The sequence below is a fragment of the Notamacropus eugenii genome, chromosome 1, assembly GCF_028372415.1.
Source record: "Notamacropus eugenii isolate mMacEug1 chromosome 1, mMacEug1.pri_v2, whole genome shotgun sequence".
Taxonomy (NCBI): Eukaryota; Metazoa; Chordata; class Mammalia; order Diprotodontia; family Macropodidae; genus Notamacropus; species Notamacropus eugenii.
In genome coordinates this window covers 678,791,661-679,058,607 of record NC_092872.1, presented here as the reverse complement: position 1 = coordinate 679,058,607, position 266,947 = coordinate 678,791,661, and the positions used below count along the sequence as shown (strand labels likewise).

Sequence of the window (266,947 nt, the reverse complement as noted above, 5' to 3'; positions counted from 1 at the left end):
GGGTTAAGCACCTGTCCACAGTCATTCAATTGGAACGGATTTGGAAGGTATTTATTTAAACTCAGAGTCAAACTTAATAGAAGGTAGGCTGCTAATGCTTTTCTCCCCTATTCCTTTACATACAATAGGGAAAAATTAAAGAAAGTAGGGAATATCATCTCACCACATAGGTATGACCTAAATAACATCTTTTATGAATATATGAAGTGGAGGAGATAAGAGTACCCAAAGAACAATAGACAGAGGATCACAATATTGTGCAGAAAACAGCAACAAAAACAAAAAGAAAAGCAAGAAAAAATGACTTTTTGATGAGGCTTCGCAAATTTAGCTGAGGAAAGAAGGAAAGTGAAAGGGAAAGGAGAAAGGGAAAGAAAAACTCAACAGAATGAAGAATTCCAGAGAATAGCAAGGGAAAATAAGTAATGAAAATAAATAAAAGAAAGCAACAGAATGGGAAAGATCTCTTCAAGAAAGTAGAGCTGGTGGGATGGAGCCAAGATGGCGGAGTAACAGCACACACTTTCTAGAGTGCTGTGCCCAAGCCCAGCCAAATATCTGTAAAAAATGGCTCTAAACAAATTCTGGAGCAGAGTGAAGCAAATCTGCAGTCAAAAATAGCCTAGAAGGTAGCCAGGAAGTGTCTATCTCACTAAGGTGGGGGCAGAGCACAGTCCAGTGTGGGCAGCACTGACAAAGACAGGACCTGAGCAGACCTTGGGGAGACTGAATCTCTTGCACCTGTGGAATTTTCCAGACTTCAGGACCCCAGAATGCTGAGGACAAATTGGAAGGTCAGTGGAAAAAGCCTGTGGGACCAATGTGGGAGAGCAGAGTAGTCCAGCCCCAGCCCCAGGGCAGCAGAGGGGGAATGGGGTAGAGGAACCTGCAGCAGCAGCAGGGGCAGAGACAGCGACTGTTTCTGGAGCTCTAGGCCCACAAATTGTGGAGGAATCAAACAGCTGACAGTACACCCCTCACCCCCACTGGAAGCAGAGAACTACCTTGACGAAGAGCTCAAAAGTCAAGTAAGTGGCTGGGGAAATGAGCTAAAACCAAAAAAAGAATCAGACTATAGAATCTTACTTTGGTGACAAGGAAGACCAAAATATGCAAACAGAAAATAACAAAGTCAAAACTCCTCCATCCAAAGCCTCCAAGAAAAATATGAATGGGTCTCAGACCAGGGAAGAGCTCAAAAAGGATTTGAAAATCAAGTAAGAGAGATGGAGGAAAAATTGGGAAGAAAAATGAGAGTGATGCAGAAAAATCACGAAAAGCGAAGCAACAGCTTGCTAAAGGAGACCCCCCCAAAATACTCAAGAAAATAATACCTTTAAAAATACACTAACTCAAATGGCAAAAGAGGTCCAAAAAACCAATGAGGAGAAGAATGCTTTAAAAAGCAGAATTAGCCAAATGGAAAAGGAGGTTCAAAAGCTCACTGAAGAAAATAGTTCTTTAAAAATTAGAATGGAGCAGATGGAAGCTAATGACTTTATGAGAAACCAAGAAACTATAAAACAAAACCAAAAGAATGAAAAAATAAAAGATAATGTGGACTATGTCATTGGAAAAACAACTGACCTGGAAAATAGATCTGGAAGAGATAATTTAAAAATTATGGGACCACCTGAAAGTCATGATCAAAAAAAGAGCCTGGAAATAAACTTTCATGAAATTATCAAGCAAAACTGCCCTAATAATCTAGAACCAGGGGGTAACATAAATATTGAAAGAAGCCACCAATTGCCTCCTGAAAGAGATCCCAAAACTCCTAGGAATATTGGAGTCAAATTCCAGAGCTTCCAGGTTAAGGAGAAAATATTGCAAGCAGCCAGAAAGAAACAATTCTAGCATTGTGGAAATACAATCAGGATAACACAAGATCTAGCAGCTTCTACATTAAGAGATCACAGGGCTTGGAATATGATGTTCCAGAAGTCAAAGGAACTAGAATTAAAACCAAGAATCACTTACCCAGCAAAACTGAGTATAATACTTCAGGGGGAAAAAAATGGTCATTCAATGAAATAGAAGATTTTCAAGCATTCTTAATGAAAAGACCTGAGCTGAATAGAAAATTTGATTTTCATACACAAGAATCAAGAGAAGCATGAAATGGTAAACAGGAAAGAGAAATCATAAAGGACTTCCTAAAGCTGAACTGTTTTCATTCCTACATGGAAAGATAATATTTATAACTCTTGAGACTTTTCTCAGTGCTAGGGTAGTTGGAGGGATTATATACACATAGACAGAGGACACAGGGTGAGTTGAATAGGAAGGGATGATATCTAAAAAAACAAAATCAAAGGATGAGAGAAAAATATATTGGGAGGAGAAAGGGAAAAATAGAATGAGGCAAATTATCTGTCACATAAATGAGGCAAGAAAAAGCTTTTTCAGTGGAAGGTAAGAGAGGGGAGATGAGAAGGAAAAAGTGAACCTTACTCTCATCACATTTGGCTTAGAGAGGGAATAACATACACACTCACTTTGGTATGAAACTCTATCTTACTCTACAGGAAAGCAGAGGAGAAGGGGATAAGTGAGAGGTGGGTGGATAATAGAAGGGAGGGCAAATGGGAAGAGGAGGTAATTAGAAGTAAATACTTTTGAGGAAGGATAGGGTCAAAAGAGAGAATAGAATAAATGGGGGGCAGGATAGGATGGAGGGAAATATAGTCTTCCACAACATGACTTTTATGGAAGTCTTTTGCATAACTACGCATGTATAACATATATCAAATTGCTTGCTTTCTCAGTGGGGATGGGTGGGGAGAGAGGAAGGCAGAGAAGTTGGAACTCAAAGTTTTAAAAATGAATGTTAAAAATTGTTTTTACATGCAACTGGTAAATAAGATATACCTTCAATGAGTTATAGAAATTTGTCTTGTCCTCCAAGAAAATAGAGGGGATGGGGATAAGAGAAGGAAAGGGTATGATAGAAGGGAGAGAAAATTGGGGGAAGGGGCAATCAGAATGCATGCTGTCTTGGGGTGGATAGAGGAGAGAGATGGGAAGAAAATTTGGAACTCAAAATCTTGTGGAAATGAATGTTGAAAACTAAAAATAAATAAATTAAAATTTAAAAAAATTAGACATGTCAAGAGAAAGTTTCATGCAAAAATTGGCATGATAAAGACAAAAATGGTAGAGATTTAACAGAAACAGAAGAGGTTAAGAAGTAGCAGAAATACACAAAAGAGGGATAGCTGGTGGCATAGTAGATAGAACACTGGCCCTGGAATCAAGAGGACCTGAGTTCAAACCAGCCTCAGACACTTGACACCTACTAGCTGTGTGACCCTGGGCAAGTCACTTGACCCCATTGCCTCCAAAAACAAAAACAAGAATACATAAAAGAACTAATCACTATCAAAGACAGCAAACTAAATCAATAAATGTTGTGTGTGTTCTGACCATTCTACCACCTAGCCATTACTTCCCTCCTCCTCCAACCTCCACAATGATATTGAAATTAGACCAGTTGATAACTCTGCAATGGCCTCTATGTGTTCAAGTGAAATGAAAAGTAGATCAATGTGGCAAACTTTATTGTTGTCTTAATTTAAGAAATCGCCACAACTACCTTAGCCTTTAGCAACCACCAACCTAATCAGTGAGCAGTCATCATCACTGAGGCAAGAATCTCCACAGCAAAAAGATTACAATTTGCTGAAGGCTCAGATGATGGTTAGCATTTTTTTAGCAATAAAATATTTTTAAATTAAAGTATGTACATTATTTTTTAAAGACATAATACTATTACACACTTAAGAGACCACAGTATAGTGTAAGCATAACTGTTATATGCACAGAGAAACCAAAGAATTTGTGTTACTCATTTTACTGTGATATTGGATTTATTGGGGCAGTCTGAAACTGAACACACAATATCTGTTTTGGTACTTGTGAGGCATATTGTCAGTGGGATTCCTGCATGAGGTAGGGATTAGAGAAGATGACCTTGGACATCCTTTCCAGTTTTGGGACTCTATGACTGTAATCTTAGAAGTGATTCTCCTTTCTAGGCCTCAGTTTTCCTTTATGTAAAATGAAGGGGTTGACTAAGTGCATTAATGTTCCTTCCAGTTAGAACATTCTACATCTGATGCTATGAAGTCCTTACCAGTCCTGACATTCTTTTCTGTGTTCTAGCATTCTGTCTCAGAACCTCTGCATGCTTTCAGATTCTTTGACTCTCTTACTCACAGGAGCAATCTAGATTATGTCTATTAACTGTGATATGGAATATTTAGTGTCTGCTAAGACCAGATTTAGTAATGTGGATTGGGAAGGTAGCAAAGAAAGACATCCCTATACACTTCAAAGAAGACGTCGGAAATCAAATCCATGTGAAACTGTGGTTTCTTGTATAAGAGTGAAAGAATGTGGTCAACAAACCAAATGTTTATTTCCCAAGAAAAGAAAAGAACCTAGTCAATTTGATTCCAGTCTCTCTTCTGTGGTCTAATTAATCAAATCAAAATGAATCCTCAAAATAGTAGCCACTTGCCAAGCCTATAAGACAATGTCTGATTCTGATTATTAAATAAACAACTTCTCAAAAGGGAAATTTGGGGGAAAAAAAAGACAAACTTTTTATTTTTTTTCTCAAAATTGCTGCCTTTTAAATATTTTTCCCAAAGTCAGCATAAGAATAAGAATAAGCATTAGGAAGTTTACTCTGGCATTTTATGTTTTTAACACAATCACTTGAAATATCAGTCTTCTCTGTGTGCGTGGTTTTTTTTTTTTTTGGTTGTTTTCTCTAGACCTATGTTTTCACTGGTATAAGGAACTCCCAGTGAAGGGAGCTCTGGATATAGAAACTCCTTCCACCTTAGCAGATTGGCAGAATCTATAATAGTTCTAAAGAGTTATCTGGGGAGGAGGGGGGCAGGATTATTCACCTAGAATGTATATGAGGTAGGATGTGAACACAAGTCTTCTTTATTTGAAAGATCTCCACTATTAAACTCTTAGCCTAATATCTTATATTTCTTTATTTCTATTGTAAGTAAATATCCACAGAGTTCCCTGTGGGCAGGGGAAAGTTTTGAAATCCAACCATGCATTATGGGAGTTGTAGCCCTAGACAAATGGCATTGTTTTATTACCATGGGAGGTCCTGAGAGGACTGTGAGCCCTGAGGCAGATAAAGGTGGAATTTTGCCATGCAGGAAGTTTTTAAATTCAACTATGACAGAGAAAAGATACTTGACTGAGGCTGAGGTTGAAATGGCAATGGCAGAAAAGTAGAGGCAGTGGTGGTGGTAGTAACACAATAGCTGTCATTTGGTTTCAGTGATTTAACTTTGAGTATATTGGACTTGACTTCGTTGAATAAGCCTTTGCTGCCTAGAACAAAGGACTTTTATGGAGGTGGCTAGAATGGACTGATGCTACAGATGGTAGTCACTGCTTGGGATCCATGCAAGGATAGCAAAGATTTAAGTCTCTTTCTTGTTGCCTAAAGACGATGGGTTGTTTTTATAAGCTTTTCTCTATTTCTTTCAGCTGTTTCTGCTTTGTGAGTTTTTTTGGTCTCCTATAAACCATGATTCTTCATACATGACTCATCCCTATTAATTGTATGCTGTCATGCAGTGGAGGATATCAGTGACTAGCTTAGGATATAAAGAATTGAACAGGTCAGAGGTTTATGCTAGAGTTCTCTTTCCCCAGCCAGGGATGAACTGATTGTGAGAGAATCTTGTCATTTTGATTTCATTAATAATTCTCATAAACTACTAAATAGCAAAAATACATAGAAGAACCATGTGACTTAGGATCATGTACCGTTAGACTATTATAGTCATTGGTGAGCCAGATTCAAGTGACAATATATAAGAGGTTCAGTAAACAAACTGAACAGTAAACAAAGTTTCCTAGGCCTCCAAGTATGAAGAAAAAGTTTGGCCTAGAAAAATTCTTCACTGCCCACATTCCTAAAATGGGAGGGGAAATTGGAAGAGGGAGGGCTTCTTCCTTTTGCTTTCACTTTCCTCCCTAAACTGCTAAACCAGGCCTGCACAACATACAGCCCAAGAGCTGCTTGTAGACCTGCCAAAGGATTTTGGGCAGCTCACAAAAAATGTAGAAGATATAAAAGAAAGTAAAGATGTAAAGAGTGCTTTGTCCATGTTCTGCTTAACTCACCTTCCACTAGTCAGTATTATGCTCATCATATAACTTGGGTGGATTGCCATTGCACACTCTTTCGTGTTTGTCACATGGCCAGTGGCAACCAACTCAGCAGTCTGTCTCTAGTCTGAGAGGAGCAAGAGTCAGATATTTTCTCTGTGTTTTTCGGTTGTTGCTAAGTGTAATTAAGTGTAAGTGTTGCTAAGTGTAAGTAAGTGTAATTAAATTTAATTAATTTAATTTAATTAATTTAAGTGTAATTAATTGATATTAGTTGAAATTTTTCTTTTTAAAAATATGATTTCTTTGCAAAATAGTTTAATCATTAATTATATCTTTACTTGGAAATGAGAGGCTAAAAATCTATCTACTGCCTAAAGAAGTTTAGCGTATTTTAATTTTGCCTCTACGTACTGCCAAGTTGTGCAGGTCTGCTCTAAACCTTGCTCTATAGTGACACTTGATGATAACACTATAATGCTGTTAACTCCCAAACATCCAGGCCCAGAAGAACTCATCTTATGAGAAAGCATAGTTTTCAAATGCTAGTCATGTTGTGGCCTTGGGCAAATCACTCTTTCCTCCTGGGACTTAGTTTCTTTATCTGCAAAATAAGAAAGTATGAAGACTATGTAATCTCTAATGTCCCTTCCACATTTGATGTATGTTCTAAAGTATGACCTTCAGTTCTGTGATTCTGTTAAATAAAAATTCTGTCACTTTCAATTCTAACAGTCTATGTTCTAAAGCCTCTTTCAGCTCTAAGGTGCTGTGTTATAGGTAACAGTCTGTTTTCTAAAGACTTGGGTAGTTCTTCTGTGTTCTGTTTAAGCTTAGGTATTCTGTGATTTTTGGTTAAAATGAGCTACTCAAGAGGATTATTTGAAACACTAACATAGATAACATTTATACAGCACTTTAAACTTTATAAAGAGCTTTACACATTTGATCTCATTTGATCATGACACTCAACAGTGGGTCCATGATAGACTGGCCAGTCTGCACCTGTATTTCCACCAGGACAGTTAATACTCTTGTTATAATTCATGTTACAGTGTTCATCTCCCTATACAAAGAGAAATATAACCACTGTCATGGTGGGTGGCCCCAATTAAGCTTTGCAAGTAGAGAGCTTCAACAAAGCTTTTTTGGATGTCAGCCAAACTTAATTGAAAAGTAGGAACCTCAAAACACACAACACTCCAGTAATGGAAATGTACCAGGGCAGCTGAAATTGATAACTCAGTGAAACAGGAGAAAACCATTACAACTGAACAGGCAAAAAAAAAAAATCTCCCTTTAGAAATTGCATAACTATTGATTCTTGCAAGGAGTTAATTTTGTGGTAAACAATGGAGAACTTGCACATAAGCAGCATGATCTTCCATGATTGTACACATTGCTTTTATTATCACACATTACCCTAGATTGGATGGTAGGCAGCATCTAGAACCATTAAGTAGTATAAGGGTTCTTACCTTTCCTGTGAGTCTGCTGAATAAGAAGAAATAGTAAGGGCTTCCTCAGAGTTATTCTTTCAGCTGAGGCCTGACTATGATTGCTGTGGTTCCAAGCTTTGTTTGTGCTGCCTTCCCATTGTAATCTGATCAGTTCAGACCAGTTCCTTGGAATCTTCCAACTGACAGGCAAACAGGCAAAGATCAATGACTCCTTCTGCTTCTGAGGCATCCTTAGTCTTCTAGATTGAATAGAAAGATACAACAGAACTCCCTATAGCCAAACACCAATGGGTAAGCTCTGGGGGTAAGGGTGGCAGTAGGTTCACACTGATGAACAAATAGATAATAGAGGTCAATTTCTGAATACCTTCCTCCTGCCACTTAAGTGCAAGAGACAAATGAATGGCCAGCTAGTGAGAAGTTCTCTGGCATCTCTACTATGGAGGATTCTACTTTTGACCCAATAATGACCTGTGTAGGGGAAGCAAAGCAAAGTGGCCAGACCAAACCACTAGTCTCAGGACTTGCCTATCTCTAAGACAGAGAGATAGTTTAAGTGGAGAGTATTCTGGACTTCTAAAGACCTGTACAGTTCTTCTGTATTCCCTTCAGTAAGTTACTTAACTTTCTCAGTTCTATATATGCAAAATGGGCCTAATTAAGCACAAACCTCTTAAAGCTGTTGTGAGATTTGAATGAGAACATATGTAAAGCACTTTGTAAACTTCAAAGCACCATGTAAATGCCAGCTATTATTGTTTGACAATATTATTGATGAAAATATTATTATTGATGATAATATTATTGATGACATTATTATATATAACAATATTATTGTCATTAGAACTGGAAGCATTGGTTGACAAATTACCCATTTTACTTGCCTCACTGACAGTAGATCCTCTCCCTGTCCAACTTCATCTCATGCCTCTTCATGCATCTTACATAGGCCCTTGCCTGCCTCTGTGCATTTGCTTATATCATTATAGAATGCCTGAAAATGGACTCCTTCAAACCCTGTCTCTGTCTATTCCTCTATTTCTTTCAATTTCTAAATCAGTCACCATCTCTTTGTAGTGTATGGGAAAATGTGCTAGTTGTGGAATTAGAGGACCTTGGTTCAAGTATGGAGTCTGTTACTTAACCTATGTGACGTTGGGTGCGTCATCTAACTTCTCTGGGCCTCAATTTTCTTGTTTATTAAAAGGTTAGTTGAGAACTAACCTTTTAGTTCCTTCTAGCTCCTAATCTAGAAGCTCCTAAGCCATGAAGTCATCCCTGACATCCCTTCTGCCTCTGCCCAAGGTGAAAGTGACCTTTCCCTCTTCAACCTTCTTATAACACTTTGCTTGGACCTTTCTTCTCTACTCATCTTATTCTTTCTTAACACTGTGGGTAGAATGATGGACTTGGGCTGACAAAGACCAAAGTTAAAGTCCTAGCTCAGACACTTATTAACTCTGTGGCCTTGGGCAAATAAAATTTAATGTCTTTCAGCCTTTGTTATTCATTCATTTCAGTCCTGTCCATCTCTCAATGACCCCATTTGGGGTTTTCTTCTCCACCTCATTTTACAGATGAGGAAACTAAGGCAAACAGGGTGAAGTGGCTTGCCTAGGACCACACAGCTAGTAAATGTGTGAGGCTGGATTTGAACTCAAGAAGATGAGTCTTCTTGTCTCCAGGTTCAGGTGTTCTGTCCATTGTACCACCTAAATGCCCTTTTCAGCTTTTGTTTTTTATTTATAAAATGAGGATAATAATAGCTCCAACTTCACAGGGTTGTTGTGAGGACCAAACAAGATGTTTGTATGTAAAGCTCTTTGTAAACCTTAAAGTGCTATAAAAAAGTTCACTGTTATTATTATTTATACTTTATATGAGGTTTTAAGGTTGCAAAATTTCCCTACAACAATCCATTGAGGTAATACAAATATTATTATATACATTCTATAGATGAGCAAACTAAGGCTCAGAGAGATTGTGGCATATCTTTGCTCACATAGTTCTAAGTGTCAGAGCCATAGTACAAACTCATATTTCTCCCATGAAATTAAGAGTTGAAAGGGACTTTAGAGTTTATCTATTCTGTCATTTTATAGATGAGAAAACTGAAGCCCAAAGAGATTAAGTAACTCGTCTGGAGAATTGAGACATCTTTTTTCTCCTTAAAATTATTTATTGATGTCTTTTGTTTTTATATCACCTTCATTTCCATTTAAGTGAATTGTTGTGAATCTAACAATCATCAATGAATATGATCATTTCAAGATATAAAGAACTAAAAAGACGATGGTATAAAACATAATTTCTGGTATGTGCAGTTTTTTTTTAAAAAAGAAATCATATACATATATGCTTATATATATATATGTGTGTGTGTGTGTGTGTGAGTTTTAAAAAGGTAGTAACAAAATTGACCTAATTGTGTTTCCTGCCCGATATTCTTTCCCTTTCTACACTTCTTTTTGTTTTCTTCAGTGAATTTTAATGAATGTTATTGATTCTTTTTTCATATCAGTCATTTCTTCTCATGCCCCCCAGCCTCCAAATAGAAGCCCTAAAAATGTATGCAGATAATGTCTGAAAATGCCTCTCTCATTCTGTACCTCTCATCTGTCATTTCTCTGCCAAGAGGTGGGAGGTATGTTGATGGATTTCCTCAACAGTCTTTTGCCTCTTCTCTTCCTACCATTCCTACTACTAACCAATACTAAACAACAAAATAGAATTCAAGGAGCAAGCTTTGACTTAACAGGATCTGATTCAATATAGACTGAAGACGGAACCTCAGTTTAAGGTTAGGACATGAGGAGCACCCATCAACCCCAGCAATTTTATTGACCTTTTATCCCTTGTCATCCAACCTGGAATCTCCACTTAGTTGTCCCCCGATACCTCAAAGTTAACATGTGCCAAATTGTACTCAGTATCATAAGAACCAAAGCAAACCAAAACCTGACACCATAAGTATAGAATCAGTGAGTTATATCTTAATGGCAGCTCCTGTGAAAATGATAAGGTGATTGTAGTGGACTTCAAGCACAATATGAGTCAGCAGTAGGACATGGCAGCCAAAAAGAGACCATATAAGCCAAGGTATACTATACCATTTTGAGAGAGGCATAGTCAATTAGTCAGTCAAATAACATTTTTAAGTGCCTATGTACCAGGTACCTCTGAGGATACAAAAAAGGTCAAAAAATAAAAACCCAGTCCTTGATCTCAAGGAGCTCACAGTGAAGGAGGAGAGACAATGGGCAGATATGGGTGCGGGAAGTAAAAAGCATTTATTTATTGAAAACCTACTATGTGCAAGAACTGTGCCAAGCATTTTGGAAATATTATGTCATCTGATTCTCACAACAACCTTGGGAAGTAGGTGCTATTATTATTCTACAGTTGAAGGAACTGAGACTAAAAGAGTGACTTGTCTAGGGTCACACAGCTAGGAAGTGTCCTGGATTTGATCATATTTTCCTGACTCCAGGCCCAGAGCTCTATCCACTGTGCCAAGTATCTACTTATAGGAGTATAAATGAGATATGTACAGAATAAATTGGGGGACAGTCTCAGAGGGAAGGCACTAAGATTAAGAAGTACCCCAAAAGGGTTCTTACAGAAGGTAGGACTTCGGCTGAGGATAAGGGAAGTATACCTTCTTAGTTCTCTGACTAGGTCACAGCATATCTGAATATCTACATTCATTCATTCAATAAACATTTATTAACCACCTACTGTGTGCCAGACAATGTGCTAAGTGCAGTGAAATGTGGTTCTGGGTATCATTTTTTAAGCTTATAAACTACCTGGAGCAGTTCTACCAAAGATACACTGGGGACAATACAATACTAGGATCAGTTGAGGGAATGTTTCTCCTGGAGAAAAGAAATTTTGTAGAGGACACAATAGAAGTTTTCAAGTATTTGAAGGGTTTTCGCATGGAAGAGGAATTGTTTTGTTTAGTCCAAGATGATAGAACTAGGTGTAATGAGTGGAAGCTGTGGAGAGGCCAGTTTAGGCTTGTGGTTAAGGATAAACTTTTTAAAAACAATGTTAAGTAACCCTTATCTCTGGGGTTCCTTATTTCATCCTCCCCCTTGCACTAGCAAGTCAGTTCACTAGAACACTATTGCTGTCTCCCCTCAGGTTTCTATCCTTGAGGAGTAATAACATTCTGATATTATCAGCTCAAGCCCTTATCTGGTGTGTTCTCCCCAATATCAATCACCAGTTATAGTATACAACCCATTGATTAGCACCTTATTATCATTTTGATAAGGTAACATCAATAACTTTTATCATGTCTGCACTTGGGGGAAGTGGGCTCAAATGTGAAGTGGCTGCTAAGACATTTGTCTTACTGAGTTCACTTCTGAATGCAGTATAGCCACTGAATTAGTCATTTCTTTGGTACAGCAGGACTCAGCATCTTGAAACCAATCCACTGGGTCAAGCATGTCATTCCTTAGGATTGTCTAGGTTATAAAAGCAAGCACCCCAACATACACAGGAGGGCCTGCTGTACAGGTTCTTTGATCTGTTTTTCTAAAAGGAAAGCAGGTTTTGAGGGGTCAACAATCACTTTAATCAAACACATGTATCATTCACTTAGTTGAGGGGAAAAAGTTAGAACCCTGAACTTCAGAGAAAATACAGAGAAATCAAAATCAATAGACAGTGCTTCCAGCTGCCTGACCATAAGCAATACATACATCACAGATCAACAGACAGATGCAATTGCCTGACCATATATACATGGCTACCAGAGAGAGAAGCATCAACATCTGGGTTTTCAAAGCCAGGAGTGTGGGGCATTGCTTAGCGGCTTCCCAGAGTCTCATTTGGCACCCAAACCTTCTAAAAACTAAGCCCTAAAGTAAAACCTCACCTCAGAGTACTTATACATTCTTCAGAGGCAGAGGGCATCCCAATCCTTGAGAACCAGTTCCTTCCTACAAATCTTCCTTAATCAAACTCCCCTTAATGGGCAGGCCCATTAATGAGTGGGGAAGAACTTGTTTAATCATATTAAAATAATTAACAATACAAATACATATACTGTTTCTAGTTAAAGACTCTAGATTAATTCAATCAAAGGCAAGATTCAGTCAGAGACACTTGATTATACTAAAACAAAAGCAGTAAAAGATTCTACTTTGTTTGCCATTATACCCCACTCTTCCAGGATCCTTGGCCTTACAGTCTAAATGGCCATGGATCCTGGAACAAATAGAGGCATTATACTTTGCAATCCCAAATCCAGGTGATAGGCCTGCATTTGGGATGGCAATATATAGGCCTGTTAATGGATGGGAAAGATCTTCCCATTAAGAAGCAAAATTACATTAAAATAAGCAAAAATGCATTATGAGTATATAGGTGCATTGAGCTCAGCTGCTGTCCAATTGGTTTGGATCCCTGTCATTAGATATCTGTTCCTTTGAATCTTTCAAGGTTTTAGCTGTCTCTAATGCATCTGCACCTAAAATAAGAAGAGAATAACCTCATGAAGTGTAGGAAGATAGCTACACCATGCTCAGGGCCAAGTATTAGAATTGGTGAGAAGACTAAATCACTGGTGATACCTCTCTCTCTTCACCCTGAGATTTATAGTAGTTCTTGCCTTGGTCATTACCATGAGAGAGATCAAACTATTTGGTTAGTGCCTTTTGTATGAACTTTACTGTCTCAGCAGCCAAGTAAAAGTCCCTTTGTTTAGCACAAAACATTTAAGGAAGAAAGAGTCAGAGAATTTGTGTGTGCTGAAATGGAGAACCAAGACAGTCCATTTCATGCCATCACACACTTCTAGAAGGAGGCTCATCCAACATCCATATGAATCCCCTATCCATGGTCCCAGGGCTGACTCTCATTAGTCAGTCCCCTATTACATGAAAAAGTATGAAAGGATGGCTTTGGAGGGCTTTAAGTGATGCTAAATGGTGATTTGTCAGCAACATCATAGAAGGAAATTATGGTCTAGTATGGTTGGACTAGATGGCATCTGAGGTCCTTTAGACCTTTTAGATTTGGTGATTTTATTATTTTCCCCTAAACCTACCATCCTCCCAATTTCCCAGTTTCTGATGAAGGCACCATCAGTCATTCACACTCAGATGTTTAGATAAGCCCTCAGTCATTCAGACTCAAAACTTTAGAGTCCTTGCTCTCCCTTCCAACTCAAATTCAATCAGTTGTCATGTTCTATCTATTCTATTTCTACAACATCTCTCAAATCCATCCCCTTCTGTCCACTCACACCACCACCAGTTTAGCTCAGTTGCTCACCATTCCTCTTCTATGCTATTGTAATAGCTTCCTGTCTGATGGTATCCCTGCCTCTGGTCTATACCTGTCTCTAATCCATCCTTTACATAACTATCAAAAAGAAAATCTTTCTAAGGCACAGTTATGTCACTGTCTTCTCAAAATTTTCAGTAGCTCTGAATTGCCTATAGAATAAAATACAAACTTATTAGTTATCAATAATTCTAAATAACATGGGAACAGTGCAACATGAACTATCTTTTCAGATTTTAGTAGGATAACTGGTGTTTCTCTGCTATAAGCATGATTTGTTAGTGGTTTCATACAGATTTTTTTTATCACAATAAGCAAAAATCATTTCATTCCTATATTTCTAGTGTTTTAACATAAATGAATGTTGTACTTTCTCTGTACCAATTGATATATTCATATGGTTTTTGTTATTCTTATTAGTAATATGATTTATTATCCTCATTTTTAAAATCTTTAACCAGTTTTGCATTCCTGGTATGTATCCAACTTGGTCCTAATATATAGATTTTGTATATATTGTTGCAGTCTCTCCTAATGTTTTATGTAATATTTTTGCATCAGTACTTAGTAGCAAAACTGGTCTAAATTTCTCTTTCCCTGCTATAACCTTTTCTGATTTGAACATCTAGGGATCCTATTTGCTTCATAGATGAAGTATGATAGAACACCTTCTTTTTCTGTTTTTGAAAACTTGAGTAGCATTATAAAATGGTTTGAAACTGTTTGAAACGTTTAAGAGAATAAGATCTCTTCTTTTTTTTCCTCAGTAGAACAAAATATAAATTTATTTTTATTGTATTTTATTTTTTCAATCAGCAAAAATCTGCCTACTCACCCTACCTCTTCAACCTCCTCCCCCGCATTTAAAAACTAGAGCGAAAAAATCCAATTGTAAACATATATAGTCAATCAGAACAAATCTCCACATTGTGAGTGCCTGTGTGTGTGTGTGTGTGTGTGTGTGTGTGTGTGTTTATCTCATTCTTTACTCTGAGTCCACCTCTCTATTAGGAGATGGATATCAAATTTCATCCTTATTCTTCTGGAATCATGGTAGGTCATTATGCTGATTAAGAGTTCCTAATTCTTTCAAAGTTGCTTACCTTTACCATATTATTGTCATCTGAACTGTTCTGATTCTTTCACTCCACTCTGCATCAGATCATACAAGTCTTTTCAAGTTTCTCTGAAACCATCCCCTGCATCATTTCTTATAACATAATAGTACTCCATCACATTTATCTACCATAACTTGTTCATCCATTTTCCAACTTATGGCATTTTCTCAGATTTCTCACTTTTGCAACTTGAATATTTTTGCTTTGCTTAGGATTGATCCCTCCTTTAATGTACCCACCTTCTAATTCCTCCTTCTTCCTTCTCTTTTCCTCCATTTCGCAGTTAATTGAAATGTATTTCTGTACCCAAATGTGTGAATACATATTCTTCCTTTTTTTATCTAGTTCAGATGAAAGTAAAATTGAAATATCAACTGTTCTTCCTTATCCTCTCCTCCCTGTTATGTAGATAACTCTTTGTGCATCTCATGTGAAATAATTTTCCCTAACCTTCTTTGCCTTTCCTCCCAACCCTAGCGTTTTCTTCTTTCCCTTTCTTTCCATTCTTCTCTTAAGATCATCAAGATATAACAGAACTACTCCCAGGTCTTATCTAATTAGAGTCGCTCTATGACCACTGATGATAATAGGGCTGAGAGGGGACACATAGTCATCTCCCGATATTAGAATGTAATCAATTTATCCTTGTTTAATCCTTTATCATTGTTCTTTCACATTTACCTTTTTATGTTTCTTCTAACTCCTGTGTTTGAACTTCAAATTTTCTCTACAGCTCAGGCCTTTTTATCAGGAATCCTTGGAAGGCCTTTATTTCATTAAAGGTTTATTTTTCCCCAATAGTATTATACTCAGTTTTCTCTGGGTAATCCCATATTCTTTGTCTTCTAGAATATCATATGCCAAGTCCTCTGCTCCTTTATGGTGAAGGCTGCTAAATCATATCTGATCCTAACTGAGTCTCCTTAGTACTTTAATTCTTTCTTTCTGGCTGCTTGTAGTATTTTTTCTTTGACCTGGAAACTGGATTTTGACAATACTTTTCCTGGGAGTTTTTTATTTGGGGGTTTGTTTCAGAAAGTAACCAATGGTTTCTTTCTATTTCCAATTTGTTGCTTCTAAGACATCTAGGCAGTTTTCTTTTAAGATTTCTTAAAATAAAATATCTGTGCTCTTTTTTTAGGTCATAACATTCAGATAGTTCAGTGATTCTTAAATTTTTTTCTCCTCTATCTGTTTTTTTCAGGTCAATTGCTTTTGCTATGAAATACCTTACATTTTCTTCTATTTTTTTTTTTAGCTTTTTGACTTCATTTTAATAATTTTGGTAGCCTCCTGGAGTTATTGGCTTCTATTTGGTCCTTTTTAATTTTCAGGGTATTTGTTATTGGGTCAAGGTTTTATGACTTCAGTTCTTGATTCCCTTTCCTAATTCTTTCTTCCATAGATTTCAGTTCTTTTCTAATTTTTTCCTCAAGCACTGTCATTTCATTTATAAAAACACTTTTAAACTTTTTAAAAAAACTCTTACTTCATCAACTTCCAGGAGTTCTAGTCAAGTTTATAGCCAATCTATGTTTTACTCTGAGGCACTGCTTATAAATGACTTAGAATCATTCTCTTCTGCTTTTGTATCTTGAGTTTTCCTCCCACCATAGTAGCTCATCATGGTGTGATTTTTGTTTGTTTGTTTAACCCTTCTTCCAATCTACTTCTTGCCCTCAGATGTAACGACTGGGCTCTGCCACATCTTTGAAGGAAAGATCCGGAGTGGCCCTGTTGCTACTTTCTCAGGTTATTGAACGCTATGTTGTTTCAGGATCTTTCAGGCTGGAGACCTATAAGCTTTCAGTGTAAGCTGAGTGGTCTGATGTAGGGTAAAATCTGATTGCTTCCCTTCTGATCTGAGTTCTGCAAGTTCCTGACCTGGGTTTTGGTCAGAGCAGCATCAGAACCCCACTAGACTCTGCCTTTATCAACCAACAAGGAAGTTCTATTGTGTCTTGGTCTGGGATTCCTACACTAGTTATTCTTCTGCAAGCTAGATTAGATGTTGGAACAAAGATATTACTGAAATTCTGGAGTCTGAGCCAAAAACTGTTTGCGTCTAAACTTTCTCTGTTCTCAAAACACTGCCAGGGCCTCTCTACTAGGGAAAATAGTGCCCCAGTTTGGGTCCGGTGGTGCCCTATATGGTTTTGAAACCTCCTCTTAAACTGGTACACAACCTCTCCCTGGGCATTGGAGTGATCCACAAGGCTGCTCCTGTCCGTAACCAGTCCTATATCAACAAGTCTATCTGTCTCTTTATGTCAGCCTGCACTGGACTTGAAAACTTACTGTGACTTTTTCTGAATTTCCCCATCACGATTCCTTCTCATTCATTTTCTAAGTCTGTTGGAGGAGTTTTGTGAATTGAAGTTCAGTTGCATTGCCTCCTACTTCTCCATCACCTAGGCTCCACCTAGATTTGGTATTTAGACCCTAAAGACCCCATGATGGGTAGTGACCCACGATATAAGAAACACTGAAGGGGCTGCAAATGGAAAAAGTATAAGAAGCCCTGCTTTAGATGTTTGATAAAATTCACTTGTGCACTGGTAAGTTCATTTAAATTAGAATTTTTTCACGGTGAGAATTCATTTGTGGTTTGCTCAGTTTTGTTTAAATTGTTTAAGTTAATTGGATTGTTTTGTTCAGTTACTTTCCTTGTATTTGTGTAGATATTTGTTCCTTATATGTAAATTTTCAGTTTTGCTGGCATAGATATGATTATGATAGTTTGAGAATTTTTCTTCATTTCTTCTCCTTTTGAGGAAATTTTCTGATTTTCTCATTTTTAAAAGAATTTGGTTTTCTTTTTGAAAGACAGATTCAGTAATAGTTTACCAATTTTATTGGTCTTTTAAAAATTGCTCTTTATTTTACTTATTCAGTTGTTCTCTTTTATTTTTAATTCTATTTAAAATATTCCTTCTGTGTGCTTGGTTTGAAATAATTTCTTTTTCATGTTTTTCTAATTATTTTAACTGTATTACCATTATCATTATTATTCATCCTTTTTCCTCTTTTGTTCCAGCAATATATATGTACAAATACACTATAGCTATATTCCATAACTTTTGGTATCTTAGGTTATCATTTTTCTTAGTGTGACTTTTATGAGTTGATATTTCAGACTATAAGGATGGGGTTGTTTGTTTTCCATTTAGAAGGTCTAAAAATTGTATTCAGACTTCCTTTGTTATTTTTTTTTTTTACACAATCTGTAAAGGATGTGTTTAGATTTATTCCTTCCTGCATTTCTGTATGAGCTCTTTCTGCCTAACAATTTATAAAGGAATGTGGTGAATCTTTTTTTCTTAATATAATCAATATCTTTTATTTTGTGTTCTATACTTTCCCCTATATCAGTGTGGTTAAGAATTTGTCTCTTGTTCACAGATAAAAAAGAAAGACAGAATCTTCCATTTTCTTATTTAGACAATTCATCAATTTGTAATTTACTGTGCTGTGTAGGGTTAAATATTAAACTACTTAGAGTCAAAAACAGATTCAAATCCTGTTTCTGACACTTATCAGTTGTTTGTCCCCAAACTCTAAGTCCCCAAACTTTAAATCCCTTAAACTCTAGATACCTTGAGAAGCTTTCTAGGACTTCAGCAGTAGATGGATTGAAACTTTCACTGGTTGAGGAAGGGTCCGCACTTATTCCCTATACAGACAAAATTCTATATTTTTCATATATTATGACCTAGATAATAATCTTTTTTCAAAAAGTCCCATATGTGACAAAAAGGATTTACTTTCAGCTTTCTATTCAATTCCTGCCACATCTGTCAAATACAGTTTTTCTAACATTCTATCAAAACCTATAATTGTCTTCTTATTTATCTTTCCTGTTATAACTATTAAATTCTAAAATTAAAGTTAAAGATTTATCTAAACTCAGAAATTTAAAATTTACAAATTAAAATTTTAAATTTAAAAATTAATTTCTGATAAAGAAATACAAAGTCTTGTACTATTAATTGCTTAACATTTAGATCTTCTTGCATTTCACCTAAGCTTTCCTTTAAGTGTTTAATTGCTATGATGTTCAGTACACAAATATGCAAAGGGTTCCTTCCTCACTCAAAACAAAGTCAAGTGCAAGTCATGTCATTATTTCTCTGATGGCATGGTCTTCTTTGGCAATGAAGGATGAACACACAGACATGTAAAGAGTCTATTATTTTGTTAGTATAGTGTGGGAACACTCATTCCACTTGTACAAATCACAATTCTAGGATTTAGTAATTTCTTAAGGCATATAGAAGTTATCATTAACAAGTATGAGAAACAGGAGTTGAACATAGGTTTTTCAGACTCCAGGTGCAGACCATCTCCACTACATCATGGTGTCATTCCATATATACATTAATATTATGTTGCTTTATTATCTTCAGTTCCTTTAAGCATAAAATACTTTTCCTGTTTGTTCTTCTAGATGCTATCTATTTTTAATTCTGCCTTACCCCAAATCATGATTACTAGCTTCTGTAGATTTTTTTATTCAGCTGAAGCATAATAGATTTCATTTCAGCCTTTCATTTTAAATCTTTGCGTGTCTCTATGTTTTAGGTATATTTCCTGTGGGCAAAATATTATTGGGTTTTATTTTCTGTTCCATCCTATAACTCTCTTCCTTTTTATAGGTAAGTTGAATACAGTTACATTCAGGGTTATAATTGTTGAGTTTGGTTTCCTTCCATCACGTCATGTTACATTATTTGTTTTAATTTTCAAAAGGTAGAGTGTAGGTTGTGTTGCTAATAACAATTTATTCCTACACTGCACACATGCATGTTATCCAATCCCCTTCTACCCATACCAATCACAATCCCTGAGATTCTACTGCTATACTCTTTTTAAAAATTACCCATTTTTTCTTCTAAATCTAGACAGGAGTATAGTTTGGGAATTATCTTCTCCCCCACCCATGATCTCACCTCTTTTTTAGTTAGGGTTTTTTTCCTATCCATATCACTGAAATTAATTGAATAATATTTTTCTCCTCTTTTTCTTGCTTCCCAAGATTGTTTACTTCTATCTATTTTATCTTTGATTTCGAACCAATGTTTCTTCAGTGTTTACCTTATAAGATTAGACTTTAAAAAATTAATTGCCTTTCTAAACCTTATAGCATTAAAAAAAAAACTATAATTCATTACTGATTCTTTTCTTGCTTTAAACTTTTGCTTACCTTGAAATTCTTCCACATAATTGTTGGTCTTCAAATCAAAAACTCTGCACAGCAGTCTTTTTTTTTTTAAATAAGAAAGCTTAGGAAATCTGTGTTTGTATTTTTAAAACCCGATTTTCCTATTAAGGAATCGATTCAGCTTTTCTGGAGAGCCAATTCTGAGAAGCAAGATGATTTCCCATACTTTTCAGCATGTCGCATTCTTGTCTCTCCTGTAAATTCTCATTCTTGATGAAAAAGCTTGAATTATTTGAATGGATACTTTCGTTATGTGATTTACTTCTTCTAGGCACCTATAAGATTCTTTGGCTGAAGCTCTAGAATTTGATGACTATATTTGTGAGTGAGTTAAATTTGAAATTCCCTTCTAATGGCAATCAGTGGATTCCATAAATTAATGCTTTAATCTTGTTGGGACATTATCTTGTATGATTTCCCAGAATATGAAATTCTGAATCTTTAGTTCATCTTATTTTTCTGGAGGCAAATAATTCTCTGATTATTTCCCTGATCTCTGCCCTCTGTTATTGTCACATATGTGAACCTCATATCTTCCAGTCATGCAGTTAATATCCTTAATCCCCTTAATAAAAGGATTTTTTCTGTAAAGCTTGGACTCAGTCAAAAGGCCACACCCCACCACCTAGAAGGCCACATGTGGTCTTGAGGTTGCAGGTTGCCCACCCCTCTCTGCCTCTGCCAATTCATAGCTAATGTAAAAAAAGAACTTTGTAAACTATAAAACAATATATAAAGGTCATTTTTTGAATTTTTAAAAATCATTTCACTCCATAGAAGAATATGACACTTTAGAGGCACTCAAGAGATACTCAAAGACACTTAGAGATACTCAAAGTATCTCTTATGCAAATATTAAAATAATACATGACTATGACAGATTTAAATACACAAATTGCTTTGTTCAGCAACCCACTGAATATGAACATTAAGGGAAGCATATAAAGATATCTATCTATTTATCTATTCCTCCTTCCATCTATCCATCTACCATCTCTCTCTATCTCTGTCTCAATCTGTCTGTCTGTCTCTCTCTGTGATAGCTTGGTATTTACTACCTAGGATGTCATAGAGTAAGTTCCGTATAGAATCCACATAGAAAGATGTTTTCATATTTGTGGTAAGCTTCTTTAAATGTTCCTTTTTTGTAGATAGTGTGATAGTAGTATGTGGAATGGCTCGGATCCCTACTTAATTGATTACTCAGAGGCCTCTCAAAGTGATGACAGAAAGTTTATTTATTCAATTCTTGAGAATTGGGGCAGTTCCTGTACCAGTTCACCTGGAGCAGGAAAAGCCGAAGACAAGGAAAACACAAGTCCCTCCTCCCCCCACTAACCATTATCCTCATTGGCTGAGAATATCATCTTACATTCTAGATGCGAAATCTAACCAATCCCTTTTGAAATGAAGACATTGAAGAATTATGTAAGTTTTATCCAATCATTGAGACCCTAATGTACTACACAGTTTTATATCCTTATATGGAATTATTCCACTCTAAAAATATTGTAACCTTGAGCCTCTTGGTCTTACCTCACCCCTGGGAGAAAAATTACAATCTGAGAAGTCTTCACTAAACCTATTCCACTCAATAGCATGGTGCAGTCGACGTAGAGATGGCCTCAAAGCTACTAAAACTACTAAGACTAGAGATCTGTCACTCTCTCTGCTATGCCACCTAGCTGCCCTAGGAACAGTATGAACAGCTGGTATAAAACATTCTCCCCTCATAAAAAAAGGTTAAGGTATAAGATCCATCCTTCCAAGTATGTGCAGAAGCTAGAGGAAAGTAGAGTTGGGTCTAGAGCCCATGTGCCCTTTTTTCCCCTGTGTGAGTCCCTTAAGAAGTTTTCATTAGGTTTAGTGTAGTTTCATTCTGGAATCCTTACAGAGTTCAGCAGTTACTTTTCCTCAGGGTATCTTGTTTATCTCAGTGTAGTCATTGTGGTTGGCTGTTCTAGGGACAATGTTAGGACACTAAGAAGATGTCCAAGACTCCATCCTCTGGACAAGGAAGAGACAGAAGTGGGAGGACAGAAGTGCTCTCCTCCAGTCTGAGAAATTCTTTCTCAGAGACTTGGCTTGAGACTATTTCTACTAGTAGCTGAATAGACACTGGAATATTGCCTGGGTGCCACACTGACTTGCTATTGGTGGTTAATGATCAATTGATTCAATAGAGGTGTTCTCACTTGGTTACATGAATTGCTCTAAGGGATTGTTTCAATGGAAATGATCAAGTCATTTGTTCATACCTTTGATTGAATAATTAAATTGAGAATTCTGGGTGACCCCCTCTTGTACACTTATAACATGTCTGTGAGGTAAGCAGTACAAATATTATTGTCTCTATCTTATAAATGAGGAAACTGTCTCAAAGAGGTGAACCAGCTAGCATAAGATCCCTTTGCTAACAAATGTCAGAGCTGGGATTTGAACCCAGGTCTCCTGACTCTGAGTCTCGTGGTCTTTCCACATTGCCCTTATCAGCAAGTATATCTTGGGCAGGTATTGCAAAGGGTCAATGAGCTTCACCCAGAGTTGAATAGGAAAAGAATGGTCTGGATTGCAATTGGGAAATTGCTCAACCCTTTCAATGATCTCAAACTTCTTACTGCTATAAAAGTACATGTGTAACACCAACATTCTTTTAGTGATGTTCAAGGGTCTGACACATGCCAAGGATTAGAGCAATCAACCAGAGCAAGGGGTAGGGGAGCAGTGCTTTGTTATGGAAAGAGGGAGAGGGTCCAAACTAGGATCCCAGCAATTATCAAGCAAATGTCAGGCTAGGTCAGGGGCCAGGATTTCTCAGAATGCTATAATTCAAAGGAGTGATGTGAAAGTAGTCACTTCAGGGACTGGAGCAGAGATTGCAAGCCAGAGAGGTCTGCACTAGATTAGGAGACATACAACAAAGAGTGTTGGTGAAATGATTGTCTGTTATAATTTGCCTCCACAATGTTTGGCTTTGGCGGGAGGGTTCATTCCATTTCCACTCTGTTCTGACAGGTCAGATCCACTGTGCTTTCTCCTGACTCAGTCACACTGGTGAGGCTGGTAGACCCTATATGACTTCAAACTGTGGAACTCGATTCTCTCAGGAGAATAAAAATTATCCCCAAAAGGCAGTATGGCACATGGTAGATATAAGTAGGTAACTGCATATTACTAATGATAAAATGCATGCAGGATGTGGAAGAAAACTGTCTTTGAGGACGTGGATGACAGGGAAAGGAACCAGCCTAGCCATGCACTGAGAGATGAACAGCATAGATCCTTCACTGGGATTCACAGAATGTTAAGAGAATCAGAAGAAAATTCTTGGGAAATTAGGTGGATTAGGACACAGACATAGACACGAACCACATAGGTTGGTAAGGTGAGTAGGAGCAACAGGATGTACTGGCAGAGAGAATCTGATCTGTGAAGACACACATTGCAGAACCACAAAAGCTTTAAAACCTGTTAGGACCAGTCTGAGGTGGCCCACTTTTTTCATTCCTTAAAATAATTTTCTGACATAGAGGTCCATCCAAAAGTCATTGGGTGCTAGAGTGAATCTGTGACTGTGTGCAGTCAGGACAGAAAAATGCAGAATTCAATACTAAAAACCTCAGAAATTGCCAGGCAGCAATTCATTTTGGTTATAGGATGCCCCTTCCCCATCCCTCCCCCCCCCCACCCCACGTAGCAATATCTCTACTTTTCATAAATCCATTTGTAACTTTATCCTCATTGTGATTTCAAAGTCCCTGGAATTCCAGTACTTGCTCCAGTTTTTTGAGCGCAGTTCTCTAACACAGGCATTATACAGGCCAAGGTCCTGTAAGTAGATCACAATGTCTGTGAGATTATAGTTCTACCTTCCCAATCCAGTTTGCCCTGAAACACTGAATCTGTGAAATACCAAAAAGTAGCAAAGGTGTCATCAGTCTAGACAGTATGACCCTTGTTGAGACTTTCCTTGATGGATATGAAAAATCTTTTTCCATTCACTCCTCTACCAAATTGCAGTCAAATTATAATACCTCCTCCCCAACTGTGGCAGGTGTAGCTTAATGAACAGGACTTCGTGATGCTGTTGGACCAATAGATAGGAGATAAAGAGCAGAATATTCTGTCTACATAACATATTGCTACTGGGTTCCAACTACACTGAAAAGCCCTTTCTCCCTCATTTTTTTCCCCCATGAACAGAACAAAAGGATCCATTGGAGGAGGAAGACGAATGAAAGGACCTTTATTTTACGGATTTTCTCTAGTCTCTAAAGGACTTTGCAAAGCTTAAAGTGCTACATAAATGTTAGCACATCCTCCTCCTTCATTTTCCTCTTCCATCTTCCTCTTCCTCTTCTCCTTACCCTCTTCCTCCTCCATTTTCTCCTCTTTTTTACCTAGATAATGAGTAAATGTGACTTGAGGAGATTAGGGTGTTGGGGAACCACACTGATAAAAATTCCAGAGTATATAAGGGGAGGGGCAAGGGAATATCTATCTTGATGTTTGGGTAACATTGAGAGGGACTTTGGCATGTGGCTTCCAACAGATCTCCTACATGATTCTACTGACACCAGGTGGAACAGAGACTAACTAGCTAACTAATTAATGAACAAGAAATTCCTCATCATTATGATCAGACCAAGTAATTCATGAGGACCATTGAAAATAGAAGATTTCAGATAAACATCTAAAGTCTGAATACTAATAATAGCAGGGGTACAAAGTACTTTTATCACTACAGCTGAGTGAAGCTGAGAAAAGTTAAATTATTGATTCAAGTCACACAGACATCTTTTAGAGTTAGGATTCAATCCTAGGTCTACTGTCTCCAAACTCAGGGTTTTTCCACCATATTGTTTTTCCCAACTATTCCACTATGTTATTTTCTGGCTTTTAGCTGAATGAATGAAATATTAAGCATTTACTATATGCCAAACACTGTAATGAAGCACTGGGGATACAAATAAAAGAGTGACAGCCCTTGTTCTCTCAGAGATCATACTTTAATTGTAGGAGACAAGACATTAAAGAAAATTCAGATGCAGAATAATTAGAAAGTTCCAGAAGTACTAGTTAGTGAGAATGACAGTTAGGTAATAGTGCTAGGAATCTGCAAGATAGATAGAGAATAGGAAAGCCTGGTGGTCTCCATCTCAGGAATAGAATTGATGACATCTCACAGAATCCCAGATTTATCTCATCCAAGCTATGTGAGTGGTCATTCAGTCTGGATGGGTTTAAGGTAGCCCTCGCTGGGGGATGAGTTGAAGGAGGGAAAGGGGACCTTTTCCTTTTGGGGAAGGCTTTCCCACTGTGGCCATCCTAGATGTATTCAGCTATGAATCCTTGATTTTGTAATTCCATGATTTAATAGTCAACAAAGAGAGGGAATATAGTGAATAAATCTACACTGGAGTTGCCACTGCTTTAGATCTTATTACTATGTTTGTAGTCTTATATTCTCATGTTTTGGGAATTCCCACTGCTTCAAATGGGAGAGGAAGATACAAAAGAGTCATAGGGGAAGAAAGTCCTTGAAGTCTGACAGCAGAGTTGGCTACCACTGGTGTGCTTCCCATTTGTACAAAATCAATCACTATGACGCTATTGACTCTTAAACAGGAAACATTTACTTACCAGCAAGGTATAAGGAAGAATGGTCATAGCATCTGCATAACAGAAGATAAGAACAGGAATAATTAGAATGGCACATGCTCTGTTCCCACTCTCTTTGGGCTAGTCTACTGTAACTTTCTCTCAAGATTCTAGGGTACCCTAAAGGGTTGGGAGGTATCTCTTTTCTTTATTGCTATTGGCTAGAGCCCCAAGAGTCTGTGTTCACCCCATTTTTAGGATCTATAAGAAGCACCCCAGTTCCATTTAGTAACTTAACATTAGCACCTTTTAAAAGGGTATTTACCTCAAAGATATATCAAGAACAAACATACAAACCTTTTCCCCAGAACCTGGGGGGAATAATCTCCCCTATACCACCTCATTCTGGGGATGGGGGTAGGGCATGGTTCAATAATTAGGCTCAAAATTTAGCTCAGTCCCACATAGATGTGGCATAACTGCTGGATGAATCCTTCATTTGGGCGGTGGTCCTGAATGTCACCCCCAGAAGAGGTCTCCTTGCTCTCTGGGGTTATACTTGTGGCCTGGATTCCAAATCCCCAGTTCTTGTGGCTCACTTTCTGCATCTAGAATGAAATAGAATCAGTGAGAAGGCCAAGGACTCATGCCTATTTCTTGGGGGGTCTATATGGCTGCAGAGGGGAAAGAAAACCTTAAAGTCTTCCTCTTTACCTCATGATCTTTCATAGGATGCCTTTCCTTTAACATTTTATGTCTTCCTGATGGGGTTCAGACTCTGGGAACCTCCTTGAACTCCCCTTGAATTTTTCCACTTAATCTGGCCTTTCATACCCAAATCTCTTACCCTTAACTTAACCTGGCCCATCCTTGATTACTTCCCATCCAAACCCTCCATTGTCTGATATCTCCCAATTGCCTCCAGTTGTTTCCCACACCTGATTATATCACCAGTTACCCCAGTCTCAATAAGATTCTCCTTAGACCCTCCTTCCAGACTACTAGACCACCTGAAGATCTTTCCCACTGTTTTTCTGTATAACATCTCACCTCCATGAAGGTGCTCAGATTCAGTCCAGATCAGACTCTGTCTAGCTGAGATTCTATCTGGCCTGCTTGTCAATACAAGTGTCACAATTGGTGAGGCTCCTTAAGAGTCAACTCAATATGGTGAATCTTTAATAAACTTTATTTTACTTTGACTGAAAGAAGTCTTAAGTAGAATTCATTCAGCAGGACTTCGGGTGTTGGTATTTTGGGGTCCTGAGCACCCCAAACCTCATATGGTTCCCAGACCTCAACATTCCCTCTGAGATTATCTCCAATTTATGCTGCCCATATTTTGCTTGGACGTATTTTTACATGTTGTATTCCCCATCCCCATTATATTCTAAGCTCTTTGAAGGCAGAGATTTTGGGCTTTGTATCCCTACCACTTAGCACAGTGTCCCATACATAGTCCGTGATTTATAAATGCTTGTTGACTTGATTTGATATGTGGCTATTAACCAGTGTGTCAGAGGTAACTGGAAATCCCTTTCCCACCTAATGAGAATTCTTGCCAAGCTAAAGAACAGAGCTCTGTCACACAGGGTTCATTTTAAAGCTTTCCTCTCCCATTGGGCCAATAAGATGAATTGAGATAATGCTATCCAAGGTTGTACTAGATCCAGTTGGTGAAAGTCAATTGCTAAATTTTTTAGTGTGAGCATTTTGTATATCAGTAAGCACTAAAAATTAGGGATTTATTATTATTTTTTGTCTAAACTTTAAAAAGTGATAGAGAAAATCTTAATAATGCCTAGTAAACTTAAAAGTGTGCCATGGGAACATTTTCTCCCAGAGAACTGGTTGTTAAACACTTACTAACACATCTGTCAAGGGAACAAGATAGTTCATGTGATTTTCCCAGGACCAAACTTGTACCTGAATGTCAGACTCCACATCTTGCTAGAGTCATAACTAGGAATGGTTGAGTCTGGGATAAGCACCACAAATTAATCAGTCTGATCATGTCAGGAGAAAGCCCTAAAAAGCTCAATCGGTTAAATGGGGATGGGTGGCCAGAGACTCCTTTCACATCTTGTTTGCCTTGTTCTTAGTCTTAGCCTATTGCATTGCATTTCTGAACACTTCACACACACACACACACACACACACACACACACACACACACACACACACACACACACACACTAGCTGCCCCCTTCTGGGCTTAAAAAGTCCCATGGAGCTGTCTCAAATCATAGTCCTAGATGGGGCAAAGAAAAAGCAAAATAGTATCCTATTCTAGGCAGATCCACCCCCCAGGAACAAGGGAATTGTTAGTCTTGTTGAGTGTCAACAGGTGACCATCAGAATCCAGAATCTGACACTGGACCATTTGTGATTTTTTAAAAAATAAATAACTCATTTCTATAGTACGTTCCTCTTTACAAAGCATTTTCCTCCAGAATTTGAACCTCCATCTCCTGACTCTCAATCCAGTGCTCTTTCCCCTATATCACAACTGCTCCTCATTTGTGGAGTTTGTTTGTTTGTTTGTTTGTTTCCTATTTCCTAAAACCAGTCGATTACAAAAGAATTCCCAAAAGCTAGGTCAAAGTATGGAGATGAGCCAGGCAACAATTGAGAACATTCAACTCCTCTGCTGGAAAAGAAACTCTCTTTGGCTTGAAGCCAATCTGGACACTGCTATAGGCGGGTCAAGCAGCTGTGTGAGTGTTCCTGAAAAGTTTTCTGGCTGGGCTGTGGAACTTCTATAACTCCCAATTTAATTCAGCAAACACTTATTTGGCAGTACACTTGCCATGACACCCCTGTGTGGTATTGAGAGTAGACATGAAATTATCTCCATTTAACAGAGGAGAAATTAGGTTTAGACATGTGAACTGATTTTTCCCAGAGTCACAAAACTGGTAAGAGACAAAATTTGAACCTAGTTTTCTCGATTAGAAGTCTACCAATCCTTGCACTGATAAATGTTTCCTGAGCACATTGTCCCAAGGTAATCTTTGATCCCATTCTACTAGAAAGCTAGTATTCCTCCTAATATTCTGCTGGATGGATATAGGAAAAAGCCAACAAAAGAAAAAAGAAAAGAAGGCTGAACATGGGAGGACTCTGGGACAGAAGACACAGGAAGCAATGAGAAAAGCTACTTACAGAAGACAGAATACAGCAAGCAGACCATTGAAAAAGAGCTGAATCCTGCTCACATGTGAGCTTGTGGGTCTCTCATATCATATACAGCCAGAGAAAAGGAAAACCTCTCATTGGTCCCCCAATCCTGCCCTCTCTAGTTTAAAGTAAGAGACGTAGGAGAAAAGACAGATCTTGCATCTACTTTGCTATATAAAGAGGCATGGCATTGATTGGACAAAGAGGAATCTTCTATTTAAAGTACTGCCTGGAGAAAATGTGCATGGCCTTCTTACTATCTACGTCTTGTGAGGGAGGACCTTGTTAACTCCATGACTCTTCTTCAGCAGGAAAAAGTTTCTTGCAGAAAGTGAGATTTTAACTGAGATTTGAAGGAAGTAAGGGGAGTCAGGAGTCAAGACAAAGGAGGGAGAAAATTCCAGGCATGGGCAACTGATGGTGAAAATGCCCAGTCTAGGGAGATGGTGAGTGTGCAGGAAATAGTAAGGAAGCCAGACACTGTATTGTAGAATACAGGGAGAAAGTAAGGTGTATGCAGAGACCAGTTCACAAAGTACATTAAAAACCAAAATAATTTATATATGATTCTGGAGATAATAGGGAGCCACTAGAGTTAATTGAACAGGAGGTGAAATGGTCAGACCTGTGATTTAGGAGGAACACTTTGATCAATGAATGGAGGTTGGATTGGAGTTGGGAGACCTACTAGTAGGCTATTGCAATAGTCCTGGTGTGAGGTGATAAGGGCCTTCACCAGGATGGTGGCATTCTCAGAAGAGAGAAGGAGGCTTATCCTAGACATGTTTTAAAGGTTGAGTTGACAGGACCTGGAAACAGTTTGAATATGGGGGGTGAGGGCAGGGTACAAGAGAGAGTTAGGAGCAGAGGATGACACCTAGGTTGAGAGCCTAGGTGACTAAGAGACTGGGAGGGTGATGATGTGCTTGACATCAAGGTCAGCTAGGTGGTGAAGTGGATAGAGTGCCAGGTTTAGAGCTAGGAAGACCTGAATTCAAATATAGTCTCAGATAGCTGTGGGACCTTAGGAAAGTCACTTAGTGCCCCTTTGTCTCAGTTTCTTCATCTGCAAAATGGGGATAATAATAGTACCTACCTTCTAGGGTTGTTGTAAGGATAAAATGAGATAATTGTAAAATGTTTAACACAGTGCTAGGCACATAGTAAGTGTTATTATATAATATTAGTTATTATTATGAATATAACATGGAAGTTAGAAAGAGAGTAGGGCATCATAGAGGTCAAGGTCATCCATTGCATCCAGGGCCATTGCCAGTTGTTCTGACTTTTTGTTTTGCCACTGGATTTTGATGACTCACTTAAATCCAATCCACGCTCAAGTCAAGACATCACCCATGATATCATTGGTCCTTTTCTAAAATGAAGGACAAATTACAATAACAACTATATCTCTGTTTTCTGTTATGCGAGGTATTTTTTCTTGATATTAGATCTCTGCTTTCCATTATATCATTTCTCCTGGGTATTTCTGCTCATCATGTAATCTCCATTCTCCTAGACATCATCAACTGTTGCTCACTACTACCATCTGCTGGGGTTGTCCTAGCTAGAACATCTGTCTTGACAAGGAGTGATAGCCCTCTTTTAATGTATATCTGAGGCCTATGAATCATGAAACACAGTCAAACATTGGCCAATAAAACCAGAAGACCCCCCAGGCTAAAGCAATCTATTCTCTCACAAACTCTGCGCTGATTGGAAGGACACACTCCCAGATAACTAACTCAAGGTTAGAAAGTTTCTTTTAATTTGTACATCCCTGATTGGAATATTATATACCCATTATATACCCCAAACCCACATCAGAGTCTCTGCCAAAAAAACTTCCACAAGAGGAGCCTTATTCCCAAGATCCTCTTTGGGAGGATGTGAATGAATTTAAAGCAAAAATAAAAATGTTAGATGGAGCACCTGGACCACATTCCTTCCTTTATTATGTATATTATATGTCTTATGTATATAGTATGTGTATTATATTAGCAACAACACCCTGCCCTCCAGCCTCTTTTGTTGTTTTCTGTTCAGAACAGAGGCGATACTCTCCACACTACAGCTAGAAGGACCTACAGAAATCATCAAATTCAACATGTCATTTTACATATGAAAAAACAAACAAAGTTGTGGAGAAAAAAAGCATCTTGGTAATATAACCCAGTAAATGAGTGATAAACCTTGGACCACAGCCTGGGTCTCTTCTCTCCCGTGTTCATGTTCCTTTTCTATTATACCAAAGACATGCCCTCTGTTATTTGCATCATTTTACTGCTCTTTTCTCCAGTTTTTTTCAATGCCCATTTAGGTTCTTTTGAGTTGGTGCATAGTTCTTGTTTACTGTGGTGTGTGAAATGATTCCATAGTTGCTCCTTAAATAATGAGCAATTCTTCCCCTTTCTATGGCACTCCAAAGTTTGTAAAGTACTTTACTTATGGCCCCCCTGTGAGGTAGTAAGGCAAGTTTGAGTATTCATAGGGACAATAAGGTGGTACAGTTGATAGAACACGACCTGGAGTCAGGATGACCTGAGTTTGAATTCAGCCTCAGATACTAACTGTGTGATTCTGTGCAAGTCCCTGAATCTTTGTCTGCCTCAGTTTCCTCATATGTAAAAATGGAAATAGTAATAGCACCTATGTCCCAGGGTTGTTGTAAGGATAAAGCAAAATATCTGTAAAGTACTTTGTAAACCTTAAGTCCTATGATCTTCTTCTCTGTCTCTGCAAAACCTTTGAACTCTCCTGCCTCTGTAATTTTGTTGTTTCTTCTGCCCAGAATCCTGGCCTTCTGTGTCCTCACCTGTTGAATTCCCAACTGTCTTTTGGAGCCTGACTCAGATGTCCCTTCCTTTGGGAAGCCTTCCTCAATCTCTGCTATTGATAATAACCTTTCCCTCATTCTCCCTAGTCTGATAGTACTTTGGTTTACATCTCTCTAATGTGCTCTTCATGTGTTGGCATGTTTATTATAGTAGCAGGGGGTCCCAAAAGTCTTAGTGTGACTTTAAACTATTAAAGAATATCTTAATCTTGTACTAGGACTTTTGAGACACTCTCTATTAGTGTATCCTTCACTTTCATGGGCAAGAGCAAAAAAAAAAAAAAAAAAGCAACATACCAAACAATGTAATCAATAAAACAAAAAAGATTTCCTTTGTTCACAAAAGGAGTACACTCTCCTAAAGCTTATAATGAGCTGGTTAGGTGGTACAGAATACCAGGAAGCACACAAGAAAGGCAAACACATGAACATATATGGCCAGGCAACATGTGTGAAGAAACATATGCCAAGAACCTGTATGACCAGGGCATAATTGTAGATGGCAAATGTATTAGGGACTTATAGGTCCAGGGCAAAAATATAGAGTACACGCATGGGAATCCATGAACTTAGCGCTCATGCATGTCCAGGGCAATTCATGTCTCTGTCTTACCTAAACATTAGATTTATTTTTTAAATTCATGTCTCTGTCTTATCTAACCATTAGATTTATTTTTTAAATTAAATTTTTTCTCCAATGATCACACATTTATTTTTTCTGCCTCCTGCTGGGAAAAAACAAAAATAAAAACAAAATTCTTGTAACAAATAAGTATAATGAAGCAAAACAAACTTCTCTATTGTCCATGTCCAAAAAAAAGTATATATCATTCTACACATATTAGTCCATCGCTTCTGTCAGGAAAGGAATAGCATTTTTCATCATGATTGATCATTGCACTCCAAGGTTTTGTCTTTCAGAATTGTTCATTTTTACAAAATTGACATCATAGAATAAATTGTTCTTCAGTTTCTGCTCACTTTACTCTGCATCAGATCATATGAGTCTTCCCTGATTTCTTTGAAACTGCCTCTGTCATCATTACAGCACTGTGTTATTCCATTATTTTTGCTTATTTATCATCCAATTGATGGGACATCCCATGTGGACAATCCAAGTTTCTAGTTCTTTACCATCACAAAAAGAGTTTCTGTAAATATTTTTGGTACATTTAGGACTTTTCCTGTCTTTTATCTTTTGGGGAATATAGACCTAGAAGTGGTCAAAAAGTATACACAGTTCAATAATTTTTGGGCATAGCTCCCAATTGCTTTCCAGAATGATTTGACCATTTCACAGTAACCAAACAAAAGTCCATCAATAAGATTTTTCCCACAGCCTTTCCAACATTTTGTCTTACCTAAACTTTGTGTCTTCTTCAGAACCTGGCACAATGCTCTGCATACATCAGGTGCTTAATAAATGATTATTAAATGTGTGAATGAAGAATTGATAGGGATAGTGATGAAGAAGAGGGAAGAATCAAAGATGACTACGGTTCTAAGCCTCATTGATTTTTATGATGCCATTAAAGGGAAAGGAGAATTAAGTGGCAGATCTAGTTTGGAACAGAAGATAATGAATTTGGTTTAGAATGTGTTGAGTTTTAAGTGATGGTTGCAAATTCACGTGGAGAGATACTGTAGACATTGGAGATAGTAAAACATGAGTGAAAGGCCAAGTTTGAGACTTTTACCTTCTGTTTTGTATGCTATAGGAAAAGAGTAGAGAAAGTGGCAGTGGTGGGGAGGGGGTATCTCACAACTACTCTTTCAGATATAAGTTGAAAGGGACTAGTCTAAAATGAAATTTCATTAGTGACGGTTGACCCTTGTGACTGAATAATCTCAGAATGGTTCCTTAGATCCCTTATATTGCCCATTAATAGGAATAAATGAATGATTTTCTTTCTAAGAGATCCTAATTATTCTAAGAACATGCAACCAAGACAAGGTGCTCTGGGAATAGATTTGAATGAACAAATTCTGAGGATGCCACTCTAACTTCCTGTGGGAGGTAGTGGTGGTAGGATATTCCAGTCCTGCAAGGAAGGAATTCCTTGATTCCCATAGTCCTGGAATCATTTTTACAAAGGGTATACTGGAGTCAGTTCCAATTGGCTCGAGTGAAAACTGTTAAATTTTCAGAGCGAGCATTTATGCTTTGGAAATCAGCAAATGCCAAAAAATCAAGGCTTGACTTATTATTTTGTTGATTGTCTAGACTTAATGCATTGATAGAGAAAATGTTAATAATGCAGATTAAAGTTAAAACTGTTATACAAATTTGTTTGGGGAGAGGGAAAATTAGAGAGATGAAGAGAGAGGGAGAGGGGTAAAGGGTGAGAGAAATGAAGTGAAGATAAGAGGAGACAGAGAGACCCACAGAGAGAGACACAAAGAGATTGAGAGACAGAGAGTAGTTGTTAAACATTTACTAGCATACCCCTGCGTACACATCAATGATCGATTCAAGAATGATCTACCTAGATGGAAAAAGGAAAGGCACCCAGATGAGATCTTCAGCATCATTTAATGCCAGCCTCTGATTTTCTTAAGCTATTGTCTTTATGTAGGGAGGAGAAAATGCCAACTGATAAGAATAAATTTCAAATACATAACTATATCAACTGTTCTGTAGCTCTTTCTGAAGCACACTGGCTCTCAGGGAGATGACCATCTTCCAGGTGAAGGATCAACCTATTGAGGACTCTGGAAAGAATCTTCACAGCAATGACTGAGACACTTCCTTGTGACTGTCATAGGACAAGCTTTTTCTTTTCCCTTTATGGAGATGGACAATGGACAAATTCTTCAACTCATGGGGATTAATCTCCCCTTGCCATACAAATTGGAAAATTTCAGTCAGTTTTTGTATGAGCAGTGGACTGCCTGCTTTGTAAATTCCAGCTAGAATAGAATCAGCACCAGGTGATTTGCCGCATGAGAGGAGTTTAATGACATTCAAAGTCTCTTCTTCAATTGGAAGTTTGGCCGGAGAAGGACTGTTGCTATGTTTGTCCTTCTTTCTTGAAGAGGACCATGATATCAAGATGACATGACTTGTGGCTGACTTTGATTTGAGTGAGGGAGGACTGAGCAAAGTCACCAGCCTCATTTTCTCCAGAGAAAGTTTGATTTCAACCTGAAGTATATGGTCAGTGGCTTCAGCATTGGTTGATGATGGTCTATTGAGAACACTATGTAAGTGTTCAGCCATTTCTCCAGGATCATGTCTTTATCTCTAATCAATACGGCTCCATCAGCACTGAAAAGTTGAGCTAGACCATAGATCTTTGGCCTATAAATAGCCTTCAGGGCTGCATAAAAATGCTTTGGATTGTTGCTATCAGTATAAAACTGAATTTCATCTGCCTTCTTACTGAGCCAAGAATCCTACAACTTTCTAAGCCTCACTTTGTTTGCTGTTCTATAACTCCAGGAGAAATGCAAGCAGTAGAACAAAGGTATGCAGTGTTCATTGATCTGACCAAAGCCTTATGTACTGTCAGTTTTGAAGGCTTATGAAAGATTGAGGCAAAATTTGGTTGCCTGGACAAGTTCATTATTATTGTATACCTGCTTTTATGAGTTCTGGAAAATAGTGCTCTCTGAAAAAAAAAGTGCTCTCATGCTTTCCCAGTCACCAGTACAGTGATTCAAGGCTGTGTGTTTGCTCCCATGTTTTTTAGAATGTTTTCAGAGATATTATTGGACACCTTCAGCAAGGATGAAAATGGCATCAAGGTCAGCTACCACACTTATGGTATATTATCTAACTTGAAAAGGCTGCAAGCCAAGACTAAAGTAGAGGGAGAGTTGGTGCATGACTTTTTGTTCACAGATGATTGTGTGCTCAATGCAGCCTTTGAGGATGAGATGCAACAGATATTGGTCAGTTCTCTGCTGTTTGTAGTAATTTTGACATAATAATTAACACCAAGAAAACAGAGGTTCTCCAAGAGCCAGCATCACACCATCCATACATGGAACCATCAGTTATAGCAAATGGAGAAATTTTGAATGCTATGGATAAGTTCACTCATCTTGGCGGTATACTTACCAGGAATGTGCCCACAGTTGATGAGGTTGACACACGCACTGCAAGAGCTACTAATCTAAAGGTTTACAAAGTCATTGTGCTTACCTCATTGTTGTATGCTTATGAAACTTGGACAGTCTACCAGCACTATGCCAGGAAACTGAATTTTTTCCATTTGAATTCTTAGGAAGACTCTGAAGATCACCTAGCAAGAGAAGGTACTGGACACAAGTTCTTTTCTGAGCTTAACTGCCAAGCATTTAAACTTTACTACAGAGAGCAAAACTGGTGGGCTGGCCACATTTTTCGAATGCCAAAAGCACATTTGCCTACAAGACTGTTTTACAGAGAACTCACACAAGGCAAAGTCTCACATGAAAGTCAGAAGAAGTGATACAAGGACACTGTTAAGGTATCTTAGAAGAACTTTGGAATCAATTGTGAGACATGAGAGACGCTGGCACAAGACTGCCCAGCATGATGTGCCTGTATGCTCCGTGAGCAAAGCAGAATTCCTGTAGTTCAAAGAAAATGTGAAATATAAAAATTGAGACATCTCCATTCCAAATGTTCATACGGATTATTTGTACCCAAACTGTGGTAGACCCTTCCAAGCTCATATTGGTCTGATCAGCCACAGTCAGACACATAGTACCTTGACCCCAGAATAGTAATGTCATTTTGGTCCTCTTTGAGAACAAGACAACAACCAACCAACATTAGTACTGTTTCCATTTATTTGCCCTTGTTGCTTTTTATTTTCACTTTCTCCATCTTGCTGTTTGATAGCTACCTTCCCTGGCTGTTCTTGTCATCTCAAGTGCATTTATAAGGTTGCATTTACCGTCTATCAAATTTACAGCTGTCTGTATCAGAGGCTATAGTGCCATTTGCTGACAGTAGGGTTAGCAATGAAGGATTTGAAAATCATCGGCTTTCAGAGAATTGGTAGTTAAAGACATAAGATGAAATCCCTGAGGAAGACAATAGAGACTCATAATATCATAGGCGGTTAGTGTTTTATGGGGATCTCAGAAGTTAGCACAGCAAAGTAGAAGGAGCTCTGAATTTAGATTCAAAATATCTTGGTGAATCCCCATAGTGTTACTCACTAGGATAGTCAGGTAGCACAGTTAATAGAGCTCTGGGCCTGGAGTCAGGAAGACCTGAGTTTAAATCCAGCTTTGGATACTTATTAGTTGTGTGACCTTGGGCAAGTCACTTAACCCTATTTGCTTTGGTTTCCTCATCTGTAAAATGAGCTGGAGAAGGAAATGACAAACCACTCCAGTGTCTCTGCCAAGAAAACCCCAAATGGGGGTCACAAAGAGTAGGACAAGATTGAAGAGCCACCTTTTTCAAGTTTTATATCAGCTCTCTAGGTCTCAGTTTCCCCATCTGCATTGCTTACTTTACCTATCTTGTGGAGATACTGAGAGGAAAGTCCTTTATAAATCATGAAGTACTATAGAAAAGAAGGAAGGAAGGAAAGAAGGGAGGAAAGGAGGGAAGAAGTGAAAAAGGAAGAAAAAGCAAAGAAAGAATCAACCATTTATTTAGTGCTTACTGTGTGCCAGGCACTGTGCTAAGTGCTTTACAAATATTTTCTCATTTGATCCTCACAAAAACCATGACTTGTGTAGGTGCTATTATTACTTCTCATTTTTCAGTTGAGGAAACTGAGGCAGACAGGTTAAGTGACTTGCTCAAGCTGATACAGCTAGTCAGTGTCTGTGGCTGGATTTGAACTAAACTCTTCCTGACCAGTTACCCACTTCATCAAAATTTATAGAAATGTGAATTACTGTTATCTATTATGTATATCTGAGCATGAATCTCCTTTATGATGTGACTGACACATGGTCAGTAGCTCATGACCTGTAGTCACAAGGAGTGTCACTACCTTTCCAAAGCAGTGCATCCTATACTTGAACAACCCTAATTGTTTAGAAGTATTTCTGTATATCGAGTCCAAATCTGGCTTCCTGAAATCCCCTCTCACCCATCCCTATTGCCCCTAGTTTTTCTTCTAGTGCCCCAAATAATGGAACTGGTTCTTCTTTTACATGAGAGTTCTTCAGGCATAAGACTTCTTTTTGAGCTAAACCATCCCAGTGCCTTAGACAGAGGTTGTTATGATGGCATAAGCTTAATCCTGGCCATTCTTTATGTATTTTCAGTTTGTCAAGGTCCTTCTTAAAATGGGAAAGAAAACAATTCTCTGCCTATAAGGGCAGGGCATGATCATGCTACCACCTTTTTTGTTCTGGATCCCCTGCCTCTCTCCATATCCATAGGATAGTAATTGTTTTTTTCCTTCCAGATACCAGAAAAGTAGAAAAATGAGGAAGAACTTCCTCTTGCAGAAAATAACCAAAGCTCCCTGTGTAGAAAGTAGGGTATTTTTAAGAGTTTTTGGAAAGAATACAGTTGATGTTTCCAATGTAGAGAGAGAATAAACCAAAATTTCAGCCTTGAGTTCATTTGTTGAAAAAATTACAGTACAATACTAATACCACTTCTTAGGCAAAGTGCCCTATATAATAGTAGGCCTTGGGAAAGGACTATAAATAACTTGGCTGAAGAGAGTAAAATAAAGCAAATAGATGAAACGAGTCCAAAAAGTCGGATAAATGGGGGAAGACTGAAATTAATGTTTTTAAACTGTAAGACATTGCATGGATGGCAGAGAGGAAGGGAAAGACATAGAAACATGTTTATCAAATGTATAGATGAGACTGAACTCAGAGGGGCTAGCTAACTCCAGTGGCAAGTCCAGATTAAAAAAGTTATCTGTAGGCAAGAAGGATGGGCCGAATCAAATAAGGGAAGCAGATAAGCACTTATTAAGCACTTACCTTGTGCCAGGCATTGTGCTAAGTGTTTTACAACTCATTTGATTGTCACAACCACTTTGGGAAATAAATGCTATTATTATCCCCAGTTGAGGAAACTGAGGCAGAGAGTAAGGTCATACATCTGGCAACTGTCTGAGGCTGAGTTTGAACTCAGGCCTTCCTGAATCTAGGTCTGGTATTCTGTCTATTGTACCACCTAGTTGCCTCATAAGATAAAATTTTAAAGGGACAAATGTAAAGTTCTTCAATCAGGTTCAAAAACTCAACACTACCAGTGTAGGATGGAGTAGATCCTTCAATTGCAAACTCCATCTGTCACCAGGGTGACATGGCAAGTAATAGGGTAAGGCAATCCTAGGGTGCATTAGAAAGGCACAGTGGGCAGAAGGAGGAAGAGAGTTCCTTTGCCCTGTGCTCCAGTGGAGCCTAGGTACCACAGAACAGAAAAATCATGTTTAAGTAGCAGCATGGCAAAGAGAAAAGGGTGCTAGACCTAGTGATAGGAGTTAGAATCCTGCCTATAACCCTTTACTAGCTTTGAGACTCTTTAATTAGAAAAAAAAAATCCCTCCTCCATGGGAAGTTAGAACCTTTCTTGATTCTGTAAAGTGTAGATGCCTCTAATGAAAGCATCTAATAAAAAGCTTACCAAAAAAAGAAATTGACACCTTAAAAACAGAATAATCAAAATCATCATTCTTTCATTGACTAGCCATCTTTCCTGATGGAGAAGAGATAATCTTCATCTTGAGGAAGTCAAATGAGTTGTCTTTGTTGTAATCAAATAAGCTGATTAACTTCTTAAAGAGGCCTATTCACTAAATGGTCATTATCTCACTCTAAGTGAGTACCTGAAAAGGCCCTACCCTAAAAAGGTCAGGGTCTCCCATTGTATCCTGGACCATCTCTACTCATCCTGATGAATATCTGGTCACTGGATCCAAATGGCTCTGGAGGAGAAAGTGAGAATAGTGACCTTGAACAACCTTCTCTCACTCAAATCAAAGTCAATTGCAAGTCACATCATAATTTCCCTGATGTCATGGTCCTCTTCGAAAATGAAGGACAAACACAACACAAGTTGTGAGAATATGGACATGTCACTTAATCTCTTCTTGATCATCTTATGGTGGGGATAATACTTGTTTGAGCCTACCTGAAAGTATTGTTGTGAGAGTCAAATGAGTTAATGCAGGTAAAATATTTTGTAAACCTTAAAGTGCCCCCTAAAAATAGCCATTATTCTAATCAATTCTGGGCATTTGTATGTCATGAAGGACATTGACAGACAAGAATGAATACAAGGGAGCAGAAATAAGAGGGCAACAGTACTGGAGACCATGACATAGGACTGTCAGTTAAAGAAACAATGGTTTTTTGCCTTGAGAATAGAAGTTTTAGGGGGAAGAGGAGGAGGGGAGATGATAGCAGGCTTCAAATATTTGAAGAGCTGCTCTATGGAAGAAGAATTAACTTTTTTCTTTGATCCTGGAGGGCAAACCAGCTGTAAAAGGGAGAAATTGCAAGGAGACAGATTTAGGCTTGATATAAGGGGGAAAACACCCTTCTTTTAATTAGAGCTGCACAGAAATGAAGTGGGTAACTTTAAGAAGTAGTAAGTTCCCTGTCTCTCTGTAATACTTATTTGATCACAGTAATAAAAGCTAAATAGAGACAATTCATGAGTAGTTTAGTCAGGAATAAATATTATAGAGGGGGGTATTGAACCACGTGCCTTTTGAGGTTTGTTCAATTGCAGTCCATAAATATGGCACTTAGCACAGTGCCTGGTATATAGTTGGCATTTAATAAATATTTATTGAATTGATTAAGGATTTGATATACCAGGTGAAAACCATGGCATTAAGCAAGGTATAAATTAGTGAACAACAATTGGAAATATTTAGCATAATGTTTGTTTGACATTCTATTTCCAAAGCTGTTTTCACCCTAACAAATCATGCCTGTATTGTAGACATTTTCTTAGGACACTCAGAATGATTGTTGCTTTGCTTGGTGTGGGTATACCCTTTGCCAGTATAGCTCACATTGTCTTTATTCTTTCTCATCCTTTGGAATTCTTATCCAAGCTCTTCCAGAAATCATCCAGAGGAAATCTTCTTTCTTCTACCTTCTTTTTTCTTCTTTCAATATCAAGGGTTTGAGAATATCAAGGAATCAAGGGTTCATTTGTCTAGTACATCTGTTGGTTTAATCTCATCACATATCTACCACTTTCTTTTGTGTTCACACGTGTATTTTTATAACGGATGACAGAGTCATGCATCAGAGTCATAACAAAAGGGAAAGTTTGTCCTTTCATGTTTGAACTTCAGTCTTGAACTTTAAGCCAGGAGGTTGAACTGAGATAACCTTTTGAAATGACATAGTGGAATAATCATTAGGCTTGGAGGCAGAAAATCTGAATTCAAGTCTCCAGCTCTAATTATCAGCTGCGTGATATTGGGAAAGTTACTTCCCTCCTTGAGCTCCTGTAGAGTAAGATTATAGGTGATCCTAGGACCAGGTTCTCCTCCATGGAAAGTTAAAACCTTTTCTGACTCTGTGAAGTGTAGCTGCCACTAATGAAAGCATCTAATAAAAAGCTTGCTAAAAAAAAGAAATCAACACCTTAAAAACAGAATTATAAAAATCATCATTCTTTCATTGACTAGCTGTCTTTCCTGATGGAGAAGAGACAATCTTGATCTTGAGGAATTCAAATGAATTTTCTTTGTTGTAATCAAATAAGTTAACACCTACTTTGACCTGTTATAAATCCAAGATTTGACTTTAAGAATTCTTCTCTCTGCCTCATAAAACTGTTCCTAAAGTACTTTTTTAAAAAAAGAATTTTAAAGGATTTGATATAACTGAAGCTTCAAGATACCTTGTTGATTGGGGCCAAGGAGGCCATTTCCTGCGGCAATTTAATAACTTTCTCCACTATGGACCTTACTCAGAACTTGGTGCTTATTGTGTGCCTGTGTAGGTGTCAAATCTACCCTTAGACTATGACCCCCAATAAATTGGGGGTAGTATTTCATTTCAAAATCTCAGAAATAGGAGAGACCAGAGAAAAGTAACTTGTCTGTCCTGTACCTGCACTAGAAGACCCCTTTACAACATTCTCCCAATGGATAGGTCTCTTAAAATGAATTCATGATTCACAGAATATAGTGGTACAAGGAATTTCAGGCATCATCTTGTCCAACCCATTCACAAATGTTCACCGACTTGAAATGAACTTAGGGTGGCCACCTGGACTTAGCCCACTGCAGCTCAGATAGAACTCCTGAAGTCAGAGAGGAACTCTACCCCACCTCCCCCAGCAAATTTGGAAATTATTTATGTGCTGCTTTGTGACATCAACTGAGATTTTTTAAAAGAAATAATGTAGATACCACCTGATCTATTCACAAATGTCTATGATACCTGTTATGGGAAGGCTGAGGGTGGAACATCTGAGGTACAGTGGGCTAAACCCATTGGGTATCCACGTTAAGTCTCAGATCAATATGATAAGTCCTTCCTGTAGCTGGGGGACACCTGTATTCATAAGAAAGGACAAACTGACCCAGGTTAGAAAATGGATCAGGTCAAAGGTCTCAAGAAGATCAGTTGTAAGATCAGGTCAGCGAATAGGTGCTATATTTCTAGTCTGGGAGACATAGAGAGACTCAGTCTCAAAAAAAAAAATCATGTATTTATGTCTTGTCTCCCCAACTCCAGTAAATTTTTGGAGGATACGTCTTATACTTCTTTGTATCTCCATCAAGTGATGTGAATGAGTAGGTGATTAGAATGTGAGACTGAAGGTAGAAAGGCAAGGTACAAAGAGTAGTTAGAGTACCTGGGTTCATCAAATTCTGATTCTGCTACTTAGTATTTGTGTGACCTTGACCTTTAACCTCTCTGGACCTCAGCTGGTTTCTTTAAAATGAGGCATTTCGATGAGATCACCTCAAAGTTCTCTCCAGGGTCAAAATTTATGTTCCTATTAAGTAGGTAAGTGCAAATACAGGTATCTTAATAACTCTGCCTCCAGAGTTTTCTCTCCTTTCCTGAGGGAAGGGAGTTTGTGTAGGCAGGGAGTGGGTGAGAAACTTTCTTATCCTTAGACTTAACTAGCATCTGAAGGAGAGAAAAAGTCAATCGATCAACCAGTAATCATTTATTAAACACCTACTTTGTGCCAGATACTGTACTAAACAAGATGATATCGGATTGTTCTGAGGATGAACTGGAAAAGCCTGTAACAAGAAATGGGTGTGTGAAAGTCATGTGTTACCAATCATCATGCCAAATCATTATATTTTGCCTTTTGTCCTAAGTCTCTAGGTCCTCTTGAGTTCACCCAGCAATGCTAATGCCAAACAGTAGGGAGTTCTAGCATTGAAGTCATGCTGTTTTAGGGTCCTCCTGTCAGTGATCTTTCCTGTTCTCCCCCCCCTCCCTACTATTCATTCTGAGCTGAAAGTTCATAGGATCAGAGATCTAGAAATGGAAAAGCCTTTAAATGCCATCTAGTTCAACCTCCTCATTTTACAGATGAGGAAACTGAGGCCCAGGGATATCAAGTAACCTAATTGTCCAAGTTCGCACAGGGTAAGATCCTAGGTAGTCCCTGAACCCAAGTCCTTTGGCTCCAGACAGGATTTTTTCCACTGTCTTTGTGTTGTGGTGGAAAGAGCCCAAGGCTGGGAATCTGGCAACCTGGCTTTGAGTCGTGGCTGTGCTACCCATAAGCAGTTGGACGCCAGGCAAGTTGCTTCACCTCTCTGAGACTCAGTTTCTCCTAGTAAAATGAGGGTGGGGCAGAGCACTCTAAGAATCGTCCCAATTCTAAGCGATTCTGGATTTGTATTCCTCCTCTCCTAGTCCCGCCGGCTCGACCCAAGGTTTGATTTGTCTTCATGTATTTGGAGTTGGCCTGTGTCTGAATCCCAGATCTGTCCATGTCTACCTGTGTGACCTTCACCTCTCAGGACCTCTCAGATTACTTTTCAGATGGTCCCTACGAACTCTTCAGGCTTTAAACCCAACCATCCGGTGAATTCTCCCCACCTCCCTCACTCTCTGCTCCCCCTTTCTCCTCCCCTAGAGCTCAAAACGGGAATCCCACCCGTCGGCAGCCAATAGGCAGCGGCATGGCCCCTGAGAGCTGGGGGGAGGGTGTGTGTGTGTGTGTGTGTGTGTGTGTGTGTGTGTGTGTGTGTGTGTGTGTGTGTGTGTGTGTGTGTGTGTGTGTGTGTGTGTGTGTGTGTGATCCAACTGGCATTTCTTCCTTGGCTAGGGGAAGGGGGGTGCTGGGGTTCAGATGTGTTCAGTCACCAAACAGACAAGAAGGACTTTCTCCCACTAGCAGAAAGTCTACAGGACCTACTTCTTGGGGTCGCGCTTTGGAGAGGGAGCGCCGCCCGCCGCGCAGCCTCCTGATTGGTTGCTCGCCTCTCACCCTCCCCACGGGTCTGGGGGGGGGGGGTCTGTCCCTGCGCGGGGCGGGGCTGCTGTCAGTCTCCCCCAGACTGCAGTAGACTTAGAAGCTGCAGCTGAGTGGGGAGTGGGGGTGTGGGGGGGCTTACCTGACACACCTGGCCTGGCTGCCCGCCCCTGGATCTGTACCCCCTCACCCCAGGGGAAGAATGCTGGCGCCCCGCCCGAATCCCAAGAGGGGCAGGTAAACCCCCTTCTCCCCCTCCCCCCGACTTCAAGGCTACAATGGACCCCCCCCAACCCCACCTCCTCTTTCTCCTCTTCTTCCTCCTCCGGACGCTCTCCGAGGCAGCGGCGGCGGCGACCTTGGGCGGCGGCGGCCACGGGCAGCTGTGGAGCCTTTGGGGGCTCGGGAGTGGAGCTAAGGCAGGTTCCTTCGTTTGGCGGTCCGGGCTGGAGGGTGAGGGCTGCAAGGAGTGGGGAGGATACACCGCTCCAGTTGTCTCTTCCAAACCATTTCAGCCCCGATTGTTCGATTTCTCTTTCAGACGCTCCAGATGTGCAGCCTCTGTTCCGCGGCTTGGGCAGCCGCGTGGACCAGCGGCAGCGGCAGCGGCGGCAGTGGTTTGAATCAAGGTTGGTGTTCCGCCTTCCCTCTGAAGGGTTTTTCCGCTCACTTGCTACTTGGATGGAACTAGCGCATTATGTGTGTCTGTGCAATCTTAACTTGTGTCCTTTGAGGGGAAGCGTGGGGCAAGCGTGACTAGGTGATATCTAAGGTCCCTTTGAGTTGTGACTTCTATGTAAGCCCCTGACCGCTGGGAATCCTATGAGGCTTCTGTTGCTTTATAACTTGAGAAATGCTGTAGAAATGTGAGCTACTGCTGCATAGGGGTATCACAACCTGCAAAAAAGCAATATTTCTGCATTGTGGGTGCGATCCACTGGTGCACGCCACAACCTACCCATGCCTTCCCAGGCTGTGTGATGCCTGTTCAGTCTAAATTGGAAAGCGTTTAAGAATTTAGCGTGTACCAAGCTCTGTGCTAAGTGCTGTAGTTACAAAGAAAAGTTAAAAAAAAACCCTGTTCCTCCTTCTACTTGAGTAAATAACTAACTCCTTACTGTCTAGTAAATAACTAGGTAGATACAAGAGCCATGACAGAGTAGACAGGAAGTAATCTCAGTCGGAAAGGCCCGAAGAAGGTGGAATTTGAGCTGAAACTTGAAGGAAGATGGGGAAATTAAGAAGGGAAGGTGAGGAGGGAGAGCATTCCAGGCATGAGGACAGTTTGTCCATGCTTTAGACTAGAGATGGAGTGTCCTGTTTGAGGAATTATTGTAAAGTGGAAGAAGACTGGAAAGGTAGGAAGGAGGCACTTTTTAATTTTTTTTAAAGCATTTTAAATACCTAACAGAAAACCTTTTATTTGATCTTGGGGATAGTAGGATAGCCGCTGAGGTTTATTGAGTAGAGAAAGAGATGAGATAGTCAGACCTATGCTTTTGGAAACCCATGCAGTGAGACTCCTCCCTGGTTCTTTTAGTGTCTCCAGTGTATCAGTGAACTACCTGGGCTGCCCTGATATTTAAACAGTCCATCACCGTTGCCCAGTATTTGCATGTTTGACGGTACCTTGATACTTGTCCATCATTGTCAACATGCTTATGTCTACTCAGGTCTTTCAACTGCTCATTGGGTTGCTTGTCATTGGGATTCTCTTGAAATTGTGGTATTCCTTAAAATATTACAATTTTGAAAGACTGGGAAAGTGTGGTTGTTAAAAGAGATGAACTTGAGCAGCAGAGAGGTGTTTGGGATATTGAAAAGTTGTACAATTTCCTGAATGTAATCAGGCTATTGTCTGGTTCTTTCTTCTTACTAAATTCTGTGTCCAACTCCATTTGTAAGGTGCCTGTCTAGTATGTATCCATTTAGTCTTTTTCAGCTGTGTCCAACTCCTCATGTCCCATTTAGTGTTTCCTTGTCAGAGTGGTTTGCCATTTAGTGGAGTGGTTTGACATGTCCTTCTCCAGTTTATTTGACAGATGAGGAAATTGAGGTAAACAGAGTTAAGTGACTTGCCCAGTGTCACACAGCTAAAGAGTAAGGCTGAATTTGAAATCAGGTCTTCCTGACTCTATCCATTGATTCACCTAGCTGCCCACCTGTAGATATGTACTGGGAAATTAACTCAATAGGCTCTCCATCCAATTGAATGTCATATTCTGGGCAATATGTATTCTTCATCTACTTGGATTATCCAGTGGCTATTATCCATAGCCAACCAGCTATGTAGAAAATATCTGACTATATTATAGGACTCACAAATTGGAAGGATCTTAGATATCTTATCTCCAGTCTCTTTTATTAAGGCAGCATGATATAATGAAGATAAGATATGGGGGGGGAGGGATAAGTTAATGGTCTTTAAGTTCTGCTTTGGCATATTGTGTTCCATGGTTAAGATCCAGTCCATTATTGACATTCTATGCACTAAAGACCCTTCTAGTTCTAAAATTCTATGATTCTATATCCTGAAGAAAACCTTTCATGAAGGTGTCTGGGGCCCCCTTTATAGAAGTTCTGGCTTTGGCTTTCTAAGATTCTGCCATAAACATAGATTCTTTGTCTCAGCCTGGAGATTTGCTGCCCTGACCACCAGCTTTTTAAGCATCCTTCACTTCTGTCATTTATTAACCCCCCTGGGGAAGAAGGAAAACCTTTGATGCATTGTTTCAGGCAGTTTGGAGGGAACAACATAGCTCTGTCTCTGTGTACCTAGTGAGAGAGAGAGCCAAATCTGGAGGCCTTGGGAAGTTTAGAATTTCTATTCTTAAAGCCTTACCCCCTACTCATTTAGGATAGAGTCAGGGGTGTGCTGGTAAATGTTTAACAACCAGCTCCCTGAAAAAAAACAACTGTAGGCTTGACACACTTTAAAATTTAATCTACCTTATTAACATTTTCTCCTTCACTTTCTCAAGTCTACACAACAAACAAAACATAAATTAAGCCCTGATTTGTAGCATTTGCTGATTTCTGAAGTGTAAGTGCTCACACTGAAAATTTAAAAATCAGAGATGAGTCAGCTCTAGCACACCCTTGGATAGAATGCATATATTTGGAGGCAGTGGTAAGGAGGTGCATACACACACACACATATATGTATATATACATATATGTGTGTGTGTATATATACGTGTGTGTGTATATATAGATACACACATGTGTGCGCATGAGTATATGTGTATGCAATTGGCATTAAGTCACTTGCCCAGGGTCATACAACTAGTAAGTGTCTGAAGCCAAATTTGAACTCAGGTCCTCCTGACTTCAAGGTTCGTGCTCTATCTACTGTAACACCTTCCTTGCTGCTCCAATGGACTATCTATTCTAAAACACCCTTCTCCTTTAACATTCTGTATTCTATTCCAACTTTCTGTGTTCCAACATTTTCTTTTCTAGTGTTCCTTTAACAATGTGTGTTCTCATTTCTTATTTCTAAGGTCACTTCTGGAATTCTGGCATTCTCTTGAATATAGTCCAAGGAAAATTTTTCACAGTCTTTTTTATATTGGGGATGGGGAAACCCTTTCCTACTAAGAGCCAAAGAAAAATTAACCAAGTGCCATCTAAGTGAAAAGTTACTTAATTTAATGTTATTTTAAAAGAGATATATAATGTGGTTCAGCCATCTGCTTTTTACATGACCAGGGAGGACAAAACTAGTCAATTAAAAATTCAGGTAAAATTTCAGGTTTCCCTCCCTTCCTCCCTCCCTCCCTCCCTCCCTCCCTTCCTTCCTTCCTTCCTTCCTTCCTTCCTTCCTTCCTTCCTTCCTTCCTTTCTTCCTTCCTTTCATTCTTTCCTTCCCACAAGCCCTTTTTAGGAAGATACAATCAGTACTTCTTTAGAGGACAAGGTTGAGGACATTTGAGATAAATATACTCCATATCACCTTATCCTGATGCTTTCTCATTGATATCTTAATAGCAGTTTCATACATTTGTCTGCCTTTCTGTGAGATCTCTCTGGCGCCAAAGAGGAGGTGTTTTATATGTAGGAAATGTTTTATACACAAATCAAATCATGCTTCTGCTTTTTACTAGAGGTGACACAATGGATAGAGTACTGGGCCTGAAGTCAGGAAGATCCGAGTTCAAATGTGGTCTCAGATGATCCTGGGCAAGCTTCTCCCCTCAGTCTGACTCAGTTTTATTATCTGTAAAATGGGTATAATATTTGCACCTACCTCCCAGGGTTGTTGTGAGGATCAAATGAGATAATATCTGTACAATAATTGGCATAGTTCTTGGCATAATAATAGAGACTTAATAAACACTTGTTTCCTTCCTTCGTTAGCTGAGCAAACATCTTCTCGACTTTTCTTTTCTTTTCTATAAAACATAAGGGAGTTGGACTCCCTAGAATCTCCCCACCCAGCTTGATTCTTCTATAGTTCATGATCCATTTTGCTGATATTCTATGTTCTGTGACCCATCCAGCTCTGACATTTTTTGATTCTAAATCAGCAATTTCATGCCCTTTATCACTCATACAATCTAAGAAATGAAAGAGATCTCAGAGGGCACCTAGTTGACCTCTCACCTGGATCTTGGGGTCATCTCTAATTGTAGATGGTAGATGGCCTTCTAACCCCTTCTTGGATATTTCTAATAACTGGGGACATCCCGAGGCAGCTGTTATTGGACTGTTTTTGTTTTGAGGAGGGTCATTATGTTATGTTGAAATGTGCTGATTAGCACTTTGGAGGCAGATTACCAGCAAGTAGAAGAGCTGGGTTCATATCTGACTCTGATACATAACTAGCTAAATGACCTTGGGAAAGTCACTTTATATCTTTTGCCCTTTATATCTTTTGCCCTTTTTGAGGTAGCTGGGTAGCATGAATCAGCCAAGTGACTTAATGGTTAGAACATAGGACTTGGAGTGACTTTCTGACTTGGAGTCAGAAAGATCTGAGTTCTGCTCCTTTGCTGGACACTAACTATAGTTGTGTGACTATAAACAAGTTAATTAACCTCTCTGTGCCTTACTCAGTATGGGCATATTAATAATTCCTACCTCTCAGGCGTGTTATGAGGCTCAAATTACATACCATAAAAAAAGGGCTTTGCAAACCTAAAGAACTACATAAATGTGAGTTATTGTCATTATTATTTATAATTTTCTCATCTGTAAAATGAAAGGCATTGGACTAGACACAATAAAATACTACAAAAAGCATTAACTAAATGCCTACTCCGCATGTGAGAGATGGTGATAAGTGCTGGGTTATATACAGAATGTAAATGCTTCTTACTCTCAAGGAACTTACATGGGGCAGGATACCAGTACAGGTAACTGTAGTTCATGATGTTACATGGTAAGTTCAGAAGAGAGACAGACATAGAGACTGAGAAGAGAGAGAGACAGAAAGACAGAGACAGAGACAAGGAGAGAGATAGAGACACACACAGAAAGAGGGGGAGAGACAGAGAGACAGTGACAGATGGAGATGGAGACAGAGACAGAGAGACATAAAGAGAGAGACACACAGAGCCACAGAGAGAGATAGGGAGACAGACAGACAGATGGACAAATAGACACAGAGACCCAGACAGGAACAGAGAAAGAAACAGATACAGGAAAAGAGTGACAGGGACAGAGAAAGACATAGTGAGAAGAAAGAGTCTGAGACACAGAGGGAAAGAGAGATAGTGACAGAAAAAGAGAGAGAAAGAGAGGTGCAAATGATCATCTCCAGTGATTCTTTGTACCTCTGTGCACTATGGGAATGATTATGAATCAAACAGTATCCAGCTTTGGCCAAGAGATATTGATGGTCATTGTTTTTTTTCCACTGCAGATTATGTCTTTGTGACACCCATTGAAGTGGATCCTGGAGGGGCCTACATTTCACATGATATTTTGCACAGCAGACGACGGAAGAGGTCACCCCAGAGACCCAGTGGCTCCTTGCACTTTAGATTTGCAGCATTTGGGCAAGAACTGCACTTAGAACTTGAACCTTCTGCCATCCTTGGCCAAGATCTTATTGTCCAGGTCCTAGGGGAAGATGGAGTCCTAGAGTCTGGGAGCCTTGCAATTGAGCAGTGTTTTTATCAGGGATTCATCTGGAATGACAGTACCTCTTCAGTTGCACTGTCCACATGCATGGGACTGGTGAGTGTGGCTGCTGGAGGAATCATGCTCCAACTTTCATGTGTTTTGTATAACTAGGAAACACAGTTGGGTGAACAGATGTGTGTAATATAAACACTCTCCTGCTAAATATGTCACATTTCTTCAGCAGCTTTGATATATCTCATTCTCAGTTGTATTTGTCTCTTTTGTTTTCTTATTATAATTCAAAGGGTCATAGATTTAAAGTTAGAAGTGACCATGGAGGTTGTTGAGTTCAACCTCTTCATTTTGCAGATGGGGAAACTGAGGCCCGAAAGGTAAGTGATGTCCCCAGCATCGCACAACTCAGTAAGTGTCTAAGGTGAGATTCAAACCCAGAACTTCTACTCCCGGTCCAGTATTGTTCATACTAGAAGTACCTCTCAGCAAATTCAGTTCAACGAATAATTAGTACTGTGTGTCTGGAATGCCCTGTGAAAGGCACTGGGGTTGCTACTTCAACTGGGGATGAGTGAGCCCCTTAGGTTGGGGAGTCACTCTACTGTCAGTGTGGCACAATAGAAAGACCCCCATTTGGAGTCAGAACTGGATTCAAATCTTGTTTTTACTATTTACTATTTTACTATTACTAATTACTAAATATTTACTATTTACTATTACTTGTTTTACTAGTAGCAAGTCTTATTCTCTTCTTTGGGACTCAGTGTCCTCTTCTGTAAGGTGGCTTCCAATTCCAGATCCCATCAACTCATTTTCATCCTCTGTGTTTTTGTCCCTGTCCTTTCGAATAGAAGATCCTGCCCCCTGTCTTCTGATTCTTGAAAAATTTAGTGAGTATCAGGCAGGGAGAGGCACCTTGGCATCATAGGTAGAAAGCTCTGCCTTGAGCTCTGACACATGACTGGGTCTGTGACCCTAGTTAAGTCATGTGACTTGGTGCCTCAGGTAACTCTCCTAGACTATGAGTTGCACAACAGTTGCTGATCTTCAATCTGGAAATAATAGCTGGCATTTGTATAGCTATATAATAGGTCTGAGGATGATCTTATTACAGTTTAACTGCCCCAAGACTTCTGGTTTGATTTCATAGCAACCCTGTGAGATAGGTGCTATTATCATCCCCATTTTATAGATGAAGAAGCTGAAGTGAAAGAGGTCAAGTGATTTCCCCAGTGTCATACAAGTGTTACGTGTCTGAGACAGAATTAGAATGAACTTAGGTCTTCCTGACACCAAATCCAGTGCCCTATCCACTATTATACCAAGTTGCTTCCCTCACTGAGAGTGAGTCCCCTATATTAGTGAAATAATAGACCTGGAACAAGCTCTTCTCCTTCCTCTCTGCCATTTTGAAAAGCCAATAAACAAAACAAATCCAGTACATCACTCAGGCTATCTATTCTTCCTTAAACTAATGGGTCCAACTCCTTCATGGAAGGCTTCCTGGAGGAGGAACTAGGAGAGTTTGGGAGCTTGAGCCCTTTTTAGAACCACGGAGAAGGTGGTAGGCATAAAGCTTGGGTCCTTGGGGACAGTAAGTTACTTGACATCTCTGGACTCTGTTTTCTCATCTATGGAATCAGGAGATTGGATGAGAGGTGATCACTAAGATTCCTTCCACTCCTAAATCCTAGGGTTTCCTATTCTCTTCTATGATTCGTAGACTTCAAAGGAAGGCTCCTTTTGCCACACTAAACTACCTCTCAATTATCTAATAATTGTAATGAAGGCCAGGACAAAAGAGCTTAAGAAAGATGCTGATCAATAAGCATTTATGAAACACTTAGTATACATGAAGCCCTGTGCTGACCACTGAGGATACAAAGAAAGAAGGTAGGATCATGGTTCCTGCCCCTCAAAAAACTTACAAGCTAATGGAAGAGGCACAGAAGACTTATGAAGAGTAGATGAAGTTATCTGAAAGGGCAAGGCTGTAGTAAAGTACTATGAGAGGTTGGAGGAAAGAATCCCCTAACTGGGGGATTACAGTGGTGGTTATTCAGGAGAGGTTTCATCAGGGATGTGGCCTCAGAGCTGTTGAAGAATAATTAGGATTTCAACAGGGAGAGATGGGGGAGAATATAGGTAGGCCACTCAAGACAGAAGAAACAGCATGGTCAGAGGCAGGGTAAAAAATTATTTATATTCAGAAATATGCTAAGTCTAACCTTAACATTTCACTTGGGTCCCTCCTTCCCTTCATGGCTGAGATTAGGCGTATCTTCTCCATGGAGCTTTTTCTGATTCCTTGCCATTGGAAGTATTCTCTCCTTCCTCATTTCTCCCCCAGGGTACTTTATTTGCATTTGTCCTTTGCCTCCATTTTTCCTGCTGTGTCTTATACTTATTTAGGTTCATGTTGTAACCCTTTAGGAAAGTGTAATCTTCTTAAGGTCCAAGATTGTGTCATTTTTCACTCTGGAATTCCCATGGCCAAGCATACTACAGTGCACAAAGTTGACACTTAATAGCTGTTATTGAATTGAGTGTCATCCTGTCATATCAGGTATTTGGGATACTCTACGATGTATCCAGATATCTGTGATACTGCTACAGTCATTGATGACAATGTAGCTATCAGAATGGCGTGGGCTTATGATTTCAGTGGAGTGGGAAGCTCCCATGATGGGAACACCTTTCCCCCAACAGAGATTGTGACCTGTCTATAGCTCATAGCCTTAGAGAGTTGCCTGAGACTCAGAGTTGCCTAAGGTCACATAGCTAGTAAGTGGTAGAATTTGAACTCAGGTTTTCCTGCTTACTGGTCTGTCATTGATTGTATTCAATATACCATGCTTCCTCTCTATGAATTATGGTAACCCTCATTTCTATAGTGTTTTAAGGTGAACAAAATGCTTTCCTCACAACAACCCTTTGTAAAGGGTAGTACCAGGAGTCTTGTGCCCATTATACAGATGAAAAAAGCTGAGACCCAAAGAGATTATGTGACATCTAAGGTCATTTAATTAGTTAGATTAAGTGCCAGGTCTTTAACCAGGTCTTCTGACTCAGTTGATAAATTCTGTTCCTTTTCTACAACATATCTTGTATTTGTCTCCCTTCTCTTCGCTAAAAATGGCCACCATTGGAGTTTAGGTCCTCATCTCCTTTCTCCTGAACTGTTGTAACAGCTTTCTAATTGGAATCCTGGCTTCTAGTCACACCCAACTGTAGTCCATCGTCTACATGTCTGCTAAAATAATTTTCTTAAACACCAAGTCTGAACATGTCACTCACCTACTTATGAACCCTAAGCAGTCTCCATTGCCTCTAGGATCAAATGCAAATTCTTTAGTTTGGCATTTAAAGTCCTTCATAGTATACTTCCAGCTTCTACAAGAAAAACCTTTCCCATTCCCTTTTAATTCTAGTGCCTTTTCTCTGTTGATTTCTCTGTTCTCTATTTATTTTGTATATAGCCTGTTGGTCCATAATTTGCATATTACACTTTGGCCTTTCTTTGAATTCTCAGCACTTAGCACAGGACCAGGCACATAGTAGGTGCTTAATAAGTGCTTGTTGATTTACTGATTGACATTGGTTGACATTCCTTCCCTTCCCTTACGTTGTCTTGTAGTCAAACAAACTTCCTTGCTGTTTTCAAAACTTGACATTCTGTCCTCCATCTCTATGCTTTTTCCCATTTCGAAAATACACTCCTTTACTTACACCTCTAAGAATCCCTGATTTCCTTCAAGGCTTACCTCATGAAGGAAAGGATTTTAGGGATAGCCTTTCCATGTCCCATTGGTGGTTAGTGTTATCTCCCTCTTCAAATAATCATGGATCTCTCTCTCCCTCTCTCTCTCTTTCTCTCTCTGTCTCTGTCTCTCTGTCTGTCTCTGTCTCTGTTTCTCTGTGTCTCTCCCTCCATACGTATACACATATATATGTATATATGTACACATATACATATATTATACATATACTTATCTCTTTATATGTTGTAAACTCTCATTAGAATGTAAGGCATTAGAATGTAAGTCCTTGAGGGCAAGGACTGTTTTTCATAATTTTTGTATTCTTCATACCTAGAAAGTACCTTACACATATTTGGTGCCTAATAGATGCTTATTGGATTGGAACATCCATAAACAAAGAGTTGTGATTTCACATTTACATATTGTAGTCCATCTATAACTTCACCATTACATATGGTAGTCCGTCTATAACTAAATAATCTTAAAGAGCTGTCTGAGGTTCAGAAAATCTAAGAGCCTAAGTAGCAAGCGAGTGTCAAGGATGAGATTTGAATCCAGATCTTTCTTACTCCAAGTACAGAACTTTATTAAATTACTCTACTACTAGTAGCTAAATGAAGCTAACAATTCCCATTTTTATGATGTTTCAAGTTTTTAAAGCATTTACCTCACAACTGTAGCTAGGAAAGAGTATAGGACATGGAGTCTGGAAATCCTGAGTTCAGATCCTACCTCAGACATTACTTAGCTATATAATCCTAGGCAAGTCACTTAATATCTGTCTGACTCAGTTTTCTAAACTGAAAAATTAAGATAATAACAGTACTTAACTCTTGAGGTTGTTGTGAGAATCAACTTCTTTGCAAACCTTAAAGCACACTTGCTCTCTCTCTCTCTCTTTCTCTCTCTCTCTCTCTCTCTCTCTCTCTCTCTCTCTCTCTCTCTCTCTCTCTCCATATATGTGTATACATATACACATACACACACCAGTGAAACAACAACCACCCTGGGAAGGAGGTGCTGCAAGTAATATTATGTCTATTTTACAGGTGGTGATGATGATGATAGGGTTATAACTTAATCCAGGATAACTTATTAGAAAAAATGAGAATGAAATAATAAGGCAGCTAAGTGCCATATTGGATAAAGCTCTGGTCCTGGAGTCAGGAAGACCTGAGTTCAAAGTCAGCCTCAGGTACTTACTAGCTATGCAACCCTGGACAAGTCACTTAACCTCTGTTTGCTTCAGTTTCCTCAATTGTAAAGTGAGGATAATAACAGCCCTGAAGAATGTAAGAGGGTTGTTTTGGGGATGACATGAGATAATATTTGTTAAGCACTTAGCACAGTGCTTGGCATATATCTTTGTTGTTGTTTAGTCGTTTCAATGGTGTTTGACTCTTCATGACTCTATTTGAGATTATCTTGAAAAAGATGCTGGAAAATTTTGCCATTTCCTTCTCTAGCTCATTTGACAGATGTGGAAACTGAGGCAAACAGGGTTAAATGACCCAAGGTCCCACAGCTATTAAGTATCTGAGGCAGGATTTAAACTCAGGTCTTCCTGACTCCAGACCTGATGCTCTATCCACTGACCTACCTAGCTGCTCACCTGGAACATAGTAGGCAGTTTATAAATGTTTATTCCCTTTCTCCTTCCCTAATAATAATAATAATTATAGGATTTATAGAAATTCTTAAGGCACATGATAAACCTACAGAGATACTTTTGGAATAAGCAGAAATCATTTTACTGAGCAACTGGAATGACTGATAAGAAAGTTCCATCATTGGATTTCCAAAATGTAACCAAAAGAGAGCTACCTTCAAATGAAGTTTATAAAATTTCCAAGAATGGAGTCCATTCCAGATGTCGAATAAAAATATTCCAAAATACAGAAGCCTAGCGAGTCAAAATCCCACAGGACTAGTACGATAGGTGTATTTACCCCCTCTTGTCCTTACTACTGCTGGAGTTGTTCTAAGGATGCTTTCAATGCATCCTTACATCCTAATGCTTTTTATTCAATCACAAAAAGCGGCTATTTTTATCCACCTGTGCAACTGACTGTAGAACACAAAATAGGAAAGAATCACAACAGGATAGCAACTTGTCTCAGGACCATTTCTATATGAACCCCAATCGAAAGGAATGGGATGATGATTACAATAGAAATAGCAGCAGTACTAGACATTTAAATAGTGCTTAAACGTATTACTTTATTTGGTCCTCCTTGCAACACTGTGAGGTTGGTACAATGATTATCTCCACTTTGCAGAGAAAAACATTGAGGTTCAGAGGAGCTGAGACATGCCTAGGTTCATACATCTATAGAGTAATAGAGTCTGGACTTGAACCCAGGTCTTCTGATAAAAAAGATCAAGGCCTATTTCTGATGGCTAGCAGCTGTCATGATGTGATGCTGTCATTCAATACAGGAGCTGGAGAGAGTCAGTACACCTGAAAACATTTGAAATAAGTGAGATTTCCTCTCTGCAGTAAATCCTGCTGGGGGCCCAGGGGGGTAGTGTTGGGGTGAGGGATAGCACTTGTGGGATTTGATTGACTGTAGGGGACTGTAAACATTTCTTGAGGTTGGCTTGAGTCTGAAGTGCCACTGAACTGTTTAACACACCAGCTAAACACTTTAATGTGTGTTGAAATACAGGTGCTAAATGTGTTGGCCAGAACATCATGGCCAGATGGAAGGAGAACAGGAAAAAGTCTAATTTAGAACTTAAAGCTAGTAAAAAAAAATAATTGCTCCCATTTCTCTAGCACTCTGTGGTTTATGAAGTGCCTCCCTCCCAACATGCTTTCAGGTAGGTAGAGCACATATAATTATTATTATTATTAAAATGTTGTGTTTTTTTTTTCAGAAAAAGAGAGAGATGGAGTCACACAGCTAGTAAATGTCAGAGCTGGGATCTGAACTCAGTTCTCCAGATCAGGGCTCCCTCCATTACAACTGAACAGCCTTTGCACATTCTGCTATTAAATGAAACAGGGGAAAGAGTATTTGGGAACCAATGAATCAGAATTTCCTTGAGAGGCAGAATAGGGAATGGGAGGAGCCCTCAACTGGGGAGGCAGAAGACTATACTGAGCCAAGATACAGGTCTAAGTGAAGACTGAGGATGGCACTCCAAATAATGAGCCCATGAAAGAACAAATCTCAGAAACAATTAACAGTTTGTGGTATGATATCTCAGGGTCATTGCTGAGACAAGATAGAATTTTTGAGGATGCAGCTAAAGCAGTCCTCAGAGGAAAAATGGCATCTTTAATAAGACACATTAACAAATTAGAAAAGGATAGCTATAATGAATTTAGCATCTACTTTACAAAAAAAAAACAAACAAACTAGACCAAAACTAGTTAACAGAATCCCTGTGTTTGATTTCTGGCTCTGCATTTACTAGCTGCATGTCATGGACAAGATGCCAACCTCTCTCTGTTTCCCTGGTGCCTCATCTTTAAATTTTAAATTTTCTACCGACCTGTGCAGAAAAGTTCCATATCAACTGCAAAACACCACAAAAATAGGGCTCTTTTCATTATTATATCTGTTTACAAACTTTTGGCTGGAATTAATCTAAAGAGGTACTTACTAGATAATAATCTTAATTAATTAATGTCTATAGCAATTCCTATTGAGCTGTGGCAGCCCTTTAAGCAATACAAAGCACAACTACCCTGTAAGGCAGCAGAGGCAAACATGGCTATCTGCATTTTACAGAGGAGAAAACTGAGGCCCAGATAGTTGAGGTGTTTTGCCCACAGTCACACCACCAATAAGCATTAAAGCTGGAATCTGACGAAGGGACTCTTGGCTCCAGGTCCAGAGTGCTTTCCATTACGTGCCTTCACTGGTGGCATCTCCTGTTTATACTGACAGCAGGATAATCTTGAATTATGATCCAGTCCCTGTAATCAGAGATTCTGTGTGGAATCTACTCAGATTGCAGCTATCTCATGTCCAGGCTATAGCCAGTGTATTCCCTGTTAGACCTCATTTTGTAGTTTGGCATCCCTCTCCTCATCACTGGATTTGCTCTCCAGCAATTAAGTCCTAAGTTGTCCTTTTCCTCCTCCATGGTTGGCCCCACTCCTTCTTTGGTTGGACTGTTCATTAGCAGGGACCACTCTGTGCTCTAAGAGCAAGGACTCATTCTGCCAAGCCAGGAATGGGGAAGGGGCAGTGAGATTGTGAAGCACTTGTATTTCCGTAGGCACCAGACACTCTTTGATCTGGGCTGGGTTGTCTTTTTCACGCCTCAGAGGATTCAATCACTGAGTTCTCTGTTGTTGACCATAGTGGAGCTTGAAGAGAAAAGTCCATTTGTGAAGGGCTACTGAACCGAAAGGCATTAGCGTATAGCAGAAAGGAGCAGGGGTTCGTGGCTTTGTTGGGAAGCTGTGAGCAGCTGACACTGAACCACATTCATTCATTCATTTGTTCCTTATTTATTTAGTGCCTACTATGATCAGAGCACATCAAATACTTCACTGAAGTGTCTCATTGTGATGTGGAGGTACAAGGGGGTGGTGAGGATGCAAAGCCATGCCAACAAACTCAGGAAGGTTCTACCAAGCTGGGAAGGGCTTTGAGTATGGCAAAGGCATTTGTAGATCTGTCGTTTGATTACCAGCTGAGCTAAATTCAAATGGACTCTTTTCAAGGTTGGCTGCAGGGCCAGTGAGGTTCTTATCTCTAGTAGTGGTCCTTAAAGCCCTCTGCCTGGTGCATGTGCAACTAGCTTTATGTTGGACCCTGGGAGAGAGAACTGCGCAAACATCAGTAGCACTTTGAGGCTCACACAGCACTTTGTCTCCAAACCTGTGATATAGATAGTTCAAGCATCATTATCCCCTTTTTGTACTTAAGTCAACTGAGGCTATTAGGAAAGGCTGAGTGGGTTGCTGATGGTCACAAAATACTGTAACTGGAATTTCAACTAGAGTTTCTCCTGACTCAGTGGTGGTGCTTTCCCCACTAAACCACACTACCTGTGTCCAAAGGAATTTTTTTCTCATGATACCTGGGAGGTAGACTGTGAAGATCACTGTTTCCGTTTTACAGATTATAGCAAAAGCAACTCACATTTACATCTTGCTTTAAAGTTCATGAAACATTGTCCCCCCAGCAGCCCTGTGGGGATTTTTATCGTCACGATAAGGAAAGTCGTTTGCCCAGGGACACGGAGTAACTAAGTGACAGGACCTACTATTAATTTCAGGTGTTATGACTTTGAGTCATCCTTTCCCACCAACTCTCTGGGCTTCAGTTTCCCCATATGTATAATAGGAGGGGTGGTGGATCTGATCCCCTCCAGCTCTGACATTCTGTGTTTTCATTGTTTCACTTTCATTGCCCGGGGTTCCCTGTCATAGGGGCAGCTGGGTGGCACGGTGGATAAAGTGCTGGTCTTGGCATCAGTAATGAGCTCAGATTTTGTAGATGAGGAAACTGAAGCTTTGAATAGGTCACAAACCAAGCCAGTGGCAGGGCCTGGACTGGAGCTCAGACATTATGACTTTGAGTCCTAGTTTTCCCGCAATTTTCTGGGCCTCAGTTTCCCCATCTGTATAATGACAGGATTGGAGTTGAAAGATCCTTTCAGATGTGATACTCTATTTTTATAGTTTCAAATTAATTATCCATGATTCTCTGTGATTGATTATAAAATTGCACAAGTGTCCATTCTGATATGAAGAAGGCTGCATTTGGAGTCAGAAAGTCTCTATACTAATCCTGACTTGGACATTTTCTAGGTGAATGACTGTGGGCAAATTAATTTATCCTTTTCAGTTTCCTTCCCTGTAAAATGGAGGTAATTTTTGCATTACTTAGCTCATAGGCTTATTGGAACGGAAATCATTTTTCCACTATAACACCCTAGAAACAAGGCTGCCATCATTTTCTTTCGATCATAATATGAGTAGTTCTCATTACAATATTTGAGTTGTCTTCTTACACTTTAGTTTCCTCCAGTGACACAGTCTTCCTTGTTGTTTCTTGCACAAGGCCCTCTCTCTGATTGTGCATTTCCTTGGTTGCCTCCATGCCCAGAATGCTCTCCCTTCTCATTTCTGCCTCCAAGGTTCTCTGGCTTCCTCCAGATCTCAGCTAAAATTCCTTCTGCAAGAAAACTTTCCTAGACCCCCTATAATGCTAGTGTTTTCCCACCTCTCATTATCTCCATCTTATCCTATATGTATCTTGTTTGTGTACAGTTGCCTACATGGTATCTCCCCTTTCCTGAGAGCAGGGACTGCATTTACCTTTCTTTTTATTCTCAACATGGCACAGTTCCTGACACATAGTAGGTACTTAATATATGCTTCCTAAATTGACTTTAATCCCTTAAAAGAATATGTGAACTAGAGGGAGTGTATTCTAGAAAAGTGTTCTAGAAAAATCTAAGATTACTATCTATTTCTTACTGAAGCCTCTTCAAACAGTTTTTAGTAAGAGCTTTTACTTCCTTGTGCTCTGTGCTATGGGGATATACAAACTCGTGAAATAGGGGTTCTGTTTTTGAAGTTTATGGGTTAATTAATTCAAGAAACATCTGACAAGTACCCACTGTGTGCTAGGCTTGGTGGAACATAAGCTGTTGAGGGGCAGGGCCAGTATCATTTTTATCTTTGTATTCCAAGAACTTAGCACAGTGCCCTGCATGGAGCAGGTGCTTAATAAATGGCTGTAGAATAGAATGGAATGGAAGGGGATGGGATGGAATATAATTAAATAGGATGGGATGGGATGGGATGGGATATAGTTGGATGGGATGGAATGGGATGGGATGGGATATAGTTGGATGGGATGGAATGGGATGGGATGGGATAGAATGGAATAAGATAAAACAGAATAGGAATCACCTGCAATTTTGATTCTTCAGAAACTGTGGAGTTCCAAGATTTACCAAACAATGGCATTCTTGAGAGAATGATGGCTTCTTGTGTTATGCAATAGTTTGGAATCACTGACAGCTGGGCAGGTTCCCAAATAAAGTCTGGTCCACCCTTTTCAGTTGGGAGGTGAGACTGTACATGGGTAAAAAAATGGGACAAATTTGCTGGCCTTCCTATAGGAATATTTTCTCACCAGTCATAAATGAATGAAAAAAGGCACTTATGAAATGTTTACTGTGTGGAAAGGTCTTTGCTAAGCTATGAGATTCTAAGAAGAAAAGCATGATTATCTCAGTTCTCAGGGTGCACTGTTGGGGGAGATAACATAGGAAGCTTCAGCAATAGGACAGATGGAAAGGTTCCATTGTCTGTAGAGCTCAGTGGCAGAGCAGATGGTCCTGCATCTTCTCCTATGTGATTTCCACTGTTTAAAGCCGCATCCATACCCAATGTTTTGACCATCAGGGATTTTTGTGGCAAGGACTTCTTATTAGCTGGGGCTGCTGAAGAGGCAGGAAAGTCAGAATGAAAGTAGAATAAACCACATATGGACTCTAACACCTCAGTCCCTATGAAAATAGAACCCTAGAAAGTGAAGTCAGATATAGCTACTGGACCAGTACAAGTGCACAAAGAAGAAATCTGTTCAGAGACAGCAAAATTTGAAAGCATTGAGGAATTCATTTCCAAGGTATTTGAAATGGAAGATACCTAATGATTAGAAAATGTCACAGATAATAGTTTCCCAATAAAGAAAGTTGACAGAAAGTTTACCAGTAAACTCCTACTTGCCTGTTTTCTCACATCTACAAAATTTGGGCCAAGAATTATTAAATAGAAGTCAGAATATAATTAATTAGTATATAGAAAAGGTCAATTAAAGAGGGATGAGGTCTAAAGAGGTCAAGGGGCAGTCAGTGGTATAGTAGTAGATGGAGCATTAGAGCTGGAATCAGAAAGGAATCTTCTCAGTCAACTATTGACTGTGGACAAGTCACTTAACTTCTCAGCTTCAGTTTCCTCATTTGTAAAATAAGGGCAATAATAGCACCCACCCCACAATAATATTGTGAGGGCCTGAAGAGATAATATACATAAAGTACTTTACAAACCTTAAAACACCATATAAATGGTAGCTATTATCATCATCCAAGGTCATATCCAGGTTGTAAGTAGCAGCACTGAAATTTGAACCTAGGCTTTCTAATCCTAACCATATAGCTTTTTCCACTATGCCATAGGTACCTTGAACCTCATAGGTTCATAGGATGAATAGGATTCAGATTAGATGGCTAGAAAGAAACAGAAAGATATTCCAGGAATGGGACCCAGCTCAGTCTAATACGTTGGAGATGACTGTAGTGGGGACAAGAGTTACTGAAGAGGCATAACTTAAACCTTCTCAACCTTAAAACAGTTATTAGATTATGTTTGATAGCTAATCTCTAGTAGCCAGATGCAAAGTAATGGGCCAGATTTACTGTGAAGTAGAATTAGAGAATATGGACTTGGAGGCTGAAGAGACTTTAGAATATGGGATGCAAAAGCTTAAGGGACCTTAAAACATAGAATGCAAGAAGCAAAAGAAAACTTGGGCGATAGGATGTTAGCATGAAAATGGACCTTAGACTATAGGGTGTCATATGCAGAAGGGACCCTAGAATCTAGAACAAAGTATGTCAGAATTGACTATGACCTCGAAGGCTCATCTAGGTCAACACTCATTTCAGCAACTGTTTCCCAGAGAAAAATAACTTTCCTGAAGTCACAGTGTGACTCAGTAGCAGAATTGGGAACTGAAACCAGTTCTCCTGATTCTTAGCCCTGAATTCGTGATTCTTAGGACTTTTTCTTCAGAACCAACACTTTTATCATTACATAGATAAAAATGATGTGGGCTTCCACCTTTGGTAATAAGCAGGTTTGTAGAAAATAGATCTGATAACTTTTTGGAAAACAAAACCATCAGATGCATCCAACAATCATCTTCAAAGTACATTCCTCAAAAAATAGTTAAGCAGAAACCACCCAATCAGAGTGGTTGTAACTAGTGGTAGATGTCACTTTTCATTCTGGTCATTTATTGTTTGCTAGCAGGAAGGTTATGAGCTTCAGCTTTAAGTTTTTGATAATAACATTGTTTAATGTGTTTGACCGTTGTTATTGCCTTTTAGTATTGTCTTGCATTGTTGTGGTCATGTAGGTTTTCTTTTGGCTGTGCTTATACTGTACCATTTCATACAAGTCTCCCATGTTTCTCTGAATTCTTCATATTCACAATTGGCCACCTGTTGGAAGTCTGAATTTATTATATCTACTGATGGATCTGAAAAGTACCAAGAACATTTTTTCTGGGCTTTATCTGTATCTGAGTATCTGCAAAATCACTTGGTTCTTCTTTATTATATCCAATACTTCCCATGAAAGTCTGTTCCCACAGTTTTCTATCCAATTATAGGGGAGATTATACTCAAATACCAGACTAGGAGCCTGGGAAGAGAGATCTGTCTGGACAGAAAGCTGACCTCTTGTGAGGAGATGCCTTTGATGTAAATAAATCTTGGTTTTCCCTTGGGTTCTTATGAGACTTTTTAAAAATCCATCTTTGCTGAGCCTTAGAATTTTTCTACTTTTATTATTGAGCAAACAATTTTTAAAAAAAGTCTTTCTTTTAAAAGTTGAATAGTACACATTGTTACCTTTAAGGAAGCCAGCCATACATTGGGAGGAGTGTGCATTTGAAAGAGAACATGGAAAACCAACTCTAACTCCCTGAGTCTTTCTGTAGCAGTTATTCGCATCTTCCTAAGTTTTGGTTTGAAGTTTCACAATTTTTCCTTTACTTCTTGAAGGCTTTTGCATTTTACTTCTAGAGATCACAGAATATTACAGCTATAGGGGACCTTAACTCAAACCCTGGTAGAGAGAAAAAAGGAAACTAAGGTTTAGAGAGAAATAACTTGTTCCTGTTCACACAGCAGAGCCAAAATCCTGACTGACTTCAGTGCACTTTCCACTATACAGAGGAATATTTGTCACACATCTGCCTATCTACCTCTGTCTGTCTATCTGTCTATCATTCTAGATGGATAGATAGATATCTTTCTCTCACCTCTATATCTATCTACCTATTTCTATCTCATATCTATCTCTATCTGCTTATCTGTCTGTCTGTTTGTCTGTCTGTCTATCTATCTATCTATCTATCTATCTATCTATCTATCTATCTATCTATCTATCTATCTATCTATCTATCTATCCAGCTATCTATCTCTATGTGCCTATGTACAGTCAATCTTCAACATTCACATATTTAACTTTTTTGACTACAAGCATTCATATGATTTTATTAGTAACCTCATTATCACTTTCACATTGGCAACATGCACATTTGTGGGTATGAATAATAGAGGAAAAAATGAAATGCATGATGTGTATAAGTTTGTGGAGTGGCTGGTATCCTACTGGGATATATTGTTTCAAGCTGGTGCATCCTTCATGATCTCCAACATCATCCACCAGCCATGAAGGACAGAGTGTCAGAGGTCAAGACATTATCAATCTTGGCATCTTCCAACAGCATCCACTGAAGTTCAACAACCCCTCCTTCGGTTTTCAGAGGGCAGCCCAGATAGAAAGATTTGTCACAGTATAATTTACAATATAACACCATCACAATGCCATCTGATATAGTAAAAAGTAAGATTTTTTTGTTTTAAAATTTTTATTTTCTGTATAGTATTTGTGGTACTATAGATTTCATGGGTTATGAAAAGTGATCATTGTCTGATAATATGCATTTCTTCTAACACTGTAACCATGAAATAACATGTAAAATCCAATGCTAAAAATAAAATTGGTAACATAAAAAACATTTTTACTTACTAGTAATTCACTAGAATTTTGTAACCTTTTGTGTTAACATCCCCCTTTTCCAAAAAATAAAGCATTGACTTCAGACAATATTCTCTTTTCATAACACGTGAAATCTGTAGTACCATCTCTCTGAGGATGCAGATTCCACCTCATCCTTACCTTCCTATCTGGTGTGACTCTTACCACAGGGGATCCATCCAGCATGCCAGAAAGTCTGAATGATACATCTCATGGCACAGAGTGACCAAGATAGTGCAAGCTCCAACATATATCACATTCTAACATGATGGAAAGGCTTACAGTATACTCCTGGCAATAGGCTGTGTTTGCTTTGTGAGGAACTAATTATAGAGAGGCTCATCATTAGTTTCTTGGCCACTAAAGAAATACAAAATGGCTTCCAATCCTCTTCTGAATCATCAGGGATGATGGCAGAATAGTGGAAAAGAGGGCAGAGGGTACTGAGAATCACATACTTGCTTTTAGTTCTATATTCATAAATGTTTATCTATTATGTATTATGTATACTAAATATGGATGCTATATATTATAGATATGCTATAAACAGTATATTATATAAATACACATGTATAATATATGTATGTTATATCATAAATATATATTTATAGCTATAGCTTTATAAAAACGTATCTGTCTTCATATATAATAAGAGCTAGCATCTACCTAGCATTTTAAAGTTTGCCATGTGCTATTTTTTATCCCCATGGGCAGGCAGATGGTACAGAGGATAGAGCACCAGGCCAGGAGTCAGGAAGACGAGTTCAAATCTGGCCTCAGACATTAAATGTGTGGCCTTGGACAAATCACTTAACTGTGTTTGTTGCAATTTCCTCATCTGTTAAATGAACTGGAGGAGAAAATGGCAAATCACTGTAATATCTTTGCCAAGAAAACCCCAAATGGAGTCATGAAGAGTCAGATGTGATTGAAAACAACTCAACAATTTTTTATCCCCCTTTTATAGATGAGGAAATGGAGGTTGAAAGAAGTAAAAGGACTTGTCCAGGGTCTCACAGCTACCTAGTCAGTGTTTGAAGTAGGATTTGAACTGAGGTCTTCCTGACTTCAAGTCTAACACTTTGTCCCCCGTACCACCTAACTGCTTTAAACTTAGCTATGCAAGTAAGGCACAGAATCCATATCCCCCCAAATCCACAATTTTAGGAGTGTAGGTGCTCCATCAACTAATGCAGATTCCAACCTCCCCCTCATTAAGTGAGTTTTGTGAGTTTCTGTGGCCAAAAAGAATTCACGTCTTGGTAACCAACCATTTGGTCATGAGAATCTCCTCATTTAACCAAACTGGTTCTTGTTTTCACTCTATTGGTTTAGCTCCTCAGAGAGAGGTAGCTCTTCTGGCCAAGACCAATCCGTCTCTCAGTTCCCTTCTCTCCCCTTCCATTTGACTGTCTCTCATAGACCAAAGACAATCATGGCAGCGGGACTTAACAGTTTATACAGTTCCAAGAGTAGGTGTTCAATGAGGGGTTGTGAATGAGTGACCTCATGTCATCCTTGGACAGAGAAAATATCTCTATACTCAGACCACCCCAGCCTTGGGCTATGTAGACAAAAGGATCTGTCTCCTCTCAAGTTTGAGTAGAACACTATGGGCTTCCCCATCTTAGATTAAGTTCCTTGTTAGGTTGCATAAGGTCTGACCAAGATGAGGAGAGTTAATTTGATCTCATTATCTGTATTGTCCTTCAAGAGACTGAGCTTTTTTAAAATCAGTAATTTGAAAGAAGGTTGTTGTTGCATTTGTCCTGCGATGACATGATTTGCAGTTGACATAAGTTTGAGTGAGGGAGGGTCACCAAGGTCACCAGACTCACTTTCTCCTGCAGAGCCATCTGGGTCCAGTGGCCTGATATTCATCAGGACAACTGGAGATGGCCCAGGATGCAATATGGGACCTTGGTCATTTTAGGCAAGGTATTATCACATTCTCACTTTGAGTGAGAGTGAAAGAAGGAAAGAACTCTGAGTCTCCCCAAGATATTGGTTATTAGTAATCATTTCTCTCAGAATTTAAATTTAAGACCCTCTACAATCTGGCTTCAACCTATCTGCTTAGACAAATTTCACATCACTTTCCATTTCTACACTTATGTTGGACAACTGATGGTCCCCTGAGTTTGTCTCCTTATTTCTTGCCATGGTGCATTCATAAACTCTGTTCCTTATGCCTGGAATCTAGTTCCTTCTCTTCTCCATCTTTCAGAAAACTCTGATTTCAAGACTTATTTTACTTGCCAGTTTATGTAGATTTCCCACTGAAAAAAATGATTTCGAATCTTCAGAATTTCCTGGGGCATTTTATTTGGAATTTTCCTTTTTCCTCATCACATCCTGCTTTGTATTATAATCATTTTGTCAGTAAGTCAAACAAATATTTGTTAAGTATTTATTTTGAGCCAGGCTCTGTGCTAAACTCTGGAATTACAAAGAAAAGCGAGAACAGTTCCTGCCTTCAAAGAGCTCACATTCCAATGAATGAGACAATGTAAATAACTACTTATATACTTATCTGCTGAATATATGGAAGGTAATCTGAGAAGGGAAGGCATTTTCCTCAACATTGGATTTGAGTACATGTTGAATCCTAATGCATACAATCCAAGTTCACTGAAGGCAAAGGCTATGTGATTTTTAAAATATTTAAATCCATAGCACCCAGAACAGCACATCACACATGGGTATATACATATATAATATGTAATAGACACTGGCAGCTGGGCGACACAGTGGATAGAGTGTCCATCCTGGAATTGGGAAGACTCATCTTGCTGAGTTTAAATCTGGCTTCAGACACTTACTAGCTATTTGAGCTTATGCAACTCACTTAACCCTTTTTGCCTCAGTTCCTCATCTGTAAAATGATTTGGAAAAGGAAATGGCAAACCACTCCAGTATCTTTGCCAAGAAGATCCCAAATGGGGTCATGAAGATTGGAAATGACTGAACAATAAAACAACAAAGACAATAAACATTTGTTGAATTTAAAAAGGGGCCCTATGATGGACAGACTCAATGTCTATTGTTAGAAGATCAGCCTTGCTTACTGAATAGAAGCTCATTACCATGGGGCTGGACACCAGGGGATGCATTTTTTTCCTCTGCAACAACTCCTGAAACTGTCTAGTAAATTTCAGTCTGGTTCAGTGAAGAGAGGGAGGATCCACATTTATGATTGCATGGATTTTTTTTTTAAGTTTATAGGTATTTAGTCCTTATCTATCATTGTTGCCTCCTTAATGTTTCCAAATGAAATCTATTTTCAAAGTAGTCATAAACTGACTTTCAGTTTAGAGAATTGTTATACAAGGTTTTTAATGTTTCGCTTTGGAGAATGGGGGAATTGTCATTCTGAATGCCTCTGGGAACGGTTCAGGTATTGTCACTAACAGTGAGGAGCTGATCTGGTGAGATTATTGGAATGCTTATGCAGAAGTACTGTGTTTGTGTGTGTGTGTGTGTGTGTGTGTGTGTGTGTGTGTGTGTGTGTGGCCATCTGGAAATATTTTGGAAGACATATGTGTTTGCTTTTGAATTCCATAGCATGCCAGCTGAAGTTGCTGAAAATAATTGGGTTTCTAGAAAAAAAGGCTATATTTATGAGAAAATGCACTGGAATTCTTAACAAGGAAGTGGCATTGTCTGGGGACACAGAATGGACTACTTCCTTGGAGCTATGTATTCTATTCCTAGTTTGACCATTGATCTTATTTAAAGACATTTAGCTACTCTCTATTTTCTTAAGCTGTAAGAAAGGGGACAGAGGAAACAATTTCTAGTATATTTTCAAGTGAAGCACTGTATTGCTTGGTAGGAAGGAAGGGACCTTAGAACACAGAATGTCAGAGTGGAGGGACTTTAGAGTGTAAAATTCCAGAGCTGGAAAAGATCTCAGAGATGTTCTACAATCTAGATCAGGACTTCTTGTTTGTTTGGTTCATAGACAGCTAGGTGGCAGAATAGATAGAAGTCTGGGCCTAGAGTCAAAAAGAACTGAATTAAAATTCAGGTTTAGACTCTTCTTAACCTGGGCAAGTCACTTACTTCTGTTTGCCTCAATTTCCTCAACTGTAAAATGAGGATAATAATAGCACCTATCTCTCAGGTTGCTATGAAGATTAAATGAGATAATATTTGTAAAATACTTAACACAATGTCTGGTACATAACAAATGCTTAATCCATATTTCCTTCCTTCCCTCCTTCTGAGAAGCCTATAAATCCTTTCTCATAATATTTTTGAATTTATAAGATAAAATAGTAATAGATAGCATTTACATGTTTTACGGTTTGCAAAGCACTTTACAAATTTTCTCATTTTTATTACAATAACCCTGAAGGATAGGTACTATTATTACTTCCTTATTACAAATAACAAAACTGAGGCTGATCAAGGTTAAATTACCTGCCTTTGATCACACAGTAAATATCTGAGGCAGGATTTGAACTGAGGTCTTCTTGACTCAAATTCTGATATTCTAGTCACCATACCATGGTATGATGGTGCCTAAAATGCCGAGTACAAAATAAATAGGATTACAAAAGAAACCAAAGGTTAGTGAAAATAATTATGCAATTTTTTTCCTACCTAAATTCAGGAACCCCCTGAAATTTATTCATGAGCTCTTTGGAGCTCTGTGGTCCTCAGGTTAAGGACCCTTGATCTAGACCAATGCCTTCATTCTACCTATGTGGAAATAAAGGCCCAGGAATGTTTAAAGGACTTGGTGCAGTAACACAGTGAAATTAATGTTTCAGAGCTATAACCAGAACTGAAGTTTACTGACTCTCATTCCAATGTTCTTTTTTTTTAATATATTCATTTTATTTATTTTTAATGTTCTACAATCACTACAATAAAACTTAGATTTTTTCCCCCCCTACTTAGCCCCCACCATTCCCCTCCCTCCCCAAGATGACATACAATTCTATATAGGATCTACACATACATTCCTGTTGAATACATTTTCACACACACACACACACACACACACACACACACACACACACACACAAAATGATCTGCTACGTTCTGCAATTGGATTCCATAGTTCCAATGTTCTTTATACTCTAATCTATACTCCTTATACTGTACTCTATACTCTAATCTACTATATTAAAATTAAAAGTTTCCTGGGTAAAATTTCTATGTTAATTTTGTATGCTGCAGTGGTAATGGCATTCATATTTCAGTGCTAGGCAAAATAATAGCAAGAGTGATGCAATATTGCTATGTATATTTCCATTGATGGAAATATATAGTTATTAGATACCCATAAATTCAATTCAATAAGCATTTATTAAGTATCTACTTTGTACAAAGTAAGTCTGCTTAGTATTAGGAACAAATGATTAAACAAGACTTTATTTCACTATTAAAAAGTTTACAGTCTATTAGGGAATACATGACATTAGCAGAAATATAGAAGGTGCATTGTGCTTCAGGTAAAGAAGAGATCCAGGAATAAGATTGTAAGAAGCATCGAGGAGGGAGAAATCACTGTATGATAGTGGAGGATATGATCAAGGAAGGTTTCAAGGAGGAGGTGGTGCCTAGGTTGAAGGAAAGGAAGTAGATACCAGTAGGCAGAAGAGTACATACTAAACATGAGGGATGGCCTATGCAAATACACAGAAGTGGGCAATGACATACAGAGTTTGGGGACTAGCAAGTAACTTGATTTGGTGGTAGAGGGTGTGAAGACAAATAATGTGAATTACACATAGAAGGATAAATTGGAGCCAGATTGCGGAAGAGCCTAAGTGCCAAGTAAGCAACTTTGTATTTCATCCTTTAAGTAATAGGGAACTACTGAAAATTTTTGAACAGGTAAGCAATATAGTGAGACCTGTGGTTTGGGAAGATTATTTTAGCACCTGTTTAAGGATGGATTGGAAAGAGGGGAGACTGGAGGTAGAGATGCAAGTTAGGAAGTTATTTACAGTAGGTTCTACTAGGAGGTGAGGAAGCTCTGAACTAGTGTGGTGGTTACAGTTAATGGAGAGAAAAGGATGATAGTATCCATTGTGGATTTAGAGAAGTAAGAGAAGTTAGAGGTCATCTAGTCTAATGACCTCAAAGGACAGTTATCAGAGATATTGTAGAGTTAGAAATGACAAAACTTGGCAGATGATTAGGTTTAGAGGGTAATAAAACAGAACAGACAGAGATTACTATGAGGCTTCAAGCCTGGAGGAATGGGAGGGTGGTGGTGGTAAGTTGGGAGGAAGAATAGATTTTTGTGGGAGGGTGTTAAATTTAGTTTTGGATGCCTTGAATTTGAAGTGTAAGTGAAGTAATTATGTGAAGATGTTTATAGACATTTGTATATGTGAGATTAGAGGTTGAAGATGGGATCTGAGTGGAGATAGAGGTTGGTTAGTTATATACATAATTGTATTGATAATAGGAGTCATGTGAGTGGACATGATCACTGAGAGAGTGTAAAGGACTGAAGAGGAACAACGTTAAAGTCTTGGGAGATTACCCACATTTTAGGGACAGGAGAAAGAGGAAGAGGAGGAGAGAGAGGAGGAAGATGTATCATTGAAATCAAGTGAGAGCGATAAAGTCTGGTAAGACTACAACCAAGAGAAAGCAGTGTCATAAAAACTGAGTAAGGATTCTACTAGTCAACAATCTTTGTAGAGATCAAAAGGGTTGAGGGCAGAGAAAATGCCAGTGGATCCAGCATTTAAAAGGTAGTTAGAGAGAATTATATCAGTAGAGGAGTGTGGATAAATAGAAGTGAGATTTCTGGATGCTGATGAAAAAGTGAGAGTTGTAAAATGATTAGTTGACTCTAAAGAGATAAAAGAAAGAGGGAAAGGACTCACATGTACAAAAATATTCATAACAGCTCTTTTTTTGGTTGCAAAGGAATTTAAACTAAGGGGTTGTCTTTTGGTTGGAGAGCAGCTGAACAAATTATGGTATATGAATGTAGTGAATGTATTTTAAATTTAAGTTGTCACATCTTACTATTGTTTAATAAATAATGATGAAGGGAATGATTTCAGAGAAACCTGGGAAGACTTATATGAAGTGATGCAGAACAAAGTGAGCCGAATCAAGATAATTTATAAATAACAGCAACCCTGTAATACACAAACAACTTTCAAAACCGTTAGAACTCTGATCAATATAATGACTCACTAGGATTCTGGAGGATGATGAAGCCTGCTATCTACTTACCGACAGAGAGACGTTACTGTCAAGGTACAGAATAAGATATACCTTTTTTTGGACATGGGCAATGTGGAAGTTAAATTTGTTTGATTATTCATGTTTCTTACAGGAATTTTCTTAATTTTTTTTCAGTGGTGAGTTTAGGGATGGGAAAGATAGTATTTTTAATTCAAAAATTGATTTAAAAAAAGAGAACAATAGGTTGCAGAGTAGAGAAGGTGAATCACAAGCCATTGTATTGACAATTATTATTGACAAGCCATTAGACAATAGGAGAGCAGGAGGCCCAGGGAAGAAATTTGAGGATAAAGGACAGTGCCTTGTTGAACTGGGTAAACATAGAATCAGGACTGCGAAGGGATGGAAGTGAAGTTAGAATAGAACAGTTGATAGACTGGGAGAACAGGATAAGACTAAGGGACCAGGATTCCCAATGAGGGTAAGGAACAATTTTGCGATGAAGTGAAGTGGAAAGGCATGAGATAATGTTAAGAGGCCTGTGGGAGAGGGGAGGGGAGGGAAGAAGAGGGGAGGGGAGGGGCAGGGAGGGGAGGGGCAGGGAGGGGAGGGGGAGAGAGAGAGAGAGAGAGAGAGAGAGAGAGAGAGAGAGAGAGAGAGAGAGAGAGAGAGAGAGAGAGAGAAGACAGAGACAGAGACAGAGACAGAGAGAGAGAGAGAGAGAGATTTCAGAATGTAAAATCTTGGGAAAAGAAAAGTTTTTAGTCATGGTAAGATATAAGATCAATTAGTCAATAAGCATTTGTTAAGTGGGATACCAAGAAAGTCAAAAGACAGTCCCTGCTCTCAAGGAGCTCACAATCTAATGAAGATGTAACTTCCATCTTGGGTTTCTGAAATAAGAGATTGCTACAGAAAATTTCTGGAAGAGGAAACTCTTTACTTATGCAGGTTGTTATTATCTTTGTAACTTATGGTCTCAGTAGAGAGTTACTTAGAACATTAAGAAGTTAAGGGATGTGTCCAGGATCACACAGCTCTTAAAGGTTTGAGTTAGGATTTGCATGCAGGTCTTTCTGATTCACAAGTCTAGCACTCTTCACTCTGTCATGCTGCCTCTCCCATAGAAGGCACTCAGTTAATCAGTGTTGGAAAAAATGAATGAATAAATGAATAAAAGAACTATGAGAATATAAGCTCCTTGAAGGTAGATTTTCATTTTATATATATACATTCAATTGTATAGCTAATGCTACCACTTTTAATAAATGAGCACTTAATAGTTGCTTGTTGCATTGGATTGATCTTCTGAGATGTAGAGGCTGTGATCAGAATCATGGATTCTCAACTGCCTGTGTTGGTTTGCTGAGCCACACATCTAACAACATATGTTATTGATCTTGTCATTTTACAATTCTGCCTGTCACTTGCATTGTTGTTACACACCTCTCCATGCCTGTCAACAATAATGCAAGCTGACTTGCAAGGGTAAAACACAAACAACCACATAATGTGGTTGTCGCTGAGTGATCAGCAGGGTTGAAACTGACATGATTGGCTCCTATGATGACTTCACATTCTGTCACCACTTTTTGTTGAATTCGTTTCCTTTGATAGTTTAGGGTGATGACATTTGGGGGTAACGTTGTATTACAAAAATGCTTATTGATGGGTTTCATTGCTTATTGTTCATATGCATTTCATTTTGTGTCTTTGAAAGAGTTTATTTTAAAGCATCTAATTTTAGTCTGCAATGGATTTTTATTTAAAATGACAACAAAACTTTTTTTTTCCTTCTATGAAATCCTTCTCTTTCTTTGGGAAGCCCTTTCTTCTAGACCCCTCCTTCCTTTGAGACCTTTCTCAGACAATGACTGGAACTTAAATAGACGTTTGTTCCTTTAGTTGATATTCTAAAAATTGACATTTATAAACATCCTCAGGCTTCCCCAACTGTCTAAAACATAGACTTGCTTCTGTGAATTGACTCTGAGCTTCTTTTGGAGCATCCTACAGATTGGTTGGGAACACAACTGGGCAACAGTAGACTTGTGCTTTTGGGAACTTATAGAGGGAAAAAGCATTAAAATATCGATCTGGGTGTATTTGGAAGTTCTATGATGTTACCATGGTGGGGAACTCTTTCTGTGAGATTCTTTCCACCAGATACATCTAAACCCATCTATGACTTAGTAGATAAGATTCTGGGAGTTGTCAGAGGAATATAATGTTTAAGGGATTTGCTTAGGGTCACAGTCTGTACCCTCAAGAAGCATATGCTTTAACAGAGGACAACAACATGTAAATAACTAGGTATATGCAAGATATACACAGAGAAGATGGAAGGTAGTCTGAGAGGGGAAGCCTTAGCATCTAGGAGGACCAGTTAATGCCTTCTACAGAAGGGGGTCTTGAATAGAATCAGGGATTAGCCTTGTTCTGTTTGACCCTATAGGTCAGAACCCAGAGTCGTAGAAGGAAGTTGCAAAGAGGCCACTTTTGACCTGATGTCAGGAAAGACTTTCTAACAATTAGAGTTGTCCAAAAGTGGAATGGGCTGCTTCTAGAAATAGTGGGACTCCTCTCACTGGAGGCATTCTGAGGCTGGATGGCTCCCTATCAGGTATATCATAGTGAAGATTCCTTTTAAAATTTAATATGAATTAGAATAGATGACCGATAAAGTCCCTTCCATCTCTAGGATTTTGTGATACTCACTGGGACCCCAATGCCATTAAAATACCATAGGAAGGAAATGGACATTTAAAAAATGCATGAGAGTAAAAAATGTAGCATTTAACAATAGTCTGGCTTAGTCAGGCACAGGGACAAAGAATACCCCTTTCCCCTAAGCTTCTCTGACAAGATGAGCAGCATTGCAGACATTCGGCTCTCAGTAGCTGACTCACCAGCAGCATTTGACAGATTGACAATGGAGAGCTGAATGCTGGGTTGATCAAAAACCATGTGCTCATTTTGAGACTTGATGACCAAAAGCCTTAAATCAACATTGTATAGCATTTACCATGTGGCTCCATGACAGGTTTGATTTGCAAAACAAGCCATGTCTTGAATGGGAAGCCAGTTAAGAACTCTGCTAATAAAGAAATAATGGCCATGGCTTCAAAGTACTCACAGCATCTCCAAGTTGAAAAGAATCTTAAAGACCACCTTCAATCCTTATGGTAAGCAAGAATGTTTTTTTTTAGAACTTATCAGATGATTGGTCCAGCATCCAGCCTTCACTGGATGACTTCTAGTGAAGGGGTGTCCACTGTGAACTGAATCCATTTTCACTTGTAGATGGTTCTTCTGGATGGGAAGTTTTTCCTTATGTCAGCCCTAAGTCAGCCTCTTTCATCTGCCTCTTAAGGTAAAACAGAGGGTCAGGTAAAATTTCTCTTCCACTTGATGATGCTTCAAATACTTGAAGAGAGATATCATGTTTCCCCTAAGTTTTCTCTTCTCTAGGCTTAACATCTCCAATTTCTTTAACTGAGCTTCATATGGTATGACCTCAGGACCCTTTACTATCCTGGTCACATTCTGCTAGATGAGCTACAGCTTATCAGTACCTTTATTTAAACATGGTGCCTAGGAGAGAGTACCACTGGTCAGTCAGTAAATATTTATTAAGCTCCCACTATGTGCCAGGCACTGAAGGTACAAAGAAAGGCAAAAGACAGACCCTGTTGTCAAGGAGCTCACAATCTAATGGAGGAAAAAACAATATACAAACGAGTTGTATACAGGATAGTACAGGATAAATTGGAAATAATCAACAGATGGAAGACATTAGAATAAAGGGATATTGGGAAAGGCAGGGATTTTAATTGGGAGTATAGACAATCTTCTAAGCTGATGTTAAACCTTTTAATGACTAATGATCTTTGGGTCTGACCATCCAACTAGTTCTGAATTTACCTGAGTCTTCAACTTCCTCTTAACCAACTTGGTTGTTTTGTTAAAACCAAAGATCATTCTCTTCATCATAAGGAATAGGACTGAAAGAAGAGATGAGCAACTCTGTCTTTTCTCTGTGGTCAGTTATTATCATCTCTTTGAGTCAAAACAAAGTGCTCCTCTCTCACATTGTGACTTTAAAACAAACACTACCAAATAACAACCCTCTTAATTGTTCTTCACTTTCCTGCCAGGAGCAGATCACTTTAAACTTTAGGGATCTGGTTATTCATGCCACACGTTTTCTATTCTTCCTGTATTACAGGCCTCCATATTTTTGATCTTCTAGAAATTCAAGGTGACCAATGAGTTGACTATGCATCCACATGCACTTTTTTTAGACATCTTCCCCCTTTCTTTTTCATCAAAATTGTTTTTCTTGGATGTCATTGTTCCCCCTGTGTTCCAAGAATTAATAGAATTCAATCAGAGCTGTACAAAAATGCATATAATCTGCAAGAAATGAGAGCTAAAAAAATGTTTGTCCATCTGTAGGGAAAAGAATACTGAATCTAGGGTTAGATCACATCTCATCACATCCCATCCCATGATCACTTCCCAGCTGTGAGTCTGGGCGTATTGCTTAATCTCTTTGGGCATCACTTTTTTCCTTTGTAAAGTGGGAGAGGAATTGGGTCTGACAAGGTGACCCCCCCCCCCCAACACCCATTTTAGCTCTGAATACTATGATCCCTTGATCCCTGTCCCCTGCGGAGAATTTAGTCTTAATTTTGACAAGTCTTACATGTCACATCATTGTCATTTAGTCATGCTTACCCCTTGGCCTAGATTACCAGTACCCCCCAGAAATTCCTTTTTCCCAAAAGGAACTAAGAGCTCAGAAAAAACTAAATTCAGATATGTTGCACAAGAAAATATTGGACAGACAATTTCTCATCACCATTTTTTCTACTGCAATTTCTGCGTCGAGCAAAGTAGGGTGCTAGGACTCAACACATCACCTTATCATAGTCTAACTTCCCAATCTTCAGTCTTCTGTCTTCATTTCTCTCCAGTCCCTCCTTTGGATCAGGAGTGCACAGCTAGTAGTCAAGAGCTCAGCAACTGTCTTGCATCTCAGAAGACATGTACTTCCACTATCCCTCTCTGTCCCTAATCTCTTCCCCCTCCCCTCCATATATTCTATCCTCTCACTTCATACCCACCCTCTTCTTATTCTTCTGGATTCCCATTATCACTGTTCCACTTCCCTATGCTGTATTCAGATTGAATCCTTCTCATGCCAAATTATCTCTTACTCATGCACCTGTGCCCCTTCCCCAAACACTAAATCTCACTGACTACAAATGTTCTTAGCCCATACTTTGTAACTGCTAATGACCAATTTCAGCCCTGGGACTGGATTCTATCGCCCTTCTACATGTCTGGGGAACAGCTGAGAGTTGTATGCCCCTACAACCTTGGATGTATTTCTCTTTTTCCCTGAGGGCCCATGGCATTTTCAATATGTGCCATTAGTCTCTCTAGAGTTAATTTTTCTTCCAATTTCCCCTGGCCTAAGGCAGGGAAAGTTTGCTTCTCTAATCTCAGAGAAAGAACTGCCACTGGACTAAGTAGACAAAGCCTTTGCTGTCCCTCCTTCCCCCTGTTGCTTCTGTGTCTCTACCCTACTTCCCTCTGAGACGACCTTCTACTAGTACCATATAGAGCAGCTAAGTTACACTGTGGATAGAGTGTCAGGTGTGGAATCAGGAAGACCTGAGTTCAAATCTAGTCTCTGACAGCTTATTAGCTGTGTGACCCTAGGCAAATCATTTAACCTCTGCCTGCCTCAGTTTCCTCAGCTGTACAAAGACAATAACAATAGCACCTCCTTCCCAGTGTTGTTGTAAGGATCAAATAAGATATTTGTAAAGCACTCAGCATAGTGCCTGGCACATAGTAGGCATTACAGAACTGCCAGCTGCTATAATTAGTGATATATCTTGTATGTACAGTTTTTGCATGTTGTCTTCCTCATTAGAACGTGCATTTCTTGAGGGTAGAGATGATGTGTTTGTTTTTCTTTGTATCCCCAGTGTTAAGTATAGTACCTAGCAAATAGTAAGCGTGTAATAAATGCTTGTTGACTTGCTGACTGACTGCTTAGGTGCTTTCCGGTATAGCACTTGCCCCATCTTCCCTCTCCATGTTGTGCCTCCCACAAAACTTTCTGTTTCTCTTTTCCTTCTGGGATAACTTGCCTTCCCAATAGACCAAGATTCAATTCAACAGGCATATGCCCACTATGTTCCAGGCAAAATATGTAATATTTATTTATTATTTCTTTTTTAAAAATGTATTCCATTAATTATTATTATGTTACTTATTATAAAATTATACAACTTATAAAAATATAAAAAAATTATTTAAAAAATCAGTAAACCTACTAGCTTACAGAGGTGCAAACACAAACTGAAATAGTCCCTGACCTTAAGGAGCTCACATTCTACTGTGGGAGATTAAAACTATCCCTTATAAATATTAAAATTCACCATTGTTCTTGACAAAGGACCATCCTCTTTTGTATTTCAAATTAGTGTTAATAACCAGTTTACTTATTATGATGACTAAATATAGTGAATGTTTTTGTTGTTCATCTATTTCTTCAGTAGTTGGTGAAATGGTTTGTTGGGGTTTTTTTCCACTTTGTTGGCAGTCCTGCCCTCCCCACCCCCTTTCCCTTCCTTTCCCAGGCGCCTCCCCAACCCCCCAACACACACACAATTACTTTAAGGGCCACACATGATGCTCTTGTCAAGCTGTTCCCACCTCTAGGCCCACCCATGATGTGTCAGTGTTTGTGTAGATTATCCACACATTGAAGATGTCCCTCTAAGACCCCCTTTGGATGTCTCCTTATGGCCCATATTGGTTTGGTTCTTGAAAGCCATGCCAAAGGATCACAAATGCTGGGAGGCCCGCAAAGCTTCGATTATGGGACTGGGCAACAGACAGTGTCTGTTGTCACAGGCCCAACCTAGCTAAGGGTGGAGAGGCTCATCACCAGAGGATGAATTATTTTGACCCCAGTAACTGATGAAACCATCTATTAAGGCGTGTAGCAGCTGTGATCTGCCTTGGTGGGGAAAATACGCTGATGGAATCATGGCTTCCTGAATTCCTGGAGGAGAGTGGCTGGGCACAGAAAGGGTCATTCAGCTCACTCCCTGCTGTTGGTAGGAAACATAAGTTTCCATGGAGCTCAGAAGTGGGGAGGGGGGGAAAGAGAGACAGACAGACAGAGAAAGGGAGAGAGAGAATTGTCTCTTGTGAGTTAATATCTTTCCTTAGCCTTCTTTGTGTTGCTACTGCTTAACCTGTCCAGATACTATATTCTTTTACCTAAAGGATTCTTAACTTTTCTTGTTTCATAGACCCCTCTGACAGTGTGAGGACCCCTTCTCATAACACTGTTTTTAAATGAACAAAATAAAATATATATCATGACAAAGTAAGCCAATTCCATTGAAGAACAGTTATTAGCATATTAAAAAAATCCCAATTTAATGGGCCCCATTTTAAGAACCTTTAATCTGTGTGGCTCAAGATACCCCGAATGAATGAAGAAGTATTTTTAAGGGTTTACTATGTGCAAAGCACTGGCGATACAAATAAAAAAGCAAGGCAGTCCTTGATCCCAAGAGACTCACATTTTAATAGGGGGAGATGATACATATATGATGGTTCAGCTCCAGGGCAGATGGGAAGTTCCAGGGCTCCTTAAGCTGCAACAACAAAGCTGATGGTAATGCATCTTCTTCACTGTTGTTTCCATTTGTTTCTGGAACTGAGATGTTTGGCAGTTCCAAGGCCTTTGGTGGTGAGAACTTTCTTTTCTTGGTCTTCAGTAGCTGTGGCTGCTTGTGGGGTAGAGGCTTAAGCAGATAAAGAAGTAGCTGTCAGTTTGGTCTCTGTGATTTTCTGAGTAATGGCTATGGTGATCAGGCTGAAAGCAAGGCCAGTGGTCTAGAGGGTTATTGCTACATCAGTGACTTTTGTGCTCATCTGGCCATCCGTGGCCATTGCTTGGCAGTTTGCTTTGGTGGTGGTAGAGACAACAGTCTCTATTTCCACAAGCATTGCTCCACTTAATGGTAGCTACAGAAGCTAGGATAGAAGTGGTACTGATGATCTGCCGTGGAATTGTTATGCCTGGTGCCTTTGGGCTCAGGGTTCTGGCCTGTCTTTATCAGGGTCTAAGGGAAGGTGGTTGGACTGTTTTTACTCACCTGGGACCTACTACCTCCTATATCTCCCTCAGGGTTCCTTGTGGTTTCAGCTAGGCTGGTTTACCTGCCCAATTGGTAACAGTTAGTCAGCAGCTGGTGCTGATAGTGGAGGGGATGGCAGATCCCTTTTCCATATCACTTTCCTGCACAGGACTGGAGAGACTGAAGGCAGGGCTTCCTCCTCTCTGAGTTGGGAGCTCAGAAGTCATCAAACTCAACCTAAACAGAATATCCATTATATTACATTCCTGATTACTGTCAAAGATACTGCCATCCTCCCAGTCAATCAGGCTCACAACAGCCATGCCATCCACAAGTCTTCACGCTCTCCCTTGCCCTCATACTCAGTTTATTGTTAAATTTCATTGATTCCACCTTTGCCACATTCCTCAAATACGTCCCCTTCTCTCCTCTGACACTGCCATCCTGCTAGTGCAGGCCCTTACCTCCTCATGCCTATAGACTATTGCGATAACCTGCTGGTTTGTCTGCCTGCCTCTAGTCCACTCTGTGCTCGGATGTCATTATTGATCTTCTCAAAGTGCAGGTCTGACCATGCTACTACCCAGGATCAAATAGAAAATAATTCTGAGTTCTTCATAAACTGGATCCTTCCTTCCCTTGTATTCCTCTTATACTTTATTCCCCTCCACATGCTATTAGTGACACTGGCCTCCTTTTTGTTCCTTGAATAAGACAATTTGGGCATTTTCTTTTATTGCCTCCCATGCCTGTAATGTTCACTCACCTCATCTCCATCTCCTGGATTCCCTGGCTTTCTTCGAGTTTCAGCTAAAATATCACCTTCTATAAGAAGCCTTTTCCTAGTCCCTCTTAATGTTGGTACATTCCTTTTGTTGATTATCTCCAATCTATCCTGTCTGAATGTTGTTTATAAATAGTTTTCATGTTATCTTCCCCATTAATTTGTGAACTCCTTGAGAGAAGAGGCTGCTCTGTATTTGCCTTTTTTTATATTAGCATAAGGCCTGGTACATGGTAGATGTTTAATAAATGCTTGTTGATTGTCAGTTGAAACTCTAATGCTGGGGCTCTCAGTCTCACTGATTAATACTCTTCTAGATCTTTTCTCCCTAGAATTAAATGAGGAAGGGATAGGGTCCATGCTGAGGAGTCTGATTCTAGCTCTTCCTAATACAGCAGAGATTCAACATGATACAGTGAAAAGAAACTGAATCCTTCCTCTGATACTTACTAGCTATGTAATTCCAGGAAAGCCACAGGTTTTCATGGAAACTCATTTGCTTCCTTCTCAATAAAATGAGCATGTTTGGATTTGTGTAACAACTCTTTTTCTTTCTCTGTCCCTTCCCTGCTGCTTGGAATGATGGTGAGGATTTGGTGGCTGTTGGATAGCGAGAGAAAAAGTATACGTGTAAACATGACAAGACATGGCAGCCACAGAGAGAGGCTTGTGGACAAGGTCAAGGACTTGAAGACTGAGAGGGGATGACACATATCTCTTAGACACTAGAAACTTGAATTGAAGGTTTGAGATCAGAGATTGGGATGTGGTTGTAGGAGGCAAGAAGATTAGAGCAAAAGAAGTTTCTCTTCTCATCTGGTCTGCCCTTGCCTGCCCCATGTAAGCCATGATTAAGTCAAGGCAAGAAACCAACAGGTTCCTGACAGTGATAGGGCATTGAATAGGAGTGTCAAACATCATTTGGCAACCATGTTATGTTTTCTATTCCTCTTGGCCCAATCACACGAGGAGTGGCCTAAGGGAACTAAAAAATAACCCAAATTTTATCTTCCCTATAGCTCCTTGGCTCAGAGTAGCCTATCTATCCATGGTCTAAGGGCTATCTGGCTCTAGTCAGATTTCACTGACTGTCCCCCATGCCTGGAATGTTTCCCCTCCTCACTTCTACTTGCTGGTTTCTATGGCTTCCTTCAAATTCCAACTAAAATCCCACCTTCTACAGGAAGCTTTTCCCCATCCCCCTTAATTCTAGCATCTTTCCTTTTCCTTCAAATTGTTATTATGATTATTTCCAATTTATTCTGTCTATATCTTGTTTGCACATAGTTGTTGGCATGTTGTCTTCCACATTAGACTGAGCTCCTTAAGAGTAGGAACTGTCTTTTGCTATTGTTTTTATCCCCAGACTTTAGCATAGAGCCTGGCACACAATAGGCACTTAATGAATGTTTATTGATCAACTCACAGATGTTCAGCTATGAAGAAGCTATTTTTACTGTGTATTATTTTTTGCTATTGTTTCTATGGAAAGAATAAAATACTTTCTAATTGTGTTCTGTTTTGTATGAGGAACAACATATGTCAAGATCATTTAACCAGGATTCAGGGAAACCAAGCAATTCAGGGAAGAAATAAGACAGGACTAGTAAGTGAGAGACTCAGAGCTAATCTGATTAGGTGAATTCATATCACCTATACCCTCTAGATCAGTGATATTAAACTCTATACATAAAGCTCTCTATGGGCCACATACTGGTTTAGAAAACAACATATTAACATTATCTATATTTTATTAAATTTTTAAAAATTCATTTTGTTAAATATTTCCCAGTTAAATTAATCTGGTTCATATTCAGATGGTTATCTGGCAGGCTATAGGTGGGAGATGAAGAGCCAGAGGAGAGAAGTCTGTTTGCTTTTAGAATCCCAGAGAGCTTAGCATGTCCACTCCAACATGTCCACTCAACAGAATAAATGACATAACTTCCAAAGTGAGCATCTTGCTTCTTTCTCCAGATTTTTCTGTTTCATTATGATCAGGTTAATGGCTGGTAGTACCACTTTGGAGTTAAATTTGCACTATTTAACCCACAGAGTTATTGTAAGGAAAGTACTTTTTAATTTTTGAGGTTCTGCAGAAATGTGTTATTTTTGCCTTTGAAAGTATGTGCATGTATGTGTGTGAGTGTATGTGTGTGTGTTTATGGTGTCCGTTTGGACTTTGGTTATCCTTGTTTAGGTAATAACAGAGAGAGACAAATAGCAGAGAGAGGATGCAGGATGAGAGGAAAGGATACTTTCTTGTACATAGTGCTTTTGTACAAACCCAGAGGACTCACCAATCTTTATGCTCATTTATTGCTAAGCAACTGCTGTAGGGGTGGGAGGAAATTAGGACACATGGCAGAGAAGGACTCCATATAGATAGTGAGTTCTTCCAGATGCTTCGTTTTGCAGATGACATTATGCTGACTGAATCATGGCATAATGCAAAGAGTACCATTGCCATCAGCACATAAAAGCAGAGTTCTGGGAAGTATTTGGTCACCCTCACAGTTTTCAGGGTGCTGTAGCATCAGTGCTAAGCAGCACACAGGGTGTGAGGCTCCTGCTGGAGCACAGGAATAAATTCTTCCATTTAGGTGCCATTTTGTGCTCAGAGGAGGCAGTTTGGGGAGAGCTTTTAAGGGAGGGAAGAGCAGCAAACTTCAAGACAATCTATGAGTTATCATTGACAACCTGATCTGTGTGGAGGCCCAGTAGGGGATAGATGAGCATATCAAAAGAAGGGAGATATGGGTATATGAATAAAAAAATAGGCTTACTACATGCTAGGCGCTTTGGTAAGGGATACAAATATAAGTAAGCAAAATAGCCCCTGCCCTCAAGGAATTTATGTTCTAATAGAAGAAATAAAAATATAAAGGGGAGCTAGAATTAGAATGGGAATGGGAGGAGTGTTGAGGGAGAGAGGGAGAAAGGTTAGGAAATATCTAGGAAATATTGTAGTGGCTTGATCCTGGGCAGGATAAGATGAAAGTTCATTGATCAGAGTCCATGGTCCTTGGAATGGGGGATGAAAGGATCCAGGAACAGATAACTGAGTCTTACCCCTTGTAATTGGCAGCCCCCAGGGACAATCAGGTGTCACAGTGTTAGCAGCCATGCCAGAGGCAAGCCAGAGACTATACTTTCCAGGTGAAACCCTTTGTCTTCGAGGTCACCAGTTTTGCCCAAGATTCTGGGCTAAGGATGATAGAGATTTGGAAGAAAGGGAAGAATCAGTCACTTAGAGTCAGGCAAAAGTTTTCAGTTTCCAGAGGATATCCATACTAGATTTGCTCATGCCTTTACTTGTAATGTAGAGTTTTGGGACAATTAATCTAATTGATATAGGCAGTACACCCCAGAGAGGAGGAGGAAGACCCCTGTGGGGCAGGATCTCCTCTGTGAGAAGAGCAGTTTGGAAGAGCAACAGCAAAAGTTTGGGAAAGGGCTAGAATGATAAATATCTGATGCTTCTGTTTGCCAATGACATTGTGCTCTACAGTACTAGGGAATCTCATTAGTTAGATCCATGATCATTCAAAACACATTAGGTTTAACTGTCAGTACAGTAAAAACCAAATGGATAAAGAATGTCTATTACTTATGACATGTAGCTGGATGGATGGTCTGTTGAATTAGATGTCTCTCTGTCTCTCTCTCTCTCTCTCTGCTTCTGTTCCCTATCTCTGCCTCTATCTCTGTGTGTGTCTCTCTGTTTCTCTTTCCTTTTCTGTCTGTCTCTGTCTGTTTCTTTCTCTTTCTCTCTGTCTCCCTCCTTCTCTCTATCCTCTTCATGCATAAGAGGTCATATGAAAGATATCATCCAGAAAATCAAAGATTAGGAAGGGATGTTACGTCATCACATAGCAAGAGCAAAGGTCAACTGGAATATAGTACTGAAGGTACCCATGACCTGGAATCAGGCCTTCAACCTGTTAGGTAGATGCTTTATGGGAAGGTATGGATAAGAATCACAGGGTATGGGAAAGCATGGATGAGGTAGCACATCATTAGATCTATGGATATTTTGAAATATCAGGACATTGCCTCAAGATGGATGTTGATTCAGTTGGCTCGGGATTGATTCAGTTGATTAAGTGACTAGGGAGCAGTTGTTGAGAAAATGTGAAAGAAGAGCTACTGACTATGGGTAGAGTATTTTCTGATCATATGTTGCATTGAGATTAGAGTGAGAGGTCAGTGCTTTGGGGAATGAGTCCATTATAGGTGATTTCAGCTATATTTAGGGGGAAATGAATGTATGTTGGGGTAGCTAGGTGGCGTAGTGGGTGGAGTGCTGGGCCTTAAATCAAGAAGACTTGATGTCCTGAGTTCAAATGTGACCTTAGATATATACTAGTTATGTGACCCAGGGCAAGTCATTTAACTCTGCCTCTGTTCCTCATCTGGAGAAGGAACTGGCAAACACTCCAGCATCTTCGCCAAGAAAACCCCAAATGAGGTCACAAAGAGTCAGACATGACTGAAACAGCTCAACAAGAACAAGAATGAGTTCTACTAAATACAAAGTCTATAAGATTAGAGTCTGTCTCGTACACTGTACGACCTTGTTTCCTCATTTCTTTTTGGGAATGGATTGCTTAATTGTGGTAAGGGGTTCAGGGTGAATTAGATAAAACATTTAAAAGATTACTGTGTGCCAGGCACACAGGGTGAAAGTAAAATTAATACCACAGGTGGTAGTAATAATAATGAATAATGATAATAATGATTCTAGTAGCAGCTCACATTTATTTTTGGTCTTTGTAACTTACAAACTTCTCTCCTCACAACCACACAGGAAGTTATTATCCTTATTTTACAGATGAGGAAATTGAGCCTTAGAGAATATAGTTAATGGTGCTATGTACTAGTGTAGATATTGGCTTGAATCTAGGATCTTTTAGTCTCCCAGGGTAGCATTGCTTTTAAAATTCTCTGGATCTTTTTAACCCTGATTTTTTTTCTCAATAAACCATTTCCATTTTCTCACCATTTTCCCCATAAGTTTAATTTCTACTGACATGCTGAAGTTTCCATTTTTTTTCCTTCTCAGTCTTTTGTCTGACAGCTGAAATAATGGAACCACCAAATTTCAGAGCAAACTAGACTGGCCACTACATAAATCTCGACCCTTCTTTGTAACAGCCCAAACAAATATTTATCCTGTCTCTACTCAGACTACTAGTAATAGGGAACTCACCACCCCCCTGCACCTGTTTTTACATTATGATTTTACCTTTGAACATTTCCTGTGGTTATAATGTAGAATGATTTTGACTGTCTGGCTCTGATAACAACTTCCTACAAAAATTACCCTGATCATGTGAATCTGGCATATAACCCATGGGCCTGTCTGGAAATAGTTATTGTCAAATGATTTTCTGCTGAAGTCTGATCATTTTTTTGGCGGGTTGTGGGGAGAAAGTCTGTGATCTGGTTTTAATCTGGGCTGTTGGAAGCCATGCAATTTTTTTTTTTTTTGCTGATATTTAAAATTTTCTTTCATGACAAATTCAGCCCCTCACTTAACCATTCAGCTTCCCCACATGTCATATAGAAATGATAGTATTGGCTTGACTGGAATGTTGCCAGACCAGAATTTTCTGACTCTAGGTAGGACATGGGTGAGGTGTTGATGGCTCTATGAGATCATGGGCTTGGACACACCCCCACTGGTATAAAGCAAAGTCCTGCCACACACACCTTCTCTTGTTGTGTGATTTGCATCTGTGTCTTTCAATAAATCCCAATATTATAGGAGTTAGAGCTAGAAGGGGTCTTAGAGATAATCTAGTATAACCTCTTCATTTTACAGATGAGGAAACTGATGCCTAGTGAGGGCAAAGTGACTTGTCCAAAGTTATATGGGTAGAGGGCTAAGATTCAAACCCAGGTCCTCTGACTCTTTAAAGTCAAGTGATTTTGCTGTAACCTGTGAATCAGACTGTGCTAGGTACATGCCTGTATCCAGGGCTTACCCATTAGTATATAATACTCATTTTATTCTCTAGCAAAGGGTTTTTCACTCCTCTTAAGGCTAACCAAGGTATTAAACACAGAGTAGGTTTTATAATTAAAACTAATGATAAACATGGAAAGAACCTATATCTGAGCCCTTAGGAAAGCAACTGTACATGTTAAGTTCCATTTCACTTCCCAGAAAATGAGCACACCATCCATGCATACTCACAAAACCACATTTAGAAGCCTCTGCTTCATGAAGGAAATTGCAAGTCCTGTTGCAGGTTCTAGCTCTTTTTTTCCTGCTTCCATCCCTCCCTTTACTGTTGCCATCACCAGGACACATTTAGTCCTGCGTTGTCTTTCTTCTGAAAGGTTGGACTACACAAAGCCGTCATCTCTCAGTGTAGCTGCTGCTAACATACTTTCTTTCTCTATTATGGTGATCTACAAAACAAGGTCTCCATCCTTCCTAGGCTACACCTTCAAATTTTCCCTCCATATCAAGCCCTGTGCAATGGGAGAAGGATTGCCAACACGTGCCTGTCTGGGGACATACAACTCAATCAAGCAGCATTGTCTGCATGAGGTCTTTCTAGATTTCCCCAATGACTGATGCCCTCCTTTTCAAACTACTTATTTTTAACTACTTTGTATAACTTGTCACAAGTCAGATGGTCACTCACCTGCTCAATAAACACTGGTTGCTCCCTATTGCTCCCTATCAATTTTCTCCTCTGTAAAATGGGGGATAATAACAGCAACTACCTCTTAGGGCTGTTGTAAGGATAAAATGAGATAATAATTGTAAAGTCCTTAGCACAGTGTCTGCAACAGAGTAAGCACTATGTAAAGATTGTTATTATTATCACTACCTCTCAGAACAAATACAAACTCCTTTGTTTTTCATTTAAATACCCTCACAGACTGATTCTAGCCTACCTTTTTAAGTTTATTTTGCATTAATCACCTTCATCCCCTCTATCGTCCAACCATTCTGGTGGCCCTGTTCTTTATACATGTCATTTTATTTATCATCTCCATGCCTTTGAGCAGGCCATTTATGGGAATGCACTCCTTCCTCATCTTTGACTAATCCTGCTCTTTGCTGCTGATAGTACCTCTCTCCAAATTATCCTGTATTTATTTTGTATATGATTGTTTGGTTGTTTGTTATCCTCCATTCTGGAAGAAGACCAAAATGATATCACTATGATAAATAGTCAAATTTCAATGTGTGCAACTGTTGCTGATCAGACCAATATGAGCTCAGAATGCTCTACTACAAATTGGGCACAAATAGTCCATATGAACATTTGGGGTGGATACTCTAAATTTGCTCATTCTAGGTTTCCTTTGAGCTATTTCAATTCTGCTTTGCTCATAGAGCACAGCACCTTTTCTGATGTGGACATGCCATGCTGAGTGGTCCTGTGCCAGTGTCTCCCAAGTCTCACAATCAATTCCAAAGTTCTTGAGAGAGACCTTGAGAGTGTCCTTTTATTGCCTCTTCTGAGGCGATTCACTTGTATATATAATTTTATATACACTATCTTAATTAGCATGATATATAATATATATGATTATGTATATACACATCTACATGTTCATACAAATATATATTATCGTAATTTCTGATTGGATCCTAACCACCAAAGAAAGATACGCTGATAAATGTTTAACAACCAGATTTCTGAAAATTCTCAACATACTTTTAAGTGTAATATGCATGATTAACATTTTCTCCATCATTTTTCCACCAAAATTTATTAATTTATTTGTTTTCAGTTTTCAACAATCACTTCTATAAATTCCAAATTTTGTCCCCTTCCCTTTCTCCTCCCTCCTCAAGGTAGCATGCAATCTTGTACATTCCTATTAAGCACATTTTCACATTAGTCATGTTGCATAGAAGAATTTTTAAGGTATATTATTAAAGTACATGATAGACAACTCACAAAACAAATCAAAGCCTGATTTATCGTATTTTCTGATTTGAAAATTTGACGTTGAAAATTTAACTTAATTTAGATTTAAATTGGCTGAATGAGCACGCTAAAATGTAGACTTCTTTACTTGCCTCCTGCCTCCACTCTCCCTCACTCTCTGTCCAATAACTATTCCCTTATGAACAAACAACACTTAACTATACAAGGAAACTGGTATTTAGGGAGATATTTATATTATGGACAGGAGAATCTGTATAGAGCAAAAGATACTACCACCTAATTTTTTGGCAAGGTTGTATTTTCATGTAGAGAGATACTGTTAAAATCCTAAGCTCCTAAGTGACCTTGGGACTGATAACTAAAAGTCTCTGAGCTGGAAGTTTTCCCCTAAGTAAGTAAAGGGACTAGATTGGATGAGCTCTAATGTGCCTTTTTCCTCTGGTAGTGTGTATTCTTTTCTTTATTCTGTGTTCTTCCATGTCTAACATTCTATGTTCTAGGTGCTAAAATGCCTTCTAGCTTTGATATTTTATATCCTATGTTCTAAGATCCCTTCTAGGTCTAATAGCACCATATTCTAGGTGCTAAAATCCCCTTCTAATTTTGATATTCTATATTCTGTTTTCTAAAGTCCCACTAGGTCTTACATTCTTTGTTCTATGTGCTACAATCCCTTATAGCTCTGACTAGCTCTTATTGGCAGTCAGGAAATCTTGGCCTAATTTACAATTTTGCAATACCGTTTCTCATAGAACAAGGGTGGCCTGGGCCACCTTCTATTTTGACAACTTTTTAAGCAATTTGGGCTTGACCTGTGGTCTATGGCAGACTCGATGTAATCATTAACACTAGATGGCAAAAGCCCAAAATCTGGTGAGAAAGCCCCTGCTCTCCCTTATGATTTTGCCTCTCATGTTCTAGGGGAACTAGCAAGGCTGTTTGTGTAGCCAAAGCTCAGAGAGATGCATAAGGGACTTGGAAATAAAGGTCACATGTTCCCTCAACCCCTGAATTCCACAAGAGCAAGTTAAGAGAATATATATTTGTCTAAAAGCCTTTTTTGTATTTAAGTCTTCCTTTCCTTCAGGCAGGAAGTTATTATATAATTCAATATAAATAACCTACCTCCTTTTCCAGTGGCTGGCTAACTTGGGGGTGACAATCTGGACAATCAGTCATGATGCCAACTCTTACTTCTTTGTGCCTTCAAGGTTTATAACAGGTTTTCTTCACATGCAATCCTTTCGAGTAGTCAGTGCCTGTATTTTTATGCCCATTTTATAGATAAGGAAATATCAAACTCAAGGAGGTAGATGACTTATCCAAGATCACAAAGAAAGTAATTGTCAGAGGTAGACCTTCAGTTGTATGGCTCGTAAAAGGCAAAGTTAGAATTCAGACTTGGGTACTTGGATTCCAGATCCAGTTATTTCCCTTTTAGACCCCTGCTGGTTTTCCTTGACCCTCAGACACTGAGGTGAGACCATTGAAGTTAGAGTCTGGAGGACCTGAGTTCAAATCTTATCCTAGACACTTAATATCTATGTGATCCTAGGCAAGTCTCTTCATCTCTGCCTGCTTCAGTTTACTCAACTGTAAAATGGGGATAGTAAATGCATCCCCTTCATTGGGTTCTTATGAATCTCAAATAAGATATTATGTATAAAGCACTTTGCAAATCTTAAAGTGCTATAGCAATGCTAGATTCTGTTATCATCATCATGAAAGCTGTGAGTTTCTTGTCCAACTGCATATGAGCACCCAAGGTGTGCCTAGAGCAGGAGGTACCACAGCTCCTATGGAGTCAGCCTGTGAATATAACCCAGGTCATGTTTCTCTCTGGATTGGAAAACTAAGATGATCTAGGCCATTAAATAATCACCTAAATAATTAAAAGGGAGAGCATCTGCATATTCTTGGCCTGTCAGTTACTACCTGTGTGACCTTGGGCACATAACCTACCTCTCTGACCCTCAGTTTACTCATCTGTAAAACTGGAATAATACTTTACAGAGTTGTTTTGAAGAAAGAACTTAGCAAACCTTAAACTACTATGTATGTATGTGTGTATGTATGTATGTATGTGTGTATGTATGTATGTATGTATCTATCTATCTATCTATCTATCTATCTATCTATCTATGTTATTATGTTATCCTCTGTTTTTCTAGGCAGGCATATCTCCTAGAATATCCCTTTCAAAAATAGCTGTTGGTTGTGTTAAAACAAATAAGCCAATTGTTGCTCCCACTGGTTTCAGCCTCTGAATGTTTAAGTTAGATGTGGAGGCAAGGTCTCCTTGGTATGGCAAAAAGCTTTGGAGGAGGTGTCAATACAGACAAATAGCCTCCAGGATGATGAGCCCTAGTGTCCAGAATGAGTAGGTTGACAATTCATTGCTGTGATTAATGACATCTGGAGGCCTATTCTGGGTGCCACTTTGTAGGAAAGTTATTGATAAAACCAGAAGATGGTTACTATGGGAGGAATGTCATGGTACATAAAGTTCTATTAATCTACTGTTTCGTAGGGAGAAAAAAAATATGGTAGCTGAATCCAAATGTCTTCAGTGGTGGTACATATGGAAGAAGGATTACATGTGTTCTTTCTCCTTAGACCCAGAAGACCCATATGGGAGTAAATGGGTGGAAATGGCAAGGGAGACCATTTCTGCTTAACATATAGAAAAGCTTTCTAACAATTAGATCTATCTAAAAATAGAATTTGGGGCAGCTAGGTAGTGCAGTGGATAGTGCTGGAACTTGCTGCGTGACCCTAGGCAAGTCACTTAACACTATTTGCCTCAGTTTCCTCATCTTTAAATGAGCTGGAGAAGGAAATGACAAACTGTACCTGTATCTTTGTAAAGAAAATCCCAAATAGGGTCTCAAAGAATTGCACGTGACTGAAAAACAACTAAACACAAAAATAGAATTAGGTACCTTTGGAAGTAGTGGGTGCTCCAGTAATGGAGTCATCTGTCAGGAATGGTATAGTGGAGATTCTTGTTTAGGTTTAGGTTTTGACTACTGCAATATAGGTTTTAGGTCATTGGTTTCAGCTTTAAGACCCTGGATCAAATCTTTCTTTTGACACTTACTGGCTGTGTGGCCATCAGTGGGTAAGACATTTCACCTTTCCAGCCTTAGTTTCTTCATCAGTCAAATGAAGAAAATTTCCTTTGCATACTCTGCCTCATAGAGCTATTGGGAAGAAAGCAATCTGAACTTTAAAGCCATAGAGAAATGGGAGCTGTTGGTTTCCCATCTGTCCCCTCTAAGACTATCTTCCTTCCACACAAATGACTTTCTCTCCCTCATTTTAAGGCCTATCTAGACAATGCTTCAAGGTGTCACATGCACATGCTCCTTTGCATTCAGAAGAGAACCTTGTTCCGTGTCTCCCATGTAACTGATTCATAGTAAATACTTGTTGGGTGTTGACTTGCACACGGTGGATGCTCAATAATGCTTGTTGAATTGAATTGGAGTTAATACAAACTTTTAAGTTGCAGTTGAACCAAAAGGCAATATATTGTCTTGGGAGGAGCACTGAATGAGGAATGAGAGAATCTGGTTTCAAATCTTAACTTTGCCAGCTCATTATTTGTATGACTTGGGTCAAATCATTTCATGTCTCTGGCCCTCAGTTTCTTGATCTATAAAATGGGGAAGACAGACTAGATGATCTCTGTCTTAAAAGTCTTTTCCAGAGCTAGATCATATGATCTCTGTGTTCCCTTCCAACTTTAAGATCCTATGATTTATCTTGGGTGGTTGATTAGATTAGATGACCTTATGATAGAGAGGGTGCTGGAGACCTGCTGTTGATTTGTGGCTCAGACACACACACACACACACACACACACACACTTTGGGAGACTTTTTTCAAAACACAGTCAACCTTTCTGTCCCTCAATGCAATTAGAGAATGAATGAAATCTTGTGGTGGCTTACTTTATCACATCTGTAACAGCTGGTTATGTGGTTCTGCTCTTAATTCCAGGTGGCTCTCTAACAAATGCACACTAACAGGCTCAGGGTCTGAGCAGGAGAGGGAAGTAGCCTGATGCAACCTAGCATCCCTTTCAAAAACAACCCAAAGCACATGTCTCTTTGAAAATAAAATTTTATTAATGTATTTTTTTTAACATCACCTGCACTTCTAAACATGTCCCTTTACCTCTCAGAGAACTATAAAAGAGAACAAAAAGAAGGAAAAAAAATCAGTACAGCCAAACTCACCAACATGTCAGAAAAGAGTGATATTATACAGGTATGTAAGTACATATATACATGTACGTATACATATAAGCATCACATGTATAATACTAAAATGACATGCATAACTATATATGTATACATACACACATATACATATTTTTATATGTATATGTATTTCTGTGGTTCTACTTACTTTGCTTGGCATCAGTTCATTGAAATCTTCCCCTACAGATCTGTATTCATCAAATGCATAGTCGTTATAGCCCACTAATATTCCATTTTAGTCATATACCACCATTTGTTTTAGCCTTTCTCCCATTGATAGGTATCAATTTTGTTTCTAGTTTTTCATAACTTGTGTCTTTTGGATGGTGAGAATAGTGTAGAATTCTCAAAATGGCAAGGCATAATTATAGTTAAAAGGTAGTGGTCCCATAATTTTCAGACTTATCAGTAAGTATTTATTGAGTGTCCACTTCTATGAAGAGATTATAGAGATGAATCTTTCTGGAGTGATTGATGTCAGGACTTTGGTAGATCTGTGATCTCCTTTGTGTTCTTCCTCTGACACAAAGTACAGCTTATTGGTACCTTTCATCCTGTGTGATTATTGTTTTTGGCTTTCCATAAAATTTCCACGGGAAATCTACCTAATCTACTCAACAAAAAGCAGTGTGGTGAATGGATGTCACCAGGAGTTAATGGTCTTCTACTAAATTTGAATATTTCTCTGGTTGCTGTGATATTTCTTAGCTTAATTTGTCTCATTTACTCTCTGAATTGAATTCAGTTCAATCAGTGTTTAATAGGTACTTACTGAGTTCAAGGCCTATACTTGACCCTGGTCAGACCATATCTTGAGCATTGCTTCCTGGAGCATGTGTAGAAGAGTGTCATCAGAATGGTGGAGGACCTGGAGATTATACTATCTGGGGAGGTCAGTAAAAGAAGGACTTGGGTACTGGTGGAAAGGATTTCTTTAGGTATTTGAAGAGCTATCATATATATGAAAGAGATATTAATCTTATACTGCTTGTTCCCATAAGACAGCACTAGAAACTCAACAGTGTAAGAAGTTGTAGAGATGTAGACTGAGGTTTGCAATAAGGAGAAATTTTTTCACAGTCAGAGCTATCCATAGTGAAATGGCTGTCCTTGGGATAGTGTATGTTCTTTACCGAGGTGGTGAAGTATATGGAGCACTGGGCTTTGAGACAGGAAGACCTGGTTCAAATCCAACCTCAGATACTTATTAATTGAGGATAGTGCTTTAGTGAATTCATTATCCCTTCTGTGTGGGCACCCTTTCCACAGATGTAGGTTGCAGATCTGAGTTAAGTAGACAGAGTGCCTGTTTGATAAGACCTGGAGGAAAGAAAAATGGAACTATTCAGAAACAAATGCTGGGAATTTGAATGAATTCTCACAGAATTTCGCTTTCTTCTCGCCTTTTGTGAATCAATCCTCCCATGTTAAACCTTGGGTTTATCTTTACCTCCTCCTTCTCTCTCATCTTGCATGTCTAGTCAAGGGTTCTGTCAACTATTAAATGTTCTCAACATTTCTGTCATCTGTTCCCTTTGCTCTGTTCCTATTACTACCATCCAAATACCATGCTGCTGCTGCTGTTTCTGTTATGATTATTCTCAATAAAGTTCAACTTCTTTGCCTGGCATTCAGAGACTTCCCCAGGCTGACAATGACTTGCTTCTCCAACTTTATTTCATATCTTTCCCCTCAAAACACTGTGCTTCAGCCAAACTCAACAGCTCTGTGCTCCTCATTCTATTATGCTGAACTCAAATGGCGTCTTCCTGAAGAAATCTTTCCCTGATACCTTCAGACATCACGCAGGTATCATTTTTTTAAGCCTCCTAAATGATGTAATGTATATTATGGATTTTCTCTTATCCCTGCTCTGAGTGCAGGGAGCTTGTTTTATCTAAACTGAATCTTCCTTAGCCCTAGCACTGTATACTGTACAATCAGTAACAGTTTGATTAGCATTTATTGAATTGGATTTCATAAGAATTAAAACACCAAAGTAATGTGACTCATTGTATTATTCCTATAATTATTGATTGATTCAACTATTAAGTGACTCATTATTGGTATTCCAAATATTTGTGGTCAAACGAAAGGAATACAGGACCAGGAGTCCTACCTAAGTCTGTTGCTGATTGACTGTGTGAATTTGGGCAAGTCAGTCCCTTCCTCTAGGCTTCAGATTCTTCGTTTATAAAATGAATTGGTTAGATCATTAGATGATCTCTAAGGCCCCTTCTGGGTCTGGCATTCCATGCCTATATTTTAATGTCTCTTCCAGCTCATACATTCTATTTTTTGTGTTCGAAGAAACCTTCCAGCTCTGTTATTTTATGGCCTGTGATTCTCTGGGGCACTTTGGGTCCCTTCATCCCGTGCATGCCAACATGTGCAGAGGACTGTTAATAGCTGGGCCCATCCCTACACACTGTAGTAATCCAGGGAGGAAGGCTGTTTATATGCTCCCAGCTGAAGTTTATTGAAAGACTGGTTTTCATTAAATTCTGGCATCCTCCAATTTGTTGCTTGTGGTTAGCAATTGACAATGCAGCTAGGCACACATTAACCTTTAGCTGATCATGACTCTTACCTTTATCCCAAATGACATCCTGCAGTTTGCTTTGAAATCATAAAAAACTGAAGGACCTAGAGAAAAGAAGGAGAGGGGAGCCCCTTGGGTCACATAAATGGAAGGAGAATTAACTAATTACATACATTTTAAAATTTTCTTATTCATTCATTCATTAATTCAGGAAGCATTCATTTAATAGCCTCTATGTGCCATGAACTCTTCTAGGCAGTAGGGTTGCAAAGACAAAACAAGACAATTTCTGTCCTCAAGGAACTTACATTCTATTGAAATTTTCAGTAGCTAATTTAAGAGTTTCACTTAACTCGATCTTTGTCAGAGTTCATTTTCAGATTATGGCAGAAAAAGAGAAGGAGGGAAAGAGGATGTTATGCTAATGATTTATTTAATGCTTTGGCATTGATATTCATTAGGGTTATTGGTCTGTAGTTTTCTCTCTCTGTGTTGTCTCTTTCTGGTTTAGGTATTTAGACCATATTTGTGTCATAGAATTAGTGTAGTAGGACCCCTTTCATTCCTATTTTTGCAAATAATTTATGTGACACTGGAATTAATTATTTGAATATTTGATAGAATTCATTTGTAAATCTATTTAGCACTATGGTTTTTTTCCATTTGGAACTCATTTATGGCTTGTTCAATTTCTTTTTATGAAATTAGTTTATTTAAATTGTCTATTTCTTATTCTGTTAACTTAAGTGTCTTATACTTTTATAAATATTTGTCCATTTCATCTTATTTATCAATTTTATTGACTCATAGCTGGACAAAATAGTTTCTGATAATTTCCTTTGTTTCCTCTTCAATTGTTATCAATATTCCTTTTTATTTTTCATAGTCACAATTTGAATTTCTCTTTGCTCTTTTAAAAATCACATTAAATAACTTTTTATTAGTTTTTTTTAAAAAGCTTCTAGTTTTACCAATTCCATTTTTGTTTTTAATTTTGTTAGTGTCTTCTTTGATTTTCAGAATTCTAATTTAATATTTGCTTGGGTTTTTTGATTAGTTGCTTTTCTAGTTGTTGTTTTTAGTTCCATGCCAATTCATTGACCTGCTCCTTCTCTTTTAATCATGAAAGCATTTGGAGATATACATTTTCCTACAAAGACAACATTATGGAAGGAAATAGTAACAGATTGGAACTCAGGTGAGGGTTGTCTTCTTGACCAAACTGGCACCTTTTGATTCTTCCACAAGTCTGTAGTTCCTGGTCTTAGGGGGTATATGCATTAGCTTGCTTGAGGTACAAATGCTGGATGCTCCTGAGCTCCCTGCTATAGCAATGCACATCTTAAAAACGTTCCAATGACTTCATTGAGATCCACAGGGTTGAACAGAATCTGATTTCACAGCTTTAAGGGATGCTTGCTTACTCTTCCAGCACACAGGGTGTATGCACTCGGTTATTACCAGAGGTGTGACCTTGTACCTTCACACACCAGCAGTGAACATCCACCTGCCCTCAACCAAAATAATGACACAAGGGCTGAAGAACCAGGATCCTATACAGACCATATTGCTTTTATACCTCCCAACTTCTTCTGGTCTTTCTCAAATGCCCCATGCCCTCACCTCATTAACTGTCACCTAATGCTTCTCTCACACAAGGTAACACGCTGCACCCACTCAACACCTCAAAAATTATGCCTGGTTTCTGTATCTGCCAAACTGCTTATACACCAGCCCCTTTCCTACTCTCTGATACCCTGATGTAACCCTGTGGGGTACAATGCATTGAATTACCTCACATCATCCACTTCCTACATGGAAGAGGGTGGTGAAAGGAGGCCTAGATTGCATGGCCTGGAATGACTAACCCCAGTGCTTACTCTCTATTGCATAATTCTCTAGTACTCCTAGACTCTTCATGTGGTGGTGAGGCATCTTAGAGAAGAATCTTTTATGAGGCTCTGCCATGTCCCACCCATCTGGGCCTCATTTTTCTCCTCTGTAAAATGCAGGGGTGGGGAGGGGGGTGGAGGGGGGTGAAGGGGGCACAGGGTTGGCTTTGATGATTTTTAAAGCCCCTTCCTATCCTCAATCTCTGAGGCTATATAGATGTTAAGGTGGAAAGAGTTTCATTGTTTTATTCAGTTCTCTGTCTCCTTGCTGCTGGATCTGGAGCAGCAGAAGAAGGATGGTCTTAGTGGGAGAAATGGAGGAGGCATACTTCCTGTTGTGTGTTCCTTGATCTATTTTCTCATCATTTATTAGTGGTTCTCCTCCTGCTCCCCATTACTTTATTTTTGCTTTATGAATATTTTTTATTTACTTACCTATATACCTTCTGTATCTTTCCAGTGGACTATAAACTTCTTGAGGAAGTCAAATGTTTTGTTTCTCTCTTTGTTATCCCAGCATCTTGTACAGTGCCTTGTGAACTGTTATTTAGTAATTTTCAGTTGTGTCTGACTCTTCATGAGGTTTTCTTGGGAAAGATACTAGTGTGGCTTGCCATTTCCTTCTTCAGCTCATTTTACAGATGAGGAAACTGAGGCAAACAAAGTTAAGTGACTTGCCTAGGGTCACAAAGGTAGTTAGTGTCTGAGGTCAGATTTGAGCTCATGAAGATGAGTCTTCCTGACTCTAAGCTCAGCACTCTATCCACTGTGCTACTTTGCCTGTAGATGATAGTAAATTCTTAATTAATGCTTGTTGCATTGAAAAACCAGCCTTGGTATTTTAGAATTGCTCAGTTATCTGTAAACTTCCAATCTTGGCTTGTATTTGGAATCCTCATGGCCCAGGTATTGCTTTCATTATGTATATAGCCCTCAGGTTTATGACCTGTTCCAGTCCCTTGCGTTGTGTTTATTTTAGGTAAATAGAAACATCCACATTAACATGCTTCATTAATGTCCTCTTCCTGAGTCAACACCTCTGCCAGGAATGACCACAGTAACTGGGAAAGGCCTCCTGCAAAAGGTGGCATTTGGGTTGAATCTTGAAGGAAATGAGAGCTAGGTGGTGGAGGTGAGCAAAGAGAATTCTAGGTATGGTGGACAGCTGGAGAAAATGAGTCAAGTCAAGAGCTGGAGAGTCCTGTGCAAGGAACCACACAAGCTTTGGCACTGAGTATATTCCAAATGCCGTGGAAGTCCACGTTCTGTGGCACATGGGTATTTATTTCTGTTATGATTTATGTCCCCTCCATTTAAGTTCTTCTCTGATGTCTCCTTAGGATATGGAGGTTAACTCTGGGTGTTCTAAGGCCTGGTCAATGAAGCACAGGTTTTGGCAGGTCCTACCAAACTGAAAAAGCCTAACAGCAGACTGTATATCTGCAACCTGGACTAGCCTAGCTACATTCAGGGAGTCTCATTGCTAGAAGTGTGGCCATTGTAATACAAATGTTTTCTGGTTGTGGCCAGAACTGTTTTATAGAGAAATATGGAGAGTCTGAAGTCTTTGGTAGTAGAAAGAATAGGGAAATTGCTTTTGTTTTTGTATCCTTGGCATTTAGTGTGGCTCTCTATCATATTTTAGGCATTTAATTGCTTATTGATTGACTGATTGATGAAATCATGGCTCCTTGAAGTATAGATAAGTCCTTTGTAAGCCTGTTAGAATGTTGTGACCAGCTAGGGCCTGGTAGCTGTAGGACAAGTGTGGCCCAGTGGGGCCAGGAAGGAAGGCTAGTCCCAGGTAAGGACTGCAGATCAGATAGGTGGTAGTTGAGGTCTAGTGAACTAGGTAGAGAGGACTAGTGAACATTCCAGGTCAGGCAAACAATAGCTATAAAGCTTATGAAGGGAATGTGCTAAGGGTTTGTCTGTGATAGAGGCTGGAAACAATATTTGACTGACTCTAGATGAAATTGTGTAGAATGACCCTTGAGGGCCAGAAATCTTTCATTTTTATCTTTGTACCCCCAGTTTCATAGAGTAACTCCTGGAATACTATAGGGGCTTAGTAAATGTTTGTTGAATTGAACTAAGTTGAAGTAATACTCTGAATTGAATTGGAGCCAAATAACTTTTTCCTCTGGGAGCCCTCTATACTCTTGGCCCCCTCACCCTTCAAAATCATAGAATCATATAGAATTGGAGGTGACCTCAGAGTGTACCTAAACCAATCCATCCTTGAGCAGTAATGGCCTCAGAAACATCTCTGAAGACCTCAAGTCTACAAGTCTACTATTTCTCAAAGCATTCTGTTATAATTTTGGACAGTTCCCATTGTTAAGAAGTTTTTTCTTATATTTTTTCCTATCTAATTTTAAAATATATATAAGGGGCAGGTTGGTGGTGGCAATGGGTAAAGCACCAGGCCTGGTGCCAGGAAGATCTGATTTCATATCTAGCCTCAGGTACTTTCTAGTTGTGTGACCCTGGGCAGTCACTTAACTTCTGTCTCAATTTCCTCAACTGTAGAATGAGGATAATATAATAGCACCTATCTTCCAAAGTTGCTGTATCAAATGATATAATAATGGTAAAGTGCTTAAAATAAAAAAATGCCTGGCACATAGCAAGCATTATATAAATGTTATTATTACATAATTTGCCTGAATAACTTTTACTAGTTGCTCCTAATTCTGCTCTCTGGGATTAAATAGAAAACTAATCCTTTCTCACAATAGTCTTACATCAAATATGAATGACTCCACCTTGAGGCACCCTCACTGATTGGTGAGTGCCTGTATAGTAGCTACATTTCTTGGGGTGCCATGAAATTCACATCACTCCTGGCTCAACTCACTCTCTGGTCTGTTCCAAACCTCTCCATCAGCTTTCTTATCCTGTGGGTATCCCGGATTTCCAGGTCGCCTTTATGTTTGGTTTTCCTCAGTGATAATGTAAATTTCTTGAAGGCAGGTGCTGCCTTGTAATGGCATTTGTATACTTAGTACTTAGAACAGTGCTTGGCACAGAGTAAGATCTTAATAAAATGCTTTATCCATTCAGCCTTTCAAATTCTTGAAGGTAGCTGTTATGTACCTCCTAAGTTTTCCTTTTTTCAGGCTAAATATCTCCATCCATTTTAACTGATACTCAGAAGGTCCGGTTTCTAGTGTCTTCATCCTTCCATCTTGTGAATGCCCTTCTTAATATGTGGAGCCCAGAAATGGACAAATTTCTCTAGCTGTGGTCTAAACAGACAGGACAGTAAAATAAACACATCTTCTGGGCACCTTCTTTTTTTCCTTTGGATGTAGTCAAAGATCACAATTACTTTTTTGTCCATTATGGCACATCATTAACTCATATTGACTTTGTGGTCCATTAAGAACTTCAGATCTTTTTTCATTGTGAAATGTACTGCATTTTATAGACACTAAATTGTTTGTTGATCTGAATTCCAGTGGCATCTTCTTGTACTCTGTATTCAGACAGATTCTCATGTTGTTCTTTACTGAACTCATTCCCTTTAGAATAGATCTCAGTTCAGTTACCTGCTCTCCATGTGAGATTGAGCAAACACCTTGGCCTCAGTTTCTTCCTCTATAAAATGAGAGAACTGGATAAGATGATGATAAGCTCTAGATTCTGTCAAGTGATACTAAATGATCTTCCTCAGCTTTGGAACTACGTATATATGTTTTAATCCTTTCACCAACAATGGTTATCCAGAGAAGGGTCAGAGAGACTCTACACCAGGGGTGGAGAACCTGTAACCTCTAGGTCACATGTAGCCCTCTAGGTCCTCAAGTGTGGCTCTTTGACTGAATCTAAACTTCGCAGAACAAATCCCCTTAATAAAAGGATTTGTTCTGTAAAGCTTGGACTCAGTCAAAAGGCTGCACCCGGGGACCCAGAAGACCACAAATGACCTTGAGGCCGCAGATTCACCACCCCTGCTCTACAATGTCTCTCTTCTTTTTCCTCCCTTCCCATTCTTCATCCTCTTCCCTCAATCTAAAAATAATGCTAAAATTTCACTGAGAAACATTACACCAGTAGACCCTCCTTCTGGGTTTTACTCTTCCATTTAACTTTTAAGCCCTGCAAATGATTAGGGAATTAAAGTTACAAGGGCCTGGGGCAGGGGTGGAGGAGATGGTTAAAGGGGGGAAGGGGTAGTAGATTGAAGAGTGGAAGCCATTCAGGGAAGTAGAGAAGAGAAGAGCTGAGAAGGTCTGATTTAAGTGAGACCATCCAGTGTGGAAAGAATTAGTGATTACCCCTCTGTTTTTAACTAGGGATTCAGACATCTGGGAGTGATTTCAGTAATGTGTTACTTTTCAGGTCTGGAATATCCACATAGAGTGTATAAGATTTTTCTCAATGAACTTCAAAACTCAATAAACCCCCATGATTGCATGTTCTGAGATGTCATATAGTTTTAGCTAGAAGGGATTTTAGGGTGCACTAGATTGAAAGACAGAGGACCTGGATCTGAACTGTGAGCTGCCTCTTAATAATCATATGATCTTGGACAAATCACTTTCTCTCTATGGGCCTCAGTTTCCCCAAGTTAGATCAAGAAGCATTTATGATAATATGCCAGGCACTGTGCTAAGCTCCGGGGATACCAAGAAAGGCAAAAGCAGTTTCATCACTGGAAAAACAAAGAAGTGAAACTGGTTTCCGAAGTAATTTCTAGCTATAAAAGTCTATCCAACGCTCCCTGAGAAATCCCTCTTATAGAAGAGGTGCATCACTGACCAGCTTCACTTTACCCAAGAGGAAGCTGGAGCTCAGAGAAGAGGAAGGGACTTGCTCATGGACACACAGCTAATTAGTGTCCAGACTCAAAGCTCCAGACTCCTGGTCTTTCCTGTCTTGGGTGCTGTCTCTCCTGAATTCAGGAATTTACTGGAGTCAGCTTGAGTGGCTTGTTAAATTTTCAGTGTGAGCACTTACAATTAGTAAATGTTACCAACTGGAGCTTGATTTATTTTTTTTTATCATCTAGACTTAAGAAAGTGTTAATAATGTAGATTAACCATAAAAGTGTGTTACAGGTATTTTGCTAGTTATTACTTTACCAGTACACCCTGCCTGTAGCCTAGGTTGAATGCCAGCAGTCAATAGAGAATGATAGATAGATAGATAGTGTGGTGTAATGGAAAGAACTATGGGGTTGAAGTAAAGGAGACTGGGGTTGGATTCGTAGCTTTGCTAACAACTTATCACATGACCTGGAACCAATAACTTCTTTTTGGGCTTCAGTTTCTGAACCTAGTTGTGAGGGCTATACTCTATGATCTTTCAAATCCCTTTAAACTCCACATTGTATAGTTCTGTGTTTCTATAGAAAGACTTTGCAATCTCAGGCACGATCCGAGATCACTTGGTTGGACATTTTAAAATGAAATCAATGCATCCAGTTTTCACTCCAGAATCTTCCTGTGTCTTCTTTCACCTCTTTGTTTTTCCAATGAGGAAACTGGTTTTGCCTTTCTTGGTATCACCAGAGTTTAGCACAGTGCCTGGCATATTATCATAAACGCTTCTTGACCTAACTTTAAGGGAGACCCTTTTCTCATCATTGCAAATAGAGATTACTTCATTCTTTGTGCCTGTATCCCCAGGCCTTAGAATATTGACTGGCACATAATAGAGACTTAATACATATTTGTCTATTGATCAATAATAAGAAACAAACATATTTGTTGTCAGTCAGCACCATCATCTCCATACTTCCTGGCAGTGGTGGAACAGGTAGTCTATGGAATGGAAAGAACATTGGATCTGAAGTCAAAAGACAAGGGTTTAAAACTTGGCTCTTACACTTCCTAGCTGTGCAACCTCAGGGAAATCGCTGCCCCTCTCTGAGTCTCTCAGTTTTCTTTTCTGTAATATGTGAGTGAGAATCCTTGGAATATTCTTACCCCGCAAACTATAGTGAATGAAGGAAGTAGCTCGTGAATGACTGAAAAGTGCTATGGAAAGGTGAACTATTAATATCATAGTACTTCCATGGATCAACATAAACTCCCTTCCCAAAGTCTAGACCCTGGTCCCTCTGTTCAGTATGCAAACTGTTCATCTGTTAGCTCTTTTTCTTGCTACATTGGGGAGGAGGCATAACAAGTTGAGTTGCAGACATTTGTATGTATAAAACAAACATGTAAGCTTTTATCATTATTAGTATTATTATCAGAGGTAATACAGAGTCTTATGGCCTAGCACAGTGCCTGGAATAGAATAGATAATTGTTAATAATAGCCAGCATTTGTAGAGAACTTTTAGGTTTGCAAAGCACTTTCCCGATATTATCTCATTTGATCCTTAAAACAATCCTGGAAGGTAGGACTATCATTTTCTCCATTTGACAGATGGGGGAACAGAGGCACAGAGTTTTTAAAAAAAATTTGACTTGCACAATCCAGGACCTTCTAATAGAGAGCAAGCTCCAAGGTCAAGACGACTTGGCCTGACGTTTTTTTTCCTCTGATATCTGTTTGCATTGTAACCCTGGGCAAGTGACTTAATCTCTCAATGCTCCAGGCAACTCTATAACTAAGACTATTAATTGATTATCCGAATTGGAAAGGGGAATTTATCCACCAAGAATTCCCTATGCCAGTGAAATCATAGGTTTAGAAAAAATGTGTGTGTGTATAATTATTGCAACTGTCCTTACAGAGACAAAATGCAAAACAGAACATGGTAAATGCTTAAATATTTGTTGAATGAATGATTTATGTGTGTTTCTATATATCAGAGGGACATGTAAACAAAAAGGATTTGTTTGGATTAGATTAAAACGGACTGTGACAAGTACAGATAGAGAAAATGATACATTTATGTATAAGACACATGGTAAAGAATTATCTTTTTTTTTTTTTTTTTAGTCAGGTTTAATCAGGACACAGGAAAATGAGTTCCTCATTTCTCCATTGCCAGTACTGCTAGCCCAGGAACACAACTATACCTCCCCCACAGGCCACCATCCTCATGTACTGTACAAAAGAACAGCAGAGGAGAAAATCCAGCGCTATCAGTTCCCGGGATCCAGTGTGTCTTTGCCTGCTCATCCCCAAAGTCCCAGCCCCCAGGAGGCTCCAAGCCTGGAGAAGCCTTCTCAGCATCGAAGGCTGCAAAAGCAGCATTTTTGTGGAAGGCGCAAGAAATGTATGTAAGGAAACATTCTCTTGTTCTCGTTTTAAATGTGGACCCTGTGCAGACGTGTCTGTGTTTGCTTAAGGGCAGACAGCAGTGCTGACATGGCTGGGAGTGGGGCTGCTTGTTTAAAATGGGGCTAATCCCACTCCAGGGAATCCATTAGAAATTGGGAGGGAAATATAACCAATACAACTGTATAACAAATATTTATCAAGTATCTACTGTGTAAAAAGGACTGGGCCATGCCTGAGGCAGATAGAAAGTTTAGATAAAACCAATCCACAGTCCTTGTATTAATGAAGCTCATGATCTAGTAAGAGAATAAGATAAAAATGCAGATTTGATAATATAAAATGTTATATAATTAGCCTCATTAGAGAAATTTAAAGCAAAGTGCTTTCAGTGCTCCGAGGGAAGGCCATTACTGAAGGTGAAGACTTAAGGCCAAAAGTACAAACCTGGACCTCTTGGGCAATATCTGGGTGATTATTTATTTATTGAGTTTTACTTGGGAACAAATATGACCTTGGACAAGTTCTTTCTCCTCTGTGCCTCAGTTTCCCAATTTGTAAAATGAGTGTATTAGACAAAATTATGAGAAAACTTAGTGGAACCACATTCGTTATCTTTAAATATTTGAAGTGCTGGCAATCAACCAATAAATGCCTACTGTGTGCCAGGCACTGTGCTAAGTACTGGAGAATACAAAAAGAGGCAAAAGACAGCACCTTTTTTTTTTTTTTTTAGTTTATTTATTTTTAGTTTTCAACATTCACTTCCATAAGTTTTAAATTTTCTCCCTCTCCCTCCCTTCTCCCTCCCTAAGACTGCATGCAATCTGATATAGACTCTACTTATACAATCCTATTCAACATATTTTCACATTAGTCATGTTGTATAGAAGAATTAGAATGAATGGGAGGAATCATGAAAAAGAAAAACAACACAAAACAAATGAACGAAGAAAGAAAATAGTCTGCTTTGCTCTGCATGCAGATTCCATAGTTCTTTCTCTGGATATGGATGGCATTTTCCATCATGAGTCCTTTGGAATTGTTTTAGATCCTTGCATGACAGCACATTCTTTAAAAGAACATATAGTCTAATGGAGGAGACAAGAAGCAAAGAGATACATACAGATGTAGGATTAAAAGGAAATAATTAAAAGAGAGAGAAGCCACCAGAATTAAGAGGGACTGGGAAAAGATTCCTGTAAAACATGAGACTTTAGTTGGGATTTAAAGGAAGCCAGGAGGTGGAGTTAAGGAGGGAGAACATTTCAGGCATGGGGGAAAGGAAGAGAAAATTCCTAAGGCTAAGAGATGGGTACTCTTGTTTGTGCAACAGCCAGGAGGCCAATGTCATTGGACTGAGGAGTACCTGGCAGGGTACTTATTCCATCATGGGAGGTGGAATAAGATTGAAAGATAAGAGGGGGCTCGGTTATGAAGGGCTTTGAATGCCAAAGAGATTTTACATTTACAATAATAGCCAATTTATGAAGTATCTACTGTGCAGGGTCTTGTGCTGGTGGCTGAGGGAGATACATAATTCAGATAAAACATGACCTCCAACCTTAGGGAGCTTATAGTCTACTGTTGGAATACAACACAAATTCAAATAACTCTAGTTTACATTGTATGATAAGGATCATCATAGTTGTACAAGACAAAGTTGAAATCAGACGAGCCAAGCTGTTCCCAGTCACTGGAATGAGAAAAGTCTTTCTAAAGGAGATTATGTTTGAGTTGGGTTTTAATGAATGAGAGGTAATTAAACAGGAGAAAAATGGGGCAGGGGAGAGTATCCTAGGCATTAAGAACAATATGGGTACAGGCATGGGGGCCTTATAATGATCATGGGTTTAGTTTGCCTGGAGCTTAGAGATCAAGGAGGGGTATAATATGAGATAAAGCTATGTTATGCAGTGTCAGGTTGTGGAAGAACTTGAATGCCAGGCAAAGGAGTTTGAATTTTATTCTGTAGGTAGTAGAGAGCAAAAGAAGATTTTTGAGCAAAAGAATGACATGACCAAATCTATATATAAGAAAGAGTATTCTTTTTGAAAGACAGATTGGAGAAGAGAAAAGTGAGAAATCATGTAAGGGGCTATTGCAGTAGTCTAGGCAGATATGGAGGGGACAGCTGGAAAAAGATCCTGTAGAAATGGAATTGACTGGACCTAGCAGATGTTTGTGTAGGAGAATCAAGGAAGAAGGGAGTCAGGATTAATGCCAAAGTACTGAACATGGGAGATTGGATGGTGCTTGTTGGTACTATGCACAGAAAGAGTGAAGTTAAGAAGGAAGAGCAGGTTTAGAGGTAAAGATAGCTTGCTTTTGGACATGCTGAATTTGAGGTGTTTGAAGGAAATCTGGTTGGAGATAGCCTATTGGCCACTGTAGATATGGTTCTGTAGCTCAGAAGGGGTGCAGGCCAGAGACAGAGATTTAGGAATTATCTGCAGGGAGGTGGGGGGGGGGGCTGTCATAGGATAAGCTATCTTAAGCTGGAAGTGACTTCAGAAGCCACCAGATCTAACCCCCTCTTTTTACATATGAAGAAACTAAGACTCAGGGTGGTTAGAGACTTGCTCAAGGTCACATTGGGGGAAGCATCAGAGGCAGATTCTGAACCCAATTCCTCTAATTCCTGAGTCCCCTCTCTTTGCATCCTACAATACTGCCTTATTGACATTGCAACTGAGACAGGAATAGTAAATAAGATCACCAAGGGAGAGTGTCAAGAAAAAAGAGGATCAAGAACAGATCTTTGGGGGATACTAGTTCTTAACCTGGGGTTCACGAACTTGGTTTAAAAATATTTTTTTTGATAATGGTATTTCAGTATAATTAGTTTCTTTTGTAATCCTATATTTTACTTCATGCATTTAAAAACCTGATTTTTGACTTATTCTGCTATCTCAAGTTGTTTCCATTGTCTTTTTTTTTTTCTTTCTGGAGTAGGAATCATTTTTGTAGCTGCCATTCAGCAGCATATGGTGACGGTCATCAGGTTTGAGTCTTCCTGCAGCAGTCCCTCTGTCCTTTGGAGATGTGCTCCCTCCAGACCCTCTGACAAAGTAGCTTTGTCTCTTTACAGATGCCCCCAAGCCCCCCACAGATGATACCTATGTAAGGGTGGATGAATACATCAGCACTGGACGGCTTAGAAGGTCTGCTGGGAAATCCCAGCGAGGCCTCAATGTGGAGACTCTTGTTGTGGCTGATAAGAAAATGGTGGAAAAACATGGCAAAGAAAATGTGACCACATACATCCTAACTGTAATGAATATGGTAAGTCCCAGCCCCCATACTTTCAGTCTCTAGTTTCTTAGTGATGCAGTGGATCAAACATTGAGCCTGGAATCAGGAAGATAGGAGTTCAAATATAGTCTCAGACACTTCCTAGTTGTATAACTCCGGGGCAAGTCACTTGACTGCTGTCTGCTTCAGTTTCCACAACTGTAAAATAGGGATAATAATAGCACCTACCTCCCCAAGTCATTGTGAGCATCAAATGAGATATTTATAAAGTGCTTAGGACAGTGCCTTGTACATTTTTGTTGTTTGTTTGTCCTTTGCTCTGGAAGAATAGATACTTAATCAATGCTTGTTTTCTCCTTCTCTCCTTCTTACCTCCTTCCCTCTTCTTCTAACTCTTTCCTTTCTTTCCCTTCCCTCCATTTTCTGCCCTCTTTCCCTAGCTCTTCCCTCCCTCCTTCCCTCCTTCTCATCTTTCCTTCCTTCCTTCCTTCCTTCCTTCCTTCCTTCCTTCCTTCCTTCCTTCCTTCCTTCCTTCCTTCCTTCCTTCCTTCTTCCCTCTAAGGAGGAGTTTGAACTTTTGCAGAAGATTAATAAGCGTAAGATTTTAGAAAATGTATCTTCATAGAACTATATTTACCAAAAAATATTGTAAATCCATAGTCTCATTGGTGTAGGTGCTTGCTACGTTAATCAGTAAATGAATCAAAAAGCATTTATATAGTGCCTACTATGTGTCAGGCACTATGGAGTCCTTAGGTCACAAACACAACAAAACAAACTCTATTCTCAAGGAGCTTACAGCTCATCTATTTGAATGCAGATCAGAGCAGCCCCATGCTTTTTGATTCTATATCTTTCTGTAATTCCTCAATATATCATGAACCCTGGATGCTGGAGGCTTTTCTTTGGTTTTTCAAACATGGTAGGATACCTGTGTAGCACCTGAACTGTCCATTAGTTATTTCTCATTCTTGCTTCATGACTGGTCTATGTCCCATGTCCCTTCCTAGTCTTAGGTGATGAAGATATAGGTGCCATTGAAGAAAAACAATGTTAATATTGTGCTCTGGTTTTAAGCACACATCTGCCAGAGAATATCAGCTAATTTAACATTAACCAAATATCCAAATCATTTCTGGCTTAGAGAGAAAAATATCCAAACTGACCCAGTTCTTCCATTTCCTCCAGTAGTCAATGCAAATTTATTAAGATTTTAATAATTTCTATTCATTTGATTAATTAATTAATTTATTAATTTATTTATTTGATATTATTAGCTTATTTATTTATTATCATTTATTTATTTATTTAATATCATTTAATTATTTTATTTATTTAATAATTTTAATTTATTATTATGTGTCAGGCACTGGGAATGTTAATTTAAAAAAAAAAGGAGACAGGTCCTGTTCTCAAGAGCTAATAGTCTAATGGAAGAAGACAACACACAAAAGCTGACAAGGGAAGGCAGGAAGGGGAAGAGTAGCCCATGCCAGGGAGTGGTGAAGTTAGGGAAGTCCCAAAGTAGCACAGTCAGCTGAGAAGTGAGGTGTGTGAGCCAGCTCCCTTCTTCAGTGCAGCTTTTGGAGTTTATGGCTCCTCCTTCCAGTCAGAGGGACAGAAAGCAATGATCCCAAGGCTGAGGAGATCTTGCAGGATACTGAAGTTTTTTCCCAAGTAATGAGCTCCCTTGGGCATGCTCAATAAGTCAGAGAAGTTCTGTAAGCAGAATCCCTTAATTTCTCTGGACCTGTTTTACCACCTTGCCCAATAAATGGTTGTTCAACAGGAATGAAGGAGATTCCTGTTCAGACTGGGCTAGATACCCTCTGTGGACAGTCCAATTCTGACCTTTTATGACTGTTTTAATAGAGGTGCAAACTTCTGAGCTGTGCTTTCAAGGCCTTCCATAATCTAGCTTTAATCTACCTTCTCAGATTTTTTTCCTTCTATTTCCCGTCATGTATTTTACAGTCCAGCCAAATATACCCATTTGATATTTGCTATTCTTATTCTACCTTGTCCCATATCTGTATTTCACTTACAATGCACCTTCACCCTGCCCTTAACTCTGAATGGCCTCAACCCCCATCTCCACCTGATGAAAGACTTTCTTTGCTTCAAGGCTTAACTCAGGTGCTAATTCTTTCCTGAACTCTAGCTCAAAATCATTATAGCCATCTAGGTGGCACAGTAGATAGAGAACTGAACCTGGAGTCAGAAAGACCTAAGTTCAAATCTTGCTTCAGATATTTACTGTGTGACCCTGGGCAAGTCACTTAATCTCTGTCTGCTGCAGTTTTTCCATCCACAAAGTCAAGATAATAATAGCACCTATCTCCTAGGGTTGTAGTGAATATAAAATATAATTATAGCACTCTAAAGTGCTATGTAAATTCTAGCTGTTTTTATTTGTGCATATGTATTAACTCCCTACTAAACTCTAAGATACTTGATGGAAAGAATTGTGTTTTATTCATCTATCTGTCCAACTATGCATCCTTCCATCCAACCATCCATCCATCCATCCATCCATCCATCCATCCATCCATTTATCTATCTCCATTTCTATATATCCCTCATTCTTTAACGTACTTTATCAGTATTGAGTGCTTAATCAATGTTAAGTAAGTAAATTAATCCAACAAATATTTTGAATTCTGATTTTCAGCATTAAAATTTATTCTCATTATAATTTGATATAAAGTAGGTGATTTTTTTCTTTTCTCTTTTGGGAAAAGTTAGTGTTTTCTTACTGGATTTTGGTTTTTTCTCATTATTCAATCAGGTTTCCAGTCTTTTTAAAGATGGGACCATTGGAAGTGACATAAACATTGTTGTGGTGAGCCTCCTTCTCTTGGAACAAGAACCTGTAAGTGGTGGGATTCAACTTTATCTCATTCTGCTAGATTGTAGGATCCCTGAGGTAGAGACCATGTCATACATTTCTGTGTTCTCATCTGCTCTCCATAGACTAGTATTCTGCCATCTCTCTGTCTCCCTCTCTCTCTCTCTCTCTCAGACACACACATACACACACACACACACACACACACACACACACACACACACACACACACACACACACACACACACACACCCTATTCCCATCCCAGAGTCCTAATTCAATTCTTAAATAGAATATAGCACAATTTGATGGCAGGATGAATACATAGCCTTTTGAACAATTCTCCATTGCATGAGGGTCCCATGACTGTTAACACAGACATTCTCATGAACTAGGGAAGATGCTTACTGTTACTAAGTAGTAATACTTGATTTTTCGTTCTTGAAGAAGACAATGACATCAGGGAGGTGATGCCATGACATGCAAGTGAATTGAGTTTAAGTGAGGGAGGGCTGTGCAAAGTCACCAGCCTCACTTTCTTCTCTGGAGTGATCTGGATCTGGTAAAAAACATAGATATTAGGACAACTGGAGATGGACCCCAAGCAGTAGAAGTAGGTGCTTACTAAATGGTTGTTTGATGAAAATAACTAAGAGACTAAGTTTGCTGAGTATTTACTGTTTGCCCAGAATTGCTCTAGGTGCCATACGCTCGCACAGCCATGTAGATGGAAAACTTGACTTGTAGGAGCAGAAAGGCATCTGCTATTGCCAGTACCACTAAGGAGGGCACTACCTTGTCCTATTACTTACAGGCTGAGTTTGGGAAGTTAATAAAAGCAAGGAGAATCCAAGTATCTGAGAAATTCTTCCCTAAATTGATCCTTATACTTTGGCTATGCATCTGACTTGGTTGTCAGGAGGGTAAGAGAGTCAAGTGGAAACCTTCTTGTGGTAGAGCATTGTGGATCTTAGGAGTCAGGTCATCTGAATGACTTTTCCTGTGTATCTGCTTGTGTTTCTTTGTGTTATATACATTACAAGAAAAATGTTATATTCATCAGGCTGTGCTTTAAGCAGCCAGAGTATACCAAAAACCTGGGGAGTTGTGGTTTTGAGTCATAAAGTCAGTGAGTGATAGTTACGTCTTGAAGACACTTTTCTGAATCTGCTGTTTCTTAGGAATGTCTATGTTAATGGTCATGGGACCCTTACAGAACAGAGAATTTTTTTTGAAAGGCTGTTCATCCTGCAATCAATTTGCCATAATCTATTTTAAAATTGAATTGGGATTCAGGGATAGGCATGGTGTGTGTGTGTGTGTGTGTGTGTGTGTGAGAGAGAGAGAGAGAGAGAGAGAGAGATCCCCTCATTATCCCCTAACTGAAATATATATGCATATATGTACACATTCATGTACACATACACGTATGTATGCACATATATGTACACATCCCAATTATATGTAATATACATATATGTGTGTATATGTGTTTGTGTGTATATATATATGTATGTGTATGTGTGTGTGTGTGTGTGTGTGTAGCAGTTCAACAAATGACAGTGTGTCCGGCCTTAGATTTCACAAAGCAAGCAGTTCACTGCAGCTTTCTCTCTAACTTATTATGGACTGCATAATACTGTACAGCCGTAGAGATGGAAAAATTGACTTGTGGGAGCAGAAAGGCATTTGCTATTGCTAGTACCAAAGAATGGCACCTACCTTGTCCTAGTACTTGCAGGCTGAGTTTGGGAAGTCAATAAAAGCAGGGAGAATCCAAGTGTTTGAGAAATTCTTCCCTAAATATTATGTATTATAGCTACCTATTAAAGAGGTTTTTTTTTAAATTAGTTATATCTTAGTACTAGACCATGAGCTCCATGAAGATAGATATGATACCTTATTTAAATTCTCTGTCTGACCTGCTGCTTGGCACAGAGGTCTTGCATATCATAGGAAGGACCTTACAAATATTTACTGAATGTGAGTCTCTCAACCAGTTAGAAGGACAGAAACTTCCTCCCCCAGAGATGCATGCCCTTAATTTTTAAATCCCTAAACCCCTGGATGGTTGAGGAAATAGGCAACAATTTAGAGATTTTCAGATGTTCTTTCTCATAGCAAAGTAACATTTTAGCAGGAAATTTGCCCATAACAGGACTGATGGCTTCAGACAATTGGCTAAAGTAAGTTAATTTCTGAGGCTTCTTTAAACTCTATGATTCTAGAATTCATAAAATCAAGAAGAAAATGACAGAAACACTGAATCTCAGCTTTAGATGAGATTTTAGAGGTCATTTAGATCAGGGGGTCTCCTGGAGTTACTAGATCCCTGTGGGGTCTGTGGTTAGATTTCAGAGCGTTTATGATCTTGAAAGGGAAATAAAATACATCCTTTTCTTCCTGTTACCCTCTAACTGAAATTTAATCATCCCTTTAATTATTTCAAAACACTACTTTTAGAAGGGGGTCCATAGACTTCACCAGACTGAGAGTGGGGGGCCTTGAGACAGAAGCATAAAGAATCTACACTAGAACAAACTTGTGCTCAATAGGTATTTCCTCTTTCAGTCAGTGAATGTTTATTAAGTGTCTACTGTATGCCTGACATTATGCTAAGTGCTGAGGTTACAAAAAAAGTAAAATCCCTGTCCTCAAGGTGCTCACAATCTGATTGAGGTGACAACTAGCAAACAAATATATGTGAACAAGTTAGATATGGGATCAATCGGAAATAAGAGAGGGAAGGTACTTGAGGGGTTGGAAAAGTTGTTCTGTAGAAGATGAGATTGTAGTTGGGCCATAAAGGAAGCCAGGGAAGTCCAGAGGTATAGTCAAGGAGGGACAACATTCCAGGTACAGGAAACAGGCAGAGAAAATGCCCAGAGCCAAATGATACGATATCTTGTTCGTGGAACAGCAAGGAGGCAGCCCCAGCGAATGTCTGTCCATTTTCTTCTTGAAGATCTCTGAAGTGGCAGAATTCATTACTGCCTCCCATTCTACTTTTGGACAGAAAAGATGTCAAACTACTAACCTCATATAAAGTTTAACATGTTGTCTTGAAATTATGAGTATGTGTGTTTGGGGAGTGGGAAAGGATGTGGTTCTGCCTTGTGGCATCAGTGAGCTGTATGGAGTCATGGAAACAGCAAGAGTTTTGAAGTCACAAAGAGCCCACTCTGGCTTTCATGTGTGCTGTTAAACTAGGAAATAGCAGTTGGCTAAGCAGATGTCAACAACAGCAAAATGTGGCCCTACTAAATTTGACATATTTCTTCTGGAAGCTATATAAAAATACATTTTATAGTCTCAATTGAGTATGTCTTTGAATTTAGTTGAATTCAATACAATCCACATTTATTAAGCACCTACTATGCATAAGGCCTTACATGGATCTCTTTGGTGTGGATAAGTTCTCCATTGGTACAGAATGCAGGAGAGTACAGTAGGAAGATCCCTAGCTTTGGAGCCAGAGGATCTGGGTTCATTTCATGCCTCTGATTGTTTTCTACTTCTGCTATGCCTCAATTTGAATAGCTCATATTGGAGTTATTTTCTTAATTTCATACCAGGGTTTCTTCATTTTTATTCTCTCCTATAGTCTTATATTAATTTTGGTATTTGCTCTAAGAAGTTGATGCAACGAAGACCATCATCATATTAATAGTTAGCATTTATATAGTACCTACTATGTGCTAGGCACTTTACAAATGTCAATTTGATCCTCACAACAACCCTGGGAGGTAGGTGCTATTTTTATCCACATTTTACAGAAGAAAAAACTGAGGTAGATGGAGGTTAAATTAATTGCCTAGGGTTATACAACTAGTAATTGTCTGAGGCAGGATTTGAGCTCACACATTCCTGAATCCAGGCTCAGTGGCTCTATCCATTGTACCACCTAATTTTCACATACTCAGATAGCCGATTTAGATATAACTTCATTTATTTTGTTAAAGTTAATTTCAGTTTATATGATGATATTAATTATCTTCCATGACTAACATTTCTAATTCTTTCTTTTGAAGAAAATAGTTGTGACATGTAGATATGAGACTCTTTAATAAGGCCAATCTGCCTCACATAGCATTTCCCAAACTGTTTTAGTCATGGACTTGGACGTATCAAAGGAGTCAATGAAGTTCAGTCCTAGAAGTATCTCTCACTGTAAGCTCAGGATAAAATTAATCTTATTTCTCTGCAGCATAGGTAGAAAGTGGTCATTTATAGACTTCTGATGAGGAAGAACTCATTCTCCCTGAGGCAACTCATTCTACTTTTGGACAGTTTTAACTGTTAGGAAGATTTTCTTGATATGTATTTTATATTTAATATGTCACATATATTGAATATCGATTTCCTTACATATTTTTAAAGCACTTAGCACAATGCCTGGTATAATAGTTGATTAATAAATACTGGTTGTCTTCCTCCTTTTATCAAGTCCAAATCTGCCTCTAATGCAGCTTCTACCCATCGTCCTAGTGCTCTGCCTTCTCAAGCCAAACAGAAGTCATCTGTTCTTAGTTACCCTTTCCCACATGACAACTTTTGAAATTCTTTTTATTTATATCTTTTGTTTTTTTACATTTCCTAAATTTCTTTCTATATTCCTCCTCATTCTCCTCCCAAGGAACCAAACCATATAACAAAGTATTTCCTTAAGGAAAAACAGAAAAAGAAGCAGAAGAAAATCAGGCAAAACTGATAAATAGCCTGAGGAAATTTGGTTATATAACTATATGTGATATTCCATATCCACAGAACTCATTGTTCCACCCTACCTTTGCAAAGGAGCTGGAGTTGGGGGGATACCTTGAAATTCTTACAGTCCTTCTTAAGTCTTTTCTTCTTTTTTCTTCCTTTAACCAATCCCCATATGGGATACTCCCAAAGTCCTCCTCAAATCTCCTCTTAGTTCTCTAGTTTATCTTTGTCCTTCCTGTTATGTGTTGTCCAGACCTGAATACAATATTACAGATGTGGTCTGACCCAGGTCAGAGGTCTTAAATCTCTATGATCTGACTTTTGACCTTCAACTGAAACTACTTCTTCCAGAGTTACTAATAATCTCTTAATCCACAAATCTAATGACCTTTTCTCAGTCCTCATCCTTCTTGACCTCTCTGCAGACTTAGACACAGATAGTCACCCTCCTCTCCTTGATACCCTCTTCTCCCTGGGTTTTTGTGATACTACTCTCTCCTGGTTCTTCTCCTAACTTTCAGTCTCCTTTGTTGAAACCTTATCAAAGTTATGCCCATTTACTGTGGATATCCCCCAAGATTCTATCCTGGGCTTTATTTTGTTTCCTCCTCATTAACTCTAATGGATTGAATTACCATCTCTATAATGATGATGCTCATATATACTTATCCAGCCCTACCACTGACCTCCAGTCTCTCATCTCCAGCTGCTTATTGGATTCTCAAACTGGATGTCATGCAGACATATTAAGCAACAGATCCAAACTGAACTCATTATCTTTTCCCCCAAAACCCTTCTTGCTAACTTCCCTGTTACTGTCGAGTTCATCCCAACCACCTAAGCTCCCAAGCTAAGTGTCATCCTTGACTTCTCAGTTTTTCCTCTCATAGCCAATCTGTTGCAAAGCCCTGTGAGTTCTTCTTCAGAATATCTCTTGTATATGACTCCTTCTATCCTTTGACACTGACACCATCTTGATGCAGGTCCTTGTTATTTAATGCCTGGGCTATTAAATAGCCTGTTTGTTGGTTTCCTTGCCTTGAGTCTCTCTGCTCCCTTCAGTCCATTCTTCACTCAGCTATCAAAGTGATCTTCCTAAAGTACAGGCTGGATCAGTTACCTATTCAATAAACTGTAATGGTTCCCTATTGCCTCAGGATAAAATATAAAATCTTTTATTTGGCTTTTAAAATGCATTATAACTCAGTCCCTTACTACCTTACTGTACTCCATTTATTCTACGCTTTACAATCCAGTGACTCTGACCTCCTCATTCTTCCTTGTGCAAGCTTCTCATCTTGATTCTGGACATTTCCACTGGTTGTCCCACATGCCTAGAAGGCTTGCAATTCTCACTTCTGTCTCCTTACTTCCTTCATCTCAAATCCTGCCTTTTGCAAGAAACCTTTTCCAGCCCCACTATGCCAATATCTTCTCCCTGAGACTATCCCCAGTTTATCCTGTATATACTTTTTTGTGCATAGTTGTTTGCATGTTGTCTCCCACTGTTAGACTCTGGGCTGCCTGAGGACAAGAAATTTGGGGGGGTGTCTTCCTTTGTATTCCTAGTATTTAACATTATGCCTGGCACACAGTACAAACTTAATAAATGCTTTTTGACTTGACTTGGGATGTCCAATTTGAAATGTGTAAAAGGCAGTTGGAGGTATACAGTTTGAGAGTCATCTGCCTAGAAAAGATAGTTAAACTCACAAGAGCTAATGAGATCATCAAGTGAAAAAGCATAGTTAGAAAAGAGTAATGGAATGAGATGTATCCCAGAGCCTTGGGCTACAACCAGAGTTAGAGTGGGATATGGATGATGTACCAGTGAAAGAGATTTTTCAGATCTGTCTCTCAAAAATGGAATGAGGATAGTCTGGAATGACCTATTAATGAAGCTGTACTAATTCTTTGTTATCACCATTTCGTTTCTAGATTTTCACTATCTCTTTATAGTATATTTAGAACAGAGATTGGTGAACTATGGCCAAAGAGCCAAATCTATCTCATTACCTTCTTTTATATGGCCAGTAAGCTAAAAATGGCTTTTGTAAATTTAAATGTAAAAACTTTTCTTAGCTGGCTGGCTATATGAAAGCAGGCAGCAGGCAGGATTTGGTCCTCAGGTTGTGGTTTGTCAATTAAATCTTTATTTGTAGAATTTTGTCAAAAATCAAAGTCAAGTTGAGTAGCCCATAGTTTGCTCACCCTTTCTCTTCTGCCTTTTGATAACTGATAGGTTACTTGGAAACATCACTGGGACAACTCTTATAATAAACAGGAAGAAAGGGATACTATGTGCCTCACTTTATTTAAACATGGTTTCAATTTGCAGAAGGGTTATCTTTAAGAAGCCCTGATTTAGAGCTTAACATAGATTACGTTTTGAAAGCTTCTCATTCCATGTCGTTTGGAGATTACGAGTATTAAGAATAGCGATACGCTCTTTAAAATGTTCTTAAATTTTTATGAATTAGTATTGTGTCTTGGTGGTGGTGGGCAACAATCCTATCTGTAATGATACAATCACTCCGTTATAGTTTATTTGCTGAATTCTCAAGAATATTTTGGCATTTAGTATTTGCAGTACACAGATTAGTTTTAAAAAGAAAATTCTGGTGTAGATTCTAGCTACCTGATTGTATCTCTTTGAAAGGAATCAGTTAGATGTTAAAGTTTTGTAACATGCTGTGATTTGTTGCATAGTTTCTATTAAAGTGTTATATAATCCAGAGTAATCTATAAATCTGGGCTCCCTAAGGATAACTACTGTGTAATTTATGATTGAAACAACTGGATTGCAACAATCCTGAATCCCTGTTAGAAGTCCCTTTGATATGTCATCGTTGTCGTCATCATCATCATCATCATCATCATCATCATCATCATCATCCATCTTTTTCTTTTGGGTTCAGATAGGAAAGTCCTTCTTTAAATTGTTATCTTACTATTATTCTTTTCTATTTAATGTTTTACAGATGACTGTAAGGGCCAATAAAATAACTATTTATACTCAATGAAAATATTCAGATGGAAGATAATCTTCTGTAGGCTCACTGAAAATATCCCATTCTCAGTAAAACTCCAGTAGTAGACAGGACAAGAAGGATGAGATGTGCCTCATCCCATTCCCCCATGATATTGATCACATCTGTTAACCTCTCTCTATATTTTGAAAATTTTTCATTCCAGGTAGCTTGGAGTATTTCTTGTGGTAACAGTATGAATATTTGAATGAGTATTTGTTATGGTAACACCCATTAAACTACTGTTCTTAAGTTTTATGTTTGGATGATTGTGAACAACTATTTATTCTGTGATAATGATCCACTATTAGTATGACTTATTGGCTGAGTTCTTCAGGATTTTTTGAGATCTTTGTTTGTAGTGTAGTGATTTGTCATCTGTCAGTCCATGAAAGACAGCTAGCTTCTGATGCATAATTCTAGCTGCCAAGTTGTGTCTTGCTAGGCATTTGTTGGGTAGTAAAATTTTTACAGTGGGAAGTGATGTGTTGCACAGTTTCTACCCTTTCCTTCCACAATGTACATTGAGCACTAAATCAGGACTCCTTAAGAATAATATTTCTATCATTACTGGTGGCAATGACATGGGTCTGAATGACCATCATAAAGTTTCTGCCAACATATACCCTTGACTCAGTCATTTGTTTAATATTTCTTTGTTGATGCATTGTTGGCTGAATTCATGCAAGAGGTATTGATAGATGCTTTTATTATACATGGGGGTTGGGGTTGGGAAGTAAGTGATGCAACTGTTCCTAAGTCAAAGAAATAAATTGGGCAGCATAGAGTTATACTCTGGCTCTATTTTAAATTGTCATGATGATCAGCTTGGCACAGAGGATAGTGGGATGAGGAAGTGATACTTTCTTATCATCATGGTTATTATTATGGCATCTGGTTGGAACTAGTGTCTGGAAATCATCAAGAGCAGGTAAGTGTTTTTTTATCTCTTCATATGTCCCTCCTCGAACCCTTACCAGCTGTGTGACTGTGGTCAAGTCTGTTCATCTCTCTGAGCCTTAGATTCCTCATGAACAGAATAGAAATCCTGATCATTCATTTTGTAAATGAAGTGTTTTGTAAACTTTCAAGCGCTGTATAAATATTAAGCATTATCATCTTCCTTCAAAGCATGGTTCACATATTGCCTCTTTTATGATGCTGTCACTAATGCACCTTGTGGGAATTGATCCTCCTTTGTCTGACCTTATACCTCCCATATACTCCAAAGAGCTATGAATTTGAATCTGAGTTCTGATACTACCTGAGTAACCAGGGACATGCCACTCATCCTCTTGGGTCTTTGGTCTCATCTTCTGTCAGTTGAGGTCTTTGAACTAGACCTCTGACAGCCTTCCTGGCTCTAAATTCTATAGTCCTCTTATGTACACATCATCTTCTAATTTGTATTTGATGTCTCTAGACATGTCTTATTTCCTCCAATATGCTGTAAGTTCCATAAGGACTGGGACCATATCTTATTTAATCTTTATGCCTTAGTAAGTGCTGAGCACAGTTTTCTGTATATAGTAGATACTTAACACATGTTTATTGAATGAATGAACAGAAATGACCTTAGGATAGCTGTGTTAGAAAGTTTGTATTTGATCTTGCAGTCAGTAGGGAAATATGGAGAGTTTTTGAGCAGGAGAGTGACATTGATCACTGTTTACTTTTCTTCTTCCAAATTGATGTAGTTCAAGTTTTGGTTGATTATAATCATTTGTCGCTTATTAATATTTTTGATTTGTGTCGGTTCCCTGTAGGGTGGATTACTGATCAATCACCATGCAGATCAATCTCTGAATAGCTTCTGTCAGTGGCAGTCTGCTCTCATCGGGAAAAACAACAAGCGACATGATCATGCTATCTTACTAACAGGACTGGATATCTGTTCCTGGAAGAATGAGCCATGTGACACTCTAGGTACAGTACCAAAAATGCCCCACAAAATTTCAATGTTGATTAGACCTTTTTCTTTTCAGTAACAACTAGTGATCAGTAGGAAAGCATCCTGTTCTAGGAGCCAGATAAATTAGACTGAAGTAGAGGTGGTAACCTTGGTAGAAGTGTGACTTTGGGCAAGTTAACTTGACTTTCTCCAAACCTCAGTTAATTGAGAAATAACAAATACTTGCATCGTTTTTTTTCACTGGGTTATTGTGAATAAAGTTATTAGGAAACCTTAAAATGCCATTTCACTTATGGTGGCATAGTGAATAGAATGTCAGACCTTGGTCAGAAAGACCTGAAATGCTAATTCGGACTCAGACACTTACTAGCTGAGTGATCCTATGAAAATTGCTTAATCTCTTAGCCTCAGTTTCCTCATTTGTAAAATGAAAGTAATAATAATGCTTTACTCATGGAATTTATGAGATAAAAGGAGATAACATAGTACTTTGCAAACCATAAAGTGTAATATAGATACTATTAGTGTTAGTAATAGTAGTAGCAGTAGCAGCAACAGCAGCAGCAGCACCAGCAGTGGTAGTAGTAGCAGCAGCAAGTAAAGTCAGCAACTATAGCAGTAGTAGTAGTGGTAGTAGTAGAAGCAATGAAGGCAACAGCAGGAGCAGTAAAGACAGCTGCAGCATCACGTAAAAGCAGCAGCAGCAGTAGGAAGGCAGCAGCAGCAGTGATAGTAGTAACAGTAGCAGCAGCAGCAGCAGCAGCAGTGGTCACAGTAGCAGCAGCACTTGCGTAACTTTGGGAAAATCATTTCCTTTTGGCCTCAGCTTCCTTATAAGAAAATGAAGCAGTTGGAATAAATGTACCTTAAGCTGAAAGATGATCAAATTCATAGTTTCATGTCAGCAGTTCATGTCAGCAAATATTTATTAAGCATCTATTGGATTGTAAATTTTCTAGTGTACAAATTGCTGTCCTTACAACAACCCTTTTGAGGAGTAGTAGCACAGATTTTCTCAGATTCTTAAATATTCTCACAATTTATTTCATGATGAGATAACTGAAGCACAGAGCAAGTGATTTGCCCAACATCACTGTGAAAGCTAGGACTCAGACCCAGGTCTTGTTACATTCTTTTAACATTCCACCACACTGATTCTTTATTGTCCTTAGAGTGTTATGTAGTTGCTGGAAGGGCATAGAACGTAGACTTTGAAAGAACCATCAAGACCATTTGTGCCAACCTCTACTTTTCACTGATGAGGACATTTTGGTAGGGGACTGAGGTAGGGAGTGAGATGCAAAAAGTGATTAAGTAACTTTGCTATGCTCTGACAGCTATGTAAGTAATAATAACTAATAATATTTAACTGCTAACATTTATATAGAACTTAGTATGTGTCAGGTACTGTGTTAAGCACTTTACAATTATTTTGTTATTTGTTCCTCACAACAACCCTGGGAAACAGGTATTACTTTTGTCCTCATTTTACAGATGAGGAAACTGAGTCAGACAGAGGTTAAATGGCTTTCCCAGAGTCACACAGTTAGTAAGTGTCTGAGGCCAGATTTGAAATCAGGTGTTCAGGATTCGAGCCTAAATTCAGGGCTCAGTTACTATGCCATACTTTTCCCATCTACTAGACTCAACATCTGCTAGACTCTGAGGCTTATTTAAAAGGGGAAGTCTTATCTAAACTTAGTAACTCCTTCAGATCTGGGCCCAGACTTCTTACATAGGAGGTACTTAATATACATATGTTATAAATTGCAAAATTTATCTCTTTTCCATAAATGAGGAAACTTAGATTCAGACACAATTAAATATTTTACCCAGGGTTATGCAAAGATGTGCCAATTGGAACTTCACTTGAACCCAGATCTTTTCATTTCAAATTCAAAACTCTTTCCACTGAACCAGAGTTTGGTCATTGATGTAATGAAAAGATGGGTAGTCTAGTAGAATTTGACTCACTTGGCATCAAGATTCTTACATATCCACCAGTGCCAACGTTGGTAAGTTAGTTAAACACTGTGATTCACTTGGTCTGTCAGTGACAAGAAAGGTAAACACTTTGACTTATACCTGTGCCATAATAACAATAACTTGCCCAGGGTCACACAGCTAGTAAGTGTCTGAGGTGATATTTGAACTCAGGAAAATGAGTCTTTATAACTCCAGTCCCAGCACTCTATCCACTGTGACATCTAACTAGTCAGCAAGTATTTTTTGATTATTATGTAACCAGTCCTATCAATATATTAGATATTTAGAATTAAAAAAAATTAGTGTTATTTTCTACGATGCCTATAAGATATACTTGGCGTCAAGAGATCTGAGTTCAAGTCCTGATTCTGATGCCCTATGTCACTTGCCAAGTCACTTCTCTTTTTAAGCCTTAGTTTCTTCATCTGTAAAATGGAATATTAATACTTTTATTACATAACAGAGTTGAGGAAAGTTCTCAGTTTTCTCTGAAGTGCTATAGAAATATGAATTGTTATTAATTTAAGATACTTTGAGACTGATTAAACTGCACTCTATAAAGTTGAAATAGTTTTCATACCCCATCACTTACTAGCTCTAAAAGAGCAGGTATTTCCATTACTACCATTGGTCATAAAAGGAGGTAAGAGGATTAGACTGAGCCTTTCTAGTCCCAGTGGACAGCAGGAGTGAAAGAGATGGTGACCATATAAGGACAAATAATTACTCTGAAGTTGGAATTTGAACACTGCTCTTCTGATTGATTAATCCTCTTCTGAGGAGTGAACCACAGAATCATATAATCCCAGAGTTAGAAGAGATCTCTGAGGTCAACTTGTCTAACTCGTGAATTTTTTCAATAACATCTCCAATAATCTTTTAACAAATTTTCTATCTGTCTTTCTATTTATATCTCATTGATCTCTCCATCCATCCATCCATCTATTTTTCTATGTACCAATCATCTGTCTATCCATTTTTATATCTACCAAACCATCCTTTTCTCACCTGCCCTTGAGAAGCTTCTAAACTTTTGGATAGTAGTGGTAGGTTATGACATATACATAGCTATATAAGATATAAAGGAGTGATAGAGTTGAGGGGTGGGGGGTGGCCAAAGGAGAGATCCAAACAACTTAGTCTAGGAAGATATGAGGAGGGAGAACTCACTTTTAGCTGAAGGATCAGGGAAAGCTGCATGGGGAAGGTGGCACCTGAGCTGAACCTCGAAAGAGGAGAAGGGTTTTGAAAGGAGAGAGAAGGGATTTTGTTCCAGGAATGGGGTATCTTAACAATAGGAAAAGGCAGGAACAACTCAGAATACAGTTTAGCTGAAGTTCAGAGTACCTGCGGTGGAGACATGTTATATAAGGCTAGATAAATAAGGTGGGACCAAGTTGTAGAGGGCCTTAAATATCAGACCAGATTGTTTGTAGGCTATCCTAGAGGCGATAAGGAACCACTGAAAAGTTTTGAGCCTGGGTGTGACATGGGTAGGCGTGTGCCCTGGGGAGATTATTTTGACAGCTTTGTAAAGAATGAATTGGAGAGGCAGAGAGAGCATGTAGTGGGGTTGGTACAACGATGCCAGTGAAAGGTGATGGAAGTCTGAACTAGGATAGTGTCAGTGCAGGAAAAGAGAAAGGAATGGTGGGAGAGATTTTGTGACAATAGCAATGACAACAAGGACTTGGCAGTGGATTAGATGTGGAGAATCACAGGGAAGACAGGATTCAAAGATGATTCAGGTATAATGTCTGGGTGACTGGGAGGATGATGTTCACAAACAGAAATAGGTAAGTTTGGAGCAGAGGTACATTTTAGAGGGAAGATGATGAACTTTATGTTGGATATGTTGATTTAGAGAGGCTAATAGGACATCCAGGTGGAGAAGTCATGCAGAAATGAAAGACTGGAGCTCAGAGAAGAGGTTGGGTTTGGAGAAATCCATTTGTTAGAATTTCTTTAACAGATTTATATGGAGCTAATTCTCCTAAATGGACATATGATGTTTTCTTTGTATATACAATATATTTATTTATCTGTATGTATGTATTGTATCCTTCCAATAGAATATAAGCTCTTTGAGAAAAGGGACTGTTTTCATTTTTGGTTCTGTATCTCCAGTGCACAGCTGGCTTACAGTAGGTGTTTACTAAATGCTTGTTGGATTGAATTGAGTCATCAGCACCAGAAGCCCTATTTGAAGCCTTTCCAGATAGTTAAGACCTTCTAGAAGCATGTGCTTTGATGGCACAGCCTTCAAGAACCAACCGAAGGAAAATCTCCTTGCCTTAAGGAAGTATAGGGCAACTTGAATGGAGAAGTGCAGTTTTCTTCTGTTTAAATTTGGGGTGATATTAGTTATAGAAAAGGGAGCTAAATACAGTTGTACACACTGCCAACTCTGCCCTGAACCCTTTTGCAGGGGTAGGGAACCAACAACCTCAAGGTAGCCTTGAGGTCACAGATTCCCCACCCCTGCCTTAGGGTGTAAGAAAAAGAACTCATGCTTAGGTGATACATAGCAAATTGGAATAACATCTGGCTTTGGTGTTTCCTGTAGGTTTTGCTCCCATCAGTGGAATGTGCAGCAAGTATCGAAGTTGCACCATTAATGAAGACACAGGGCTTGGTCTGGCGTTCACCATAGCTCATGAGTCAGGCCACAAGTAAGTGATGATTTGAGTCAGCATTCATTCATTCATTTATTCAACAAGCATTTAAGTGCATCCTATGTGTCAGGCTTCGAATGTACAATATACTGGATGTACAGAGACAAAAATGAATGTTGCTGCCCTCCAAAGTCTTATATTCTGTTGTGGGGAAACTACTTGTGTACAGAAAATTAAATCTAAATTAAGCATAACGAGATGTCTAGGGGATAGCATTAGAAACTGGGAAGACCAGAACAGGAGCTGACACTTGAGCATTCCATGAGGCAGAGGTGAGGGATGAGTGCATGGGAGCAGATGGTACAGAGGCATTGGAATGAGTATTTGGAATATTTTTTATGGGGAATAGCAAACTTGAAAGTTTGTCTAAAATGTGGAGTAAGCCAAGGAAACTAAAGTTAAATAGGGCAGGAGATGGTTTGTGAAGGGATTTAAAAGCCAAAAGGGGCAGGGATGTTGCATTTTCTACTAAAGGTAAGAGGGAGCCACTGGACTTTCTTGAGTGAGAGAGTGACATGGCCAGACTTGTCACTTTCAGAGATCACCTGGCAGTTCTGAACATATTGCTTTGAAAGCAATGGGTAACAATAATAGTTTCAATTTCTAGATGCTTTTAAAAGTTTACAAATCCTTTTCTATTACACATTTCTGTTAGCAGACATGTAGTCAAACACCTTCATTTTATAGATGACAAAACTGAGGCTCCGAGTGGTTAAGTGATTAGACCAGGGTCACACAGGTAAGTCACAGAGCTGGGATTTGGACTCCAAATCCAGTGCACCTTCTATTACACCAATTTATCTGTTTACATGTTGTATCTCCCCAATGGAATGTAAACCTTTAAAGGTCAAGGACTTAACATTTTGTCTCTACGTCTCTTACACCTAGTACTGTGCTTTGTACATAGTAGGTATTTAATGAACACGTGTATATTGGATTGGATTTGTATTATAGAGAGAAAGAAGAAACTCAGACCTAGGAAAGGGAGTTTCCTGTCTATAAAAGTCAACATTTAGATTTTGGATCCTTAGTTGTCAGGGATTGCTGTTCAGTTCCTTTCTATTCTCAGATTTATGGTTATAATAATAACAGTTATATTTGTTAGCATGTAAAGGTTTTCAAAACATGATGACTGTGCTAAGTTATTGGAAAGCCTGTCATGTGGAAGAGAGTTTAGACCCATTTTGTCTGGCCCCAGAGGAAAAAAATGGGAACAATGAATGGAAGGTGCAAAGACATTTTAGACAGGATGTCAGGGGAAAAACCTTCCCAACAATTAGAATTGTCTCAAAAATGGAATTGCAGTCTTAGAATGAAGTAGATTATTCCCCACTGGAGGAATTTCTCAAACAGATACTGGATGACCACTTGCTGGCTTTGTTATAGTGGGAATACATTTCAGCTAAGGTTGGAATAGATAGTCACTGAAGTCTTTTCTGACCCTAAATTCTTCAGTTCTATGATTATCATACCCATTTTACAGATGGATAAACAAACTCAGGAAGGTATAACAGAACACAACCTCCTCGAAACAGGGACTCTTGTTTCAATTTTGCATTCATATCCATAGTGCCCAGCACAGTGCCTTGCACTGTGGAGGCATTTTATAAATTCTTGTTGAATGGAATTGAATTAAATTCAAAGAATTTGCCTGTGGTCACAGAGCTAGAAAATGTCAGAATTAGGATTTGAAACCAGGAAATTCAGATCCTGTGCTCTTTCCAAAACACAAATCCAAGATACCCAAATTACTGAAGGCATTTTTTTGTGGTTCTCATAGTAGTATCTCAGGGACCCCAGGTTTGCATTTATTCCATCCACCTATCATTTCTCATTCTCATAAGGAATGTGCATACAGTTACCATGATGAGAAAATTTAAATAGATAAATTGTGTGTGTTTTTACCAAGGAAGCCCCTTCTTCTCAAACTACTGTCAACAGATTTTCACCTTCAATCCCCTGGATAATGACCAATGAATCCATATAAATCTGTGGACATGGAATGTCCCACAATAGGATGGGCTAGCTCAGGAGTTGATGAATTCATTGTACTGGAGGTCTTCTGGTAGAAACCACTTGTTGGATATCAAAGAGGGGGTAAAGAGACAGTATGGTATTAGCAGAGAGAGCATCAGAGGCAAGGAGTTTGAATTTTGCCTCTGATGCTCATTTACTCTGTTTCCTTGGGCACTTTACTCAATCTCCATGACTTTCCTCATCTACAAAACATACACATACCATAGTATATGCCTCATGAGGTTGTTTTGAGGCCAAATGAGATAGTGTTTGTAAAGTGCTTTGTAAATTGTAAAGCTACATAAAAATTTCACTTATTATCATTCATAATTTAGGTAGTAGTTGAACCAGATGTCTTTTGAGGTCTCCTTTAACATTGTTGGAATTGTGACAAAAGAAAAAAATAGCTCTGATATCATGGATACTTGGATATGTAAAATATATTTTCTGATTGTGTTAGGGATTTTGTAAGGATGGGGAGAGATGGAGTACTTGAGAATAAGGTCACTTTTTGTTCTGCTTAGACTCATAAGAGAAGCAGTGTATTGTAGCAGATAGAGAACCAGCCTTGGAGCCAGAGAAGCCTAGATTCCACTCCTGTCTTGGACAGGTATGGTCTATCCAACCCTGCACAGGTTACTTAACCTCTTAGGGCCCCCAGGCAACTCCAAGGCTATAAATTACAAAGAAAGTGCTGATCTGCTTTGGTAGAGTAAATTCCTCACCTGGAACTCCCTACCCAGATGCAATCACATATCTGAATAGAAACAAGAATCATAAACTGCTAAAGTTGAAAGAGACTTTAGAATGTAGATAGTCAGAGTTGGAATGGTCCTTAGAGACCATGCAGTCCAGGCCCATTATTGTACCAAAGTGGACACTGAGCCCTAGAGATTTCTAACCAGCTTTTTAAAATAAGCATCAGTTTAATATCTAACAAAAAAAAGTTCATTTTTTCATAAACCACAAATCCTACTTCCATGCTAAAATTTGCTTAGAGACCACAACACTGACACATCTCTCTGCTGGAAATCCAAATCATGACCTTTCTCATACTCAGAAGAATATTTTGCATTTTTCTAGTTTTTTATCCATGGATCTCCCAGTACTCTCTAAATATGAGTTATTTTGTTCTGTACGTCTGCCTCCTCACCCTACCAAGGTAGAGGATCATACTCTTCAGAGCTGGAAGGAGCCTTAGAGATTAGCCAGTCCAAACTTCTAATATTACAAACTAAAGCACAGAGAAGATATTTGTCCAGGATCATACAGATATTACAGTGGCAGCATTACATTTAAGACTAGTACCTCAATTCTATACCCACTGTACTTTACCTGCCTTCTGTAGACCTGTGTTTTTCATAGTTATTCCCTCAATGATCACCTGGCACATCTGTACATATTGCTTTGAATCTACATACATAAAGATGAACTGGAGTAATGAAGGGTCCCATATGATCCCAGTGCCTTTTGTGTAGAGTCATGAATGAAAGGGCCAAGACATTGGGTGTAAAATGCCTCTACCTAACTTTAATCAGAGGAGAGAAGATCCTTTCCTGAAATCACTAATTAGGAAAGAGAACAACATCACCCCTCTTTGGGAATTTTGCCCATTGCTGTCTGCTGTCATCCTTTCCATAGTCTCCTTGTTGGAGAATGTGACCCTGGGATCTGGAAGGCTTTGTCCATGCAGCACATGCTCTGACAGGTACTGTGACCTCAAGTATGGACCTGGCTTTGGACAATGCATCTGATGATCAGCCCTGGTTACATAATTGTGGAATGACCCATTGGAGGTTTGACCATCACAGGATAAAATTATTTCAACCACACCAGCTCACAAAGACTGGATCCTAAAGTGTGGAGGGACTGTTACTGGGTCAGTCAATTGGTCAATCCACAATTATTAGGTGGTTACCACGAGGCACAGGAAGACACAAAGAAAAGCAGCACATAGTCCTGCTTTCAATGAGCTTATTTTTCAAAGAGGGAGACAACATGCGAACAACTATATACAAACAAAATATGAACAGGGTAAATTGGAGATAATTTCAGAGGCAAAGCATCGGTGTTAAAGAAGAACAGGAAAGGCTTCATGCAAAAGACTGTGTTTGAGCTGAGTCTTGAGAAACCAGGAAAGCCAGGAGGCAGGAGTAAGGATTGGAAGGGAACATTCCAGGTATGAGGGACGGCCAGTGAAAATGCTCAGAGCCAAGAAATGGAACATCTAGTGCAAGGAAGAGTAAGAAGTAAGTGTGACTGTATCAGAGAGTAGGTGGAAAGGAGTAAAGTACAAGAAGTCAAGTCAACAAGTATTTATGAAGTGCTTATTATGTAGCAGGCTCTGGGCTGCAGTAGGCTGGGGAGGAGAGAGAAGGAACCTGAATTGGGGAATGGAGGAAGAAGTCCAGAGAATCAAGAGCAGAGCCCTGAGTGGAGTGAAGGAATGAGTGTGGCTGGTCTGGGTGTTTTCCGTAAAATGTAGGTTCCAGGAGCTACTGACCAATCAGAGGAAGGGACCACAGGGCAGAATGATCTTACAGGGTGAGATGACCCCAAGAGTGGAGTGGGGTTCCAGAGCAAGAACACTGCTCTGGTATAATGGAGAAAAGTCCAGAGAGTAAGGGACAGAGCCTGGAGAAGAATGAGAGAGTAAGACTAAAAAGTATCAGGAAAAAGACCTGGTTATTTCAAAGCTGAACAGGGTTTCATATTTTATCCTGGAGGAAATAGGGAAGTACCAGAGTTTATTTGAGTAATGGGTTGACATGATTGGACCTGGATGTTAGAAAGGTCACCGTGGTCAGTGCATACAGGGTAGACTGGAATTGGAGAGGGGCTCCATAGCGGAGGACTGGGATGTGAGGAGCACCCCCTGTGATGGAATCATGAAGATAGTGGTAAAAAAAACAACCTTCCCTGCCAATAATCTACAGTTTCTTCTTTTTGAGGAATCTAAGAAGGCAGCCTTTTAAAATTTTTACTTTTGAATGATAATATCTCCAGTTGTTTGTCATTTTGTAGACTATAAAATATTTTCCTCTCAACATCCTTGTGATGTAGAGTTTTTAAGTATTATTATCCTCATCTTTACACATAAAGAAATAATCTTAAACAGGGAAAAATCACTTGTTATGGGTCATACAGGGAGAGATAGTCATGTCTTGAATCCAGGTCTCCTGACGTTAAATCCAAGGCTCTTTCCATGGCACTATTCTGCCTTACAGGATGCTACAGTTTGAATGTGTTGACAATTTAAATAAAATTAAATAGGAGGGTAGACTGTGGAACAGGAATTCAGCTGGTCCTGCCTGACCCTAGATGAAAAAATGTTGGAAGTTAGAGATGCAGAATTCAGTTCAATGTGAGGAAAAACTGCTTAGCAATTATCTGTCCAAAAGGCTATGCCAAAGTGCCTGATGTGGCCCTGTTTCCTTAGAATAGAACCAGAGATGAATTCCTTTATTCCATGGAATGGAATTGGCTTCCTCCAAAGTGAGCTCCTGAGGAATTCTCAATCTTTGGAAGATTTCCAGCAGATTCTCATAATAACAGCATTTATGTAGCACTTTACATGTGATCTCATTTGATCCTTGCAATAATCCTGTGAGAGAGGTGCTATATTGCTCCCATTTTACAGTTAAGAATACTGAATCTCCGAGAGGTCCAATGACTTGCCTTGGTCTGCATAGTTAGTAAATATCTAAGGTAGTATTAGAACCCAATTCTTCCTAATTCCAAGTACAGTGCTGTAACCATTGCACATACAAGATGTCATTAGATGATTCCTTATCAGGGATTCAATTCAGCAAACACTTACTAGGTGCCTACTAACATATAAGGCTTTGTTTTGCGTACTAAAGACATGAGAACAAAAATTAAAGTCCATTGCTTTAAGGAGCTTATATTCAGCCAAGGTGTGTGTGTGTGTGTGTGTGTGTGTCTGTGTGTGTGTGTGTGTGTGTGACATAACATCTGCTATGCAAATACTGCATATATTATGCAAATAAGTATCAAAATAAATTAATGAGGGAAATACTACAATCTCTATAGGGTAAACAGAAAAAATTTCCCTTGGAAAATGACAGATTCTGAAAGAGGTAAGAAAGAAATATATCCCAGGTCTGGAAAATGATTTGTGCCCATTCATGGAAGTAAGATATAGATTGTTGAATTCAGGCAACAGTTTTTTTTTTTTTTTCTGAAACAGTGTGGAATAAGGACAGGTAAGAACAAGACCAGTGGATCGTCAATATTAAGTTAAAGAATTTCTATTTTAATCCTAGAGGCAAGAGAAAGACATAAATAGTTTTAGAGTAGATGAGTGATACTGTCAGACCTTGGTCTTAGGAAGATTATTTTGGCAGCTCTATGGAAGATAGATTAGAAAGGGGAGGAACTAGAGATCATTTAGCGGGCTAGAGCCATACTACAGGCTAAATATAATAAGGACCTGAATACTAGGGTAGTGGTCATGTTACTACAGAGAAGAGGATGGTGGTAAGAATGTTGTATAGGTAGAATTGAGACCTGGCAGTTGATTGGATATAAGGGGAAAGGGGAAATGTACTGGAGGTATAGGATGGTTCCAAAGTCATGAACCTTGATGACTGGGAGGATGATGGTGACGTCGATAGAAACAGAAGTTTAGAGGAGGAGTAGATTTGGAATTTTTGATTAGGTAGAGTTTGATTACATGGCGTATGAGGTCCCCTTTCAGGTTGGAAATTTTGTAATTTTGTTACAGATATGTGAATTTAATACATTCATAATGTCTGCAGTATTTCCCTCACAGTGTTCTTGTCAGGACTGAATGAAATAATTTATGTGCAGCTATTTGCAAATCTTAAAAACACTATGCAAATGTCAGCTATTATTATTTATTGAAATAAATTAATGACTTATCAGTTAGACTCATTTTTTTGGACAAAAAGAAATAAACACTGGCATTCCCCCAAGTTCTAGAATGACTAGCTACCCAGTCTGAACGTATTAGATTAATCATCAGTTCTCCCCTTTCCTTAATATAGAATGTCATCCTCAAGTTTCTTTTGATTGATTTCCTGCAGCGTCTATAACTTCTTATGTTGTGGTCCATTATTTTCCTCATCTGAATCTCAGAGAATGCACATCAAAGTGGCCCAGGGTAGAGTTGATCTTGTGTCTTAGCAATCCAGTGTTTGAGTCATGGGGTGGAGGAAGGGTAGATGTTGCCCAGTCTCTTCCAGGATCTGTGATGGGCAGCATTTCATGAGTGAGGAAGTGTAATACAGTAGAAAGAGGCCTGGATTTTCAGACAGATGAACTGAATTTGATTGCCATCTCTGCTACTTGCTGCTTTCATGACCTTGGCAAAGTCATGAAACTTGCTTTTGGTTTCAGTTTTCTTGTCTATAAAATGTGGGGACTGAATTGAATGATCTCCAAGGTCTTTCAGTTTCAAGATTTCATAATGCTATTATCCTTTCACTTGACTTCCAATCTCTGATGACTAACTGTGTCATATTGGGAAAGTCACTTTCCTTTCCTGGACCCCAGTTTCTTCATTTGTGAAAGGAGAAGGTTGGATGTGTCAATAGTTCTGATACCTTCAGACTCCAGCATTTCATGATTCTCTGTCACTTATTAACCTCTGTTATGCCCAGTTTCTTAATTTGTAAAATTGGGGATATATTGCCAAGTGACAGTGAAAATAAACAAGATAATATTAAAATTATGGAATGATTCAGAAGAGCTAGAAGGGACTCACAGAGACCATCTAGTCTAGCTCCAATTCAAGTCATGAATCTCACTTAAACTATCACTAACAAGGTTATCTAGTCTCTGCTTCAAAACCCTTTGGATAGTGAAGGAATTAATGATGTGCAAAGGTAAGTCTTTCCAGTTTTGGACAGTCTGTACCCATGAATTTTTATGGATTCAGTGGCTACCATTTAGGGAATTGAATATATTTAGTGTTCTATAAATGTGATTTATTATTATTATTTAGGAAAATCTTTCTATACCCATCCACTACTCTTTCCCAAATAGAAAATAGGAATCATATGGGATTGGTTGTTGTTGATGTTAACATCCATATCCATAACAAACCCCAGGATAACCTGTTTTCCCACTTAGATAAGACTTATCTTCCCTTTTCATTTAATTTTAGCTCTATAGACCTGAGAGTTCTGTGTAGTAATTATTCAGATTTATTGATCTGTCTCTCCCTGTTTATATCTTTCAAAGCCCTCTTTTAGGACCATACCTCCTTATTGGGCCACATTGCACCACATTTCAGTTTCTATTGTGATGGTTGGTGTGCCTTCACCCTTGTCCTCTTCCGAGGCCTTATGGTGGTGTGAAGAGGACCCTAGAGAATGCAAATGCTTGGCTTTTCCAAGCTGGAAAAGCTTCAAATGATGGCTCTGGAGATATGTATCTATCATCCAAGGACCATCATAGCTACACTTCATCACCTTAATTTTGAGCCACTGCATCAAGATTGTTTTGACCACAGTAACTGGTGAAGATTTTCTGCTGGGATGTGGGTATTATTTACATTCATGAAGGGAGAACTCACATGGATGAAATCATAGATTTCTTCTAAATTTTGGAGTATATAAGTACATGTTTTATCCCCTATAATAGAATATAAACTTTTCATGAGTACTGGAAGAATCACATTTCATCTTTGTGCCATACCCCCTCCACCTCTACCCAGTACCAACTAGAGTGGTCTTCATACATTAGGCATTTGATATGACTTTACTGAATTAAGTTGAATATGGTAGGAAAAAATATTTCATTTCTTTTGCTGTTCCAGCATAATGTAAAAAACCTTCACAGATTCAGAGACTCTTGGAACTAAAAGGAAGCTCAGTACATAAATCATTAGAACATGAAACATAGTATGTCTAAGCCGGAAGGACCCATAGAATATGGAAATTTTTTTATATCACAGACCCATTGGCAATCTGGTGAAGCCTATGGACTTCTCAGAATAATGTTTTTAAATGCATAAAAGACATAGGATTATAAAGGAAACTAATTATATTGAAATAAAGATGTAATTTTTCCCATCTAAGTTCATGGATTCCCTGAAATCTCTTCACACATCCATTGTCTGTGGATCCCAGGTTAAGAACCCTGATCTAGTCTAAAACCCTTATTTAACATATGGGGAAACAGGTTGAGAAAGAGCAAGAAATTTGACCAAAGTTACACAGAGAATAAATGGCACTTGCCTATGCCTATCTAATACCTTTCTTTTAAACAATAACTTGTTTTGTTTTTTTCTTCCATTGTGATTCTTTGATTCTTGAATACTCTGTATGGATACCTATTATTATTCATAGCTGATAAATAGGGAGATTGAGCAACCAAAAATTTATCATTACAATCCTTATTTTTCAGCTTTGGCATGATTCATGATGGAGAAGGGAATCCATGCAGAAAGGCTGAAGGCAACATCATGTCCCCTACTCTAACTGGAAACAATGGGGTGTTCTCTTGGTCCTCTTGCAGTAGGCAATATCTCACCAAGTTCCTCAGGTATGGCCAGAAGAAACAAAGGAGACTATCTAATAGAAATCTTCTCTCGGTAGTGTTTCAAGCAGTGACAGATAGGGTGGAGGCCAATGTTCGTAAAAGATGGCCCCAACTGCCTTGTTGAATGGTGAGCCAATGACAGTGACAATAGCTCAGTGACTTCCTCAGCCTTCTGATATAGATGAGTAGGTGCCAATTCTAAGTCTCAGCTTTGGGTCCAGTTGCTTATCAAAGGAACTGAGGCTCAGGAGAGGTTAAGTTGCCCATAGCTACACAATGAGTCAGTGGCAAAGCCAGTATATAAACCAACATCTAACTCTGAGACTTTACCTATATAGTTGGTGCCTCTTGGGTAGATATATTCTCCTGGTTTGTTCCAAAGGAGAATTACTTCACTTCTTGGTTGTTACTACCTGTTTCCCCCTCACTACCACTCCCTGCCCTCAGCAACAAACAAAGCATCAGTTGGATCAGTTCTTTCAGCGAAGGAACAAGTGGAAGGCAGGATCAGAACTGACCATTTAACTAAATGGGATCATCTGTCTGGTTGGTCCTCATTTCAAACAAGATAGGCATCTAAACCTGCCTGCATTTTGCCTTGGAGGATTCTCTGCATACAAAGGTGGGTGGAGACATGCTATGTAAACAGTGAAAACTGATTTTTTTTTTAACCCTGACTAGTTTTGCCTTGCAGAAATCTCTGAAGATAAAAGTGAGTAGAGACAATATATAAAGAGTTCAGGATCTGTGATTTTTTACATTTCCTGGTGTGGAAATTCCCTCCATCAATGTAGCCTAGAAACCAATTATAATTTATTAGATAATCCTCAGGAAATTGTTTGAGGCACATGGACGTTAAATGATACCTGGAGTCATACAGATAATATCAGAGGTCAAATTGAACCTTAGTTTTTCTAATGCCAAACCAGTGCTCTGAGCATTATAATATGCTGCTTCATCAGCAAGGATGAGACCTCAGATCATTGAGCTGAATTCAAACCCTAGAATCATAATTAAAAACAAGGATGAGCCTAATCACATGAAACACATTGGAATACAGGTCAGCTATTGAAGCTTTTAAAAGTGTTCATCTTTGCCAAAATTTTATGTTTAAGGGGGGAAAAAAGACTTTTCACCTTCAGTAACCTATGGGGACATTCCAGTTCACCAGTTATACTGTGTTTGTATAAGGAATTGGTGTAGATAATGGCTTTTTGGAAAACATAAACACAGTTAGTTATAGGGAGACTGAATGAGACTTGTCTCCACTCTATCAGCCTACAGCAGTGTTCATTTCATTTCCTCTCTGGGCTTTAGTTTCTTCAACTGTAACATTAAGGTGTTTCACTAGGCCAGTGGTCCTTTAAACTCAAATAGAAATGGATCTTACATTTTAATCTGTTTTGGGCTTCACTTGGGAGTTCTGCCAGTCTTCTATTGGGAGTTTGACACATCTCTACTAGACAGTCCTTAAGATCCCTTCCAACTGTAAATCCTACGAATTGGATTCAATGCCTGTAAAATTTCACATTTAATTTTCTACTGTGAAGAATGCTGCTTACACTGAAATGTTTCAGATTCTCCATTCACTTTAATGAACACCAAAGTTCTACAGAGGATAGTTTGTGAACTACTGGTCTATTTTTTGTTTCCCTCCCACCCACTGTGGCTTCAATCTTTCTCATCCCTCCTGTTACAGAAAGATAGATGGCTGAGAAAGAAGGCAGAAAGAAGGAACCCACATGAGATAACAGATGGGCAGGCTTCATTTTTCATTAGATATCCACAGAGTGTCAAGGGAACTAAGGGAAGTCCTTAAGGACATGGGAGAAATTCTCAAAGAAGGATTTATAGAAGGACATGGGATAAGGGACACTCATGATAAGGAGCAAAGTGACTGATTTACAATATGTATCTTTGGAAGGTGTATCCACATAGATGAGATCTCACATGCTCTGAAATATTGAAGTATCTGTTGTACAAATGTATAAGTAGAGTGTGTGGGGGCTTTTTTTTAATGTAAAAATCCCAAACTAGATACAATAACTAATGTACATCTGTTTTTCCTCCAGCACAGCCCAGGCCTCTTGCCTGGTTGACGAACCAAAGCAAACAGGACAATATAAATACCCAGACACACTCCCGGGGCAGATCTATGATGCAGATGTTCAGTGCAAGTGGCAATTTGGAGCAAAAGCTAAACTTTGCAGCCTCAGTTTTGTGAAGGTAGGTGAGGAGGGAATAGAGGAAGGGTGTCTTTTCAATCTTGTATTATGATGTGCCTATCACAGACTGATTGAGACTGGGTGTGCTGAAGTTGAGTCAGTCACCAGTCAGTGTCTGGTGTAATAATGAAGCTGCCTGGGTCATTGTCCAGAAAGTAAGTTGGTTTAATGGATCATCATGATCTTTCCTCAGGGAAAGGTTTTGGCAAAAAGCTGAAGTAGGAAAGATTATTGATTTAGAGTCAGAGAATATGAACTTAATATCCTGAACCTGCCAATTACTAGCTTTATGTCCTTGGGCAACTCATTTCATAATTCTTTCTTATTTTTTAAAGCTTTGTTTCCCTATCTCTCCCAGACTGAAAGTTCAGGGACCACTCATGGGCCTCAGCCCACCAATGATTGCTATTGATTTCTGACCTGTTCTAGTTTTCCTGTTCTTTTGTAACCTTGTAGCCTCATCCTCAACCCGTCACTCCTGAAGGTTGACCATTTAGATGCCAGACTTATTGTATACATTGATCAGATTAGTCCACTCAGAACTACTGAGCTGTAGGTTTAGGGTTCCAGGAACCAAGATGGTGGAGTGATCAATAATTGCTATCTCCCCCCTCTTGTTGACCTTGACAAGCCCAGAGAATATCTCCCTGGGAAAAACCCTGGAACAATGGGAGCTGCAGAAGGGGTAAACAATCACTTAGCCTATGAAGCTAGGAAAATAGCTAAGGAGGGTCCCTCTTGCTGCAGCTGAAGGAATCAGTGCAGGATCAGAGCTGTCCCAAATAGCCCCACCTCAGCAAACCAGGAGAAGATCCTGAGCCCCAGGGGGGTGAAGCCTACAACCGCCAACCCCAGGACCCCAGGCATGCCTCAGCACCCCAGGGGAATCAGGAAGACACTAGCACAGATGGGATTACAAACCACCTGGTCTCTGCTTTCCAACACCAGCCAGCTCAGCACCAGGTAAGCTGCAGCATTTTAGCTTCTAACTGAAAGAACCAGAGGTCATAACATACAAAGCCTCAAGTTTTAGGCACAAAAACTGTGGGACAGAGCCCCCTGCGCCCCAGATGCAGAGATCTACTTTAAAAACCAGGAAAAGGGTGATTATCATGTGTAAGAAGCAAAGCAGAAAAGAAAAGACCCTAGAATCTTTCTGTGGGGAGAAGGACCAAAACACAAATTCCAAAGAGGTCAACACTGAGACTGTACTCCCATCTGAAACTTGATCTGAAGCACAAAGAGCCTTCTTGGAAAAGCTCAGGAAGGATTTTAAAAGCCAAATTAGAGAAATAGAAGAAAAACTGACCAATAACTTTAAAAATATGAAAAAAGAAATCACAGAAGAATTTAGAAGAACAATTGGACAAATGGAAAAGAAAGCACAAAACCTAACTGGAGAAAATAACTCCTTAAAAGGAACAATTGGACAGATGGAAAAGGAGATGCAAAAGTTAACTGAAGAAAACAATGTGATAAAAATTAGAATTGGGCAAGTAGAAGCTAATGAATCTATGACACATCAAGAATCAGTCAAACAGAATCTAAAGAATGAAAAAATAGAAGAAAATGTAAAATATCTAATTGGAAAAACAACTCACCTGGAAAATAGATTCAGGAGAGAAAATCTAAGTATTATTGGTCTACCAGAAAGCCATGATGAAAAAAAGAGCCTGGATAATATCATCTAAGATATCATCAAGGAAAATTGCCCAGAAGCCCTAGATCCAGAGGGCAAAATAGTCATCAAAAGAACAACTGAGCTCCACAGAAACAACAGCTTCAGCTTCCCTGGCAGCAGGACTCACATGGTAGGCATGAGCCAGTCATGCCTGGCCAAGTTATGATTCTTAATTTTGTTTTCCATTTCTGGTAATAAGTGAATGGATCTGACACTTGACAATGAATGGATATTAGGCATGTCAATTGTCCTGTGTAAGCCTCAATTTCTTCTTCTACAATGGGGATAGTGATGTTTGTCCAATTTTAAAGAGCAGAGTGAGGGAAGCACTTTGTAAACCATGAGGTACTTTAGAAATAGGAACTATGGGTTGTGTGCTTCAGCAATATGGGCTTCTCAAAGAGGCACAACACATAGTTCAGAGAATGGGTATGGACCATTTCCAAACTTTGAGGTGCACAAATGTCTTGTCCTAGGTCTGAAAACATCTCTTCATCTTCCTTAGTTAAATGGTATTAACAGCACCTGCCCTGCCTAACTCACAGGGCTATTGTGAGGATAAAAGGGACAGTAAATTCTTTAAAGATTATGTGTTATACAAATGTCAGGAACCTAAGTACAGTGCTGGTCATATAGCACATGTTTAACAAGTGTTTTTTCCTTTTATTCATTTGTTATTCTATCATAAAGAAACTATATCTTCTGAAATAATGTGCAACTATAGGTTATATCCAAACTATGTGTGTGTGGTATATTATTATTCCCACAAGGGCAGTAGGTTTCAGAGAAAATAACTTGCTTAAGGTCATATAGAATGTAAAAAGGATTGAAAGAACTTAAACCCAAGTCTTTTGATTCCAGATCCAATGTTCTCATTACATTACTGGATAATATTAGACATGCTGCCCTCATCAAGCAGATACAGCCTGTTCTCAAGACATCTAGATCAAGGCTTAAACTATTTCTACTAGTGACCTCTTTAGCACTTCTTAAACTGTCGCAACCCACAGTTTAAGACATGCTGATCTGGAGCATCATTTACCAATCTCATTTGGTCCAGGAACACCTTAGGGCTTGAGGTACATTGTTGGAGCCCATTAATACTGGTTCCAAGATTATGGAATAATTCTGAGATAAAGGGAGTGGGGAGATCATATGAATTTTAGTGCAAATGGAAGAAATTAAGCTTTGAGTTTTTACTTTAACACATACAACTTGGCATTACCAAATAAATATCCATATACTAGGGAGAGCAGAATCATCTAACAGTAAGAAGATGTGAAGATAACAAGTGATACTGAAAGGTTTTCCTTGTTGCTTCCTCTTAGGTATTGTGCTCCAGGTAGCTGCCTCCTTTGACTACTCAGTGCCAACTCTAGGTTAAATAACTTGTCCAAAGTCACATAGCTGAGATCAGTGGAAGAGCTGGGATTCAAACCCAAATCTTCAAACTCTAAATCTAGCACTCTTCACCACAACAAAGATGCCCATACAAAATTTTACCAGTTGCTAATTCCTTTCAGTTTGATGAACTGTATCAATTGGCACATGAGGTAGTAGTATTTCCTTTCCCCTCTGGTGCACATTGAATCTTTCCCATATGCCTACAGAAATGTTCAGGTCTCTTCAAACTTCATTTAGTTTAAAAAAAAAGCTTCCCATTCACTCTTCTATTCCATCCATCTTTCTCTTCACTACTAAATCTCTTGAAAAACTGTCCACACCCCCATTTTCTCACCACCTACTCACTCCTCAATCTCTTGCAGTTGAATTTTTGCCATCTAATGCTCTATAGAGTTGTCTTTAGGTCATCAATGTTCTCCTCATCAAATCTGACGGTCTTTATTTAGACTTCTTTGTCTTTGACTTTTTCAAAGCTTTTGGCATTGTTGAATATGCCACTTATTCTATGTACTATCTTTTTTATCTTTTCCTATTACTATCTTTTCCATTAAATTCAGAGATATCATACTCTCCTGATTGCTTTCTTAGCTTTCTTACTACTTTTTCTGAGTCTTCATCTTGCTGAAGTGGAAAGAACACTGGATTTGGAGTCATAGGACTTTGAATCTTAACTCTTATTAACACTTATTACCTGTTGACATTGAACAAGCCATTTTATGTCTCTATGTCTCAGTTTCCTTAACCAAAAAGTGAAGGATTTGAGGTCCCTTCTAGGTTTAGCTATATGAGTATGTTGATGAGCTGTATGAGTATATTGATATCTTTTATATTTTTTCCAGTATTCATTCCCCTTCTCCTTCTTAAAGAGCCAGCTCTTATATCAGTTATTTCTTAGAGGAAAAAAAAAGAAGAGGAAAAAGAACAAAAATCAGAAAAACTAATCAATGTACTAAAAGAGTCTGAAAATATATGCAGTATGCCATGTTTGTGGTGTCTATCTCTGTAAAGGAGTAGGCTGGGGGTGTTTGTTCATATCTCTTCTTTGGAGCCATACTTGTTTATTGTAATTTTGTAACATTTGTTTTTTTATTATTTTGTGGTCGTCCTTCCCATTTGCTTGTTATAGTCTTTGTGTATATTGTTTTCTAGAGTCTTCTTATTTCACTTTGCATCAGGTTATTATAAATCTTTCCATTTTTCTCTGTAGTCATTATGTTCATCATTTTTTATTGCATGATAATATTCTATTACATTCATGTACCACAATATGTTTAGTCATTCCCCAAACAATGGACATCTACTTTGCTTCCAAATCTTTGATATCACAAAAAAGTGCTGCCACAGTTATTTTGGTGTATACAGGGACTTCTTATCAATGACATTTTTTGGTATATAAACTTAATTGTAAAATCTCTGACATAGACATTTGCATAATTCCAAATGTCTTTGCAAAATGGTTGTATTGATTGATAACTTCACTAGCAACACATTAATGTTCCTATCTCTCATGGCTCTTTGTCCACTTCATGACCTTTTAGGTCAGTATTTCCCAAAAGTCTGTTTTTGGGGAACCCTGGTCTTTTCTTTCTTTCCATTCTCTCCCTTGACTATCTCTTTCCCTCCTATAACTTCAGGTGTTCCTCACCCCCCACAAGGAGATGACTGCCAAATTTGTATCAATAGTTCTGACTTTTCTTCTGAATTCTAGAACTGCATCTCAACTTGTTTACAGAATATCATTACCAGAATGTTCTACCAGCATCATGCAGCGTGCTCTGTATCAGGTTTAGTAAATAATTGCTGAATTGAATTGAAATTAAATCTTGTCCCCTAAACAGTTAAATTCAGTCAGTTCTTTCTATGTGTATGTTAAAACAGATATCTAGACAAATACAAAATGCTCAGAAGTTGAGTTGAGAACTTATTTCACTTTCCAAGAAGTGTATTAAATTCAGTTAACAAATACTAAGCATCTCTTTTCTAGTTTCTGAAATTTACATATGATTTATATAAATTCCCTCATTTGATCCTCAAAAACTCAGTGAAGTAAAAGCTTTCAGACATAGTTGTCCTCATTTTACTTATTAGGAAGCTGGGACTCAGGGTGGTTAAGTATCTAGGTGGTCAGGGTGCCAAATGGAAACATGGATTCTGGTTAGCCCAGTATTGCTACCCCGTAAATTACCATAATGTCTGATTGACACTCCCTCCCTTCAGTGGCATCAACTGAGTAATTTTCCCTTTACCCTCATAGCATAATAGGCTTTTTTTTCATTTAAAAAATTTATGCTTTACTAATGCTTTTTATACCATGGTCACTTTCCAATTGCCACCCCTAACAGAACCCACCATCATAACAAAAACAGTTATGCAAAATCACATCAATTTCATCTGGTAATGTAGGCAACTTTCTTTGCTTGTTGTCCATCACCTCTCTGCCTTGGAAGAAGACTATGTTTTTCTAGCCCTGAGTCTACCCTTTCTTCCTGTCCCCAAAATGGTTATTTAGGTCCATATTATATAAACCAAGAAAACTGTCTCCAAGCATAGGATGCTCATGTCATAGCCTGCTATTTCTGTATTGGATCTATGAATAGTTTGTGAACTACTTGCACTAGGTCTTCTGGAATGAAAGGTAAAGAAGAGGATGCAGTTTCTATAGTATGGACATAGAATTGTGATTGGGCCCATAGGGTAATAAAGTGGTCTTAGGAGAGTGGTCAGAACTGTCTCTTAAAGGCTTTCTCATCAGACTTAGACCTTGGTGGAACTTTGACCTCTCCCCATAGGGGGACAGTGCCAATCATTGCCACAAGAGCAGACATCAGGAGGAGGGCCACATAGACACATGCTTTTCTCTAGTTGTTCCTTAGTTGTCAGTACATCACAGAAGTGACCCAAATACATCCCCATGCCAGGAACAATTCTCCCTAAAAAATCCATACTATGAATTTTCTACATGTTGGGTTTTCAACCAGGTCTTCTGTTCCTTGGGCAATCAAAACCACTTATCTAAAGGTACCAAAGTCAGGTACCTTAGTTAAAACTACCAAGACCAATAGTCATCAACACTCCCTTTTAAATATCTTCTGTGAAGCTACCTCAACTACCACCTACATTAATAACAAAATTCAATTCAGAATCCCTAGGGTTTTGACATTGTATACTTAGTACTGAACCAGATGGCTACTCTCAGGGTTACCACAACCATTGGCCATGGAGCTGGTTGCTTCTCTAACAGTGCTAATAATGAAGTCTAGTAAATGTTGACTGACTGACTAACTGAAGACATGACCTATTCTCTTTGGACTGCTTTTTTCTCTTTTGTCTACCATGGACTACAAGGGAAAATAACGAGAGTAATAATGGTGATGATGGTGATAATATTTCTGTATTTCAGCTGAATCTTTGACCATGTTAATGTGAGTACTACTTCCAATATGGCAAATAAAAATCCACTTTTTTGTTACTTCAAGCAATACACATCTTGTCCATGTTTTCCTTTATAAAATCCCCATGATGCATTAGAGGTCTTCCTTTAGGTCTTTTTTATATTGTGAATGTCAGAGCAAGCGCTTGGACTGTTATCATTATGATTGCTCAGTGTTGCTACATGAACCGTGCTTCTTCTTTTCAGGTACATTTCCCTTGTGACACTTCTTTCATGCAAGTCATCATGATATGTTCCAAAATACTTATGGCCACCATGCACTTCCTCATTGCCCTCTGGGTAAATTCTTAGCATACTATGGTACTCCATACTATACTCACAGTCATATCACATCACTGGAAAATTTCTGGTAATAAAAAACTGGATTTTTGTCTTAGGTAGCTACTTGGGATGATTAAAAGCATATAATTCCCCACATATAACCCAACCCTTTCTCTTCTCTTGTTTAATTCTGAGCCTGTCATGGTCCTTCATGGGCATCCTCAGTCCTTCACTTGCCCTCATCCCACATATCCAGTCAGTTTACAAGTCCTGTTTCTACCTCTAACCATTTCTCACTTCTGTTCAAGCAGTCATCACTCTTGTTTAGTCTCTCACCTTTCAGCTAAGGTTATTGCAGTTGCCTACTGATTGTTTCTCTGCCTTTATCCACTCCAATCCATATTCAGTTCAGCTGCCATTGATTTTCCTTAAGCTCTAGGTCTAATAGCTCCCCTACTGAATAAACTGTTGGTTCTAGGACAAAATATAAATGTTTCTGTTTGACTTTTAAAGCCTTTCAAAACCTGACTCTAACCTACCTATCCCATCTCATTAGACATTACTCCAATTCCTGAAACTGTGGAAAAACTGGACTTCTTGTTCTTTACGTATAACCCCCCCCCCCCATCTCTTATCTCCATGCCTCCATTCCCCATTTCATGCACCTTTTCCTTAACTCCACTTCCTAGATTCCTTTACTTTCTTCAAGCCTCATCTTGAGCATGACTTTGTACATGAAGCCTTTCTTGATCCTTCATGACTCCTGATGCCCTTCCTCCCTAAATAATTTTATTTTTATATATTCTGTATATTATTATTTATGTACATGTTCTCTCCCTTGATAGAATGCAGGCTTAAGAGCAGGGACTATATCCCTAGCACCTACCATACCCCTTGGTGAATAGTAGGCACTTAATAAATCCTTCCTGATGGATTTTTATGCTTTCTTTTATATGGATAACTAGAGTATCAATGAACAAAGTTATCATGTTGTCTTGATCAAAGAGTCTTATGTGATCTTGACATATATGTTGGAGGTTCTGGTTACAAGAGATATTGGCTCTACTAAGTTAAGTATTTTTGTAATAAACAAATAAGAGCACATTTGAAGTGCATCTTCAGATCTTTCACTCACTTCACTTACTGAAAAGGTATTTTGCTATAGATTGCAAAAACTTGCTTTGTCTTATATTTTCATCAAGGATACTCAGTATGTGTGTAGGTTCTTGTCTAGATGTTATAGAAATTAGAAAGTATTTATGTGGGTCAGTAGTTATTGATCCATAATAAATTTGTTCAATAGATTGGGGACAGGGGACAGTAATATTTCTGTGATTTTCCCCTCCATTTGTTTGCTATCTCTACCTCTTTCAGGTATTTCAAAAATTGATTTCTTGGTGTTTTCAAAATTGTGTCACTTCTGGCATACATTTCTTCAACGTATGCTAGATCTGTTGCCCTTTCTGGCTTTGTATTTTTTAGTGCCATTTCTACTTTTCTTGTTTAGCATATGGGGGAGTTCACATGTGGTGGGTTCTACTTTTTATCAAAGATAAAAATAGTTTGTTATAGCAATGCTGACAGATCTGTTACATTTTTCATGTTTGTTGTCTTTCCAGTTTATTTTATAGGTGGTCTTGGGATAATCTTACTTGGGTTCTTGGTATGATATGATTATGTTCAGCTTCCTGAAGGATATTTTTCCTTTTACTGCTCTTTTGTGAGTTGATAATCCTGGAGATCTTCCTCCTTTCTCCTCTCCATGATTGAACAATAACAATAATAATCTTGCATTTATGCAGTGTTTTTAAGATAAACTGAATACTTAAACCACATCTTATAAACCTTCAGATATAAACATGCTAGTATAATAGAAAGCCTGGAACATGGATTCAGAAGACCTGGATTTGAATCCTGATATCACTACTTATTAGCTGTGTGATCCTGTATATGTTATGTGATTTCTCTGGGTCTCAGTTTCTCTATCTCTATCTTCTAGCTCTAAAAATCTATGATTTATGAAATATTTATATACCATGGTTCTCAGCCACTAATATGTCATGACTCTTGGGTGGTTTGATATCTCTGAGCACCTACTGTGCTCCAGATATGTAAGCCATGAGAAAATGGGTACCATTAGGTGTAACCATTTAGAGAAGCAGCATTAGGCTAGATTTTATTTCATCACTTCATCATCACTTAACTCTCCTGGGTCATGGTATGAGTAGGCATAGTAAAAAAATGAGACATGACCTAGGTCAACATAGAGACATCTGGATATCCACATACACACATTAGATACACACACACACACACACACACACACACACACACACACACATACACACAAAGGAGGAGACCCAGTTCAGTGAGTGCCACTGAAGCTTATTTCCCAGCCTCTATGAATCTCACTCCTTCATTCATACCAATAACTCACCAGACATTAGACATTAAGTTAGTGCCTTCACCATTGCCCCAGTTCTGTACCATGAAATAACAGACTGTTTCCTCATCTATCCCATCTGCTAACAGCAGTTACTTCCAAGGCAATGGAAGTGAGTGGTAGCCATCCACGGTTGTGGCTTGATAGGAAATATATGGCCAGGTTTGACTAGCCTTCCATACTTCATTTAAAAAACTTGCCGTGGGTACTTTCAATACCAGAGGGGTAAAGATTGTGAGAAACCTTTTACACAAGCTTGGATCTGTTTCCTTGATCTGTCTGGTGTCTGACTTTTGTAACCTTTGCTTGGTCTCAGATTATTGCTTCTTCCTTCTGTCTTAAATCTCACAGCTCCCTATAGATGGACTTCTTGGCTGTGTCCCTCTTCCACAAATAAGCTGGTAATCAACCTTTGCCTTTTAGCTTAACCTGCCTTCACTGACCCTGACCCTTCACTAACTCAGAAAGCATTGTTGCAGATGGTCCCGCCCCATCTAGTGTTGGCTGCTTTGGCACTATGCCGTCAGTTTCACCTTGGAATAGGGGCTAGGAGAACTGAACCTGAATGATTTTTAAAATTAGTAAAGCCTTGGTTTTATGACATTAATAAGGCAAAAACTTCAGATTATAACTTAATACCTCTGAGAGTACCTTCCTGGTTTCTATCCCTGATGATTTTTTTTTTAACAACATGAGCTTCATCAAAATTCTCAGAATTGCAGCCTCAATTAATTATTAAAACACATCAAAGTAGATTCAGGTGTAGTAGGCCAGAAAATTCCAAGCTCTTTAGATTACTACCCTCCCCAAAAGAGATGAAATAGTGCCTCAGGGCAAATATGGAGTGGTAAAAACAAATAAGAATAGGAGAAGAACAGAGTTTTCCTGGGACAATTGGAGAAGATTTGAAGAGAAATCCTAGGGTAAGGTTTGGTCCCTGTGAAAGTAAACACCTCCAGGCTACGTCCCAAGTCCACTTACATAGCAAGTGACAAGCCCTGGGGTTAGCTGCTTTGGGAGGCTGCCTCAGGATCAGACCAGGAATTTGTACCCCCAGGAAAGTGAGAGGTATTGGGCATCTAAGTCAGGGAAAATCAACGGAACCTCTGCTGACAAGGAATGCCAGACCCAGCTGTGCTGCAGAGATACCATTAGGTAAGAAGGAACCAGCATATATCAAGTGAATGTAGAGGCAGTGTAGTGAGGATGCCACTGGCTGTGGACACATACAGGATGCTAGAGGTCTTGGTTCTAGTTCTAAGCTGGAGGGGAAAACTGAAGGAGGATCTGAGGCCAGAGGCACCATCCCCCATAACCTAGGACTAGAGGTGATTATAAAAACCAAGTTACTACAAATAAAAAAATGACAGGCAGAGGAGAAAGAATCGAACCATAGAGTTACTATGGGAATAGAGAACAGTGGAGTTCATCTTCAGAGGAGTATACTGAAGTAAAAAAACCCTCTTCTACCCCAAAGAGTAATGTCAAATAGTCACCTGCTCAAAAAGAATTCAGAGAAGAACTTTAAAAAGAATTTTAAAATGAAATGAGAGATTGAGGAAAAATTAAAACAACAAAAAAAGAACAATCCAAGAAAAACAAGATTATGAAAAGAAAGTCAACCAATTAGAAAAGGAGAACCAGAATCTTAAGAAAGAAAATTACTTCTTGAAAATCATAATTGGGCAAAGGGAAGGCAGCAAAGTTATGAGGGATCAAGAAATAATAAAACAAAATAGAAAGAATGAAAAAATAGAAGAGAATGTGAAACATCTCATAAGGAAAACAATCGATCTGGAGAACAGGTCAAGAAGAGAAAATATAAAAATAATCAGATTAACTGAAAGCTATGATAAAAAAAAAAAAAGAATCTTGATAAAATAATACAAGAAATAATTAAGGAAAATTGTCCTGAAGGAGAAAGTAGAAATAGAAAAAATCCACCAATCACCACCTGAAAGAGATCCTATAGTGAAAACCCATAGGAATATTATAGTCAAATTCTGAAACCCCCCAGCTCAAGGATAAAATGTTACAAGCAACAAGAAAAAAAACAATTCAAATATGGTAGTGCCACAATTAGAATCACACAAGACCTAGCAGCAGTGACATTAAAAGACCACAGATCTTGGAACACTATATTTTGAAAAGCAAAAGACCTGGGGTTCTGGCTGGAAATATCATTCCCAGCAAAGCTAAGCATAATCCTGAATGAAAAAATGGATATTTCATGAACTGTCAGATTTTCAGGACTTTGTTTAGAAAAAAAAAACAAACTTAATAGAAGATTTGACATACAAGAGCCAAGAGAAATATAAGGTACATACCAAAGACTAATTACAAGGGTTACAAGGACAGACTATTTACTTTTTATGTATATAAAATGTAAAACGTATGTCTAAGATTGTTATTAGTAACTGAGTAGTTCATAAGAAAGATTGGGGTAGACTTGAGTATGATATGACTTTAAAAGTAAAACAAGAGTAATTATTTTATACAAATGAGGTGCTAGAGGAAGAACTGACACAGAAGAATTAGATGGGGGAGGAGGGCTGTTGGTTCTGGAAACCTGCTTTCATTAGGAATGAATTTAAGAGGGAACAATACGTGTATATCTAGAAGACTTTTAAATTCTAAGGGGATAGGGAATGGGGAGAGGATAACAAAGGGATCACTAGAGGAGAGGGTGAGAGGATAGATTAAAAGAGGGTATAGTAGGGAGTTTAGATTTATGGAAATGGGAAGATAAGGGAGGGATCCTGGGAGGGGTAGGTTAAGTAATAGGAAGACAAAGGTAGTGGGTAGAAATAAAGTAGGGGAGTAAGGAGGGATAGGAAGTAAGAGATGTGCACAAATATAAAAACAAAGCTCACAAGTAGAATTTCTTAGGGAAGGTACATATCTATATCTATATGTATGTATGAATGTGTATATATGTATCTATATATCTATATCTAAATATATCCACACTTAATTGTAGCCTTTGGAGGGGGGGAAGGGAAGGGAAGAAGGGGGGAAAGTAACAAAGTAAAAAGTGCACAGCAGAAAACAAGAAAACTAACAGGGAAGCAAAGGAAAGATGAACATTGTTCAACACAATGTGTATGATTTATTATATAGGCTTTCGTGAAATGGAAATTTATTGCTATATATTTTGAATCCTCTCTCACATTCTGCTAATCACGTGACATGCTTTTCCCCCCTTATTTTTTATCTAAGTTTCAATATTTAAGTTTATGTTTCTTTTTCTTTTCTTATTGTGTATTTAAGTTTCAGTAATAAAAAATCCCCACAACAAAACAAAAAAACAAGTTGCAGAAAGGTTATTGACATGGGAGTCAAAAGACATACTGTTTCTAACTGGTTATGTAACTTTAGGCAGGTCATTTCCCCTCCATGGCCTCAATTTCCTCATCTAGAAAGAGAGTTTGGAATAGATAAAAATCTAAGGATTTTTCTAGAACATTCTGTGTTCTAAGATCCTTTCAGACTTATGTTGAAACTTTGAAATTTATGAAAGATCTTCATATCTTCCCTAAGGATGACATATATAATATTTGTTGCTTTTGTATCTATTTAATTTTTTTTTTTGAAATTGAGAATTAAAATTACTTCATGGTATTTTGATATACTCATGATCTCATCAGCAATAATGTGGTAACTGGATGGAATGCTAGAGTTTGTGTCAGGAAGACTTGAGTTTGAAGCCTGCATTAGGTACTTGCTAGTTGAGTGACCCTGGACAAGTCATTTGACCTCTCCCAGTCTTAGTTTTCTCTTCTATAAAACGGGTGTGATAATAGTATGTACTTCATGAGGTAGTTTTGAGGATCAAATGAGATAATATTTGTTAAGCACTTTTCAAACCTTAAACTACCATATAATTAGACTCTCTTCCTCCCTGTCTTCCTTCAAGATTCAACTCACATCCCATCTTCTGAAAGAGGTCTTTCCTGGTGTGGCTTTTCCCTCCACTTCACCCCTTTCCACACCCCTGCCATGCCTATTATCTTTGAGATTTCTTCCTCACTCATTACACGATATATATGTGTGTGTGTGTATATATGTGTGTATATATATACATAACCATCCTGTGTGTACATAGCTGTTTCTCTCATTAGAATGTAAGCTCCTTGAAGACAGCTTAGCACAGGGCCTGGCACATAAGAGTGCTTAATAAATAGCTGTTGTTGTTGACAACAAGTATTCATTTCTTTTCCAAGTTTCTGATTCCTGTTGGCTCTGCTCTATGGTTTTCCTTAGTCAAAAGTCCTTCTAGGAAATGAAGGAGTTCCCAAATATTTTAATTTCAGGACTCCTTTATATTCTTAAAAATGATTAAGGATCCCACAAAGTACTTTTGTTTCTATTGGTTGTTTGTTGTTGTTCATTTGTTCAGTCATATTTGATTCTTCATGACCCCATTTGAGGTTTTCTTAGCAAAGACACTAGAGTGGTTTGCCATTTCCTTCTCCAGCTCAGAGGAGGAAGCTGAGGCAAACAGGGTCAAGTGACTTACCCAGGGTGACATAGCTAGTAAGTGACTGAGGCCAGATTTGAACTTAGGAAGATGAGTTTTCCTGACTCCAGACCTGGCATTCTATTCACTGCACCACCTATGTGTCCCATCAATGTTGAAATTAAAATTTCTTAGTATTGTTGTGAAATGTTTGACTGGGGATTCTTGGGAATGCCTTCTCACTTTTGCATTCCTGTTCTTTGCTTTCCCTTTCAGGATATTTGCAAATCACTTTGGTGCCATCGAACGGGCCATAGATGTGAGACAAAATTCATGCCAGCAGCAGAAGGCACCATTTGTGGTCTGAGTAAGGTAAACTTTATGATCTTCAGTCTTGTGTTTCTTTTTTGTCTCTGTATTCCTGGCGTTTGGTACATCGTGGTTGCTTAATAAATGCTTGTTGATTGATTGATTCAACAGAGGACTGACTTAAATAGATAAGCAGCTTGGTGTGGTGTAGTGGATTGAGCTTTGGGCCTGGAGTCAGGAAAACCTGAATTCAGATCTGGCCACTTACTGGCTGTATTACCTTGGGCAAGTTAACCTCTGTTTGCCTCAATTTTCTCAACCTTAGAATGGGGATAATAATAGCACTTACCTCCCAAGTTTGATGTGAGAAATGAGATATTTTTTAAAGTATTTAGCACAGAACTTAGCCTAAGGTAACTGCTATATAAATGATAGCTATTATTATTATTATTATTATTTTTATTACTATTACTGTTATTGGTGTAGTGGCTTTAGAATGGGAGGTATGGGTGCCAGTAAGAGTACCAATATTTATTAGCTGTGTGACTCTACTTAAGTCACTTAATCTCTGTGATCCTCAGTTTCCTCAACTCTAAAATAGGGATCATACTTAGTTGTGTGACCTTGAAGACCCCCTGGATTTTCACTGGCTATTCCCATGCTTGAAATGCTCTCTATCCTTATCCCTGCCTCCTGATTCCCTTAGCTTCTTTCACAACTGAACTCATATGTCACCTCTAATAGTATTTTCCTGTATCTCCACTGCTAGTGCCTTCCCTCTGAGGTTACTTCTCATTGCTGTAGTCTCACAAGATATCTGGGGGTTTACAAACTAGATTTTTTTCTTAAGGGCCATTCCTTAAACTCAAAACACTCTGGTTCTCATTGATTGGCCAGCAGTAGGTCCCAGGCCAAGCCTTACTTGGTCATTGTTTGGGCCCTGATTGGCTCAGAATGAGTATAAATAGCAATTGTTTCTGCATTGGCCAAAAAACCTAAGGGTTTTTTGTTTTTTTTGACTAGGTAAGAGAGGCCATTCTCTGCTTCATTTCTTACCTAGCCTTAATCACTGAATGGGTGTTGCTGCAGTCAAACTATTCAAGGCCTTAGCTTAAAAAGACCAAGATCTCCCACTGCATCCAGGGCCATCTCTAATCTTTCTGATCTATATCTTACCACTGCACCCAGGTGACTTTGGAGGAGAAAGTGAGGCTTATGATTCTGCACAGCCCTCCCTCCCTTAAATCTAATTCATTTGCATGCCATGGCACCACCTCCCTGATGGCATGGTCTTGTTTGAGAACCAAGGACAAACAACAACTTCTCATTGACTCTTTATATATCTTATTTGTACACAGTCACATAAATATTGTCTCCCCTCATTAGAATGTGAGCTTCTTGAGGTCAGGGACAGTGTTCAGCCCAATAGCTGTTACATAGTAAGCACTTAATATAATAAATACTTGACTATCTGAATGACTGCTTCCCAGGGTTGTTGTGAAGGAAGTATCTTGTAACTTTAATGTATATAACCATTAAATGTGAGCTGTGATTACTGTTGTTGACCACTAAGGGTTGATTATTTCTGACCACGATGAATCAATAAACCTTCGACTAGGAGGTGGAGTGCTCGGGTACTTCATGAATACACAATGAAGAAATTATAGATTATTGAATTACTGGAGTACCCCAAGTAGATGAGATTTGCCTAATAAGCCCTCTTCATAGGAGAAGAGAATTAAAATAACTGCATCTTAAACTTTACTATGAATTACTGAATAAAGTAATTAGTAATTGACCTTTACGCCAATATCTACTTCAAACTCATAGGATCTGTGATTTCATCATTATAATTACTACTTCCACTGACTGTAAAAGCAAGCACCCTGACATACTTAGGAGGACCTTCTATCACAGGTTCTTAGATCTGCATTTCTAAAAAGAAAGTAACTTTTGAGGTGTCAACAATCATTTTAATTAAGCACATATACATTATTCATTTAGTTCATTTAGTCCAACACCCTGAACTTCAGAGAAAATACAGACAAATAAAGATCAACAGACAGGGCTTCCAGCATGATGTATGTATTACCAACCATAAGTAATACATACATCACAGATCAACAGAGAGATCCAACTATCTAACCATACATACAGAGTTACCAGAGAGAGAAGCACCAACATGTGGGTTTTCAAAGCCAGGGGGGCTCCTTAGTGGCTGCCCCGAGTCTCATCTGGCACACAAACCATCTTCCAAAAACTAAGCCCCAAAGTAAAACCTCACCTTAGAGTATTTATGTGTTTTTCAGAACCAGAGGGCATCACATTCCTTGAGAACCAGTGCACTGGAAATTAACAAAAGGTGTAGACCTCCCCATAAAGCTTTCTTTAATAGGCAGACTCATTAATGGTTGGGGAAGATCTTTAACTCTCTGATTAGCATTACACTGACACAGGCTACAATGTTTCCCTTTCTTTACTATATGACCTTTGTTGTCAGTTTTCCTTAACTATTCATCCCCTTATTTCCAGTTATCTGGTGAAGAACCTCTCCTTTAGGATGGTGATTGGTTGGCAGATATACAGTCTTTTACCGGGCCAATGCTATAATCCTTTCCATTTTGGTAGAATACCTACTTTTGTTCTTCTGCCCAAGGCTTTTGAGTATGTTGGATAGTCTAATACCAGACCATGAGGGTATTGGTCGAAGACTTTACTAGCGGTCAAGAACCAACGTAGAGCGTTTCAAAATTATGTATTTTACCTAGGAAACTGAGGCCCAGAATCCCCATGGAGTTGGTAGCTCTGGCTTTGAGTACCAACTATCTCTTGTAAGCTGTTTGACTTTGGGAAGATGATTTACCTTCCTGAGCCCATTTTGTCCTTTGTAAGATAGGAATAATAATAATGCCTTATAGAATTGTCCTTACAAAATCAATCTCCTAGAAACAGGCATAGCTTCTATTTGAATTGCTACAGTGGAGGGCTATCAGTGGTAGTGAGATCTCTCTCACTGTAGCTATTTATATGGAAACTAGATGACTACTTCTTCAGGACTGATTTTGTAGAAGACATTCCTGCTCCGAGTCTGAGTAAGATTCTAGATTTCCATCCCCTTTTTCTGTGAATTCCTATACAAATTTATGTGATAGAATCTCAGAGCTGGAAGGGACTCAGAGGTTGTCTAAGACAGCCACTATATGAAGTATAAATTTCCTCTGTAACATCCCTGATATCGTATTAGGAGTCTGAAATCCTCTCCTATGAAATTAAGATTTCTCTTCTCTTATACATCATTCTTACAAGAGAATGTAAATCATGTTCTGCTGGTAGATCAAATAAATACTACACATATTACTTTAGATATTAATACTAAAATAATATTGTAGATAAAATAGTATACCTAGATTTTATAACAATATTTAGTAAATTTCAAAAGGTTTTCATGCTATTCTTTTAGAATACATGGAAAACATGTGGGACAGACCATATTGTAAGTAATATAAAGAGATGAATCACCAACTCTTTGAATATTTGCACCCCAGGAGTAGTCATTTAATAGAAGCAGGTTTTCAAGAGCTTTCTCAGAGTAAATCCTTTAAGATCTTATCAGTGACTTGGAAAAAGGAATGATTGTAATGTTTATCAGATTTTATATAACAGGCAACCTGAAGAAATATCTACTACATTGGACAATCAAAAATTTTAAATGATCTTGATGGGCTAGGACATCAGACTGAATCAAAGAAAATGAAATGTAATTGGAATAAATGTAAAGTCTTATACTTGGGATCAAAAAATCAACTTCATAAGTATAAGAAGAGGCAAGTATGACTATGTAGTGGCTCTTCTCAAAAAAAGCTTTAGGAATTTTGGGGGGCATGGTATAGACTAAATGATATTATGTGGCAGCCAAGAATACTAATATAATATTAAGCTATATTGAAAGGCATTCTGTCCCAGCCTAGGGTGATGACAATCCTGGTGTACTCTGTCCTGGTTATACTGTACTGTGCATCATATTTTACAGAGGACATAAGTAAGCTGGAGAATATCTAGGGAAGGGTGAGTAACCAGCATGGTGAGAGGTCTTGTGAAGTTCAGTGGAAGGAACTGGGGGTGTTTAGTTTAGACAAGAGAAGACTTAGGTAAGATATGATAGTTGTCTTAAATGTTTGAAGAGCTGTTACATGGAAGAGTAGGATTAGACATGTATTATTAGGCCCTGTTGGGCAGAACTAGAGAGATGAGTAGAAGTCTAAAGAGACAAATTTAAAATTAATGTAAGGAAGGAAGAAGGAAATGAATTTTTATTAAACTACTACATTCTAGGTACTATGTGCAGAGTACTTTACACATATTTTCTCATCTGATCCTCACAATAACCCTGGGAGGTAGGTACTATTATCATTCTCATAGTACAGTTGAGGAAACTGAGGCACAGGTTAAGTAACTTATCCAGGGCCACAGAGTTAATAAATGTCTAAGGTTGGATTTGAACTCAGGTGTGCCTGACTTCAGGTCCAGTGCTTTTATCCACTGTATCACCTTTAAGACAGGAAAATATCCTTAAGAACTGGAGATATTCAAAAGTGGAATGGAATAGGAGGAAATGAGTCCCTAATTCTCAAGAAGGGTCTTAGAAAAAAGTCTGCATGACCACTTGTTGCGTATAATAGAGTGAGCATTTTTGTACTGACTGCACTGAAAATTTTTCTTGAACCAACCTAATCTTCAACTTTTAATGTACTCTCCAAATCCATTTCCTATTAGCAAATTTTATGTTTTATGGTATATTTGAAAGAGCTCTAAATTTGAAGTCAGAGGAAATGGATTAGCATCCTGGCCTTGCAATTTACTATAGAAATGACCTTGTGCAAGTCTCATCTCCACTGTATGCCTCCGTTTATTAATCTGTAAAATGAGGGATTTACACTAAATGGTGTCCAAGGTTTCTGTCAGATCTGATCAACCTCCTTGTTAGGAAATGAAAGTATTCACCTCTGTACTTCATTTGTTTGTAATCTTTTATGCCTATCTCTGATGATGTTCACTTCTGATGATTTGTTGTGGTTTGAAGGAGAGCCTGACCCATGTTGGCAGAGCATAAGCTTTGGCAGGGCATACCCACGGTGAAAGGTTTCTAGGATGGGCCCAGTAATGGATGATATGTCAATTGCTTGTGGAAGATCCTAGCTAAGTGTAGCTAGGTTCATCACCTGAGGGTGATGAATTCATTAGGGCTGGATGATTTTGAGTATCACCACTCATAAAGAACGTCTCCTAGGGCAGAAAGAAGCTGGGGTCAGTTTTGGTGTAGGGAGTAGGCTCATTTAAAAAAAAAAAAAGGGTGCTTGAAGTGAGAACTATCATTATTATTATTACCATCATTATATTGCTAATGAATGATTAATTTAGTTCATGACCCTAATGCAGACTTGCCCTCTTCTCTCCTTCTTCCCATTTTTCCATTCATATGGTCACCCCTTGATCTAGTGGTAGTTGGACAGAGAATTACAGCCAAGCCAAAGGACTAGGAATATTTCCATTTTTCTCTACTCTGGTCAGATTCCATCTGGATTATTGTATTTGGTTCTTAGTGTCAATTTTGGGGCTACAGTGATTATAGAAGAGAGTAATCGCTAAGATAGATCAAGGATGCGTATCCTGGAGAAGAAAGACTTGCAGCAGACAAGGTTGCTGCCTTCATGTCTTTGGAGGGCAGTCACGTGGAAGATGGATTCGTGGTCTTTTGCTTGGCAACAACATCAATAATGATAACAGCAACAAGAAGCATTTATTCAATACTTGCTTTGTGCCAGACATTGTGCCAAGCACTGAGAAGACAAAGAAAGGCAAAAACACGTCCTCTGCCCTCAAAAAGCTCACATTCTCATGGGGGAGACAATCTGTAAACAACTACGTATGTGTCAGATATATATGCAGGATAAATTAGAGGTAATCTGAGAAGGAAGGTGCTGAGCTTTAAGGTGGACCTCAGAGACTAGATGGCCTCCAAGGTCCCTTCTAGTCTTAGGTCTGTGAAGTTCCAGAGAGGCCCATATCAGCTCGATGCAGGGAAAACCTTCTTGAACATTCCAGAAACAGAATGTACTGCCTACACTGGAAGAAATTTCCCCGTTACTGGAGATCTTCAAGTGAAAATTGAATATGACATATTGTCAGGAATGCTATAGAGATCTTTAATCAGGGATAGATGACCTCGGAAGTCCCATCTAGCTCTGAGATCTTGTGATTCTGTTTCATGATTTCACGAAGATTCTGAAATGGCAAATATACTTTGGGGAAGGAAAATTAAAAGCCTAAAAATTAATTAACATATGACAAGAATTGGAAGAGAAGAAGCAGGTTCTTAGTGTTGACAATATGTACTGGCAACCAACTCCCCACTAAATGGTGGTGAAGCCAAAGTTATCCCAGGGGAAAGACAAGGATTTGAAAGCCTAACCCACTGCCCATAATTCTGTACCTGAGCCTTCCACCCTAACTCATCCAAACCTGGCCCATCCCAGACCCCAGCCTCCTGAATCCAATCACCAAGGATTTAGGAGAATGGAGTTGTGCTAAGTCATGCAGAAATCTCACATAATAAAAATGCCTAAGACAGTGCTCCCTAATGCTAATGGAACCCTGGGGGTGAGGGAAAGAAAAGAATAATAACTATAACATTAATATTACATGCTTTTATAGTGCCTTAGGTTTGCAAAGTTCTTTCCTCACAGCTACTCTGTGAGTGAGCCAGTGCAAGGATTATTATTCCCATTTGCAGACAAGAAAACTGAGGCTGAGTAGAAATGCCTTGCCTGTCATCACTCACTGAGATGGTGTCAGAACTGGGATTTGAACACAGGTATTTTGATTTGGAGAACTGTAGAGCTGAAGAGCTTCTGGAAGACGTAATAGTAACAGTAACAGTTGAAAAAATAACATACCGGGGGTCGAGAGACCTGTGCCTAAGTCTGAGTTCTGCCACTAATTTGATATATGACCTTGGGTAATCAATCTACTTCACCTTTTGTGTAAAAACAAGCAAGAGCCAAAGACATATTTTCAGTAGAGCCATTCATGGTTTAATCCTTTCCCCAGCAGGAAATTAACAATTGAAAAAGTTTTGCCTCCCAGCTTACTGTGCTTTTACAGTATCTATTCCCTCCCAAGTGGTGGCCAAGCTTGGAAAAATTCATGACCTTTCCTAGCTGAGACTTTGAAAAAGAAGTAGTTGAGAGTGGTTTTATTTTTCATTCATCAGTATGGACAGATTGTCAGCTTGGTTACGCTCTGATGGCATTTGCCGCCTTATGGATCCCTATCTGAACATCTTGCCCTGACAGTTTCCCACATATGTAATCCTGATCCCATTGATGAGAGAAGCCCTCTCTAGATGTCAGGCTTTCAGAAAGCACAGCATGAATTCTGAGTCCCTCTGTGTGTTTACCTCCCTCCTCCCAATCATGGAGCCTTTTTTTAAAAAACTAAAATGTAGGGAGAATCTTGTCTTTGGGGCAACAGACCCTTTTCTGACTCTTTTCACTTGGGGTAAAAATAGTTAAGGGGTGTGTGTGTGTGTGTGTGTGTGTGTGTGTGTGTGTGTGTGTGTGTGTGTGTGTGTGTGTGAAAGAGAGAGATATGAGGAAAGTTGTAGAGAATGATTGGGGGGAGGGGTGGTTTTTGGGGTTAGCACAGGCATTTCAGAGAGTGTTCCAACAGCTGATCTCCACTGGTATGTGTTCTTCACCTTCTATGTTCTACCTTCTCCCTTTTATTTTAGTCCAGGAGAGGACAGCAAAGCATAAAGACTGGGGACCATGAAGGAGAAGAAATAATCCCCTCTAGATATTGGCTCCTGGGAGATCACCCCAGCTGTCTCTCCCTAGTTATAGCTGGACTTCTAGCTACCATGTAGGCATTTGCCTGCTTTTTCTCCATAATTCTTTACTTGCCAAGTTCTGATGGGAAACATGTCCCTATTCTTTTGACAGTGGTGTCGACGAGGTCAGTGTGTCAAGTTTGGTGAGCATGGACCCCGACCTGTAAACGGCCAATGGTCAGAGTGGTCAGCATGGTCGGAGTGCACACGGACCTGCGGGGGAGGAGTCACTCAACAAGAGAGACACTGCACTAACCCCAAGTAAGACAGCTGAGGGAAAAGCATGTAGGCAGCATGGCATTGTGGGAAACGTACTGACCTTAGAGTCAAGAGATCTGGGTTGGATTCCTACTTCTGTCACTACTAGCTGTGTGACTTTAGGTAAGTCACTTCTCTCTAAAATTCAGTTTCCCCTATGTAAAATAGGGATAATACCATTCCATCCATCTCACAAGGGTTTTGGGGAAGAAAAAGTATTCTGAACTTTATAGTGCCATAGAAATGTGAATACTTAATAAAATGTTTGATTTTCTGCATTTTGCCTAAATATACAGACATGCCCCATGTAACTCTGACCCAGGTTAGGCTGCTTTACAATAACATCACTAATTCATTTCAGTCAAGCTCCCCTGTAGTCTTAGTGAACCTCACCATAATGGCATTGTGTCCAATCCTTGGACTATTCATAAGAGGAGGAGAGAATACCTAAGTGGTACCTACATGGCCATTTGTCAGGGATGCTGTTCATACAGGGATTGGATGCAGTGTCTTCTGAGGTTCCCCATGGCACCTTGATGGTGTGACGGTATGATGGCTTAAAGTGGGGTTTAGACTTCATGGGACTGGAGAGATAGGGAAAGGACATAGAATCAGAGATATGTATCTGGAAGAGTCCTCAGGAACCATCTGGTCCAAACACCTCATACTAGTACAGTTGAGGAAATAGAGTCCAAGGGAGATGATTTGCCCAAGGGAATGTTGTGAGCACCAGAGACCAGATATAAGCTTGTTGCTCTGAATTCAGTCAGTGCTTTCTCCACTATACCATACTGCCTCCCCTAGCATGCTTCTGTTTTGACACCATGCTTGAAGTCTTTGCCTACCTCTAATCTCCCAATCTGCAAATACTATGCACTTCAAAATAACAGAGGTCTTGCACAACAATATGAACAATTTTTAGAAAGTTTTCTTTCTGTGGAGCTGAAAGGTGTGCAGGTTTGGTTAGAGCATTCTATAAATTAGTTCTTGAGGATTTTCTTCCCTCATTCTTGTTGTAGAGGAAGCCCTGAGGTCTTGAAGGTGGTGACAGTGGAGCTTAAGCTCTGGCAAGTCTTATGAAGCTTTAAAAGTTTCAAACACAGACCACACAATGGATCGCTTTTATCTGTCATATAAAGGTCAGTTTAACTAAGTATGGAGAAACTCATTCCCAAAGGACTAGTAATTAAGAGAGGAAGTTTTTTGCCCATAGAAGTTCATGAAACAGTTGAGAATAGTGTAGGGATTGGGATCTGCATTGGTGTAGGTAGCATAGACACTGATGAAATGGATCTCTAGGCAGCATAGTATAGTGGGTACCTAACTGATGAGCAAACCTGAGTTAAAATCTTGCCATAGATACATACTAGCTGTGTGACCTTGGACAAGTGACTTAACCTCTCTCACCCTTAGTTTCCTAAAAACTAAAAGGGGGATAATAATACCTGTACCCCTTATCTCCCAAAGTTGTTTTGAGGATCAAATGAAGCATTTTATAAACCTTAAACCTACCCTCTTCTGGCTACCTCTCCAATTTACTACTTATAGGTTTTCAGGTTGGATTCCCAAGGGAGTCACCCCTCCCAGGTTCAAGGGTCTTCTAAATCTACTCCTAAAACTGTAGCTCAAAAGTCCCCGTTAGTGTGCTTACCTGTAATAGTCAACCAATAGGTATAACTGGCTCAAAGCAAAAGCATTTACTAAGATGGCACAATAAGAACAGTTGTTATACAACATTCTCCTCTCTCCCCCATAAACTGGGGATCTACTTTCCCACAAATATGCTTAGTATAAGTTGGAAGAATGCAAAGGGGTTTAGAATACATGGTAGCACACTGATAGGGAAATACATGTGCCCAAGGTAATTCATGCTTCTAGTACTGCGGGGCTTTGGTATCCTTTCTTTTCTTATAAGGTTCTCACAGTTTTCCTCCCTGGGCATAGTATTTTTTTTGCTAGAAGCATCCTACAAATGGCCTTGCTCTTTTCAACAATTACCTTGCTCTTTTCAACAGCTCAACTCTCAATTGTTAGGGAGCATTTTCTCTTGAATTTATTATTGACTTTCTCCTTTACTTCCAGGAGTCACTCTCCTTGAAACTGCTTCCTGTCCCAGCTCTTTCCCTCTCTCTTTCTCTCCCTGTTGGATATGGTGATTCCTGGATGGGTATCTCTGTTGCAAGATGTAATGGATCCTCCTGTTACTCTCTGCTAGAGGCATGAATATCATACTTCACAAAACTACTCCCAGTCTTGATTGTCTCTCAGGATTGGCAGACTTGTTTTTTAAGGGCCAGAGACATGGGCAATCTTTGCCCCACCAATGGCAAGTCATCCCTCTGATGCCATCAGAAAAAACTTCTTTGTAAGAAAGCATAGATGGTCTTTGCACTTCATTTAATCCATGAACACCTTGTCTCTTTGCTACCTGTCTCCTGTGATTTATAATTGGGTTAGGAGGAAACTCTCATGCCCCTCCATAAATGTCAACTATCAGTGTTATTATTCTTTTCAAGTATTGAAGTAATATCTAGTGAAAAGGATATTGGGCTGGGAGTCAGATTTAGATAAGTTCAAAGCTCTGCTTGACACTTACGAGCTGAACCTCTCTGAATCTGTTTCCACATGTGTAAACTGAAGGCAGTGATGTTTATTACTTACTTCTCAGGATGACTGCAAGAATTGTTGGAAAAACTGGAACTTAAGTACACAATGAATGAAATAATTGTTTGAATTATCCTATTTTCTACTTTGAGTTTTATTATTAAAATACGAACAACCCATATCTCATTAGAGTTTTAGTGATTACAAGCACAATCTAGCATGGATAGTGCAATTTTTTTTTTTAACAGATGAAAAAACTGGTGTTTTGTCCTCAGATTTTCCTACAGCATTGTGTATTACTCTCCTTTGCCTCTATCCTATACTCATCTATATCCTGCTTAAGTGAGGACACATTTTCTCTATTAAGAATGTAAACTCCTAGATAGCAAGGTCTATTTTATTTTTCACCTTTGTATGCCCCAATATTTGTCAAATTCAATTAAATGATTCCTCTAAGGCAGGGTTCTTAACCTTTCTGGAACCATGAACCACCTTTGGTAGCCTGCTGATACTTTTGGACCCCTTCTCAAAATAAATTTTTATACACATAAAATATATAGGATTAAGAGGTCTTGCTCTATGTACCTAGATCACCTAATAGCCAATCAAGGGCATCTACTCCCACCTGTGTGGTTTTGGAATGTAGGGAAACTGTGCCTACATGTTAGGTGATTTAGGTAACCCTTGTTATGTATAGAATTTGGTCATAAAAGTATTTTTTAAAATAACAAAGAAGTTTATGGATCTTAGGTAAAGAACCCCTGCAAAGGTATCATGGATAATAAATGGCAGACCCTGGATTTAAACCTAGGCCCTAAAATCATAATATTTAGAGCTGGAAGGGATGTGGAAGATCCAGTCCCACATTTTACAAAGGGAGAGAGAGAGGCTAAAACCTGAAGAACAAAACTGGCAGGATTGAAATTAAGGTCTCTTACCTCCAAATTCAGCCCTTTCTACCCTTCCGTGATACCATTTCACTATGTTTCTCAACAGTTTTGCAGTTCATTTTATGGATCAGGTTGCATCTACCCCAGCATTTTGCAATCTCAGTATTTTCCTCAGAAAGAAATAAAATGACCTAATTTAATAGCTCAGCTGGTAAGAAGCAGGGAATGACACCAGAGAGATTTAAATTCATGCCTAATTCCTATCTGGGGATTGAGAACCACTCCCTTGTAATGGGGCATTGTTCAGAGAAATAGCATAATGTAGTTGGAGAAAGGCTCAATCACAGAAATAATCACCAAAGGCATTCCTTATCTTTTCCCACAGAATGAAAACTAATCAAGACATTGTTTATTTTAACTTACATAGGAGGCCCAAATAAAAGCAGATTTTTTGGCTGACAGTCCCAAGGTGATTGCCTTAATCCTTCTCCATATCTCATTTGGCTCTGAACCAACAAAATGTTTTTTCCTCTGTTAAGTTGCTGGTTGGCTTCTTACTAAATTTGAAGCATGTGGTTGTGTCCACTTCACTCAACATAAACATTTTCCTTTTCCCACACAAGGATCCTTGGGAGTTTCCTTTTTCACATCTCGATGGTTTTTCCAGGTCAGTGCATCATTTTACACACACCCCCTTTGAATATTTTATTTTCATGCATGTTTTTATATTACTTTTGTGCCCCAGCAAGAACCCTATCCCCTAAAATAATCCTTCCTTAAAATAATGTGCAGTTAAGCAAAATCAATGGACACATTAACCATCTCTAACAATGTAGATCTTGTTTTTAACCTGTAGTCCACCACCTCTCTATGAAGATGAGGGAGGTATATGTTTCATTATCAATTTTTCATTGAATTTAATTCTGATATTTTATAGTGGGGTTCTTTTTTTCTATTTATTTTATTCAGGTCATTGTGTATTATTGTTCCCTTCCTTCTACTTTGCTCTGTATCACTTTAAACAAATCTTTGCAGGATCGTTATTTCTCATAGAATAATTATATTCATATACTATAGTTTATTCTGTCTTTTATTTTCTTTGTGCATTTTATGGACTCACATTCAGTGTTAATAAAGTCCTCTGAGTCGATCCATACTATCCAAAATAAATGTGATAGAAAGAACTCTAGATTTGAAGTTGAGACCAGGATTACAATCTCAGTCTGCTTCTTCTGGGCCATATGATGTTGGACAAGTCACTTCTCCTGTGTGGGCTGCAGCGACCTCTCTACCTCACAGAATTGTTTTGGGAAAAGAAAAGGCCATTCTCTTGGGAGGAGGGGAGGAATTCTTATCACTTGTGATTTTCCCTTACTTTGCTGAATCATTGGATTAATTCTTCAGGATTTCTCCAGAGAGAAATTATTTTACTGGGAATTTGTTTAAAATCATTATGAATATCAGGAACACTTTCTCACTTAGTGATCTGATCTGTTTCTATAGCTTCGATTGTTAAGGTAGTTCTATCTGTCTGTCTATGTTCATCCTTCATTTTCAAAGAAGACCATGATATCAGAGAAATGATGACATGACTTGCACTTGACTTTGTTTTGAGTGAGGGAGGGCTGTGCAAGGTCACCAGCCTCACTTTCCCCTCCTGAGTCATTGGATCCGGTGACCAGATATTTGTCAGGATGACTAGAGAATGCCCAGGATGCAGTGGGAGACCTTGGACTATTCAAGTACTCACTTCGAGTGAGGTAATATCCATTCAGTAAATAGGCCTCTATAAGAAGTAGTCAGGGAATGGCCCCTTTAATAAGCAAAAGAAAAAAACATAAGTTTTCTCAGAATCAAGCTGAGAGAGAAAGAGCAATAGGCAGATAACTCCCAAATCCCTATTCTAACCTCAACTTCTGCCTTGAGCTTCAAAATTCCATTTCCCTGACAGACATCTCCATCTTAACCAAATCCAATATATTTAAAACAGAACCCCTTATCTTTCCTCCAAGCTTTCCCTTCTCCCTAATATTTCCACATTGACTAGGGGCACTACCATCCTCCCAGTCACATAAATTCAAAACCTGAGATGCTCCCTTAGCCAGCCCTCAGTCAGTGGCCAATTCAATTCAATTTAACCAACATTTATTAAATACCTATTTTGTACAAAACTTTGAGGATGCATAGATACAAACTGATATAGTTCCTGTCCTGTAGGAGATTAAGGGCTATTGGGATGTGGAATTGTGAGGGCAGAAATCATCTAATACAAGGTAGCGTATTATAGAGCCAGAAAGTGAGCTCCAGAAGACTCAAAGAACATTTAAGGCAAAAGAGATCCTGTAATCAACCTGACCTCTTCCTTGTCTCTGAAGGAGCGTGCTAGGAGAAAGATGACTTTTGATTGGGAGGATTAGGTATGTTTCACCTCTGCAGCAGCTCTTACTATATGTGTTCCTCTCTAGTCACATTGTTATTGCCTGCATTCAAGCCCTCATTGGTTCTTTGCTGGGAGATAGTCTCCTAATGTCTCCCTTCTACACGTCAATGCTTTCTCCAGTCTGTTCTCTATACATTGCCAAAGCAATGCTCTCCCCCAAAACATTCAATGGCTCCCTATTGTCTACTCTATAAAATATAACCTACAGATCTTTATATTCAAAGCCTCTGTCATCTTACTTCAACCTATTAAGCATTATCTCTTTTGATTCCTTTCTACTTACCCTATGTTTTATAGTCCAACTGTCATATTCATATCCCCCATCTTTTTCCTGCCTTTTTGTGTCTCCATGTCTTTGTTTCTGCCATCCCATCATGCCTGGATGGTATCTTTCCAACTCCTTAACTTCCTGCCTAAAACTCTTCTTTGAACATCCCAATCAGACACAAATTCCTCAATGAAATTCTTGATATTCCCTAGGTGAAAGTGAACTCTATCTCCTTATGGCATTTTGCTTAGGCCTCTCCTTTGCTATTCTCAATCCATCAACAAGCATTTATTAAGAACTTACTGTATGCTAGGCTCCATGCTAAACACTGGAAACCCAAAGAAAATGTAAAAACACAGTTTCTGTCCTCAAGGAGCCTACATTCTTATATTGTATCTGAGATACATACAGAGTAAATAGAAGGGGGCATTCCTGGTGACTTAGTTATTAGCTAATAATCTACCTGCTTTTTTAGAGCAAAGACTATTGTATTTCATCTTTATATCAACAACATATTGCACAGGGCCTTAAATGTAGTAGACACTCAATAGTGTTTTGTCTATGTTTTCTCTAATGCCTAAAGGTTTTCCTATGTACATTAAAAGGAATATTTTCACAAATGTTTAGACATCTTATCTGGCTCAATGAAGTTGTGCATTTAAATCTTTATTTCAGCATGTCTTAAAAACACAGTGCTGACAAAGCAAGACAGTACTGGGCTATCCAGCTGACTCCACTTTCAAATAGAGTTAGATTGGGGAATCCAGGTGCATTTCCTAGCAAGGCATCCTTTCTTGGAAGGGAACACTGTCCATGTTTTTTTAGCTCCCTCTAATGAGGACCAGGATACTAAGAACAGATGGCATGCCCCTTTAAGAATATGGGCCTCTCTGTGGTCCTGTGGTGTCATTGATTGTTTTCAGCTTGGGTTCCTGGAGTTCTGATATTTGCTTTGCCAAAGTTCCATTAAGAAAAAGCAAAACCAAAACCTATATATCACTTTACTGCAAAATATAATACATTTCACAAATATTATCTCATTTGATTCCCACAGCAATCCTGGGAGTAGGTGCTATTATTATCTATCTCCATTTTATAGGTGAGGAAACTCAGGTAGACAGAGATTATGTGACTTGCCCAGGGTGATAGAACTAGTATCTGAAATCAGATTTGACTTGAGTTCCTCCTGATGCCAGGCCCAGCACACTATCTACTGTGCCACTTCTTTATTTAATACCTATTACGTACAGAGTACTGTGCTTAGCATTGGGAGGATACAAGATTTGGTTAAGACAGGGTTCCTGATCTCATGTTTAAGGAGAAGAATAAGAATAGAAAACTGTAAAATATAGTAATACAGGCAGCTAGTTAGTGCAGTGGATAAAGCTCCAGACCTAGAGTAAGAAAGACCCAAGTTCAAATTCAATCTCAAACATTTAGTAGCTGTATGACCTTGGGCAAATCATTTAACTACTGCCTGCCTCAGGTTCCTCATCTGTAAAATTGGGGATAATAAAAGCATTTACTTCCTAGGGTTATTGTGGGGATAAAATGAGACAAGATTTGTGAAATACTTCACAAATCTTAAAGTGCTATATCAATGCTATTATTAATATATGTTGAGCATACTAGAGTGTAGAAGCAAAGAATTATACAAAGTCTAAGGGGAAAAATTTTAAGTGAAGGGGAAGATATCCTGATCATTTGAGTTGGGCCTTAAAGGATGGTAGGAATTCAACTGGTAAAGGCATGGGCTATCCCAAAGGAAAGAGTTGTCCTGTTCCAATGGAATGTGTGAAAGGAATAACACTATCCCCTCTTTTTTTCCTCTTTATGAAAAGGTTGATTGCTACCTTTTGTTTTTATACTATAGTTAATGTTCTTTAATCTGTGCCCCACATCATTCAGTTCTTTCTTATAACAATAAAAAGAAACAACTAACAATAATCACATCTGACAGTGTATATATTTCACATCTCTAGCCTCCACATTTACTCCTCTTTTATAATACTTTGGATCTATGAAGTGCTTACTTCACAACAACTATAGAAAGCAGATAATCCAATGATTATTATCCTTATTTTACAAAGATGAAACTGAGAGAAGGAAGGGAAGAAAAAGTAGGGGTGATTGCTTAGGAAAGAACTGAGGGGTGAATGGTGAATGCTAACGCAATTAGCGTCAGAGTTGGGATTCAAACTCAGGTCCAAGACTTGCTCTTTTCTTAAGGACATTCTACCTCCCCCAAATGAGATAAGTCTGGTGAAGGCGGGTTATGCTAGATGGTGGAGGGCCTTGAATGCCAGGCAACAGAGTATTATTTTAGTAAGCTACAGTGAATCACCGAATAATTTTGATCAGGATAACAAGGTCGGATCTATGCAAAAATCAAGTATGTCAGGCAGCAATTTTGGAATGTTCTATCAGGTTTTCTTGTCAAGTATCAGCTATTTCTCAATCCTTTTTAACAAGGGGAATTCTCTGCTCTAGAATCTTGCTTGTAAGCAAGGAAAGAACTCAGTTAACTGAGAAATTAGAGCTACAAGCTCTGATTAAATCACTGCTACTGCCATACATTGCTCAAAAGAGAGCATCCTGTAGAAGACAGATGTATGTAATCCAAGGGCACCAAAGTACACAGGATTATTTGGAGGGAGAAGCAAAGGATCTTGAGCTGTAATGGACTTTGAAGATTATCTAACTCAATTCCCTTATTTTACAAAGGAGGAAACTGAGGCCTTGAGAGGTGAAAGGCTCACACAAGTGGGATATAGTACAGTTGGGATGTGAATCCAGGTCTTCTGGTAATGACATATACATACATACATACATATACATTGTTAATTCATTTCAATAAATACTGACTAAGCACCAAATACTGCAGAGAACTTTGTCAACTTTCTTTTATGTATTGTCTTCCCTGTTAGAATATAAGCTACTTGAGGGCAGGGATTGTCTTTATTTTTTGCTTGTATTTGTATTTCTAGTGCCTGGAACATATTAAGCTCTTAAAAAATGCTTATTGACTGATTAACTGTTCGATGCTGGTCAAGATATATAAAGATTCACAAAGATGTGGACCCTTATTGTAGGTAGGGAGATTAGGGTACTATGGTAAGGAGTGAAATTTGGAGTCAGAGAACCTGGATTTGAATCATGACTCTGCTACTTCATATCTATGTGATCTGTAAAAGGAAGGGAATGGACTAGGTAACCTCTAAAGTAATTTCTAGCCCTAAATCTTATGACCCCATGATCCTACACATGCACACATAACTTGAATTCAAGGTCTAAAGTAAGAAGCAGTTGGGGGAGAAGAATTGTTGATGACTGGGGGAATCTGGGAGAGTTTCATGGAGGAGCTAGCATTGATTTGGGACTTGAAGGATGAGTAAGAATTCACGTGGCCAGAGATCAAGTGGAGGACAAGGTCAGCACATGGGCAAGAGTTTGAACAAAAGCTTGGAGACACCAAAGAACAAACCCTCATCCTGGACAAAGTGCAGTTCATGCATGGAGGGATGGGGGAATATTGGCTAGTGTTCATGGTAGATTTAAGATGACACTTAAAGGGAAATACCTTCTGAAAGAGCTCTTGGGAAATGTAAATTAGAAGTTGAAGCCAGAGTTCTGAGTATCCTGAGTAAGAGGAGAATAGGGGAGGGGAATTGATGGAATGAGAGCAGTAAAGAGGGATATCGCCAGGAGTGAAGTTCAGAAGATCAAGACAATGGGGAAGAGTCTGTTGGGAGTCTCAATAGCTGATTAGGAAATTGAACTGAAGAAGCTGGTTCATGGGCAAGACCTATTCTGGATGTGAAGTCAAAGGACCTGGGTTTGAATTCTAGTTCTGCTACTTAGTGTGGCCTTAGACAAATCCCTTTTTCTGCCTGAGCCTTGATTTTAAAACCTGTACAATAAAGGCACTGAATTAGATAATCTCTGAACTCCCTTCCTGCCCTACTATTCAGTGACCCAGTGATCATTAAGTTTAGTTAGGAGGTTTGTGAATATCCCTGAACTTTTGAAGTATATGCTGTTGCACTGACTCTTAGTGCTACTGTCAGACACTCCCTTTTGAGCTGGATGGATCACAAATCTGGGCCCCATTCTCTTGAGCAAAGGTAGGGGTGGAGGGTAGATAAGTCTGATTCATCTGCATTTGGACATCTGTAGATAAAACCATTTATTTGTTAGTTTAATTTGGTTTATTAGTGTTCATTTTTTTTTCTTTTATTTCTAGACCACAACATGGTGGCAAGTTCTGTTCAGGCTCTAGTCACCTGTATCAGATGTGCAATGTTCACCCTTGTCCAGCCAATAGTATGGACTTCCGTGCGCAGCAGTGTGCTGAGTATAACAGTAAGCCTTTTCGAGGATGGTACTACCAGTGGAAACCCTATACTAAAGTGGAAGGTAATTTGATTTTAATAGCAGAAACTGGCCTCCTTTGCTTTGGTTACTTCCATATGGAAATGTGAATGCCTTCAAAAGGGTGCTTCTGGCATGCAGGGGATAGTTAAGACCGATGGACAATTATTTTATGACATTTCCCAGGGGAGATGATTCCTACTTTTTGAGTTAGTGTTCCTGACAGGTCCTCCAGGTGCCTACTTGATGGAAAGAACACTGAATTTGGAGGCAAAAGACCTAGGTTTGAATCTGGATTCTGTGGCTTAAATAATAGTTCCTGTGTGGCCTTAGGCAAGTTACTTCTCTTTGCTAGGACAGGCAGTTCAATTTCCCCTTTTGTATTTCAGTTTCCTCATTTATTGAATGAGAAAGTTGCACTAGGTCAGAAGTTATTAACCTTTTCTGTGCCATGGTTCCATTTGGAAGTCTAGTGAAGTGAAGCCTATGGGCCCTTTATCAGAACAATGGTTTGTTGACTGCATTCATAATTGAAGATAATGCTAAATTTCCATTAGAAGTTAGTGAAATGGTTGTAATTATTTCCTCACCTAAGTTCACAGACCCCTGAAAACCAGATTCTCAAAGGAGTCAGAACTCCTGCACTTGGTGATTTCTAAGATCCCTTTCACCTCTAACTTCTCTGATGCCATGGATGTAACTTTGAGGGTCCAAGTGAGCCAACTGATTCCCCAGAGAGTAATAGAAACTTTTGCATGAGAGCCAGCACACTCAGCATACTGTCAGATACCATTTTTCACTCTTAATTCTAACCAGATTAGTTTAGTTCATCCTCTGACTCTAGAATATTAAGAATGGACAGTTTTGAAACCACCAGAAACCTCCTGGTGCTAGAACTCTTCTGGTGTTTCATTCCCACCCCACTGAATAGAATTCCCCATACGTCACCTTTCCTTGTGTTGTGAATCAAGCTGGGGCGTGACTGTTCCTTGGTACTGCCAGTTGTGGACAAATACAAACAAACATTATTCAAAGTTCTTTTCAGGGGGCTACCATAAAACCTACACGTGGCATGTAAAGGAACTTACAAATAGTAGTTATGGATAAACAAAGCAGAAGAAATCACTGATTTGGCTTGGTAACTGCATTCAGAATTACTTTTTATTCCCTTGGACTTTGTGCCCCGCTCTCCCTCCACCCCCCATTCTATGTGGTTTAATTTGCTTTTCTACACTTCTTTTTGATAAGATGCCCCTGAAGTCCTACAGCATTAAACCACAATTTCCTTTGGAACATCCTTGTGTCTAAACTTACTGCTGACATTTCTACTGACCAGTCTCCTGAGAATGTTAATTATAAATTGGTATGAATTGTCCAACCAAAATATCTCATGAAATTCTATATGCCTAGTGACTGACTGTAGCATGTTCAACACAGTGCATGTCAGTGGATTACTCATTCTTCAAGGCTTCAACAGAGTCATGATTTCATCTCTATGGAGACCCATGTGGCAGCATAATAAAGTAAAAATATGACTGGATTTGTGTGATATTAGGCAAGTTACTTTATCTCTTTTGGCCTCAGTTTCCTCATCTGAAAAATGAAGGGGTTGGACTAGGTGGCCTCTAAAATCTAGAGCTCTAGTCTTATAATCAGCTCTATATGAGAATAGGGAATAGTTATATATGTAAGGAATTTATATAAAAATATATTTATTATTTAATTTATTATATGTATTTATATATAAGGAATTTATATAAATATATGTATATAAATAAATATGTATAAAATTTATATAAACACATTATGATTCAACAAAACTTAGATATAGATCTTACATCAAGTTTCCCTCACCAGCCTCACCCCCATTTTACAAACAAGGAAACTGAGGCACAGAAGCTGAGGTCAAACAGGTAGCACAGTCAGAATTCAAACCTAAGTCCTCCAACTTCACATTCAGCATACCGTAGATGAAGTCAAGTCAGTAGATATTTATTAAGCACTTACCCTGTGCCAGCCACTATATTAAGAACCAGGGATACAAAGAAAGGCAAAAACAAAGAAAAACAAGCAGTCCATGCTGTCAAGGAGTTCACAGTCTAATGGAGGAGACAGCATGCAAACAAGATTTCATATGAACACACACACACCCACACACACACACATATATAGATACTAAATGGTATGGGTTATGTATTTTGATTCATGTATAAACTGGATTTAAGTGATACAGAGTTGCATGAAGTCATCAGCCTCACTCTCTCCTCCAGAGCCATCATAGTCCAGTGGCAGGACAGAGTCAAGACGGCTGGCGATGGCTCAGGCTGCAGTGGATGACCTTGGCGTCTTCGGTGCCTAACCAAGCTCTAAGTGCTCCATATTGCCTGCTTCAGCTGCCTTCATGGCCGTTGGAACAAATTATTCTCATCTGCCCATTCCACCAGAGGAAGTCTTCACATGTAGGGTGTAGGATGTGTTTGGGGAGGACCAGTACCTTGGTGTGATGGCTGCCGAGCCCCTTTTGGGGCTCTTTCCACCTTTAGTGTTCACCTATTCCACCCAATTCTCACCTGTGGTTCCAAGAAGCTGCAGCATGTTCAGCGGCCAAACCCTGGTAAACTGTTTTGGCAGACAGTCCAAACCAGGTTGAGGGTAGTAACCAAGGGGTCTCAAACTCATTGGTGAGTTAGGAGTATGTCTACCCCAAGCATGTATATATAGGTAGATATAGAAATATACACATATATGTACATATGTTTGTGTATAGATACACATATAGGCACACACATAGATATATAGAGACAAATCTACCCATCTATATATGTACATACATGCATCCATACATATAAAATAAATTAGAGGTAATCTCAGAGGGAAGGTATTAAGATTAAGAAAGACTGAGAAAGGCTTCTTGCAGAAGATAATGCTTTAGCTTAGACTTGAAAGAAGTCAGGGAAGCCAGAATGAGCAGAGATGAGGATAGAGGGAATTCCAGGCACAGGATACAGTCAGTGAAAATGCCTTGAGGAGGCTGGTGTCACTAAACTGTAGAATATGTAGAGAATATGTAGAATATGTGTAAGGTACCAGAAGATTGAAAAGGTGGCAGAGGGCTAGGTCATGAAGGGCTTTAAGGGCAAAACTGAGGATTTTTTATTTGATTCTGGAGATAATATGGAGCCATATATATTTCAATGGACTTTAAATGGATTGTTATACACATTTTACTCAAGTATACACTTCTAGAAAGTGGAGATTCCTATACCCTACTACAGGTTGGGGAGAGTTACAGTAATTGGAATAGTAATAGGGATTGTCAAAAGTTATTGCCTTTCATTCAACTAAAACATTTATTAAATGCCTACTGTGTATAGAACACTATGCTTGGCACTTGAGGAGATGTAGTTTCTCAGCCTTCAGGGAATCTTGTATCTCACAGTCTAGTAGGAAGATAGAACACAAACACAGATAACTATGATGTGTGTTATATGACAAGTGCATTAGAGGTACAGAGTGCGATGTCAAGTCTGAGGAAGATGGTTCTTACCAGGAGATCAGAGAAGGCTTTCTTAAAGATGTTTCATGTGAGTTTGAGCCTTAAAAAATGGGTAGCAACTCAGAAAGTAAGAAGAAAGGGAAAAAGGGTATTCTAGAACCACAGAATGATGTGAACAAAGGCAAAAGTGTATAAGTGTGTGTGTGGGGGGGGGAGGTTTTTCTAGGAAAGAGTTATCCAGTTTAGCTAGAGTACATATAGTATGTGTAATGAAATCATAGGAGATAAGGCTACCAGAGTAGGCTGGTGCCAGAACATTGAATGACAGGCAGAAGAGAGATTTGATGTGATTAGGGAGACCAGCCTATCATCCACTTTCCCTAGTTGTGGCGCTGTCTGATGGTGCAGTTTGCTTTGGCATTTGCTGTGCCCCTGTTATGGAATCTTACGTTTGCAACTCAGAAGGTTCAAAGAGCTCTGGAAGACAGTAGCTGTGACATGGCGTAAGGTGTGATTATTACCTAAGTAAACAAAGTGGAGCCTGAGTAAGTCACAGGAGGAAGGATCCAAGATAGAGCAGTAACTAACAATATTTGCACCTGGGGCAGCACAAACTGTCCAGGAAGAATGAGATGAAATGTGTTTTCAAATCATCTTTTTAGAGTGGGGAGGAGGGGGAGGACAGTGCTATTCTCCTTCCCTGGACCCTAGTGGAGGTGAGACCAGGTGCTCTCTTGGGGGTTCCTTCTCCCTCTGTCAGGGATCAGTATGGGGAGAGATGTGTATGTGTGTGAGTATGTATGTATGTATGTATGTGTGCCAGCAGTGCTGTCAGGACAGGTTGTCTGCTTGGCTCAGTTTTAGTGGTATCACCTTAAACTGACTCTCCAACACCTCCACAGTTTGGCAGAGGGGCTTGGCTTTTTGTTGGACTTTTTATGGGGCTAGGCCTTATTCACCATCAGCACATAGAGGGAGAGACAGATATCTCTGTACAAGTGTATTCTGGAGAGCTGAGAGAGATGGATGGTGTCTGTCACCATGTATATCATCCCTGGGCTTCTGGGGTATGGTCATTTCCTGACATACTCTGACATCACTGATTTGTGAGGACTGGGACTGAAACTACATGGCATATCATGGTTCCTTGTTTCTGTTTTTCTCTCTCTGGTAAAGGCCCTGGATTAGAAGGCACCAGGGAGGTGAAGCATCAAAGGGGAGCCTGCACGTGTTTTCACCACCCTCTAAATTAAATAGCCTAGGACAATGTCCAAGCCGCACTATCCTAGTTTCAGCTTTGATTGGGCAGAAAGTTGGATGAAATTCCCAGATTTATAAACACCAAGAACGTGAGTTACAAAAAAGTTAAGCTTAAGAGTTTAATTCTAAGACATAAACATGATCTTATTATCAGAGACTTGATGGGACAGGACCTATGACTGGAATACATGGGAAAGTTAGGAAAGTGGGAAAGTTAGCCGTGTTTTAAAGGAAAAGAGCTGATAGAAAGGGCAGCCCTAGAGTGGCTAGATTTGCTCTTGAAGGCCAAGCAGAACAAGTGTAATCCTTTGTTAAACAACTAATAATAACAATAAACCAGCATTTATGTGGCATTTTAAGTCTTGCAAAGTACGTTACATATATTATCTCATTTGATCATCATTCACCCTGAGAAGTGTTTTTTTTAACCCTCCCATTTTACAGATAAAGAAAATGAGGCAAACAGATTAAGTGGCCTACCCATAGTCACATAGCCAATAAGTGACTGAGGCAAGACTTGAATTCAAGACTTCCTGACTTTAGGTCAGGCACTCTCTCCACTCACTGCACTTCCTAACTGCTGTGTGTTAGTACTTTCACTGCTGGAAGACACAGTGTATATTTTATATATACTTTTATACATATATATTTATATAAAAATATATCTATGTTGTCTCCTTCTTCTTTGAGGGTAAGACTTTCATTTTTGTCTTTAATTCCTGACATATATTAGGTACTTGATAAATTTTTGTTGGTTGATTGATCATTTTTTAGACTACAACCTCCCTCTGCCCTATTTCCATCAACTGATCTATGTGTAGCATGGCTTCAAGTCTCCTTTTCCTGATCATGCTCTTTACATTCTCTACATTGTCAATATCGTTCCTGAAACATGGCATCCAGAGTTGCCCATCTCCAGTCCTATGGCATTTCTCTCATTCTTCTTAATTTCTTAAACCACCGCTGGAGGAAATTCTGCATGATATTTTATTCTTCTTCTGGAAAGGATAAATATCCAGCAAAATGCCTAAGAAATACAGCCTGGGTTCACTAATATAGCTATGACCAGATTGTGCTATGTAGCTGGACTCTGTGTATATGCATATGTGTGTGTGTGTGTATGTACAACACAGATTTATTCAGAGGAACAAAAAATTTTCCAATAAATTATAGTAATAAAAAGATATTAACAAAATTAAGAGGACTCACTATCAGCTATGACCCTGGGGGAAAGAACATGACAAAAAATCATTTTGGAGTAAGACTCAAAGCAATGAAAAAAAAAATTAGCGAAAGAAATACCAAAGCCCCAAGGGCTGGAACCCTCTCCAGCAACAGCAAACAACAAATAGCAAACACAACAGTAAATGAATGAAGTTTCTTCCCCTCTGCTGAACTTCCAAGGAAGCAGTAAGAACACATGGCATACCTAAAAAGCAGGTTCTGGGAGCCTGGAGCAGGTTGGCCATCGTTTCAGAGGAATCTTAGGTTACTACCTGACTTGTACTAAGGCCATATTTCCTTCTTTATATTTCTTTTTATTTTATTCCTCTCTTTAGTTTTTTATCATCTTTTTTTTCCAGTGCATCTCATCCTTCTTTCCTACCTGGCAAGCTGTCCCTTAAAAGAAGGAATGAAAAAAGGAGGAGAACAAGCAGCTTAGCAAAACTAATCAGTATATCAACCCAGTTTACCAATGGATTCCATGCTCCACACCTCTAGTCCTTTTGACTCAGCAACGAAAGGAGGGAGGGATTTTTTCTCATGTCTTCTTTGGGGCAAAACTTCCATCATTATAGGTGCACAGTGTTCAGTTTCCTGAGGACATGTTTCAACAACAATTCCCATTCTGTGAAGTCTAGTGTAAAACAGTCAGCTAATATATCTACCAAGGAGGTCAAAGACAGAACAGAGGGATGAGTCTCAAACATACAAAAATGTTTCTAGTAGGACTCTTTGTAGTAGCAGAAATACTGGAAACTAGAGTTGATCAGCAATTGGAGAACGGCTGAACAAATTGAGGTAATAATAATGATGCTGATAATAGTAGCTAGCATTATATAGCACCTACTGTGTTCCAGACATTGTACCAAATGCTTTACAAGTAACATCTAAATGAGATCTTCACAACCACCCTGCAGCATAGCTACTATTATTATCCCCATTTTACAGTTGAGGAAACCAAGGCAAACAGAGGGTGACTTGCTCAAGCTCACACAAATGTCAAATTTGAACTCAGGCACATAAGACTGTTTCAGGACAGTCCTTGGCATATAGTAAGCACTTAATAAATATTTCTTGACTGATAACAAAATGACAAATATGAAGAATTCTGAGAAATTTGGGAAGACCAAAATGAACTGATATAGAGCAAAGTAAGCAGAAGTAAAGATCAGAGCAATATAAAAAGCCAAGAAAAAGGAGAGACTGGAACCAGCAGCAGAATATTATGAGCTCTAGATGCCAAATGGGACATACGTTGTCAGACACGACAAGTAGTTTATTTTGTTTTACTTCGTATTTTTTTTTTTATGAGAGGATTTTATTGGGGGTTATGGAGTCATTGAGAAGTGACAGTGATATATGTATTTTTAAAAGCATTAATAAAACATCTTTTAAAAAAACTTGATTGTTCCTTTGCTGAAATCTTCTGAGCTCTAATCATCTTTTCCTCTCTTCTTGGCACCAAATCTTGCAACTTTCTGAACTCTTAGCATCAGATATGTCAGTGTCTTGAAGGGATGAATGAGAAAGTCTTATTAAGCCTTACTATGTGCCAGGCAATGTGTGGAGCACTGGGAGTACAAAGACCAAAAGAAAAATAGCCCATCTCCTACAAGAGTTTATATTCTAATAGGAGAAAAACAGAAATAAGAAAGCAGTGTCCAGAGAGAAGAGTGTTTGCACTGGAAAGTCACAAGGGTGGTGAATAGAACTATAGAGTGATTAATAGGCATGTCTTTTCCAGGAATGGTAGTGTTGCTTTGATGAATATTCTCAGTGCTAGAGGGGGAAAGCCAGGAAGGTCAAGGAGGATAAAAAGAGTACTCACCTGGGGGCATAGTATGAAGGTGGCTAGAGAGCAACAGGTAGTGTGGTGGGTTAGGGTCAGAAAAATTACATAAAACTCTGGACAATCAGGAGCACAGGACTCCAAAGCAGGAGCTAAAGAGAGAGGTCAGAGGTGATTAGGAAAGGCATGGAGATGGCTGAAGAACCCAGTGATGCTCTAAGCTTTTTGAAGACAAGAATTCCCCTAAACTCTTCTTTCCCTCATAGATGCTCACAGAAATGACTTTAAGGATGGATAAGATGTCTTTTATCTCTTTTTAAATCTTCCTTAAAAGTTTTCCATCATGCTTATACCGTCAGCTGCATGGATTTCTACACAGGTGAATATTATCTTTCATTAAAGCCCCCTTGATACCTTCTCCTGGCAGGGAGATAATGATAGGTATAGCATGATATAGTAGAAGTAATCTGGGATTTGGCAGCAGAAGAAACATGGGTTTATATTTTGTATCAAATGTTTTATTAGCCATGACTATGAGCAAGTTATTCAATTACTCAGACTCAGTTTCCTCATCTGTAAAATAAGAACTACAACACTAGTAGTGTAGTAGTAGTGCCTACTTTATAAGATTGTTGTGAATCAACCTCAAATTATTACAATTATTGTAAATTTTTCAACCTCGACTTACTACAGAAATTTATGCTATCATTATGTTTAAAGGCTATGTCAGTGAAGTGTAAGCAGGTCTAAAAAAAGCCCCAGCACCTTGCTGAGGTCAAGATATTAGAATCAGACTTCAATGGGGGAAGATAATATATAAATGAGACTATCTTTCAACCCTTAGAGAGGGATAAGGATGGTGAGGGCAGTCAAAACATGTAACATGGGGAATATATTGAAAGAATTGGAAATTTTTTTGCTGGGAGAAGGCAAGATTTCTCACTTGTCTTCATTCCCCAGAGGAGGGATTAGATTTATTCTGCTTAACCCCAGAGGACAAAACTAGGAACATATGATAGAAATAATGGCTGACGCCATTTTTTGGCTCAGTTGAAAGAGAAGTTCCTAATTCACAGCTGTCCAACAATGGAATGGGTACATGAGGCAGTAAATTCTCTGTTTCTAGAAGTGTGCTTAAGCAAGAGCTAGATGACCACTTGCTGAGGATGTTGTAGAGCTTAGAAGGGGATCATGAAACTTAGAGCTAGATGTACCTTAGAAATCATATAGTTCAAACTCCCTTGTATTATAAATCACACGAGTGTGGGTACACAGAGATTTCTATGAAGGTGTTGAAAATTCCTCCTAAAAATGAAATGTATGATTGAAGTATTCTTCATACAGTTAGCCAATCATTACCCACTCAAAAGAAGAGTTTGCCTGAGCAGATGCTATCACTATGTACCTGGAGAAGAAGAGAGGAGCTAAAATGTTACAGTCCAAAGAGACCTTAGAACCTAGACTAAAATGTTATCTTAAAATGCTGAACATGGAATGTTGGGGTTGGAAGGAACTTCAGAAATCATATGGTCCATTCTTTCCCTTCTACAGCGAGGGAAACTAAGGGTCAGTGGAGAGATAAGACTTGCCCAGAGTCAAAAATTTTGTTGCTGACAGAAACAAGACTGGAATCTAAGACTTCAGACTCCTCACCCAAAGCTCTCTCTATATAAATTATTTAATTTTCATTTACATAGACCCACTCCATGGTCACTTCCCCAAATTCCCTTTACAGTGGTGAGCTAGATCCTTAGAAGACATTTGGGTAATCCTGGGTTTTTTGTGTAATCCTGGACATTTCTAGTATTATCACTCAGAGGCCTCTTCCAGTATGTTTCCCATTATGTTAGTCAGTAGATATTAATTAGCTTTTAGAAAATATATTTACTAAGAAGATATAACAAGCACATTTGGTAGAAGATTCATTACAAACTGGGGCAACTCTCCTTATACACATGAAATTCCTGGGGAGAATACAGTGGTAATTATACACACGTATGTATGTATGTATGTGTGTGCTTGTGTGCATATAATAAAGGAGTACATCTTGACTCTTGGCCTTAGAATTTTTATTTTTTTATTTTTTGGAGGCCTCAGCAAGTTGGGATTGTGCCTTTCAAGAGTTCCTAGTTGCCACTGCTCTCCAGTTTGGGGATGGGAGGAGTAATCATTTCTTGAAGCTACCATTGTCTTCAGGTTACTCTCTCTTCCCTTTGTTGTAGCTATTTCCATGTTTCTTGGCTACTGCTCTTCTGATGTTCACCATTATCACCTTTGGTTACTAGTCAGTCCTCTGATGAGACCTCTGGATCTCCTGAATTCACAATGTTGATGTCTGAACATGTCCACTTTGAAATAGTCATTTACTTAAAATCAGGAAAGAGCAAACAATAGAGACAATGAACATGACACCTACCCTTCCCTCACCCTCAGAATCTTAAAACAATCTTGCCTCCTTGAAGCCACAAATGAAAGAGTGAGAGACTGGAGGATCATACCTTTTGTATGTACATTTCCAACTCAGCAACTTCTATGTGAATGCTTTTGGCTCAATAGCCAATTAGAAGACTTTTTCATCATCATATAATATGAACCTCAGGTTTACTTATGGTCAAAGTATAGCTAACCAAGATTTCTAGACTAGATTGGAAACAAGCGTAGAGTATCTGTGCATGGTCCTGTGAGGGTGAGTCTCCCCGTGTTACACTCTCTACCCATACTATACTTATATTGTTATTTTTGAGTTATTCTTTGTATCTTAACATTTTATATAAATAGGTAGGAGGTGCAATGAATAGAATATCTTTAACTTGGTATCAGGAAGACTTGAGTTCAAATCTTGCCTCAGATACTTCCTATGGGCCACCCTGGACAAGTCAATTGACCTCCCTTTCAGACTCAGTTTCCTGTTCTAGAAAATGAAGATAATAATAGCACCTGTCTCAGAGAGTGATGAGGGTCAAATGAGTAACCTGTGTAAATGCTTTACAGACCTTAAAGAGCTATGTGAATTCTGGATAACTAATTAGACTACCAAAAACTTTCAGAGAAGCGCGCATGAGCTTGGTCTTGACAAATCAGGTGATTTGATGACTTATAGGTTAAGCTCACCATATTTGTTCTTCACTTTGTTCTCTCTTCATCTGCTTGTTTTCAGAAAAGGATAGATGCAAGCTTTACTGCAAGGCTGAAAATTTTGAATTTTTCTTTGCAATGTCTTCCAAGGTGAAAGATGGCACTTCTTGTTCCCCAAACAAAAATGATGTCTGCATTGATGGGATATGTGAGGTGAGAGACCATTTACTTGTTTGAGGTGCACAGGAGTATGTGTATATATCCTTATTCCTTCAATTCAGAGTTGGGAAAATTGTGTTCAAACCACTTTCTGTCTCTGGGCCTCAATTTCCTAATATTTAAACTGCAGATATTAATACTTGTCTTTCTGAGAAACAAATAAGATAAGGGACAATAAGACAATAATATTATTATACAATAATACTAAGATAAGCTAAAGAACATTGTAACCCTAAAGTGCTGTATGTCTCAATTAGAATCATCATCATTATGAATTTAATATAAAAAAATTTGGCAAACATTTCATTTGGTTGGCATTTGAGTTTTGTCTTATTTTGTTTTTTATTATAGCCGGTAGGATGTGATCACAAACTGGGATCCCAAGCAAGTTTGGATGCTTGTGGCATTTGCAAAGGAGATAATTCAACCTGCAAGTTTTATAAAGGCGTATACCTTGACCAGCATAAAGCAAATGGTAAGATATGATTTCAAGCAGTAGTTGGCCATGTATCTAGTTTTCTTGTTGGGAAACAATTTGGGATTCTTTGTAACTGGAGCAAATTGATGAGTAGGGATTTGGTAGCTTGTGCCCTAGAGCGAATAATGAAAATTCACAGAATGTCAGAGCTGGAAGGAACCTTAGGAAATGAACATAGAATATTAGAGCTAAGAGGGATCATTATATATGGACTATTGCTTTTCAGTATTTAAAGGAAATCTGGAAGCTAAAATGTCAGCATCATGCAAATAAAATGCATTTTATTTATCCTTCTGCTTATTTGAAAGAAGACTGGTAACCATCACTTCAGAAAGTGAAACTGTTGACCAATTATTGATTTATTTGGTCTATTGTGAAGGGAATAGGGGACAAGGGATGGATGCACTGGAGTTTAGTGGAACGAACACTAGATTTGGAGAACAAACATTTTTTAAATTTGCAGATGACAGATAGGAGGAATAATAAACCCTTTGGATGACAGTTTAAGGATCTTAAAAAGATCTTGACAGGTCAGACCAACAGGCTACCACTCTGGTGCAGGCCCTCATCTTTTCTCCCCTGAACTATTATAATAGCCTGCTTTTGAGTTAGCTTTCCTCAAGTTTCTCTTCAACTCTCTACTCAGCTATCTGATTGACCTTCCTATAGCAAAAGTCTGACCATGTCTGTTGGCTTCCTATATTCCTCACAATCAAATATAAAATTCTCTTTTTGGTATTCAAAGCCCTTCACAGTCTGGCTCCTTTCTACCTTATCAGTCTTCTTATACTTTACTTTTTCTTCATGTTTGCTGGGATCCAGTGACACTGGCTTCCCTGGTGTTCTTTCCACAAGACACTCCATCTACTGACTAAAGGCATGTTCACTGGCTGTGCTCCATGCCTGGAATTCTCTTTCTCCTCATTTCTGCATCCCAGCTTCAATGACTTCCTTCAAGTCTGAGCTGAAATATTATCTTTTACAGGAAACCCTTCTCAAGCCCTCTTAATGCTAGCACCTTCCTCCTGTTGATTATCTCCAGTTTATCCTGTATGTGTGTCTTATTTGTACATAGTTGTTTGCATTTGTCTCCCCCCCTTAAAATGTGAGCTCCTGGAGAGCAAGGCTATTTTATGCCTTTCTTTGTAATGCCATCATTTGGCATAGTGCCTTTTGCATTTAAATAAATAAATAAATGCTTTTTGATTTTACTTGTTTGACGGAATAACAGTCTAGAATCTAATGAGATGGAATTCAATAGAGGTAAGTGTGGAGTCATAGGGATCATAGATTTAGGGCTAGAAGAAGCCTTAGAAGCTACCTAGTCCAATTCCTCATTTTACAGATGAGGAAACCATGCCAAGAGGAGTAAAATGACTTCCCCAAGGTCACATAGGTGGTAAGAAATCCAGGTGGGATTTGAATACAGGCTCTCTCTTTCTACTGTATCTGCCTTCAAATATAAGATGGGCATGGCTAGATAACAGCTCTTCTTCAGACAGATACAGGCTTAGTCAATAGTGTGACATAGAAGCCAAAAAAGCTAATTTAATAATAGGCTGCATTAATTAAAGAATGAAAGAGGTGAAACTCATTCTACTTCTCTCTCTCCCAACTGCTCCTCAAGAATTGTGATTATTTTCGGACTCCATTTTTGAGAAGGGTATTGACAAGCTGGAGCAGAAAATAGGATGAGGAAGAGGAGTGGAGGCTTTGCCACATGACAGTTGGTTTACAGAACTGCTGGTATTTAGCTTGAGATGTGACAATGAAGTGGTGGAACTGTGGAATATTTGTCTTAAAGTGTATGAAGGTCTTGCATATGAAGGAGACATTAGAGTGTTGTGTTTGACATTCATTCATCCCCTTAGAATATCAATGCCTTTAGAACAAGGATTGTTTCATTTCTGTTTTTGTATCAGTAGAGCCTGGCATAGTGCCTTCTACTTAGCACCTGGCACTTCATAAACATTATATTGAGTGTAATGGAATTGGTGGCAGAAGGAAGAGTAATCAGCCATCAATGAAAGTTTCAATGAAATAGATTGAAGTTCAATATGAAGAAAAGCAGCCTAGCAGTTAGAGATTTCCAGAGGTAACATGGCTTGCCTCAGTAGGAACTGGGTTTCTCATCCGAGGACAAGGCCTTCAACTGAAGGCTAAGTGACCACTTATATGGGATATGGAGGGAATGAATTAGATGCTGTTGGAGGTTTCTCTGAACTCTATGATTCTGTGATTTTGGGATTCTTTAATCGTGTGGCCTTAGTCAGATCACTTCATCCTTCTGAGCCCCAGTTTCCTTGTCTGTAATATAGGAATGATAACACCTATCCTGTCTCACGGGGTTGTTGTGAGGATCAAATGAGATAATTTATATAAAGTACTTTTTAAACAACAAAGCCTAGTTTTTATTGATATCATTGGATATTAATCCTTAAAATACTAAGTGGAAATGGAGAATGAATTAAATTAAATGAATTAAACAAAAAAATGTTTAATTTCTTTCTTTTAGAATATTATCCAGTTGTAACCATTCCAGTGGGAGCACGCAGTATTGAAATACAGGAGTTACAGATATCTACAAGTTATCTTGCAATTTGCAACCTGAATAAAAAGTATTATCTCACAGGAGACTGGACTATTGATTGGCCAGGGGAGTTCCAATTTGCTGGGACTGTGTTTGATTACCAGCGTCCTCTGAATCACCCTGAACGTCTGTATGCAGCAGGACCCACAAATGAGACATTGGTCTTTGAAGTAAGCTTCTTCTGTTGATTCTGACTTTCATGTTTGTTACAAAATCAGCCTGGACAGCTGTCATTCTGCACCATGGCTCTCAGATGAATTAAAATCTGGGTACATAATAAAAAAGCAGCAAACAAACCCACTGGGTTGTGATTCTATTCAGGATTGATAAGGCATCTCATCATTCTGTCTGGAGTTCAGATTACCTTATATGAGCTCATGTTTTGTCAGAGACGATAGATGGGTCACATAGATGCCATTATTTATTGGCAATGGTTCTACTGTTTAAAAGAGAGACAATAATAATTCAGTCCCTTAGTTGATGAACGGACTTCACAAAGTTCTCTGTGACTTTCATACAGTTATATCAATTCTTCCTCATCCTACCTCATTGATGAGAGGAGCATCAAATATCCCTGGGCCACTCTTCATAAAGTTTCTGTTTGATGTGTGGTTACCCCTTAGATGGGGTCTCAATTCTACATCCTTCTTAGGCAGTGACCATTATAGCAGAAGACACCATGGGATGTCCCCAGGGGAAAGAGCACTGAACCAGGAATCTCAAGTCTTGGCCCTTGTTAAGGATGAGTGTCTGTCTGTGTTCACCCTTTGTTTTTGAAGAAAACTATGACATCAGAGAAATGATGACATGACTTGCATTTGACTTTGTTTTGAGTGAGGGAGGGCTGTGTAGGTTACCAGCCTCATTTTCCCCTCCTGAGCCATCTGGATCCAGTGACCAGATATTCATCAGGATGACTGGAGATGACCCAGGATGCAATGGGAGACCTTGGCCTATTCAGGTACACACTCAGAGTGAGGAAATGCCCATTTAGTGAATAGACCTCTTTAAGAAGTAATCAGGGCATGGCCCTTTAATGAGCAAAAGAAAAAAATAAGTAAATCAAGCTGGGAGGGAAAGAGCAACAGTTACTATTAATAATCACTCTGAAGCCAGGAGGGTCCAGAAAATAACCATTAAGTGGAGTTTGGGCAGGAACAGAATTATGCTCACCATCAGTTTAAACCTTGGAGAACACTTAGAGGAGATATAATCCAACTACTCATTTTTTAGTTAAAGGATTTGAGGCAAAGAGAGATAAAGTGATTTGGTCAATGACATGCAGGTAGTCATTGAAAGAGGTAAGATTTGAATCCACACCCTTTGACTCCAAAGCCAGTAGTACTCTTTCTATTGAACCAGGCTACCTCACCCTCTTAAATCATGAAAAATTGGCTGTGTGACTTGGACTAGATGATCTCTAAAGCCCCTTCCAGCTTTGACAAATTCTCTGATCTAATGGCACTTTCACCTCTAACATTCTGTGTTCTATATTTTGAGAGCCCATTCAGCTCTAGCATTCAGTCTTCAATATCTTAAAAACTCCTTCTAGTGTTTACTTGTTTTTAAAGTCCATGCTCCCTTTGACCTTTTCTGTTCTACATTTTAAGGCATCTCTTAGTTCTAACATACTCTGTTGTGTGAATATAATATAGCCCTTCTAGCTCTTATATCTGCTTTATGTTCTCAAAATCCCTTTTTGCTCTGACATGGTATGTTCTATGTTCTAAGGGCTCTTCCTGCTCAGAAATTCTCCATTGATTCTAACGTTCCTTCCAGTTCATACATCCTATGCACTATGTTGTAAGGCCCCTCTAGCATATGTCATAGCACCTAGTATGGACCAGCACCCTTTCCAGTACTGATTGAATCTTCACTCTTTCCCTCAAATAATTGGTTGAGGAGGGGGAATTGGAATAATCCTTACTCTTTAGTGCCCCTTCCAGGTTTTCCCCCTCCCTCTTATCACTCAGTAACCTCTTCTTTGAGATTCACATAATTCATATCTACCACCCAATCAAAATCCTGCTAGCTGTTATCCACAGACCTTCAGGTTACTCATTGGCTGCTCTGTCTCTGCCTTCCTTTACAAAGCCCTACTCTTCATCTATACTATGACTTCTAATCCCTTGACCCTTCAATTCTCTCCCAGGCCTTCTTTTCTACTACTATCCTCTCCTGAGTTCCTGACCTTCTTGTCATATTGCTTGATTGCACCCTGCCAAGAATCAGCCTTGGCTCATTCCACCATTCCACACTTTTACTCTTACATATGTGCTGATGTGAAAAACTCATAACTGTTCTGATTGAGTCCACTATAAATTTGTTATATACTCTGGGCCCTCACTGCTGCTAGGCAATCCTACTACACCTCCATTTTCAACTCACTATTCCATTCTCCACAGTACTCTTCCAAACCTTTTTATATTTCCTCAAATCTCCTGTGGTTCCCTATACCCCAATTCTCTTTGCTGAGAACTTTGCCTCATAATTTAAAGGAAAAATTGAGGCCTTTCACCATGAGCTCTTTCTTCTCCCCTTTTCCTCATATTACTCAGATCTTTGACAATAATCTCTTCCTTCACCTCTGTCTCACTCAGAGGTGGCCTTCTTACCAAAGCTCACCTATCTACTTGCACAAGTGATCCCATTCCATCCCATCTCCTCCAACAGATTGCCCTTTCTGTCATCCCCACTCTATCTATTGTTTATTTTCAGTCTCTCTCATTCTGCTTTCTTCTCCTCTGCTCCTTAGAAACAGGTCCATGTCTTCCCCCCCATCCTTAAGAAAACTGCATTTGATGCTTCTATCCCCAATAACTATTATCCTATATCTCTTCTTCCTTTTGTAGATAAATGCCTTGAAAAGACTATCTGTGATAGGTGCCACAACTTTCTCTCCTCTCACTCTCTTTTCAGCCCCTCAAAATCTGGCTTCTGACCTTATCATTCTACTGAAACTTCTCTCTCCAAAATTAGCAATGATCTCTTAATTAACAAATCCAGTGGCCTTTTCTCAATCATTCTTATTGACCTCTCTGCAGTCTTCTTGATACTCTTTTCTCTCTAGGTTTTTAAGATACCTTACTCTACTAGTTCTCCTCCTACTGACAAGACCACTCCTCAGATTCCTTTGCTGGATTCTCATCCAGATTGTGTTCTCTAACCATAGGCATCCCTTGGGCATTCTGTCTTGGGCCCTCTTCTCTTTTCCCTTGATACTGCTTTACTTGGTGATCTCATCAGATTCCATGAATTTAATCTCTTTGCAGATGATTCTCAAATCTACCTATCACATTTGAATCTTTCTCTTGACTGCCAGTCTTATATCTCTAACTGTCTGGATGTCCAGAAGTCATTTTAAACTCAGTAAGTCCAAAATAGAACTCGTTATCTTTCTCCTTAACTACTCCTCACTCCTAACTTCCTTATTATTGTAGTGGGGAACACTATTCTCCCAGTCCATTAATCTCACAACCTGGGAGTCATCCTCACCTCCTCACTATCTCTTACCTCCACACCTAATCTGCCCATTTTTACCTTTGTAGCATCTCTCAAATATGTCCCTTTCTTTTCTCTGAAACTGGTACCACCGGTACAGACCCTTATCACCTTCACTCTTGGGCTATTATAGCAGCCTGGTGAAGTTATGAGTGGTGTGTCCCAAGGTTCTTCCCAGTCCAATCCACCTTCCATTTGGCTATCAAGGTGATTTTCCTAAAGCACATGTGTGATCATATCACACACATATCCAACCCCCATGCAATAAACTTCAACCACTGGCTCCCCATCACCTCTAGGATCAAATACAAATGCTTTGTTTGGTGTTTACAGCCCTCATAACCTGCCCTCTCCTATCTTTCCAAACCTTTTACACTTTACTCCATAACATGAACTCTTCTATCCAGTAACACTGGCCTCCTACCTGTTCTATGAAAAAGACACTCCACCCATCAGCTCTGGATATTTTCTTTGGTTGTCCATCATGCTTGGAGTGCTGTCCCTCCTACTGGCTCCTTTAAGTCTCAGCTAAAATCCTTACTCCTACAAAAAGCCTTTTCTAAGCCCTCTTAATTCTAGTGCTTTCCCTCTTTTAATTACTTCCTGTTTATTCTGTATATAACATTTTTGTGCATGTTTACTTGGCTCCCCCATTAGTTTGTCATCTCCTTGCTTGCAGTATCTTTTGCCTCTTTTTTTTGTATCCCTAGTGCTTACCACAGTGCCTAGTGTATAATAGTTTAATGAATGTTTCTTCACTCACTGCTAAGCACTGGGGATATAAAGGTTATAGACAACCCATTCTTTCAAAGAGTGCACAGTCAAATGAGAGAGACAACATGAAGACAATTATGTACAACAGACAGACTCTTTGTTAAAAGTTTGTATATATCACCTATATTACTGCATTGTGAAAATGGAGATATTACCCCCTGCTAGTGAGCAGAATATTGTTGTGGACAGATAGCTGGAAGGGGAATTGGTAGCATCAGATTTCAGAACATGTTGATTGTGTGGAGTTAGAGTTAGAAGAAAATGTCATCAAAAGGGTCTGAATCCCTGACCCACCTCTTTGTTTCTTTTTTCTAAATCCAAAGGACAATTACAATGTTAAATGGACTAGAAACGAGGTCATATGAGACTTGTAAAGAACTGAGATGTTTAGCCTGTAGAAAAGTTTCATCAAACAACTAAATAGATCCTTTGGCTAATTCAGTTCCCACTGGTTACCTTAACTGAAGGTTGATTGAATTGACCTGACAGATAACATACACTCCTGATTTGGGATAGGGTAAGACTTCCTGGAAGAAGGAAGATTAAATTTGGATCCTGAAGGATGAGTAAAAAAAGGAGAGAATTGAATTTGAAGCAGAGGGAACATGAGCAATGGCACAGAGATTGGAAAGTATTTTGTTGTGCACAGGCACCAAAGAGCATTCCAGTTTGGTTAGAGTGGTGTACATGGAAAGGGGTAGGATGAGTTGAGACTGAAAAGTTTTGGAAGAGTGGAATTGTGAAGCACCTCAAATACTGAGATAGGAAGCTTGGATTTGATCCCATAGACAGTAAGGAATTGCTGAAGGGTTTTGAGCACAGGAATGATAAGATCATTTATGTGCATAAGGATGATTAATAAAGACAGACGGGTGTAGTTTGAAAGGGCAGGAATACCTAGCATTTGGGAGTCTAGTGGTCTGGCTATTTTTATCCCTTGGAATCATTTTGGTTGATCACTTTAATATTTAAATTACACATTATTGTTGCTGGGGGAATTGACAAATTCCTTAAAGTGCCCACATCACCCTGGGATCCTTGGTCTGAGAGGTTTGGGAAAAGTCAAAATGACTTTAAACAGAAATCTGTTTTTTTCCCCCAACCACAGCATGTCAGTATCTATGGAATCCATGGTTTCCAATCTAAATAAAGAATGATTTTCTGTACCAGAAATATGGATGATACCAAAATGAAAGCTTTGTGAGCCAACACCCTTCTCTATAATATAGAAGTGTTTAATTTATATCTAGAAGGATGATGTTGGAAGTGTTGGAAACAAACTGAGATGAGACATGAAGGTCCTCTATACACAACTTCTCTCTGTGTCTCTCTTTGTGTGTGTCTCTATTTATGCATTGTATACAACTGGTAAATTTGGAGAAAAAGCTGGTTTAGGGGAAAAGATAATTGATCCCCTTTCATCAGTAGTTCATTTTTCTGTGTGTGTGTGTGTGTGTGTGTGTGTATGTATGTATGTATGTGCAAGTGTGTGCAGAAATGCACTACTATTGAGATGAGATGAATTATCTTTCCCTCTAAACCAACTCCTCCTTCAAACATCTATTTCTTTCGAAGGTATTTACTATCGTCTAATCATTCAAGTTTGTAATCTGAATTATCTTTGATGCTTCCATCACCTCCACTATCACCTCCTCATCCAATTAGCTGCCAAATCTTGTCAATTGTACCTTCACGATATCTCCCTTATGGATAAGGAGATATTCTCTCTCTTCCCTAGTGACAGACCCTCATCACCTCTTCAGTTCCCCACAATAACCAGCTGGACTCTCTGCCTCCAATTTCACCACTCTTCAATCCATCTTTTGCATAAATGCCAAAATAATCTTGAACATAGATTTGACTGTATCACTTCCATGCCAGAGGATTTTCAGGGGTTTGCTATTGCCCCTGGGATAAAATAAAAGCCCTTCAATCAAGCATCTAAGCCTCTCCAGCATCTGCATCCAGCCTATTCTTTGAGTCTTATTTTCCATTACTCTTCTTTTACATTGTGTTCTAACCAAACAGGACTGCATGCTAGGTAATACAGTGGATAGGGCACTGGACTTGAAATAGAAGATCCAAGATCAAATTAGCTTTAGATACTGACCAGCTTTGTGATGCTGGATAAATCACTTAAACTGTTTGCCTCGGTGTCCTCACCAATAGAATGGGGATAATAATAGCTTACTAATTCTTAGGTTTGTTTTGAGGATAAAATAATATTTGTAAAAGAACTTTGTAAACCTTAAAGCATAATATACATATTAATTATTATGACTGTTGTTATTATTCCATAAATTCGACATCCATTCTCCTGCCCATTTGGCAAGCTGTCTGCCATGCCTGTGAATGCTTTGCTTCCCCATCTCTGCCTTTCTAATTCATTATCTTTCTTCAAGGTTTCACTTAGACACTACCTTATTAATCAAGCCTTTCCTAATATCCTCATTTTTTAATTTCAATTTTTCAATTTCAATTTTTTTTTCAATTTTATTTTCAGTTCCTGATTCTTATTCCTTCTCCACCCATTAAGAATGCAAGAAAAACAAAACCCATTACAAATATGTGTAGACAAGCAAAACAAATTCCCTCAGTAGCCATCTCTCTCTCTGTATATGTATATACATTTAACATATATGTAATCAGCATATAATCTATATGTATACACACATACATATACAAACTTGTATCTGTACTCTGAGCCGCTCAGCTCTCTGAAGATGATAACATGTTTCATCATGAGTCCTCTGGAACAGTAGTTGCTCATTGTTTTAGAGTTCCTAAGTCTTTCAAATTTGTTTTATAGCCTCAGGTTTTAATTCTTTCTCTCTCCTCAAATTACTTTTTGTTTTCTTTGTGTGTGCATATGTGTGTGTGTGTGTGTGTTTGTATGTATATACAATTTGTATCTGGGCTCTTAGTGGCAGATAAGGAACTTAGGGGCAGAAATTGTTTTTGCTTTTGTATCCCTAGCACTTTGCACATAATAGGAGTGTAATAAATGTTTATTGTTTGGAACTGAAATGAATTGAATCACAGATTTATTTAAATAAACTGTCAAACAGTGGTATGTTCAAAGAACCTGGGTTTGAATCCGTTCTGCTGCTGACTCTCTGTATGATCATGGGGAAGTGATATTTGTTCTCTGAGCCTCTGTTTCCTCACTCTTAAAATGAGAAAGTAGAACTATATGATGTCTAAAGTCATTTTGAGCTCGGAATTCCCTAAAAACCATGAAACCTATGAAGGCATCCAGGATAGAGAGCAGAATGCAGACCATGCCTTAGGAGAATGGGGTGAAAAAACTGGGGTTTTTAAGTATTTGAAAAGTTGTCATATCTAGGGGGGGTTAGATGTGTTTTACTTAGGTCCATTAGATGGAAGTAGGAGGAGTGGGGGAAGGTGGAATCACAGAAATGCATTATTGAGAAACTCCTCAACTGCCAGAGCTTTCCAGCAATGGATGGTCTGCTTTAGGGACCATGAGTTTCCTACCACTGGACATGTCCAAATGAAGGTTGGATGGTCATGTCAGTCAAGGCTCTCACAAAAGAGAGTTGTTTATCAGGGACAAGTCTTTGTTTCAATGTGAGGAGAAGTGTGATATAATGGAAAGCAGGGGACCAGCACCCTTGAGACAAGGGTTCAAACCCAGTCCCTGCCCCTTACTAGTTTTGTGGACTTAGGCAAGTCATTTCCCCTCTTCTGGTCTCAGTGTCTTCATCTATAAAATGAGGATGATAAAACCTGCAACAGCTAACATGGCATAGCTTTTATGAGGAAAGTGATTTGCAAATCCAGAAGTGTTGTAGCTATGGGGATAGTAATTTGTACTGTTTTCCCAATTATAATTGATGCTTCATCCGGTATTACCTTCTTATACTCTGATATCTCCTTATGACATGTCAGTGGCCCAATGTTATCAAAATTCATAATCCTGTAAATCTTATTAGGCCTGAGAGTTTTAAAGAACGGCCCCAATACTGGATCATGTAGCTACTGGCCAGGAAACTTCATTGTTGTTCAGTCATTTCAGTCATGTCCAATTCTTCATGATCCTATTTGAGGTTTTCTTGGTAAAGATATTGGAATAATTTGCCATTTCCCTCTCCCCCTCATTTTACAGGTGAGGAATTCAGGCAGACAGGTTTAAGTTACTTACCCAGATTCACACAGATAATAAGTGTTTGAGACTGGATTGGAATACAGGTCCTCCTGACTCCAGTCCTGGAACTCTGTCCACTGCACCACCTAGCTGCCTCTGGCACATAGTAACTATTTAATAAATGCTTGCTGACTGATGCATTGAGTGGTGGTGAATGGTCTCTCCCTGGCACTCTCCCAGTGGAGGCTCAATCCTGACTGCTTGTCAGGATGTTAAAAAGATTCCTTCTCATGTACAGGTTGGACTTGGTGGACCCAAAAACCAGTATTAAGATTTTGTGATACTGATGGATGAGAGAGTGGAATGGGTAACATGATAGAATGAAAAGAATATGGAATTTGGAGTCCAAAGACCTGGGTTTAAGTCTCTACTCTGCTCCTTATTTGCTGCATCCTTGACCTAGTCATCTAGTCTCCGTAAATCTTAATTTTCTTCTATTGAAAAATAAAGGGGTTAGATTAGGTGATCTGTTAGGTGTCTTCCAATTTTCAGCCCCAGGACTCTACCATCTAGACATTGTCCAGGGGGTATGCGTAGTCAGGTTTTGTTGGGATATATATAAAGAAGGGTGATTTGAGATTTGTGAAAAGGTGAGGTAACATTTGATTTTGGAGGGTCTTGAATGTCAGGCTAAGAGTCTGAAATTTATTCACTAGCCTACAGCAATGATACAACAACAAAAGTTCAGTTATCATTATCTGTTTTTGCTGGTTGAGCCTCAGCTTTGTGTAAGCCCCATACCCAGAGAGTTGAGACAAGGCATGGAGATAAATTTCAAAGTGGTGGAAACATGATAACCTAGTATTAGGACCTAATTTTACATATGGCTGTGGTAAAACTGTCATGTCATCTTAAATGGAGACGTGTAAGGAATTTGAGTCCATCTGAGAGCTTAATGCCTTCCTCTCTAGAGACTTGGAGGTAATTTAAGGTCATTGGCTTTGTTCTTTGTTCAAGCAACATGCAGACCACTGTTTCGGATCAGGATTGATCATGCAGAGATCCAAACTGGTTTTAAGTTTAGCTGGAGGGTTGATTTGGGAAGGGGGGTATCCTTCTATAGCCCCAGAATATGTAGTCTTTTGTAAGAACCACGATAAATGATCCTACAAGTGCCAGGTCCTTTATCAAGACTGTCTCCAGGTGTGAGCTGATGGCCAGGAAATTGACTGTGAGTGTTCCATTATAAAGTAACTGCATGCCTGTCTGATAAACGGTATGAATGACGTCATGAAAGCATGGCTTATTGTTCTATTACTGAAATTTAGTCTCTTGTATTTATTAATTAGTGTTGCTCTCTTGCCTCTCCCTTCCTTCTTCACTGTATCTTACACATTAAGACCCTTTTCCACCTTAGGTAGAAAGCAACAACGTTTAACTCTTTAAAAGCTTGTTCCTATTCACTAATGAACAGCTAAGGGAAGATTCTGAAATTCAAGAAATGGCATTGTAGAGTAAGTCATTGGTAAGATGGAGTGTTAGAGAGTACAATGAAGTGGAAAGAGGCCTGGGCTGTGAGACCAGAGACCTGAATTTGAGCCCTAGGTGGTGTTGCTAGTTTTTTCCTCTGACCCCAGGGAAGCCACTTATCCTCTCTAGCCTTGAAACTGTGAAAAGCAAGAGGGTTGGAATGGATGCTATCCAAGGACTCTTCCAGCTTTGACATTCTGTGTCCTATGTAAGGCCACTTCTGGGGATGGTGTTTCATATTCCATATCCTGGAGGTCCTCTCAACTTTGACATGGGAGTCAGGAGATGGAATATTGTGTGTAAAGAATAGTAAGGAGGCCAGTGTTGTGTTCTGTGTTCCACGGGTCCTCTTGACTCTGGCATTCTTTGAGTCTGACTACATAAACTATTTACAGGAGGCAAATATGACTAAAAATTTGGTCCAGGACAAGACCACAAATGTGACTTTTTTACTCCTACATGAGGCCTTTACTGATTTCCCCAAGCTACTAGTGCCTCTTGAAATTACTTTGTATTTATAAATCTCAAACATGGACATTTTACATGCATTGGTTCTCTGAGCAGTGTTCCATTAATAATTCATAATATACTTCAGTACTTAAGGGATTCTGATTTCATCAGGAGGGACTCTGTTTACAGACCTCAGCCTCTATGCCTTAGATTTTTTCATGAGTAGCTTTGGCCGAAAATTATTTATATTCTGGTCTCCAATTATCTGGTGCTGAACTTCTCCACAAATATTTAAGGCTAGTCTTCAGAGGAAATAGCATTTGGGATTAAAAGACTGAGGTTAGAATCCAGGATCAACTACTGATTCCTAAGGTGAATAGAACATAAGTAAAAGAGGAAGACTATTTTGTCCTTTGACAAAAGAAGAGAAAATGTGGAGGGGCTTGAGATATGGATGAATGGAAGAGTAGTAGTTCTTTTCTGTAGTAGCTCTTTCCCACCTTTTAGGACCCATAACCTTTAAGAATCCAGGGTCACCTCTACATTACAAAGCTTCAGAGGAGAACTTGAGAGGAGCTGTATAATATGATTTATAAGGTTTTGTAGTAACTGTATTTCCAGGGATGACTTACATATGAAAAGTGGCACAAAATCACTCAATAAACATTTGTTAATGTTTATTGGGGATACTGGGCACTAGGGATACAAGTATGAAAAAGAGAATGACCCTGGCCTCAACTATGGTCTAATGGGGGAAGGCAAACCCCAAAAAGAATAATTCTTGTAGTGGGGTTTTTGAGATGGAAAGAAGGTTAATTCAAAGGAGTGCAACCAGGGAGGAAGTAAGAGTTGACTGGTCTGGATCCATTCCTTAAATGAAGGTTGTGGGAGGAGATCATTCCTCTTCCCTCTAATCAGAGATGCAGAGGACACTGATGAAGTGTGAGTTCCAAGGCTGACACCATCTTGTAGGATGATAAGCTTCCAGATGAGGTTTCTGAGAGAATGATGGAGAAGTCCAAAAGAAGACAGCTGGGTGGCAAATGAAGAGACAACATCATGGATGTGGAGAACTAGAAGAGGACATTCCCATGATATAGTGAGAGAATGGATTATAGATGGATATTCTGAGTGTGGCACTGAATTCCAGAAAATATGAAGAGCTTCATATATGCTTCAGAAAAAGGCTTCCATGGTCAGATATGGAGGATTTATGGAAAGACATGGAGATGAATCAGGATGAGAAGGCTTGGATGGGATGACAGTGGAAAGAATGCCATTGCTAATGAGCCTGTGGACCCAAGGAAGGAAGGACCAGCAAATAAAATATACTTTAGAGTCACAGATTCTTAGAGCAAGAAAAATTCAATTTTCTCATTTTTCCAGAAAAGGAAAAAATAGGTCTAATGAGGGTAAGGAACTTAATTCAGATCAGACATTTGGTTAGTGGTAAAGTTAAGACTTCAGTTCAGCCCTTCTTATTCCTATTTCAGCAGTTCTTCCCTTGGTAGCCACCCAACAAGGCTAAAGCCATATTGAATAATCATAAACAAGTAAGTTTACAGTCATGTTAACTTTGGTCAGTTTTATGAAATATATTTTCCTTTCTAATTCCTTTTCAAAAAACTTTAGTTTAATTTTATTTTTTACTTAATGGTATTTTTTCTGATTAAATGTAAATATAGTTTTTCATCATTCACTTTTATAAGATTTTTGAGTTCCAGATTTTTTCTCCCTCCCTCCTGTCTCCCCAAGACAGCAAGCAATCTGATATAGGTTATACATGTACAATCATATTAGACATATTTTACATTAGTCACATTGTGAAAGAAGAATCAAAACAAGAGGGGAAAATCACAAGGAAGAAAAAACAAAATAATGAAAATAATATGCTTCTGTCTGCATTCAGATTCCATAGTTCTTTCTCTGGACGTGGATAGCATCTGTTATGACTAAGTCACCTTCCTTTGCATTTTTTCCATTAATTCCCTAGATATTCTTGACCTTTTGTTCTTCCAGATGAATTTTATTATTTTTTCTAGCTCTATAAAATAATTATTTGGTAGTGTGATTGGTGTAGCACTAAATAAATTAATTTAGGGAGAATCGTCATTTATATTACATTAGCTTGGCCTATCCATGAACAATTGATATCTTTCCAGTTGTTTAGATCTGATTATTTTTGCGTGAAAAGTGTTTTGTAATGGTGTTCATATAGTTCCTGGGTTTGTCTTGGCAGGTAGCCTCCCAAATATTTCATATTGTCTATAGTTATTTCAAATGGAATTTTTCTATCTCTTGCTGCTGGACTTTGTTGATAATGTATAGAAATGTTGATTTATGTGGGTTTATTTTTATCACGGAACTTTGCTAAAGGTGTTAATTATTTCAAGTAGTTTTTTAGTTGATTCTTTAGGATTCCCTAAATATATTATCATATCATCTGCAAAGAGTGATAATTTTGTCTCTTCATTGCCTTCTCTAATTCCTTCAATTTCTTTTTCTTCTCTTATTGCTAAAGCTAACATTTCTGGTACAATATTAAATAATAATGGGTAAGGCTGATCTTATGGGAAAACTTCTAGTTTATCCCTATTGCATATATTGTTTGCTGATGGTTTTAGATAGGTACTACTTTTCACTTCAAGGAAAATTTCATTTATTCCTATGTTCTTTAGTATTTTTTAATAGGAATGGGTTCTACATTTTGTCAAAAGCTTTTTCTGCATCTGTTGAGATAATCATATGATTTCTGTTAGTTTTGTTCTTGGTAGGGTCAATTATGCTATTAGTTTTTGTAATATTGAGCAAGCCTTGCATTCTTGGTACAAATCCCACCTGGTCATAGTTTATTTTCCTTGTGATAACTTGCTGTAATCTCTTTGTTGATATTTTATTTTTAAAATTTGCATCAATATTCATTAGGAAAATGGGTCTATAATTTTATTTCTCTCTTTCAGCTTTTCCAGGTTTAAGTATCAGCACTTTATTTGTGTCATAAAAAGAATTTGGTAGGACTCCTTCACCTATTTTTCCAAATAGTTCATATAATATCGGAATTAATTGTTCTTTACATGTTTGGTGGAATTCATCTGGCCCTGGATATTTTTTCTTAGGGGGTTCATTGATGACTTGTTCAATCTCTTTTTCTAAGATGGGGTTATTTAAATATTTTATTTCATCTTTTTGTTAATATGGGCAAGTTGTGTTTTTGTTATTCACCCATTTCAATTAGATTGACAGATTTATTGGCATCCAGTTGGGCAAAATAGCTCCTAATTATTGCTTTAATTTCCTCTTCTTTAGTGATGAATTCACCTTTTTCATTTTTTGATGCTGATAATTTAGTTTCCTTCTTTCCTTTTTTAAATGAAATTAACCAAAGATTTATCTATTTTACTCTTTTTTCTATAAAACCAGTTCTTAGTTTTATTTATTAGTGCAATAGTTTTCTTGCTTTCAATTTTATCAATCTCTCTTTTGGTTTTCACTATTTCTAATTTGGCACTTAATTGGATATTTTTAATTTGTTCTTTTTCTAGCTTTTTTAGTTGCTTGTCCAATTCATTGATTTTCTTTTTCTCTATTGTATTCATGTAAGCATTTAGAGCTAATATTTTCCCTAAGTATTACTTTGGCTGCATCCCACAAGTTTTGATACATTGTCTCATTATTGTCATTCTCTTTGATGAAATTATTGTTTCTATGATTTGTTCATTTACCCACTCAGTTTTAAGATTATATTATTTTATTTCTGATGAATTTTTAATTTATCTTTCCATGACCCTTTATTGCACTAATTTTTATTGCATCTTGATTTGAAAAGGCTACATTTAATATCTCTGCCTTTCTGCATTTGACTGTGAGACTTCTATGCCCTAATACATGATCAGTTTTTTTTTGTAGGTGCCATGTACCACTGAGAAAAAGGTATATTCCTTTCTTTCCCCATTCAGTTTTCTCCAGAGGTCTATCATGTCTAACTTTTCTAACATTCTATTCATCTCCCTAACTTCTTTCTTGTTTACTTTGTGGTTAGATTTATCTAGTTCTGAGAGGAAGATCTTAATTACCCCCACTGGGATAGTTTTGCTATGTATTTCTTCCTGTAACTCACTTGACTTCTCCTCTTAGAAGGATGGTATAACACTTGGTGCATATATGTTTAGTATTGATATTATTTCATTGTCTATGGTATTTTTTTTAGCAGGATGTAGTTTCCTTTCTTATCTCTTTTAATTTTTTTTGCTTTTGCTTTGTCTAAGATCAGGATTGCTACCCCTGCTTTTTCTTCATCTGAAGTGTAATGTATTCTGCTCCAGCCTTTTACTTCTCTGTTTCGAATGTTTTTTGTAAACAGCGTACTCTAGAATTCTGGTTTTTAATACACTCTGCTATCTGTTTCCATTTTGTGAAAGAGTTCATCCCATTCACATTCACAATTGTGAATGCTGTATATTTTCCTCCATCCTATCTTTCCTTTCTATTTTTCTATCTCTTCTTTCACCTTGCCCCTTCTTACCAATGTTTTGCTGCTGACTACCACCTCCCTCATCTTCCCTCCCTTCTTTCAGTCCCTCCTTCTCTTTTCTTTCTTCTCCTACTTCTGCCCTGCCTTTTGACCTCACTTCTATCCCCCTCTCTTTCCTTTTCTTTCCTGTTTCCCCTCCAGCTTTTGTGTAGAATAATATAAACACACCATCTGATGTGTATGTTATTCCCTCTTTGAGTCAAATGTGATTAGAGTTCAAATAAGGTTCAAATAATGCTCACCCCTTCCTTCTTTCCTTCTACTGTAATTTCACTGCTTCATATGATATAATTTACCATTCTGCCTCCTCCTTTCCTCTTTTCCCAGTATAATTTTTTTTCACCCTATAATTTTTTATATCATTGCATCAAAGTCAACTTATACCCACATCCTCTGTCTATGTATACTCCTAACTGACCTAATAGAGATAGAGTTCTCAAGAGTTACAAGTATCATCTTCCCATGTAGGGATGTAAACAGTTCAACTTTATTGAATAACATGGGGCTTTTTTCATATTTACCTTTTTATGTTTCTTTAGAGTCTTGTATTTGAAAATCGAACTTTCTGTTCAGCTCTGGTCTTTTCATCAGAAAAGTTTGAAAATTCATTATTCTATTGAACGTCCATCTTTTCCCCTGAAAGAATATGCTGAGTTTTGCTGGGTAGTTGGTTCTTCATTATAATCTAAGCTACTTTGCTTTCTGGAATATCATCTTCCAATTCTTTAATGAAGAAGTTGCTAAGTCTAAGTGCTCAGACTGTGGCTCCACAATATTTGGATTATTTCTTTCTAGCTGTTTGCAGTATTTTTTCCTTGACCTGATAATTCTGGAATTTAGCCACAGTATTTCTTAGAGTTTTCATTTGAGGATCTTGGATAATTTCCTGTCCATCCTCTTGTTTTTTAATCATAGCTTTCAAATAATCCAGTAATTCTTTTTTTTCAATTAATTTATTTTTAGTTTTCAACATTCATTTCCACAAGATTTTGAGTTCCAAATTTTCTCCCCATCTCTCCTCTCTTCCAACCCCAAGACACTGTGCATTCTGATTACCCCGTCCCCCAATCAGCCCTCTCTTCTATCACACCCCTCCCTTCTCTTATCCCCATCTTCTCTCTTTTCTTGTAGGGCAAGATAGATTTCTATACCCTAGTACCTGTATTTCTTATTTCCCAGTTGCATGCAAAAACAATTCTTAATATTCATTCCTAAATCTTTGAGTTCCAACTTTTCTCCCTTCCTCCCTCCTCACACATCCCTACTGTGAAGACAAACAGTTCACTATAAGATATACATGTATAGTATGCAAAAGATCTCCATGATAGTCATGTTGTGAAAGACTAACTATATTTTCCTCCATCCTATCCTGTCCCCCATTTATTCTATTCTCTCCTTTGTCCTTGTCCTTCCCCAAAAGTGTTTACTTCTAATTACTCTCTCCTCCCATTTGCCCTCCCTTCTATCATCCCCCGCACAGCTGACTTATCCCCTTCTCCCTTACTTTCCTGTAGTATAAGATAGATTTTCATATGAAATTCAGTGTGCATGTTATTCTCTCCTTAAGCCAAATGTGATGAGAGTAAGCATCACTTTTTTCCCTCTCACCTCTCCTCTTTGTCCCCTCCATTGAAAAAGCTTTTTCTTTTTTTAAAAAATTATTTATTTATTTAACTTTTAACATTCATTTTCACAAAATTTTGGATTCCAAATTTTCTCCCCATTTGTCTCCTCCCCCCACCCAAAACACCAAGAATTCTAATTGCCTCTATCACTAATCTGCTCTCTCTTCTATCATCCCTCTCTGCCCTTGTCTCCATCTTCTCTTTTGTCCTGTAGGGCCAAATAACTTTCTATACCCCTTTACCTGTATTTCTTATTTCCTAGTAGCAAGAACAGTACTCAACAGTTGTTCCTAAAACTTTGAGTTCCAACTTCTCTTCCTCCCTCCCTCCCCACCCCTTCCCTTTGGAAGGCAAGCAATTCAATATAGGCCAAATCTGTGTAGTTTTGCAAATGACTTCCATCATAGTCATGTTGTATGACTAACTATATTTCCCTCCATCCTATCCTGCCCCCATTACTTCTATTCTCTCTTTTGATCCTGTCCCTCCCCATGAGTGTTGACCTCAAATTGCTCCCTCCTCCCCATGCCCTCCCTTCCATCATCCCCCCCCACCCTGTTTATCCTCTTCTCCCCCACTTTCCTGTATTGTAAGATAGGTTTTCATACCAAAATGAGTGTGCATTTTATTCCTTCCTTTAGTGGAATGTGATGAGGGTAAACTTCATGTTTTTCTCTCACCTCCCCTCTTTATCCCTCCACTAATAAGTCTTTTGCTTGCCTCTTTTATGAGGGATAATTTGCCCCATTCCATTTCTCCCTTTCTCCTCCCAATATATTTCTCTCTCACTGCTTGATTTCATTTTTTTAAGATATGATCCCATCCTCTTCAATTCACTCTGTGCATTCTGTCTTTATGTGTGTGTGCATGTGTGTGTGTGTAATCCCACCCAGTATCCAGATACTGAATGGTTTCAAGAGTTACAAATATTGTCTTTCCATGTAGGAATGTAAACAGTTCAACTTTTGTAAGTCCCTTATGACTTCTCTTTGCTGTTTACCTTTTCATGCTTCTCTTCATTCTTGTGTTTGAAAGTCAAATTTTCTTTTCAGCTCTGGTCTTTTCATCAAGAATGCTTGAAAGTCCTCTATTTCATTGAAAGACCAATTTTTCCCCTGAAGTATTATACTCAGTTTTGCTGGGTAGGTGATTCTTGGTTTTAGTCCTAGTTCCTTTGACTTCTGGAATATCCTATTCCATGCCTGTCGATTCCTTAATGTAGAAGCTGCTAGATCTTGTGTTATCCTGATTGTTTTTCCACAATACTTGAATTGTTTCTTTCTAGCTGCTTGCAATATTTTCTCCTTGACCTGGGAACTCTGGAATTTGGCCACAATGTTCCTAGGAGTTTCTCTTTTTGGATCTCTTTCAGGTGGTGATCTGTGGATTCCTTGAATACTTATTTTGCCCTCTGGTTCTAGAATCTCAGGGCAGTTTTCCTTGATAATTTCATGAAAGATGATGTCTAGGCTCTTTTTTTGATCCTGGCTTTCAGGTAGGCCCATAATTTTTAAATTGTCTCTCCTGGATCTATTTTCCAGGTCAGTTGTTTTTCCAATGAGATATTTTACATTATCTTCCATTTTTTCATTCTTTGGGTTTTGTTTTGTGATTTCTCATAAAGTCATTGACCTCCATCTGTTCCATTCTAATTTTGAAAGAACTATTTTCTTCAGTGAGCTTTTGAACCTCCTTTTCCATTTGGCTAATTCTGCTTTTGAAAGCATTCTTCTCCTCATTGGCTTTTTGAACCTCTTTTGCCAATTGAGTTAGCCTATTTTTCAAGGTGTTATTTTCTTCAGCATTTGTTTGGGTCTCTTTAGCAGGGTGTTTACTTGTTTTTCATGCTTTACTTGCATGTCTCTCATTTCTCTTCCCAGTTTTTCCTCCACCTCTCTAACTTGATTTTCAAAATCCTTTTTGAGCTCTTCCATGGCCTGAGCCCATTGAGTGGGCTGGGATATAGAAGCCTTGACTTCTGTGTCTTTCCCTGATGGTAAGCATTGTTCTTCCTCATCAGAAAGGAAGGGAGGAAATACCTGTTCACCAAGAGAGTAACCTTCTATAGTCTTATTTTTTTTCCCTTTTCTGGGCATTTTCTCAGCCAGTGACTTGACTTCTGAATATTCTCTTCACACCCACTTCTCCTCCAGATCCGTCCAGCCAGTGCTTGGGGTCTGAGATTCAAATGCTGCTTCCCAGCCTCATGGCTTCGGTGGGGGTGGGGCTGCTATTCAGTGTGAGATCAAGTTCAAGTGCTCAGGTAGGGGCAGGGCCACCTCTCAGGGCTCAGTTCCCTCAGGGGGTTTACGTAGAGGCCTTCAACAATGGATCCAGGCTCCTGCCTGCTTGGGGAGCCCTGGTGTGCTGCTGCCTCAGCTGTTGCCTCCCAAGGGGGCTGAGCCACGGGGACACCCCATTCCCCTCTCGGCCACCCAAAAAGACTCTCTCACTGACCCTTGTCACCCATGGGTGGAGGGACCCACGTGCCTTCTGGAGATTCTATCCCTGAAGCCTGCTCGGATCTGCTCCTCTCGGTGCTGCCCGGCCAAGGCAGGGCTGGGCTTGGCTCCAGGTCTGCAGTGTGAAGGACCTTTTGCAAGAAGTTTTCAGGTCCCTCTGGAACAGAAATCTCCTCCGCTCTGTTGTTCTGTGGCTTCTGCTGCTCCAGAATTTGTTGGGAGTTCTTTTTTACAGATATTTTATGAGCTGTGGGTTCGGAGCTAGCATATGTGTGTCTTTCTACTCTGCCATCTTGGCTCCGTCCCCAGAAAAAGCTTTTTCTTGCCTCTTTGATGAGAGATAATTTACCCCTTTCCATTTCTCCCTTTCTCCTCCCAGTATATTCCTCTCTCACACCTTAATTTTATTTTTTTAAGATATCATCCCTTCCTATTCAACTCACCCTGTGCCCTCTGTCTATATGTGTATAACCCCTCCAACTACCCAAATACTGAGAAAAGTCTCAAAGGTTGCACATATTATCTTTCCATGTAGAAGTGTAAACAGTTCAACCTTAGTAAGTCCTTGTGATTTCTCTTTCCTATTTACCTTTTCATGCTTCTCTTGATTCTTATGTTTGAAAGTTAAATTTTCTATTCAGCTCTGGTCTTTTCATCAAGAATACTTGAAAGTTCTGTATTTCATTAAGTGACCATTTTTCCCCCTGAAGTATTATACTCAGTTTTGCTGGATAAGTGATTCTTGGTTTTAATCCTAGTTCCTTTGAATTCTGGAATATTATATTCCAAGCCCTTCAGTCCCTTAATGTAGAAGTTGCTAGATCTTGTGTTATTCTTATTGTTTTTCCACAGTATTTGAACTGTTTCTTTCTGGATGCTTGCAGTATTTTCTCCTTGGTCTGGGAACTCTGGAATCTGTCTACAATCTTCTTAGGAATTTTTCTTTTTGGATCTCTTTCAGGAGATGATCAGTGGATTCTTTGAATATTTATTTTACCCTCTAGGTCTAGAATATCAGGGCAGTTTTTCTTGATAATTTCATGAAAGGTGATGTCTAGGCTCTTTTTTTTATCATGGCTTTCAGGTAGCCCCATAATTTTTAAATTGTCTCTCCTGGATCTATTTTCCAGGTCAGTTGTCTTGCCAATGAGATATTTCACATTATCTTCCATTTTCTCATTCTTTTGGTTTTGTTTTGTAATTTCTTGGTTTCTCATAAAGTCATTAGCTTCCATCTACTCCATTCTAATTTTTAAAGAACTATTTTCTTTAGTGAACTTTTGTACCTCCTTTTTCATTTGACAAATTCTGCTTTTGAAAGCATTCTTCTCCTCATTGGCTCTTTGGACCTCTTGTGCCATTTGGGTTACTCTGTTTTTAAAGGTGTTATTTTCTTCAGCATTTTTTGGGTCTCCTTTAGCAAGATGTTGACTCACTTTTCTTGATTTTCTTGCATCACTGTCATTTCTCTCCTGAATTTTTCCTCCACTTCTTACTTGATTTTCAACTTTTGAACTCTTCCATGGCCTGAGACCATTGCAAATTTATTTTAGAGGTTTTGGATGAAGAAGCCTTGACTTAGATGTCTTCCTCTAATGATACGCTTTGTTCTTTCTCATCCTAAAAGATGGAGGAAAATACCTGTTCACGAGGAAAGTAACCTTCTATAGTCTTATTTTTTCCCCTTTTTTGTGCATTTTCCCAGCCAGTTCCTTGACTTTTGAGTCCTTTGTCAAGTGGAAGGTATACTCTAGAGACCTGCAAGTTCCCAGTTCCTCCAAGATGGCACAATCAAGGGAGAGGAGTATACTCCTCTCATGGCCTGCTCTCTGGTCTAGGAGCAACTGTAAACTTTTCTGCCCAGGATCTATGAGTAGGGTTCCCTCTCCACAACTGCCACCAGCCCCACCATGCTAGTGCTCCTCCTCACTGCTGGGCTGCCACTCAGGGCTGAGATTCAGATCATCCACTTGACTCCCCCAGGGTCTTTAGGCCAAAGGCTCCAAAAATGGACCTGCAGCCACCTGGGGCCAGGGCCAGGGCTAGGGGAAGACCCTGCTCCCTTCTCACCTAGGTGAAAGAGCTTTCTCACTGACCTTTGAAGATCTCTCTGGTGTTTGTGGGTTGAAGAATCTGGGAACCGCAGTTGCTATCTGGGATTCCTTGCCCTGAAGCCTGCTCCAATCTTGCCCCTACCATACTTTGCAGCCAAGGCTGGGCTGTGCTCCATGGGCTGTGCTCCACTCAGAGCCTGGTGCAATAGACCTTTCCTGTCAGACTTCTAGGCTGCCTTGGGGTGAAAATCTCTTTCACTCTGTCATTTTGTGGCTTCTGCTGCTCTTGAATTTGTTTAGAGTCATTTTTACAGGTGTTTTATGGGCTTTGAGGGGAGAGCTACATCAGGTCCATCCTTCTACTCTGCCATCTTGGCTCTGCCCCCCTGATCCAGTAATTCTTAAATTATCGCTCATAGTTCTGTTTTCTAGGTCAGTTATTCTTTTCTTTTTTTCATTTTAAATAAATTTACTTATTTTCACTTTACAACATTCACTTGCACAAAATTTTGAATTTCAAATTTTCTCCCCATCTCTCTCCTAACCCCACTTTAGGATAGCATGTATTCTTATTGCCCTTTCCTCCAATATTCCCTCCCTTCTATCACCCCTCCCTGTTATCCCCTTCCCTTCTGTCTTCCTGTAGGGTAAGATAGATATCTATGCCCCATTGCCTGTATATCATATTTCCTAGTCTCATGTAAAAACAATCTCCAACATTCATTTTTAAAGCTTTGCATTCCATATTCCCTCCCTTTCCCCCTCCTCACCCACCCTCATCGAGAAGGCAAGCAATTCGATATATTGAATTATATATGTGTGGTCATGCAAACAACCTCCATAACAGTCATGTTGTGAAAGACTAACTATATTTCCCTCTATCCTGTCCCACTCTCCATTTATTCAGTTCTCGCCTTTGACTTGTCTCTTTGCAAAAATGTTTCCTTCTGATTACCTCTTTCCCCAGTCTACTGTCCCTTCTATTATTTCACCTTCTCTCATCCCTTTCCCCCCTGCTTTCCTGTAGGGTAAAATAAACTTCCATACCTAATTGAGTGTGCATGTTGTTCCCTCCTGAAGCAAAATCCAATGAAAGGAAGGCTCACTTATTCCCACTTACCTTCCCTTTCTTCCCCTCCACTGTAAAAGTTCCTTCTTGCCTCTTTTATGTAAGATGATTAACTACATGCTACCTCTCTTTCTCCTAGTACATTTCTCTCAACCCTTAACTTTCTTTTTTTAGATATCATCAATTCATATTCACCTCATCCTGTGCCCCCTGTGTGTGTGTGTGTATTTGTGTGTGTATGTGTGTCTGTATATGTTTCTCTTCAACTATCCTAATACTGAGAAAGGTCTCATGAGTTACATATATCATCTTTCCACATAGGAATGTAAACAGTTCAACTTTAATAAGTCCCTTATGGTTTATCTTTCCTGTTTACCTTTTCATGCTTCTCTTAATTCTTGTATTTGAAAGTCAAATTTTCTATTCAGCTCTGGTCTTTTCAACAAGAATACTTGGAAGTCCTCTGTTTCATTGAATGACCAATTTTTTCCCCTGAAGAATTATACTCAGTTTTTCTGGGTAGGTGGTTCTTGATTTTAATCTTATCTCCTTTGGCCTCTGGAGTATCATATTCCAAGCCCTTGATCCTTTAGTGTAGAAGCTGTTAAATCCTGTGTTATCATGATTGTGTTTCCACAGTATTTGAATTGTTTCTTTCTGGCTGCTTGTAATATTTTCTCCTTTACCTGGGAACTCTGGGATTTGGCTACAATATTCCTAGGAGTTTTCTCATGGAATTTGTTTCAGGAGGTGATCAATGGATTTTTTCCATTTCTATTTTACCCTCTGATTCTAGAATATCAGGGCAGTCTTCTTTGATAATTTCTTGAAAGATGATGTCAAGGTACTTTTTTTGATCATGACTTTCAGGTAGCACAATAATTTTAAAATTGCCTGTCCTGGATCTATTTTCAAGGTCAGTTGCTTTTGCAATGAGATACTTCACATTGTCTTCCATTTTATTCATTCTTTTGACTTTGTTTTATAATTCCTTGATTTCTCATAAATTTATTAGTTTCCATTTGCTCCATTCTATTCTTTAAAGAATTATTTTCTTCAGTAAGCCTTTGGACCTCTTTTTCCATTGGGTCCATTCTTCTTTTTAAGGCATTCTTCTCTGCATTGGGTTTTTGGATCTCTTTTGTCATTTGGCTTGGTCTAATTTTAAAGGTATTGTTTTCTTCAGCATTTTGGGGGGATTTCCTTTAGCAAGCTCTTTGACTCTTTTTTCATGATTTTCTTGCATCACTCTCATTTCTCTTCCCAGTTTTTCCTCTACTTCTCTTACTTGATTTTCAAAATCTTTTTTGAGCTCTTTTCTGGCCTGAGACCAATTCATATTTTTCTTAGTGGCTTTGGATTCAGGAGCTTTGGCTTTGTTGTCTTCTTCTGGCTGTATGTTTTGATCTTCCTCATCACCAGTGATATAAGAAAATGTTTCTTCACTGAGAAAGTAAGAATCTTTAGTCTATTTCTTTTTCCCTGTTTGTTCATTTCTCCAGCCCATTACTTGACTTTTGAATTTTGTTAAGTGGAGGTCTCCTGAAGCAGCCTCCATTTCAGCAGTGGCTTCAGCTGCCCTGGAGCGATTCGGTCCCCAAAGACCTGCTCCAGCACTGTCTGTACTGGTGCAACCCATGCCAAAATGTGCTCTGCTCCCAGTCCAGTGCTATAAACCCTTTCTGTCAAACTTCCAATTTGCTTCAGTATGACATTTTGTGCCTTCTGCTGCTCTAGAATTTGTTTAGAGTCATTTTTATAGGTTTTTTGAGTGGGTAAGGAGGAGAGCACTAGCTGGTCCCTGCTTCTACTGTGCCATCTTGGCTTTGCCGCAAGTCAGTTGTTTTTCTAATGAGGTATTTTACATTTTCTCCTAATTTTTCATTCTTCTGATTTCGTCTTATTCTTAATATCTTGTAGAGTCATCAGCTTTAACTTGCTCAGTTCTATTTTTTAAGGGATTATTTTGTTCAGCAAGCTTTTGTACCTTATTTTCCATTTGGCCAATTCTAATTTTTAAGGAGTTGTTTTCTTCAGTGAATTTTTTTCCACATTTGGCAAATTTTATTTTTTAAGCAATTGTTTTCTTTGGCCAATTTTTGTCCTTCCTTTCCAAGCTGTTAACTGTTCCTTGCATACCTCTCATATCTTTCCCCAAATTTCCTTCTTCCTCTCTTATTTGATTTAAAATTTTTTTAAATTTATTTTTAGTTTTCAACATTCATTTCCACAAGATTTTAAGTTTCAAATTTTCTCCCCATCTCTCCTCTCCACTCACCCCAAGACAGGGTGCATTCTAATTACCCCTTCCTCCAATCTGCCCTCCCTTCTATCCCCATCTTATGATTTTACATATACCCTTCCCTTGTCCTCATCTTCTCTGTTTTCTTGTAGGGCAAGGTAGATTTCTATACTCCATTACCTGTATATCTTATTTCTTAGTTGCATGTAAAAACAGTTTTAACATTCTTTTTTAAAACTGTGAGTTCCAACTTCTCTCCCTTCCTCCATCCCTACCCATCCCCACTGAGAAGGCAAGCAATTCAATATATGTTATACATGTGTAGTTATGTAAAAGACTTCCATAAAAGTCATGTTGTGAAAGACTAACTATATTTCCCTCCATCCTATCCTTCCCCCCATTTATTCTATTCTCTCTTTTGACACTATCCTTCTTCAAAAGTGTTTGCTTCTAATTACTCCCTCCTCCCATTTGCCCTCTCTTCTATCATCCCCCCACAGCCCATTTATCCCCTTCTCCCCTACTTTCCTATAGTGTAAGATAGATTTTCATAGCAAATTGAGTCTGCATGTTATTACCTCATTAAGCCAAATGTGATGAGAGTAAGCTTCACATTTTCCCTCTCACCTTCCCCCTCTTCCCCTCCATTAAAAAAACTTTTTCTTTCCTCTTTTATGTGATAGTTTGCCCCATTCTGTCTCTCCCTTTCTCCTCCCAATATATTCTTCTCTCACCCCTTAATTTTATTTTTTTAGATATTATCCCTTCCTATTCAACTCACCCTGTGCCCTCTGTCTATATGTATGTAATCCCTCCAACTACCCAAATACTGAGAAAAGTCTCAAGGTTGCAAATATTATCTTTCCATGTAAGAATGTAAACACTTCAACTTTAGTATGTCCCTTATGATTTCCCTTTCCTGTTTATCTTCTCATGCTTCTCTTGATTCTTGTGTTTGAAAGTCAAATTTTCTATTCAGCTCTGGTCTTTTCATCAAGTATGCTTGAAAGTCCTCTATTTCATTGAATGACCATTTTTTCCCTTGAAGTATTATACTCAGTTTTGCTGAGTAGGTGATTCTTGGCTTTAATCCTACCTCTTTTGACTTCTGGAATATCTTATTCCAAGCCCTGTGATCCCTTAATGTAGAAGCTTCTAGATCTTGTGTTATCATGATTGTGTTTTCACAGTATTTGAATTGTTTCTTTCTGGCTGCTTGCAATATTTTCTCCTTGACCTAGGAGCTCTGAAATTTGGCTATGATATTCCTAGAAGTTTTCTTTGGTGATCTCTTTCAGGAGGTGATTGGTGGATTCTTTCAATATTTATTTTGCCAGCTGGCTCTAGAATATCAGAGCAGTTTTTCTTGATAATTTCTTGAAAGATGATGTCTAGGCTCTTTTTTGGATTATGGCTTTCAGGTAATCCCATCATTTTAAAATTGTCTCTCCTGGATCTATTTTCCAGATCAGTTGTTTTTCCAGTGAGGTATTTCACACTGTCTGCTATTTTTTCATTCTTTGGTTTTGTTTTATAATTTCTTGATTCTTCATAAAATCATTAGCATCTACGTGCTCCATTCCAATCTTTAAGGAATTATTTTCTTCATTGAGCTTTTGGATCTCCTTTTGCATCTGGCCAATTCTGCTTTTTAGGGCATTCTCCTCATTGGCTTTTTGGATCTCTTGTCATTTGGGTGAGTCTGTTTTTTAAAGTGTTATTCTCTTTAGCATATTTGGGGTCTCCTTTAGCAAACAGTTGACTCATTTTACATGATTTTCTTGCATCACTCTCGTTTTTCTTCCCAATTTTTGCTCTACTTCTCTTACTTGGTTTTTCAGAATCCTTTTTGAGCTCTTCCTTGGCCTGAGACCAATTCATATTTTTCTTGGAGGCTTTAAATGTAGTAGCTTTGACTTTGTTATCTTCTGTTTGCATGTTTTGGTCTTTCTTATCAACAAGTGAGATTCTATAGTCTGATTTTTTTTCTGGTTTTTGCTCATTTCCCCAGCCATTTACTTGATTTTTGAGCTCTTTGTCAAGGTAGTTCTCTGAGTGACTGGTGTACTGTCACCTGCTCAATGCCCCCACAGTCTGTGGGCCTGGAGCTCCAGAAACAGCTGCTGCTGTAGTTGCTGTGGGCTCCTCCACCCCCTCAACAGCCTTGGGGCTGGGGTCAGACCACTCTACTCTCTCCCACAGGTCCCACATTTTTTTCCATTGACCTTCCAATGTGTCCTTAAAGTTTTGGGGTCATGAAGTCTAGAAAGCACCACAGGTTCAAGAGATTCAGTCACCCCAAGGCCTGTTCAGGTCTCCTCTGTGCTGGCATCGCCCATACTGGACTGTGCTCTGCTCCCAGCGTGGTATGTTGGACACTTCCCAGCGACCTTCCAGCCTGTCTGGGGCTGGAAATTTTCTTCACCCCATAATTATGTGAGTTTCACAGCTCCAGAATTTGTTTTAAATAATTTTTACACGTATTTGACTGGGCTTGGGGGAGGGGGGAAGCACTCTAGAAAGTCTGTGGTGTTATTCTGCCATCTTGGCTCTACCTTTCTCTTATTTGATTTTTAAAATTCTTTTTGAACTCTTCCAACAAGACTTTTTGGCCTTTTTAACAACCTTAACTCCAAATAACTCTACCTCTCATACTTATTACCTGTATGTCCATGGACAAGCTCTTTCATTTTCTAACTGATTTCTAAGACTGAAAGTTATAGATGAGTTGCAAAGTAATAAAATTACAGATCCTTGACATACTATAGTTATCTGTAACTTAATCATATTCTCTTACTAGATTTTAAGTCACATGGGGTCAGGGACACTGTCTTATCCTTGTTCAGGTTGTATCCATTCCATAGAATATCACATCTTTGGGTATGAGCTCTGATTTTTAAGTTGTGTTTTGCATGTGTTTACGTGTGTGTATGTATGTGTGTGTGTCCCAGATCCTATTATAGTCCAATTATAGTGCCTTGCAGATGTGTTTAGTTGTTTATAATTGTGTCCATCTCTTTGTAACCCTTTTGAGGGTTTTCTTGGCAAAGATACTTAAGTGGTTTTCCATTTTCTTCTCTGACTCATTTTACAAATGAGTAACTGAGGCAAACAGGGTTAGGTAACTTACTCAGGGTCACACAGCTAGTACATCTGAGGCCCAGTTTGAACTCAGACCTGGCACTCTATCCACTGTACCACCTAAGTGTCTTACACATAGTCATCATCTAGTGTTTGTTGGGTTGATTGAATTTATCTGAGTTCTATCTCAATCTCAGTTAAAAGCACAGTACTCTATGCACCATAAACACTTAAAAGTTTTGTGAATGAATCAATGAATGCAAAAAAAAATTAAAGAATTGAATCTAGGTTCTCTGACTCCAAAGCCACTGCTCTACATCAATTTGCCTATATAGAAGTGAAACAAAATATTATAAAATGTAAGTAAAGTAATAGAATGATGAGCCTGTTTTCCATTAAGAGAGTGTTGTAACTCTCAAAAAAAATTCTTCAGTCTAATAGCAGAGTTTTTGTTTCTCTCCCCCCCACCCAAACATTATAAACAATGAGGAAAAACACCCGCGGTTTTAGTGCCAAGACTCCCTAGAGTATCTTAATCTACTCCTGAGTCTCAGAAATATATTGTTTTAACATTCACATTAAAATGAACAGCAGAAGAATAGGAGTGATTTCCTCTGGAGGATTCTGCTTATCCATTGTTTTAACTCTGTGGGCCCAGGGCCAGGCCTAGGCTCCCTCCCTGACAAATGGGGTTGGGAGATTCCAGCCTCGCCTGTGGTTTTCAGCCTAAAGAAGCTGTAAATTTTATAATTCTATGCCCTGCGGTCAGAGCAGCTGAGGGTTGTGTCTGAAGTCAGGTGGCTCGTGTGTGAAAGGGAGACATTAACCAGCTCTCCTGAGGGCCTGGAAACATTTACGGGGCTGTCTGCCAGCTGTAGACTTCGGAGCAAATGCCAGTGGGCTGGACATTCTCTGGCCTGCATCCAGTTAAGTAGACAGAGTCCCTGGAGCTCTTTCTGAATGTGTCTGCTGAAAAACTCAGTTGCAATATTCCACATTCAGTGTGAGACTGTTCAGAAATGGTTTTGCTGGGATATGTTTCAAAATGCATTATTAGGAAGTTCTGTTCTTACATGCAGTTCTTCTTGCTTGGGGAAGGTAGATTTTCTTGAATTAATGTTGCAAATAAATCTTAGGATCATGGGATTTAGAGCTGGAAGGGTCTTTAAAGTATCCAACTCCATCATTATACAGATGGGGAAACTGAGGTTCAGAAAAGTGAAGTAACCTGACCAGGGTCACACAGGGGACCAGATACTAATGATGTTCTAACTTCTAATTTGGTGCTTTTCAGACTATGCCAAGTGGCCATGAGCCAGTCGTTACATGGCTCATAGAAATTGTTCTCATAGATATCCAAATGCTGTACTCCGCATCAATCGATCAGTATTCGTTCAGCACCTACTATGGGCTGGGCAGTGATTACACACTGTGGATACAAAGATAAAAGTGACACAGTCCCTTGCCTTCTTACAGACTTGCAAGACAAGAAAATTGTGTGTGTGTGTGTGTGTATATTTCATTGTTGTTCAGTCATGTCCAACTCTTTGTGACCCCATAAACTGTACTGTTCATGGAGTTTTCTTGACAAAGATATGAAAGAGGTTTTGCCATTTCCTTTTCCAGTGGATTAGGGTAAACAGAGATTAAATGGGCTGATCAAGATCACACAACTAATAAGTGCCTGAGACCAGACTTGAACTCAGGTCTTCCTGACTTCAGACCCAGTGCTCTATCCACTGAGTATGTATGTATGTATGTAGATACACACATAAGTGAACACATATACACACATATAGGTACTTGTATACACATGTATATGCACATACATACACATGTATAGATACATATACACACATATATATTTATATATATATATATATATATACATATATGAAATACGTACATCCAGTGGGGTTCAGGGGGAGGACACTAGCTTTTGGGGGTGGAGATAAGGAAAAACTTTATGCAGAAGATGGCATTTGAGATGAGCCTTGAAGGAAAATTGGGAATTCTCAGGGGCAGTGGTGAGGAGGCAGGGCATTCCAGACAAAAGCATGGAGATAGGAGATGGAGTGTTGTGTATGAAGAAGAGTAAGAAGGCCAGTAGGGCTAGATCTTGTTCTCAGAATTGTCTTGTCATAATTACAGCTCACTTTTTCATAATGCTTTTGGTTTAGATAGCACTTTGCTGATGATAACCCCATTAGGTAGGCCATAATATCCCATTTGACAGATGGAGAAATGGAGGTCTGGAGAATTTAACTGCTTTGTCTACAGTAACATAGTGCACAAGTCTGGAAGCCAGGATTTAAACCCAGGGTTTCTGACACCTTGTCTGGTACTCGTTCCATCAGACCAGTCTGCTTATGTTGTTTTAAATGTTCTAACATGCTCTCACATGTTGTTTTAAATGCTCCCACATTCAGCTGTTTCCTCTCAACTCTGACATATTTTGTGCAACAGGAGGATTGGTGAGATTGGTTTCATTGTGTCTCCAAAGACAGTAAGAAATATAATTTCCCTGGAAGCTTTGTCATCTCATCTAGCACTGCTCATAATGAGCATGAACAGAAAGACTAACATGAAGACAGCTGCAGTGTATGTATCGATCTTTTGCCCAGGATGAAAAGAGAGAAATTGTGGAAAGAATCTGACAAAATTTTCAGTCCAACATCTGCTTCAATGTTCAGCGTGAAGGTGGCCACAGAGAGAATGGCACACCCATGTTGGAAAGTGAAGCTTAGTTTGAGTAAAGGAAGAGACCAAGGATTTGAAGGCTTCTCAGAAAATTTACCTCTGTATAGCATGAGGACTGTCCTCCAGAAGAAAGATGGCGGGTTCTAGATATGGTGATCACTAAAGAAAATCACATAAAATGAAACTGACGATGTCTTCATGGACAGGAGTTGAGTAGTTGGTCATTGATGTGGGAACCATTATCAGACTTGATTGTATGTGTGCAGCCAGATCAACAACATAGAGAAGATGTCAAATGAGTTAGAAGGAAAGATAAGGATGAGAATACAACTCTGTATACAACTGCAACAACTTTCACCTGCTCTATCCAAGTGAACCATCCATGCCCAAAACAGGAAATAGAAAAAGACAACTATGTGGAAGAGCTTGGATGGATGGGTGGATTTGGGTGGCGGTAGCCAAGTGTAGCACTGGATAAAATACTAGGTTTAGTCTTAGGAAAATCTGAGTTCAAATTCAACTTCACACCTTTACTAGCTGTATGACCCTAGACAAGTCACTTAACCTCTAGTTGCCTCAGTTTCCTCATCTATAAAATGGGGATAATAATAACATCTAAATCCCAGGGTTATTGTGCAGATTAAATGAGATAATAACTGTAAAGCACTTAGCACAGTGCCTGGTACATAGTAAATGTCAAATAAATGTTTGCTATTATTTTTATTTGGAGTCTGCCAACCCGGATCTAAATGCCACTTCAGACATATACTAGCTGTGTGATCATAGGCAAATTCCTTAACCTCTAAAGGCTTTGGTTTCTTTGCCTGCAAAGTGGAAAGCCATGTTTATACCATCTACTTTACAGGGTAGCTATGAGGAAAGCACTTTTCCAATCTTAAAATGGCACAGAATCATTCATTATTATTGTTACTATCACTGGTGTTTCCTGCAAAAGTTGAACTGATATAAAGCAGTTTATGGATGGCCAAAAGAACCCAGAAACTGTCTTAGCCAGAGGATAGGAGCAGATGAGGCAGGTCTAAATGGAAGAAGATTCTTGATAGATGGCCTGACAACACATGAGAAAAATGGAAGGTATGAAAAATTCCTGTTGTTCAGACTATGATGTGTAGTTGGATAGCCAGTTGATTATATTTATGCACATATGCGCACATATGTATATATGCATATGTACACACAATTGCCAGTGTTTACTAGATGATATTGTATGGTTTTGAATCTAGGAACTCCACAGTCTATTAGGAATCAAGACTATGACACCCAACAAGCAATGAAGAGATGCATGGTGAGCATCAGCAGTTTACAGGGTTCCCTATAACAGCATATGTACAATTAGTGAAGATTTGTATGATTACAAAAGGGGGTAGCCTGGTTATGTTGCCAGCAAGAGGGAGGATAGATGACTGCTTTGAATGCTGTACTGGTACTCTTAAAGGGACTTAGAGAAAGACTTCCAGAATGTTGATTAGATCTTCTATGGAGGATTTATGGGAGAAGCTGGCCTCAGTTTTATCATGTAAAATTGGATGAATAATAATTCTACTTCCTCTAACACACGGATATTATGAGCAGTCATTTGTAAGCCCCCAAAACTCTACATACCATATTGCTCTGAATATAGGTAGCACTTTCTCCCCAAGTCTGATGTGTTCAAACTGAATGCAATCTATTATCAGTGTTATTTATAGATCTTTTCATTGATAACTCATTTTAGGGGTGCAGCCTATATTTGTGGGTGGCTAATACCTGAGCAAATATAGTATCCATGAACTATTATTCTCTCTCTGTTGATTTGGTTCTATTTCTACATGTATGTTACAATAGATCTACACAGATGGATATGTATATGCAGATTACAAAATTTAGAGCTTGTGGGAACTTTGGGAATCAACTTCCCCTGGGGGTGGAAATTGTGACCCAGAAGGGGAGGTGACCTTCCAAAGTGATAGAGCCAGCATTTGAATCTAGGATATCTACTCTAGGGCCAATACTCTCACGGCAGCACAATGATATCCTTGTCCCTTTGCTATCCCAGCTCTCTAGTCTTAGGGAAAAGACTGTTGAGTAGTACTGTTGAGTTAACAGTGTACCAGAAATTTGGGAGCAAATATTAGCGAATAAACACAGTCACCTATTGACCACACATTAGGAAATGACCTGTCATGGTGTTCTTAGTAAGCTTAAGAAACCCGTTAAACATATTACTTAATCCTCAGATTCTTGAATTCTACCTGAGGGACTTGCAACGGGAAGAGAGAAAGGAGGAGAAAAAAGTAGGTTGAAACCCATGAAAGAAGGCCAAAAGAGCGACAGACCAGCATAAAGTGGAGCACATTGGGGAAAGAATGAAAAGAAAAAGAATAGTTGGATCAAAAACAATTGAAGCAGATCATTTACATTTGGATGGAAGATGGGAGTTAACTCTTGCTGTGTATTCATCATTTTGTAAGTTGAGTCTCTAAGAATAAAATTTTATTTTAGGTATGTTCTCCCTCAGTTGGACCAAATGACTGTCTCAGTTTTTCTATTTCTCTTCCCAGGATTTAAGATAGTATTGGGCACATAATAAACACTTGTTGTTATTCAGTTATTTCAGACATGTCCTACTCTTTCTGACCTGGTATGGGGTTTTCTCTGCAAAGATACCAGAGTGGCTTGCCATCTCCTTCTCCAATGAATTAAGGCAAACAAGGTTTAAGAGACTTGCCAGGGTTACACAGCTAGTGAATGTCTAAGGCTAAATTTGAATTCAGGTCTTCCAGATGCTAGACCCAGCACTCCAACCACTAAGCCATTTAGCCACATCCAAGGCAAACAGAGATTAAATGACTTGCTCAGGGCCTCGCAGCTAGTAAGTGCCTGAGGCCAGATTTAAATTTAGGCATTCCCTAGACCCAGTGGCACTGTATGCACTGAGCCATCTAGCTGCTTCAGAGTAAGCATTTACTAAATGCTTTTTCAGTCATTCATTAGAAGAGATTGTGTGAAAAGAATGCTGAACTTGGAGTCAACAAGATGTAGGTTTGGATGCAGCCTCCGATACTTACTAGTTTTACTTAAACTCTCAACCTCAGTTTCCTCATGCCTAAGCACCTTATAAATGCCATCTTTTATAATTATGTCATAGACAGCTGAGTAGGAAAAAGAAATAGGAAAGCCCATAGAACAAAAGGAGATGTTGAATTGTTGTTTACAAATGAAAGCCTGTGAGTTAGCTCAGGACTTAAAGACAGAAGAATGCTTCACAGCCTGCTTTAAACTCTTGTATTAGTAACTGGTACAATGGATAGAGAACAGGTCCTGGAATCAGGAAGACTTATCTTCCTGAGCTCAACTCTAGTCTCAGACACTTACTGGCTGTATACAATCCTAGGCAAGTCACTTTACTCTCTTTGCCTCAGTTTCCTCATCTGTAAAATAAACTAGACAAGGAAATGACAAACTACTCCATTATCTTTGCCAAGAAAACCCCAAGTGGGGTCACATAAAGTCAGACATGACTTAAATGACTAAACAACTTTAGTAGGTCTTGGGAGACAAAGTTTCAGTGGATGATGGTCCCATTGGCTGGCTTAAGACTATGAACATTCGACCAAGGAGTTGTAAAGTTACTTTTGGCACTCTTGTACAGTTTACTTTGTACATTGAAAAGTGCCCTAGAAACATGAGTGGCTGTTATCATTCTCCTTTGATATCTTCTCCTTTATTCTTCTGATGGCAGTCAAGAAAAATGTCGTCAGGTAGAATTGTTTGGAATTGTAGTTGATGGTTAGTTAGGGAGCTACTTCATTGATAGTTTATTGGAAGAATAGCTCATTCAGTTCTGTGCATGGAAATACTCTTTTGTATGAGTGTATGTATGTTTAAGTTCAGAATTTTTTTTAATTAAGAGAATATGTGTTCCTTGAGGGGGAAAGACTTTCCGTTTTATCACATCTCCTATATCTAACTCATAGAACCTTACACATGGTAGACAATGTGTCTTTTTTTTAATTGGTTCAGTGATAATATTGGGTCTCAATTTTCTCCTCTAAGACTAGACTAGCATACTAGCTAATGCCCAGATTGATAATAAAAGCTTACACTTATATAATGTTTGCACGTCACAATGCAGTTCTGTGACTTCCATGCCTTAGTTAGATGGTTTTTATAAGTTGCTGTGGCTAAAAAGATGTCCAACTCCGATATCCAAACTTCTATTAACAAGCCTCTTTGTCAGTATTTCTCTAGGAAGTTACTCAAATTACAGATGATGTCCTTTTGGTTGCTGGGAGCCTTCCCAGATCACTATGACCTGCCAAAGTGCCCCAACAACCTTTGAGAGGCTATAGTGCAAGAAGACATCAGGGAGGAATTTGGCCAAGTTCTTAGAGTTGCAATCTGTCAGTACTTCAAAGATCTATGATTTCCTCATTGCAAGGGGCCTCTCTTCACCTATACAAATCATTGCTCCCACCTTAAAAAATCCTCTATGGCTAACCCTCTGGTGATGAGTCTCTCCATGCTTGATCCATAGATGACAGACATAATTTACAAATCCTGGAAAAATCTCTCTCCTAGATAGCTGAGAATCATAGAGTGGTGCTGGAAGGGACCTCAGAGAACATTTAATGTAATCCTTTTTTTTGACCAAAGAGGAAACCAAGGCAACTAAGGACCAGGGAGGTTATTCTTGCCAAAGGTATAAATAGTAAAAATCAAAGCGGGGATTTGAATTCAAGTCCTCTGATTCTGGAGTCAGTGACTGAAACATGGAAGACAGAATACAGAAAACATGTTTTAATTAAATGGAAAAAAATTAGTGCTCTAAAAATACATTTGAGTGAGCCCAAGATGCAAAGGGTCCCTCACAGAACATCCTCCAAGGATCCACCCTGAGGGCTCCTTGACACTGAGACTCCCCATGAGCCCTGGGCAAGAGGGGCTATAGTCTTATGCCTGTTGACATTGATAATTTTCTACTGCCTCTTTTGGTAGCCCCTCCACTCTCCTCTTTGAAAGTTTGGGGGGATGCAGTTCAATGCATTCAACAAACATTTATGAAGAGCCTATTTCATGGTGCAAGGACCATGGTTTTCCAGATTCCCTATCTTCCCCAGCTCTGTGATAGTGCTTTCTGCAAAGAGCAGGCATTTAACAAATGTTTGTTGGAAGACTGATTGAATAGATGTGTAAGCCTTTATTATCCATGATTTAGATGAAAAATGACACATTTCCTGAGCTCAAATAGCTTATAGCGTAATAGGGAATACAGTTTGTACCCCAATAAAAGAGTGTGCAATAGGAACAAAGAGGCAATCCAGACAAATCACTCTAGTACAATTTTAGATGGATGGGATTGGCTTGGGGAAATCAGAGAAGGCTTCATGAGGAGGTGCCACCAAACACTGTTGGTGTTTGTTCTTTGTTCTCCAAGAGGACCATGATATCAGAAAGATGATACCATGATTTTCATGTGAATTGGATGTAAGTGAGGGAGGACTGTACAAGGTCACCAGCCTCACTTTATCCTCTGGGGCCATCTGGGTCTAGTGGCAATATATAGATCAGGATAACTAGAGATGGCCCCATGCCACCTAAAGTAGACCTTGAAGGAAGGGAAGAATTCCTTCAAGTGTAGATGAGGAGGGATAGAGTCTGAGAGAAAGCACAGATATAGAAGAGTATAAGACAAGTTTGGAGAATAGTTATTAGAACATTTTAGGATGAAGGGGAACAATATAAAAAGTAGGTTGGAACCTGATAACGAATAAGATGATAGTTAAAACATTAGGCTCAGAAATTTGCATTTTATTCTGTAGGCAATAGAGAGTCATGAAAGGTTTTTGAGCAGTAAATTCACATGGCAGACTCATGTATGGGGAAGCTTTCACTGGTGTTAATGTTAGACTAAAGTAAAAAGGGACTGGAGGCAGAAACCAGCTAAGATATTACAATAGCTCAGGTGAGAGGTGATGAACTAGCTTGGTGACAATAAGTGGAATTAAGAAGATGGATATGATTGATGTTTTGGAGGCTGGACTGAGAAGATTTGGCAACTGACTGAATGTGGGACTCTTGCCTCCCTACTCCAGGTGCTACTGATAATACAGCCTAAAGCCATTTTAGATGGGTTTTTTTGGTGGATCTTGTCACCCTTTTGGCTTCTCCATGTTAATGTTGGGTCTCTAAGAGTCTAGTGTCTCACAAGTCGCCTCAGTGCTTTCTTAATTCCCCTTCCTTTATCAGTGGATGGAATAGTTCAAATCAGTCGGGCAAGGTAGGGCTGTGTTTCTGCAATACTTCTCAGGCTTGCGTGCTGCCCCTCCACAGCTTGATTGCAATTCCTCTAAGTCAGCCCAGTTGTTTGGAAGGGGAGGAGGAAAAGGTTGAGGCTCACCCTGGGCTTGTCTACAGCTGCATTTGTCATACCTCTTCAATTTATAAGGGAAATGAAGTGACATGTTAACTCCCATAATGAATATGCCGTGAATGTAATACTTCTGTGGAAATTCATGTTCAATTATATATGAAGTCTCTGAAGTGCCTGTTTTTACTTAATAGAGCATTAAAACATTTGCCAAAACATGGCGAAAATCCTAAATATGGAAAGTATAATATTTATTCAAAATGTATGAAATGTTATCTTAACCCAAACAGATGGCTTGGTTAGGATGTCTGCATGACTTGGTTGCAGTAATGGGCTCTGGGAAAAAAAAGAAAAAGAAATTTCTGAGAAGAGCCACAGATAGCTGAGACATTAGAGCTCTGAGTGAGAAGGTTTCCACGGCTGACCACGGAGGCCCTGGCATTTTGGGGTTTTAGTGGAGTCATCCATGGAAAACATACCTTCATGTGTTGAATGAATGAATGAAAAAGCATTTACGAAATGTTTGCTGTGTTGTAGGCACTTTGCTATTAGAGAAAAGGCTGTTTCTCTAAGATAGTAAAAAGTTGGGTGTCAGAAGATGTAAAACTACAGTGGATCTTAAAAGGTCATAAAACCCAACTCCAACCCAACCCCTTTACAGAAAAAGAAACTGAGTCCCAGAGATGGGAAGTGATTTTCCTCAAATCCCATTGGTAGCAACAGAACTGAGACCTGAACTCTGGTTTTCTTATGCCAAAAACAGTGTTATTTCCACTCCACCATGTTACCACTCCATCATTACTTTGATGATGATAGTTATAATAGCTAGCACTTAGAACTTTAAGGTTTGCAAAATCTTTCACAAATACTGTCTGATTTTATGCTCCCTAATGGTTCTACGTTCTTCCTTGGTTTTGGGTTCCCTTCATTCGGTCCAGATCACAAGCTACCCAGGCTTTCTCCGTCCATGCTATTTTTATCTGTCTTTCCATAAACCCACCAAGAACATTGGGATTCTGTACTCACCATGCTGGAGGTCTTACTCTGGTTAATTTAACATTCTTAGAATACATTACTCAGGTAGCCCATGGGAAGACTGGAGCATTGCCCCTTGGTTCAGGATTGAGAGAATATTGACATCACTTTCATTCTTCTGACAGACTAGAAACAATTACATTTAGCACCTATTATTTAGCAAGACTACTTAAAGAAAATACCTGACATGTGATTCTTCCCTGCAGTGGGCTTCTCTCTGACCTTATCTCCACCTGCCACACTCCCCAATAGCATGTGAGGTGATGTTTTCTATTGCTTCTATCAGGTGTAAAAACTGCTAGTAATGACTGCCATCTGTTGTCCATAACTCAATATGGGACCTATATGAATAGCATCTCCTTTCCTGTTCTTATGTCCTTGAGTGAGCATCAGTGACAGCATCATAAGATTGTAAGACTTAGATCTAGATGGGAACTTAGAGATCACTTAGTCCAATCTTCTTTTATAGATGAACAAACCAAGTCCAAGTTTGAATGAGGTGAGATGATTTCCTCAAAGTTGTGCAACTGGTAAGGAAAAGTGTTGATACTGGATCCTTAGTCCTTGGATTCCAATCCTAATGCTTTCTCTGACCTTTACACACTGCCTCTCAATAAATCTTTATTGAACACCTATTGTGTACAAAGCACTGTGCTTTATACTGGGGGGGAGGGGAGGAATAAAGTCTCAATAAGAAGTAATCTCCTCTTCGTGGAGTTCACAGTCTAGGAGTAGGAGAATAAGGCACAAATACATAAATATATAAAAGTTATAATATAATTAGTACATTAATTGGCTATTTGGTTGGATGTTGTCCTTTGTTCTCAAAGATGACCAAAAGAACATCACTGTGTTAGAGCTGAGTTACAGTATGTCTGACTATGGTTGATCAGATCAATACCAGCTCAGAATGCTCTACCACAGATCAAGTACAAATAATCCATGTGAGCATTTAGGGTGGATTCTCTAAATCCGCACCTTTTGTGTTTCTTTAGAGCAAATTCAACTGTGCTTTGCTCATAGAGCACAGCACCTTCTCTGATGAAGGCATGCCATGATGGGTTGTCTTGTGCCACTGTCTTCCATGTCATACAATTAATTCCAAAGTTCTTAAGAGAAACCTTAACAGTGTCATTGTATCACTTTTTCTGATCACCAGGTGAGTGTATTAGTAAGATATGGACAAGGAATTATGCATGGGACTGGTGAGGTTGGGAAACACCAGGAAGAAGTTATTTGAATTGAGTTTCAGAGAGCAGGTAAGATTTCAGCAGATAAAGCAGAGTATGGAGGTGGGAAATTTCAAGGTGTTTTTACAGTGGACAAAGGAGTAATGGTGATCCTAGAGCTATATTCTTGAGACAGGGACCATATAACCTTCTTTAATGGGGGACAGATGCTGCAGGACTTAGACAAGACCAGAACTTCTAAAGAAAGGAAGGTGCATAGAAAAAGCCAAGAATGGTGGGAAGAATCCAAAATTTAGAGAGGACCTTGGTTCCGATACTACCTGCTACCACATGACCTTTGGTGTGGTCTTATATTAGATGAAGGGGGTCAGGCTAAGATCCCCAGTGAAGTCCTTTTCAGCTCAGAAGTCCACTAATCTATTATAGTCCTACTCTCCTTTGCCTGGTTAGAGCCCATCTAGGGCACTGTGTTCAACTCTGGGCACCCTGTTTTTAGAAGGACATTGATGAGTTAGACCATTACCCAGAAGATGGTAACCAGCATGGTGAGGGCACTAATGCTATTCCATGCAGTTGTCAGTTGAAAGAACTGAAAGTGTCTAACCTGGAGAAGAGAAGGGTTTTCTGGGGAGGGGGGTTCATAATTGTGGTATTTGAGTATTTAAAGGACTATTATGGGGAAATAAGATTAGACTTGCTCCACTTGGCCCCAGAAGGTAGAACTATAAGTTAACGCCTCAGGGGAGTTGCAGAAAGGTGATTTTGACACAATTATGAGCAAGAACTCCATAGAATCAAAGTTGTGCAATAATTGAAAGGGCTGCTTTGGAAGCTTGTAATTTCCCATGCCTTGGATTGTTCAGGTAGAGACTAGACAAGAGCTGTTATCAGAAATGTCACAGAGACAATTCATGCAGTAGGCAGGATTGGATGACTTCTCAGGGCCCTAACAACTCAGGGATCCTAAGATTTCTATTTGCAATCAAAACCATCCTTACCTCCTTGGTACACATTCATCCTCAGCTCTGGTGATCAGTTCTTGAAAGAGTTTCCTGAACCTTCAAAAACTCCCGAAAAGAGAGAATAGCTGCTTCCGTTCAGGGTTTGAACCCGAACAGTGTTGGAGTAGTAGAAGAGGAAAGAGAGATCTTGAGGGTACCCTCCTATAGACAACGTGAATTAGATTTGCCTTGGGTTTTTGCATCTTTTTTCACTTCAGTCTCTGAGCTGAACCAAATGCTGATGATGCCCACTGCTGTATCTTCTACCATCTTTTTTTTTCCCCCATCAACCCTTCACATTCTAGGTTCTAGGACACAGGTTATTAGAAAACAGATATTGTTTAACAATTTAGAATTCTAAAGCTTACTGGTCATACATTTGCCCTCTGGTTGCAGTTACCGAACTAATTAACCAGGGCCTGGCATCTGACAGGCACTTCATAAATGTTTGTTGATCTATTGATTGAACTAGCAAGCAAATATTTTTTTATGACCTGTTAAAGGAACTGTCTCTGCTAAGACTCAAGGCAGTGCTTGCAGGGTGTGGGCAGGATATTGCAACCTCATACTCTACATACTATGTAAACGACTTTCTTTTCGTCTGGTGGAAGGATGGGTCAGAAAGTCAAAAGCCCTAGAGTAGAAACTTAGCGCTGCCATTCAATGTTCATGTGACATTGGGCAACTCTCTTTCTTCCTCTAAGATTTGTTTTACTTATCTGTACAATTGTAAGGATTAAATGGAGTAATAAAATAAGGGGAGGGAGGGAAATAAGCATTTCCCTAGAACTTATTATGTACCAGTCATTGTGCTAAGCACTTTTTAACAAATAATATCACATCTGACCCTCATAATGACCCTGGGAGATAGGTGCTATAATTATCTTCATTTTACAGATGAGGAAACTGAGGCAAACAGAGGTTAAACCACTTACCCGGGGTCACACAGCTAGCCAGGACTTTCTGACTCCAGGCCCAGTGCTCTATATTCTGTACCATCAGCTGTCTCAAATAGGGCCACAGTATTAAGAGCTGGAAATTATCTCAGAGGTTTTCAGTTTTAGACTAACCACATCATTTTGCATCTGAAGAAACCAAGGCTCAGAGAGGACAAATCACCTTCTGAAGATTTCACTGCTAGTAGTTAGTGGAAAAACTGGAGCTAGCACCAGTCTCTCCTAAGTTTCTAGCTGGATTTTTTTCCCTGACCACTTTGTAAATCTTAGTGATATGACAGTGTAAACTATTGGGATTAGAGAACCAAACCCTTTATGTTATTGAAATGGAAATTGAGGCTCAGAGAAGGAAGGGATTTACCCCAAATATAAAGATAGTAGCAGAGCCCAGACCCAATCCACACCACTTGACTTTCAATACAGTACTCTTTCCACAACATCATACTGTTTTCTTTTTTATTATTATTTTTATTAATAATTATTATTATTATAACATGTTATCTCTGTTGAAGTCATATTTTGATTGTGTTTGTTTTGAAGAGCCATTGGGAGACAGTAGATCTGAATCTCAAATTTGGAATCTTAAATCTCATGAATTTATGCTCTGTGAACCAGAGTATAAAACATCTTTGAAGCTGCCAGAGTTGTATAGCAATCGGTAAAATGTCGAAGGAGATTTAAGACCTAGATTCAGTGTTTGTCCTCTATCCCTCTCCTTTCATCTATCCCTGTGCAGATTCTGATGCAAGGCAAGAATCCAGGGGTCTCATGGAAATATACCCTGCCCAAAGTCAAGAGCATAACGCAGACAGTGCCGGGACGACATATCTATACGTGGAAGATGGTGCACTCAGACTGTTCAGTCTCATGTGGTGGAGGTAGACAACTTTCCTAATTTTTCTTCTTCTGGGTCTTTTCAAAACACTATCCTTCTGGCAGTCTTCATCAGAGCAGGAGTGAAATCAGCCATTATTAAGACTGGGCTTTCACAGGAACCTTATTGCTGTAGAAAGCCAATATAAATATCAGGAATGTTAGGTCCTTCTCTGCTGCTCCTTTTTGGTGTGGAGGTGATCTGAGATCTTGAAAAGCTCTAACATGGAACACAAACTATATCAAGTCTTACCAAGATGGAAACCTTTGAGTATAGCACTGGTAGGTGGTTGCATAGCTGGCTGCCTTTGAAAGACCACTGCTGAGGTATTATATTCAGGGTACCACATTTTAAGTATGACTTTGCTAAACTAAAGTCAGTTTAAAGGAGGGTAAGGGATTGAAACCCGTGCTACAAAAGGATGAATGAAGGGCCTGATGAGTGGAGAAGAGAAGGGGCATGAGCCATGATAGTAGTTTTGCTTGGTCCCAGAGGGTAGAACTAGAAATAGTGGGGAGAAGTTGCAGAGGATCAGACCTTGGATTAATATAAGGAAACTCTCATAATTAGAGCCGTATTAAAGTGGAATGGACTGCCTTGGAAGGTAATGAGTTCCCCATCTCTGGAATCTGAATGAGTTCTTGTTGAGGATGATATAGATAGGGTTCCTACTCAGTCATACGTTGGTTTAAATAATCCCTGGGGCCCATTACTGCTCTGAGATTCTATGAGATCAATAGGATTTAGAACTGAGGAACATTTCTTTCAAATTGAGCATAGCATGAGTCAAGATTGGCAGTTTTCCTACACTGTTGGCCTCTATTTTCAGAAGACTATTTAGTACCTCAAGAGATTGGCAAACCATTTTCCCTAGCAAAGTCATCTGTTTCACAACATATTTGCTTTGTTTCATTACCTTTCCCCAGTGGGAATTTCTGACCAGTTTTCAAATCAGGCCTGCAGACTGAAAATTGAAACTAGACAAATATGAAAAATATGAAAATATTCTCTGGGAGAAAAAATGTCTTAGATTAGTTTCAGTTTTCCCCATGGGAGGTATTTCCCTATTACATTTTTGTTCAGAGTTTCCAATTTTAAAAAATGCTGCCAGTGTATTAAAAACCCCTGAAAAACTATGATAAATTTAAAATTGGAACATGTAGTTATTGACTACTTGTGAAACCTCAGGTAAATTCCTTCCTCCTTTCTGGGAGGGAAGGGGGAGAGGGGAAAGAAGCATTTATATAGTACCTACTATGTGCTATATTGACTTTAGCATTGTGCTAAGTGCTTAGTAAGTATTCTCATTTGATCCTCACAACACACCTGCAGGTGCTGTTTTTAATCTCCGTTTAAGAGTTGAAGAAACTGAGGTAGTCAGAGGATAAGTGATTTGCCTAGGGTGACACAGCTAGTAAGTAACTGAGGATTGATTTGAACTAAAGTCTTCCTGACTAGAAAGGACTCTATCCACTGAGCCACCTGACTGCCTCTGCACCTCAGTTTCCTCATCTGTGAAATGAGGAATTAGAACAAAATGATCCCAATGTTCTCTTCCAGTTCTATGTCCCATGCTACACAGCTGTTGATGTTTCTTTTTTTAATTCTCATTTTTCTTTAGGTCACATTATAGTAAAGACCATTTGTTTGCAAGATCATCTGAAGCAAGTGAATTCATCTTTCTGTAGCATAAAGACCAAACCTGTGACCGAACCTCAATTGTGTAATGCCTTTTCCTGCCCTGCATAGTAAGTGTAACCCAGAACTGCCATTGTTGCATGGTGGAAGGGAAAGAGCACTGGATCTGGAGTCAGGATCTGGATTCCAACCCAAGCTTGCCACTGATTTTCTGTGTAATCTTGGACAAGTCCTTTCTACCCTCAGAAACTCATCTAGATCACCTCTAAGGGACTATTCTGAGGTGGTCCTGACTGAGATCAGTCCCTTGATAGTTTAGGTTTGATACCAGACTAGAATAAGATACTCTTATAGGTCATTCAGTAGTAAACAAAAAAAGATCTACTTGGCCCTAGAAGGAGGAGGCTATCCAGGAAGGACAGGTATTAAGGAAACCTCAAGTTGATTCATTTAAGTAATCTCAAATTGCCCATTGTGATCTATCAGCCTGGGAAGCTAGGAGTCTCAGTGGACAGAACACTAACCCTGGTGTCAGGAGGACCTGAGCTCAGGTCCGGCCTCAGACACTTAGTAGCTCTGTGACAATGGGCAAATCACTTAACCCTGACTGCCTCACAAAAAAAAAAGTAGCAGTTTAGCACTTGGGTCATTACTGTTACTCCTTGGCTGGCTCACCTTTTCTCCCTGACTGTGTCATTCAAATAGTAATTGTTTCCCTTTTACCCAAGAACTCTGAGGTTCTTCCCCTCCCAATTTGATTTTTTTTTTTTATTAAAGGAGCCATCCCTTGAGTAATTTAAAGGAACCTATTCATTGAATGGGTGTATCTCACTCAAATTAAGATTGTGATAAGACCTAAGCCTGAAAGGACTAGGGTCTCACATTTCATTCTGGGCCATCTCCAGTCATTCTGATGAATATCATGCCACTGGACCCAGATGGCTCAGGAGAAGAAGGTGAGGTGGGTGACCTTGCACAGCCCTCCCTCACTCAACTCAAAGTCAACTGCAAGTCATGTCACCATCTTGATGTCATGGTCCTCTTTGAGAACGAAGGACAAACACAACAAGTTTATAGCACCCATGGCACTCCTCATGGCTGCTTTTTAACTCAAGTGATAAGGAGCTGATATCAACAATCTGAGTCTTGAGGGTTGTTTCCATACCTTTTAAGGAAAAATGAACCTAGCTCGCACAGAGAGGAGGGGTTGGGATATTGCTCCTTCCATAGGCTTCGACCTTAGATGCCATGTTATGATGTACTAGGTTCTCAGGGCTCTTCCAGACTCATTTCTATGATCTCTCTTTAGACAGGGATGAAAAAGGCTTCTCCCAAAGGTTTATGAGACAAAGTACCTCAAAAATGTGGCATTAGATACTCTTCAACTCATACTCATAGAAAAAGAGCCAAAATATTCTTAGTAAAATACATAGCTCCAGGATTTTAGGGTAGATGTGTTCTATTTCTGCAAATGAGAGGATGAAAGCCAATGAAAAAAGTTAGTATGTAATTCAGAACCACAAATAGCATTGGTGCTTACAAATAAATTACTCTACCACCAAACAATGAACTTTTACTTCTTCAAAAGTAACTGGCATATGGCCACCAAAATAATTTTTCAATTTTGAATTATATTTTTATTTTATTTTCTGGGCATACATCCAACCAAGGATATTTTGCAAAAATATTTCAGTAACTTGATGAATCTATGTTCTCAGCAATGTGCTTCCTCCTTCCTATAGTGTGGATCCCAAACCATCCATGCATTCTCATACTTGGTGATTTTCATCGAGGTCCTCTCATGAATTTTCCATGGATGTTCTAACCAATGCATTAAAGGTCTTCCTCTTTTAAAATTCATGGGTATGAATTAATGCACCCAAAGAGATCAAAGAAGAAGGAAAAATGAGCCCTGTGTTCAATATAGAAATTCTTTTTATGGTAGCAAAGAACTAGAAACTGAGGAGGTACCCATTAATGAGAGTTTAAGCTTTTATAACTCGTACCTGCATTAAGACTTTTGGGACACCCTATATAACACAGTGTGTATAGATAATGTAGTATGTACAGATATAGTGAGAAGTCAAATGTAGTAGTGGCTAGAGAGCTACCCTCAATCTCAGGAAAACCTGGGTTCAAATCCCATCTCATCCACACACTGGCTGCATTTCTCTGTGCAAATCACTCAGTCTTTCAGGGTCTCTATGAAATTCTTTAGGACGCTAAGTGGTAGAGAAAGTTCCTCACAGGAAACTCCCAATAGTAATAACATCACAGGTCTGGTCCAAAAAAGATTATAATGGAGTAGAAAAAGTGCTGGTCTTAGAAGGGAAGGAAATTATGCACCCACTGTGTGCCAGGCACTGTGCTAATAAGCACTTTACAAATATTATCTCATTTGATCCTCACAATAACTCTAAGAAGTAGGTGTTTTTATCCTTAGTTTACAGCTGAGGAAACTGAGTCAGACAGAGGTCAAATGATATGCCCACAGTTACACAACTAGTAAATGTTCTGAGGCCATATTTGAACTCAGGTCTTCCTGACTTCAGGCCTAACACTGTATCCACTGTGCCACCAGCTGCTTCAGACCCTTGTGAGGGAGGTGGTAAAGTGATCTTTTTTGTCTTCCCCTTTAAATATTAGGAAACAAAAGCTCAGAGAGAGGAAATAACTTTAAGGTAGAACATGTCAGCAAAGGAATCTGAGCCCAGGTCTCCTGACTCGAAATCCATCACTTCTTTCCCTAAACCTCTCTAATTCTTTTCTCCTCTTCGCTCAAGAAGGAAGAAGGAACCTGATGGCCAGAGGAGAACTGAGCTGAGATAGCGAAGCTGGGAATATGGAATTGCTAAATGTTCAAGATCCAAATAAGTGAAGAGCCTTTGGATTCTTACTTTAAAGATCCTCACAGGAGGGTTTATCAAGTAGCTATAGGAAGGAAGGAAGGAAGGAAGGAAGGAAGGAAGGAAGGAAGGAAGGAAGGAAGGAAGGAAGGAAGGAAGGAAGGAAGGAAGGAAATGTACACATAACCCAACCTCATTATTAGCATTTTTCCATCATCTCCTTATGTCTACAATCTCTAGACAATGAACAAACAATATTAAACCTTGGTTTGTAGTGTCTTTTGATTCCTGAGGTGTAAAATGCTTATACTAAATATTTAGCCATCAGCTTTCCAAGTCTATACTAGCCAGCTCAGGACACCATGTGCATGGATCCATGTTTCATCAGTGTGGATCCTCCCTTATCCTACTGGTGGTGTCGATTGGAGCCCCTTGTGACTTGGCAAATATTTTCATGAGTTGCCATAGCCAAAATATTTCATCCCCTGATGGCCAACCCTCTGGTGATGACTCTTTGCCTCTTAGCTAGGCTATTCCTCAAATGTTGCTTGACTAGTTGCCAGGCTGGCACTCTGAAGCACTTCCAGTGTGCTAGGGCAATGCAAGTGGAGTTCATGATACACTAATATAGTCTTTGGAAAGCCCAGGATTACTTCCATATCATGAGGACTTGAGCAGACATTCTTCCTCAGAATATGATAGCAATGATTAGCTTTGGAAAGAGCACCAGTGTCAACCCAACTTCTTATAAGCTCGTTGGAAATCCAGGAGGGATTTCCTGGTCATGTTTGGGTTAGGCTGAGGAGACCTTCGTAGTTCCTCAGCTCTGAGATTCATGTGGATCACTGAAGGACACAGCACTGCCTTACAAGAATATTGGTCAAAATACTCTATCAAAATACAATTGGCTTGTATAGAAAAGGGTTCTGCTTGGCCAGAAAGATCAATCCCAGGGAGTTCTCCAACAACAATGTGGCTAAGGGCAATTAGAAAAACTGCTGAAAGAGGCATGTGGTCCTGTCCCTTGAGCCAAGTACCACCTCTAGGCCTTGTCTGTTTCTGGGGATCTGAGTATCCTACTACTGTGTAATTTGCAGTTTGGGTTTCATGGTCTGTAGAGTACTGTCATTTAAAAATTCCTATAGCTAAGTGACTTCATAAGGTTGGGTAGTTTTTTTTTTTTTTTAAAGAACAGCAAGTTCAAACCCTGAATTTTATAGAGGAAGAAACTGAAGTGACATATCTAAAATCACACATTAAATCAGTGGTAAAGGTGAAATCCAAACCAAGGCCTTCTGACTCTAGGTGTAGTGCTCTTTCTATCCTAATCTTCCTTCAAGACTCAACTCTCTCTGTCCCCCTTCCATCTCCCATTCTCCCTCCTTCTCTCCTCTCCTGTCCCATCCTCTCCTCTCTTTTTCTCATCCCTCTCCTCAAATTACCTAATATTGATTTATCTGTATACATGGTATATTGTAGCACCACAACCTTCACCAGTCAGCCACAGGATGTATACCCCTTGATACAGGGATTGTGTCATTGCTATCTCTGAATATCCAGCAACTGGTGCAACAGTGCCTGAGTGGAACTGAATTAACACAAAATTCATATGAGGCCAATTTATATCAAATGATGATTCTGTTGATTCAGTTGAGAGAAAAACTCAGCTGAATCTTTGAAAAGAATTTGCCTTTCCTACCAGGAACACAAATTATGCATCAAAGAGTTACTTGATGATCAAAGGATTAAAGCAAGGGAAGTTAGTTAAATAGATAGCATTTATATGGTGTTTTGAAGTTTGCAAAGCATTTTACAAACATTATCTCATTTTATCTTCACAGCTACCTTGAGAGGTAGATGCTGTTAGTATCCTTATTTTTAGATATTCTCCAGGAATGTATGTGCATATATTTATTGCATACTTGCATATCATGCCTACATATATTTTGGGAAGCCAAGAACTTTGAGGATGACTTGTTTCTTCGCTTATTCTAAATAGCCTCAGAGAGGCACAGAGGAAGGCTATTTTTCTGTTGCCTTTGAGTTGTAAAGATATAGAAACTTTATTTTTAATATAACATTAATGAAAAAAATTATTTTAAATTCTGCTCCCACCCCAATTTTTTTTCCTAGCAGAGGATCTAGAGCTGAAACAGACTTTCAGAAAATCTGGTCTGAACCTTGATGAGCTCATTTCTCTACCTCAGTCATACACAGGAGTGGCCACACCTTAGTCTCACCATTATTCATAATTGTGACACCTTCACGATCTTAGTTTGAACTTTCCCTGTCTGATTAAACTCTCCCTTCCCATCTCTCCCTCTGATGTATGCCTCCTAAACCCATCTTTCATTTTCTCCATAACTTATAGTCTCATCACCATTCTTTGTTCTCACAATCTGTCACCATGGTGATGGCCTCACCTTCTTCCCTTTTGAGTCTTGATCCCACAGTTCAACTATGACTGCAAATTGACCTTTGAATCACAGGTTCATGGATTTTGAGCTGGAAGTGATTTTAAAAGGTCATCTAGTCCACCCCCTTGTCTTATAGATGAGGAAACTGAGGATCCATTGACATAGTTTTTGAGAGCCAAAGTCACATCTGAATCAAGTTCTTTATCTTAGGGTGACAAAAGTTGTTTACTTTGAGAACAGTGTGCACTGTGGGAGCATAACATCAGCCAGAACTCCTCCAGGATCTTTATATATTTGAGAGTATACCTGGTTAGTCTAAGATGACCTCTGCAGTCCCTCCAGCTCTGAGATTCATCTGGAATGCTGAAAAGACACAGCTCTGCCTATGTGACTTGTTCAAGGTTACACACATACCTAAGTAACAGAGGTGGAATTTGAACCCAGGTTCCCCAGGCCCTTTCTCTCTTCTCCTTCAAGTGTTCCTCAGGCCCTGCTAGCATAGCCTCCAATGTCTGCACTGTTCCTTTTTCTGGGCTGATGAATGTCATGAGGGAGTCCCTGGAATCAATTGGTCAACCAGTAAGGACTTGTTAAGCACTTACTATGGGTCAGATACTGTGCTAGGCCTTGACATATAAGACAATGCCCAGTCTCAAGGAGATTACATTCTACTAGACAAGATATTGTATACACATATACAGAGTAGAGGTAGACTTTCATAAAACGTTAACCATCCACAAGTTAAGTATTCCTGCTACAGAGGATTCATTCAATATTTTAGAGGGCTTCCCTTGGATTTTACAATGTTTGTTGGGTGTCGTTATAACACTTTGTTCATATTTGCTGTTGCTACATGCTTGGATCACTTCCTTTTCTGGTCATCCATATTTGTTGAATTAATTAAGTTCTCATGTTAAGGGAGTTTTGTTAAGTTTCTCATAGACTCCATTTCATAATACCCAAATGCCTTTTCCCTTGAAAGTTGGTCCCCAGGTGAATGGAGTTCCTGCAGCCAGTCCTGTGGGGGAGGCCAGCAAAGTCGGCTTATTCAGTGTGTCCAAAAAAGAAGTTTCCAAAAGGAGGAGACTGTAGTACATTCTCGATGTCCCGTGAGCACCCCATCCCAGATCCAAGTCTGTAATAACCATGCCTGTCCCCCAGAATGGAGCCCTGGGCCCTGGTCTCAGGTAAGAAATAAAGCATTTGTTTCCCTATAGTTCTCTCCCACCTCCCGAAGCACCAAGGAGACAGTAAGGAAAGCAGGAAGAAAGAATTGTGTCTAGCTTTGGAGACTTCATTTTGGGATGGAATTAACATATCCAAAGGAGGATTAGGAGCACCATGAAGGTCCAAAATTAGTACTTATCATAAACAGTTGAAGGATATTTAACCTTTTTTTGGTCTTTCTTTTCATGAGTGCATAGCATGGTGCCTGGGTAAATATTTAATTAATATTAGTTGGCTGGCTAACTGACTAGACTAGAGAAGAGAACAGCCATCCTCCTCCTCCTCCTTATCATCATCATCATGTAATAAAAGCACCAATTATCCACTTTTTATACACAAACAAAACTGAAATTGATTGATTGACTGCAAGAGCATTTGTCAGGGCATTCTTCCAAGTAAGAGAGAGTTTAGGGTGTCTTCCAGGTCTGCTAATCTATGTTCTAATATGCTTCCTGACTCTTCTGTTCTGTGGTATTAAAGGAGAAGTGGAGTTGGGGTGAGGGGGAGGATCAGGGTTTGGAACTCAGCTCTGTTACTCACTGATGATGGTTGGCTCTGGAGTAAATCAACTCTTCTCTCTGAGGATCAATTTCCTCATCTGTAAAATGAAAGAGTTTAACAGGATAACCTCTACAATCTTTTCTAGTGCTAAATGCTGTGATTCAGTGAGAGTCCTTTAGCTTACACAGGAAGTTACAAGGAATATGACCTTGGGGAGGATGAAAGTGGGGGATTGTGGCATATCAGGTTCCTGCTTGTTGGAGGGAGGAGGAGATATCTAGTTTGGACTCAGCAGCCAATTTATGAGTCTTTTTGATGTTCCTGAGATCTTAGAGGAATAAAAGGTCAAGAACAAGGGACTCACTAACCTGGAGCAGGCAGTGTGGATTATACTTCAGCCCCCAATTCAAAGAGGAGCTACATTATTAGGTATCTACAATCCTCTTTGATTTCTTGCAATCAGTGAGAAAATGAAAATTTCCAAGTCCGCTTCTTAAAGCACATACTGTTTGAGCTGGAAGGGATCTTAGAGATCTTCTAGTCACAGAATTATAGACCTAAAAGGAACTTCACACACCACCTAGTCCAACCCTCTTATTTTAGAGATGAGGGAAATGGAGGCCTCAGGAAGTTAAGTGACTTCCCCAATGACACATGAGTAATAAATATTAGAGGCAGGATTTGAAGCTATATCCTCTGACTCCAGAGCCAGTGTTCTTTCTACTGTACTACAATGAATCCTTAGTCCTACCCCCTTTTACACAGGGGAAAGCTGAGGTCAGAGAAGGTAAGGGGCTTGCTTGAGGTCAGACAGTGTATCAGTGACAGGGCCATGAATAGAACCCAGATTGTCTGACAATCCAGGACAACTTTTATTATACCAGGTCACCATAGACCTATCTAGGATTCTACGGTGGTATATAGTATAAAGTTAGCTGATTCTCCTACATGATGGTTGGCATTTAAATCAAACTTTGTAGGGCCTGTGAATATTTCAATAAACTTGAACTGTACACATCAATGCAGCATCAGGATATGGTATTGAAAATCAAGGCATTCTTTTGAAAATCCTGGAAATCAGAGATTTTTTATTGACCTATTCCTTCTTGATTTATTAAATCTCATAGACTCATAGACTACCAGAGTAGGAAGAAACCTTAAAAAATAGAGCATATTCAAACCGAATCAACAAGCATTTATTAAGAGCTTATTATGTGCCAGGCATTGTGCTAGATGCAGGGCATGCAATTAAAGGCAAAGGAAACCCCTTACCTTCAAGTGACTCACATTTAAAGGGGGTGAAGCAACATGCAAAAAATTCAACATGAAAAGATACATACAGTGTCAGTGGAAGATCATCTCAGAGTCCCAGGGGAGAAAATACTAGTTGTGGGTGAAGAGGGAGATGAAGCCACTAGAGAAGGCAAGATTTGAGCTGTGTCTTAAAGGAATTCAGGGGAGCTGGGAGGAAGAGATGAGGAGGGAGAGCTTTCCAGGCATGGCCATGGATACAGGAGAAGGAAGGGTCCTGCTGTAACAGATGGGAAGTGCTGTGAGCCTTTACCACTTACAGGCTGTAGAAATGTCAGTCATTAATTACAAAACACAAAAATGACAGAATATAGAATATAAAGAACTGGGAAGGACCTTAGATATCATTTAGTCCATACATCTCAATTTATACAGGAGAAAGTTGAGCTCCTCAAAGCAGGCAGTGACTTAGCCAAGGTCATACAGCTGATAAATGGCAGAGTCAGGTCTGAAGACTAGGTATCCTGACTCCTTAGCCAAGGAGCCATTCACTGACAGGCCCATGGTTTGTGCTTCTTCAGAAAAGAAAACCTCAAAGCTGGAAAAGCTTTCTGTTGGCTTCTTGCCAGCAAGCAGACACCAACATGGACTGTCCCTGCCTTGAGGGATCTCTTGATTTGAATTCTTCTCATTCCCATGGGGGAGGGGCAGGAGATGAAGCTACAGGAGCTTCCAGAGTGGGCTGGAAATCCTCCCCATGTTCTTCTATCCACACTCCCTGATGTCTGATGATTTGGCTTTATTAAGGATATTCCTGCTTTAGTGTCAAAATGGTCAATTTTAGAAAATCACAAGGTCTCAGAAATGTTTCCTAGTCATTTCCCACAGACACCAAATCTAGTGACTGCATTATACAAAGGCCAAAGCTCTAGACTGAGTGCCAGAAGAGCTAGATTCTAGGAGTATCTCTGCTATTATCTTGAGATCACAAAACCTTGGAAATGTCAATATTAAATCTCAGTCAAGAGAAAATGAATTACATTTTCTACTCAATGATTCTGTAAGAAGAATTGAATTTGTTGATTAAGAGACTTTTGTTGGGGGTGGGGTTCCAATTTACTTGGGATTGGGGGGTGCACATATACTGTGATATCCACAGTAGAGTCTGATATGCATTTATTCCTCTTTCCACAGTGTTCCAAGACCTGTGGGCGAGGGGTGAAGAAACGGGATATCTATTGTCAAAGCCCTGCCAAAGGTGATGTCCTACCAGACAACATGTGTGACTCATCCCCAAAGCCAGAACCCCATGAGGGTTGCGTGTTAGGCCGTTGCCCCAGGAATGACCGGCTTCAGTGGGTGGTTTCCTCTTGGAGTGAGGTAGGATCTTGGACTTGCTTTTGATTTCCAGGGAAGGCTTACAGAAGTCCTGTGGACTGGAGGCCTCCATGCCAACTCCCTTCTTTCTTGGCCCAATAAGTGACAGACAGATATTCTTTCTTATCTTCCAGCAATCAGGGTCTTGTTAATCTTACACTTGCTGTTACAATGTCTACTTATACATTCTGCGGCACCTTGTAAAGTGAACATGAGAAGTACTCTAGGCTGGGATTGAGGAGACCTGGGTTCTAGCTCCAGATATGCTGCTTACTAATGGTGTTTGACTCTAAGCAAGTTACCTCCTTTCTTACAACCTGTTTCTTCATCTGAAAAATGATGAGGTTGGCCTAGCTTTTCTTTAAGATGCTGTCTGGCTCAGACATTCCAATTTTTATGGTTCCTTCATTTTATATAAAAATAAATGTACACTATGTATATGTAACATATGTACAGATCAGTATATACAATGTGATTAGATAAGTGCAAGGTGGTTTGCGGGGGCAGGACACTGACAGTTGTGGGGATCAGGAAAGGCTTCAATGCAGAATGTTCTTGAATCTTCCCTTTTTAACATCTGGTAAAATCAAATCATCCCACTTCATTGGGGAAATCAGGAAGTGTTGAGCAGAAAGGTCATTTTCTCATCACCTGCACTTGTCCTCTAGTGCTCAGCATCCTGTGGCCCAGGCATAAAGAAGAGGGTGGTCCAGTGCAGCGAGAAAGGCCTGCCAGGAAAGCTGATGACTTTCCCAGAGCGCAGATGTCGTCATCTTAAGAAACCAGAGGTGGACCTGGAGGAGGCCTGTCACCAAGGAGCTTGCCCTGTGGCCCTGGTAGCCCGATGGTATTCTTCTCCTTGGCAACAGGTAGGTCCCCTTTTTCCACATCTAGTAATACATTCTGCTTGTATATATGATGGTTGGAGGGGCAGCATGGTGGAACAAGAAGGAATTTTATGTTAAAAGATACATATAGGATTGAATCCCAGCTTTGAATCAAGAAGTATTACTATTCGCATTTTATGGATGTGGAACCTGAGGCCCAGAGAGCGGATGAGAGCCCTAGAAGGTAATATGGTTGGTTAGTTGTTGTCTTTCATCTTTGAAGAGGACCAAAATGACATCACCATTGTAAAGTGAAATTTCAGTGTGTCCAACTGTGGCTGATCAGACCAATATGAGCTCAGAATGCTCTACCACAGGTTGGGCACAGATAGTCCGTATGAATATTTGGGGTGGATATCCCAAATTTGCTCATCCTGCATTTACTTTGTGCTGTCTCAATTCTGCTTTGCTCAAAGAGCACAGCACCTTGTCTTATGTGGGCACTCCATGCTGAGCAGTCCTGTGCCAGTGACTCCCATGTTGCACAGTCAAATCCAAAGTTCTGGAGAGAGCACACCCTATACCCCAGAAGGTAATATAGCAAATTAATGGCAGAAGGAGAACTCAAACCCCTTCTCCTAACTGCCAATCTAGAGAGCTTTTCACCTCCTCAGGCTTTCCCAGTTAAATGAGTCCTTCTACTTATAGCAAAGGACTGTTAGAAGCCTGTCAAAGGATTCCTTCCTTCTATCTCAGAATGATCAGAATTCTTCTCTCAGAAATGGTCACACTGACCATATATGTAGCAGATTGAAGGGGAAAGCTATATAGCAAGGTTGGGGATAGCTGAGAGAGGCCTATATCAGAAACTACTATTCAATTAGACACAAAAAAACATTTATTAAGTGCCTATAGTGTTCAAAGCACACCAAGTAGAGCTGTGATGAGGTTTTCATACACCATTAGAAGGGCTCTTAGAGATGATCTAATCCTGGGGTTCTTAACCCATAAGTAGTCTATGAATAGGTTTCAGGTGGTCTGTAAACTTGGATGGGGAAAAAATACATCCTTCTTTCCACTAGCCTCTAACATTTCTTTCAATTATTTAAAAACATTCTTCTGAGAAGGGGCCCATAAGCTTCATCAGACTGCCAGAGAGGTCCACAATACAAAAACAATTAAGAACCCCTACTCTAACCCATCTGCCTTATTTTATAAATGAGGACCCTGAGACCTAGACAATAGAGCTGACTTGCTCATGGTCTCGCAGGGAGTGAGTAGCAAGTCCAGCCTTCAGTGCCAGTTCTCCTGATTCCCAGGCCAGGGCTAATGGGTTCCTAGAACAAAAGAAGGTCAGAGCTGCAAAGGATCTTAGAGAATACCTGGTTTAATCTCTGCACTGGAATGAAGAAGAGACAGACTTAGAGCCACCTCCTGTTGTCCAGGTGTAGAGTAAGGCATCTATAGATGTTGGAGGAGGGCCTTCTCAGGGATGGTAGAAAGAGCAGCTGTGGTTGAAAATGAGAGCTGATGGTCTGGGCACCACATCACCTACTCAGCTTTGGGGCACCCTTGCTTTTTCTCAATGAGGAGTCAGGCTGTTGCATGTACAAGGATTACCTGGAATTTTTTAATCCTGTGTGATTGATTACTGGTTGTGCCTCCAGTTGTCTCTACATTCCTGAAAACAGCTTTGGTGCTACTTAGCATCTATAAGTCACATCCCTCCAGACAACAGACATGATGCATTTGGCCAAGACATTTAAGATTTGATCTTTTCATTTAGTGTTAGAATAGACAGAAGCTGTCTACCTAACCACCTCATCTAACTGATGGAGAAATGCAACTCAAGGGAAAATGACTTGGCGGAAGTCATATAATTGTTAAGGAACAGGACTAGGCTTTTAATCTAGGTTTTTTTGTTAAATGAAATCCAGTGTTCTTTTTGTTATGCTACACTACTTGTGGAATTAATCATAAAATATATATATATATATATATATATATATATATATAAATAATTATATATATTTACATAAATATAAATTATATATAGAGATGAATCATAAATCTTTGAAAAAAATCTCTATAGAACAAGAGTAATGAGAGAGATATGCCTAGCTATTATAAAATTTCTCATATAAATACATCCTTATTTATCCTCTTCTCTTTCTCTTTCTTCTTCTTCACCACCTCTTAGTCCTTCAAGAGTCTATCGTGTGAGGAGGCCTATGGCCCAATGATAGAACGGGAAATGCAATGTACTAGGCCAGGCCGAGGTGTACAAAAATAAATGAGAACTCACACTAGGCAAGTAATTTCCCTTCTTGACAACCCAGTTTCTCTATAAAATGAAGGGGCTGGACCTCATCATCCCTAAGGTCCTATCCATTTATATTGTAGATTATAAATTTGTATTCTAAAAGCCCTTAAAGCTCTTGACAGTTTATGTTTTAAGAGCATGTCTTTCAGTTCCTAAAATGTTGTCTTTTATGTACTGAAGGTCCTACCATTTCTGACCCTCCATGTTCCAAGGGTCTGTCCTGCTCATGGTTTAATGTATCAAAAGATGGACAAGCTCAGAACCTGAGGGTTTAAATAAACAATCCATTTAATAAAAACAAATTCAACTGCCCTCAGGTAAAAATGGTTTCCAAGGCAGTTAAAAAGCAGGTCACAAGAAGATAAAAGCAGATAAAAACCCTGGCAAGGAGGTTAAGAGCTATGAACAGGGAAATTCTCTGTAGTCTCCAGAATTCATTGCCAGAACGTTAGAGCCTTTATATCCTACTTGACAAAAGGGCCCACACAGCTAGGCCCTAAATCAACCCATATGAGGACAAAGTTAATTCAAACTGCTCTGAGTTTGCACCATAACTTCTTTGCCCTGTCCTGGCCAGGATTGAAGGAGTTTGGGAAATTAATTCAGGTCTCCCTGTTTCCTCCAGCATAATGGCCTGCAGTAGGACTCTTTCAGCTCTAAACTTTTATTTTCTATGGCCTTTGCAGCTTTGATGTTTTCAGCATTCCAGAAATTTCTCCTTCTCCCCTTCCTCCTCCTCTTCTTTCTTTTTCCTTCTCTCCCTCCTTCTCCTCTTCTTTCTCCCTCTTCTTTGTCTCTTTTTCCTTATCATCTTCCTCCTGCTAATCATCCAAGAGACCATCATTTAACCCCTACTGACTTTGTGCTTGTTCCCCCTCCTGCAGTGCACAGTAACATGTGGCGGTGGTCTACAGACTCGAACAGTGCAGTGTCTTCTGCAAGGTCGGCCTACAGTCAGTTGTCTGGTTCACCAAAAGCCATCAGCAGTCAGAGCCTGTAACACAAATTTTTGCCCTCTACCTATGAAGAGAGGTAACAACCCCTGCACTTGAATTAGGTTTTGTTCATTCTAGAAGAAAATATTTCTTAGGATAATTTGGTTTGTATCAATATGGCGTAAAATTTTGTTAACCTCTTTAAACCTTTCCCTTTCTTCATCCATCAAACATTAAGCATGTATTATATGTGTGTGGTAGGCAGTCTGGGGGATACAAAAATAATTTAGACCTCAACTCTGCCTTTACAGATCTTATGACAAAATTAATACAACAATACAGAAGCAACTATTATAAAAACTAAAACCTGTTAAAGACCTTAACTTGAAAAGTCTGAGTCCTTCACTGCATCCTGGGCCATCTCCAGGCATCATGATGCTGGACACAAATGGCTCTGGAGGAGAAAGTGAGGCTGGTGCCTTTGCACAGCCCTCCCTTACTCAAATCCAATTCACACCTGCCATGTAGTAGGCACTTAAAAGTTCTTGTTTAATGAATGAATAAATAAGATAAGTTAAAATAATCACAGATCCCAGATTTGGAAAGTACCTCTGACACTCTCTTGGCTACTCTGTATCTGCATATCTGCCCTCTTTGCATCCTATCAGACAAGTGCCCCTTTAAGTTCTGCTTAAAAGCTTCTAATGGTGAGGCGTGTTCATTACCCACACAAGCAGCCTAGTCCCATGATAGTAATCATAGAGATGATGATAATGATGATAGCATCAAGGATAGCTGGCATTCATATAGCACCTACCATGTGCTAGTGCTTTGCTAAGAGCTTTACAGAAATCTCATTTGATCGTTATGCCAACCCTGGGATGTAGGTGCTGTCATTATCCCCATTTTACAGTTAAGGAAACTGAGACAAACAGAGGTGAAGTCATTTCCCCAAGGTTGCACAGTTAGTAAATTATTGAGATAGGATTTGAACCTGCGTCTTCCTGACCCCAGACCCAGTTCTCTATTTACCATGACAGCAGATAGATGGAAAGGGAGAGGGCTGGGGATTCCAGGCATGAGGGGAAAGGGAGTATGAAAAAGGGAAAGGACAGAGCAAGGTAACAGTGACTAGCAGTCCAATTTGATTGGAGCAGAGAATATAAGACAGTGAGCCAAGGTGAGATAAGACTGACTGAAAAGTCAGAAGGTACAAAGTTATAGAGAACTTTGGATAGAGGACAATGTTAAGTCATATTCTTATAAGTGCTTTAAGGTTTAAAGATTGCTTTCCTTCTGCCTTAAAACCCTTAAACTTTTCTTTGTCCTCACTACGCACTCCTTGCTCTCAGCCCCTTAGTTCTATTCCAGGACATTACCCCTGCGATAGCTACTGTCTCCTCCCTTCATGAACTACTTCAGCTCTACACTGTTCTCAGCTCGGAAGTCTCTTGACCCCTTATCCTATGGAAGATCTTACTCCATCAAGAACATACTTAAATTCCTCCTACCAAACACCACTTTTGCTTACTCCTGTATGGAGTTAGAGAAAATCATGAAAACCATGCTGACCCAATCCATTACAAATTTATACCACATATTCTCAACTGGGACTTTACTGAAGGAAGGAAATACATCCACACCCCTCTAATCAATTCTCTAGTCCATCTAGTGGCTATTACAAACTTTTTCATCCCTCCTCGTAGCACTTCTCTCCTCCCTCTCAACTGTGTATCTTACCTTATAATTCCTGGGGAAAAAACTGAGGCTACTCACTTAGAGTTTCCTCTTCCCTCCCCATTTCACATGACTCCGACACATTCTCTTACTATCTCCTCCTTCGATGCAGTTACCCTTCTCCTTGCCAAGGAAAATCCTTTCATGTGTCCTTGATCCCATTCCATCCAGTTTTCTCCAGCAGACTGCTCTTTCTATTATTCCTACTCTCACTAATTTTCAATTTCTCCCTCTCTACTGGATGCTTTCCTGTTGCGCATAAACATGCCCATGTTTTCTCCTTCCTTCAAAACCCCTCACTTGATCTGACCTAGCCTTGGAGAACTCAGAGTTTCTTCTTTACTATGAAGTGGCACAAAAGGAAGACTGATCACAGCTTTCATTGTCTAGTGCCACAAATATCCAAATACCTTTATTACCCTGGGGAAGTGAGCTCAGTGCAAAGGCCAGTGATGCTGCATCATATGGTATATAAGACAAGAAAAGTAAGAAACAGTCAAGTTGTAAAGGGCTTGAAAAATCGTCAGAGCCCTCAGAACTTAGAACACAATGCATCAGAGATAGTGAGAACGTCAGAGAATAGAACATTCACAGCTGAAAGAGAGCTTAGATAAGAGAAGACAAGAAATAGTGATCTGATAGGAGAGATAACACATCTTGGAACTTACACCATCAAAGGTGGAAGGGACCTTGAATGTCACAGCTGAGAGAAACCTTAGAACATAGAATGAAAGGGACCTCAGTCATCATCTATCTCAAGTCCATGCAGCAAATCTATGGCAGAGGTGAGATTGTAATCCAGTAATTCTGCTTCTCAATACAGAAATATTTCCAATAGAACACAGTTGCCGAGAGAGAGAGAGAGAGAGAGAGAGAGAGAGAGAGAGAGAGAGAGAGAGAGAGAGAGAGACAGAGACAGAGACAGAGAGACAGAGAGACAGAGAGAGAGAGAGACAGAGAGAGAGAGAGAGAGAGAGAGAGAGAGAGAGAGAGAGAGAGAGAGAGAGAGAGAGAGAGAGAGAGAGAGAGATATGGATGGAGATGTTGGGGACCACAGTCAAAAATAGGTCCCAATGATTACAGGTACAAGTTTGGCTCTTAGGGGAGTGACCAGAGACCCCTGGCAATAGTTTGACTGAGATTTTTCTCTTTTTAGATGAGCCACCTTGTGTGGATTTCTTCAGCTGGTGCCATCTGGTTCCACAACATGGTGTCTGCAACCACAAGTTTTACGGCAAACAGTGCTGCAAGTCATGCTCGAGGAAGAATCGGTGATGATGATGATAACAATTCCTATTTCTCTAGTGCTTTAAGGTTTACAAGTGCTTTGCCCAAACAGCTCTGTGAGGTAGGTAGTGCAAGAATTTTTATCCCTATTTCAGAGAAGGAGAATCTATGGCCTGGAGGAAAAGAGGAGACTTGACTTTGGTCAAGTCACAAGACTAGCAGACTCAAACCCACATCATCTGGCTCCAGATTCATTATTCTTACTATGACACCATTCTGCCTATCAAAAAAATTTTTAAATGCCTCTTGGAGATTAGGGTGGGATCGGTCTCCCCTTTTACCCACAGTGGACATCTCTATCCTGAGTCACTCATAGTACTCACAAGCAAGTGGAGAACTGGGCTGTAGGAGTGTGGCTACAGTGAAGTGCTTAAGGGACAGAAAATTGTTTGTGTTGATAAACCATGCCCACTTCAGAGCCCTTGGACATGAGACACCATGATGGATCCCCTCTCATGAAATCCTTTCAACCTGAGCTGTCTTTTGGAACATACGGCCCCATCAGACCAAGATGTGCTGAGTTACTGAGCAGAACCCAGACATTTAACCATTTCTATAACTGTCAAAAGGGTACATTAAGTCAACTGAGAAACCTCTTCTCCTTGTAGATTCACTAAGTCATAGATAGAGCTCAGATTTGAAATGGCTCTCAGCTGTCAGGTAGTCCCCCCCTACCTGAACAGAAATTCACACTACAGTTTTCCCCACAGATGGTTATCCAACATCCGCTTGGAAGACTTCCAGCAATGGGGAGCTCACTACCTCCTAAAACAGCATCTTCCACTTTGGGGCAGTTCTAAATTGTCAGAAAGTTCTTCCTTCCATCAAGCTTAAATCTGTCTTGATGCATCTTATACTAATTGCTTTGAGGCTAAGGAGAACGAGCCCAACCCCTCTTCCACGTGACTGCCCTTCAGATACTTGAAAACAGCAATCAGGTGTCATCTTTTCTTCCTCCTCCATTCCTCCAGGAGATCTTGGGATAGCTTGGTCTCCAGGCCCCCTCTCCACCTTTGGAGAGTGCTCTGTGCTCCGCTTGTCACTATTCTTCCTAAAGTGTGGTACCCAGGGTTGGACACACTATTCCAGATGTTGTTGGATCAAGGTGGACTCCAGCCCTTTTGTTTTGTAGCTGAGAAAACTCAGGTGAAAGGGTTTGTTCAAGATCCCAAGTGAGTGTCAGAACCAAGACAACCTTCTGCTAGAAAAAGAATCCTTTGATTCCTCAGCCTGAGACTTGGTCAGGACTTTATGGGCCCTGTATATGAGACTTCTAACTGGGGTCAGGAAAACATCCCAATCACAGAACTGCATAAGGGACCTATTACATGTCTTAGGGCTTCCTGTTGGACTGTCTGGGTGGTTTTGGAGCATATATCCTGCCTATTTCAAGGCTCAAATATGCTAACAATAATCTGGGAAGCATTTTCTAAAAAAGTTGTGGAAACAAGGTATGTAGACCATTTAGGACAATCGGTCGATTAAACTTTGCACTTTGAATAACTTATAAATTGCAAGCCTTCACTGCCCATCCCCCCACCCCCTGGCTCCATGTCATCTCAAGATAGTTCTGCATTCAAAACAATTAAATTCATCATTTATTAAGCACCTTCTAAATGGGAACCCTGGCTCAACACTGAGGAAGACAGCAAGTGAAGTCACGGAATCATATCATGATTAATTAGAAGGGACCTTAGAGTCAGTCTAGTACAGTCACCTGCACAAAGCATGGCTGCCCTTGGCAGCCTCCCCAGAAGGGTCATTTGGTCTCTATTTGGCAGCTTCAAGTGACTGGGAACCCACTACCTCACAAGTGCATTCCCATTTCTGCATAGCTCTTATCGTTAGGAAATTTTTACTTATATAATGGGCCAAAATCTGCCTCTTCCATCTATTGATCCCAGCTATGCCTGACCCCTCTCAAACCTTCTAAACTTTAGAGGAACACAGAAGAAATATAATCCCTCCTACACAGGATTATTCTTTAAATAAGGTTATATTTATTTATTCCCGGAAACGACTTTAGTGATCATCTAGTTCAACTCCATCATTTTATAAAGGATCAAATGAAGCCCACGCAGTCAAGTAACTTGACCAAGGTCAAATAGTTAATAAGTAGCAGGGCTGGGGTTCAGACTCAGGTGCTTTGAGTAAAAATCTAGCACTCTTTCCTCTATGTCTTCCCCCGACAGTCTCTATCCTTAAGAAGTTTGCAGTCCAATAGTTTAATAGTAAACTTTTCCTACCTGTAGACGAACATTCTGAGCAATGAGAGCTATAGAAATTTTAAATACAAGAGTACTAGCCGTTGTGGAGATTATGGTCTAGGAGGGACATATTCAATTCAGAATCCTGAAATATCAGAACTGAAAGGGACCTCAGAACCGTTTAGTCATGAGTACATGGATCCCCTCCAGCTCTCATCTGAGGCAGCCCATGCCACTTTTGAAAAGCTCTGGTTAAGATTTTTTTTTTTTCTTAAATGCAGCTTAAGCCTGCCTCCCTATAACTTCTACCCATTTTTCTTGGTTCTGTCTTTTTTGACCAACCGTCATGAATCTAGTCTATCTTCCACATAACAGCCCTTCAATATCAGATACTTGAAGATAGCTATGTCCTCCCTTGTCTTCCCTTCTCTAGCTTAAATATTTCCAGTTCCTCCTCCAACTGGTGTTCATGTGCTATGGTCTTAAGGCCCCCTAATTTGAGTTGAATTCAGCTTATTTAACAGTATACTTACTCTGCAAGCACTTACATTTAAATAAATGAATGTCAACAGGGAAAATATTCCAATTTTTAACATTCCCCTACAAGACTGTACTACCTATACCCAGGATTCCACAGGTCCAGGGTCTTCTTCAGAGGATTCTATTTAGGGCTGAATTCAATTTCAGATTAATTTAGCAAAAATTTAGTTAGTAATCTCTTTTACCCAGAGGACTGGGTTTGGTGCTTGATGATACAAACTTTAGATATATGTTTTTATTTGTCTGTTTGTTTTGCCATGGGGTGCTTCTCTCCCATCAAAGGTCCCAACCCCCTCCACACCTCTGGTTTTATATGTCCCTGTGGCCAAGAAATCCATTCCTTGGTGGCCAAACCCACTACTAATGAGTCCTTCAGAAGTGAGCTAGACAGTCTGTCATTTGCTACTACCTGATGCCTCTCCAGTTCTGTGGTACCTTCCAGGGCTTGCCAATCCAAATTGGCAAGTTGGCAAGTGAGCTATCACCTCCTTGCCAGGAGGAGATATCCATGTTAGAGGAAACTTTGATGGAGAGGCTATTCTTAAAATAGTCTTCAATTGGAAGCACATCAGCCCATTTGCCTAAACCAATGAAGCAGGCAAGCCTGTGTCCGTCTGTAATTTTTGGAGGTTTTGTTCAAAGGATGTGTGTTTATGTTGTTCCACTTAATCCCACAATTTTTTTTTAAAATGAATGTTGCCTCAGTTCTCTGCCTCAAAAGCATCAATTCAAATAAAGACTGGCTAGTTCAATATTGCCAGCTAGACAGTGGTCACTTAAAATGAACAGTTCCCTTTGTAACTCTCCAAATGGGAGCTGGGTTTGGGGTTTGTTTTTTTTTTCATATTATCCAAGAAATGATAATTATCTCCTTGACTTGATTTGAAGTACAAATGATTATATTATTTAAAAACAAAAGCAACATATGTTGTATTTCTCCCCTATCCCCAGTAAAATTGTTTTCATAATTACTATTTTATTACTTGATGTAAAAAAATAATTTATTAACTCATAACCTGTCCTATGTTTGCACTTACTTCCTAAAGTGGGTGATGCTAATTAATTAGAAAGAGAAATGTTGAATCAAACTATGTTATGGAATGAAAAAATCAACATATAGACCTGGTATTTAATTCTTCTGTAAGTTTAACAATAAAGGACACTGTTTTGTTATATTGGAATCTTGTTAAAGTTATTTGAATAGTCAAGGATACACCTACATCAAGGATAAAGGAGACAGGTCAGTACTACCTACAAGTTCAATAGGTTCATAGAGGTAGCCATGTGAAGAAAACTCTGGACTAACAGTGAAGAGATCTGGTTTAATTTCTATTAATTGGAAGTGTGATCTTGGGTCTATCTTGGCCTTACATTCTCCCTCTATTATATGAGAAGTTTGGAATAGAAGATCTCTAAGTTTTCTTGTATTTCTAGATCCTATAATCCTACTTGCATTTAAATTGTTTGCTTGTAAAAAAGGGGAAATGGTCCCTGTATTTTGTAGGCTTTCTCTGGGGGGACTTTGCTACATCACTGGAATGTTCACCAACCTATCAAAAAAGGCATCATCACTTCCTTCAAGTACTTCATGTCATGTACAAGTAATGATGAATTTAAAGGACCTAGAGCTCAATGAGACCTTGAAGACCATCCAGTTCAAATGTCTCATTTTACAGAAGAGGAAACTGAGACCCTGAGAAAAGTAACTTGCCCAAAGTCACTTTGTTAGCAAGAAGATGAGCCAGAAATTTGACCCAGAAGTCTAGAAATAGGATGGGTGGAAGTCAGTGAGGGACAGATTTAGGTTCTATATATGTAAAAATCTTTTAACAATTATAATTGTTTTAAAAGTGGGATGGAGTTCTTCAGGAGATAATGAATTGTTGGCCTCTGCAGTTTTACACCAAAGGTTAAATGATCACTTGTCAGGAAAAATACAGAAAATATTCCTACTACAGTTTTGGGTTAGGTTGGGTAATCTCTAAAGGCTTTTATAGCTCTAAGAATCTATTAATATATCTAAATCCATGGCATTCACAGTGAGGAGTGCCTCTCTGTACCTGTCAGTAAGAGATAGTTCCAGTATTCATCATTAAATACACCCATGTTGCAACATATTGCTTTCAGACTTCCCAATAATTAAATCCCTCCTCTTCTTTTCTCCCTATCCTTTCTCTCCTTTCTGTTAAGGAAACATCCCAAGACCACTGAGCATTTTATTTTGAGATTTAATCCATGAAAAAGGAAGTATATCAGCCTACTAGGGCATGACCAGAACACAAGGCACATTGAGGAATAAAATGTCAGGACTAAAAAGAACTTTAGAACATAACATATTAAAATTTCAAGGGATCATATGGAATTTCAGAGTGTGGATATACCTTATAAGTCTGAACATCAGAATCAGAAGGACTCTTAAAGTTTATTGAATCAAACTCTTACATCTGACAAAGGAAGAAACGAGTCCAGAGAGGGAAAGTAATATGTCCCATGTCATGCAGTTATTAAATAACAGTGCCATGCCTGGGATCCAGCTCTTCTGACTCTCAGGTTTAATGCTTTGTCCATTATACCATGCTACCCTGTTGGATGGGTATCACATGGTCTTGGGGGATAGATCTGGAAGATGTGGATCATGTACAAAGGATGAAAGAAAGTCATTGGACCATCCTATTAACAAACTACATTGGGGGAGGGTAGAGCAAAAGGATTCAACTGCTGCTGTCTAAATTAACCTAGATATCCAGCAAGGTATTATAAATTGTCAATCAGTTACGTGTCATTATGAAAATCCAGGCAAGATGTGCTGAGAGCCTGAACTAGAGTGATGGATATATAAGTGAAGAGAAGAGGGAAGACAGAGATGGTATGGAGGTAGAATTGACACGAGTTGGCAACTGATTGGATATGGAGGTGAAGGAGAAGGAAGAGGAGAAATATTCTAAGGTTACAAAACTGAATAACAGGGAGGAAGATGGTATCAAGCAAAACAAGAAAATTAGGAAGAAAAACAAGTTAATGGGGAATAGGATTCATTCTGTTTTGGAAATGTTGAATTTGAGATGCCAAAAGAACATCCATGACAAAATGTCTATCATGAGGTTAGAGATGTAGGAGTTCAGGAATGACATTATGGTTGAGTAGGTTGATTTAGGAGTCATCTGACTAGAGATAAGAATTGAACTCATTGGATCAGCCAAGTCAGAAATAGAAATTATGTTGTCATCAAACATCATAACTCTCTAGGCTGCCCTTCTGACTTTCCCAGATTTTGTCTACAATTCCCCAGAAACCTCCATGTTAAGGAGGCCCAAACCAGGCCTGTCTTCATTCCTTTCTGGGTTACATTCTCAAACTTTGTCTATAATGCCTCAGCAAGAGTACCTGCATAGCTTTCTCCCCTCTCCCTTTTCAACTTACTTTTATATATTGTGTTTCCCTATTAGAATATAAGCCACCTGAGATCAAGGACTGTCTGTCTTTCTGCTTGTGTTTGTATCCCCAGAGTTAAGCACAGTGCCTGAAACGCAGTAAATACTTAGTAAATATTTGTTGTCTTACCTCTGCTAAAGACTACCATGGCAGAAAATAGTAGACGAATAACTTTAAAGAAAGATCACAAACCTGAAATTGAAACACATTATAGGAGTGTGATGAGAAACCCGTCACTGAATTGTCCGGAGTTCTCTCTCTGCCAGTAGCAGAGTAGTTAATACTTTCTTGATCCGCCCCGATGATAATTTCATCCTTAAAATGGAGACACCAACAAGAGTAATATCTATTCTGGACCTGATTATCTTTCACCTTTGTATCCTCGGTGCTCAGTAAAGTACCTGGCACGTAGTAGGTGCTTAATAAATGCTTGTTCACTGAATGAATGAAAGAATAAATGGCATAAATGCAAAAAAATAAGTGAAGAATAAGTGTGAAAATGTGGCATGGTCCTCAGAAACACAAAAACTTGGAATGAGCTGATGCTAATTGGAAAAGCTAAGGACAACAAAAAGCAACATTTTATAGTTCTGTCAGGTAAAGAGGAGAAATAAAGAAGGAAATAAGAAGAATGCTGTGGGTGGCTGGTGAATTGCTGAATTCTTATTTTGTTTCTGTTTCCTCGGTCAAGAAGAATGGTCTTTGGGCTATAAATAACACACCAAATATGGCAAATAGGGAGTTTGGAACTGAGATGAATAATAATAGTTAACTTTCATATAGCACTTACTATGTGTCAGGTACTGTGCTAAGCTTTTTACAATGACTATCAACTTAATCCTCACAACAATCCTGGGGATTGGGTGCTGTTTTTATCCCCATTTTACAGATGGGGAAACTGGGACAAAGGGGGTGATGTGACTTGCCTGGGGTCACATAGATAAGCAAGTGTCTGAGATCAGATCTGAACTCAAGTCTTCCTGACTCCAGGCCCTCTCCTCTACCCACTGGACCACCTAGCTGCCTATAATAGAAAGTCACCTGACTATCTTTGATAAGTTCAGTTCATGATACCCTGATGAACTACAACCCAGAGCCCAGGCAGATATGATTGCTAAGCCACTGACATGGATCCTTGAAGGCTCATGAGGAATGGGAGCTGTACCGCAGGGCTGAAGATGATAAAACATTATTGCAATTTTCAAAAAGAGAGAAGAGTAGAGCCTGCAGCCCTAGGGGCCAATGAGGTTGACTTTATTTCTGATAAATTTTTAGACTATGTTTTCAAGTGGCTGGTTTGTGAACACCTAAAAAAGGATGCAGCGATCATAAAGAACCGGCGTAGCTTCATCAAAAATAGGCCTTGTTAGAGTAATAGCATTTCCTTTTTTAACAGAGTTACTAGACTGATGACATAAATGTAACTTACCTATATTTTAGCAACATATTTGACAGTCAGTCAAGTTATTCTTATGGACAAGATGGAGAAATAGAAGCTAAATGATTATAAAATAGAGTCAAAATGGCTAGTAATTGGAGGTCATCTTGTAAGGAGATCTCAGTAGAGTGCATAAAAGGTCTGTGTTTGATCTTGTACTACTTGACATTTTTATTCTTGAGTCTTGTCTGACTCTTAATGACTCCATTTGGGGTTTTCTTGGTAAAGATCCTGGAGTAGTTGGCCATTTCCTTCTCCAGTTCATTTTACAGATGAGGAACTAAGGCAAATAGGGTTAAGTGATTTGCCTAGGGTCACACAACTAGTAAGTGTCTGAAGCTAAATTCAAACTCATGCAGTCTTCCTAACTTCAGACCCAGCACTCTATCCACTGTGCCATAAAACTGCCTATAATGAACATTTTTACCTTTGAATTAAAGATCCTTTTTACTTAACATTTTTATCTGTGAATTAAAGTCTTAGATGGCATGCTTATCAAATTAGTAGATGACAAAGTTGAGAGGAATATAACATACTGGTTGGCAAAGTCAGTGTCACAAAAGATATTTTCAAGCTAGAAAATTAGGCCAAATCTCAGAAGGCAAAAGTTAATAGACAATATTCAGTCTTAAGGGCAACTAGGTGAAGCAGTAGTAAGAGTACCAGATCTGGAGTCAGGAAGAGTCATCTTTCTGGGTTCAAATTTGGTGTCAGACACTAACACACTTGCAGTGTGTAACCCTGGGCAAGGCACTTAACCCTGTTTGCCCCAGTTTCCTCATCTGTAAAATGAGCTACAGAAGGAAGTGGCAAACCACTCTGGTATCTTTGCCAAAAAAAACAAACAAAGCCAGATGGGAGTCACAAAGAGTCAGACATGAGTGAAACGACTGAACAGCAACAACAACAAAAAATTCAGTCTTACATTTGGACTCAAAAAAATCAACTTTGTCAGTGGCCAGGGAAAGGACTTGCTAGACAGTAGTTCACTTGAAAACTTCTAGAGGGTTTAGTGGACTGCATGCTTAGTATGAGTCAGTGGTGTTACATGGTAACCTCGAGGGCTCATGTGATCTAGACTATATTAAGAGGCAGCGTCCAGAAATAGGAAGATCATGGTTCTGCTCTACTCTCACATTGTGTGGCATTTTAAAAGATTCTGAGACACATGATTTAATCATTTTATTAATAATGTTGGCATTTTAATGAAAGGATAGTCATTTGGCCATCTCTGTCTTAGACCAAAGACCCCTCATGGTAGTGGATTCACAGGTTATACACCCTTTGAAAAGCTGGTGTTCCTGAGGGTGGCAATCAACTCTGATTGGTTAACAATTAATGAGAAAATGAATATTGCAATGAGAGGCTGGGCTATATTACAAAGAGGATTTGGGGGTATGTAACTTAAAATCACTCAAATCTTGGTTAAAGACACTTATAAATTTCCATATCTCCTGTCTCACAAAAGGGAGGATCAACACTTTCTCAGAATTTTCTGAGTAAACACAACGAACAGGATGCCCCCATTAACCCAAAATTAGAATTTCTTTTTTTGTCTGATTAGATCTTGGTCTGGGTAAATCTCTAAGAGAGATTTCTCATACTAGTTGATTTCTGGATGAGGAAGTAGGAAAGAGGAAAAACTTTAGTTCTGAATGAATAATTAGTCATTAATATCAGAGAGAAATAATCATTTCTCACAATAGATTACATTGCGTTCATCACATTCTATGAAGGACATTGGTAAAAGGCAAACAGGATGAAAAGTTGCCTAAAGATCATTCCATATAGGAATTGATTAAAGAACTTGGGGATGTTTAACCTAAAAAGACTTAGGGCTATCATCCTTCTCCAGATATTTGAAGGGTTGTCATGTTGAAGAGGAAGTGGGTTGATTTTGTTTGATTTCACAGGGTAGAACCAGCAATAGTGGGTTACAAGAGGTATAAGTTTGATGTCAGGAAAAAACTTCCTAACAATTAGCACTATTTAAAAGTGGAATGTGTTGCCACAGGGGTAGGGAATTTATTTAGCTCCTTAGACATCTTTAAACAAAGCTAGCTTGACCATTCTTTCATTATGTTGTGAAATAGATCCTTGCTCAGGTATGGGTTAAATTACATGGCTGCAAAGGTTCTTTCCAATACTGAGATTCTGAACTGAATATATTAATAAATTGCACCTTCTTGTCACATGCACACGCAAGTTAGGTTAGGAGGTAATCTCTTCCCCCCAGAAGCCAGCCTGTATCCCCACAAGCCAGTTTATCAGAAGCAGCTATTAACGTTGTCTCATTGACCTAACCTTATTTCCCTTAGTTGTCTGCAGAAGCCTAGTGGGTGGCTGATGAAGGACAGTAAGAAGTTAAAAAACAGCCAAGAAACAGGATGATAATGTTAGGAGACTCAAATTCCAGTCCTTCAAAGGTACCCTATCATTAAGACAATGGCAGAAGTTGGAGCTGTGGGACAAAGTACATACCAGACTGTCACTGAATCCATGCATAAAAGCATGAAGAAGCTAGTGCTACCCAGAAATGCCATGGAAAAGCCAAGCCTTACATAATGATGACTTTGGATATATGAGTCAAGAAAGGACCCTTGAGCTAGTAAGAAAAAGTCAGGAAGGCTGCAGACATCACTAAGAAGACATAATTATATTTAGGTACAAATAAAAGTACCACCAATTCATGCCACATAATGGCAGAATATAAGAGCTAACAAACCTATAGAACTCGCCTGTATTGACTTTCAATCTCTGAAAAGGGGGAGTAAGAACATAAACTGTATCTTGGCAGTGATTTCTGATTTCAAAAGACTCTTTAGGAATACCCAACCCCAAACCAGAAAGCTTCCACAGTTGCTAAAATATTATGGGAGAAGCATTTTGGTCTTCAGAATTTAGCCAGACGCAGGCAGAAACTGAAAGCACAGGACTCAAAAAGGTCTTAGCTTAGGTTGATGTTGGTGAGGTTTGGGGTGCTGGGGACCCCAAAATACCGACACGTTGGCTCCTGTTGAATGAATTCGACTCGAGACTTCCTTAAACCAAAGAAAAAAAGTTTATTAAAGATTCTCTATATTGGCTTGACTCTTAAGAACCCTAACGATTTATGACACTTGTATTGACAAGCAGACCAGATAGAATCTCAGCTAGATAGAGTCTGAACTGGATTGAATCTAAGCACCTTCATGGAGGCAAGATGAATCTTGTATACAGAAAGACAGTGGGAGGGATCTGGGGGTAGTCTAGTAATCTGAGGGTTCCAGGGATGGTTTTAATAGGAGTGGTGGGCCTCCAGAGACTGCCAGATGAAATGGGAAGATTCAAACAGAGTTCAAGGAGGTCCCCATAGTTTGTACCCCATCAGTACCACTCTCAAAGAGGGTGGAAATGAGGAGAGGCAGTGGGCTACACTGTCTCTGGAGTCAGAGGATCATGGTTCAGATTCTGATGCTTTCTGTATGTGTAACTTTAGGCAAGACATTTAAATTCCTTGGATCTTAGTTTTCTCATCTGTCAAAAGAGAGTTTTGGACTACATTGCTTCTGAGTGTCCCTGCAGCTGCTCTCGATCTAAAATCCTTATCTGACCCACAGCCTAAGTGACTCAAAATGCACACAGCATAATGCTTTAGAGATAGTTCAGTGGCATGAACATGTGCTATTTCTAGAATGAGTATACAACTCCACCAGGAAAAATGCTCAGGCTTTATGCCATGCCAGTTGGTGGTTGGATGAGAACCACACCTAGGTGTTGATTTGTGTTTTGGAGTCTCTGAGAATGAAAAGAATGCAGTAACTCACTAACATTAAGTCTTGTGGCTGACAGAAAAGCAGACAGGAGTTTACCACCTAGCTACAACCAGCAAGAAGGATACCGACAAACAAACGATGATATGATTACCAAATTTGATGTCAAGACCTTAAAACAAGGAGACAGAGTTTGATAAGAAAGTTTGCTATTGTAGGGCATAAAAGTTGAAAGACTTTTGAAAAAACTAGTTTTCTTCCAGGCTCAATAGAGGAAGGACATCTTTACAATTAAAGTTGTCCCAGTGTGGAACAGGGTGCCTCAGGAATCAGAATGCTCTACTGGAAAGAGTCCTAGATGTGGAATCAGGAGAGACCTGAGTGCAAACTCTGCTTATGAAATTTGCTAGCTATTTAAATGTGGACAAACCATTTAACATCTCTGACCTTCGTTTTCCGCCTTTATAAAATGAGGATTACAATACCTCTACTACCTATGTCACAGGGAGGTTGTAAGTATCAAATGAGATTAGCTAAAGCATTCTGTAAACCTTCAGTTGCTACATCATTATAAGCTATTATTATTTTTTTTTTTACTATTACTAGTACATTATAAGCTATTATTATTATTTTTTTTTACTATACTAGTGCTAGTTTCTCATTACTAGAGGTGTTTAAAAAAAAAGAAATTTATGGATGAAAAGATGTAAATACATGAACATTTGTTGGTGATAACTGCAAAAAAAGATTTCATGATTTAGGTGTAGATTCCCAGAATCACAGAATTTTAGAATGAGAAGGGACCTCAGAGGCTATAAATTCAATTCATACCTGAATAGGAAATCCCACTGCTCCTTCTTAGACAAATAGCCCCCAAGACCACCAAATGTCTCCCAAAGTCGCTTTTAGCTCTGAGATTCTAGTATCCCTAACTCTGCCCCGGGAGAAGAAAAGTCATTTTAGGTTTGGATTTTTTCCTGCTGTCTCACCCACACTCCAACAGCTTCCAAATGGAATTGATATTGGGGACTGCAAAAGGGCTTTTGGACTCTCAGAGAAAAACGTTCCTTAAATACGAGTTGGGACAAGCAAATAGCTAGGAAGATTGTGGGTTGGTTTTGCCCCTTCCGGAAATAAGATTTGTAGAAAGGCAACTCTGTTTGAGTCTGGCTTCTCAGGAATTAACAGAGGCCGCTGCCTTTGGCTATGATGTTGACATTTCCAGCCCTCCTTTGTGTAGAGGCCAAGGATTAAGCACAGATTCACCAGAGCCTTGGGGTCCCCAGCAAACCACACTTGGCTCACATAGTTCTTTATTAACATCACTTTTGTCAATAGAAGGACCGGAATTGAAGAATACCTTGAAGGACCAAACTGAGTCAATTAATGCAGTACATTTTTTTATTCATAAAAAAGAAAATTTTTTTATTTTTTATTTCAAAGCTATAATCAATTGATGTACCTGGTCCATCTAGTGTTCATGATAACAGTAACAATAATCCAGCTCTGCTGCTTACATGCTGCCTGGGTAACCTTGGAAAAGTAAATTCCCCTTTCTGGTCTTAGTTTTCTCAGTAATAAAATGATAGGATTGGATTAGATCTTCTGCAAGGCCCCTGCTAGCTCAAAATCCTATGATCCTAATGTCAATAACTCACATGTCTATAACTTAACAAGGGGGTGTCTATAATGTCTATGACATAACAAGCTAGGTGGCACAGTAGCTATAGAGTGCCAGTCCTAGAGTCAGGAAGACCTGAGTTCAAGTCTGGCCTCAGACACTTACTAGCTGTGTGACCCTGAAGAAGTCACTTAGCTTTGCCTCAGTTTCCTCATCTGCAAAATGAGCTGGAGAAGGAAACGGCAAAAACCATTCTAGTATCTTTGCCAAGTGAACCCCAAATGGGGTCACGAAGAGTTGGACACAACTGAAATAAGTGAACCACAAAAATGTCTATAATATCTTAGTTTACATCGTATTTTCTTCTTGGCAATACTCTGAGATAGAGCAAGTATTATCTTAACTTAATAAATGTTCTATATGTCTGTCTGTCTGTCTATCCACTTCACAGAGAAGGAAATTGAGAGAAGTGATTTATCTGAGGTCCCTCCTCTAATGTCTTCTGAATCCAAGACCAGTGTTTTTTTCATTGTACCACCTGGCTTCCTTTGCTTTTTTCTTCCTATCTTTCTTTTCTTTTCCATGATGCATCTAAGGACTTGGCAGCTTAGTTCCACACTCCCCCTCTCGCCTTGTAGACACTGGGATATTAATCGTAGATCTGATCGTCTTAATGGAAGATTTTATTCTGGCTTAGAAAGGGTAGGTAAAGAGTGATATGACTGCACATGTTGCTCATCTCTGAACTCACACTTACAATAGACATCCAGGAGAGCTAAAAGTGATTGGAAGAGTATGAATACAGAAGTCATGGCGCGGCCCTGCAAGAAAGAGGGAAGGTTCTTGCTAAATGCTGAGGAAAACACAAAGGACTTTGTTAGCCAAAGAAAGAAAAATTACCTCATGATTTTTTCTTTTGTTATGTTCTAAATGTTTTATTATTCTAATGTAATTTTCTATTCACATACAACACATGCTATTGACCCCCCCCAAAAAATAATAACTCTCATTTACATAGTACTCTAAGGTCACAAAGCACATTCCTCTCAAAAAGGAACGAAGGATTAAATAAAATACTTAGTAAGTGCTTACTATGTGCAAAGCACTCTGCTGAAGGCTAGGCATACAAACAGAAAGGTTCCTGCTCCCCAGGAGCAACATAGGTGGAAGTCTAGGAGTACTGGTTGGAGTGGATATGACTAGAACTGACAATGGAAAAAAAAAGATTGAACAATCTCAAGTCTTTTGTTTGCTTCCATCTTTTCTACTAAATAGAATGATCTTTAAGTTCATTTCCAGGCTTCAAGTTTATTCCATCCTTTGTTTAGAATAGGGGGAAAATGGTGGACAAGGAAGGGGAGCCTGACATAAACAAACATATGCTGAGAAAATATATTAGTACTTGGTTGTGCTATATCCCAGAATTTTGTTGTTGTTCAGTCATTTCAGTCCTGTCTGACTCTTCATGACCCCATCTGGGGTTTTCTTGGCAAAGATACTGAAGGCGTTTGTCATTTCTTTCTCTAACTCATTTTACATGAGGCAACTGAGGCAAACATGGTTAAGTGACTTGTCTAGGGTCACACAGCTTGTAAGTTTCTGAGGCTACATTTGAACTGAGGAAGATGAGTCTTCCTGACTCCAAGGCTAGAATTATAGTCACTGTGCCACCTTGCTGTCTAGGATACTGAAGGAAAAAATAATATTTGACAGGGTTATTGTAGAACCTACTGTGGTAGGTGAACTTTCAGTAATCATGGGGAGGGAGAGTGGTGCCATAAGCCTGGAGAGAGAATATTCCTATTTTTTAAAGAGAAGAAAAAATGCTAATTTCACAGTTAGCTAATGGACTTGATGTGCAATGGAAAAAATACAGATGGATAAATTTGAAAATGAATTACTAAAAGTATGGGTTGTGAGCATTTAGAAATTGTGACAATCACTATGAGTGAGCCTGACTCAATTTATTAAGAACCAGTTAGGACAGAGTAACATCATCTCCTTTTTTTGATAGTGTTTTTCTGGTCTGATAAGACTAGATATCAGCAAGCTTTCATAATATCCTTGTGAACAAGATGAGATGTGAGCTAGAGGATCTTACAGTTACCTGAGTTTGCAACTGGTCTGTTAAATAATAGGAATCAAAGAGCTCTGATAAATGGTCCAATGTCAAACAGGAAATTTTCCTGTTTTTTTATTTTTAAGGAGACATGTTTTAATGCAAACAAGTTTGCACATGATCTCCGCCATTAGACCATAAGCTCCTTGAGGTCAGTGACTGTCTTCTGCCTCTTTTTGTATCCCCAGCACTTAGCCCAGGACCTGGCACATAGTAGGTGCTTACTAGATATTTATTGTTTGAGTCCATCACCTCTCTGGTGAGCCACATGCTTCATCATCAGTTGGAGTTATGATTGATCATTGCATTTATCAGAGTTTTCAAGTCTTTCAAAGTTATTTTTCTTTACAATGTTGTTGCTATTGTACAAATTGGTTTTCTGGTTCTGCTTGTTTCACTCTGCATCAGTTCACACAAGTCTTCCATGTGTCCAGTTCACCATTTCTTACAGTGTAGTACCATTACATTCATATATCATACCCTTGACCTGATCGGGGAAGGCTTCCCAGAGAGGTGGAATTGCTGCAAGGTCAGAATCCACTGCACAAAGACAGTAGAGATAAGCCGATCCAAAGGACAGTGGACACTCTGTGAATGAAGAAATGGAGATAAGAAAGGATTAGGATGAATCGTCCAACCTGGTTGGAGTGTGGAGTAATGAAAGGACCTAGATGTGAGACAGGGCTGGAAAGGTAGGCTATTGCCAGATAGCAGAAGACCATATAATAAGATGAAACTATAATTGGGATGAATACAAAGTGATGTTTCAAAAAATGGATGAGTCCCAAAGCAGGAGAGGTGAGACTACACAGCAGCAACTCTAGAAAATGATCTGGGGGTGTTTAGTGACCTGAAAGTCCAGTATAACTTAAGACTAGAGCATGAGAGATGGAGAGAATCCAGAGGACAGTGATCAGTCTAGAGAGGAACCTTAAGACCATGCCATATAAGAAAGACCAGAAGGAAATGGGGGGTATTGACTACATAATATAATAATTATAATAACACAGTAATACATAAGAAAAGAAGACAGTTCCTTTCAAGTATTATTTGAAGCACTGTCATGAGAGAAACAGATTAGAGTGGTTCTATTTAGCTTGAAGCTGTACAAAGACAGATTTAGGCTTGAAATAAGGAAAAACCTTAAGAGGTAAGTAATTCATCACAATCAATTAACATTTACTAAGTGATCCTCACTAGAGATATCCAGGAAATGGCTGAATGGCCCCCTTTGTTAAGAATATGGTAGAGGTTTATTTTGGACTAGATAACCTCAGAGATCCCTTACAGCTCAGATTCTGTGATTTTGTGTTTGGACTTCTATTCCTTTGATAATAGGGAGCCACTGAAGGATTCTGAGTGAAGTCAGGATATATCTTCTGTCTTTCTAAAAAACTGCACCCCACACACACATCCACCACCACCCCGGAGCCTGGAATGAGCTACCTCCTTCACCTCAGCTCTGTTGCTTCCTTAAAGATTGAGCTCAAATCCCACCCTCTGCAGAAGGCCTTTACCAGTACCTTCCAGAACCTTCGCTCTGAGATTATCTTCCTCCATGCTGTATATATCTTGTATGTACAATCCTTTGCATGTTGCTCCTCACCCCCAACTTGAGTGTGAGCTCCTAGGGGTCAGGGACTAATTTTTTGCCTCTTTTTGAATCCCCAGAACTGAGTACATGATAACCACTTAATAGATACTTGTGGGCCAGAACAGTAATTAGGAACAATGATAAGAATAATCCCCATTCCCATGGGGCATTGAAGATTTAAAACAGGTTTCCTTTCCAACCAGCCAGGAGATAAGTAGTGCAAATGTCATCATCTCCATTTTATAGCTGAGGAACTGTACTTCAGAAAGGCAATGGCTTGCCTATCGATAAGCATCAGTATTGGGACTGGATTTCATTTACGTCCCCTCCCTCCAGATTCAGTGTTTTTCCCACTATCTCTATTTCCTCTCCAGGAGGATTCATCTTGTTGCAAATCCAGAAGGCAGGGAGAGACCGGTTAGGCAGGTTTTAGACTGATAGTGGCCCATAGGGTGATCATGTCCTCCCCCTCCTCTGAGCATTTCCAACAATGGCACTATTTGACTTTGTTTGGGTGAAAGAGACAAAAGAAACTCTGAGTAAAGGGAAGGGGCTTCTCCTATTTCTGTTATTGCCTCTGAGACATGTTACTTCTTGCTCTTGTAGAAAATTTCAGAGGACAAAGCTCATGTGCAGGATGGCTGCCAATTGGAGTCCAATTGGCAGGATTTACTCTGTGGAGGGATGACACTTTAATTTTGAAAGAGCCTTTGTCCTTGCCCAAGCCTGAGGACGAGGGGCTGAGAGGCAATTTTGTTGTCCAGTTAATCTTTGGCAGCACCTTTATTTCATCTTTCTCATAAGTTTGATGGGGCCCTAGGCAAGCATGTGCTGGTAAATGTTTAACAACTTGCTGAAAAAAATAGCATATGCATGTATATGTGTGCTCATATAAAATACCTGTTCGCATACATGTTTATGTGTATGTTCACATATATGTTTGCAGATGTCATCACACTTTTAGTTAAATCTGCACATCACTTTCTTAATTTGAAATAATTATCAAAACAATGAATCAAGCCCTGATTTGTAATGTTCGCCAATTTCCAAGGTGTAAATGCTCAATTAACCATCATCTGATAGGAGCTGGCCCAGCACATGCCTAGCCCTAAGTAACTGTCTCACTTCTGCTCCACCCCGTGACAACATGGAACAGACACTAGATTTGGAGTCTTAAGCTCTGATCCCAGCTCAGTTATTAACTGCTCATGTGACATTGGACAAATACCTTCCCTGTGCCTGAGCTTTTCATCTGTAAAATTAGGAAGTGGAATACAGAACTTCTAGATCCCTTTTCATCATTAAATCCACGATTGCATTGTCTTTGCTGCTCTAAATTCAGAGATCCCATGATCCTTCTGAGTGTAAATATGTCTACTTGCTAAATATCTGAGAAAAAATAGAAAATACGCAAGTGCTCACAAGAGTCACAATTCACAAGAGGTAACTTGAAAAAGAATCAAAGAATTTAGAGCTAGGGGGGATCCTAAAAGCCTTCAGTCTGTCAGTCAACCAACAATCATTTATTAAGCCCCTATTGCATTCTAGGCACTATATTAAGTTCTGGGGATACAATACAAAAGTGAGATAGTACCTATTCTTGAAGAGCTTACATTCTTTTAGGGGAATATAAGGCATAGCTAAGAGTAAGGATCTGGAAAGGAAGCTTTGATCTAGCTTTGAAGCCACAGGGTGAAATTCAGGACAGATGGCAAGATGCTTGTTCTGGATGGCTAGATGGGATGACATATGGAAGCTTGGGACCAAACCCCTAAATGGAGATTCAGAAGGCTAAAGTGAAGATTAACTCATCTGCTCAATTCTTTTCATTCAACAGTTGAGGAAAATTAAGATGTGGTGCCCCTTTAACACCACAAAGGGATTTAAATCCAAATTCTCTGACTCCAGATCCCATGTATTTTCTGCTATACCATGCTGCCTCTTACTAGAACCCATCTAAACAAAGCCTAGACTGAGAAGTATGGACTCCCTACCCAATTAAGTTATCCACTCCCAGATCTTAATAGAATAACAATACTACATCCATGGATGAACAGCAATTTGTTGAGTTTCTTCATTAGCAATCTTTTTTCCACCATCAGATAAACAAAGTAATCTACAGTCAAAAATTAGAATAGTGGGAATAGGATCTAAGAAAAAAATAGGAGACATGTTTGAGTCATGAACCTCATCCTTACTAACCATGAAATCCAAACCAAGTAACTCTGAGTTTCACTTTCTTTGTTGGTAAAATGAAAAATTATTGCCTGCACTATTTACCTTATAGGATTATAAGAAGCTCTTTTTAAGTCATAAAGAATCAGGGAGGGGAGGATTTGAGGTGAATCCTCTATGGAGGATTTATGAGAAAATATTCATGGAAGTCCCACAAAATAAAATTGAATTGTATGGATGGAATTTTAGTGCCCTCCCTCTGTTGATTGTTTCCTATTTTATCCTGTATGTGTCTTATTTGTACATACTGTTTGCATATTATCTCCCCCATTAAACTACAAGCATCTCAAGTACAGTGACTGTGCTTTGCTTTTCTTTGTATCCCCAGCATTTAGAATAGTGACTAGTACTTAGCAGGTGCTTTGTAGATGTTTATTGTCTAATGGAAAGATGGACCCATACCTAGGAAATCCTGGATAACTCAAAATATCAAGTTGCAAAGTATATATCTGAGATAGGATGAAGAACTTCCCCAAAATTCTCCTACCTGACAACCACTACCTACTTCTGGTGATACAAATTGATGACAAATAATGCTAACGTATATAACCTAAAAAGCATTACTAAATCCTGATTAAAAAAAATCCCCAAACAAAAACCAGAGCAGCAATAGCGTGACAGACAGGTGTATTTTTCATTACATAGTTGTAATTTTCATCACTGCTACAACTAAATATAGGAGATTTAGAAGAGAAAAGGTAGATTTGGAAAGTAGACAAGTGACTAAGAAGATAGTCTTAAAAATGGCGTTTGGATTTCTGAATCACAGCTTTAAAGATGTGAATAAAGGGCACCTGGCAAGGGATAGAGTACAATGAGCAAGTCCCAATAAAACATATTTAATTTAATTTGAAAAATTTAATTATGTGCCTACTATGAGCAAAGGCACTGTGACGAGCACTGGGGATCTCAAGATAAAAATGAGAAATAGTTCCTACTCTCAAGTCAAGAAGTCAAATCAACAAGCATTTATTAAGTGTTTACTATGTAAACACTGGAGACATAAGGATACAAAACCAGTTCATTTTAATGTGGGAGATAACATGAAAATAACTACAAGTGTAAATGAGACGTAATATCAGAGGGAAGTAGAGCGGAGGAGACAGTAAGAAGGCAGAGACTAGGAAAGGCTTTCTGCAGAAGGTAGGATTTGAAGATATTCTGTTGAGGGTTACATGGTGCATTGTTGTTTTTCAGTCATGTTTGACTCTTCATGACTCATTGGACCATAAAATGCTGTCCTTGTGATTTTCTTGACAACAATACAGTAGTGGTTTGCCATTTCTTTCTCCAGTGGGTCACTTTTTATCAGAACTCTCTTGTTTAACTTGGGTAACCCTGCACGACATAGCTCATAGTTTCATTCAGCTTTGCAAATCCCTCTACCATAACAAGGCAGTGATCTGGGAGGGTTATGTGGTTTATGTAAATATAAAATAATAGGTGTTGGGGAACTGATCCCACAGAGACAGACAGACACACACACACATACTTCTCACATATACATATATATGTGTATAGATATTTATATAAAATTTTCTCTATAGGCATTCTTGTTTATGAAAACCCTCACTTTTTTAAGGATATGATATGAATATACATCTTATCCTTGTGGATTTTCCATATGGGATCAACACCTGCTTCTTCTCCTTCCTAATGTCTCAGAATCTTGGAGGTATCTACAATGTCTCTAGAGAGATGAAAGCCTCTTCCTGAATCTCTGCCCATTGCATCCAGCAAGGATCTGGCAACTACTAGATTTTTTTTCACTGACATATGTGGAGAGGGGGAAGGGGTAAACTCATAAACAATAACAATAGTGATAAACTATTGAAGAGCAAATCATTTGTAAGGAAAGAATTGCCTTCAAGAGGGTATAGAATCCACTTCTTTCCCTGATGGCATGGTCTCCTTTGGCAACAAAGGGCGAACACACAACCTCTCTGATGACAAGGAGGGTCCAAGAAATCCAGTCCAGTCAACAAACATTTTTTAAGTTCTTAAGTTTGTGTCAAGCACTTTGCTAAGCACTGGAAATACAAGTACACACATGCTAAAGGAACTTATATTCTAATGGGAGAAGATTAAGATACAAAAATGCTGAAAGGGATGTAGGTGATACAGGAGAAAGTCTGGAGTCAAATGCACAGCCTGGAGACAAATGAAGACACCCTCCTTAAAATGGAGGTTCTGGAAGGACCCAATCAATCACAGGATGAGGCCAAAAGGAGAGAGGATACTAACGGTGTGAAAAATCCAGAGATAGGGTGAATGTCCAGGATGAAGAGGTTTCTGTGGCGTGCTAGAGAAAGATATGAGTGTTGAGAGAGCATCATGGAAAGGAATGAAGAAGGAAGAAATCATTGACCAGCCCAATGGAGTTAGGAGCACTGAGCTCCTTTAACAGAGGGGAAGCAAAACTCCCTCCAACAACTCTATAATGTCACCAGCATGCCTCATTAGTTCTTGAGGTTCAGAAGGTTCCTTCCTCAGCTTCTGACTCTCATCATCCACTAGATGATCTCAAAGAGGTGCAGAGGAAAAGGACAAGAAAGCAGTAGGAGTTAATAAATGCATGTCTTGGAATCAAAAGACCTGAACTCAAGGTCTGGCTCCTAACACTCACTAGATGTGTGACTAATGAAAGTGACATACCTTCCCTGAATCCCATTTTCCTCCTAAAAAAGTAGTGATAATAATACCTGTGCAACCTACAGAGATAATTAGAGGAAAGTGCCTTGTAAGCCTTCAAGTGCTCTGGAAATGTATGCTATTCATATTTACTTCTTTGCTTAATTGTAAAGGGTGTGGCTACTTGAGCCAAATTCATCTGGGGGAAGGCGGGGATTGGGAAGAGGGCCCATATTTGGTTTAAATTATAAATAGAGAGCTTAGAGAAAAATCTTATTTGCTCTTACACTGTCACACACATGGTTGAGTAGGAGCCTGAAAGTAGTCCAGAGGCAAGGTTGCTTTTACCATTTCATCAGCCTGACCGACATAATCCAGAATTAATAGGTTTTCCTACATTGGATTTGTATAAATAAATAAACATTGGCAACTTCTCATTCTAATTGGAATCGGCTGGGGAAAGTGTAGGATCACACAATGTCAGAGCTGGAAGGGACTTTTAACACAATCTCTCATTTTACTGAAGAAACTGAGAGCCAGTGAGATCAGGTAAGTGACTGAGGTTGCCCAGGTAGAAAGTACAGTGCCACACCAGGTTGGAATTCCAGATCTTCTGAACCCAAGACCAGGGCTCTATTACACATCAGGCTTATCCATCTACCATCTATTATCCTGGCTATCTGACCCAATATTTCTCTTGAGGTGACCTACCCCTGGGACATATTGCCCCATGCTATTTTTCAAAGCTTTCCATTTGTCAAGTTTTCTCACAGAAAGATTCTCTTCCCTTGGGTGCTTGGTATAAAGCCTGCTGCCCTTCCATCCACTATGAGAACCAACAGGTAGAACCTTCCTGCTGTGTTCTTCAAAATATGAAAAGTCTGATCTCATATATAAACCTATTGACCATTGATTTTGGCACACTATTGGAAACAATTTTAAGAAAATCATGATCGATGGCCAAGTGTTGCCAACGGAAACAAAATGATTTGTCATTGTCAACAGCTGTCTGGTGTAATAGACAATAACAACAACAGCGCTGGATTTAGAGTCAGATGACCTGGTTCAAGTCCCAGCTTTGTGCTTGTATTATCTATGTGACCTTAGGGAAATCACTTGGACTCAGTTTCCTTAATCTTTAAAACTGGGGAGTGAAGCCATTTGGACCAGAAAATGAAGTTCCCTTTCAGCTCTAAATCTGTGATCCTACTATAAGCTGGTCTTATTCATTATGAAAATGAAATATATTCTTTCTCTTTTAATTATACCATCACTAAAGTACTCCTCCAATGAATTATTCAATTCAATTCAATTGAAAGGGAATTTAATAAGTTCCTATTATATTCCAGGCGCTGAGCTAACAGCATTTACAGAAATTAGTACAAAATGAATATAAAGTGAATCCAAAGAACTTTCAGGGGAAGCACATGAATAATTGGGGGAGAGGGGAGAATCAAGAAAGGACTTGTTCAGGAAACAGTCCTTGAACTGAGTCGTGAAAGGAACTGGGGATTCCAAGAGCTGAGGAAGGAGAGCATAGGAAACTCAAGGATGGTGGGTGGAATGCTGTTCATCATTCTGGTGTGAAGGCTGTGACTTGGGTGTA

At 39.1% G+C, this 266,947-nt stretch overlaps 1 protein-coding gene and 1 long non-coding RNA gene across 3 annotated transcripts; one reads left to right on the top strand and one right to left on the bottom strand.

The window, feature by feature from the left end:
- Window positions 1–42,926: 42,926 nt before the first annotated feature.
- Window positions 42,927–44,599, bottom strand: LOC140521142 (uncharacterized). The gene is made up of 2 exons (XR_011972812.1): window positions 44,515–44,599; window positions 42,927–43,025 (listed from the first exon to the last, which is right to left on the bottom strand). It is a non-coding gene; the product is annotated as an uncharacterized lncRNA (long non-coding RNA).
- Window positions 44,282–247,700, top strand: ADAMTS18 (ADAM metallopeptidase with thrombospondin type 1 motif 18). 2 transcript variants are annotated; one of them, XM_072635876.1, is made up of 23 exons: window positions 44,282–44,634; window positions 44,757–44,844; window positions 50,082–50,398; window positions 104,528–104,807; window positions 107,901–108,094; window positions 110,853–110,936; window positions 120,418–120,577; window positions 125,116–125,221; window positions 134,636–134,773; window positions 136,843–136,996; window positions 150,971–151,066; window positions 159,004–159,152; window positions 169,595–169,767; window positions 180,649–180,779; window positions 181,137–181,260; window positions 183,779–184,023; window positions 225,269–225,410; window positions 227,028–227,154; window positions 233,290–233,494; window positions 236,481–236,666; window positions 237,332–237,532; window positions 240,698–240,845; window positions 243,642–247,700. In XM_072635876.1, exons 1-23 carry the CDS (start codon window positions 44,494–44,496, stop codon window positions 243,758–243,760), a joined length of 3,708 nt encoding a protein of 1,235 aa, XP_072491977.1. In that variant the 5' UTR covers window positions 44,282–44,493; the 3' UTR covers window positions 243,761–247,700. The 2 variants fall into 2 exon arrangements, with proteins under 2 accessions (XP_072491977.1, XP_072491978.1); XM_072635877.1 differs by lacking the exons at window positions 44,282–44,634; window positions 44,757–44,844; window positions 50,082–50,398 and having other exon boundaries at window positions 104,546–104,811.
- The last annotated feature ends 19,247 nt before the right edge of the window (window positions 247,701–266,947 follow it).

Bases quoted from the DNA above. Each gene is read 5' to 3' on its own strand.
- ADAMTS18 (XM_072635876.1), top strand. From the start codon at position 44,494: ATGGACCCCCCCCAACCCCACCTCCTCTTTCTCCTCTTCTTCCTCCTC. The intron at 125,222-134,635 runs GTAAGTGATGAT...CTTATTTTTCAG, and splicing joins GCTCATGAGTCAGGCCACAA to CTTTGGCATGATTCATGATG. The intron at 236,667-237,331 runs GTAGGATCTTGG...CTTGTCCTCTAG, and splicing joins TGGTTTCCTCTTGGAGTGAG to TGCTCAGCATCCTGTGGCCC.